The sequence below is a fragment of the Balaenoptera ricei genome, chromosome 4, assembly GCF_028023285.1.
Source record: "Balaenoptera ricei isolate mBalRic1 chromosome 4, mBalRic1.hap2, whole genome shotgun sequence".
Classification (NCBI taxonomy): Eukaryota; Metazoa; Chordata; class Mammalia; order Artiodactyla; family Balaenopteridae; genus Balaenoptera; species Balaenoptera ricei.
The window spans coordinates 115,618,651-115,863,881 of record NC_082642.1 but is presented as its reverse complement, the minus strand read 5'-3'; the positions used below and the strand labels follow the sequence as shown (position 1 = coordinate 115,863,881).

Here is a 245,231-nt window from a genome sequence, read left to right as displayed (position 1 = left end):
CTTTTCCCTTTTTTCTCAGACTCACAGAGAGGGAGGAAAGATTTGCAAAAGAGAAAGTGCTGACTAGCACTTTTGATCCCAGACGATCCCAATCTTGAGGGATCGTCTGGGATGAACCCAGCAGAAGGAAACTAGACTGATTTGACTTTGGTAGGTTAAATTGAGCCAGAACAAATTAGGGTGAGCGGCTTTGGGCTCTGCTGCAGTTAGTAGGGGCTGGAGTGCTTCTGCGAGGCAGCTGTGGTGTGGCAGGGAGGCTCAACAGCCATCAGCTGGTGCTGAAATGACCGGGGGTGTGTAGCCACCCAATCGACTCATCAGCAACCTTCTCCTCCCCCAGGACTCCAAAGCCAGAGCGGGGATGACCTCAGGGTACCTTCCTGCCCCTCCCCCAAGTCAAAACTGCCTTGGACATTTCATTTTTACCTCATTTACTTGTATAACATTTTTAGTGAACGGGCATAGGATATTCACTTTTCTGATTTCTACACCCTCACAGGGGCAGCTTGGCTTTAAAACAAAACACCTGGGGTGAATGGGCCCCTTGATATTTTCTCTACTAGCCACTAGGGTATAAAAAACTAAAAAAAAAAAAAAAAATCGTGCTACTATATTAGTGAAATAAGTCAGACATAGAAGGCCAAATACTATACTATATGGATTCACTTATATTGATGCATCTAAAAAAGTCAAATCCATAGAAGCAGAGAGTGGAAAGGAGGTTGCCAGGGCCTGGAGAAGGGGAAACAGGGCGGTATTATTCCAAGGGTACAAAGTTGATGTTACGCAAGATGAGTAAGTCCTAGAGCTCTACTTACAGCACAGTGCCTATAGTTCACAATACTGCATTGTATACTTAAAACTTTGCTAAGAGGGCAGATCTTATGTCATAAGTGTTTATAATAATAATAACTAAGAGGGTGGGAGGGAACTTCTGGAGGTGATGGATGGTTTTATGGCATAGATTGCCATGATGGTTGCATGGTGTATACTTATCTTCAAACTCATCAAGTTGCATACATTAATTATTACAGCTTTTTGTATGTAACTTTTTTTAAAAAACTAAGAAAATCCAAACTACTGTATTTAGACATATTTAAAAGCAAATCTTAAGGACCTTTTGGTCTCCAGATTTCAGTGACGTCTGTGTAATGACTACATTTGTTCCAGCATTTACAGGTTTGAATTACACTTGTTTTTGATCAGTGACGTTTTGCAAGAGGGTTCGCCGGGGAGTAGTGTGTAACACGGAGTGTGAGAAATATCAAAACACATCTGGGTTAGAGTAAGTTACTCTACACAGTAGTAAGCCAGCCGAACAAGAAACGAGTTGTTGACAGATCTAGACAGGCACCTACGGAGCCCTCCACTTCTAAGACTCGGCCACGGGGTAACCTCATCTTTTGCAGCCCTGGGAAGCTGTTTTAGGAATAGCTGTTGGTTATCTGAAAGGCAGCCAAGGCCATTCTCGTACCGCAGTTTACCAGGTGTGTTCACAAACTTTAGTTCATGAACTTCTTTCAAAAGTCTGAAAACTGTTCCGTCCATTGGCTGGAGGATAGAAAAACAAATCAGTAATAGGAAGGAAAATTTGAGCGAAAAGACAAACGGGCTGGAGCTCGTTTGGGCGGGAAGCCCAGAGCTCGGCGTAGCGGGGTTGCGCGTCCCGCCGGGTCTCAGGCCAGCGCCGGCAGCGAGGACCCGGCCGGCGGTGGCGGACGGCGGCGGGTCCCGGGCTCGGGGCGGTGCCGCGGCCTCTGGCTCCTCCCGGGGGCGGGCGGGCTGGGGGCAGGAGGAGGAGCCGCTGCACAGCGCGAGAAGTAGCCGCGCTGGGAGCGCATAGCGCCCGCGCTTCTCCTGCCCGAGATGGTCTGAATCGCGCCGCCCGCCCGCCCGCGCCGAGTCAGTCCTGCTCTCGCCGGGTCCCGCGGCGCCGGTCTCAGGGCGCAGGACACCGTCTCGCGCGTTCCCCGGAAACGGCCGCGGACCGGCTGCCGCGCCGGGGAGATGTCCGGCGGCCGGAGGAGGGGCGGCGCCCCCTGGCACAGCTTCTCCCGGTTCTTCGCTCCCCGAAGCCCTTCCCGGGACAAGGAAGAGGAAGAGGAGGAGAGGCCGGGGACAAGCCAGCCGCCCGCGCCGGGCCGGGGCGCAGCCAGGTGGGAGCTCCGGGGGGGACGTCGGGGGGCCCTGCGCCGACTCGCGGGACGGGGGGCTCCCGGCCCCGGTGCCCGCAGCCAGCCGCTCTCGGCCAGGCTGCGCTCGTCACTTTCTGTTCTTCCTCCATTGCTCAAGTTTCGTCCTTCTCGTCCAGTTCTCGTGCCGCATCGCTTGGTTTGTTAAATCCGGGTGAAGTTCGTGACCCGAGGCCGGGCCAGCCCGCGGGGCGCCCTGCCTCCCCACCTCCCCTCCCCGGATGTGATTCGGTTCCCGTCCCACAGTCGCGTCTGTTCTCCAAGTTCTGCGGCAAAAGCGAGTCCCCCGGCGTCCTGCCGACAGTAATGGGAAACAGTTGTGAGCCGAGCCATCCGCCAGGGCAAAGAGGGCGCGATCCTAAAACCACTTCTGTGGGAAAGGTAACGCTTTGGAGCGCCACCCCCTTGGCTGGGATTTTGCCATTTTATTCATAGTTTATCAAAATGATATTTTTTTTTAAAAAAAAAGAATGGTGATGCTGAGTTCCCAAGACTCCATCAAAATGTAAAACCCTCGCTAGGCTTATTTACCATTGCCTGACATTTAAATGATGCCGCCCTTCTCTCCCATGTCTCTTCGGAAACATCTGCCTCAAGTTCCCAGACAGATTCCAGAAACCAGGACTCGAGCTGTCTTGGTTTCAGTAATGAAAACTTGCCCCTTCTCTGCAGTCTTTTTTTCCTTCTTCACCTGCTGCTGTAAAATCGAAATTAAAAAAAAAAAAATTCATGTATAATAAAACTACCTATTCCTGAGTCCTTTCATCTGTCCCGAGGAAGAGGGGTTAAGTGATATACAACTCGCTGTTTTAAACTTTTGATGGCAAGAGAGGCTTACGGCTCCGTCTTCCCCCAATTTGCACTAGAAGGTCACTCATGTGATTGAAAGGACGCTCTCCAGAAAGCTGTGTTTACTTCAGATGTTAAAGGATTCGTGGAGGGCTTCAAAGAAAAATGGATAGGAAACAACTGTAACTGTAACTGAGCTGATTCCATCAATATTCATTCAGGTCTTGTGGTTTGATTCTAGTCGTTTATATGTTCCTCAGTTTCCCTATTTGTGAAACATTTCCATTATGACCATCTGTTAATAAAATGCCACATCTTTCCAAGAAAGCTCCTATAATATTTGGAAAACTTCTCCTGGGAAGCTTCAGCTATTATTGCCCTATTAAGAGAAAATTTAAAATTCAGAGTTAACACAGTAGTTAAAAATAGTTTTGAAGTCTGACAGGACTCAACCAGAATGTCAGAATGCTGGTGTGGGCAGACAGCCTGTGGTGCCTGCCATCACTGTAACAGCACTAACAGTCTTGGATAATATGGAGGCAGTGTTTAAAAGAAATCCCAAGTAGACTCAGCAAAAGTTGGAAACTTGTGTCAGTGTTAGCAGGGAACAGGCAGGCCAGTTTCAGGTTTATATCAGAATTGTCCTGAAACCCTGCCTGCTGCCCTGCCCTATTTTGGCTTTTTAGGCACTTCTCAAATCTCTTTTCTCTCTGGAACTAACCACTACAGCAACTTGTCTCTTGTCTCCTTACCACTTCTCCATTCTCATCTCCAGAGAGGCACCCACTGTGGCTTTTTGACAATGAGAAATTTAATTGTGCTTATATGAACACTAATTGTGTCCTCATCTTTTTTAGAACTTGCCAGATGTTAAGGGGATAGCAGATAATCCTTTGTGTGGGTGTTTTACCTTTTAAATGAGTTTAAATCTTTCTTTTCAAGGATATAAACAGACACAAAGCCTTTATTGAAAGTTTAATGAAACAAATGGAAACAATGTCCTAGTAACACAACACCCTGGTGTTAACAAGATTGGAAACAGAATTGCGATTTGTCACTGTGATCTTATTTCAAAATGAAGGGGGTTTTGGCTGTTTATTTTAGAGGCAGTAAGAACTTTTGGTTTTAGTGGGAGGCTGGTTTACCTTTTGTACTGGTGATTTTAGATGCAGGAGAGTCTGTTCAGACACGAGGGGCTTGGTGTGGCAGGGATGTAAAGATGACAGAAAAAGGTCCTTTCTCTCAAGGAACTGGGAGAAGGGAAGAAGACCACTTGAAAACAGTCATCCTACCATCTATGGTGTGTCTGGCACATTACAATTGACAGAGTACTTTTAATAATATTACACTTTGAGGTTGGACAGACCTGTACAATCAGTATTTTCATTTTACTATGAGAAACAGTTAAAGAAACTTCCCCAAAGTCACACAGCTGCTTTTCAGTTAATGAACAAGTATTAAGTCCTATGCAGTGCCTGCAACTCTGAGCCCCCTTAACATACATTAAGGATTAATCTCTGCATTCTGACTTTTCCATGTACTCAAAACAAAATGCATTCTCTCAAACTTGGGTTGTATAGTCTCTGTTTCTGCACTTCCAGTGTTGGCTTACGTGAATTTTGTGATGTAACTTGTGTGTGTACAAATACAAATGGGACATAAATTCCTTAAGAACAGAATTCCTTAACAATTTCTTAAGAACAGAATTAAAAATTAAACACAAACGTAACCACAAGACCAATAAAAGTAAAATTTACAGCATTATCCTAACAGCTGTTTTTTGGCTACTCACAAAATGCATATGGTACCGACTGGGACAAACACAAGTTTTTTGGGGGTTGCTAGGACTGTAGCACTGTGTACCATGCCATGATTCAGGTTGTCCAATATTTCCCTATTTGAACCATAGGAAAACTTTTGCTTTTATCGTGTGCTGTAATTTATTTGGGCATCATTTGCTGTGAACACATCATTTTTATATTGTGTTCACTGCTGTTCTCATTAACCTTCAGCAGTTAAAGAAGGCCTGTTTGCATCAACACTGTTGTATATGGGAATTCAGGTGTTGGCAATGGACTTACATTTCAGTACTTATGTCTTGGGTGGTTGACCAGATCCAGGAAGTGTTTATATTAATTTGTTTTAGGTTTTATAGAGATGAAAACTGCAAATGAATTCAATTCACTGCTCTAATGTTTAGCCCAGTTTATGAGCATGCAATGAATGGACTCATTAGAAGTGATAGGGGAGAGCAGGGAGGGCTTCATGGTGGAGGTGGTTTTACCTGGGCCTTCAAGGCACTGGTGTTTTCCACAGGTAGAGAATTTAGCCACGAAGAGAGAAACAGGGAGTGGGTCTTCTAGGCTGAGCAAAGGCCTTCAGAGGTTATGATCTCTTGGGGGCTGTATACATTAGTGGGGCAGAGTGAAAGAGGCGTTAATGTATATATTAGTGGGGCAGAGTGAAAGAGGGGCAGAGTGAAAGAGGCAGAGTGAAGAGACGTTATCCAAAGAGGCAGAGTGAAAGAAAGCTAGATTAGCGCTGGGCCACAAAGAGTGTTTGGCTCTCGATTTAAAGCTTAGAGAATTTTTGTGAAGGTCTTTTAAACAGATGCTGCTAAACTGAAATTTGGAGGATACCTGCCTTCTAATTTTCCCTACTTTGAGATGATTGCTCAGTTTTGTTTCTTTGCTATATCGCACATGATGGACGTGTTTAAAATGAGCTCTGTACAATGTTCGTAAACTCGGGAGGGGGATAGTAAGGCGAGAACAGCATTTATCAAGGTCCCACTGTGCACTTCCTCCTGGGCTGGGTACTTTTACTTGCATTGTCTCATTTAAACGTCACTCTCAGCCTGGAAGGTTGGTATGCTTATCACTATTCTGACAGTTGAGCAAACTGAGGATGATAAGGTTCTTAGGTGTGGACACTGTTGGCATCTTGGGTGGAACAATTCTTTGTTGAACTGGGCTCTCCTGTCCTTTGCAGGACATTTGGCATCTGTAGCCCCGCCCACTAATTGCCAGTTGCATCCTCCAGTCATTGGGAGAACTCAAAACACCTCCACCCAGGTGGGTGGCAGGGAGAGTGATAGCACTCCCAGTGGAGAACGATTTACTCCAAATCATGACAGGAGTAAGTTTCAGGGGTGAGATTTGAAATTGGGTCTCTCAGACTCAGAAGCTCTGATTCTTTTTCCACACCATTCTGCCCACCACCCTGCTGAACTATGCTCCTTCAAAATACATCTGAATATGTAAGTCAGTTGGACCTTTCCTTCCTTTATTCCAGAATGGGTAACGCTGTGGCCCATTTCACATATACTCCTTTTGGCTGTTCCTTTGAGCATTCCAATATAGTGCTATTGATAGAAGGTAAGACAGGATCACTAGACCCAAGGCAGGGCTGTGTCTCATCTTGGTGTCCCCTTTACCTAGCTCAGGTGAGGGAGTGAATCTCTGTTGAGGAGCATTAAAGCACTTATTACTGGTTTTAAGCGAGGGTTAGTACACTCGTACCCTTACGGTGGGCATTTTGAAACATGGGGGCACCATAAAGCTCTCTAGACAGAGTGTTTGGCTATTGATTTAAAGTTCAGAGAATATTTGCTTTTCACCATGGCTGAGTGTGATTGATAAATGGGTAGAGCCAGGATGCTAATGGGATGTAGTGCAGGAGATAGTCTCATAAAAAATGTCAATAATGCCCCTGATACCAGCATGAAAACTGTTGGCCTTCAAGTTAAATGTTGACCACAGCATCAGTTATGTAAGGAAAAGGAGCTTTGTTCTCCGAATTTTTATCATGATTGCATTTTCATTTATTTGAAAGCACTATAGAGAATAATTGGTAACTAGTTTAGTGGAATAAGAGATACCTATGTGGTGTTGAAGGACCACATCTGTAGTTCATGCCTTCAGCAATAAAGATGACTGGAAAATTCCAGAAGTCCTCAGCCCTGTGTATTTTGTGAGAATCTTGAGCTTCCAGGTTAATGGAAAGCACAGAACCTACCTATGGCAGTGGAGTAGAAATATAGACTGTTTTATGGTGTTGAAACCATACTTTTTTTCAAGTGAGATTTCTGACTTTTGGGCTTAACAGGGTGTCTGCCAGATGTCTACCTTGGGGATTCTGTTTCTTGCTGAGGAAACTCCTTGAAAGCTAACTCAATTGTACACTGTAAACGGGTTCAAGTTGCAAGTGTACCTCAAATTGGCCTGCAGTAAATTTAATCAGCACTTCTAACTTTGAAAGTTCTGATTAAGCAAACATTTTTGGGGTTTTGTTTTTCATCTCAGTGGAAAATATGTAAAAAGGATAATAGCACATTCTGTAAAGTAAGAGGAAAATAATACTCCCTCAGTAAAATATTTTGTTTCCTAACCAGAGTTTTGATGAAATACACTGACATGCAGATATACCAGAAATGCCAGTACAACTGTGGTAGCAAGAAAACATAGGTTGACATAAATTGAAACTCAGGAAAGTAATCCAGGCTCTCTACTGAAAAGAGAGTATCAGCATGAAGTAAAAGTTAGAGTCTTATATTTTTTTAGTCTGTTCATTCCATAAATTTGAGTGACTGCTACTTGTCAAGTATGTTGCTAAGGAGTGGGATACAAAGATGAATGAAAGACCAAAACTGCCCTCAGAGAGTTCCTAAATTAATGGAGGAGATAAATATGTATGTCTCTATTTTCCAGATGAGCTCATTATGTGCCAAACATGTATTTGGGGCGTGTGACATGTGGTTCAGAACGCACGTACTGTATCATGAGGGTCAGACGTGGTATGAAGACTTTCTCATACGAAGTGTCCTCTCGCTGCTCTGACCTTCTCTCTGAGCGTGGTTTGATGAGCAGCCTTGGCCAAGGCAGACTAGTGGGGAGGTGTGGCAGTAACTATACCAGCAGGGATGGAAGTGCTTTCCCTCAGTCCCACCTGCTCCTCCTTGACTCAGCAAGTCTTACATGGAGGCAGAAAAGCGCATCCTTTCAAAAATCAGCATTCCAAGTAAGCGGAGATCCTTATACAAAATGGCTTGGTGTTGATAGAGAAATAAGTTGAAGTTTTGTGACCAGAAATAACTAATTCTTACTGTTTATTTGGCAGTTGTGAAGGCCAAGTACTGGTACAACTCCAGCAGGATTACCTCTCAGTGTTTAACCCCTGGGGGTGTGTAATTGGAAATATCCCAAAGCAGCGAGAAACAACTGTTTGCTTATTCAAGTGTTTCTTTTTGCCTGACAGATTAATGATGACAAAACTAAACCACCCTTAACCGGGAGATTGGGATTGAAATATATATACATGAATGAAATATGTAATGAAATAGATAACTAATATGTATGAAATAGATAATAACCTGCTGTATAAAAAATAAATAAAATTCAAAAATTCAAAAATTCAAAAAAAACAAAAACCTAAACCACCCTTAATTGAGGCCCTAATAAGATCCAAGCCCTATGCTTGGGGCTTTAAACATATACATTCACTTAATCCTCAAAGCAACCTTGTGAGTGAGGAATCTTTACTCCATTTTACAGATAACGTAATTTAAGGCTTGAAGAGGTCCAATAACTAATCAAAAGTGTCAACATCTTGTGGTAGAGTAAGGAGTCGAATTCTCCTTCCTGAATTCAAAGCCTACAGCATTATGTGACTACATCCCCTGCTTAACTTGGGAAGACCCAAACAGAAGGCAGGCCTTAGAAAATGGTATTGAATGGAAATAAAAAACAATGGCATGCAGCTGGATGTCTGCCCAGATGGCCTGGGTCAGTGCTCTGTACAATAAAGAATTTATGGTCCTGGCAGTTGAGAGAGGAAAATATATACACTTATACAACTTATAAATTTATATTTGAACACATAAAAAGAGTCAATCATCTCCTTCGAAAAAGATACAAATTACGACTAGCAAGATACCATATTCCACCTGTTTGATAATCAAAACTTGAGTTTGTTGGCAGGAACTCTCATACACTACTAGAGGGAGTGTAAATTGATACACCACTTTGGAGGGCAATTTGACAAGTTCTATCAGTATTATACATTCACATACTCTGATTTAACAGTTCCCTTCTAGGAATTCCATTGGCTGTATACAGTTTGCAAACAGGCCAAAAGTTGCCTCTACAAGTTTAGTCATTGCAGTGTTGTTTTAATTAGCAAAAGATGAAAAATAAAGTGTAATCCCATCAATAGTGGACTAATTGGTAAATCGTGTTATATCCATGTAGTGGAATATTACACAGCTGTCAAAAAGAATGATAAAGCTTTTTATGTACTGATAAGAAAATGTCTCTTAGATACATTAAGTAAAAAAATAAAAAAAGCAAGATACAAACCACTGTGTATAGTATGCTCCTGTTTGCATATGAAAATGGGGGAGTATGAAAAAAGTCTGTTACTAGTGTTGTGTTAACTACTTAGGGAGGATGAGAGACTGGGTGAATTAATGAGGAACAGGAGGGAGAATTTTCATTTTAGACCTTCTTATACTTAAAAAAAATTATGTGAATTATCTATTTCAGAAAAAAAAAAAAAGACTGGTTATGACCTAGTGAATATCTCTGTATAAAAGAGGAAAAAAGAGAGAATTTATAATCCTGAGTTGGCAAAAATTCTCCAAAGAAAGAATGAACTCCATTAACTTGTTCAAGTGAGAAAAGTTATGATTAAGACTATAAGTAAATGGAATATTTATAATGCATAATAATTAGATATTTTGATACTTTCTACAGGTATGAGGAAGGCTTATGCATTATTAATCTGCAATGTGAAACTGGGTGGAGTTAACAGAGCATCAAAAATACCAGCTCATTTTTGTGAGATCACCTAAATCTCTGCTTTAAGTAGCAGTGTGACTCTGGGCAATTCATTAGCTCTCTGTCTTTGATTATAAAGCGAGGGAGGTGGACCTCATTGCTAAGGTCTCTTCCAGCTTTATCATGCCAGCCAAAACTCCATAGGGTAATATATGTGTACAAAATAAAGAAGTATGCCTTATAGATTAGGAAGACTTTTGTTTTACTGGAAAGGTTACATATGAATATGCATTGGGTATTTCCTCTCTGTAGTTCTAACATTTTCATCAGTTGATTTGAAAACCTCACCAATGTTTTAACAAGAATTCATTTGGTACCACTTGTGCCAGGCCCTGTACTAGCCTATGGGAATCCAGTGCAGCATGGTCTTTGGTTCAAAACACTCCTGCAGTTTTGTGGGAAAGGCAGACATAGCACAAATCTTTCTTTTCCTCTTAAAATAAGTACCAAGGTGTCTCACGGGGCTGTGGAGCATTTAACAGGTGTAGGCCCATTCTTGAGACTCTTTTTAGAGGAAACAGTTTTAATCTCGTTTAAGCTGTTTCTTCTGGCCTTTCTGTACATGTGTCTCTTTACTATTCTTTCTTGATTTGTAAACTTTAGACAGTTTATATTGATTTCTGGTGATGGTAGATGAGGACTTAGCTATTTTACACCTCTTCCCACTTCCCTTTATTCATTCAGCCAAAATAAGTGTTATAATTTTGGGATTAAATCAAAAGTCAACCTTTCCGTGTATATAAAATACAGTTTTGTTTAGAGTAGTACAACATGCTTTTGAAGGAGCACATCTTTTATGTGTTCTTTATGACAAGTAGCACAAATGGTAGTGCCAGAAATGACATGAAAATGGTATTTGAATGCTCTCACAAATACTAATTTTGTGTGATTTCTACATGATATGTTAGAAATTTCTGCTTTGCTCTTTGTACTAAAATTTATACAAAACATGGATGCTACCCTTAGTGGCAGATCATAATTTTTTATAACTTCCATGCTTCTTATGACAAGGAATGAAATACTTTGAATTTTAAATTTTGATAACTGGGAATAGGTTGGGTGAGATGTAAACTCTCAGCTTTTTATTGTCTTCGTTGTCGAAGCACAAAGGATCATACCCTGGCTGGAGGGGTGGCATTGTGCTGTATTTCAGTCAAAGCTGAAAATATGTATGGTAATAATTTTGATTGTTCCATTGTTCTAGGTAGGCAGATAGGGATCTTATTTGGCAATGTTGTGTTTATTATGATACAAAGAAATTGCCATTATGAAATATTTGTACTGTTAGTATTTAGTTATTTGTCTACTTAAAATTTGCTAGCATTTTTTCACTAACTTGTTTTTGTGTTTTAAAATCAACTACAGTACTTGTTCTTTCTTCCTTTAGATAGTAATATATGCTTTTCTAAAACAGCTATGAAATTATAAGAAATCAAAAAGAAAAAAAGCACAACTCATACATAACCCTATCCACCCAGAGACGAGCACTCTTCTTCTAGATCATTTCCTATGTGCATGTCTACATGTATACATATTTTTAGAAAAAGTAAAAATTCTCTTCAGGATTTTGAAACCTGAATTTTTTTTTCACTTAACAATGGTGCTTTGTCATTTTCTACAATAGTACATATACTTTTACAAATTATAAAGATAATTTTAACCCTTTAAAAAATCTTAGATGGGTCATTACTTTTCAGAATCTAGTTTGAATATCTAAATGTGTCTCTGCTTACAGAGGGTTTGTATTCCAATGGGAAAGTTATATAGATTTATATATAATGTGCTTTGAAGTAAAATAAAGCCGGGTGAGGGAAGAGGACATGATGGAAGTAGTGAGTCTGTAATAAGGTACAGAGAGGATGGTCATGAAAGGCCTCTCTATTGGGTAACATTTGACCCAAGACCTGCATGATATTTGGAAGTAAGGACATGAGCAAATCAGAGGAAAGGTCTTTCCAGGAAGAACGAAGAGCCAGTTTCAAGGTTCTGGGGCAGGACCATGTTGGCACAGATGCCAGAATAGGCAGAGACAACAGAATGGAAGGGAGCCAGGGGCCAGATGAGGTAGGTCTTGGTAAGGAGTTGAGATGATGAGATTACTTTTTTAAAAAAAAGTAATCACTGGGGCATGGGTTTATATGTATTTGTATGTTTGTATATTCTCACACAGTTTATCAGCTTATTGGTATCCAGAAGAATTGACAAAGGAGGAAGAATTTGAGCTGGAGGCAAGGTCAGCCTTGGTCGGCTCTGGGAAGACCCAGTCTCACCTGTCCTTGGATCTCCAGTGCTCCTCCCTCAGTACAGTTTGTTGAATGGTACACACACGAATGGGTGTCCCATTTTAGACAGCAGCTAGAATACTGCTTTGAGTTCATGTCACAGCAAAGGTTCAGGGTATTGATTCTTTGTTTTTTTTTTTTAAGATATCTTATTACTCTCTTTTTTTTTTTTAATTTTTACTTATTTATTTATTTATGGTTGTGTTGGGTCTTCATTTCTGTGTGAGGCCTCTCTCTAGTTGCGGCAAGCGGTGGCCACTCTTCATCGCGGTACGCGGGCCTCTCATTATCGCAGCCTCTCTTGTTGCAGAGCACAAGCTCCAGACGCGCAGGCTCAGTAGTTGTGGCTCACGGGCCCAGCTGCTCCGCGGCATGTGGGATCTTCCCAGACCAGGGCTCGAACCCGTGTCCCCTGCATTGGCAGGCAGATTCTCAACCACTGCGCCACCAGAGAAGCCCTCTTTTTTTTTTTTTTAATAATTATTTATTTATTTGTTGCACCTGGTCTTAGTTGCGGAGGGGTATTGATTCTTGTGAGGTGGGTCACGAATGTTCAGAATCTGAAGGGTATGAGGAAGAAGACTTTGGGAGAATAGAGCAGTTGCTGATGTCATGTGTAGATGGACAGCTCAGGTCACATCAAACAGACTGAGATTCTCTATAGCCTGTGATTAAACTGTAATTATGGGTCTTGTTTTGGGAGCATGTGATGGGAACAGGAAGTAAATAAGCTTCAAGGTGGATACATAAATTATAGGAGAGGGTTGACATTATGGGGAAGGGACTGTCAGAAGCTCTAAGACTGCAAAGCCGTGAAGCTTCATAATCATGTCTGTTACCTCTCCTCTTTGCTCCCAGTTTCTCTCCAAAGAGTTCTGAAATTCAGACGCCACATGTTTGGGCTAAAATACATGCTGTTTGTCTTAAAAGTGCAGCATTTTGTTACCTTTTAATTTGAAACCCAGAAATAGCCATAACCACCTGTTTTCTGTTAATAGTCATTAAAAAAAAAAATACAAGTACTACTCTACTGCTAGCAGTCACTGTTTATGAATGGACAGTTTTCCAGATGGTTGTTTGGAAATTGTCGGTGTGGAACTGTCTTTATTCCCATAGAAGCAGGGTTGGAGATGCTAGGTGGGATCCCAGGCCAGTGCACAAAAGTCAGTCTAATCCATACTGTACCTGCAGTATAGCAGTGAGCAAAGAGAACTCTAGAGCTTGTCATGTGAAGATGTGTTTCTAAGAGCCCCAAGGTAGTGTAGATGCCCCAGGGAACGAGCAGACCCCTTGGAAGGTGTGAGGGTACTATGTTTAAGGACCCAAGTGAGGGATGAGACGGAGCAGCCCAAGGGAATAGAGGACAGACCCCGGGTTGGCTTCAGTCACTTTGAAATAAGGGACAGTAGAAGTTTCTGCCTCCTTGTTGTAATGCCCTGATATCAGTTTTTTATTTATTTATTTATTTATTTATTTATTTATGGCTGTGTTGGGTCTTCGTTTCTGTGCGAGGGCTTTCTCCAGTTGCGGCAAGCGGGGGCCGCTCTTCATCGCGGTGCGCGGGCCTCTCACTATCGCGGCCTCTCTTGTTGTGGGGCACAGGCTCCAGATGCGCAGGCTCAGCAATTGTGGCTCACGGGCCTAGTTGCTCCGTGGCATGTGGAATCTTCCCAGACCAGGGCTCGAACCCGTGTCCCCTGCATTGGCAGGCAAACTCTCAACCACTGCGCCACCAGGGAAGCCCCCTGATATCAGTTTTGACTGAGTTGGTTTCTTGGTCACAGTCTTTTTCTTCCTTTACCACAGAAGCCTCCAGGTTAGTCTCCCTGTTCCTTTTTCCCCTCACTCTGCTTATTGAAGGATCATATGGGATTTTAGATCTGGCAGAGTGCTGATCTGACACTTCCAATGTACATATTTGAAAAAATCAGATCCAAAAAGGCACTTTTGACTGAAGTGCCTTTTGTCCCTAAGGTGCCATCCCTGAAACAGACCTACGTCCGTTTTGTTTTGTTTTACGTCTGGCATAGAGTAAGTGGTTGCTTAATGACTGTAAGTTGGATTCCTGGTTTTCAGACATGGTCTAAATATGTTTGCTTCAAAAATGAGGAGCTTCTGTGTCACTTTGACCTTGATATTTATCCGGACCATTTTGAAAGAGTAATTTCCAGAGTTCTGTTAGCTAAGTAAGATGAGACTATTAAAATTCAAGGTAGTCTTATTTGTGCCTATGTGTGATTATGATTACTGCCCCTCACCCCCTGCCATGAGCAGAATGTGTGCTTTCTAAAAATACTGCTATTGAAATAATTCCCGGGTCCCAAAGGGGGTTAAATTGTGAAAGAACAATAGGAAAGGCTTGTCGTCTTTCTTAACGTTTGAGATCATCTGAATTCGAAATGTTTCTCTTTCTCTTGTATTTTTGAGAGTCTGAGAGTACCACTCCAAGTCTTTCGAGACTTTTCTGTTAATGTTTCTTCTTCTTCTCCTTCTTCCTCCTCCTCCTAAGTTGACATCTAGGTATGCAGCCTTTTGAGTGTCTTTATAGATTCTAATTTTTTTGTGTTTTGTTTGTAAATCAATTGAAAATACCCTTGTTCCTATTGAGTAATTTTCTTCTCACAGCCCTACTCCCCTCTTTATACCTTTAGAGAAAGATGATGCAGGATGAGAGTGGATGGTACATGCTCTCAAGAGACTTATATTAGTATTTCATTAAGGAAAAAAGACTAATGTGTATTATTCCATTGTTCCCAATGGAATAGTGTTTTCTGATTAAGCACACATAACTGGAGACTGTTTAATATCAGTTATTTTAAAAATTCATTTAACAAACAATATTTGAGTGCCTTCACACTGTCAGGCACGATGCTAGGCTCTGGGATACAGCCATGAATGATACCGTTCCTGAGTTAAATGAGTTCAAGTTCTAGTTAGACAAATGGACAACCACCCAGTCATTACCAGCAGAAACGTATGAGGGGTATCACTGAGCGCATGGGAGCACAAAAAATACAGGTTAATGGACTTCCCTCGTGGTGCAGTGGTTAAGAATCTGCTTGCCAATGCAGGGGACACGGGTTCGAGCCCTGGTCCGGGAAGATCCCACATGCCGCAGAGCAACTAAGCCCGTGCGCCACAATTACTGAACCTGCGCTCTAGAGCCTGCGAGCCACAACTACTGAGCCCGCGTGCTACAATTACTGAAGCCCACGTGCCTAGAGCCTGTGCTCTGCAAGAGGAGAAGCCACCGCAGTGAGAAGCCCGCGCACCACAACGAAGAGTAGCCCCCGCTGTCCGCAACTGGAGAAAGCCCGCTCCCAGCAACGAAGACCCAACACAGCCAAAAATAAATAAATGAATAAATTTATTTTTAAAAAATACAGGTTAAGCTAGAACTGAATTGTAAAGGATTAAGAGTTGGACAGGGTGGGGAAGGATGTTGCAGGCAGGAGAAGAAAGTGGTTTGCTGGCATGTGAATTTGGTGCATTCTGAGAATGGGAATTAGTTCTATGTGACAGGTGTGTCTACGACCAGGAAGTGAATAACTTTCTATATCTATATCAAGGACTCTTCACTTTATTCATCAGCTGATGGAGATTTATTGAAGGAGTTTTCGAACAGAAGAGTGTCACGGTCAGATTAACGATCACTTTGACCAGGAAGAATGGATTGAAGCAGAGTGATCCTGAAGATGTCAGAGACAAATGAAGAAGGGACTCTAGTAATCTGGGAAGGAAGTGGGGAAAGCTTATCTGAAGCAGTGATTTTTATACTTAACCCCAAATTTTAAAATATTGTTTGTTTTAAAACTCAACACATTTTAAAATTTTGATTTAGCAGTAAGATTAGTGAAACATAAACATAGGATATAAGTTTCAGAAAGTTTTACGAAGTGTCAAGTATTACTTCTTTTGGTGATTTCAGCTTTAAATTCTTCAGTTGTTTGCGCAAGGCAAAATACTTATGTGCTGACTTACAACTGTGTTTTTCTGGTATTTTGTGCGTGTTTATAGTGTGGAAATGATTATAGCTACTTGAAAATACTGAGTTCTGCCTTAAATCCCATGGACACCAAGCTGCATTTTCTGCAGAGTTTTTGTATTGGAAAAGACACTTTTACCATTTTCATTTACAATTTCACTGAGGCAGTAAGTTTATAGAATACCCTGTAAACACTCTAAATAAGTATAATTTCAGAAATCTTGAAGCAAGAACTAGGATACTAAAATGCCTATTGTATGTTTAGATAGTTTTTAGGTCATTCAAAATAGATTGTAGTTAGAGAATACACTTATAAAATCACCATAATCAGTAGTATTCATGATTATACTCCAAATTTTTACATCATGCTTTTTTTATGTGTATTTTGCCAGTCTCTTTTCCTTGATTTGAGCTTAAATAGACAAGTATTAATTGACATTTAACTTAAAAAACCTGAATTGTAAATAACCTTGTGGCAAAAGATAAGCCTAGTAAAATAGGAAAAAAGAGATAAGAACCCACTCACGTTTAAAATATTAACCATCTGAAACATTCTTATTTTATAGACATGTACATGTATATAGGTTACAATTCTGTGTTGTACATTATTTTTTTCTACTTTTGTTCCTGTTTTTTCCGATGGAATTTCCATGTGTTAAACACATAGCTCACATATTTATCTTATTTACATGCTTGCTTTTTCCTATTGGCATTTAAAAGGCTTAAGAGCGTGGCTGTATCTTGTTGGTCCTTGTATTCCTGCATAGAGTCTGAGACTAAATGAAATTTTAATCCATTATGTTTTCCAGGTGTTCATGATCTTTTTATTTCTCCCTTCTGTTTTTTGGTTTTTTTATCATTATCATTTGTTGCCTGGATCGTCTGCTCAAGTGCACTGGATTGTATGGATAGAAAATCTAAGTAGCACAAATGTGGCCTCTCTTTGCATCTGATGTGAGCTATTGACCCCTCCTCCTTTCCATTCCCTCCCGCCAGTCACCACGATTTCGTATGATTTTCCCCACCCGGTCATACTCCTGCCTGAAGGCTTCCCAGTGCTTCTCACATTCTGCAACGGGTCCTCTGGTCTCATTCTCATCTTTAGCAGGATTACCTCTGCCTGTCGCAAGATCCTGTGGTCCAGTCTTTTTTTTTTTTTTTTTTTTTAATTTATTTATTTTTGGCTGCGTTGGGTCTTCGTTGCTGCGCGGGCTTTCTCTAGTTGCGCTGAGCGGGGGCTACTCTTCGTTGCTGTGCACAGGCTTCTCATTGCGGTGGCTTCTCTTGTTACGAAGCACGGGCTCTAGGCGCGCGGGCTTCAGTAGTTGTGACACACGGGCTCAGTAGTTGTGGCGCACGGGCTTAGTTGCTCCGCGGCATGTGGGATCTTCCCGGACCAGGGCTCGAACCCGTGTCCCCTGCATTGGCAGGCGGATTCTTAACCACTGCGCCACCAGGGAAGTCCCCCGTGCTCCAGTCTTATATTAAAAACAAACAAACAGAACACGGTTTCCCCAAAATGCCGTATTCTCTATCACCTCCTGCCTTTGTACGTCCTCTGTGGGCACTTGACTGAGCAGGCAGAGTCACTGCCTCCTGTTTCCTCTGTGCTCCACGGCACTTCTTTCATTCAGCAGTTATAACTTGTATCAAGTTGTATTATTTGTTTGTTTGCGTATCAGTCTCCCCTACTAGACTTTTTACAAAGACCCTGACCTACTCCTTAAATCCTCAAGGCCTCGCACAATCCCCAGCACATGGTAGAGTGTCATGATAACCTTTAGAGTAGAGCTACTCAATTTGTCTAGGATTATCAAAGTATGAAAAGAAAGTAATATGTAAACATAGAGACATAAATATTTAGATCTAAAATGTATGTGTGCCTAATAGGCAAAATAGGTTATTGTGACATCTCATAAGGCATCTGTGAAGGTATTCCAGACAGGACAATTAGAAGTGACTATCTGGAAAATCAGAATTTTAAGGGGCCATCTGGGACACATTCGGGGTTAGATAAACCTGCATCTATTTTGAATATCCCCAGAATTCGCTAGATGACCCTATACATTTATAAAAATTTGCTGAGTAGAAATATATTCCAAATAACACTCAGCATAGGCATTAAAAAAAGATTACACCGTGGAGAGCCTTAATATAGATAAAATCAACGAAAGGTAACACTTTCCAAGATTATGATAGCTGTACACTGGTGCTCCTTTGTTCAGGTGCATCATTAGTGTGATGCTGGTCGTCAGCATAAGAAAATACAGCGCAGAATGGACTCACAAAAATGTCTGGAGCCTGGATGAGCATTTTCAAATGTGTGTTTCAAGTGTAGAGACTCCTATCAACATCTTCTTAGTATAACACTTTGTATGTGAATCTTTTGAGCATGGCAGATATAAAGGACCTTTCAGTTTTTTCATTAAACACAGAAACTGTATGATTTTAGTAATTCTCTTTTAATTTCAAAAGAAACTGTGGTTTTTATTTTTCAGTGTTGAAAATGAGCCCATGAGCACAAGTCAGAAAAAGGAAAATGTACTTTCATCAGAAGCAGTAAAGGTATAGTTTTAAATTAATATTATTTTATATCCAGCAAATATGTTTCTTAGTTTCTGCTGTTTCTTATTCATTTAGATTCTGTCATCTCATTTTCCGTTTCAGAAAGAGCATAAAGTCTTATTATTTTATGTGGAACTCCAGCCCAGCTCTACTGGACATTTGCATCTTGGGGTGTGGGTAGGGGGAGAGGACTGAGGAGAGACTTGAGGCAGTGGTGCTTTTACCCCAGCGTAGCCACTAACCAACTGTGAGGCCTTCAGCTGAGGCATTTAACTTCTTTGTGCCTTGGTTTTCTAATCTGTAAATTGGATCATCTGACTGCCACAGTCTCTTTTCTCTAGGAACTTCTTTGATTTATGCTGTGTTTTCTCAAATGCTTCTGACAACTAAGAGTGCTTTTGAGGGCGTAGAAGTTAATGACATGTTCGTACATGTCATTAGTATGTGATGATATGTTTGTCAGCTCATATATGAACTGGCTTTCCCTGCATCTACAGGACAAGCATGAAAAGAGTATAAGGTACACTTCTACACAAATAGTTACGGAAAAGTGTGATTAAAAATCCTGGAAAACCACTCAACCTTATAACATTTCTTTTTAGTCATAAGTGATTTTGTAGAAATTGGATGTTTGTGTTGTTTGGGGATGTGAGGCCAGGTATGTGATCAAGTTTTGGTAGCTGTCTCCCATTCATGGAGTTTGGTCCCAGTTACTTTCTTTTTAAACGATTTATGACAGTCAAGGAGAAAGCTTGTGCTTTCCAGGGATTTCTGGGTACATTAGCTTGGTCAGTGGAAGGACCAGAAAGTCATCTGAATTCTTTATTACTGATATGGGGACTCTTAAACATTATATGAGATCTAAAGACCTTAAATATGGTAAAGACAAAGCTGTTTTCATTCTTTATTGCCTCCTTCTCCATCATAGTTAGCAATATAAATATTTTTTTGAAAGGAAAAAAAATCAGAATCTGATTTTTTTTAAAAACTTTATTGAAAGAAAAAAATCAGGATCACCTTGCTTCCCTTCCCTTTCTTCTTCCTTTGTGAATTTGGCTACTAAATCCTGCTCCCAGGTTTTATAACACCTGCTACCTATTCTGTTTCAGCCAGTCGTTAGCCAGCTTGCTGGTTTACCACTGCATGGGCTCTGTAGCTTTCTCCCTCTTGCTCAGTTTTTACATGTCCTGAGTTGCCTTACTTCAAGATTTTTCCTTCTAACTCTATACGTTGAACCTTGCTCTTGAGTTGCTTCGCAGGAAGTACGTATGTTACTTCTGAGATCTCAAACTTCAAAGTTGCTTTGGCTGCCAGCTCCTGTCATTCTCTCTCTTAATCCCTCATTGCCTCTGCACCCACCCTTGAGCTTCAGAGAACCTTCATGTTTTCCCTGCTCTCTTCTCCTCTCTTGGTCTCTACTTGTTTGTCTGCTTAGCCTGGAACTGATACGTAACACTTCAGCTATTAATCTCACTGAAAGAAACCTTTAGTCTTCACACTTGGCCCTCAGACTTTAATTTCCAATAGTCCTGCTTTCCACCTGCAGAGTTTTGCTCCAGAAAGTTACATCTTTGTGGCTTCAGTGTCTATGTGGTGGCAGATATAGTGGCTGGGCCTCCATGATTATGATCTTTTCTATCCATTCTTAGTATCTTGGTTTGAGTGCCCAGGATAATTTCAGTTTGGGATTTGGGCCCCCAAGTAAACAGGGCTCATGTTGTGAAACTGTTTCTCTTATGGTTTGAGGCCTATAGGATTACTTATACATGGGCAGTTTTGTTAGCCCACGGTAGAAAGGGCACCACGGCACTCTCATTGGACCATGTAACTGTATTTTTTTTTTTTTTTTTTTTTTTACTTTCTGGAAATTATTGGTAGGATTTCCTCAGCCTCGCTACACAGACCCAGTTGTTCTGGGACCTGCTGCTGCCAGGCATCAAAAATACTTACATTTTGCAGATTATATTCCACTATAGGTTATGACCGGATATTGGGTATAATTCTCTGTGCTATACAGTAAATCCCTGTTGCTTCAATTAAAAAAAGAAAAGAAAAAAGTACGTATTTTGATAATATCAATTGTCAGCTGCATACCTAGGGGGAAAGAAAGGTTAGCAACAGTATCTATGACGTTATTATTTTAAATAGTCTCACTTAAAGTTTTTTATTTGGCAATTAGCATAAAACACGCATTTGCTTTCTTTGTAACGAATGGTTTTCTGAAACATAGCACTCCACTGTAATGTGACATTTCTTGCCACGCTTCCATCTTCTTAACCTGAATTTTATGATAATGCCTTCCATGATAAGGAAAAATGTGTACCATTTTTCCTCTCCAGTGTAAAATGTAACAGATTTATGTATAAGGAATGTTTTTAGTGCATTTCTTTTTGTATTTGACCTTGAGATACCACATCAAGATATTGATTGTTTTGTTATAAATTTAAGCTACAAAAAATTAATCATATTTTTCAAACAACTGGAGACTGTAGAAGCTTTATATTATCTTTGGACATAATTAGATTCTTAGTTCTTAAAATATCATTTATACGCTATACAAATTTTGCTGTTTTGCTAACATTGGAATCTGTTTCTCACATGTGCATCTACTGTTCCACTGAAATATATATTTCTTCTATGTTAATCACTTTTTGTATCTAGCTGGCAAAATTCCAGATATTTAGTCCATATTCTATGTTTATTTCTCTATAGGGAATGTAGATTCTTGTCTTGCAACCTTAGACTCTTGCTGTGTTCATGTCTACTGTTATTTAAAAGAGAGGGAAGGCATGTTATAATGCCCTGCTCCCTTCTGCCGACTTCAGAGGACTATTCATCCCTTCCTGCCTTCCAAGGCTAAGCTCCCTAAATCCCCCTGCTAGTGGTACTGGTCTCTAATTTCCCACCTTCTTTTGGACTTCGCCATCTCTCCATCTTCACTGGATTCCTCTATTTCTCTCTAAATATATAAAATTTTAAAAAATATATTTTTTTTCCTTTCATGGGTCTGGTTTCCTTTCAGGCTATCATTTCATTTTACTGCTACCTTTAACTCAAAGATTTCTTATGAAAGTTTGTCATAATCACTGTTTAATTCTTAATGCTTTCTAATCTGACTCCGGTCTCTCTCCTGGTTCCCTTAGACATTGGAAAACCAGTACTGTGCCTGCCATACATTGTCATAGTTGTTAAATGAGTGAGATTGTCATAGTTGTTAAATGAGTGAGAGTCATTCCATGAAACCCTGACCTCTTGCTAACATCAGTGGCCTTTTCTTAGTTCTTATTGTATTTAACCAGTTGAGACACTTGATTTTCCAAGTCTTGTCTCCTTTCCAGAAAGTTTCTTTTTTATATTTGCACTTATGATATTGTACATTCTTGTTCCAATTCCTGCCTCTGGCCATTCCCTTCTGTTTCCTTCACTGATTCTCTAATGGCTAAATTACTTTTCATGTAGATGTTTCTCAAAGTCCTTAACCCTCCTCAACATCAGTCTTTCAAAGTAGTATCTTCCAATCTTATTACTTCATCTTTTGGCTCTCAGATCTCTACCCGACATCCCTCTTGAGCTCTAGACTTGATTGTCAGAGTTCCAGACATTTCTACATGGATGGCCTTTGATACCGCAAATTCAGTCTGCCCAAAAGTCTCAATATTTTCAGAGATGTTCTCTCTATATAAGTTTGTTTGGGAGCTAGAGGTGTTGGGAGGTAGGGAGGATCGTTTAACTGCTTGGGATGGAGGAAGAGCCCTGGGGGTCAAGTATTCCATTTGGAGATTTTCAACCAAACTCTGCTCTTAATCCCATGTCTCATATTGCCCTAAGTAGTACCTAGTGTCTTCAAATCCTGAGCTTTTCCAGGTGGTCTGCTGACAATCTGTCTGTAGATTGTTTCCCCCTTATGATCAAAGTTCCCTGTTGCAGACACTTGGGTGGAAGCTTCTTCTGGTCAATTACCATGCCTTCATCTGCTTTTGCCTTCTAAACTTTTTCTGAAATCTCTTATCTGCTAGTATCTACTCTCTTCCTCTCCTTGTATTTATAACTTAAAAAAAAAACCTTTACTGTCATTTTAGAGTGTTTTGTACAAGAGAAGAAATCAGTGTGTGTGGTTTATCTCCAGTGTTAATCAGAATTTTTATCTCTTTTTCTCTTTATAAATTTATTTATTTTTTCATTTATTTAATTTTTGGCTGCATTGGGTCTTTGCTGCTGCGCGCGGGCTTTCTCTAGCTGCTGAGAGCGGGGGGCTACTCTTTGTTGTGGTGCGCAGGCTTCTCATTGCCGTGGCTTCTCTCGTTGCAGAGCACAGGCTCTAGGCGCACGGGCTTCGATAGTTGTGGCTCACAGGCTCAGTAGTTGTGGCTCGCGGGCTCTAGCGTGCAGGCTCAGTAGTTGTGGCGCATGGGTTTAGTTGCTCCGCGGCACGTGGGATCTTCCCGGACCAGAGCTCGAAGCTGGGTCCCCTGCATTGCCAGGCGGATTCTTAACCACTGCGCCACCAGGGAAGTCCAGAATATTTATCTCTTAATAGTTGAGGAAAGTGAATCTCAGAGAGATTGTCACTTGACAAACTCATATTATTATTGAGAGGAGGCAGGAGAATTCAGATGCAGTTCTATACCATAGTGCTTCCCATTTGTGAACTTAATTTGTAAGGTATACTTATAAACTTAATTTACCAAAAAGAAATCCTATTAAAAATTAAAAGAGCTGTGGCAGTAAGTCTGTTTTCAGAATGAGTCATGAGCTAAATAAAATGAATTAAATCTGAGCCATAGGTTATAGATTTTCCAAACCAGGCCTAAATAACTTGATGATTATTAGGCTTGTTCTCAGTAGCTTGGCGTCTGCTTTATATAAAGTTTAACTCTTGCCCCATTTTAGAATTGTTGCTCATAGCTGATCATACAACTTTGTGAAGGTTCTGGTATTTTTAAAGAGATGTCTGGTTGCTATATGCCTATGATGTTTCTAGGGACAACCGAGGAGTGTCAATCTAGTGCATATTACTGTTAGTTGTTAATAATTCATAACCCTTATTTTTAATATTATCATAAATAATTTACTAAAAAGAACCACGCTTTTGTTTTATTGTTGCCACTGTTCACTGATATGTAAAAATGGAAGAATTGTAGCTCAAGAGTATCTCACTGAATAAAAATAGTCACAAATTGTTCTTTGTATCAATGCCTATATTGAGGGTACAGTACTGTTTAGTAAGGTGAATATATTAAATTATGCACTTGTTTATATTTTGATTTGTGTAACTCTTCTTTCCTTATTGGTCTTTTTCAACTCTTTTTTGGCCAGAGGTGAAATGGTAGTCAAATTTAAGTATATTAAATGTTTGCATGGTTAGGAGAAATTTAATTACTGAACTAATTTTTTAAAATAAATTATAGCCTTAATGCATGCTTGCTGTCCTTTTTTTGTCAGCGATACAAATAGCAATATGACATCAATTTAATATCAAGATTTAAAAATTTTTCTTTTTCAAACACGGGAACTCTCTTTTTAAAAATTTCAACTATAGTTGGACTTGGAAGCCCCTATATAAACAGATTCAAGCAACGCTCCCCTGTTGATGATGGGGATGAGTAGCCTGGAGCCTCAGAGTCGGCCACTATTCCCTGCCTCCGCCAGCCACGGCACCTCCTTGGAACAGTTTTAAAATTACACGTGCAGTGATGGAAAGAACACAGTCTTTGGAATCAGACATATCTGGGCTTAAATCCCAGGTCTCCATGTGGTAGCTTTCTAACCTTGGAAAATTTACTCAACCTCTCTGAACTTTGGTTTGCTGCTCTGTAGTGGGAGGTGTCAATCCTTATTTTATAGAAGTGTTTTAGAATTAACTGAGATAACATGTGCTGCACTGCACGATACCCAACACAATTTAGGTACTGAGGAAAAGAGCTGTCTTCTTGCCATATACAGTCTGACTACAACTTAGAATCTAACTCTTTGCTTAAGAATGGTGCTGACTTTTTCTGGGTGAATAGTATGGAAATCAGCTATTAGAAACATCGATTCTCTGTAACATTTGAAAAGAAGACATACATGAACGTATGTATGCACATTGAACTTTAGCTAGAAGTCAAAAACTCTCACCCTTGATTGCTTCTATAAAGACTGGGTGCTGTCAGGGTGCCTGAAGTGGAGATTGCACTGCATGTTACTGCGCCATTCACGTGACCAAAGGGGCTGCCAGGGCTTAAGCCTGTTGATATGGCTGGTGCTGCTCTGGGGCCTTGATATCTCAGAGTTCTTGGATGTTGAATGTATTGCATGGTATCTGGTTTGATTTGCAGCGGCTCCAACCTCTCATAGACCTGGAATAGTCCTACTTTGTGGTGTGGTGGCATACCTTATGAAAATGGAAACTGGGGATGAAGGCTCATGTACATACTCTAGATTTTTGTGAGTAAATTTGCCTCCCCAGGTGCCAGATACTGATTTGAGAGCTCCAAAAGGCTCTCATAGAATTAAAAACATTTATTATTCTGGCCCAGTGTTTTCATTGGAGAAGTGTTTATACCATAACAAGAAGGAATGGTTTTCCCCTACGTTATGTCATCTTGTTTTTTTCTTTTCTCACCTTACACACCTGCCCTGGTTGATTTTACCTACATCTTAGCCAATGACAAAAATCACATCTGTCCCTCCAGCCCAATGTGTTCTCCTGAGCTTCAGGGTGATGGAGCCAATTCTTTGATGGACCTTTCCTGTGAAGGTCACTGAGTATGAGATTTGACTTACTCAAAGTTGAATTCAGTGTATTTTATCCTAATTTCCTTCTGTTCCTGTATTCCCTGTCCTGCTGAAAGGTGCCACCAGTTACCCAATCTTGATATCAGGGAATGATTCTGCCAAGTAATGTGTTGTGGCCAGATATCTTCGGAGAAAACTAACTAGAATTGTCTAGTAAGCAGCTGGGTTTAGTTTATGAATGCCAGATTTTGGTAACTGTAAGTAATCTAGGTAATAGTCCAACTCATGCTGAAAGCATAAAGTTGTTTGCCCTAACATTGTGGTGACAAGGAAAAATAGGGTGTTAGAGTTGTTTATTGGAAGAACACACACACACACACACACACGCACGCACGCACGCATATATGTAGGCAGTTTCCATTCTGAATAGCTTTTGAGTTGTAGTAGGAATTTCCCAGGCAAAGAGGGCAAGGGATAAATGGTCTCAGCAGTGGTAATAGCTTTGTGCAAAGACATACCTGTAGTAAGAGAAAGAGGAAGCAAGAGGGGAAGGGGGAGAAAATAGGCTCCCATGAATGCCTAAGACCGCATATGGTGACATTAGGCACTGTGAGCGTTGCGAGTGACAAGAGATGGAATCAGAGAGGGGCTCGATCCACCAAGACCTTAAATGCCATGCTAGGGAGTTTGGATTTTATCCTGACAAGGGTGCACAGCCAATGGAGGCCTTTAAGGATGATTAGATTTGAAATCTAAAAGATTGCTGTGGCTTTTGTCTGGTGAGCAGACTGGGGAACTTTAGGAATGGAAGCAAGGAAACAAGTCATTCATTGCTGGCAGTATTCTAGGAGAGAGGTCATGGTGTCCTGATGTTTCATCTGACTTTTTAACAAGTGGGAGTGTTACAGTTTACAGAAAATGGAAGAATGGAGACATAGCATGATAAAGTTCAGTTTTGGATGTATTGAGTTTGAGGTGCCAGTGAAGCATCCAGGTGGGTATGGATGTTGGGTTGATCGTTGGATATACAGTCTGAGTTGAGAATACAAATCTGGCAATCATCTGATTAATCTGTGAGAAATGAGACCTCATAAGAAGATCATGAAGGTAAAGTAGCCCCGGGCTGGAAGTTGGAGAAACATGATATGTAGGGAATGGCTAGACGGATGTGAACTTGAAGGAGATGGAGAGAGCATTAAGAGAGGAAGAAGGGAAACCTCAGGGTGATGTCATGGAAGCCAAGGAAGATTGGTTTTCAGGATCAGATTCAGTCTCATCTCCTGTAGACACATCATATGAGACCAGGGCAGAAAAAAAGTACATTGAATTAGCAAGTAGGACAGTGTCTCTGAGAGATCGTGGTCAGAGCACAACTGGGGCAGAAGCCAAATTGCAGGGGCTCAAGGAGTCACTGGGAGGAAAGGGAAAGAAGATGGATGTGAGGGTTGGTGACTCCTTTTAAGGAGGTTGGTCGTGAAGGCAGAGAAGAAGGCTGTCCCTGGACTTAGACTTTTGGATGGTGGGCTCGCAGAAGGGGCAGATGAGGAAGTGCGGTTCCTTAGGAGACATCAAGCGTTATGAAGTGGTGCCCTGGTGGATCCTTAGAGGAGGAGTCCTTCATCCCTTTATGGTGAGGGTGAGTGAAGGAAGTGGGACAGATGTGCTGTGAGGCAGGTAGAGGAGGGGTGGAGGCAGGACCATAGGAGAGCATCTCCATGAAGTAGAAGGTAGGTGCCTCTGCTGGGCAACGGATGGGATGGTGGAGGGGGCGTGGCTTGAGGGGCGTGGCAAAGGTTTGAAATAGTTGCTGTGGAAAATGGGGACTGTTGCAGACTGATTTCCAGCAGAGGCTGTAAATCGTGAATTATTGGCAGCCTACATCTGCATAGTTGTGCATATCCCTGTGGATTTTTAAAGCAAGATGCATTCACTTATGTGGAAAAGATAAAACTGGAATCTTTCCAGGTGGGGATGACCAGAGAACAAACAAAAGGGGCTCTGAGGGTGTTAGCCATATTTGATGGCTGGATAGAAAAGATACGAAAATTTGTGGGAGCTGAAAGGGACAGAGTGAGAGAGGCCAGAAGCTGTGATGAGGCAGGAGGACTGGTGTGGTGGGTGCACCTGGGACAGTGGGTTAAGAGAGCTGGAAAGATGACAGGGTGTGAACACTTGGGGATGCCTGAGATTGAGATTCACAGGCTGGGTGATTATGGGTAAAGACAAGGGTCAGGGGTTGCCAAACAGTGAGGTCCGGCGGAAGTGGAGGTCATCGGAGTTGAGGCTCCTAAGGAGCTGCAGGTCAGGGCGTTGTAAGGATTCTCCCGGCTGCGTGCAGTGAAGGCAGAGCCTGCGCGGGGGAGGATGACCGAGCCGGGTGCTTGAGACACTAAAGGAAGGGCCATCCGGCTCTTCACTGTTTCTCACTCAACAGACTCTTTGGTGACACTCTCTACCCCTTGGCCTTCTTGACCTTGTTCCCCGTGCCAGTCACCAGGTTGGGACAGCACCGGCCACCTGTTAGAGGCTGATGAAGGAGGTGACAAACTAATGCCAATTAGACCTGAAAATAAGTTCTCACATCCCTAGAGTGTAGGCTCTGTGAAAGCAGGGCTCTTGGTATATTTTTTTTCACTGTTGGATCAAAGCGCATAGAGTAGTATCTCGCCGTTCATCATTTATATAAGAATGAATACCTTAAAATTTGCATTGACCCCGACTGTTCCTTGGTACACCTGGTCTCAGCCTGTTGCTGCATTCCCCCAAACGCTCTTCCAAGTCTTCTCTATTTTGGGAGCTCAGATCCCAGCTCCACCTCTGTGTCCCTTCAGCTAAGCATCTCTCCTCTCACTTTACTGAGGTCAGAGCCACTTGTGGGACCTTGCTCATAGTCTTCTCCCCCTTACAGAACTGCTCAGGCTTTAGCCACTTCCTTATCACTGTAGCTGGAAGAGGAAGTGCCCCTACTCCGCTCCAAGGCTCGTGCTTCCCCTTTATTAGGAGTATTAGAGACTGTACTGGTCTCTTCATCTCATCACCTTCTGCTTTCCTTTCTCAAATCCGTCATCCTTCTGTTGTACACCCGTTACTCCCTTCCCACCAGGTGTAGAGCTGAGCCACAAAACAAGAACAAAAAGTCATTTCTTCTGTCTTGGACCTTAAACTGTCACCTTTTTACCTTTTCTCTAGTTAAAAAAAAATCTCTCAAAAGTGTTGCCTTCTATTGAATTATTTACCAAGTGTTCCTATTTCTTTGCTCTGTGTTCACTGTTTAACACCTTGCGTTTGGGGCTGTACTCACAAATTCCTGAGCTGTTATGACTATTTCTCCTGCATTCCTAGGGCTTTTCTATGATCTTCATTCCTTCGTTTATTAGTCCAACAAGTATTTAAGCACCCCTTATTGTCAGGCACATTTCAAGGTGCTAGAGATAACAGCAATGAATAAAACAGACAAAAAACCCTGCACTTGTGGCTTTTACTTTCTAGAGGAAGAAACATATTAAATAATATGTGTGTGTGTGAGATGTGTGTATTTGATACTAGCAAGTACAAAGGAGAAAAATAAGGCAGAGAAGGGATATAGGCCGTTTCAGAGTGGAGGAGCTTACGATTTTAGATAGAGTGACTGGGGAAACTTCAAATGAAGAGATGACAGTTAATAAAGGTGTGAAGGTGGTGAGCGGGTGTGAGTCATATAGCTCTGTGGGGGAAGAACATTCTAGGCAGAGAGAAGAGTGAATGCACAATTCCCGAGGGATGAGTGGGCCTCATGTTTTTGAAGAACAGTGAGGAGGACAGTCCTCACCTTTCTTGACCTTACAGTGGCGTTTGGCATTTTCTCCCCTTTGCTTTTGGAAATATCCTTCGGCGTTTGCCTTTGGAGACCAGCATTCTGGTGGGATGACTGCTCTGGTTTTGGCCTTACCCATCTCTTTCACTGATTGTTTTCTTCTTTGTGCCTGCCTTTTAATCTTTTCTCCCCAAGGCTCTTTCGTTGGTCCCCCTTTCCCCTGAACACACTGTGTATCGCCAAATTGTGTTCTTAACTGTGCTCTGACTGCTTCACCAGGGGACCACAGATTCTACACGTTTGACATCTAGTTTGTTGCCTCACCTCCCCCAAACCCCACAAAGGCTCTAATCTCACCTTTCCTTCTATTTCCCGTATCCATTTTTGTCTTAACTACTTAGATAGTTTCCCAATTTAGAAAGCTTAATCATCTGTGACTTTGTTATCTCTCACCCTCCACTTCTAATTGGTCATGTTATCGACTTCATTCTCTATCCTCTGTGCCCCAGTCTTCTTCACCCACAGCCCTGCCGTAATAAACGTCCTTCACGCTTCTGTGTGCTCGACCCAGGCGCTACATTATGTCTTGAACGCTCTTCTCACCCTTCAGGAGCAAGCTCAGACATCACCTCCTCCGTGTAGTGGATTCTGCCCATCCCCAGCCAAATTAATTTTGTCTTCCATTGTGTCCATATCTCTCCTGTGCCCCACACAGTGATATAATGATGAGTATCTTGCTAGACTGTAAGTTCCTTGAAGCCACAGCTGAGTCTTCTTAATCATTGTACTTAATGCTCTCCTGTGTTTCCCTGTATTGGGCACATAGCAAAGAGCATAGATAGACGGATGAATTTGGACCTAAGGACACTGCGTTACAACATATTGAGTATGAAGGGGAAGAAAAATTAAATTCCCAAGATACATATGCCTTCATTAGTCGTCTTTATATGTTATATTCGTAATCCCAACATCTTTGAGGGCAACTGGAATCGATGTTTTGTTAATGTTTGCTTGAATCCCGGGTGCTTTCATTCTAGTACTCATTGGAACAGTGGCAGACAGTCCTATTGGCGGGTGACATTGGCCCTAGCTTGTGGCAGGCTGAACTTCATTGTTGTCTAGGCTGAGGGCAAAGAGCAGCTATTTTATATCACATTTTAAGATGTAGTTATATAAATCCTGGGTTTGTTGTGTTAACTTTGAATAGCAGTGCTCTTTCGTGCTAACTTTTGTCTCTAAATTTAAATAGTTTTTTGGTGGTGTTGTTGAAGGTATTTTAATTACTGATACAAATTTCTCATAAGATTAGTAGGCAGAAATTAAGCAACTAAGGCATTAAAATGCTCTGAAGTACATTTAAGATACAGGGATTCTGGAATAGCAAAGAAGTGATAATTGAGGGGAAGGAGAAACAAGTGATTTTTTTTTTTTTTTTAAAGAGCTCCTGACTTATTTATTTATTTATTTACTTAATTTTTTTGGCTGTGTTGGGTCTTCGTTTCTATGCGAGGGCTTTCTCTAGTTGCGGCAAGCGGGGGCCACTCTTCATCGCGGTGCGCGGCCCTTTCACTGTCGCGGCCTCTCTTGTTGCGGAGCACAGGCTCCAGATGCGCAGGCTCAGTAGTTGTGGCTCACGGGCCTTGTTGCTCCGCGGCACGTGGGATCTTCCCAGACCAGGGCTCGAACCAGTGTCCCCTGCATTGGCAGGCAGATTCTCAACCACTGCGCCACCAGGGAAGCCCAAAACAAGTGATTTTTAAGAATTTTATATGTATCACTCTAAAAACGTTAAATGGGAAGGCTTTCACTGGTTTAGCAAAATGTATTTTCCTTGTTGAGACAGCAGTCCATTATATTTTGAAAGGAATTGTCAAGTAAAAATAATTGAGGCAGTGAAGTATTTTTGACAAATTATTTGTCTTGAAATTTTATGGATGTCAAAAAATATAATTTCCGTGTTCTCTAAGTTTTCCTTTTTTAAAAACCATTGCCCCAGTTTTGTAGAACTGCTTTGTGAATCTCTAAAGCATTTTAGGAATATTTGTGTTATTTTAGTGAGCAGCCTGTAGTTCACATTCCTCGGGTAGCCTCCCAGGATGAGTGATCATACTCGTTGCAGAAAACAAATCACTGTTCTCTTCGTGTTGCAGTCTTAGTTCATTTTAAAGCAGGAAGAAATATTGTGGATGGCCATTACAACAAATTAAATGGAGTAGTTAAAGGCAAAAAATATATGTCTTTCATACACATGATCACTTTCAAAATGTCAACTAGCATATTTTCTACTGCTGTACCGAGAGACCATTTATGCTGTCAACACGAGGAGAGGGCGCAGTTAATTTATAGCGCAGACTCCCATAAACAGCAAGGAGGCTGGGTGGATGAGGTGGAGGCACGTGGGATCGAGTTGCCCTTGAAACCAGTAAAAGGTGAGACTTTGAGTGACTCTGGAAGGCTGGTGCTACTCTAAACGTAGAGACTCACAAGTTATATTAAGGACGTCACACATAGAAAAATGCTATGCTGTGTGTTTCCTCAAAAATATCCCTGACTTCTAAGGTGGGAACAAACAAAAGATCTTGTTCGCTTGAAATTAATTTCCTGGGCTAATGGGTTCTAAACATTTTCTCAACCATTCATATGCCAAATATTATCAGTGGTTAGTGGAACACTCCTTTAAACTGTTTTGAATTTGGATTAAAACAGGGAAGGGAGGTGAACAAATGACATTATACTTATGATGTTCTTGCCTTCTTGAAGATCAGCTTCTTACAAAACTTTTTCCTGTGAACCTACAGTGGCCTAAGTTGGTCTCACCTTGATATTTTTCTGACTCACACTTGAGCTTTCCTTTTATAAGGACTAGTGAGTGTGACATCTGGCAGATACTGTCAGACCGCATTCCTTTTACAAGTAGGTGAGTAAGCGTGCTGGGGAGGCCTGAAGCTAACGCAGCTTTCGGGAGCAGCGTGCCCGGGAATGCCAGCGCGCACTCTGATGGGGCAGCTCGGTCTCCTCACACAGAGTGCGCGTGAATGGGAGCTCGCTTCACTAGTAGGTTAATCACGAGCAGGTAGAATGCACCCCTGAAAGTGTTTAACTAGCGTCTGCAGGAATTCCCGGTGCTGCCCACCGTTTGCATTAATGCACATATCAGGGCTTTGTGTTTTACCTTGAAGAGTTTGTAGCGGGCTTTTCCTCTAAATTGATGCACCATGTTGCTGTCTTTCCTCATCTTCTTGAGGAACAGTTCTCCACCGTGTGGCAGCTTCAGGGGTTAACACAGTACTGAAATGACGCAGTCTATTTAGGTGTTGTCTGAGGTACCGAGTGTGTGAAAATACTGTCCATTAGCTCTGTAATCATAAAGGCTAAATTTAAACACCTCTGAGGTCTGCCATGATCTGTCCTTTTACTTATCTCTCCATACTTACTTTTTGCTCTTCTCATTTTACACTCTTACCTCCAGTCATTTTAAACTCCTTAGAAGCTGACACCTCTCTAAACGCAGAGAGACGGGGAGAAGAAGGCGCAGGGAGCGGAGAACAGAGAGTGAGGGAGGTGCACAGGCATCACATAGGCACTTTTTAGGTCTCCTTCAGAGGGCACTTCCTTTAGGAAGTACCCCCTGAGTTACCTCCTCTGCTCTCGCCGCAACCGAATCTGGACTAGTTACTCCTGGGTCCCCACGTGGGCTGTACTTCCCCCTTTGTGACATTTACTATATAGCTTTGTTAAAGTTCCGCTGACGGTGCCCTTCAGTAGCTTGTAAACTACTAGGGAACAGAAGCCATCTGTCTTATTCACAGATGTATCCCTGGCGTCTGGCACAGAGTGTGTCATGTAATAGGTTATCAGTTAGCCTATGTCATTTTTTAAATGATGTTGCTTAATATTCTCTATTTTGTTTTCAAAGATTCCCCAAAGTGAGGACAAAAGGAACCATGCTGAGAAGCTAATCACTCTTCCAACACAGGAAGATTCCAAAAAGCCAAATGACCTTTCCGGTTCCACTTCAGATGCCAAAATGGGAGAAAGCGATAAACAGCCGAAAGAAAGCTTTTTTCAGTTTCTTGGTAACTTATTCAATATCTCAGGAAAATCATCTCTTGGTGAAGCCAAGCAATCTTCTTTCAAAGGTGAACATGACAAAACTGAGAAAGACTTACGAAATCCCAGTGACCATCCTGAGGAAGGGGTCCAAAGGGAGAGGGCTGTTGTCAGTGGCTCCCTGGGAACCCTGGCACTTCCAGCAGAAGCACAAGAGTCCAGCTCAGCTGAATTCTCAGATGCCTTTTCTTTGGATACAACACAAGACAGTGAACAGGAAACCAATGATTTGCTAAGAAAGTAAGTTTAAAATCTACTTATCTAAAAAAACTGAGCTTTTGGACCTAGCTTTTGAGCCTTAGTTCTACCACTGTTCATTAAGGGGATTAGAAAAAGTATTCTGTAACGTCCCTGCTACTAGGTGAAAAATTATATGATTCTGTGTACCATACACATATCTAGGGCCCTTTGAGCTATTTTAGGGGGTGGTACTAATACCTTTTAGGTGCTAACTTTGTCATAGTAAACAATTTATTTCTGATTTAAGACTTCCTTAAATGGGAGTGTTTTCTGTTGTCTGAATTCTTCTGTAGTAGGACAGGCAATGTGTTCAATATCTGCATTTTGGGAACAAAAATAATCCTACGGTTTGTGTTCACATTCCATCAATATCTTTTCTTTGTGGAATCCAATTAAAGGGGTTAAGAAAAGAAATTAAATTGACTTTATTCATGAAATTAGCCTTTTGAACCTTTCCCACAGCTCCAAGAAACAAATCTTGAACAAATTTAAGGAGCATTTCACCACCCCTTTTTTCTTTCTTTGATTTACAAATGAGCACTAACTTGTTTTTCTTTTACTCACATGAGCTAGAAGGAACATTTTCTATCCAGCAAATGTTTATAACAATGTTGAGTCCATTAGACATTTTGTGTAACATAAAAGTATTCATTTGTAACTGATAAGGATCTGTTTTATTTTATTTTTTAAAATTTATTAATTTATTTATTTTTGGCTGCATTGGGTCTTCGTTGCTGTGTGGGCTTTCTCTAGTTGTGGCGCTCAGGAGCTACTCTTTGTTGCAGTGCTCAGGCTCTAGGCGTGTGGGCTTCAGTAGTTGTGGCACAAGGGCTCAGTAGTTGTGGCGCAAAGGCTTAGTTTCTCCGCAGCCTGTGGGATCTTCCTGGACCAGGGCTTGAACCTGTGTCCCCTGCGTTGGCAGGCGGATTCTTAACCACTGTGCCACCAGGGAAGCCCGAAGATATTCTTAACTATGTAATTTGAAAGGAAATAAATCTTAATGCTAAAAAAGTAGCTTAATCATACTTACTAAAGTGAATTAGATATATTGAATACTTTTGCTCTAACGCTATTATTTTCAGGTTGCCTTTATAGAATTTTCTTTGAAGAATGACACATGTCTTTGGTTGACCTTTGTAGTATCAGATGTATTAAGTTTACAGCCATACGTAGTACTTGGAGGCTTAATAAACGTTCACATGATAGGTAGTTATGTTTGGGCTGAAATGCATAAAAACCTTTCCAGATTTTCAATATGTATGTCTATTCCCTTAAATATTTGAAATGTCTAGATATTTTACTTTTTTCTTAGTATTGTTTGGATCACATATCTTTAATTATATTGGATAAGCTACAGATTCCATGCACAATTGCATAATACATGAAATGAATATGTTCTTTATTCAGTTTGTGAAAATAAACCTTTTTAATTTTCCATCTTTAGTTTGTAAAGTTATGTATTTTTGACATTTCCATTTTCTTTCTATTTTTCTTTATTAGGGAAAACCTTAATTAAAGGACAGTTTTATGTTCTTAATACTATTCAATTATGAAGACTCAACTACAACCTGTGAAAGAATGTTGTAGAAAACAGACTATCTTGGCATGACTAACCCTTTACAACATGTGAGTGTAGCTCATTAGTACCTGAAAGGACTAATTATAATACATGAAGCTAAGCTTGAAACTTTGATGTTCAGTGCTTTAAACATGATAATATAGTTGTTTAGTATAAAGGGTACATATTTTAGTCACAAGCATATAACATTTCCACCTAGGGTGCTGAGGGAGATTATTTCATTAGAAATTTATACTGGTTCATATAAATCAGTTTCATCACTCTAGTTGACAGTAACCAGAAAGTTCCCAAGACGGGAATGGAAAACAATTATCCGCCCCTCCTCCCCCAAAAAGGACTCCAAAACTACCAAAAGGCATTCTTACAGTGAAATGAAATTTTTTCTGGAGTGGATTTTTCTCTGTGCTTTATTTTAATAGAAGTTCTTTTAGAGCAAAAGTCGCATTATTGGATTGATGTAGAATAAAACGCCTTGACGTCTCGTTAGGATGGAGTTGGTAGTAAGAGAACCTGAGTTTACCATACTTGAAGAATAAACTTCCGATCCTTATCTCTCGAGTCTTATTTCTTTGGACATCATGTACATTTTGGTGATCTTTTAGGGAAAAAAAATTTGCAGCCTTGAAAGTAGGTTTTAAGTACAAAATTTAAAAGCTTTGAAAGAAAAATCAAACAATAAAACTTCTTGTCATCTGTTCATACTTCTGGATCTTTCTGTATTGTTCTGAAAGGCTCTTGTATTTTCTAAATAATTTATGCATTTTGATATAGGATTTTACCAATAACATTAATTTACCTATATATATATTTTTTTTCTTGTATGTTTTATTAGATAGGTTCCCTTATCCAACTTTTAACTTTGTTTATAACTGTCTTTGATCTAGCCTGAAATCTGTGTAGCAGCTAAAATCACTTCTCCAAGGCCAAGCTTTTCTCTATACATCTCCTGTAGCTGTTTTAAAATAGACAGTAAAATGAATGTAACTAATACAAATTTTTACAATAGTGGTGTGGTAGGATTTTAGAGGCCAGCAATTATATAGATTGAAATAAATTATTTCAGCTAAAATTCAAGAACTACGTTAAGGGGCACAGTTAATTGAGATTTTACATGTCAGAGGTTTACTTTGTGTTCTATCATGTGGAAAAACCTAGCATTCTTCATGGTGTTGCTTTAAAGTTGGGGAGAGGGCTTCCCTGGTGGCGCAGTGGTTAAGAATCCGCCTGCCAATGCAGGGGACATGGGTTCGAGCCCTGGTCCGGGAAGATCCCACATGCTGTGGAGCAACTAAGCCCGAGTGCTACAACTACTGAGCCTGCGCTCTACAGCCCGCGAGCCACAACTACTGAAGCCCACGTGCCTAGAACCCATGCTCCACAGCAAGAGAAGCCACCGCAATGAGAAGCCCACACACCACAATGAAGAGTAGCCCCTGCTCTCCGCAACTAGAGAAAGCCCGTGCGCAGCAATGAAGACCCAACGCAGCCAAAAATAAAAAATAAATAAATAAATTTATTAAAAAATTTAAAAAATAAAGGGGAGAAAATATGTCATTTTTATATACTGGAATACTGATAACTGGATTTCTTAGTTATTCATATGGGTTCTATAATGTTTTTTTTAAAAAAATTTTATTTATTTATTTATTTATTTATGGCTGTGTTGGGTCTTCGTTTCTGTGTGAGGGCCTTCTCTAGTTGCGGCAAGTGGGGGCCACTCTTCATCGCGGTGCATGGGCCTCTCACTATCGCGGCCTCTCTTGTTGCGGAGCACAGGCTCCAGATGCGCAGGCTCAGTAGTCGTGGCTCACGGGCCCAGTTGCTCCGCGGCATGTGGAATCTTCCCAGACCAGGGCTCAAACCCGTGTCCCCTGCACTGGCAGGCAGATTCTCAACCACTGCGCCACCAGGGAAGCCCCCTCTATAATGTTTGGTTAATTATATGTTTAACCTGAAAAAATTAGAGCATACATCAAGTTTTTCTACCATACATTTTTGTAGCTGGGACCCTAAAATGTAACTGGAGAGCAGAATTGAAAACACTTCTGTATCCTCTATAAGGATTAAGACAGTCAGAAACAAATTACTTAGCATTTAGTATCATTGCTTTACTTAGCCATTCATTAATTCACAGAAAGTTATTAAACATACATCAGTTGCCAAATCTTATGTAGGGCACTTAAAAATATGAAAATGAGGAAGATGTAGTGCCTGCCTTCAAATAGGCACTAGGTTAGTGGGGAAATAAATCAGTGCATAGATCTTTATAATCTAATATGGCAAGTGATGTACTCAGGGCCCTTTGTCCCCACAGATCAGAGGCTAACTGCCCGTTCTAGCAGTAACGGGGTCCTGGGGTAGGTTTGCATTGGGGATAACTTGGGAACTGAGTCTTAGAGGACAGAAGTTTCTGTCTGGGGCTGGAGTTGAAGGGGAGAGAAAGGTGTGTGTTAAGGGCTGTAAGGCAGCATAGCATAGCATCAGAGCTCCCAGGGGTAGATTCTCCAAAAGAAGTTAGATGCTGAGGACATCAGGAACTTTATGCTAGGGTTGAGAAAAAGCAGGGAACTTGTGCTAGAAATCTTTTTTGATTTCTGCATTCACCCAGCCAGTTTAATACTTACTCCGCTAATTGAAGAACTTAACAGGAGAAAGGATTTTTAAGGCAATTCTGTCATTTATTGACTTAAATATATATTGAGTGCTTACTGCAGGCTAGACATCTTGCCAGGTGTTTTCTTTACAACTTCTCTAACTCTGTGCTAAAAGTTGCTGTTCCAAATTCACATCTAAATTAAGGAAGAGAAACTCGCTATGATGCTCTGATATGGTGGAGAAATCAGTGATTAGCCATGAGGTACCAGTATGAGGCACAAAGGCAATGTGGTTCCTTCTAGTCAAAAACTCCTTGGAGATCAGAGCTAGAACTCAAGCCTCAGGCTTGTCAGCCCATGTTCTCTCCATTAACCACCATGAGAGAGACAGATGTAATCAGGTGAGAGGGACAGTTCTGAGGAGCTCAGACATTCATGCTGGCTTAACATTCAAGTGCTGCTGGTCACGTCTGTATTATGCTTAATAAAGATAGGTTGAACTAAAATATTCTAGGATTTCCTTCCCAAGTTTGGACATATGAAGAATAGGAGTGTTTGAAAGATATACTTCACCATGATTTCTGGAATTACTGTTAAGTGTTACTAATTATATTTCCTGATACTCTCATGCTATTTCTTTTTGCAGACAAATGGATGGTAAACCAGAGAGGCCTTTAGTAACATATGCAACGTACCGAGGCCCCAGACAAATTAGGAAGTATTTGAAGCAGCAGACGGCGCTGGAAACCTTGAATCCCTTTGACAGAGAAAATGAAAGTTCCGACTCTAGTACGAGCACACATATTGGCGCTGGAAGTGAGATAGAGGCCGGGATGGTGTCATTGTCATCAGCTAGCACAGACGTTTCTGTGAAAGGACAAGTGCTTAAAGGCCTGATAGAAGACTCTGATTATAATAAAACAAATATCAACCCAGAAAGCCATTCAACAAACAACCGAGAACTGTCTAACACTGCTTCTTCTAGGGATGTTTTAAATAAAAACGATCCTGGGGGACCTGAGAGAAGTCGGTCATCCCGTTCTGAGACTAACTCTAGCTCCACTGATGGAGAATTTGACTCACAGCACCACTTAAGTTGTATACCAGTTTCTCAGACTGACAGAAATTTGGTACGTTCAGCATTGTTTACAGAAAGTAACAGTAGCAAAATTCCTTGCAGTCCAGACTTGCAGAGGACAGCGACACCAGAAACTACGGTGATAGAAAACAGCTCGATGATGAGTGATGGGACAGTGGTGCAAAGAAAGGAGTGTGCTGAGCCTGAGAACCCTGCTATTCCCGACCTCTCCGGTAGTAAATCTGATGGGAGTGACACTACCAAACGTGGAAATACAGATTTGCCAAGTCCAAATAAATCAGTTCAGCGTGAAGCTCTGCAGTGGCCAGAGAGGAAGTGTTCTGACAAGCACACCGAAGGTAACTCGTCAAAGCACGCTGCCAATCACACCAGCAACATTGCTCTCCAGAGACACGCTGTAACAGACGCAGAACTTGTAAGTGAAGAAAACAGATTGTCTGCCCTGGACACACAGGAAAATTTGGCTCCTAGAGAAATCAAGCAAGAAACAGAAAGCACCTCAGTCGGTGCACCCATAACTTCAAGTCATGTAAAAGCTCCGGAAGATAGAATCGAGTCATTACCCAAAGGTACTGACAAGTTGTTGGTAACAGAAGCCAAAAAGCTTGTTAGGCCACATAGCAAAATGCCTCCCATTATTAGAATGAATCAAAAGGATGCTGCCTCTGTAAAACACACCAGTGAATTAGCAGTTGTAGCATGCTTAGAAAATAAAATATCACCTGAACTGGATAGAAATCACATTTCAGAATCTATTCTTGACTCTGAGAGTCCTCAGCAAGCCAAAGCATCACCTGATGCCAGGACATCTCTTAACCTTGACCATAAAAAATCAGATTTCAATACTTCATCTCCTACCTTTGTTTCCCGAGTTGGCATGCTGAGCAGGTTGGATATTCCTGTTTTAAAGAATGAAGGTCCTTCTGTGCTCATTGAAACTGGGGATGTCAACATCATTGGTATTTCCCATCAGCCTAGTAAGTGTCAAGAAGAAAATGTGGCAAATCATGCTGAGGCCACAGGCAGGAAGAGTCTCCCTGCTTGCCTTCATCCTGAGCATGCATCTGCAATTCTTGAGTCCAAGGAAATTCTTCCTGATAGTGAAAAATGCCAGTTTCCACTAGGTCTTGAAGCCAGTGACACCCACTTAACTGCAGTGGACTTGAGCTGTGAGTCCGAAAGCCTCTCTAAGGACCACAGTTCCACTTCATCTCAAGACCGTGATAAAGCGGAGTTAATGCTGTCAAACACCAAAGCAAGTAAGGGCACTATAGGCAAGTCTGATTCTTTTTTCTCCTTGGAAACCAAAACTGATAACCTTGCAGAAATGTTATCAACATCTGAAGTTGATGGTCAGAACAGTGTTCCTGTTGGGTCACATTCTGGAAGAGGAAAAACTCTAGGTCTCTCCAAGATACCTGTTCCCCAAACAGAGCCCAGAGACATTTCTCAGGATAAAATCTCTTCTCCACTTGAAATTACAGATGTGCCAGCGAGTCCTATTTTATCAGAATTGACTTCCCTAGAAGTTGAACAGGACAGAAGTTTTCAGTTAGTGGGTCATAAAGAGATTAAAGAGAAATATTCAGATGCCAGCCTTAAAGAGAATTGCCAAACTGAGGTTTCTCCTTCTGCCTCCAAATATCAAGGTACACAGGAAACAGAGGTGGAAGCCTCAGGTGATCCTCCTGCTCGTCTCCAAAGTCATATACTTGGGACTTTACCTCCTGTTCATGATGGAAAAGTCACTAGGCAAATGGCACAGAACTGCAAAGCCAACCCTTCTGTGATTCATCAACCTTCAGTTATTTGTGAGACCAAAAAGATTTCTGGTTTTTCACAAATGGCAGAACTCAGTTTAACTAATACTTCCCCAAAATTCCAAGAAACTGACAGCACAAAAGTAAATGCACCTTTTCTGGGTTCTGGTATGAGTTTGGAAAAAAATGCGTTTGCATCTGAGGATTCAAATTTTCGTACTAATCCTTCTGTGCTGAGATCAGAAAAGAGAGCCTCATCTCACAGAAAGAAAGAGCGTGCTCATTTCCTAAGTGGTGGTATTGATGGCATGCCTTCTTCCTCCAGTAACTCTGAAGAAGTTAGCACGGTTACAAGTTCACAGAATCCCCCAAATAATTTTAGTTCTGTAAAAGTTACCATAGATGTCCCACATGAAGGTACCTCCTTAACTAACCTGCTGTACCCTAATAGCTCTTATTTGGAATTTGAAACATCTATCCCAACAGGGGCAGAAGTCACCCCACTTCAGGACCATTTTGGGGATCATACTGGGATGGTATCACTTGATTTCCCAACTGCTGCCCAATTTGAGAATCCTATGGAAGCAGAGACTGGAGCAGTTGCTGGGGCCCCAGCGTCAGTTAACAGCTCAAGCCAGCAGTGTTCTGAAGCATCTGCTGAGCACATAGAAGCAAGCAGGAGAGCACATGAGCAGCTTTTGGACCTCGAAAGTGGTTTATGTAAAAAGGCTGACACATTGATTGGTGAGATCTTTAATTCTGTCAGGGAAGAGCTAAAATCCAGACACACAGTTGGTACCTGCCAGGAGTATATAGCTGTAGACAGCATAATGAATCCAAGTACCCTAAGAGAAGACATCCCTGAGAAAAACCCATCAGAAGTGACACGGACAGGGATCCAGCTGACGGAGCATTTGGAAGAGCGGGCCATGGAAAATATGTCTGAAGTCCAAGGGGAAGAAAAGGCTTGTGCTTCACCTATGGTTGGTGAGAAGAGTCTTCTTTTTGATTCGGATAGAATGAATGTATCTTGGTTGTTAGAAGATCAAGCTAGGGGATTAGTCAATGAGATTATTTATTCAGCCCAAGAAACCTTAGCAAATGATGCTCAGGGTACCCGGGATTCTGAACTTCAGGCTAATACTTCAAAAATTCTGAAGAGTGATAGTGTTAAGCCGCTTGATATGGTAAGGGAGTTCTTGGTGTCAGAACAGGCAGTAAATCAAAGCACATGTGAAATTAGTGAAAAAGTATTAGGTAGATTCTTTGCTGTAAGTAACTTAGTTAGTGACACAGAGTCAATTAAAGGAGGAGAAATTGTTCTCTACCAAAAATCCCCTTTTTCAGGAAATAGAGGTGGACAGTCTGATAGTATAAGTTTGCAGGAGTCAGATACTGTTTTACTAGCTGAAGACACACCCCATACAGGGTTAGATGATAAGGCAAAAACACATTCGTTTCTCAACGAGGACTGTAAAGAAAAAATGGAAATAAAGTGTGTTGATAATCACAAAACTGAGACAGAGGAAAGAAGAACTCTTGTATTAAATTACACATGGCCTCCATTTGTGAATGATGGCATCCATGTACCTGAGACATCTACAAGCAGTTTGTCTGATACTCTTTTATGTATATCTGAAAAAAGCTTGCCAGGACACGGTAATAAAAGCGCATCCCTTGCAGTGTCAGAAGTAGGGAAAGTACACAAGAAGGATACTGAAGTAAATATAGGAAGAATTGAGCTTATACCTTCCATGGTAGAAATGGGAAAACCAAATAAGAAGGATGCTGTATTGAATATTATGAAATATGAGGCAGTCCCCCCTATGTCAGAAGTGGGAAGAGCACATAAAGAGTATGCTGAATTGCGTACCTCAAAAACTGAGCCAGCAACTGAAATTCTTAAAATGAGAGAAGCGTACCAAATGGATGCTGAGAGGTGTATTGAAAAAACTGAGGAATTACCTGCCATCTTAGGAATGAGAAAAGCTTATGAAATGAGGGATACTGAAGGGGATATTGGCAAAACTGACATGACACCTGATATGTCAGAACTGAAAAATGTCTACCAAAAAGATGCAGAGGGAATCACTGGAAAGACTGAAGTGATACCTGCTACGTTAGAAATGGAAAATGTTTACCAAAAGGATGCTGAAGGGGATATTGCAAAGGCTGAGGTGACACCTGTTACATTAGAAATGGAAAATATTTACCAAAAGCACGCTGAAGGGGATGTTGGTAAGACCGGGGTGACTTTGGTTATGTCAGAAATGGACAATTTCTACCACAAAGCTGTTGAGGGGACTGCTGAAAAGGTTGAAATGATACCTGCTACACTAGAAATGGAAGATATTTACCAAAAAGATGCTGGAGGAAAGATGGACAAAACTGAGGTGATGCCCATTACATTAGAAGTAAATATCTACCAAAAAGATGGTGAGGGGATCACTGGAAGGACTGAAAGACCTATGATGGACATGGAAAACACTTACCAAAAGGATGCCGAAGGGGCTATTAGGAAAACTGAAATGGTACCTCTTGTGTTAGAAGTGAAAGAAGCACTCAAGAAGGCAGTACCTGCTTCCTTAGAAATGGAAAAAGCATGCAAGAGAGATGCAAAAGAGACAGTTGGGACGATTGTGTCCATGCCCTCTAAGATAGAAATGGAAAGAACATCCCCAGAAAATTCTGATGGGACTATCAGGAAACATAAAGTGTTGTCCACAGTGGTAAACATTGAGAAAATATATGGAACAGATCTAGAATTGCCCGTTACACAAGGAGAGGCCACGCCTCCCATATTTGAAGCTGAAAAAGCAGCCCAAGAGGTTGCTGAAGGGAGTGGTGGAGAAATGGAGAAGGAGCCTCCTGAAATGAAGGCATGCTTGATAGCGTTTGACACTAGACTCGCCTCTTTCAGGGGTTATGAATCACCTACGCTAAGTAAGGATTATGAAAGCTACCCGGCCTTAGCAATGCCAGATTTTCAACCTGAGGCTACCATAGGAAAGCTAGACAGAGGAACGTCTGTTACTGCAGTACATAAGAAAATAAAAGATCTAGATTATGGAGCTGAAAAGGAAGAGCCTAACCTAGTCTTCATTTCTCAGGATGAACAAGAAAATTCTTCCTTTACTATATTATATGAAGAGCCTCTTCAAGATGAGGACAAGTACGCTACTGCAGAAGTAAGAACACATTCCCTCCTGATTGCTGACACATCTACCAACAGCATGCCTGTTTTCGCGTGTGAAAGGTCTGAGAGTAGAACTGACCTCGTCCATCATTTTGAAAAGGAAACTAAATTAGGTGAGACATTCGATGATGATAGTTCAGAAATGTTCTTATCAGTAGAGGCCAAAAGGTACAAGATTTATCCCTTAGCTTTGTCTCCCATTTATGAGGATGACAGCTCTCAGGAGGACATTCTATCCAGCGAAATCTCACCTGGTCATCATGGCTCCACAAAATCAAGAGAGAGTGCAAACCAGCCCTCTTCTGTTTTATCGCTTCTCCAGTCAGTATCGGAGCGTTTAAAGATGAATTTTGATGAAGATGACAGACAGAGAGGAGGGGAAGAGGAGGAGGAGGAAGAGGAGGAAGAGGAGGAAGAGCCATTGCATAAAGGAAGTCTGAGAGCTAGAAGGCGGGAAACTGTTATCTTCAAGCTGCCAGATTCTTCTATCGCATTTTGCTCTGATGATGACCAGGAAAGTACTGGCGTTTCTAAGAGTCCTTATGTGATGTCAGATGAGCCTGCGACCTCTAATCTGCAGATTGGTCTGTGGCCAGAAAAGGCCTCATTTCTACAAAAATCTGACCTTACTTCCAAACTACATTCTTCTTTAAAGAGTGCTTATCATCAGTATTTGCAGACTTCCAAAATCCATTCCTCAGAAAAAGGAGCCAGATTTGGTGGAATTTTTCAGGAGCCAGTGTCAAAATATTTCCGTGCTCAAGACACCTCAGGCCGATTAAGCTCATTCACAGAGGTAAGTTATTTTGATTATTAACTAGTGAAGTAGTGCTTTGGGTCATGAAATGATCTAAAAGTTTATTAAGAAAATCAGTGTTTTGAGGTTGTGAAAGATTGTTTTAAAAAATACCAGAGGTTACTTTGTTCTTTGAAGTGTATCATAACTCATGTATTTTAGCTGGACTGTTATATTTGAGAAAACAAAATTGCTTCATCAGAATTTAAAAGGCATAAGAGAGAATACCAGAGGTTACTTTGTTCTTTGAAGTGTATCATAACTCATGTATTTTAGCTGGACTGTTATATTTGAGAAAACAAAATTGCTTCATCAGAATTTAAAAGGCATAAGAGAGAAGCAAGTTATATCCCAGTTCTTTGCTAATTTTTAGTTTTCAAACTAAATTAAGTGACAGCATTCTGAGTTTTTCAAGGTACTGTATGTAGAAAAATTGTCACTTGCTGTTGAGCTCGTGTCTCATGAAAATATTTCACAATACTTAAAAATATTTTAACTACTTAAAATATTTTAAGTCTTTGCTTGACAACAGTCTCTCACTGTAGTTGGTCTTGTTCTTGTTCATACATAGCAGGGCAATGAACAGACTAATTCAGAGAGAAGGAGATGAAAACATTATAGCTGGAAAATGTCTTGAAATTCAATTACACTTTTCTTCAACTTAGAAATATTTAAATGTTTACTATAGACTATTCATTGAATATGGGACATTCCTTTTATTTTTTTAATATATTTATTTATTTATTTTTGGCTGTGTTGGGTCTTCATTGCTGTGTGCAGGCTTTCTCTAGTTGTAGTGAGCGGGGGCTACTCTTCATTTCGGTGCACGGACTTCTCATTGCGGCGGCTTCTCTTTTTGCGGAGCACAGGCTCTAGGCATGTGGGCTTCAGTAGTTGTGGCTCGTGGACCCTAGAGCACAGGCTCAGTAGTTGTGGCTCATGGGCTTAGTTGCTCTGCGGCATGTGGGATCTTCCCAGACCAGGGATCAAACCCATGTCCCCTGCATTGGCAGGCGGATTCTTAACCACTGCGCCACCAGGGAAGTCTCAGGACAGTCCTTTCTGACATTCCAAGATCATGGAACTTTCTCTAGGATTCCCAAGGACTGTATCTGTACTTTGAATACCCTTAGTAGCAAGTACTAATACTTGAATACCAACCAATAGCTTGCAAGGCAAGGTCCTTTTAAAAGAAAGCTTGGTATTTGAAGAAATGTTTCTTTAATGGTTCCCGATTTCCTTCTAAGTCAAGTGCAACCTCTTCACTCTGTGACGAGGTCCCCAAGTCTTGTTTGCTCAGCGTTGTCTCTTTGTGTGCTGGTTCCACGCCCTGTATGATGTCTGCACTTTTTCTCAAGATGGTCTCTTCCTGGAATTTTTTTCTTTACTACCTCCACTCCAACCCGCCACATTTTTTCACTTACTGAAGTCCTGTTTTTCAAGGTCTGCTCCATACCACTTCCTCACACAAGCCTCTTGGGAACCTTCTTCTGCCATCACCTCACCTCCATGCTGGTGCCATTTCTCTTGACTTCCATAACTTGGCATTTTGATTGTATTTTACCTGAGGGTTTAACTTAATCCCCCACCTAGAAGAGACATGGGAATGTGATCATCTGTTTCCCCTTTCTAAGCTATAAGCTTCTTGAGGGCAGAGACAAAGCTTTATTTTCCTTTGTATTTACCTTTATATCCCTTATAGTACCTAGCGGTGCACCTTGTAATGGTGCTCACTAAATAAATATGCGATAAATTGGATCTGTGACCACTAAGAAAGTGAACTGTATATCTTTCTGTTTATGTTTCTTACGGCTTACTTCTTCCACTTTTATTATTTCAGAATGTTGACAAACAAACTCTGAAGTGTAACCCAAGACCTGGGAAGGTAAGCATAAGTTTCTTAGGTAGACTAAAATAAAATATAAGAAGTAAGGTTACTTTTACGTTTGGGAGTTTAAAGTAGGTACTTTTAACTGACTTAGAACATGATTGTTTTACTCAAGGATTTAGCATCTAAAGTAATGTTTACTTTTATATATCTAGGATGTTTTATTTTCTACATTCTAGGACATTTTGGAATTTTAAATGCATTCTTAAAATTAGTTATTGTGCCTACTTACTGTGTGTTGCAGATGGTTATCTATGATCTCCATGGAAGTAAATACAAACAAGAGATCTACTGTAATATTCCCGATGCTACATCTTGGTCCTTTCCGAATGGGGTACTGATAAAAGTTGTAAGGGGCTGGTAAGAGATCTCTTAAAATTTATAGCATTTTCCCCCTAAATTAAGTGTTTTCTTGCTGTTTATGCTTTATGTTTTTTGTATTGAGGTCACATTCCTTTTCCTCTAGAATAACTGTTTGAAACGTTATTTGTATTTTATAACTTAATTGTTCTCTTTATTTACTGTGACAGAAAATATAGGTTGTTTTTAGTACTTACAGCCTGCAGTAAGTAGTAAGTCCTAATATATACAGTATATATAATCAGTACCATTTTGTAACTGCATTATTAGCAGGATAGATTTGGCAAGTTTAGTTGAAGGCTTCAATTGAATGAAGCATAGCTTTGAAAATGAGTTCAAAATTTGTGGGACACTAAGGAATGTGAAGGCCACATGCTTAAAGTCATTTGTATCGGGCTTCCATGGTGGCACAGTGGTTAAGAATCCGCCTGCCAGTTCAGGGGACATGGGTTCGAGCCCTGGTCCGGGAAGATCCCACATGCCGCGGAGCAACTAAGCCCGTGCGCCACAACTACTGAGCCTGCACTCCAGAGCCCGCGAGCCATAACTACTGAGCATGCATGCCACAACAACTGAAGCCCGTGCGCTTAGAGCCCGTGCTCCACAACAAGAGAAGCCACCGGAATGAGAAGCCTGTGCATCGCAATGAAGAGTAGCCCTCACTCTCCACAGTTAGAGAAAGCCCACGCACAGCAACAAAGACCCAATGCAGCCAAAAATAAATAAATAAAATAAATTTTTTAAAAGTCATTTGTATCACTGATATGCTCAAGAAGTGAAAGATTCTTTGCATGGTGTAAAAATGATGGAAAACCTCATTTGTTATTATGGACCATGTCCCCTGGGCATGTAGGGGCCAGAGTTTCTTTGTCCAGTGTTTGCGTTACCCACTGGTCAGTAGTCACGTTAAAGCAGTGTGGTGTAGTGTATCTTCATGTTATAAAATGAGACACATGTGCTCTATTGTCCAATGACAGGAAAATTAGGGTAGAAGTGGAATTTGGAATTGTTAAGCTATTGTTTTTAATGTAAATGTGTATACAGCATCTGTAAAGTGTATGTATATATAAATATAGGCACAGGCATAGACTGTGGGGCTGTGTTCAGGAAGTATTACTTCCAAGTTCTGTGCACTTTTATTCTTCACTCTTTGCTTATCCTTACATTAGCGTATTTATCATTGTTTCAAAGTAGGATTATATGCTAGTAGTGGAAAATAGCCCAGATATTAAAATTTAAGTAGAGAATATGGTCTGTGAATTATAAGTATCATTTGTTTTATGCCTCATTTCTTAGAAAATTAATTATAACTGATCATGCTTTCATATTTGTTCAGCTGGATTTTATATGAGAAACCACATTTTCAAGGTCAGAAATGTGTACTAGAAGAAGGGGAAAAGGTGTTAAATCATGACTGGATCCTTCAGAACAGAAAATATCCACAAAGAAACTTTGTATTGGGGTCTATCAAACGTGTCTTAAAGGTAATGGAACAGTTGATTTTATCCCTATTTTTTATTTTGTTTTGTTTGTCATGTAGTAAAGCTGTACTTTGGTCCAGCAATGCTTAGAAATGGTGGCTAATATCTGTGCTAATTTTATTAATCTTCATTATCATATTGATAATTTTTTGACCAGATATGTATAAAGTGTTAAGTGAATGAAAATTTAAAATATTACATGTAATCTGGCACATAAAATGTTACATGTTGTAATATATATATGTATTTTTAATAGTAGTAGGAGTATACCATCCAGACATCTTTAGGATAAGATATTTCCAAATATATCTTTTTCTAGTGGTAGATTTCTACTCATTGTAGCTCTGTGTGTGTGTGTGTGTGTGTGTGTGTGAGTGAGTGTGTGGTGTTTATCAGAAAGGGGGAGAGAGACGAGTGTTAGAAGAAATTAGAGAAGGAAGGATGGGGAGAGGAAGCGAAAAAGTGTTGCTTTTTTATTTTCTGTTTAGAAAATATTATTTAATACTAAGATGAGGAAGGTCTTGCCATATAATGAAACATTTTGTGGGAAGTGCCTTGGTGGTTTAGAGGAGGGGTGAGTTAGTGATAATGACAGAATTCTCCCATGTGTTCTTAAGAGTTCCTTCAGCAGTAATGTAGTACATGATTTAGCGCAGTTAACTCCTGTGACAGTCGTGGACATATATATTTTTCAAATTACGGAGATACCATTTATATGCTAAAAATGTCTAAATTGGAGTGGACCCTATCATGATGACTTGAATCAACATTATTTAACCCTTGATAGTTGCAGATAGCATACAGAAAAATAAGAGAGCATACAGGAAAACTCATATTATCATAAAGGGGTGTCTGCATGAATTAATACCTTCTGCAAAACTGTTAAACAAACTTGTGCCTAACAAATGTTTGTGTCTTCTTTTGGACCCAATACTGTGATAGGCACTGGGAATAGAAATACAAGTGATGTACGGTATTTTACTTCAGATTGCTCAGAGTCTAGGTCAGAGACAGCTGAATCACATGACCATATGATGTGAGAAGTACTATGCAGGGCCCTACAGGTGCTCGAAGAAGAGGTACCTCACCCGGAGGAGGTGGTACCTGATTGGCATCTTGACAGAGTGAACAGAAGTTAGGCAGCACGGGGGATGTGAGGGAGTCCCTAGCAGAGCCACATGTGTCAGATACTGAGGTGAATGTTGGTGGCTTGCTGGTACTTCAGGGAGATTGATGGCTACAACATAGGGGGCAGTGTTCGTTTTCATTGAAAAATCTAATCGCAAGCAGTTCAGCTCAGCAAGCAGCATTTGAGTGCTCACGTAATTAGCTAACTCACTAGAAATTTCTTGAAACAGATAATTAGTTTGTAGGTGGAATCTTCTAAGGTTTAAATAATGTGTGGTTTTGTGCCTGCCTTGTGAATGTCAGGCACTGTGCCAGGCCTAGTGGGGGAAAAAAAAAAAGAAAGATGAATAAAGTATTGTAAGCAGCAACCTCCACCCAGAATCAAACAACAATAAAATCAAACAAAAATTCAATCTGTTGAGCCTGGGTATATAAATGGGTATTTGCACTTCCGCCATTTGCTTCGATATATTATAAGAAAGAATAAGTCATACTTGCATTTTTTTCTTCTTCCACTGTTTGTTTGTGGAGTCATTTTTTAAATTGCAGTGTTAGTGCCCACTTGTCTTGGACATGCTAGCAACTTTTAGTGAGGAAGGAAAATAAAACTATTGAGCATTGAATGGAAAAAGCATTAGCATTGTTCTAAATATTTTACAAAGCAAGAGTCAGGCATCAAACTGCTTCCTTTCTCCCACCTTGTCAAAATTCTGCCTATCGATAGCTTCATTTTCATGGCAGCTATTCCAAATTCACCTAGGCCTACGCCAGCTTTATCTTGTTTCATCATCTTCTAGTGGCTCTAATCTGAGTAGTCAAACTTTTAATGTTCTTTAAAGAAAATACTTTCATGATGTCTTTGTTTTGCCATGAATAGATAGAGCAAGTAACAGAAGATACCATCAGTCATCAGCAGTTGTAGATTCTGCTCAAGGGTCATCTTTGCCCCCAGTGGAAATAATTGGAGGTGGGGTAGCAGTGCAGTGAGTCTTGAGTCAAGTGCTTTCTTTTCTCAAATAGAAAAAAAGGAATATTGCGCATTACTCTGTTTATTATGCATTTAATATTTATTTTCAAAGAATGACGTTTCCTTCTTTCAGAAGTTACTTAGGTTGTGCCCTCATTAATGAGCTGAGAAGAGAGAGATCTGTTGTTAGATCATGGACTGAAGGTATTTCATGTAAGGTGGAGGCAAGTTTTTCTTACTGTTTTTGTAATTCATTCCCACCCTGTTTCTCTCTATAGCTTTGTCTCCATTCCTACTAGTTGCTTTAATAGTCTAAGCTTGTAGATTTCACCAAGATACTATAAAGTATATCATGACTAGAAAAGTCTGGGAGGAAGCCATATAAATTCTACTAAGAGTAAACTGCTTATTGTTGCTAGGTTACTATAAGGCGCCCTTCAGTTGCTAGTGTTTACTGCCTTTGTCTGTCAAGAATTATACAAATCTTGCAAAAGACTTTACTTCTGTGAATAGCCACCATGGAGAAAATAGAACTTATCAGTGAAATCTTTTTCAGTCAACTAGAGAAAAAAATTTGTCCTCTAGTAAAGATAGTTGAGAACATAAGCATTCTTATTTTTATTTTCAATTTTTTAGCCATCATTATGCTTTTTCCATTATCTATTTCCTTCTGTGTTGTGGTAGACTCATGCCTCTTAGCTTTTTCCCTTTTAAAATACACCACCCAAACATTGTTTGTATAACACAATGCAGAGGAAACTTATTTGTGTGAGACACTTAGTTATGTATTCTGTTACTGTACCTCAGATCCCTGGGGGAACATTAGTATGGCAGCATTTTAAATAATGTTACTAGAGCTCTATTTTTAATAGCAAACAAGAGTTTTGAAGATTGGCAGGTGACTTCTGGAGATTTCTGGCTAGTTTTTAAATGAAACTTTAGAAGGAAATATACCTTTTATACTTTAAAGGATATTTTAGGTTATACCTTTTTACCATATTGCATTTTAGAACTAACTTTCTGAAAACAAGATGTATCAATTTGCTTGCTTTTACATATTAATAAGAATGATTAATAAGAGAACTCAGGTTGAAGAAAGATTAAAAAATCAGAAAATTGCAGTTTTAAAATTGCAAAGCAGATTATAATAAAAATATAATTGTTTAGTCTAATAAATGTCACCTCTAATTGTTTTTGCATTTGCCTATTTCATTAAAGCACACTCATTTGAATTTCACAATGTCTGGGATAAGAATTATGCTACTGAAACTTGAGTTTTCTAATTAAACACTCATGATTACTGAGATAGATTGTGTGTTCAGACAGAAGCACATCTGTAGTTTTAGAGAAGAGAAAAATAAATGTGGTTTTGATTCTTTAAGAAATGATAAGGTATTTTTTTAAAATTAATTTATTTTTGGGAGGGTCTCTCCCATTTTTTAAAATTTTTTTAATTATTTTTTTAACATCTTTATTGGAGTATAATTGCTTTCCAATGGTGTGTTAGTTTCTGCTGTATAGCGAAGTGAATCAGCTATACATATACATATATCCCCATATCTCCTCCCTCTTTTGTCTCCCTCCCTCCCACCCTCCCTATCCCACTCCTCTAGGTGGTCACAAAGCACCGAGCTGATCTCCCTGTGCTATGCGGCTGCTTCCCACTAGCTATCTATTTCACATTTGGTAGTATATACAAGTCCATGACACTCTCTCACTTCGTCCCAGCTCTTTTTTGAGTTAGGACTTGACCACCGAAAACAAACTTATGGTTTGCAAAGGGGAAACGTGGCTGGGAGGGATAAATTAGGAGCTTGGGATTATCATACATACTACTGTATATAAAATAGATAACCAACAGGGACCTACTGTGTAGCACAAGGAGCTCCACTCAGTATTCTGTAATAACCTATGTGGGAAAAGAATCTGAAAAAGAATGAATATGTGTATATATATATATATATATATTTATATATATATATATAACAATCACTATGCTATACACCTTAAACTAACACAAGATTGTAAATCAACTATATTCCGGTAAAATTTAAGAAAAGATTTTCGTAAGTAATAATACAGAAAATTTTGTCTTTAGTTACAATAAGGGAAACAGTTACAAAGCTTAGAGAGGCCAGAAGCAGAGGTAGTATGGATACCAGTATGACTGAAGAGTTGTGGGGAGTTAGTATAGCTCACTGGGTTGTTGCCATATTATAGAAAGGAAAACAGAAATATAAATTTGAAATGCTTGGGTCTTGAGCCAAGGAGTACGATGAGGGAAGTGGTGTTCTCACAAGCCCAGCTGTATACAGAGTAAGCTTACTCGACTGGTGGTCTAGGCCCATAATCAAAGTCTTGGCCTTGATGAAGAAACTTGACAGTAGAAATTTTAAAGGAAAGTTTGACAGGACATGGTGACCGTGGATGTGTGATGGAGTATAGGTTCAAATTTCATAATGCCTTTCTTCTTCAAACCAACTTGTACTAAAGAAAATAAATACCACAAGTAGGAAAACATTTCCTTTACCCTCACCTCTAATTCCTATTTCTTTTGTCAATGTAAATTGGATAACATGCTGAGGGAGCAGTGCCTCTCTGTTATTTATTTTTTATGTTCCCCATGAGATCAGCTTTTATTTAACTCCCTTCCTCCCTATGGCTTTGTTATGCTTCTAAGAAGGAAGGCTTACAGACTCTTGGCACTCAGATAGTTTGGTAAATTGGAACCTTGGTTAATGGAGCAAGACGTTTAAAAACAAAGCAGAGAGAATTGGAGTAATACTTTTTCAATCAATAATATTTATAATTTTCATGTTATCAACGTAACTCCTTAGAAAAATTTATTTTAACAGACTGGTAAGGAGAAACAGTACTTCCTTTAGGCTGTTTTTGGATAGAAATTCAACTGAACAATGAGAATAATTGTAACTGCATGTCCAGGGTGTTGAGAATACTGGAGTGTGTGTCTCTAGATATTTCAAAGCCAATTTATTTTTCAGGATTGCAGCATTCCAGAGATAGAACTTTGCCCACAGTCTGACCCAGCATGTTGTCCTATCTACCTACAGCGAGCAGTCCCCAATTTGGAAGAGCTGAATATCCCCAAATCTGTGTCTTTTACTGTGAAGTCAGGAGTGTACGTATCCGTTTCTCTTTATTACAGTGATTGCTGGTTACCAAAGTTAACTTTGTGTTTAATGTTTCAACTGGTGACATACACACTTCTGAAGTTTTAGTTAATTTTACTGTTTATACTTCTGGATACCCAAGAAAGACTTTTGCAGGGATTACAACAGATTCTGTTTTTTTCGGATCCAATTAAGTCTTTGATATATGACTCAACAGGAGCAGAACAGATTCTCAGACGGAGTTCTTGATAGATGCCTCCATTGTCTTTTCATCCACCAGACTGTGGGACTGAGAAATAAATACATGTCCCTGGCCTAAAATTCTGGAGCCTGAGCTATTTGTAGAGTGTCTCAGTGCTGATAGTTATTGAGGGCCTTCGTAGGACCAGGGACATGGCACTTTTTTATTACTCCTCTATTCCTGGAAGACAGGTAGAGCTACCCTCATGTCATAAATGAGGAAATTAAGTGGCTTGTCCCAGGCTACCAGCTGGTAAGCGTTAGATTTGATACTAGGCCTTTCTGATTCCAAAGGTATCTTCAGGACTTTGGATCTAAATTCAATCTTAATTCAGTCCCAGATTGGCTTAAATCATAAATTTTGTGATGCCTGGTTCAACATGGATCCTTCTTCTCTCTTTCAGCATTTTCATCTGCTCTGGAGATGGTTAGTGTTGAATTTGGGGGTCACTGTTGGACATCTTTCTTCATCTCCCCCAAGTGTAGATTAGAACTGTTGGGCAGACCCAGTAATCGACACGATCCTGAGAAATGTCTGTAATTATCAAGTTTAGCTGGTTGCTAAATGGGTCTTTTAGGAATCTTATTTCAAATACTGTTCCTGAGGCAGCCCAAGAACTGATATTGATTCTAAAACTGGGGGTCAAAGGTATAAAATGCTTAGTGGAATCCCTACCTCTTATTGTTCTAGTTTAAAAAAGAATGGAATATAGTGGAATGGTTTTTATTTTTCAGTTACATCCTAATTGAATTAAAGGTTTCACACCTTTTAAATATTGGAAAATTCTAAGGAAAGCAATGCCAGTGCTTGGAAAACATATAATAAACTTAGGATAGTATCTGAATGTAAGTAGTTAACAACTTGTTAACTCATTGTCATATGCTGTCTGGCAATGTCACTTTGAATGTGTTTTACTAGTGTAATTCTGTGACAGAGGTTTCTTTTACTTTTTGTAGCTTTTTTTTTTTTTTTTAAACTTTCAACTCTTACAGAACCAGATTAAGGTATTCCTATTATACTTTAACCAACCATTCATTTCTTACTTAGTTGGCTTGCCTACCCGGATATTAATTTCAAGGGGCAAGCTACAGTTTTGGAGGAAGACCATGGCCTCTTTGAGATTTCTGCAGCAGAAATGAAATCGTTGCATCCACTTCAAATGGTAAGCAGATTTAAAAAGAAGCATTTTCCCAAGTGTCCATGAATTCAGAATTAAGATAGCTCTGATGATTGGTCATGCATCTCAGTCTTGAGAAATGTATATGTATACTACTGAATGGGCAAACTATTCATACATTGTTTTTCTGTTTCTTTCAGTGTGTGTGAAAATATTTTAATGTTTTCTAGAAGACAGATGTCTGAATTTACTTTGTGCTAAATTTATCACAATACAAGCAGTTTCCTTATAGTAGTATTCTGTGAAATTTTGCATACTTTAAAAAGTTCTGAATTTGTTTTTTTGATGCTTATTAGAAAATTGCTTGTTGTAAATTATACTCTTCCATTGCAGTAATGAATGATAAGTTCCGCATTAATAATAAATGGGCAGTTCTGTCAATGGTTGCTTTCTTAAAAGTAATAAATGCCTGCATTAATGATTTATTTTGTTGCAGACATTTTTACTTGAGGGGCAAACTTCAATTAAATGGTACTATGTGATAAACCATTATGGTTGTGCTGTGCCTTTAAAAAAAACAACAGGAAAAACTGAGAAATTTTAAGGAATATCACAGTGTGGAGTAGCACTGGAAACAAGGAAATTATAAACTAGAGCTTTTGTGGGGAGTGGGTTACCTTTTATGCTCTACATCCATGTGGTCACAAAGATAGTAAGTGTGATACGAAGTGTTGATAGAACTTGGAAGAGGAAGTGCTCTCTCTAATGTAGAAAGCCCAAGCAATTGTAGAGAAGAAATTTAGTATTAAGTGGTTTAGAAATCTACTCTGCCAAATGAAAGTTTTAAATCTACTAACAACTCCACTGTTCTGAGACACTCTGCTGTGGGATTAAATCTTTAATGGGTCACATGTACTTAAGCACTAAAGTTTGGTTTCCTTCCTTGTAGTGGTTATACTGTGGGAAGTATCTTTTAAGATTTCTTACCCCATCTACACTGATGTAGAGTAGTCTGACTTGACTTTGACCACTGTAGAGTTCTCTAGTTAAATTTTTAAATTTTAAAATACACAACTTAAATTTGGTATGTAATCTTCACTAATCAGATTTTTATATGACCTACATACACCACTTAGTTACTTTTGAGTATTTTAAATATGTGTATGTCTAATATTAAAATTTCTTGTCATCTTAAGGGTGGACTGAAAGTGGAAATGCCTATGAACTTAAAGGTGAGTCTTAAACACACTTTGGTAGCAGGCTAAAAAGTTTGAGTATTAATCTTTAAGTATTTTGGACTATTAAAATAAAAAAAATGATTACCTGAATGTATGCTAATAATAGCTAGCTAATGCATATTGGGGTGGTGGGAAGTGACTGCACACAGTGGTTGCTGAGAGCCCAGGCTTGAATGAGGAGAGGGCTCAGTATGCAAGGTGGAGGTCTGTTCTGACAACCTAGTCAGACCCAATAAGTACCTCCTAACAGGGTGGAAAGATGACAGGTTTGATATTTGTTTTGTGGAGTGGTTGAGGTGATAGCTAGACATTCAAGTGGAAATACCTGGCAGGCATTTGGAAGTGATGCTGAGGATGGAGATGAAGGATGATCGGAAGGAGATGTAGGCAGCTCCTATCAGGTGATGTCAGTTTGAAGTATGAGTATCTGAAGGGAACGGTAGAGGCAATGAAACCTGGGGTAGTAGTAATGCCAGGATTAAGTACGTTTTGAGAAAGGAAAAGAAATGGAATTATAAAATGATTGTAAAGAGAGATAGGAAGAAAACCTCTGTTTAATTAAGTTACAGCATTTCCAGAGACAGGCAGGGAGACAGGGATTCATCCTCCTCTCCTCCAAAACAAGGCACAACTCCTCCAGCTTCCCCATTTCTGGGCTTCCTAATTTGTGGAATTGACTACTGTTCTCTCAATCACATAGACGGAGTTTTTTAAAACTTAGTATCTGACTGTCTCTAATACACCTTGGCTGTATGTTGGAATCATACATATGTGAGTTTTTAAAAAATACTTATGCCTGGGTTCCACTGGAAGAGATACTTTTTTGGTCTGGGGTGTGGTTAAAATTTTTCAAAGCTTCTTAGGTGATTCTAACATGCAGCCAAGGTTTCGAACCAGTGACGTAATAGATGCAGAATTAGTTGTGACACAGTTAGTTGTGACACTCCCTGAGTGATGTCTCAATCTCCTTGTCTGCTGAATGAGAACTTCAGGTGCGACAGGCTGGGAGTCTGACAGGTTGTAGAGGTGTGTGAAAGGAATAGCTATCCCAGATAGTCACAATTTTCAAGTTGTTAGGTGTTGGCTTATGACTTACTCATCAAAGAATTATTGCTTCTTACTTAGTTTGAATGTGTTCAGCAGATGTAGCATGTATTAAACCCAAATAATACTTCATCACTTCCAATAAACACTGAAAATTTAATACGTAGAAAACAGCAGGAGCAGTACTACATATTTTTTTCAGTCTGTGTAATGTTCTCAGGTTTTTTTTTTTTTTAATAAAGAAGCTATAACTTGCTGGTTCAGTGTGTCTAAGCATGGGTCTTATTTGCCAATTGTACACAAATTATGCCATTAGCCATAAATAGGACCAGGTGGTAAGAGTGTGAATAGATGAGCGCTGTTACCACTCTTCTCACTTTCCTGTACTAAGGGCAGCTTGTGTTTGGGAAGTAAAGAGCATCAGAATGGTAGAAGAGAAGTACTTGTACCAATCCAAGTTTGAAGTAAATGAAATGCTAGAAATCTGTTTCCTACTACATTCCCTCCTTCCCCGTTTGAACCAAATATCCAAGAAAAATACCAAAATTCTTTCAATCATTTCAAACTTTTAGGAAGTTTTATATTTAAATTCAGGAATTTGCATATCTAATTCTTCTCAATGATTAGTAGTGACCATACAAGCAGTGCTACAAGAAACAGCATGTTTTCTCAAACCAGTAGATAATTTGTCATTATGCCCTGGAACCTCTAGAGAGTTTTTATTTCTTATAGAGGAAATTAAATAAATGTAAGGCAGGTCTGTATCAGATTTTGAACAGAGAGAAAAACGTAGAAAGATAATTCAAGAACAAGTTATAAGACAGTTTACTCCATGAGATGGTCCTAGGATTTGGGTAACTAGAACAATGTAATCATACTTGAGTATAGTGATACGAGAGAAACATATTATCAAGATGTTTTAGCTTTATGATGGTAAAGACTCACATATTCCTTGTGAATGTCAGACAGTGTGCTATATTTTGACTATGTATTAAGAAAATGGACAGTGGCCCTTAATTCAGGTTGTGGCCTTTAGTGTCACTTAAGTAAATCAGTATGTATCTATTCTAAAATATGAGCATGCTAAGTAATTTTCTTTCATATTTTTCAGGTTATTATTTATGAAAAACCTCACTTCCTTGGACAGGCCAAAGAGTTTAGTGAACATGTAGATTCTGTCCCTAATTTTTTAAAAAATGATGTAGACTTTCATGGAATTGGATCAATTCGTGTCATCGGTGGAGTGTGAGTGTTATATTTTCAATATGTGATTCAGTTGTCCATTTTTGAAGATCAGCACAAAAAATGTGCTAAGCAGAGCAAAAATAACCTACCTTAGTCTAAAAATATACATCCCTTCTGAAATGTAGGAAATAAAAAATACTAGTTACTGACAGCTTCCTGTGAACTCTTGTTAGTATTAGAGATTTTGAGATGGATTAAGTGAAGAAAACAGTGTCTAAAACTTAAACAGTATTTCTAAACACAATATAGAATATAAGAATTGCAAGATAAAATTATTTTTTGACAGATTGTGCACATGAATGAGAGCCCCAATTTTTACCCCCTATTCTACCTTAGTTGACTTTCTGTGCTGAGGATCTTGGCAGTGAGTCCTCCCTCATTAAAGAAGTAGCCTGGATTGTGTGTTTACAAAGTCAAGGATTCTTGACACTGGTTCTCCTCTGGCCCTGCATTGTTTTAAGAAAGCTCCCTAAGAACTTCTAAGTACAAACCCAAGTGTAACCATCATGCTACTATCCCAGTGTCAGTTGGCAGTTACTGGGGCAAGAACCCCAGAAAATCTATGACTGCACCTGGGATGTGCCTCTGTATTTGTATCCTGGCAGGTAAAACCATAGAGAAGAAGCCTTCCTCATAGCTTATTTGCCATTGTCAACTCAGTGCTAGGATTCCTTCAGACACATTGTGTTAGTCTCTCTGTTGATAGGTTGGATTGTTTGGAATGATGGTTTATTTTAATTTAAACATCGATATCTCTTATTATTTGCAGTAATAACATCATATAACTTGTTCATGCTATTCTAGCAAAAGATGCTACTCAAATATTTTATTCATAGAAGTTAAATAACTTGTTTAAGATCAGTCAAGGGTCTACATTTAGAGACTTAACCTTTGCAATTTCTGACAATAAATCAAACAGTGGCCACACTAGCCAAAATGGAAATATAAGAGGGTATGCAGTGTGTTAGATATGTAGGTCATGTCCATAATTGGTCTTGTTACCGACCAGCGTTCTTGGCCTCTTTAATCAATACGAGGCAGACAAGAAATTCAGGCAAGGCTTCACTGGGGCCCCGCTGTAGCAGCGGGGAGAGAGAACAAACAACAGATTCCCTTGCTTGCTCACTCCCTGAGTGGGTGGTGAGCTTGTTCCTTATATGGGGTGAGGGTAAGGGTGTGTCCAGGGGTCGAGCCGGAGGGGTGGCTTAGGTAGTTTGCCCACCCCTTAGGTGGTGTTGTGTGCAAGGGGCATGGGCAGTACCCTGCCTTTGCTCCCCAGCCCCCTGCCTTTGCTCCAGGCACTTCAAAAGTGGCAGTGGGTTTTTTGGTCTCTTTGTATCTTTTGTCCAGAATTTGCCCCAACTGCACATGTACTCAGTTATTTTTAGTGCCATAGGGTTTCTTTGCATTTTGTTGCTCCAGGAGAGATTTGTTCAGGTGCAAGCATCACAGCACTGCAGCAAAGGGTCCCAGGTTCCAGCCTGTCTCAGTCTGACATATTAGTAATCAGCTAATTCCTTATCTTTGAATTTTAAAAATTTATTAGAGGCTTGAAAAACACATCTCTTTTAGATAAACAAATTTTTATTGTGTTGTATTTAGTTATAGTGTTCTCTGGTCTGTGGACACACATGCTTCTTGTTAATCCTGCTATAAAATATTTTTTGCCTTTTCTTTCCTTTAGGATCTGAATGGTTTTATCATTAACTATATAGTGATTTGCATTGTTATTTTCTAAGTGTATTTGCAGTTATTTTATAAAAATCTCAAAATATTATGGCTGGTAAAACAGTATACACACTTTCATTTTTTATATGACACCTGCAGGAGAAAAATGTGATGTCCTAATTTAAAGATGAACAGCTGACTTCGTTATTTTTTCACTATTTCTACTATTTTTTTGTTTTGTTTCATTATTTTCACTTTTAACTTCTGAACTTTATCTGTAAGTAATAGGAACTCTTCCTCACCTCTGTCTTGTCTCGAGGAATCTAGGGAAAGTGAGGTTGATGTGTCTTAATTTTTCTCAGGTAACATCTATTTTTAAATATCCCAGATAGATATATAAATTGAATACTAATCAAAACTTAATCTATTGAGAAAAGCTGGGCAGAAGATTTTTGAACTGTCACTATGTAATAATTACTGATCTGTCCTTTGATATTAGATCTTCTATATCTTATATTATTTTTCCCATTCAGGTGTATTAAAAACATGTTTCAAATAGCCACATTTATATAAACTTAGAATTTGAAAGTTCTCTTGTGAAATTTATTTTCACATAATAGTTTAAGGATAAAATAATGTTAGTTTCTTTATATATTACAAATTAACGAAGATGTATAAAATGTTTTTTCCAACTCATGTGGACCCTTTCCCTGCCATATGCACTAAGGAAATTGGAGACAGGTTCATGATCACTGAGTGGCCACTGTTATTTTTGTACCCTATGAAAACGGTTCTTTGGAATATTTTTTGTATCTTCCCAAAATAATCGTAGTCAGCCCTACCTGGCTTCATTTTGTCAAGCTCCAGAATTCAGAGGTCCCCAACTCAGGAGCCCAAAATAGTCACCCTTGAAATCTGCCCCATTGGAGGGGGTCCCACTCTAGTTACACAGTGCCAGCTGAAGGCAGATTTAAGCAGGTCAACGTGTGTTTTGAACCATCTATGCCCACATTGCGTTAGCTACTGTGGATCGCTCCAAATAAAGGTAAGTTTCCTGGAGGACTAATGACTAACGGTGTTTATCAGTGTTCTGTACTGATAATTTTAGAAGTCAAGAAACCTGTGTCCCTGGAAAGACTGCCACAGTGCTTCCAGTTTCCATTATCACCACTGATAAACTAGTGGGAGCAACATTTCCTACCCATACATATTTATAGAAGTCTTTGTATATATTTAGGCCACAAGGGCTAATACCAGCCCAGTCGCATTTCCCAGTTCTTGCTTGCTAAACCCACCTGTAATGTGTTTCAGATCTGAAGCTGGTAACAGGTTCCTTTGATTTAAACCCTAAATAAATATTTAATATAGTAATCATTCTGTGGTTCCAACAGGGCTTAATCAGAAAAATAAGACTGATTATCTTTGAATCTCAGTGTGGGCTTGCAATATTTCTCATTGGCTATTTGTGCTTTCCATTATTTTTTACTCGGCAAACTATTCTCCAACCACGTTGAGATGTGGTATCGGGTCATGCCACAAACATTTAATGAGAGTTCCTCTATTGCAATTCTACAACAGTTAACCTTTTGTTGGGAAAAGCCTCCAAACTATAAAAACTATTGATCCATGAGGCATACACCATTTGTTTGTCTTTGTAAATGGTAGCAAAATAAATGTGTTGCTTTTTAAAATATGGTGATGTGCAAGTAGGTGATTTATTATGATTTTCTCTCTTGCTTTCTTGACTGCAGTTTTATTAATGACTCAATTGGATGTCCTCTGTATTTCTAGGTGGGTTGCCTATGAAAAAGAACATTTTAAAGGCCAGCAATTCTTGCTTGAAGAAGGAGATTTTGAAGACAGTAGTGCCTGTGGGGCGTTAAGTGGTTCCATCTTGTCTTTCCGGTACTTACAAGCTGTGAGTTAGCCTCTTTGTTCTTAATTTTCTATTTTTTTTTTAGCTTTCCATGAAAACTGGATATGACCTCTGGTAGAACATAAGATTATAAAATGTTTCTAATACCTGAGAGCATTAAACTGAATGGCTTATGTGGCTTGCATGCCTTTCTTAACTGCCATGATTAATATAGAATATTTATGTTTAGTTTTCATCCATTGATTTCATAATCGTTTTTGACCACCTGCTTTGTTAGATGTATTGTGTCAGGTGCTGGAGATATGGTGGCCAGAGACTCAGTCCCTGGCTTCGCAGAGCAGGCAGTCTGATAGGGTAGATAGCACCTATATAAATGTTTGCTATTGTTTGACTACGACTGGATTAAGCACAAAGTACTCAGGATACCCAGAGAAAGGTCAAGTACTTCCCCTTGGAAGTAGAGAGGAAAAGAGGGCAGCTGAGTTGAAATTTCAAGTTTGAGAGTTAGCCAAGTGAAGAAACTTTGGGACAGGGTGAAGAGGAAAGACTGGTGTTTTAGCAAGAGGTTAACATATAAAAAGGCAAGGATGTAAGCCAGTGATTCTTAGCTGGGGGTGATCTTACCTAGGGGGCATTTGGCAGTGTCTGGAGACATTTTGGACTGTTATGACTCTGGGGTGGGGGGTGGTATGGCATGCTCCTGACATCTAACGGGTAGAGGCCAGGGAAGCTGCTAAACTCCTGCAGTTCACTGAACAGCCCCCCACAACAAAGAATCATCAGCCTAAAATGCTAATAGTGCTGAGGTTGAGAAACCCTCGTGTCAGTGAACCTGGTGTGTTCTGGAAATGCAGCAAAATCAGGATATTAGGCAGAACTTTGGGAAGATGAATCCAGAGCCAGATAACGAAGGGCTTTATGTGCCATGTTGAGGAGTTCACACTTTTTTTCTTGACCTTCTTGGCATGAGGTGAAGAAGGTAAGTAAGCCTGGAGGCTGGAGGTCTAGAATGTTCCAGGACTCCAGGCGGAAGCTGATAAAGGCACAGGGAAGAGGAGATAGATGTTAGAGAGTTCTGCAGGATCTCAGGGCTTATCAAATGTTGCTCATTTTTCTGACCAGCTCTGGAGACTTTTTTAGTGTGTTCAGAGGGGCATGTTTTCTCATAGTTCAGGAGTTATACCACTGCAGTGTATTTCCAAAATAATCTTTACCCATATAAACTCTAAACTATCTGGCATAGCCTCCAAAGCCTCCTTTAGAAGGAATTGATAATGAAGTGAAGGGTGATTATTGGGTCCACGTGGGCTTTGCATGAGCACAGGGGTTATGTGCTCTGTTCCTTAAGTTTCTGTCTGCCGGGGGCCACCAACACCACTGTTGCAAACCCTCACCTGGTCGGGCATGAGGAGCCCGAATGGGAGAGAAGAAGCACAGGGAACAGGAGAGCTGTTTTTTTTTTCCCATGAATGATCCTTGTTAGTAAGAAAGTGAGTTGGAAACCGGTTCTACCGAAAAGAAATGTAGCACAGTCCACTGAAGATTGGGCACTGAGTTTGCATGAGCAATGGATAGATAGCTTTTGAGGTATTTCGTTCACAATTCTAATGTACAAGGGCCACGGGTTTTCTCTACATAGCTACTCCTTACTTGAGCACTAAAAGGCAAGCCAGACAAAACACGATACAGCCTTTTTTTTCTTTTAGGTCATTGTGACCACATGCGTTGAGGAAGCTAAGGGTTGTGATGCAAAGCATCTTCCACCAAGTATTGAGTAATTTTTAAAATTTTCCCTCCTGATTTAAAAAAAAGAGTTGGGTGGAAGTGTTGCTCCTAGAAGTGTTCAGCAGTGAATATGATGGTATCTTCCAAAGATGACCGTGACTAAAACAAAAACCAAAACCCCAAGATTTCACTAGTTGAACTCTCCCAATAGTAGAAAATGTAAAAATAAAACATACTGTATAACTATGTAGCTAAAAATTTAGGAGATATTTGATATAGACAGTCTGATAAAATACATTGGAAAAATTAGCAGAGATTGGCATGTCAATTACCTCTGCAAACAAAAGTTTTGGGTATTTACAAAAATGATGACACAGTTTTTGTACGAATAAGTAAGACTTTCCTTCAAAGAAAATCTTTTTAAATTAGATTTTTAAAAAATTAGGACTATGGGGCTTCCCTGGTGGCGCAGTGGTTAAGAATCTGCCTGCCAATGGAGGGGACACGGGTTCGAGCCCTGGTCTGGGAAGATCCCACATGCCGCGGAGCAACTAGGCCCATGAGCCACAACTGTTGAAGCCTGCGCCCCTAGAGCCCGTGCTCCACAACAAGAGAAGCCACCGCAATGAGAAGCCCACGCACCATGACGAAGAGTAGCCCCTGCTCGCCGCAGCTAGAGAAAGCCCACGCGCAGCAACGAAGACCCAACACAACCAAAAAAAAAAAAAAAATTAGGACTAGTTTACCTTGTAAAGATGTTAGCATAATCCTCATTATAATAATCCTAACATTTTCAGGTACTTATTAATGGCTTTACATGCATACTTGCACTTAATCTTCACAAAAATGAAGAGATAGAGACTCACGATTCCCATATTATAGATACAGAAACTGAGGATCTAAGATGTTCGGTACTGTGCCCGACTGTAGAGCTGTGATTTGAGGGGCAAGTCTGTCTTACTCTAGAGCCCATGTCATATTACCCATTTTCCTTTGTTTGAATGATTAGAGTAAAAAATTTAAACACTTCAAGAGTAGAAAGCTGGACTCTCATTCAGCCAAAGGATTATTAGCATTGCATTTGTAGCTATAAATATATAGTTACTCTGCAGACTAATACACATGTATAATAAATAATTATTTACATAATTTTCAGATTATTTATAATTTAAATTTATGTTCACGAAAATGTTTTCATATGAAATATTTTACACTCTCCAGGTATAGCATATAATTGGGGAGGAGTTCTTTTTTTAAAAACCACTTTATTGAGGTAAGATTGACATGTAAAAAGCTGTACATATTTTTTGTATACAACTGAGGAGTTTGGGGATAAGTATACACCCATGAAACCATCACTACCATCAAGGCCATAGACATATCCATCTCCTCTCAGTTTCCTTGTGCCCTCTTTATAATTATTATTAATTTTTTTGTGCTATAAGACACAACATAAGATCTATCCTCTGAAAATTTTAAGTATATGATACAGTATTGTTAGAAATAGGATTTAAAGCTCTTGGGGTTGTCACCTATGCCAACGTATGTGATTAGCAGGCAGAGTTGATGTGAGACATCTTTTCCCCATGTAGACTCTCAGAGGTCGCTAACCTGGGAAGAGTGAAGCACTGCATTTAAGATCTAAGCTGAAATAATAGAAAATAAACAGAGGACAGATAGAAAAGTTGCATAACACAATGCAGTCTTCTAACGTCCTGGCTCTGGAACACTCTGGATCTACGAAGGTCAGATCCTGGATATGTTCCTTCGGGATAATGTGATCTGCGTCATGGATTGCTTTGGAGAGGACAACCAGAAATGTGTTTCTAATTCCAAATGAGTCAAGCAGATATATTGACTTGGAGTTGATTATTTTCTAAAGCGAAAAGGACCAGAAGGAATATAGCAGTATTTAGACTCCAGGGATTAAAGAAGGAATTTTTATTCCTTGGCTTCCTCTATAAAACTTTCTTGGGATGCTTGTTTTTCCTCAGTTTCATACTAGCCTAACTTTTGGATTTGCTTTTGTTATGATTTTCAGACTTGGGGCCTCTTTTTAGATCTCTGAAACCAGGTGGTATGCAGCAGACACTGTTATGTCTCCTAAATTAATGGATACACCAGATCTCCGCTGGTGTCTCGTATTACTCTGCCCACCCCAGGGGGTTGTAGCGTAAGAGTTCCAGGGCCCAATGAGCTGAAGGATTTTATGGAATTTAAGAATAATCAAATTACTGATCCTTAAGACTTATTTTTGGTCCTGAAGCAATGGCTCGTTAGCTTGCTCTAACAGTGGGGAGTACTGTACCTGAGGCCATATTAGACTACCCAGATTTTTCATTGGATTTAAGTGCTTTAAAAATATAAAATGGAGTACAGATTTGAGGTTGTTCCATCATTATTCATCCTTCTGGAGCAACAGAGCTCCACTTAAATCTGTGTGACTTTCAAAGTTATTTAATAAATTTAAGTATTATGTAATTGTGCTTATAGTTGGAATGACAGTAACCTAGTAACCTCACAGGACTTGTGTCCTGTTGCAGTCACCTCATGAGCAAGGCAGTTAGAAGTTTTGTTTTTTTGTTTTTGTTTTCTTGCATATTTTATCCCATACTTTTTACATGTGACCCTTGAGATTTAGTCCCAGATGACTGGATTTGGCTTGGAGTTAAGAGCTCTGACCAGCAGGGACACCATATTGATGGCAACTAGTCAACTGGATCAGATATTATATATTTGGTAGGTTTGAGTGAAAAATGCAGAGAGGGTCAAAGCCAGAAGCCTGGCTCAGAAACATACTTAGAAAAAGATGGAAGGCAGAAGCTACAAGGCATGAATAAACAAAAGCAGGAGATTAAGAAAGAGAACAATGTCACTTAGGAGTCTCCTGTGGCCCTTGGCCACATCTCTGGTAGCCAGAGTAGGAAGGACACAAACTCAAGCCACATGAGTAAATTTATTTGTGAACCCATGTGCTGCCAGCACTTGTACTTGGCACTGGGTCCTGTGACAGTGGGTCCCTCCTCCTCTGCTCAGCTCCCGGCTGCATCATTACCAAATGGCCTGGGCCTTCAGCCTGCTTCCCAGCTCACCCTCCTCACTGCTGCCACTCTCCCACGACCCACACAGTAGGGTTTGTGCAAATCAGTGCTCAAGTAAAGTCCATGACACCATAACACAAGTGATTTCTCAATGAAAAGGCACAATCACAGCACATGTGCACATATCTGTGATTATCTTTGTCTTTGTCCCGTTTCACTCCAACGTGACGCAGTGACCCACGGTTTATGTCAACTTATCCCACTCAATTCCTACAACCCTAACAGGGAGTAGAGAACAGTTGTAGGGGCAGAGGAGATAAAAGCAGAGATGCAGCGTTCCAGAATCACCAGAGTAGGGGAGGAGGGGTCCATGTGTGAGAGCTGCTGAAGACCTGCCCATTGTCATTGGGCCTGACTTGGTCGGTGGCTGTTGATACCAATTCCTGACCAGGACCCAGATGGGCGCCTTCAGTTATCATTATCGCATTGTATTCTCACAGCCGCCTGGAGCTATTTACACACTTTCAGGTTGCAAGAAACGGAGGCATGTTCATGTTCCTTGGATGATGGAAGTTTATGTTGTCAATATAACCAGGTTTGTTGATGTGGCGCCCAGGCTGTAAAATGTCATTGGGGAGGCTTGTCCTGGAGACCTTAAGGCAAATCTCTTCTAGGATGTTGAAGCCTTGATTTAATATATGTATATTCTAGATTTGTATCTGGAAAATGGCAGATCTATATCTGTAACAAGATAGATATAGACATCTATGTGTATATGTGCACGTATATGTATATATATATGTGTATATGTACACATATGTATGTAAAATAAGGGTTTAAGGGAGCTCAAAAGAGATAACAAGTGCAAGTGTTTTGAAAAGTGTTCTATTAATAAAATGAGGGATGGTGGGAGTCATGAAGAGTAAATCCACCCTGCTCCCGTTTTTTTAAGAACCATGAGAAAGTAATGAAGGTGACAGGTGTTCTCAGCTTCCACATGTTTACTCTCAAGGAGGAACTGAGAACACGAATATGGGTTAGAAATTATTTTATAATTAAAATTTCTGGTAAAAAGCCTTTATCTTTTAAAGTTTCAAATGAAATTTGACCCAGCTTTGTCAGCAGTTTTTAAATCCTTCAAACTTGACAAGTTGTAACGGCAAGAGAATTTTTTTAAATGTGTTTTCTTTCTCTCCTCATAGGTGCTTTGTTTTTATTGGACACTGTTTTGCTTGTTCATGTAAAATGAATGGTTATACTAGAAATCTTAGATAATATTTATAATAATAATAATCATAATGAGAAATTTGATAGTGTTTGAGATGTATAGAAGCTGATAACTTTTTTCCATAGGTCTAAGACTTGAGTTACAAACAATGAAATAGTAGGCAGAAAGGAAGAGTCTTTGTTTTTTGGTTTTTTAAAAAAAAAATTTACTTATTTATTTACTTGGCCGTGCCAGGTCTTTAGTTACAGCACGCGGGATCTTTAGCTGCGGCACGTGGGAATCTTTTAGTTGGGGCATGCAGGATCTAGTTCCCTGACCAGGGATTGAACCGGGGCCCCCTGCATTGGGAGTGCAAAGTTTTAGCCACTGGACCACCAGGGAAGTCCCTTTTGTTTTGTTTTTTTTCATTTTTTAATGCATTCTGTATTTTCCATTTAAAAATATACATATTATAAACTTTTGAAAAATATATAGGGTAAAATTGTTCAACTTCTGGACCCAAAGATAACCACTCTTGGTGTTTTCTTTTTTTTCTTCTAGTCTCTTTTTGATGGAAGTTGGGGGTTTTTTGAGAACTTGTAATCTTACCAAGTTTGTAAGTTTTCGTTTTTGTCCTACTGTTTCATCCTTACATTTATATCTGATGGTGATTAAGAGTTTAGAGTAGACAAGTAGACAGATTTGGACTCAAATTCAATCTCTGCCACTCAGTAGCTGTGTTGTATCAGGCAAATTACTCAATTTTGTTAGCTGTAAAATGGGAGTGATAGTAATATAATCACATTGGAAATAAGGCATGTAAAGCTCCTGGCCAGTAGTAAGTGTATGATATAATTTTTAACTGTTAGCTTGTTAAAAACTCTGCTTAGTTGTATTTATTCCATCAAGCAGTGGATGCATAAAGGTTTATGTTTGTAAATCTTTTGGACATTTACACTTTTTACAGCTTTTCACTATGATAAATAATTCATCTTTGCATATAAATTGGCTATCATTTAGTTTTAGGAAACTTAAGAAAAAAGGAATTTCAGACTCAAAGAATGTAAACAATTTCAGTCTTTTAAATATATATCTAAATTATTTTCTAAAGTAGCTGTAAAATTTATATTTCCACCAGGAATGTTCCCTGGTAAAACTGGGTTTTTAGATCTTTCTTAACTTAAAAAGTGAAATTGTATCTGTTTTAATTTTAATTTCTTTATTTTTACTAGTGAAATTATACATTTGTTTGTTTTTAACATTAATCTTTTTTGTGAATTATGGGTGCCTTTTGCTGATTGTCAAGTTGGGTCTTAGAATTTTTCTGTTATTTTTGTTTTAAATATGCCGTCTGACTATACGGAGATATCCTCTGATTTTAATTTTTAAAAAACAATTTTTTTGTCAAGCAGATTTTATTTTTTCTGTTACATTTAAGCTCATAAAATCCTCTCCCACAATGCCCACAGTACATTGTGTGTTTACTTTCTGGTTCATATGGCTTTTGCTTTTTAGGCACAAGTGAGACTTTAGTTTCCTTTACAATTAGTGTTATATATGATAGTCTGTAAGTCCTGGCAATTTACTAACTGTTGGCTAATTTCCAATTTCATAAAAATGTGTTTTCCTGATTAAAGCAAATTCAGACTTATGTTTTTCTTTAAAGTATATAGGAGTAGTGACTATTAAAATTGTTTTCAGTGCCATTTAAAATTCTTCCTGGATTTATTTGTGTGAAAATTATCCCACAAGTATGTGAAAATTGCTAAAATACAGCAATCCCTAAAACAAAATATCATTGTTCTCTTAAACTTTCCTCTTCCTCCTTTTAGAATTTCATAGAATCTTCTATCACACTGTTTGAATCTGATCTAGAAAGTGGGAAGTTTATTGACATTACAAATCAGGAAATTTCTGACTTAGAAGAAATGGGTTTTGGCAGTGAAACAAGATCCATTCACGTTAAAAGTGGCGTGTAAGTTGTCTCCTATTCTGAGAACCTAGAGCTTCTTTGGTGTTTAAAATTATTGGTTACTCGATTCTGTGTCACCTCAGTTCTTTTTACTTTTTATCTTGCTAGATGGGTTGCCTACCAGCAGAAGTTCTTCTGTGGAGAACAATACATTTTAGAGAAAGGGAAATACAAATGCTTTTTTGACTGGGGAGGATCAAATAATATAATCATGTCAATACGACCTATCCAACTGGTGAGTTAAACGTGAACATAACCAATGCCAGTGGCATGTAATGGCATACAATTGAACACATGGAACAGGCTTTTATAAAGTGGAGCTGTTGGGTTATTTTGTATGTATCTATAGAGAAAATGCAACAGCATATGGATTTCTGCAGATTCCATAGAGAGCTCGTAGATGGCATTAGCACCTCGATGATTAGGGCCTCTGTAATTTGATCAGTTCATTCATTCAGTAGCATTTATTTAGTGCCTTTGCTGTGTCAGACAGGACTGATCACTGGAGATGAAAGATGAATAAGACTGCCCTGTCTCAGTCTCTTAGAGAAGACAGGCATATGCACAATTGCTTATGGTATGACTAGTGAGAAGATGAAGTGTGTAGGCAGTGCTGAGGGACCAGGGGAAGGGAGAATGGAGAGTCTGGCGAGCTGGGACCATGCCTCTCCTCAAGAAGAGGATGCATTGAGTGATGTCTTAGAGGATAAAAGCAATTTTGCCAGGAAGGGAAGTGGGGCAGAGAAAAGGCAGCTCACCAAGAGGGAATCATCTCCTCATGTGCAAAATTACGAAGTTATGAAAGAGTGTGGCCAGTGTGGTCAATAACAAACACTGCAGCACAATAGGGTGCCCAGGAGACAGTGATGGGAAAGAGAATGTTGGCAAGTTCAGACTCTATCTTTCTAATGGACTATTGGGGCACATTTTTCTTCTAGCTATAATATGACTCAAAATGAATTAGTAATAAACATTAAAATTATTATAAGCTAATTTCGTAGGTTATTTGAGGGTCCTAACCAGTTCAAGGAACCTAGTAAATTGGTCAGACCATATATTTTTTCATTTTTCAAAGGAGATTTTCAGCACTTTCAAAGACAACTGTGATTATATGATTATAATTTTTAAAATGTTTTAATGTATGTTTCAGGAACCACTTGGGATAAATGAGCCTCCACATTTGGTATGTTTAAAAATATTCTTAACTTATCATTGTTAAATTGTTTACTAAAAACGTATGCCCTTTCTCTCAAGTCTGTCCCTTTCCCTCAGATAATGGGTCTGTATGGCAGGGCAGTTTCTATCGTCCTAGGAACCTGTGAGCACAAGAATGCCCGTCTTTGTTACTTGTCATATTGGCCTGGATTTGTCACGGTTCCTTTCTTTTTCTCCTACTAGAGCTTCAGCACTGACCACTTTGGGTTCGTTTTGAACCTCTGCCACTCCTTCTTTCCTGTTGCCCATCCATTCCTCAGTGTCACATTCATATTCAGCACAGTACGTGATGCTGTCTGTGGAGGAGCAGACTTACCATGGAGAAATGGCATGCTTGTTATGTAAATGTATTTCTAATACCTAAATCCCATATTTCTTAAAAGCACTGACAAAACTGCAACCCTGCTCCTTTATTTCTAGTGTGTTAATGGTTTGAAGGATTGGGTAATACTCTGGAGCCTAAATGTTTGTTTATTATCCATTGAGGGCTAGAAATTGTGCTTATTTAGTGCTTCTAATAACTCTGTGAGGTCAGGATTTATTCCCATTTATTAATGAGAAAGCAAAGATTTAGAATTTAAGTAAGCGTCATTTCACCCAGCTAGAAGTAGCAAAAGAGGCATTTTTTTAGTATCTAATTCCAAGATTTTATGTCAAAGAAAGGTATATCACGATATGAGCAGTACAACCATAAAAGAAAGGGGATGAGTTACAGTGCTTCCTCTGTCTCATTTTAAATAACAAATTTAGAAAAATTTCTTCAGAAAACCAAATACAATGATTAATTTTAAATATTTGAAATTTGCTAGTTTTCCATAACACTGAATCTTTTTCTCTGTGTATGTTTTTCGTGTTCACGTCAGTGTTTATATATTTCAAATCAGCTTAGTTTAACTGTGATTCTGTTCACAATGCTTCCAGGTTTTATTATTTTCCGATTAGCTCAGGCCTATTGGGAACATTTCCTCTCTGACTATAACTCAGTTGCTGTTCTGGAGACACTTCCTGCCAGATCTTTATTTTGAATCTTAGAAAACTCCTACTGTGGACTTTCAAAGCACTTTTTCACATGAATCAACACAACATGAGTAGATAAAGAGGTAAAGTGGGGTAATTCCAAACTGCACATTCTCTGAGTTTTAAGTGCAGATAAAAAAATCACATTCTTTTAAGCTCTGTTTCTCCCCCTCCTACATCCCTGTTCTTTCTTATGAACTTCCTTGTTTGGGGCAGATTGCTCAGAGGATTTTCTTTATAGTATTTACAATCCAACTTGAAGAGAAAGTAAGCAGCAGCAAACACCCAGTGAAGTTGGCCCTGCTTATTTTTCTCAATACAGCTCAGCCACTGCCCTGTGAAATACAGGTCTCTGACTAGTGTATGACAGCTGGATATTTGGTAACATGCAGACAAAGCCTCCTTAGTTTACCCAGTACTGAAGCCCTTATTATTTCCATTGGACCAAATTTTCAGAAAGTTTTGCTTGTTTTCACTTGCCCAAATAAAAACAAACAGATCTTGGCTGATAGTCTGGTTCCATTCAGTAACTAGAAGGTATCTTCTCCTTCGCAAGTAGTTGTGACAGTCAGGTTGACAATGCAGAAGCTGTGTTCATATGGGGTAGTTAATTTCCCTATCTAAGGTATAAGGAGGAAGTTACATCTCAAGTTAAAGTCAGAGAGGGAATTCTTGTGTGCTGGTGATTTGAAAGGAAACCTCAAGCAACCTAAGAAGGGAAAAGCCAGAAGATATACGTGTGTAGAAATTAATATATAGCATGAGAGTTGTGCTAATAAAAATATTATTGCTGATGTGTAAGCATATTATGATGATATATGTCTTTTTTGGGGACACACAACACCACCTTTTATTGAGAAGATTATTTTTTCCTGTGGCTGAAGATTGATCACCAAGTCTGATTGCCAACTCCCAATATTTGATACAATGACAGGATCATTATAGAGTTCTTCATAGTTAGCAGCTGGCATTTTATTTTTGTTTTTATTTTTTCCCAAACAAAACAGAAAACAAACAGAATGTGGATTATGTTCATAATGTCCTCATCTCTCTCTTTTAGCAAGTCCTGAATATCAGAAATCTCACTAGATTAGATCTTACAAAAGTGAGTTTCGTTTCCAGAGAGGCTGCAGTCAGGCATCCATTCTCTAGAAATTCTAACCAGTTCCCCACTTTGACCCACCAAGGACCTTTCTTTCCTGGAATCTTTTAAAAGTCCATTTGCAAATATAATTAGAAGTTTGGATTTCTTTAAGTACCGAGCCTCTGTTCCATTTTATACATGATTCTAGCTGAGAAAAAGCAACTGAATATTTTCTTCTATTGGATAATTCAGCCAAATTGAATTTTAGAGCGATCACAGGATCTTTAACAGTGGTGGTTACTGTTATCATGTATGGAGGATAAGAAAACAATAGTTTTAGTCAAATATCAGTAAGATTTAAGAGTAGTAGAGGAAAACATTTTTTTGGTACTACGACCAGATCATTTTTATAGAATCCAGAGACCAGAAATACTCAGGAAGGTAGTACTTACCTATGTAAAGAAAGCCTTCTATGAGTAAACAGGGAAGTAAAATTATTATAGAATATGTAATTGATGTGAAAACTACATAGCACTGCATTATGAGACAATGTGATGTAATGGAAGAGTGGAAACAAAACTGCTCTTTGTTTAACAATCAGTACATTTATTTGAGGGAAGTCCAAAGGGCTGCAGAAAGTCTTGTTTAGACAGGATAGAATGTTTCTCAGAGAAATTATTTTAGCATTGGGATAAATAAAATTACGTTCAAAAATTTTTCTGATATTGTGAAATAAATTGAGAAAGCACAACTGTTGTTGAGTAATTAAGTTCTTGAGGTTTTAGTTTGTCATATTGAAGAACTACTACATCTATTTCTATATATCATAAATGAAAAGTACATAGTAAACAAAGGATTTTACAAAATTTTCATCATAAAGGGGTGATAATATCTGCTTCAAAGGGTAGTTCTAAAGAAGATAAAAGATAGATATGTGAAAAGGCACCTTGGAAACCAGTGATACACTGTTGTTTTTTTCTTCTTCCATACAGTTCCATTTGGTGCTGGTAGGGATTAAGCCATGCTCACATGGCACGGAGGAATGGGGATAGTTCGAAATACACTCATTTCTTGTTCATCTGACTATTCATCTGTGTTCTAAGCCACCTATCTGAGTTGTTTTGTACATTTATTCTCCATTAACCTGGAAAGGAAACCAAAATAGTGAGTCACCCAGCTAGCTTTTCACAAGACTTATTTTCACCAAGGCACTGCCACTTAATTTCACCAAGGGTAGAAACCACAGATTAATTATTACAATTAGAAAGTGCAGAGTTGGTTTCGGGTGGTCCATCCTGAGAACATTATTATGAGAATTATTCTATTCTGAGGCATTTGTAAGGTACTCGGAATGGGGTGTTAACTTTTCTGGGGTTGGACAAATCTTGAGTGAACTGTGTATCAATACCATACCTCATTTGGGGGGTAAAGATAAACTCAGGTCAATATAATAGTCCTTTTTTTTTTAATTTGGGTAAAGAGTATTTTAAATCATCAAATCAAAACAGTACTTTATGGCAGAGTGAGTGTGTGTATGTGTGTGAATTTTAGTGCTTCTGGGTGTGACGACTGAGACTGAAAAGTATAGGTGGCTGCTACGTACACCATCTGCAGTATGATTCGCTTGCATCGTCACTTGTCCAGGATTTGACATTTCACGACTTCATGGTGAAATACTGAGGTGTAAATCTTAGGCTCAGCAATATGAATGTAATTAATTCAACAAACTGGGAATACACGTAGTGAGTCAGACAGCCGTGATCTCTGTTCTCATGTGCCTTTTCTGATTCTTATCGTGAATAAAGATAATATTTGCCTGTAGGAGAAATTACTCCACATTTTTGGGAGTTAAATGCGATTTACTTTTTAGCCTCATGTTTTATAAACCTTTAAGTTAAAAAACATAGTCTGAAAAACCACTAACTAAAATATATGCTCTTATCAAGGAATCCAGGGCAGTTTGCCTGGACATGTAGAATTGTTCTTATACAGGGAATGAATCGTTCCAGAGGTTTGTATTGTTTTGGACTTGCTTTTTCTTTCTATCCCCTGTATCCACCGAAGGACCATGGTGTAGGAACTTGACGGATCACGCTTCCTTAAGGCAGGGAGTCCCTTGGTGTTTTAATGCTCCAAACACAGCCTCGTTTCACATTAGGAAATCTTATTGTGCAAGCCCCGGTTGGTCAGGGGGAATGGGTTCTCTCGGCTTTCTGGTTTTGGCTTCGCTTTGATATCAGACCTAGCAAGGTCAGAGCAGGATGAGATAGCTAAGAAACAATTCCTCAGAACTCAGAGACCACCCGTCTCTAAGAGGACCCGTGGGAAAATGAAGGTGAACATCAGCTGCTCAAAGAAGCCGTGTTCTCCGTGACAGCCGTGGCAGGAGAGAGGGCGGTGCTGTAGATGATTATCATGATGCACTCTTAGCTACGACGCAGGCCTCTTGGTGCCGGGTGGATCTGGGGGCCGTGTTATTTCAAGTCTCCACTGTATTATGAAATATTTCTAGGCCTCATTCATTTTTGCATACTTATTAGAGATCCAAGGCCACTAGTGTTGCAGATTATTATATCTCTGGTCTAAAGGGAATTATAGTTGAGACTTCATGAATTTTCCTTGACAAAAAAGGACTAAAGCAGAAATGTAGTTATATAAAGCTGTAAGCTGTGCATTTAAGGTACTCTTAAGGTAAGCGGAAATATACGGCACAGACATCTTTCTTTCTTCACCATAAATCTTCCACTAATCCCATCATTAATGTCTTCTCTGCCATCTGCTGCTATGGTCTCACAGGCACCCTCATGCTCATTTACGGGCATGCGCTTGTGCTTTCTCCTTCTCCCTCTTATTAACTGTGGATCAAGAAGGCTTGGGGAGAGAAAGGGCATAGCCACCACACCTCATACCAATCCAAACCGCCTTCGTGTTTAGCACTAAATTGCTTCTTATTTTACACATGTAGTCTCACCACAGGGGATAATAATTGCTTGATACAATGGACAAGGACCACATTTTAGTAGAGGAGGGATTCTGATTTACTCTTATAGGTAGAATTATTTTCTAGGCCTCTGTGCCCAGCATCTGATGCAAGAGATGGATGGAAATGATAAATAAATCTTGACATTTCTGGCAAATACGTAAGGGGAAAAAAAGTGAGTTTAAGGAGAATGTCATCCTTAACATGGATTCCTTGTTAATAAATAAAACACGAGTCTAGTATTTTGCTGAATTTTTATAAGTACATGAAACAAAAGGTTTTCATTTGCTTTGTGATGGTGTCAAGCAACTGTTTTCTGTTTAATTGTTGTGTTGTTGCTGTTATAGCTCAAAGCATTCAGTAAACCAGGGTTCCAAGGTGAATGTATAGATTTTGCCAAAGAAATTTCGGATTTGACTTCATCATTCACGCCATGTTCTTTTAAAGTTCTTCGGGGTTGGTAAGTATGCTTATGGAATGATTTCTGCTATTGTTTACATCACTAAATTTCTTTTAAATTTACAGAGATTTAACTTTATTTTTTGCGTATACAGTGAAATAAACATATTTAATCATTAGTCAACTGCTAATTTGCCTATATGATCTTTGCCCAGCTTGTATTACAAGCTACTGTGAAATAGAATGCTGATTAGCCAACTTTGGGAGCATTTTGGTGGGGGTTTTTTTCTCATTGTTATCTTAGATTATTTCCTAAATATTTTGAATGTTTATATTGTGTGTTTACTGTGTAGTATAATAGAATGCTATAAAAATTAACATTTTTGTCCAGATAAGACATATTACTCCTAAATTAAAAAAAAAAATTTAAAACTTTTTGTTTGTTTAAAGTATTCGTTGTCCCCATTTCACAGATGAGGATCCCTGATTCAGAGTTAGTTTCCCAAGGTCACACACCAAATGTCAGACCCAGGATTGTTGGGCCGTTTTTTTTTTTTTTTTTTTAATTCTGTATTCTTCCAACTGTGGCAACGTACTGGACCTTTCTCACATGTATATGAGACTGTATGTGATTCTCAATTTATATTCTAACATATATTCTATGTATCATTTTTTATTGTGGTATATAATATGTATAACATGAAATTTATCATTTTAGCCACTTTTAAGTGTATGTATCTTTACAGTGGCATCTCTGTATGTCAAGTATCTACCTAATAACTCATCAAAGTCTCTTTTCTCCCTTCAAAATATCTTGGATTCATCCGTTCTCCTCCGTTTCTCTTGAACCGGTAGAGACAGGGGTCCCATCTTCCACTTGAGGAATTTCAGCCCCCTAATGAGCCACACTCCAGTGTCATCTTTTTGGTTTTTAATTAATTAATTAATTAATTAATTAATTTTTTGGCTGCGTTGGGTCTTGGTTGCTGCACGTGGGCTTTACTCTAGTTGCGGCGAGCGGGGGCTACTCTTTGTTGCAGTGCGTGTGCTTCTCATTGCGGTGGCTTCTCTTGTTGCAGAGCACAGGCTCTAGGCACGCAGGCTTCAGTAGTTGTGGCTCACAGGCTCTAGAGCACAGGCTCAGTAGTTGTGGTACTCGGGCTTCTCATTGCAGTGGCTTCTCTTGTTGCGGAGCACAGGCTCTAGGCATGCAGGCTTCAGTAGTTGTGGCACACGGACTTCAGTAGTTGTGCTCGTGGGCTCTAGAGCGCATGCTCAGTAGTTGTGGCACACGGGCTTAGTTGCTCCGCAGCATGTGGAATCTTCCCGGACCAGGGCTCGAACCCATGTCCCCTGAATTGGCAGGCAGATTCTTAACCACTACGCCACCAGGGAAGTCCCCCAGTGTCATCTTATTTCCAGTGTTTACCACAAACCAATCATAGCCCAGTTATTTGTCCCAAAATCCAGCTTAATATTTTACTACTCTTCTTTAAATCCCAGTCACTCTCTAATACGAGTCAGATCAAGTTCAGACTCTTCCTTTTCCAGGATTTACCGTCAATGAGTCTCATTTTCCATATCCATGCTCCATTCTATCCTTGTACTATCCTCCTTTCCTCCTGTCTTCGGGCATTTCCTCGGCTATGTGTTTTCCTCCTTACCCTCTGTACCAGGGGTCAGCAAACTTTTTCTGCAGAGGGCCGGGTAGTAGATATTTTCAGTTTTGTGGGCCATACAGGCTCTGTCCCAGCCACTCAGCACTGCCACTGTAGCACCAAAGCAGCCACAGGCAATACATAAACGAATGAGCATTGCTGTGTTCCAGTGAAACTCTGTTCATGGATGTTGAGATTTGAATTGTATATAATATTCGCATATCACAAAATCTTCTTTTAATTTTTTAAAACCGTTTAAAAATGCAAAAACCAGGCTTAGCTTGTGAGCTGTTGGAAAACTGGCTATGGGGTGGATTTGGCCTACATGCTGTGGTTTGCTAACCCCTGCTCTGTATCAAAGGTGGTAGGTTTCAGGTAAATCTAGCAGCTGTCATTTGGTTGGCCTAAACACTATGTTTAAAAAGTTTTTTGTATCAATACTTAAGTTTAGGGTATTTTTTCAGAAGAACCTGTTTTTCACCTTCTCTTTAAAAATCAGAAGATTTGGAAACTCTGGGGAAACATTCACCTTTGGTGATAATTAGCTGGTGTTGAGTAGAGGCATATGTGCTCCCCAGTGTACCATAGGATATATTGCCAATTTTTTTTCATCTGGTACACTACTCATTTATATTACCTGCCTGACCTCCTGCAGGTACGTAAGTTCGTGAACCCTGCTTAATACTAACCTGCATGTATGTTTTTAAGGTTCAGTCCATCCTCATTCCCTCTGTTAACCTTCTTGATTAACCCTAAATCAAACAGTCTTTTCCCTTTCTGATTTCCTATAACTCTTACTACTTTGAACCTCTCTGCATCTGTTACTGTTTTTATACTTACTTCCAAGAAGGATATGAAAGTTTTACAATGTGAAAACACATAAAGTAGGACACGGTTAGTTAAATAGATTATCTGCAACTCTTTAGTGAGAAATATGTATATCAAGGGCCTGAAATAGTCTTGTTCCTAGTATTTGACTCTTGAGTTTTCTTCTCTAAGAAAAAAGAAAGTATTTTGCAAGATATAGTTTAAATTTTCTGGTAAAAGGAAGCACTGGAGTTTTTTTTGTTTTTTGGAGGGAAATGTTTTTGTCCTAGACACTGAAGTCTAGGACAAATTAGTCGTATGTGTTGCTTCATGTAGGAAATGTATATGTTATTTACTTATAAATAAATATATATGTAATTTATACATAGTGTACACATATTTTTCAGTGTAATGTGTGTGTGTGTATATATATATATATATATATATATATATATAAAATTTATATATACAGTTGTCCCTTGATATCTGTGAGGGATTGTTTCCAGGAGTCCCCACATATACCAAAATCCGTGGATGCTCAAGTCCCTTATATAAAGTGGCTTACTACAGTCGTGCCTCTGTATCTGCAGGTAGGAAACCTGTCGATACAGGGGGCCAACTACATACAAAATGTACATCTTATTTATATATTTTATTTAGATTTATGTGTAGTTTATTAAACTATAGTTTTAATAAAAGAATACAGGAAGCATGGTGATAGTTTAAGTACCAGGGATGCTTCAGAGATGAGGATTGGAGCCCAGTTCACCACTAGGTAATCTTAAGCAAATTGGACCATCTCTCTGCACCCCAGTGTCCTCCTCTGTGAATGTGGGCCAATAACAGTACTTAGCTCAAAGGATTCTTATAAGGACTAAATAAATAATGCACGTAAGGGCTTAGCTGCATGCCCAACACATTGAAAAACCTTTCGGAAATATTGGCTATAAAATACTTATTACGTAGGAGACATGGCAGTAAATTTTGTCACAGAGCATTTCTGTGGTTATCTAAAGTTAACCTCGTATAGCTAGAGCACAGTTCTGGTGATCTTAAAATATAGAGCTAGAACTTAAACACACCAAAGCTGAAGTAATAACAGTCAATTCATTTCTCCCCTGTGCCCCTTCTTTCCAAAATGGCATGTCTTAACCAAGCTTTTGATGAGTGCTATATTGAAGATAATTTGCTATGGAAGATTCTAAAGGGTTCATTTCTTTTTAAGAATCTCTCCGCTAGCTATCAGCTATGCAGGTGACAGGTTTTAAATACTGTTGTGTGATTTTAGGAGTCTAGCTTCTAACTCAACCTAGACTGAAAGCAAACTCATCATTAAATAAGGATACAAATTTTTGTTTTTCTCAAAAAGAATTTCTAATCTGTTAAAGTACTTTATAATTACTATAATTTGATCCCAGGTTTTTATACTTGAAAGCACTGAATGAAGTTAATGTCTTTAGCTTACAGCAGATGTTTTATTTCAAATTTATTTAATAGTTGGGGGAATCTTGGGCAAATCACCTTACTTTTCTACCTCACTTGTTTCTACCTCATAAAGTAATGAGTACACAGTGAAATAATGCATGCAGAGTACCTAGTCTGGCACATGGTTAGCAGTCAGTAGGTGATAGTAGTAGCTTTTTTTTTTTTTCCAAACTGACTCTGGGTATTTGCTGCTGACCAGCACCAGGAGTTTTATGTCCTCCTCCTACCCTGGCTCCCACTGCATGATGATGAGTCAAACTGCCAACTGATGCACTTTGACTGAATGTTTCACTGCTTGTTTTTTCAGCTGGCTCCTGTATTACCAAGAGGACATTTCTAATCATCAGTGTGTGTTAGAAGAAGGGCTGTATGCTGACCTTACTTCCTGTGGCTGCCCAACATCTAGAGTCAAATCCCTCAAGCCCATTGACTATGTAAGTACTTCGCTGATGCATATTTATAAGACTTTTTCTCGTCCAGTTTAATTACCATGAATGATAACATGAAGTTGGAAGAAATAATACAGGGGAAAATATAAAAATTTAAGTAACTTGCTTGAAGATTGTAAAATTGAGATTCACTCATGAAATCCAACTAATGAAAGATTGATTTTTTTTTTTTTTTTGCTGCACCGTGCAGCTTGTGGGATCTTAGTTCCCTGACCAGGGATTGAGCCCTGGCCCTCGGCAGTGAAAGCACTGAGTCCTAACCACTGGACCACCAGGGAATTCCCAAGATTGATAGTTTTCTTCTCTCTTTGTTTGTTTGTTTTTTTTTTTTTTTTTGATCAGAATGCAAAATTTAGGAAGTAGAGTAATATAGCCCTGAGCTTAAATGAATACTTTAATGACTTTGGGTGACATTGACAAAGTTACTTAGTTTCCTCTTCTATAAAAGATAGTAGTACTTTGTAAGGCCACTGGGATACTAAATGTGATGGTGCTTGTAAAATGCCTAGCACATGGTGAGCACTCAATAAGTATTAGCTATTAGTATCATGGCTGTAATTGGTAGAGCTGCTTAATAAAAATAATAGCCTGATCATTTTATTATTCTGCTAGATAAGTCACATGACAGCTTGTCTGCTACTTAGGTTTGCAATGTTACTTGAAGTCATGGAACACCGTTGGTATTGATTTCAAACCTTGTTTTGGGGGAACTAGGGCTTTCCTGCCTAGAGTGTGCAGACTTATCTGGGTCACCTTGGAGGCTTACATTTATAGAGTAAGTAATTTCTCCTTCCTATCATAGTTACTCGGAATTTTAAGTGTGAGAAAAACAAGATAACTATTCTGGGACATTCATTCCAGGTTCCTAGTTAGTGGTGTCTTTGCAGAGGAAGTAGTAAGGATCTGGAATATTTTCAAGATGTCTAGTTATGATGATTCCCTAGGAGCATTTGGTCAAAACTGAGATTTACACAATGATGACTAGAAGCCCTACATGGTGACAGGAGTGACTCAGTCAGATCTTTCAACCAGAGCTGACTCCAGGAGTGATGATCATACTCAGGATCTTCGATCCCAACCTCAGCAATGTAGTCTTTTTTTTTTTTATTTTAAGACTTATTATTTATTTATTTATTTTTAATTTTTTAAATTTTTGGCTGCATCAGGTCTTAGTTGCGGCAGGCAGGCTCTTTGTTGTGGCACACAGGCTTCTCTCTAGTTGTGGCATGGAGGCTCTAGAGCTCATGGGCTCTGTAGTTTGCGGCACGTGGGCTCTCTAGTTGAGGCGCATGAGCTCAGTAGTTGTGGCTCATGGGCTTAGTTGCCCCGCGGCATGTGGGATCTTAGTTCCCTGACTAGGGATCGAACCCATGTCCCCTGCATTGTAAGGCGGATTCTTTACCACTGGACCACCAGTGAAGTCCCAGCAATGTAGTCTTATTTCAAGGCATTCCTGGAGAGAGTATTCTTGGTATCAGGGTAAGAATAGAGTCTTGGCTGAGGAACAAGAATAAAAATAGAGCCTCGGTCTCTCTTAGTGGCCTTTAGACACCAACTTAGAAAGACTAAGTGGCTACTGATGCTTCCTGTCTATTGGAGGAAAACTGGATTAAAAAAAAAAAAAAAGAGAATGTGTTTTGGTCCGTCTCTCCAAGTATTGATAAGGCTGAAAAAGGCATGGGAAAGTAGTCTGCATTTACTGGGAAGGGAACTTTTTAGCAATTTTTAGTGGTCAAACTAGCAGACAGATACTTAGATGCTCCAAATGAATGGTATTACTATTTTTGTTTGAGGAGTTACTTTTCTTCCACATTCATGAAGTCAAAAATAAATAATTAAAATTAGGAGTAAGAATACAGACAGAGAAAAGAAACATCTCTACATACGTTGAACTGTGCAGTTGCATGTCCCTGGTTTCATCCTGTGGAATCCAGGCAGTGTAGATAAAGGTGCCTCTTGGAAAGGATTTGAGAGCTATAGCCTTTTCACTTCAAGAACTGATTAAAGAGTGTATTCAGTTTATGTAAGGAGAGCATATAAGTTTTCTTAATGCCTTTACCAGGTATGTTTTGAATCTTTGAAAGGTCTTTGTTGAAGCCACGTTTAGGCAGTAGGTTTGGTGGTGAAATGGAAGGAATATGAGGTGAGGTTGGGCATCCCAGTAAAGATCTGCAAACTGGCCAGGAAGCAGCCTCAACAGGTAACATTTCCTTGGTGAAGTCAACCATGCTTCACCCTGGTGGCCCTGAGACCCTGAGTTGATCAGACCTAGGAGATTGATAGGTAAACCAGAAGGCCAACCTGGTAATTTGTAGTAGGTGGATTCTAGTGACTAGAATACTTGAGAATTCTGTCCTGGGCATTTTTCTGCCTCTCTGGAAGAACCCAGGAAATGAAATTAGTCATCAGACATTTTAAGATTTGGATAAAATTAGGTAGATGTCTTGAGTAGTTTACCTAGGCTAATATTCCCCACAAAAGAGACTCCCCCACCCCACCTCCCCAGTTGTTTGAATTCTCCAGATTCTGTATCTCCTTTCCTTGGAAAATTCTAGACACACTATCCTGTATCTATCCTGCTTCTCTGATTACTTTCACGGCCCCTGTCCCCCTACTGTGTTCCTACTTAGGAATTGATATGCCTTTTTCTATAGATTGGTTAATACTACTGCCTATGCCACAATCCAGTGTGATTCTGGATTCATTGTGGGAAATGTTACGTCCAGTTGAGTTAACTTTACGTATATATGAGCTAAATTTTTGATTTTTGCTTTTATTAGTTAAAACTGCAGAATTATGAAGGTGTTGCTTGTAGTTGGCATTCCCAGACATGCTGTGACTTTTAGTGCTAAAGTGTCATAATGGTATAATATTGAGGAATCCTAACACTTCATCTTCATACAAGATCAGTATGTCTTGCAAATGACAGTTTGCTCCAGGCTGAATTCTATCTGTGCAGACATATGTTACATTCTAGAGGTCCATGGATGCATAATTTGCAGTCATTTTACAGTGAAAGGAGCTGCGAGCATAGTTTACAGTTCTGCTTTTCACTAGGGTGACCTTGTACAAATCACCTAGTTTACTTTGACCTCAGTTAACTCATCTGTAAAGAAACTGTTAGAACAGGTATTTTTACATCTTTGACAGCCTCCACTTCAACAGAATAAGTATCCTGGGCATATTCCTAATTGGACATGAAAAGCAATGTGTCCAGTCTTAGGCCTCACATGGTCTGAGGGAATAAGATGGTATGTTAGCTTTCAATAAGGTTATGCCATATAACAGTCCCCAAAACAGTTGGTGAGGGGCTAGAGGTGGGTGGGGAACATTAAGTAAAATGTTTTAAGCATTGGTCTAGTAGTGTGTGGGGTAACCTGCTTTTGTTGCATTTCCATGGGAGCAGCAGTCTTCTCATTACTTCTTTAGTGTCTCCATGGTGGCTTGGCATGGAAGTTGGCCTCCTTTGAAGTATAATCCAATCCTGGTAGCTATAAGCAGGCAAAGCAAAAGAAACATTGTAACAAGAGGTTGTAGAAAAAGTTCAAATGAAATTTATGACTGTGATGACATAAATGATCTTAAAAGGTAGAATAAGAATTGGCGAGACAATAATTCATTCTGTGCAAGAGTAATGAATAAGGGAGGGGTACAGCTATAAATAGAAGATGACTGTAAATCCAGCCACAGATGAAAGGAAGCAATGACTTTATAAAGTGTAGAGGAGTTTGGTTACTATTAAATTTTCAGATGAACTCATATATAGTTAATAGCAGTAACTACTGTGTACATTTTGAACATGAAGGCCAACAAAAACCTACAGTAAACATCATACTTCCAAGTGAGATATCTGAAGCATTTCCTTTTAAATTCAGGCAGAAGACAATGGTCTCTACTATCACCACTTCTATTCAACATTATTTTGGAGTCCTAGGCACTTTAATAAGATTAAAACCAAAAAAGTTATAAAGGAAGAAACAAAATTGTCAAGAATATCCACAGACAGAAATCTTTAAAAGTTGCCAATTACAAGATAAATAGCGATTAAAATATAGGATACTTAGAAATAAATCTAACATAATGCAAGTTAGTTCTTTATGAGGAAAATTGTAAAAACTTTCTTGAAGGACATAAAAGATGGAGAGAGATTTTATAGATGAAAGACTCAATATTGTAAATATTTTAGTCTTCCCCAAATTAATAAAATTTCAGGCAGAATGCTTACAGAATCTTTTGTCTTTTGCAGGGGTGGTGGTAAAACATGATGAGCTCCTTCTAAAATTAATTTGGCAAAGATAGGGGTTCAAAATAGCCAAGATTATTTTTAAGAACAATAGGCAGGATCACTTGTCTTACCAAATATAGATATTGCATTATTCATCAGTAATAATTAAGATAGTGAGTGCAAGGAGAGACCAACAGAAGAGTGGGATAGGAGAGCATAGAAACTGACCTACGTGAATAATGGAATTTGGAAGGTGACAGAAATAGCATTTCAGTGGGGCTATTACGAAAGACGGTTGGCCCTTTACATGGAAAAAGATACCATTTGAATCTTGCTTTATTCCAAACACCAAAAATAAACTCCAGATGGATTAATGGCAACCTAAATGTGAAAAACAAACCTGAATGAAATGTACAGTGCCGGGCATATAGTTAGTAATTACGTAATACCTTTGTAAGGTGACAGATGACAACTCGACTTCACAGTGATTGTTTTGAAATGTATAGAAATATTGAACCACTATATTGTGCACCAGGAACTAACATGGTGTTGTAGGTCAATTATACTTCAAAAACAAACAGACAAACAGACTCATAGAAAGAGAGGTCAAAAAGAAAAAGAGGTCAGATTTGTGGTTATCGGGGAGTGGGGGGTGGCGGAGGGGGAATTGGATGGCAGTTAGTCAAAAGATACAGACTTCTAGTTATAAGATAAATCAATACTAAAGATGTAATTTGTAATATGATAAATAGAAATAACACTGCTGTATGTTATATATGAAAGTTGTTAGGAAAGTAAATCCTAAGAGTTCTCATCACAAGGAAAAAACAATTTTTTCCAATTTCATTTTGTATCTATATAAGATGACGAGTGCTCACTAAACTTACTGTGGTCCTCCTTTCACAGTGTATGTAGGTCAAATCATTGTGCTGTACACCTTAAACCTGTACAGTGCTGTATGTCAATTATGTCTCAATAAAACTGGAAGAAAAAAACAGAAGAAAATATGGAAAACTATGCTAATGATATTGGAGTAGGATGGATTTAAACGCAAAACATACAAGTCAGTAGTAAAAGGCAAGTGTATGCGTTTCCTGTTGCTGCTGTAGCAAGTTACCACAAATTTAGTGCTGAAAACAACAGAAATGATCCTACAGTTCTGGAGGTGAGAAGTCTAGAATAGGTCTTACTGGGGTAAAATTATGGGGTCGGCAAGACTGCATACCTTCTGGGAGACACTAGGGGCGAATCTGTTTCTTTACCTTTTCCAGCTTCTAGAGGAAGCTTTTCAGCATTCCTTGGCTCATGGCCCTCTTCCATCTTCAAAGTTTATCACTTCAACTTCTGTTCTCTATCCTCTGTCTCTGACCCTCTTACAAGGACCTATGTGATTATATTAGTTCTATCTGGATAATCCAGACAGATATCCCCATCTCTAGATTCTTAACTCTTAATCACATTCGCAAAGTCCCTTCCACTATATCAGGTAACATATTCATAGGTTCCAGGATTAGGATGTAGACCTCTTTTTGGATGGTGGTAGGGGAGCAATAATTATTGAGCCTACCACAGCAAGCCACAGACTGGAGAATATATTTTCAGCCCTTATAAGCTACAAAGGTTTAATGTATACAATATAAAAAGAACTCTTTCAAATCAATTGAAATTTTAAAAATCAGCAGAGACTCTGAATAGCCAGTTCATAAATGTGAGAAAATGGCTAAGGACATACAAAGGATGTTAAACCTCCCTAGTGATCCAGTAAATGCAAATTATGAATAAAATAGTAATTAAGTAGCATTACCTTACTTTAGATACAAACATTGGAAGATCTGACAATACCAAAGTTTAGTTTAGTGGCAGAGAAGTGGGATCATTCATACAAAGCTAGTGGAAGGAGTATCAGTTGCTATGAGGGAAAAATAAGGATGTTTGTTGCAGCATTGATGGATGAAACAAACTACAGTACAGCACAATCATAAAAGGAAATATAATATATTAAGTGAGGTTCATGTGTTGCTAAGGATGTTACAGTAAGATATATTTCTGTGAAATTTAAAAACAAAGGATGTATAGAGATTCACAACTTCAGCATATTGGTTACTTCTAGGGAGGGGGGAAAATTAAAATTCATCTCTACATGTTATGTTTTTACTTGTCAATACAATTTGATATAAATATAGTAAAATTCAAATGTATTACTTCTGGGTGCTAGATACATGATCATCTAGATATTATTTATTCTTTTTGAAATGTATTATAACTTTTTTTTTTAAAGGAAGAAGACCAGTTAGAAAGGTAGGCCTGTGATGAAACTGATTTTCTAAGCCAAGTGAAAGAGGCTTTTATGAGGGGCATTATAGTTCACTGGAGAAGAGTTTAGTTTGAGAGTCTGACAGACCATTGCTTGTTAGCTGAGTGACCCTGGGCATGTTTCTGACCACTCTGTGCCTCAACTTTCTCATCGAATAAAATGAGGATTAAATGAGCCAGTGCATGTGAAGCCTTTAGCACATGAAAACACTCAATAATATTATAATAGCTCATAGACAAGAATTAATATTTGTTGTGCAACATTAAGATTTGATAAGACTGAAAGTATTTATGTGATTTCTTTTAAATGGGCCAAACTTAGAAGATTCTGGATTAGAGTCTCAGTCGAGATTTATGAGCCTTCTATTAAATTTTCATCACTGCAGATACCTTTTTGCCAGCACACTGTTTGGTATTTCTCTGGATTGGAATGGTATTTGAGGTGCACATTATGGTTACTTTCCTTGAATTCAGTCTAGTTGTTCTTAGTTTTTTAGCCATGGTTCACTTGGCAAAGATTAGGGTGAAGTGATATTGTTGGGCTGTACAGATATGGCTGTTCTTAGTGGCTGTTTGCTAGATATTTTTAAAATAAAATAACATGTTATATTTAGAGTCTAACCAACTAACATCATCCTGAGGTAATATCAACACCTTTTCCATACAAGCAGTGATTTGAAACTCAAAGAACTATACAATGCTAATGTACAAGTCTTTATGGTTTTTTGTGGGGGTTTTTTTTGTATGTAAATAAATGAACATGTTTATTGCCCAAAGGGAAAGAGCCAGGAAAAAGTGGAAGGTGGAAATGTCAGAGACAGATGATATGGGGCAAAAGAATTCCCCTGGACTTGGCAACTGGAAATACCTGGAAGAGTAAAGATCTGGTTAAGGCAGATAAGGATGTAAAGTGCTGAAAAGCAGTAGAGATGATAGCTAACTTTGTTACTCTGACAGATGAGGCTGCAAAGCCCTTTGGAGATCAGAACGTGAAGGGCTTTGTATACCATGAAAGGAAGTTTTGGACACTTCCTGTTAGAGATCAGAGCTCAAGAGCTTCCTTCCATCTCAGCGTTTGAACTTGTTTAAGTATCCCAGGCACTTGGCAAATTATCTGGCATGCAAGAAAAATTCAGAAATGTTTGCAAAATTGAATAATTTCTTCTTTCTTCTAAGCAAAGAGAAGTAAGGCAAAATTTTATCAGATGCTTTGTTTTTAGTATTAATAGTCAATAAATAAACTGTCCAAGTAATTTTCACCTCTGTTCTCACTTCCAGAATGGCCTCTTTTTCTCCAGTAAATGTGGTCTTTGAACGGATGTTCCCTTTCATTATGTTTTTGTCAGAGGTCTCTCTCCCACCCCTGCCAACTCCCCCCTTTTAGTCTAACACAGACTCTAACTAGAGATATTCTGTGTGATTACACAAACCATGCTTCTAGGACCCCAACATATTTCCATTTCAAACATCTTTTGACTATGTGCTTTCAAGTTATAGTTTATGTACTCCCTGGAGTGAAAGATTGAAGTCTTGGTCTCATGTTGACACTGAGCTCACCAATATAATTCAATATTTGCTTCGTCTTTAAAATTAGGAAAAGACCATTTGACAGACTTCATTCCACCTCAAAGACTTGCTATATGGATAAAAAAAATAATGAAAAAATGTATAAAGTACATATATTCTCTTTACCATCTTGCAAACTCATGCAATTGATGATTAGGGAAACTGATTCACCCCCATTGTTAAATACTATTCAAGCTCATATTCAAGTCTGTATAGTTTTAATAAATGTCAAAAATTAGTAGTTAGATTTAAACATTTTATCCAATATATATTGAAGATGTGTTGATATAAATGTAATTCTTCTAGCAGAGTACCTGTGCCCAGGTCTCAGAGCTTCAAATTTAGATGGTGGACACACTTGTTAAGTTGATGGGATAGGTAAGAATGGGGTCATAGATATTACCCAGATGAGCAAGATGAAGTCAACTGCTTCAGATAATGTGTCACACATGCCAATCAAAAATATTCTACATGATAAAATTACTTAGAACATTTTAGAACTATAGTGGAAGGGTTAAGAACACAGCCTCTGAGGCCATTCTGTCTAGTTTCAAATGCCAGCTCTTTTATTTACTGTATGTGACCTGTGCCTTCATTCTTCATCTGTAAAGTGGGGATAATAATGGTACCCATGTCAAAGGAAAGTTGCATGGATTAAAGGAGTGAATACAGTTCTACACTTCCTAACATGAATATATTTTGGGATTTGGAATATTTCCCATTTTAAACAGTAATATGGTTCATAGATAGCATATAAGACAATAACTCCAGAGAGGTTCTGGGCAACACCCCATAGTTGAACACATTTCTGTTGCTGTAGCAAAATATAATCATGGCTACACAAGTTCGATAAATATTGTAAATAGTTTTCTACTTATTCAGATCAGATTTTGTTGCCAAATGAATTAGGTTAAAAAAAATTGGGATATATATATACACACCTATATGTACATATATATACACACCTATATATACATATATATGTACATACACACATGTATATATACATATATATGTATATATACGTACATGTATATATACATATATATATATCCATCCATCCATCCATCCATCCATCCATCCATTCACAATCCCTTCTATATAGTTTGTGTGTGTGTGTATGTATATATGATGCCCAGCACATATTAAGTGTCATGTATGTTAGTTATTACTATTATTGTCATTTAAAATATTACTTTAGTTGATGGAGTGATAAGTTTTCTTTTCATTTATACAGTTTAAGTATTCTTTTCCTTTCTTAACCACATCCTCCTTTTAGAAGCTGTATCCTCTTTGCATGGCTTAGACTTCACCCAGCAGGAATGTCCTGTTCCTGCTGACACCTAAGAAGAGCCTGTGGCCCCAAATGGTTGGCTGTCTTCTAAGTTAGCATGGACTGAGGCCAAGAGATTTGTAGAGCTCAAACTGTAATTAAGTTCTGGTGGTTTCTATTGTCCTTGCAAAGTTCAGATTACTCTGTCATCTTCACTTTTAAGGACTGTTAGTAGTTTATATATACTCTTCCTACTTTCATATTTGGAAAATGTATCAGAAAAATAAGATTGTAACATAGTTCTTCAGTGCTCTTTATTTCTGAATGATTGCCTTCCTAATCTTCCTAACCTTTAGGTACATTTATAAATCGAGTACAGTTATAAATTTAAGTACAGTTGACCATTGAACAACACAGGGGTTTAGGGGTGCTAACCTCCCCCTCTCCACACCCTTATAGGCAGTGGAAAATCTACATACTGCTATTTCTGCCTCTAAACAAAGGAACTGATAAATGTCTCACCCAAGGGCAGGAAGGTGAAACAATTTGGATAGAATCAGGACTCAAACCCAGTTCTTTTGATTCCATATATTGTGATCTCTAATGAACACAAACTTTCCCCATCGCTTATTTAATTTAAAGAACTGTAAAATGAAAATACAGATACTCAATTTATTGGGAAAAAAATCCATGTTCAAGTGGATCTGCACAGTTCAAACCCATGTTGTTCAAGGATCAACTGTGTATTTATAAATTAAGACCATTTAAGTAAAAATAATTTAAATAGAGAAAAGTCAAGTTAAATATATATATCAAACCTCTAAAGAGGGAATGACTTTAAGCTTAGAGACAATAGATGTTCGCAAATGAAAAGTTTGATAGATGGGACCACATGATGATATCTTGTTGTTGTTAATGGAAAGGAGGGAGGTTTGTCCATACCTGTTAGTCATATTTCCTTCTTGGTTAATGCTGTTGGTTTGTGTTCTTTGCCCATTTATGTATTGGGTCTCTTAGAGGATCCTTACTGATTTATGTAAACTCGTAAAAATATCCTCAGTCATTTTCTGCAATTTTTTTCTCAGTCTTCCTGCATCATCATTTTTAAAACAATTTTTGAGATCCCCTCCATCAGATTTTGCATTGTTATCGTAAGATAAATTTCTAGGTATAGAATTGCTAGATTGTCTTTGAAATGGGGAGTGAATTTGATGCAATTTGAGTGATAATGGTAGTCTTTTAAAAAATGCCTTTGAAAGAAAGAAAATAAAATAAAAAACGCCTTTGTGGACATTCCACCAAAGGAAGATGAAAAATGTACACAGGACCTGTTTTCTTAGAATATCACTTAGCACTTAAATTATATCCTCACATAAGATTTTAAGTTTTCCCTGTGGAATATGAAACAGTCACCTCATGTCAGCGTTAAATGCCTGTGATGTAAGTGCCACTCTTAGCACAGCAAACTCCTTACTGAGGAGAGAGTTGCTGACGACTGATCATGAGCCCAGCCCAGGCTCCTTGCCTGTCTGCCCTTCCTTGCTAATTAGTAACTCAACAAGTAGAGGTGAGCTGAAATGCTTTTTCATTAGCTGAAGGGTGAGAATGTTGGGAAAAGTCCAGCAATAAAGTCAGGGGCTTATCTGTGGATTTTGACTGTCCATTAATTTTCGGTCACTGGTTTTAGTGGGTAATTTAGAGCCTGCTATTGGCTGCATTTCTAAACTACTGCTGTTCTGGACCCTCTCCTATAAGGACATTTCTTCTATAAATTGTTGGGATGCTTCCAGTTTTTATTTTGCAGATAGCAGAAGAGAAGCCTGATCTTGTCTGCAGTCACTCAGGAACTCAGTGACTTGAGATGAATTTCCATTCCTGACCCAGTTTATGTTGTTTACTGAAGGAAAAGCAGTGCTCCCGGGCAGCTTTTTTATGCTTAGCTTACTGTCTCACTGCACACAGTGACGCTTACCTTCTTTTTTTTTTTTTTTTAAACTTTGGGTTTATTTATTTATTTATTTATTTTTGGCTGTGTTGGGTCTTCGTTTCTGTGCGAGGACTTTCTCTAGTTGCGGCAAGCGGGGGCCACTCTTCATCGCGGTGCGCGGGCCTCTCACTATCGCGGCCTCTCTTGTTGTGGAGCACAGGCTCCAGACGCGCAGGCTCAGTAGTTGTGGCTCACAGGCCTAGTTGCTCCGCGACATGTGGGATCTTCCCAGACCAGGGCTCGAACCCGTGTCCCCTGCATTGGCAGGCAGATTCTCAACCACTGCGCCACCAGGGAAGCCCACGCTTACCTTCTTTTCCAGCATCCTCTAACCCCTCAATCTGCACTATCTGATACCATAGCACTAGCCACATGTAGTTTTTTTAATTAAAATTAAATACAACAAATTCACTTTGGTCACACGAGCCACATTTCAAATGCTCAATGGCCACGTATGGCTAGTAGCTACCATACTGAAGATACAGGTATACAATATTGCTATCACTGCAGGAAGTTCTGTTGGACAGTGCTTCACACCTTCCGTGATCCACAGGCAACCTTTGCCACATAACATAAAGAGAAAATTACAACACGTTTTACCTATTTTAGAAACCTGGAAATTTCTCGGTATCCTTTCTCTGTCTTTCCTTGTATTTCAGAGGAAGCATAGTTCATCCTTTTCAAAGCGATCCTTTTCCTCATGGACTGATTCCAGTCAGGGGTTCTGAACTGATGGGATAGTGGATTGGACCTCCGCCTTCTTCCCTAGAACCACCCCTCTTGTCTTGCGTCATTCAGATTCTTCCCATTATGCCTCCACTTTCCACCGTGCCTGCCACGTGAACCAGCCGCCGATTTCCCTCCTCTTTACCAAACTTCTCTAAAAAATAGCCTGTATGCCCTGTCTACAATCTCTTCCCGCTTATTCCTTAGCCCTTGCAGCCTAGATTCTGCCCCTCATCTCCTGCATGTGGCTCAGTGAGCTCTCTCATTGGTTACCAGCTGCCCCCTGATCGCCAAACCCAAGTAGCCTCGTCGCAGTCACCCTCTTCCTCGACATTACAAAAGTATTTGATACTGTGGCCAGCTCTTCCTTATAATTTTCTTTCTCCTTTACTTCTGTGATATGTCCTCTTTTGGCTCCTCTCTCCTAGTTCATTCTTCAGTCACCTCCACAGGCCTGCCTTTCATCACCACCCCCTTCGTTTGTCAGCACAGTTCTGTCCTCCTGTCATTTCCATTTTCTTACCCATAACTGGCTCCAGTTATTACCCAGATTCTGAGAGTTCCCAAATTATCATCCCTACATTCAATCTTCTCCCTTCTCCCAGATCAGAAGGTCCAGTGTTCTTTGGACATTTCTGTTAGGATTATCCTGCCTCCAGCTCAACCTTCAAACCTCCAGTTCTCAATATAAGTTCTTAGCTGCGGGGCATATATCCTCTCCAGATTTTCTTATATATGACAAATTAGTGTTGACTCTTGAACAACATGGGGGTTAGGGGTGCCGACCCTCCGCACAGTTGAAAATAGGCGTGTGCCTTTACTGGTGGCCCTCCATTTCCATGGTTCCACATCCAAGGATTCAACCAACCTCAGACTGTGTAGTACGTATTTATTGAAAAAAATCCCTGTACAAGTGGATCCGTGCACTTCAAACCCTTGTTGTTCACGGGTCGACTGTGTACCATCGTGCCCCCAGCCACACTCTCGCACATGTTTTTTCTCACTTTCTCATTCCATCTGTTTGTCTCACTTGGTCTCTCTCATCACTGCGATAGTTTTTCTGGCCATCCCTTATTCGCCAATCCTAACCTTCCAACCCCCCCCACCCGGCTCCTGTTTTAGGTCTGACTCTCCTTCTTTGGCCTGGAGGATTCTTCCCCTGTACTGATACTTGCATTCTTTCTTTTCTTCACTCATGTTGTTGCCAGATAAGTTTTCTGAAGTCCATTTAAAGAAAAATATATGCAAACACATTTACATGCAAACATAGGCATAATAATTACCAGTTTAAATTTTTGAATACATATTTCCATGGTTCAAAAATCAAAAAGTACCAAAAGGCATGCAGTGAAAACCTTTGCTCCCACTTGTTCTTTTTATCTTCTCAGATCCTAGTTTCCTGACAGACACATTCGCCATGGAGTAGTTTTCTATTGATTTTTTTAGAAAAATTTTAATGTGTATAAAGCACATGTTATATATGTGTGTGTGTGTACATAAATTTTCCCTTCTCTACACAAATGGCAGCATAAGAAATATGCTCTTCTGCACTACTCTTAACTTTGTCTTTGCCACTAAAGAACATATCTTAGAGATCTTTCATAACAATCTCATTCTTTTGTACAGCTGTATAGAATTCCTCCATAATTTACTTAACCCGTGCCCACTTGATGGACGTTTAAGTCATTCTCCATCCTTTGCTATTCCAAACACTGCTGCCAGGAATAATTCTTTGATAAGTCATTTTGCTCTTATGGAAGTATATCTGCAGGTCACTTGTGAGAGCTGGTTGTTGGACTGTTTATTTACTGTTCTCTGAACGTCCACAGTCTCTGCCCCCAGTGCTCTGCTTCTCATGTACCAACTTACACATAGTTCAGCCCCTTCCTACTCCTCTGCCCAAAAGCCTTCAAGGACTCCCTGTTGGCAATAAATCTGTCTCTGCCCTGTCAGTGTAAAAGAGAAGCAGGCAACTCAATACACAGTAGCAAACAGCGGGAGCACTCGGCACTGTTTCTTGTTGGACTCTGTGTTCTAGCTACATAGGTCTACCTGCTGTTTCCCTAACATGGCCCGTGCGTGTCTGTCTCCCATCTTTGCACAGAGTGCCTTCCCTTTATTCTCCATAGGCCTCTCCAGATCCATGGCATCTTTTGAGACTGAGCTCCTACACTACCATGTCTGTGAAGCTTCCTTGATTCCTGCACCCTTCTGCTAAAAAGAGTCTGGGCTTCACCTGGGTACTTTCATAGGGCATATCCTTCTCTGCATAGGGCATATCCTTCTCTGCCCTGGATTACATTCCAATATCTGTGCAATTCTCCTAGTTTAGCTTCTAGTTAGTAATGCCCCAAACATAAGGATGGTGACTTGTTTTGATTTCTCATCCCCCAAAAGTTGCCTAACATGGTGTCTTGTATATACCAATGAATGAGAAAGAGCAAAGTTGATTCTATTCTTGTCTGACATGAGGGTTGGGGGAATACTTAAGAGCCTAGAGCCAAGAAGTCTTGTATTCTCAGTGACTGCTCCTGTGACCTCCTGGGAAATGAGAGTGCTGTTCCATTCTGTGTTTATTCTATGGCCAGCTAAAAGCATTGGCAGGACCAAAAATGCGGTCTGTATTACAGCACAACCAGACCTTAATATGTAATTGGAACCAGGTCTCCATTTTTATTATGACAGCAAGACTCCTTTTTTAAAATTTCAATTTTAATTTACAAAAAAATTGAATAAAAATTATTTATGGAATCTAGTCTCACCACTGCCACTTTGACTGTAAGGCCATTAGAGGGTAGAGCAGTAAACTGCATATAAAACAGTGGATCCAGGGTACCCTACGTTCTAACTGGGATGTCACTGAGGTGTGGCCACTGTGTATGGTGATGTTTTCTCTTTTCTGTGCTGTTAGGTTTTTGAAGAACCCTCCATTAGCCTTTTTGCTCTGGAACATTGTGAGGGGAGAGAGTTACATCTAGAAGAGGCTGTGAACTCTGTTCTGAACAAGGACCTGCACTTCTACACCCAGTCTGTGTGGGTAAAAAGTGGCCTGTAAGTATGGGACAAGGGCTTGGCCTGCTTCAGTCACTCTTGTAGGACAGAGTTGCGCAGTTGCTTTTTATTCCCCCACTGCTGCTGTTGCTTGGTCTGATGGTACTCTTACTCCTTCTTTTCTCTCTCCATGTAATAATAGTAGTTTCTCTCAAATAAGAGAAGACAGTGGACTGTGTCCAGTATGTAGTAGCAGGCAGTGGTCTGGGAGAAGAGCCCGCTGGGAGAGAAGGGCTGCCATGTGTTCAGAACATGTGGCCTAGAGAAGGTGGACCAGATGACCGTAACAATTTGAGCCCACTTTCCTTTCAGAAGAAACCTAATTAAACCAGCAAGTTTGACTGGTTGAGACCACTGCCTGCTTATGACAAGTGACTAAAACTAATAGGGTTTTTTTGTATTTTGATTTGACATCTTGTTTATTCTAGAGCTGTTTGCTCCAAGGCAGTTATTTTCAGGCTGGATGTCCTGGCTGACCCAGCCCACCTACCAAAGTTGCTGTTCATTCAGGTTGTCAGTCAGGGTGGATCCAGGTCTTGTGGGACCTGCACTTTTACAATCTGGGGAGATGACTCTAAGAAAAGAAATGAAAAATGATGGGTACATAAATTAGATATGAACTTGCAGATTTATTCAGAACAGAAATGGTAAGTGGCCTGCAAGGGAGGGGCCCTGAAGTTGAAGCTCTAATGCTTCCTAGAAAATCTACATCTCAGGCCATTTCTGAGAGTGGCTGTCAGCCTGCCCCTCCTCCTGTACCTTTGGTGTTTAGGTACCAAAAGTCATCTGAAAGAACACACATTGCTCTCAATGATTAATATAAAGATGCCTATTTTTATGTCTTTATGACTTTGAAATTGTGTGATAATCAACTCTCCTTGTTAAACTATCTGGGGATAATGAAAGACAAAGCTGAGACGATAAGTTGATTTGAAAACTGAGTTAACTATTATAATAAGTGGTTTCTGTATCATTCACGTGTACAGCAGTTTAAACTTTCTTCTGCAAAGCATTTCACATGGTTTGATGTTTATTAAACATAAATTGATTTACTCTCTCTAAGCATAATAATCCCTATATTATATTCCAGTATATCATTTACCACTTAACTAACTCTGAACTGAATTCTACATCCCTGTGATATAGGACTTCCACAGCATTTTTTTAAATAATAAATTTATTTATTTTATTTATTTATTTTTGGCTGCGTTTGGGTCTTCATTGTTGCGTGCGGGCTTTTTCTAGTTGTGGCGAGCGGGGGCCACTCTTCCTTGCGGTGCACGTGCTTCTCATTGTGGTAGCTTCTCTTGTTGCGGAGCGTGGGTCTCGGCGTGCAGGCTCAGTGGTTGTGGGATCTTCCTGGACCAGGGATCGAACCCGTGTTCCCTGCATTGGCAGGCAGATTCTTAACCACTGCACCACCAGGGAAGTCCCTCACAGCATTTTTATACACTTCTTTTCTTTACATTTCTAAGTGGAACTGATAGTTATTGACTTACTTCTGGAAATTTCTCACGAGCTTATTTCACTCTTTTGTAGAAAACTGGTGCCATTTTACCTTAACATTCTTATTGCTTCTCTTTAGTTTATTATGTACCTCCTCTCACTGTTCTGGATTCTCTAAAAGAGAATTGGTACATGGACTAAGGACTAGTGAAGGCTGTCTGAAGGTTTTCCTAGGCTACAGATGGCTCCCAGAATACCACTTAATGCACAGCCAGCTGCCCTCAGTGACAAGTTTTGTTTTGTTCTGTTTAATCCCTGTATTATGCCACATCTCTGATCTGTGGTGGTAATGGGGGCCAAGTTAATGCTTTTCAATTGTGAAATTCATTAGATTAATATATAATGAGGTATAGTTTATTGAACCCTTGCCTAGGTTTTATAACTGAGACATCCCTGCCTGTCTAAAAAGAATCTGCAAAGCTGGAGAGGTGGCTCAGCCTCTCCATGGTCATGCTGTCCTGACTCTGCACCAATCTGATGGTTTAGATTGTGTTGGCAAGAAGGGGTAGAGGGAAGGTCATATGTCTCGTTCATCCATTCATAATTTGGCCAAGACTGATCTTGGCTGTGGAGAGCAGGGGGCTTTGTCTGAACCAAGCAAGGCAGCCACCTCGTCTTCATGCATACTTTCTGAAAGCACCATATGCCATGACCTGGAGTCCTGCTGAGAATTTCAGATCCTCTTGGCGGTCCCGGCTTATTCTCCTTAGCTTGATAACCACCTCAAGCAGGGCTCAGCAAACCTTTTCAGTAGGGGCCAGGTGGTCTTTTCAGTTTGTTGGCTATCCTGCCTCTGTCACAAGCATTTAACCTGCCATTGTGGTGCTGAAGCAGCCGAGGCCAATCCGGAAAGGAATAGGCGTGGCTGTGTGCCACTGAATGAGTCTCCAGGCTCCAGACACTCACCTTGAGGCCCTTCACACTTTGACACACTTTAACTTGGCCCGATTTGAAGGCCCCTGGGGTCCTGAGAAGTATTTGCAAAGGAGCTAGACCTTGAAGTAAGAGTTCAGACCAGATTTCTGTGGATGGTTTTAAGTAGCCCTTGCTGGGAGTTGTGGAAGGAGGTGTGTCTGCAGAGGTCACTGGAGCTGTCCAGAGAGGCTGTGAAGGACGTGGGACAGTGAGCCTAAGAGTGGAGAGGAAACAGGTGGTTTTTAACTGGGTAATTAGGGAGGAATTATGGTTTATCTCTCAATGTTAAAATGTTAGGGAAAAAACTTGGTATTATCAAAGAAACAAAGAATTCTAAAGCTGGAGGGAACCTTGTTTTGGAGGTAAGAAAACCAGATTCCTGATGAATCTAAATCTTCTAAGCCACAGTCCAGTGGGCTTTCTCCTAGTCCTCCCTGCTTTTTCCGTTAAAATATACAATTACACAATGTTTTTTCTTAAAAACAGTCTACAAACCTGGAGGTTTTAAAGAAGGAACCCTATATGGTATAGTAAGAGGTATTTTTGTTAAGAGATTGCTTTCTGTTTTAAGCATCCCATTTTTTTTCTTTCCTGTTCTCATATAGGTGGATAGCTTATGAAGGACCCAATTTCTTAGGAAGACAAATCCTACTCAAGCCTAATGAGATCCCGAATTGGACAGCATTCAGTGGATGGAAAACAATTGGTTCCCTCCGTCCTATGAAGCAGGTAAGGAGAAGAGAACCATACGATCCAAAATAGCTGCTCCATTTGTTAGTAGGAATGTCAAAAACGACAGCATCTGAACTATGGACCATTTAATTTAGTTTGCCATTTATGTTATGGGAGGATCTGATTAGGATGGGGATTTTATAGATTTTAACTAATTCATAAAATTGTACCTAAGGTCAGCACTGGGTTTTAGCTTTGAGTCCAGAGTCTTATTGACCTTGTTGTCTTTTCATGGGAAAATAAGTATCATAAGCTCTGTGGCAAGCAGTGGAAAGAAGAATGAACTCTGAGAGTGCACTAGTTTTACTTCCTAAGTACTTGGCTTTTTCCCCCACTTACGTAATACTCAGGATGGATCCTGGCAATTTAATTAACATAGTATTTATTGCACACCTACTGCTTGTCAGTCTTCTATTCAAAAGCTTCCCACTGCACTTTGGATATAGTCTAATCTCTTCAACGTGTCCTGTGTGATCTGGCTCCCCCTGGCTTCTCCAGCCTCATCTCTCATCATCTCCCACTCACACGCATGGCTGTCACATACACCAGTGCACAGAGTGTTTTCCCATGCTTAACACAGGCTCTGCCCTCTGTCTAGAAGTTTCTTCCCTCATTCTTTGCCTAGCTAGTTCTTACTTCTCCTTCTAAGTTCATCTGTAGTGTCAGGTCCTCCAGGAAGCCTCTTTCACTCTCTCCCTAAATCCAAATTACATCCTTAAAGACCTGGTTCTTTTTCTACAAGACATTGCCTGCAGTTTGTAATGACATAGTTGTTGTTGGATTGGGCACTTTCTCACTCTACTACAAGCCCCATGAAGCCAGGGGCTGTGCATATTTTGCTTATTACTCTACCCTGTCACAATGTCTGGCACATTGTAGGAACTCAGGGACTATTTGTTTAATGAAGGAATGAATGTATAAATGGATAAGTGAATGTTTGACATTATGCAGAAAAATTATGGAAGATATATAAGGGTAGACATGATTTTGGCCTTCTTGGAGCTTACATTTTTGTTGGGTAAAAAACATGTCCAACTCAAAGCAGTAATATAAACTGCAAAATGGGGAGGGGCCAAGATGGCAGACTAGAAAGACCCTGAGCTCACCTCCTCTCACAAGCACACCAAAATCACAACGATCTGCAGAACAACCATCGATGAAAAAGACTGGAACCTAACAGAAAAGATATTCTATAACTAAAGACATATAGAAGGAACCACAACGAGTAGGAGGGACAGACTTGCAATATAATCAAATCACATACCCCTGAGTGGGTGACCCAAAACCTGGAGAATAATTATATCGCAGAGGTTCTCCCAAAGGAATGAGGGTTCTGAGCCCTACATTGGGCTCACCAGCCTGGGGGTCCTGCACCAGGAAGATGATCCCCCAGAGCATTTGGCTTTGAAGGCCAGTGGGGCTTAATTTCGGGAGCCCCACAGGACAGGGGGAAATAGAGGTGTCACTCTTAAACGGTGCAAACAAAATCTCATACACGATGCCCAGGGCAAAAGCAGTAATTTGATAAGAACCTGGGCCAGACCTACCTGCTGGTCTTGGAGAGCCTCTCAAAGAGGTAGGTGGCAAACGGATCAGTGAGCTGGAAGACAGAGTAGTGGAAATCACTGACGCTAAACAAAAGAAGAAAAGAGAAAAGAAATGAGGACAGTATAAGAGCCCTCTGGTACAACATCAAGCACGCTAATATTTACATTGTAGGGGTCCCAGAAGGATAAGAGCAGGAGAAAGGGCCTGAGAAAATATTTGAGACATCATAGCTGAAAACTTCCCTAACCTGGAGAAAGAAACAGTCACTCTAGTCCAGGAAGCACAGAGAGTCCAATACAGGATTAACCCAAAGAGGAACATACCAAGACACATTGTAATTAAAATGACAAAAATTAAGGATAAAGAGAGAATATTAAAAGCAATGAGGGAAAAGCAACAAATAACATACAAGGGAACTCCCATAAAGCTATCAGCTGATTTTTCAGCAGAAACTCTGCAGGCCAGAAGGAAGTGGCATGATATATTTAAAGTGATGAAAGGGAAAAACCTACAAGCAAGTATACTCCACCCATCAAGGTTCTTGTTCATATTTGATGGCGAAATCAAAATCTCTACAGACAAGCAAAAGCTAAAAGAGTTCAGCACAACCAAACCAGCTTTACAACAAATGTTAGAGGAACTTCTCTAGGCAATAAAGAAAAGGCCACAACAAGAAACAAGAAAATTATGAAATGAAAAAGCTCACCAGTAAAGGCAAACAAGCAGTAAAGGTAGGAAATCATCCATACACAAAGCTAGTAGGGAGGTTAAAAAGCAAAAGTAAAATCATCTATATCCACAATAAGCAGTTAAGGGATACACAAAACAATTAGGTGTAAAACATGACATCAAAAACAGTAATCATAAGGGGAGGAGAGTACAAATAGAGGCTCGTTAAAATGCATTTGAGATTAAGAGATCAGCAACTTAAAACAATCATTTATATATATAGACTGCTATATAAATACCTAATGGTAACCATAAACCAAAAATCTACAACAGGTATACACACAAAAAGGAAAAAGGAATCGAAACATAACACTAAAGATAGTCATCAAATCACATTAGAAGAGAACAAAAGAAGAAAAACGGGGAGAAAAGGGCCTACAAAAACAAATCCAAAACAGTTAACAAAATGGCAGTAAGAACATACATATCGATAATTACCTTAAATGTAAATGGACTAAATGCTCCAACCTAAAGACACAGAGTGGCTGAATGGATACAAAAACAAGACCTGTATATATGCTGTCTCCAAGAGACTCACTTTAGATCTAGAGACGCATACAGACCAAAAGTGAGGGTTTGGAAAAAGGTATTCCATGCAAGTGGAGATCAAAAGAAAGCCAGAGTAGCAATACTTACATTAGACAAAATAAGACTTTAAAATACTGTTACAAGAGACAAAGGACACTATATAATGATCAATGACAAAGAAGGACACTATATAATGATCAAGGGATCAATCCAAGAAGATGACATAACAATTGTAAATATATATGCACCCAACATAGGAGCATCTCAATATATGAGGTAAATATTAACAAACATAAAACGAGAAATTGACAGTAACACAATAATAGTAGGGGACCTTAATACCCCATTCACATCAATGGACAGATCATCCAGACAGAAAATCAATAAGGAAACACTGACCTTAAGTGACACATTAGACCAAATAGATTTAATTGATATATAGAGAGTATTCCATCCAAAAGCAGCAAAATACACATTCTTTTCAAAGTATACCTGGAACATTCTCCAGGATATATCACACACTAGGCCACAAAACAAGCCTCGGTAAATTTAAGAAAATTTAAATCATATCAAGTATCTTTTCCGACCACCATGCTATGAGAGTAGAAATCAGCTGCAAGAAAAAAACTGCAAAAAAACACAAGCCTGTGAAGGCTAAACAAGGCTAAACAACTAAGCAACCAGTGGATCACTGAAGAAATCAAAGATGAAATTAAAAAAATACCTAGGGACAAATGAAAATGAAAACACAACAATCCAAAACCTATGGGACACAGCAAAAGCAGTTCTAAGAGGGAAGTTTACAGTGATACAGGCTTACCTCAGGAAACAAGAAAAATCTCAAACAACCTAAACCTTATGCCTAAAGCAACTAAAGAAAGAAGAAACAAAACCCAAAGTTAGTAGAAGGAAAGAAATCATAAAGATCAGAGCAGAAATAAATGAAATAGAGACTAAAAGCACAATAGAAAAGATCAATGAAACTAAAAGCTGGTTCTTTGATAAACCTTTAGCCAGACTCATCAGGAAAAAAAAAAGGGGAGAGGGCCCAAATCAATAAAATCAGAAGTGAAAAAGAAGTTACAGCCGACACCACAGAAATACAGAGGCTCATAGGAGACTACTACAAGCAACTATCTGCCAATAAAATGGATAACCTGGAAGAAATGGACAAATTTTTAGAAAGGTATAATCTCCCAAGACTGAAGCAGGAAGAAATAGAAAATATGAACAGACCAATTACCAGCAATGAAATTGAATCAGTAATTTGAAAACTCCCAACAAACAAAAGTCCAGGACTAGACGGCTTCACAGGTGAATTCTACCAAATATTTAGAGAAGAGCTAACACCTATCCTTCTGAAACTATTCCAAAAAATTGCAGAGGAAGGAACAGTTCCAAACTCATTCTCTGAGGCCAGCATCACCCCGATACCCAAACCAGACAAAGACATCACACAGAAAAAGAAAATTACAGGCCAGTATCACTAATGAACATACATGCAAAAAGCCTCAACAGAATACTATGAAACCATCAAGTGGGATTTATCCCAGGGATGGAAGGATTTTTCAGTATCTGCAAATCAATCAATGTGATATACCACACCAACAAATTAAAGAATAAAAAAACATATGTTCACCTCAACAGATATAGAAAAAGCTTTTGACAAAATTCAACATCCATTTACAATAGAAACTCTCCAGAAAGTGGGCGCAGAGGGAACATAACATAATAAAGGCCATATATGACAAACCCACAGCTAACATTATACTCAAGGATGAAAAGCTGAAAAAATTTCCTCTAAGATCAGGAACAAGATAAGGATGTCCACTCTTGCCACTTTTATTCAACACAGTATTGTGAGTCCTAGCCACAGCAATCAGACAAAAAAAGAAATAAAATGAATCCAAATTGGAAAGAAGTAAAATTGTCACTGTTTGCAGATGACATGATGCTATACAAAGAAGATCCTAAAGACACCACCAGAATACTAGAGCTTATCAATGAATTCAGTAAAGTTGCAGGATCCAAGATTAGTATGCTGGAATTTGTTGCATTTCTATACACTAACAATGAACTATCAGAAAAAGAAAGTAAAGAAACAATCCCATTTACCATTGCATCAAAAAGAAGAAAACACCTAGGAATAAACTTACCTAAGGAGGCAAAAGACCTGTATTTGGAAAACCTTAAGACACTGATGAAAGAAATTGAAGACAACACAAACAGATGGAGAGATTTACCGTGTTGTTGGATTGGATGAATCAGTATTCCTAAAGCAATCAACATATTCAATGCAATCCCTATCAAAATACCAATGGCATTTTTCAAGGAACTAGAACAAATAATTTTAAAATGTATAATGGAAACAAAAGACCCCCGAATAGCCAAAGCAATTTTGAGAAAGAACTGAGCTGGAGGCATCACACTCCCTGACTTCGGACTATACTATTGTACAAAGCTACAGTAATCAAAGCATTATGGTACTGGCACACAAACAGACACATACATCAGTGGAATAGGATAGAGACCCCAGAAATAAACCCATGCACCTACAGTCATTCTGTGACAAAGGAGGCAAGAATATGTAATGGAGAAAAGACAGCCTCTTCAATAAGTGGTGCTGGGAAAACTGGAGAGCTACCCATAAAAAAATCAAATTAGAACATTCTCTAACACCATATACAAAAATAAATGCAAAATGGATTAAAGACCTAAATATAATACTGGATAGTATAAAACCCCTAGAGGAAAACATAGGCAGAACACTCTGACATAAATCACAGCAATATTTTTTTGGATCCATCTCCTAAAATAAAGGAAATAAAAGCAAAAATAAATGGGACCTAATTAAACGTAAAAGCTTTTGCAAAACAAAAGAAATCATTAACAAAACGAAAAGGCAATCTACTGAATGGAAGAAAATGTTTGCAAATAATATGACTGATAAGGGATTAATATACAACACATAAAAACAGCTTGTATAGCTCAACACAAATAACACAGCCTGATTTAAAAATGGGCAGAAGAACTGAACAGAGATTTTTACAAAGAGGAAGTGCGGATGGCCAACAGGCACTGAAAATATGTTCAACATCACTAGCCATCAGAGAAATGCAAATTAAAACCACAATGGGATATCACGTCACACCTGTCAGAATGGCTATTATCAAAAAGAAGACAAAAAAGAAATGTTGACAAGGATGTGGAGAAAAGGGAACCCTTGTACCCTGTTGGTGGGAATGTAAATTGGTGCAGCCACTGTGGAAAACAGTATGGAGGTTTTTCAAAAAAACTAAAAATAGAACTACCATATGACCCAACAATTCCACTCCTGGGTATATGTCCAAAAAAACCAAAAACACTAATTCAAAAAGGTACGTGCACCCCAATGTTCATAGCAGCATTATTTACAGTTGCCAAGATATGGAAGCAACCTAAGTGTCCATCAACAGATGAATGGATAAAGAAGACGTGATGTGTGTGTGTGTGTATACACACACACACACACACACACACACACGATGAAATACTACTCAGCCATACAAAAGAATGAAATTTTGCCATTTGCAGCAACACGGTTGGACTTGGAGGGCATTATGCTTGGTGAAATAAGTCAGAGAAAGACAAATACTGTATGATATCACTTACATGTGGAATCTAAAAAATACAACAAACTAGTGAATATAACAAAAAAGAAGCAGACGCACAGATATAGAGAACAAACTAGTGGTTACCAGTGGGGAGACTGGGGAGGGGTAACATATAGGGGATGGGGAGTAGGAAGTAGAGACTACTGGCTGTAAGATAGGCCCAAGGATGTATGGTACAACACGGGAAATACAGCCAATATTTTGTAATAACTGTAAATGGAAAGTAACCTTTAAAAGTTGTACTAACACTTTTTTAAAAAATTAAAAGCTAAGAAAAGTGCAAAACAGTGTGTAATCATCTAAAAGCCACAGGCAATGCCTGATTCAGAGGAAGGAAGCATGAACATGTGTGGGAGTGGTGGGAGGTTTCACGGAGGCTAGGAACCCACGCTAGGCTTTAGGGGTACTGTGGCCAACGGATATGCCATTTGTACTTCTCTGAACCCTTTAGAAACACTTTCACACTTGATTCCAGCAATAGTCCTTTAGGGTAGGAGTTATTACAGTTGACTCTTGAACATGGGTTTGAAATACGTGGGTCCATTTATACTCCAATTTTTCCAATAACTACTACGGCACTACAGTACTACAGTGATCCGAGGTTGGTTGAGTCCACAGATGTGGAACCGAGGATTCAGAGCGCCGACTATAAGTTATGCTCAGATTTTCAACTGCGCAGAGGGTTGGTGCCCTTCACCCCTGCATTGTCTAAAGGTCAACTGTATTCCTGTTGTCTAGAAGGAAAAACAAGGCTCAGAGAGAGAAAGCAAATTGGCAAAAGTCATCCAAGTGTCAGAACCAGGATTTGAACCCATACCTATTATGCTCTAACATCTGTGTTCTTAAAACAACCACACCCTACTTTCCTCCAAAATAAGAGAAGCATTTACAGTGTGGTACCATATACTTCAGGCACTGAGCTGAGTGTAGGTAGCATAGTGGGTATAAATGCCGAGGCTCTGATTTTCAGGTCTGACGTATAAGCGGTAAATAAATGGTAGCCAATAAAGTTACCCTAATTATTGGTCTTGCTGCCCCCTTCTCTCTCTCACTCTGTCTCACACACACACACACACACACACACAGGCATGCACACACGTGCACACACCATGCTCATCCCTACCACTCTGGTTCTGTTGGTTCAAATCCTAGCTCTGCCAGTCAGAAGCAGTATGACTTTGGGTGAGTCACTTCATTTCTTGGCACCTCAGATTCCTCACTGGTGAAACAGTGATCACATTGCTTACCTCTCAGTATCACTGTGAGGGTTAAATAAGAGACTAACACAACATGTGGCTCATATTGCTGTGGTAACACATTTATTTTGAAAGGTTCTTTATTCACCATGTCCTTTGAGAGAACCAGAGATGCCCGACTGAGGGATACTAAACATCAGTGCGCTTTCTTGGCAGAGCGTGTGGTACAGGATTTCCTAACCCTCACATCTTGCTTATTCCTCAGTCCTGTCACATGGGATGATGGGTAACCGCCCTGAAAAGCCGTGGGGAAAAAGCTCTTCTGAAGTGGGATTTCAGTTTAGCTTTTACCGACTATATAATCACGCTTAATCCCATGTTGTTAGAAACTTCAGAAGCCAAGTAGGATGCTGAGAACATTTCCCTCACTTTTGAAAGGGGGTTCCTTGCTGGGGAAGGATGTCCCTTCCTTTTGTTCAGGGCCCTGAGATAAAGGATAGCTAGAGCAGTGGCCTCTGATTTTACATAGGTTTTTGACAATTAACATTATGTATTATTCTCCTTGCATTGTGCTTTGGGAAATTATTCCTGGTTAAACGTTTAATTTCAAAATAATATTTTAATAGATTATTTTCCCTTTGTTTATTTAGGCCACAGCTTTGAAACGCAGCAAAGGAATTCTAGGTTTCTAAAACAGTATTATGGGTCCTATTTCCTTTTTGGTAAAGCTCTTGGCACTGCTTTAGTTCATATTCTTGTTTAGAAATTCAGGAATCATTGAAATGTGATCCTCTTTGAGGTGGGGAATTAGGAAGTCACTAAGGCACTTATACTGCATATCAGTGTTTTAATGTATAATTACAGAGGAGTCAGACTACAAGTGTGTAATAAGGGTAATTAGTACCTTGCTTGAGTTAATGGATTAAAACTGTGATGTTTGGTCCTAACATAATTGGAACTCTCCTCTGTGAAGGGCACACCTGTTTTCTTATATATATACGGTAAGGAAACTGTAGCAAAGAATGTACTGAAGCGTCCAGAATTAATTGCAGTGGGAGATTTATAGAATTATATGATTTATAGACTTTTGAATTATAGGAATTTAAGTACCTACTGTTGCACTATGAATGTGGAAGTAGTGGTTTGAAACACTTAAAACATTTTTGCCTAGTAGAGGTCTTTTTCACCTGCTTTAAATTACCAGATTAAAAAAAAAAATGTCTTTCTATTTGCTCATTTAGGTGCTCCGAATGTTTATTTCCTTAGGAAGGCAAACTTTAACTGGTCTCATGTTGACCCATCTTAAGTTTCAAAACAGAATATTCATTGGTGGGTTTACCATGATACCTTGTTGAATTTACCTAGCACTTACATTTCTCAGAGTGAAAGTGCTCTTTTGTTAAATAACAGATCATGTGTTACTATTATTTGACAAGGTTGTAATTGGGATGCCAACACCTGACCCAAGGTGGGGATGTTGGGTGTCCTGTGTTATATTACATTAAGACTGGCAGCCTAAGTCCTGGGGCTGAAAGAATAGTTTCTGTGGAGCTTCAGTCATGTGCTGTGTCCTCTTGTCATCTTATTTCACTGCCACTTTTGGAATTGGTCTCATTCCCTGTGTCTAAGAGTAACTAGTGCATTTCTGCACAGGCCTTAGAGCATCAGGGTGAAGAGGGAGTGTTTTGGTGCGGACAAACCTGGCTCTTCCTTATCTGCGTCACCCTTATTTATAAAAATGCGGGTCATAATTGTACTTTCTTGAGGGGTTGTTCTGGTCATTAATTCTGACAGATGATATTACTGTGGCCTAGAAAGCATTTAGGACTAAGTCTCAATAAATAATAACTGTTATCCATAGAGGCAAGTCTCAGATTTAATATTTTATTTGAAAACTTCTTGTATATAATTCCAGGCCCAGGAGATGAAGTCCTTTGTTACCCAATTTTTGAATACCTACATAGTGATCACCTACTTGCATGGTCTCTTTCCTTGAAATATTAAGGTCAACAAAGTATAAATATAAACAAAGAAATTACCAGTGCTACTAGGGCCCTCAGCTACCTGGGTTTTTCAAGACCTCCCATAGCATTCATTTGGCACTTAATCATCGCTCAAGCCAGTATGTCTGATTATTGTACTGTCTCTGCTAAGTTGTTGTTACATCCATGTAGGCAGTACCCTGCCCTTACTCCTACTCCTCTGCCTTCCTCAGGCCAGCTAGGACATAGTAGTTAGGGAATGAACCTCATTAAGTCCCTAATTCTGCACCGCCCCTTGCCATAATGGAGTGTGAGTGAATGAAACTATTACCTTTCACCCTTCCAAAAGAGTGTATTTCAGAAAAAATATAATAGAGACTGTACAATTTAAGCTGTGTGTTCTGTGGTATAAGGATTTGTTAATAGAAGGTATTAATTTACACACATGTGCTAAAGTGAAACAGATATAAATAAGCTAAATTCTGTTACCTCTCACATCCCCCTCAAGCTCTCCTTTGGAAAGATGGATTTCCAGATTCAAAAGGTTTTTTCAAAATGTCTCTGTTCCTCCCGTCACAGCCTGCAGTGTACATTAGAATAAAGAACCGAGCCCAGGATGAGTATCTGACAGTCACCGGAAATGTAGCTGACACAAGGGCAACATCTGTGTGCATTTCTCCCTACAGTGGGAAGAATACTCAGATCTGGCACTACTGTCGAGGACTCTTTAAATCCAAGGTAACCAACCTCACTGATAGTATACCCCGCTTTTCGGTCTTTGGTCTTTTTTGTTTGGAAACCAGAATCTTGCCAAATCAAATGGCATGATAAAATAATGCAATTTCCTATCAACAGTGTTTTGCATAATTATAAGAACATTGACATATATATTACTGAAGTATCTAGGTGAAATGGGCTTAGAAACTAGATTTTCTACATCAAAAAATTCTCTATTTTAAAGTAAAAAGTAAGACTAACACATACTATGGATATTCCTAAATGGTTTTTTAAACCAGTGATAAAACTCACTGTACCCAAATGGACAATGTGCTTTTTTTTTTTTTAATTTTTAAAATTTATTTATTATTTATTTTTGGCTGTGTTGGGTCTTCGTTTCTGCGCGAGGGCTTTCTCTAGTTATGGCGAGCGGGGGCCACTCTTCATCGCGGTGTGCGGGCCTCTCACTATCGCGGCCTCTCTTGTTGCGGAGCACAGGCTCCAGACACGCAGGCTCAGTAGTTGTGGCTCACGGGCCTAGTTGCTCCGCGGCATGTGGGATCTTCCCAGACCAGGGCTCGAACCCGTGTCCCCTGCATTGGCAGGCAGATTCTCAACCACTGTGCCACCAGGGAAGCCCCGACAATGTGCTTTTGTGAGGCATTCCTTACACTCTGTGGCCCAGATTAATTTAGCTGTCTTTGTGATTCCAAACATGTTGAAGCCTCCTCATCTTCAAAACATACAATGAAGGTAGAAGAAAGCTGCTGTTTTTTGGAGGAAGCTTAGAAAATAAAATTTAGGTTTCTTTGTTTTTCTGCAACCCTTCCATTATGTTTGATGCTGTGGGGAATAAGACACCAATTTTATTATATCACCAGTGGATTATCGACCATTTTCTCATGCTTCAACAAAAATGAAAAGCACTTAAAAGTAATTATTGTCTGGGTATCTAGCACATCACCCAATGTTTTTGTAAGAAAAACAGGCTCGACCTTACACATTTAAGCTAACAGAGAGGGCTTCCCTGGTGGCGCAGTGGTTGAGAATCTGCCTGCCAATGCAGGGGACACGGGTTCGAGCCCTGGTCTGGGAAGATCCCACATGCTGCGGAGCAACTAGGCCCGTGAGCCACAACTGCTGAGCCGGCGCGTCTGGAGCCTGTGCTCCGCAACAAGAGAGGCCGCGATAATGAGAGGCCCGCGCACCGTGATGAACAGTGGCCCCCACTTGCCGCAACTAGAGAAAGCCCTCGCACAGAAACGAAGACCCAACACAGCCATAAATAAATAAATAAATAAATAAAATTTAAAAAAAAAAAAAAAAAAAAAAGCTAACAGAGATTCAGCATTTAATTGTAATTCAACAAACCTTTGACCATCTGTTGTCAGATCCAGACCATCCTTTTAAAAACAAGTACCTCTAGTTCAGTACGTTTATTTCCATACCATCTCCTTCCCTCAGCCATAAAGAAGACTTAAAAAGTTGACTGAATTTATAATTATGCTAGTTTTCTTTTTAGATTAGACAGTCATGTCTCTGATCTGCTCACATGAAAGAAAAGGGGCCCAATCCAATTGATTTTAGTAAACACAGTACTGCCAATTTATTTCTTGACCCTTTTAGGCCAGTGACACATGTCTCGATGTGATTGGTGGTCGAGACATACCTGGAGCTAAAGTTGCCCTATGGACTGAACATGGGCAGTTCAGGCAGAAGTGGAGACTGAACAAAAATGGGACCATCAGCTCCTACCTCAGTGACCAACTTGTCCTTGATGTTAAAGGTAGGCCTGTGATGAAACCCAGTGTTCTGTGTCCTTGGATATTCATTTTAAATTCCAAGCCTCCTCCTCCTTATGGGTAAAAGAAGGCCTTACGCACAAGGGAAATATTAAATCATTTTTAATTATGCTTGAAAAAGTCGAGATATGCTATTTTAACAAACAAAACAATTAGGTATATATGGATCAAGGAAAAGCCTAAGGACCAAGCCTACAAAGGTTTTTGTTTATCAGTACAGTTGTAAAATTTTCATTTTCTACATGATCTTTGAGAACATTTCTAAATTTGAAGCATCATCAACCATAAAATGTCATCCATTTCCTAAAGAAATATTTCTCACTTTCTGTGGTGAATTACTGTGCTCCTTAACATTTATGGTCCTTTAAATTTATCATTTAAACTTGTTTTTGAGTTCAGCAAGGTCAGGGCCAATATTGTTCAGTGCTGTTGCTTTAATTGAGGTAGTCATAGCCACTCTTGGTGAAGAAACTAAAAGCCAGTGCCTGACACTGAGCTAGGGCACTCTCAGAGCGCTGTATCCTTAAGAGTCCCATTGTTAGGGCGCGCCGCTTATGCAGACATCTGTTAGACACACCGCTTAGCTTTGCAGTCAGTCATAATGTCTGATTTGAGGTGAAGAATAGCTACGCCTGTGTAACCTCAGTTTCCCATTTCAGACCGCTTTACAAACGACATATTAATCTACCCCAACAGTGAGTGGGCTGAGCAAAAGCTTGTGAAAACTGTGACACTGCTAAGCACCTGTGTGAACAAATGATCTTTCCTTTTGGAATTTCTATTTTAGGAGGAAATTATTATGACAAAACTCACGTAATTGTAAATGAGCCCCTGGAGGGAGAAGAAACACAGAAATGGGACATTGAAATATTGTGAGAGAATCTGTAGCATCCCTGCGAGAGAGCAAAGGGAGAAGGACCCTCATGCCCCGTGAAAAGGAAGCTACCTGTCCTCATGCTTCTGGGATCACTGAGCAGAATGAACTTCTGCCCCAACCTTGAAGACTACTGCTCTTAACCATGGAAAAGCTCAAGATATTCTTGCCAGTCATTCAGTGTTCCTATGAAGAATGCATTAACAATTTCTGGGAAAGGTTCTACTCCTGCTTGATCTCCAGCTTCGGTGAGCAAGTTTCTTGAAGTCTGTTTTCTCTCCTTTCCACCAAACACGAATCCTATTCCTGATAGCCATTATAGGACACTGGTGACGCTGTCATCCTGTGTTAGTTATTAATCTCCTAGTAGATGTGTGTGTGTGTGTGTGTGTGTGTGTGTGTGTGTGTGTATGTTAAGTGCAAGGCACAGAGAAGCAGAGTCCTATAGGTCAAGTCATACTTTTAAAAAGATGAATAATTTTTTTAGCAATATCTGAAAACATATTTAATAAACCTTACTATTAAGCTGCTGTATTAGATAAACATTGAAGGTTCCCTACTGAAGCTTTTCTAACTGAAGCACCGTAAGTATTCACACTTGTAACTGACCCCAGGGAGGGACCTCAGCTTTGTAAGGAAAAGGCTCAAGTATAGGAGTGTTTTCTGTGGCTGTTCTTTGCTCGGTCCTTCAAACTAAAAAAGCACAAATAGCCTGCGGCTGTCCTTGCACTGCACCCTTCTGGGTGACAAGACTGTAACCAGGGCTTAACCTATCCTGGTTCTGAGACCTCACCTGATCTACCCTCAAGAAGTGTTTATAAAGACTCTGTCACCTACGTGTAAGAATAGTCAAATTTTTCTTTGCCTGAAGTAAAGGGAAATTTCAAATGTTCAAATTAAGACCAAGTAGTATTTGATCCTTGACTATACCATTTTACTTTACAAAATGTGACAGAAAACTCAGTTTTTCACTCTCATTTTAAATAGCTTTCATTCAAGGAAAATCAGGTAGGATAATGTCTTTGACTTAGTTTCAAGTAATCATCACCACCATCACTATACAATTCTCAAGCATTTTTCCCTCCTGAGAGTTGGTTTTAAACTTACATTGAGACAACTGTTCCCTTCATCTCCAACTTTTGCCAGAAAGCAGAAAAAGGTCTGCTCTATTTTTATATATAGAAAGATTAAATTCTCCAATGATATTTTTAAAAATATCAACCTATATGCACTTTAGAATGTAAAGTAACAGTGAACTGTTTAAACTCAAAGACCCACTATTTTGAGTATTTTTTATAGAGACTTGGTCTTTCCATGTAAATATTATTGGTTTTTTTTTTTTTCTTCCCTTCAATCTCAGGCTCTTTTGTCATCTTTCAAGCAACATCTGTAAAACTATTTTATGCCCACAGATGTGAGTGCCTGTTAGTGTGGCAGTATTATTTAAAGAAGAAATTGATGTTATAGGGTAACTAACTTTATTTTAATGGGAGGCCTTGTGTATACACAAAGGTATGTATATTTTCACTGTAAAAAACCAAGTTAAAAAATTCTTCATGTTAATTGTTTAAAATTTTTCTAGAGCCAGTGAGGCTCTTTAAAGAAGTTGTTTCTTCCAAAGAACAAAGACAAAGCCAGGTAACGACATTTAAATTTAAATGATACATTTATTGAGCTGTGCCTTTTCTACCACACTGGATTAAATAAACTTGTCAAGAAGTACGGTTTTTGTCACCTTCTGGGACATTTAGTAATTTGCTGTTCGTTCTTCTATGTACCTCTGTTTGTTAGTACATATGGCCAACTGGTCACCTGTAACAGGTAGGTCTCATGTTACATTCTTAGATACACAGGTAAGGAAAGTTACATTCATTATGTCCTTGGTTCAAAGCAACAGGGGCTCCCTAGCACGTAAATCTTTGCAGAATCAAGTGTCTACTATTTTATATATAAATATTAAAAGGCACTAGACTACTTGGATTAAACATTCTGTCCAGAGGGATAATACCAGGCTTTGCTTTTCCTCATCTGTAGTAAGTTTCAGGTCCTTGACAGAAATAGCTGAACTGTTCCAAATTTGCTTCAGTGCATCGATATGTGATAAAGGAAAGCGAAGTCCATGAGACTGAAAAAAGACAGATAAACCATTTAGTCACTTAGGTGGCATTTTCCATAATTCTCAATACATCATTACTGATATCCTTCACAAGTATGAAACTTGTTTCAGATAAGCTACTTACAAAAACTATTAGATAACTTACAAAAGTTGCTAATTCCCATATGAAAACTCAGACTTCATGAAAAGTATTCTATTTTATAGAGTAAGAAATATTAATCATTTGAAACGCTTTCACATTTGTTACACCTTTCCTACTAGGCCACAGGTCCTAGTACCTTTTAAAGCGGGTATATATAGCACAGAAATGTCTGACTTAATCATCCTTGTGCAAGGGCTGTCAATTTGTGAAATGTTAAGTCCACACTGCAGTCATAAAAAATGTCATTACCCATAAATCAAAGGTAACAGATTCTTCCCAGCCACCACCAAATCACAGGAAAGACATGCATTTTAGGTTGGAACAAACCTCTGTTTCCTCATTTCCCATCATGTGTGTCTCTCTCCTATTCTTTAAGGAATGATAGATGTAAACCATCTTTTCTCGAGTTTCGTCCTTAAAAAAAAACAAAGCAAGTCGTCAACACCAAGATATTGAGCACTTCAATACTAGGAGGGTTTTCCAATAACAAAGGTCAACACCAAGAAAAATCTTAATGCCTCAGTGCTTAAGTGAAATTTATAGAACACTAAAGAATCCTTCTGGCAAAAAAAGTTATGAGATACAGATAAATATATATACACATGCAATGTAGGATGAACATATTTCATTATAGTGCTCACAGATTACTACTTGTATGCAGCAAATAACCACTCAAGTCATCTTTTAAAAAGATAACAGCATCTTCAGAAACTTGATTTAATGAAAAAGCAACCATTTATATATCAACTTACCAATGAAACATTCAAGTTTTTCGTTTCATCATACCTGCACTATCTTTTTGCATCAGAAAAATTTGACATTCCTAGGTATACATAAATGGACAATTTATGAACACCACAGAGTAAGTATTAATTCCTAAGAAATACCAGCTATGTGATCTATAAAAACGTCTATTCCACGTATAGTAAGTAGGCTCCCGAATGGTCTCTACTTCCCTTCCCTCTCCACCCACCTTAACACAGTGCAGTTTATTATCTCTTCCAGAACCTTTAGAAATTCCTTGTCACCTCTCACTCACTCAGATGAGGACTTAAAGCCTTAGCCTGAAATAGAATGCCTCAAACTGACTGGTTATCAGAATAACTAGGCTTTTCTTTTTTTTAATGGGGATGTGGGAGTATATACTTTTGAGGTTTTATATATATGTTATAAACCAGTCTTCTCCAGGTCTGGCCCTGATGGCTGGAACAATCTGGTTATGGAGACATCTAGGTGCCCCCCAACTCTCATCCCCTCCAGACATTCACTGGACACCTCCCAAGAAAGCTGATTAGGAGGAACAGGGTGAAGCCACAGGGCATGGGAGAGTTCCCAAGGGCTTTAGAGTTGTGTAGGGTGCTTTCAAAAAATAAATGCAGAGGCTCCACACCAGACGAAGCCCAGGAACTTATAATTTCTAAAAATTTTCCAGTTGATTGTAATCAGCCAGTATGGGGAGCCACTGGGCTAGGGGGCAAGGTTATGGAATGTAGACTTCCCTCTCCATCATCTACAGAATAGAGATTTTTTTGAGAAGGACCATCAACAAAACCGTATGTAAAGGCAGGTCTGCGCCATATACAGGATGGGAGAGGGACCGAGACAGGGAGACGCATAAACAGGGTCTGCAGCCGTCTAAGCAAAGGCAACCTGGCCTGAATTAGGAGACAGAGACCAGACGTTAATTACTAATTAGGGGAAAGAAGGAGGGTTCTGTGGGGCCGAGGACAAGCCCTCAAATGCCCAACAGGCAGGAAACTTTGGAACCGTAACAGTGAGATCTGGGCATGATCTGATGTAAAGAGATGGCGTTCAGCTGTGCGGAGGTGGATGCCCGCAGGAGGAGGGCAGGGCCATTTGTCAGTCTGATAACCTGAGGCCTGCGATGGAAATGCCCTGAGAAGGGCGGAACCCTCTTCCCCTCTGGATACTCACGGATGGGTCCTGATCTGGTCCTACAGTGAGGACGACGTGGTCTCTAAACTGCAGCCTCACAGTGCTGTCCAACCCCGGTAACTGTCCACCTGGAAAACCCAGAGACAGGGAAAGCCAGCCTTCAGAGAGGAAAGCAGCAGGCTCAAACTTGCTTGCAGGGGCAACTCTTTAGGAAGTACACTCAGTAACAATTTGCAGGTAAATCCAAATGTGGGGGCGCCCTCTCCAACTCACTCAAGTATTTGCTCTCCCCGACGTTTACGGTGATCTGAAAAGTGTAGCTTACACCCTGATGGAGCTCATCCTTATACTGAAGACACACATACAGACTTCTGTCGTGATTTATCTAATTGTAAGTTCATTAAATAGTTGTCACCAGTACCCGGGGAGCACATACTATCACGGTACAGACAGGGCCACCGTGCCTTCTGCACAGGACGCTCTCACGTCTCCAGTTTCTATCCCCTGCTTGCTCCACATGTGGACTCTGAAAGGACTTCCTGAGCTCAAAGTGCACCACCCCTCCAATTACTAGTTGCATGACCATGGCAAATTATTCAGCCTGTGTAGGTCAAGTGCAGTGTCATAAAAAAGCCACCTAATAAAGTCCACAGAAAAAACTACTCTTTCCTAGATTGGATTTAACTTAGTGAAAAAGCAGCCACTACAATCAGACCAGCCTTACAGGGTCTTCTGGTTGGAGAAAGAGTTGAGGGGTCACAAGTTTACTGACCATAAGGACTAAGGCAAGGAAAACGTTAGATAAAATATCCTAGGCCCTAAGCTGATACTCAGAACACTGTTCTGCTAAAGATTAAAATATGTGCTGGGAAGACGTGCTATTTTGAGTAGATGCTACCAAAAACAAATTTTAAACTCCCCCCCACACCGAGACTATAATAAAAATGTACATAGAATCAATGTTAGGAGGGACCTTGTAGAGTGTGTATCTCGGTGGTTCTCCACTGGTGATAAGGCCTTTATGAAAATAAGCGAAAATGAAACTCTCCCTCTACCTGACTAAGAGAGAAGCAGCCTGCGAGCCAGCCCGGCACTCACGGCTGTGTCTCCGTGTCCTCCTGCTGAACACAGGCCATTACACAGAACCCCGATATTAAACAGGGCCCCGCTGTGACTGAGAGAGATCGAGACAAAACCAAGACCACTTCCTCATCAGGTCAGAACTCAGGCCAAAGCAAGGACACTGTCCAAACCACAGAAGTGACCAAACGTGCCCTATGCTGGCTAATCTGAGTGACTGCTGCTGCTGCTTTACCAATCGTCACTTTGGCTTCATTTCACTCCTCCTGCTACTAGCTAAGATTTACAGGAGACCCAATCCGAGAATCCCTCCTTCTTCCCGACAGCATTCAATCCCGAGCAAAGCCCTGCTTCCTTGAACCCTCCTGAAAATCACCTAACTCAAACCCAAACCCTATAAATCCTTTCCAACATCCTTTTACTGAGGTGCCTACAGCCCCCAATGGCGTGCTGTCTTCCCTGTTACAAGTCAATAAACCCAGCTCTGTCCGACTACAGGGGTGTGGTGTGGTCTCTGCTCCAGAACACCGATATCACCATCCACCCACAAGTCTGTCAATGTCATCTGTACCTTAAACCTGTCACAAAATAGTCACCTGGGACTTGGGAGAAGGTCTGATAATCTTGGGCATTCCGGTAGTTCCCTTGCTGATGGCAACATTTTACCCATCCCTGAGTTAATTCCAACAAGATTATTTCAATGTTCAAGTTCTTAAAACTTCCTGAAGCTGATGAGTTCCAGAGGGGCCGTAAACACACATACTTCTCACCCCAAATCACAGGGCTCTCCTTCCCCATCAGGCTGCATGTCCTGACCAACCTCACACTAAGGATGGGCCCACATTAATCCTCAAATGCTTCATACATTCCATCAGCTCAAAGAGGTGCCCACCCAGAAAAGCTCAAAATATCCCACGTCAGCCCCTGACCACCTAGAAGGAAAGAGCAAGCTCTACCTGGTGTTGAAAGCTCTACTCCATCCCCCAAATAGTAAGGTGGGAGCCTGTTCATAGCAAAGTCCTTCTTCATGTCTGCTGAAAGCAGTTCTTTGGTGCCCTCCAGCCGGTCTGCAAGCATCCTCAGAAAGCCACTTAATTTTCTTGTTGCAACGGCTGTGGTTTCCACCTGCTAGAAACACAGAAGTGAGTCCGGGCCCAGACTCCAGCGACCTTACTTACAGCACAGGTCGCAGTCTCTGGAGTAGCGGCACTGAGCACCACCGCCCAGGGCAGACGCAGATCCACGTCACTCCCTTAAGAACAGTATCCCTTTATTTCCTCATAACCACCGTTCATCTTAAGCTGCCTACCGTTTGCAAGAAAAGATCAATTTTCAGGGTTTTGCCTGAAAAGAGGGATCCCTGGGGATATAGTACAGTCTCGGCTTTGCCTTTTGAAAAGCAAATCACTGTCTAAGGTGACTGCTTGAGACCGCGAAAGCACCCTTTGCTCAGCTCGGCACTAATGCACTCATCTTCTCCAAAATAGCCAACAGGGCCGCTGTTTCAAAGGTAAAATCAGGACGGACAGGAAAGCCAGGGAGCACACCAAGGCCAGGCTCTCTCCTAACTAGTGATCTCACGTGTGCCGAGGCTACAGTTCCCAAGCCAGGTTAGTTATTCATTCAACCACTGACTCAGCCAGCGTTCCCGGTGCCTGCCACTGCCGCCATGAAGTGCGGCAAGCGGGCCGCCTGCACAGCACTGTCGGTCCTTTGGGTGGCACGCAATGTGCAGCACTCCATTCCTTCTGCAAACCACCCCGCCCGGGAGAAGACAAGCTTGGCTCACACGGGGAGGATTCTGGGGTCCCGAGGAGGGAGCCACAGCTTCAGCTGGCCTGGGCCGTGGTTACCCCTCCTTTCCCACCTGCCTTTACTCCTTACCAGGAGCAGCTGCCGGGGTATGCCGGCCCGTAGCGCTACGTCTGCCTTTGCGGTATCAAACACGAGCCCTGAAATGGTGTCCAAAAGGAAATCTCCCCATGAACTGGAACACGTACCAAGAAAAAAAAAAAAAAAGAGTGAACACATAAGAAATGTGCATAGAACACTGATTACTAAAAGCCTAAAGCTACAAACTGTCACACCAATTCCCCTGCCCTGACATCTTGAGTTCCACTAATTTCACATTACTCAGCATAAAGACTTAAGGCTTTCATCAATCATAGTCTTCCCTTCCTCCCCATCCCAGACACTCAGGTGCAAAATTAAAGGTGGGAAGCTAGGCTTCCTTCATGATTTGTCTTAAACGTAAAGATACCAAAGAATTAATTACAGACTGTCATAAAGTAGGAAGTTCAAGGGACCAATTTTTTTTTTTTTTTAATGTCTTCAACTATATAACACAGAGCCTTGAGGAGAGCTTTGCAGGAAACTTTAACCCTCAATCATTATAGGACCTAAAAAGATTTTTATGTGCAAAACTCCAAAGGCAACACATTTAGGGTAACAGCAAGATCCCCGGACTGTGTAATTATCTGAACAGTTAAACACTTCTTTTTCCTTTGTTCCTTATAAAAAAGACGGGTACTCTTCCTCAGCAAAATATCCAACCTCAACAATTTCAAAACAATTGATTTTGCAACTTGTTAAACTCTGGCAGTGGTTTTACTGGGGTAGGAGATAGAAGCCAGAGGCCAAAAATACCATCTCGGGACGAGCATCAGTGTTCAGTTGCCTCTGCTCTCTCTGGGGCATTTAGAATCGCTCGCGCCTCAATGTGTGCCAGTGTGAGAAGCACACACTGTGGGGCTGCTCTCTTTAAATACTTCTGAGCTGTTTAAAATTTTCCTCTGTGTCACCAGCAGATTTCAAATTGCTGGCTACATGCAAAATGGAAATTCACAGTATGACTTTTGCTTCTCACTCAGTAAGCAAAATTAACACTTTTATGCTTCCCTCCTGGGAAAGTGGCAAAAGAGGACAAAAGCCACATGAGAGACACTCCCCCCAAGACGTCCACTCCTCCGTGGTAGCCTGACCACTTTGTGACATAATGCTACACCCAACCTCACACCTTTGATTGAACTTCGACCTGGAGGACACATACAGGCCTTTCAGCAGCATGAAATAATACCGTCCTTTGAAAGGTCCCAGGTACAAGTCATGCAGCAGTAGCTCACGGAGGAGTTTAAGTGCAGTTAAATTGGGCTCCGTGTTCTTCTAGGAAAATGGATCTTGGGCCTTTCCAAAGTTTGGAAATAACACCTCTGGAGGGGTTCACTTTGGTAAAGCAGCCAAATCAACAGGCCACTGTCTCATACAGCTGGCCCTAAATGTTCCAACGGTGCTGCCCTTGAGAGGGGTTAGGAAAAGGCCCAAGCCCGCACTCCGCCACAGGCCTTCAGGAGCACCAGGACCAAAGCATAGGGACATCTCCGGGGAGCGATGGTCCTCGAGGTACATCTGTCCCGTCCCAGCACCAGCCCCGCTGACAAAGGCACAGGTCGGCATCCAGCTTAGATACACGGGTCACGGCGCCTACCCACAGCCCCCGGCAGGCGTCCTCTGTAACTCAGACTGCTCTTCCCCAGCCCTGCTGCCTGCAGAGGGGGTGGGTGGGACCAGGGAAAGCTACCAGTTCATCCTGGGGACTGGGAAACAGCGAGTCAGGCACTCAGCGGAAGCAAAAGCTAATAGGTTCAACGAGATAGAGGGAGGTCAGAGAGGTAACTGAGGATGCCTTGTCATGAGCCAATGACGTGAGTAAATAGAAACCGAGGAAGGAAAACAAGGGAGCAAAAACCGATTACTAGGAGACCAAGAGAAATGAAAAAGAGGGAGAATTAGAGAAAGAGGGAGCAGCTGAGTAACATCCACGGCGGGGCACCAGAAGATGGACATTCATGGGGCCAAACTATCAATATGTGGCTGCCAAGGCCCAGAGCTGCTTTGGTCCAGAACGAACTTCTGGTTCAGCCTACCTGCAGCCTGCCCTTCCCCAGTTCCTACGACCCACCCCCTCAGTCACCCCTGCTCTTCTTGAGCTGCACTCAGAGACTGTTTCTCGCTACGCAAGGCACCTAACCAGCCATGGTGACAGGGCATTTTACATAAAGGAAACCCCAAACAAGCTTTAGCTTCTACTTGTGGGCAGAGAGCCTAACTTCAGGCCAGACTCCAGCTAGCTCCTCCTGTCTCTTAAACACAGGGGGTTCACTTCTCGCTGAAAAGCCAGATGAGGAGGCAGAAGAATGCTTACTCACTTGTTCTGCAAGATACAGCTTTGAAGTTAGGAGGCGACCGGCTGTCCCTCAGGCCGGGAATATCCTCTCCTACTCTGACCTCCTGACCCACCTCTACTTACTCATCCTGTAAATCTCCCTCAGCTTGGGAGTCAAGTCATTTCCGAAGCCTTCCCCGAGGCCCCGGCTTAGCTAAGTGCATTCCTCTGTGCTCCCAGAGTCTCCTCTGCAAACCTAGGATGGGATGTATCACACTGTTTGGTAACTACATGCCTATCTCCCCTCCTTCCACCACTTCCGGAGAGTAAGTTCTCTCAAAGCGCCTTCAGTCCCATGCCTACGATCCCAGCAACTAGCACAAGGTGTAGTGCTGCATGATGAATAAATTAATGACTGGCGTTTTTAATGGGTCGCTGCTACCAGGAAATGACTCACTGGGCACTGCTGCCCAGGCCCTGTCATGTGATGAGGGCACTTGCTGAACTGGAACATGGTTTTAATTGGAATTGTTCTCAGCACATGTGCTTTTAGGACTCACTGTTCCAGACTTCCTTTCTGACTTTAATTTCATGAACTGTAAAAAATGGAAGCCTTAAAATAGACCCAGAGGTTTCAATGGATAGAGTTTCTGTTTGGGAAGGTGAAAATGTCTTGGAAACAGGTAGTGGTGATGGTTGCACAACAGTGTGAACATAATTAATGTCAGTGAATTGGACACTTAATGGTTAAAATGGCACATTTTATGTTATAAATATTTTACCACAATCAAAAAAAAATTTTGAAGGAGGCAGGGGGAAAGAGAGAGAGGGGAGAGAGAGAGAGAGAGGAGAGAGAGAGAGGGGAGAGAGAGAGAGAGAACGAGAAGAAGGGAGGGAGGGAGGGAGGGAGGGAGAGAGGCAGGGGATAGGGGTGGGGAGAGAGACTACAAGCCCAGCCTGGCAACACGAACACACTGCCACACCCACAGCTATGCTTCTATCTTCCCAAACCATGGGAGCCTTTATCTGGGCAACTCCCAGCGTTCTGTAGAGTCAGGGTCATGACGGGCCAGGAGGAAGCCCAGACGAGTGGGTCAATGGCACAGGTAGGACGCTGAAGAAACAGGAAGTCAGCTGCAAACCCCGGGGCCGGATAAGTAGGAGAGAAGCAGCTAACTCCCTCACGTCCCCTGAACACGCCGCTGCGGCCACAGCTCGGAGCTGTCGGGGACGCGAGGCTGCAGGTGGGCGCTCACCTGCTCTGGTAGGTGCTGATGGTCACGTGCGTGGAGTGGGCCAGCCCTGAGGGAGTGTCCGCCTGATGAATGGTCCCTCTGGGAAAGTACAGCAAGTCTCCCGGCTAAAGGAAAAAAAAAGGGGGAAGGAGTTAGTAAGGAGGATATCTTCTCGTTCCGCTAGAAAGGCTGTGAGTTTCAGTTCTGCATTCTAGAAACCTCTGTGTGGTGATTCGAGCAGTGGTCTGCATGCTGGTCTCTGTGGTATCCACCAGTCTAGCTCTGCTGTGTCTGTGAACCTGTCACCATGAACCCCAATCCTGGAGAGGCTTCCAGAGCCTGAAGTCACTTTCTTTATTCATAAGCTGAGACCAGATACACCTGAAGCCACCCTGGGATCAAGGTGACAGCCCGTGCCTGGGAAGCCTGCTCCCTCCCTCCACACCCTTCCAAGGGGGCAGTGAGGAGTAGCAGCTTCAGAGCCATACAGAGGCTACACTCACTGGCTGGCGACCCCAGCAAATTACTTAACCTCCCGAGGCCTCAGTTCCTTTATGTGTAAAATGGAAGCAATCGCCCCAAATCTCACAGAATTATTTTGAGGATTAAAGGAAAAAAGTCCTTGGAGCTGCCTTCCCTGGCGGTCCAGTGGTTAAGACTCTGCACTTCCAATGCAGGGGCCATGGGTTTGATCCCTGGTCGGGGAATTAAGATCCCACATGACGCACGCGCGGCACGGCCAAAAACAAAAAGCTCTTGGAGCAATGCTGGGCAAGTGGCTGTGGCTGTATTATAATTCTTATTTTACCTGCCAGTCCCTGAGAGTCTGTGAGCTCTTCCAAGCAGGGTCCATATCCATCTTGTATCCCCAGGGCCTAAACCACCTAAGCATCCAGCACACACCAGAGGCTCAAAAGATGTTTGGAAGAATGGATGAAAAACCCTGTAACCCTTCATTTGAACCTAAACACTATATGTAACTGAAGATCAGTCACTTCTCGGGCAGTCACTTCTCCTCCACCCTGTTCTATTTCTTTCCCAAGCCACGGAACAGAAATATTTTCCCCAAATCACTACTTCCCTGGAGCTTCCTCCTCCCTAATCCCATCCAGAAAAAGAACATTCTGTATAGAGCAGTTGCCTGAGCAGAGGAGAGGAAATCTTGAAGAGTCGCTTATCTGCTCTCTGCAACCCTGCAAAGCCTTCTGTCTCACTGGTTAAGAGCATGGGTCCTGGAGAAAGAGCTCAAGAAATATCAGATTAAAAAAACTTCTTTTTTTGGGGCTTCCCTGGTGGCACAGTGGTTGAGAATCTGCCTGCTAATGCAGGGGACACGGGTTCAAGTGCTGGTCTGGGAAGATCCCACGTGCCGTGGAGCAGCTGGGCCCGTGAGCCACAATTACTGAGCCTGCACGACTGGAGCCTGTGCTCCGCAACAAGAGAGGCCGCGAAAGTGAGAGGCCCGTGCACCACAATGAAGAGCGGCCCCCACTCGCCGCAACTGGAGAAAGCCCTCGCACAGAAACGAAGACCCAACACAGCCATAAATAAATAAATACTTTTTTAAAAAAACACTTTCTTTTAATGTTAATTACATACATGAGTAATTATATATGTACTCATAAGAGCTATCTTGCCCTGAATAACACCAATCTGACAGGGAAACGAGTACTTCAAGTGAACAAATGCATTACTCATAATTACAGCTATCATTTGTGACAGTCTGTGTGCCAGCCCTGTGACTAAGGCCCTCACGTACATATTTCATCCATCCATTCATTTATTCATCCCACAAACACCTGATTAACCCTTCACCCATGCCAGGCACCTGTGCTAGGCACCGGGGGAGAGAGCACTGAACAAAACAAAGACCTGCCCTGATGGAGCACATTCCAGAAGAGAAAAACATTTGAGAAGGGAGAAGGTACACTAGACAGTGAAGACAGTCTAGTGGGGCAAGAAGGATAAAATAAAGCAGCAAATAAATAATGTCAAGTGATGGTGAATGCAAAGAAGACAAAGTAAGCAGAAGGAGGAGGGGAATGATGCTGATGGAAGTGGGGGGTGGCGGGGTGTGTCTGGGATTAGAGGTGCTATTTTACCCAGGATGGTCCATTAAACCTCACTCTGCTAAGGTGACATTTCAGTAGAGACTTTAGGAAATGAGCAAGCCAGCCATGCAACGACCTGGGGAGAAAGGATTCCAGGCGGAGGGAAGAGCAAGTGCAAAGGTCCTGAGGCTGGAACGTGCCTGGCAGGTTGAGGGGCATCGGTTAGGCCAGTGTGTCAGGAAGGTAGGTGAGTGAAGGTGGGAATGATGGGAGGTGAGGTGAGCAGGCAGCAGAGGGGCCAGATTACAGGCCCTTCTAGACCATTTTAAGGACTTTGGCTTTTTTATAATGATAAGACAATTAGCCATTTGACATACCATTGTCCTGTTTTGTTTATTCTGAAAGAACTAGAAAAGCTAATTTTTTTAACCAAGAAAAAAAATATTTCTGGCTTCAATCCAAAGGCTACATAAACTAGCAGCATAAAGCCTTGAGAAAAGGAGAACTGGGTATAAATGAGTTCCATTTTCATTGTCTTTAATTATTCCATTGATATTAATGCCTCTGAAAGTATACACAATGGTAATGAATATGGTGGTATACTAGGATGTTGAAAAAAATTTTTAAGAAATTTTATTACAATTTTCCATTAATTAGATCATTAAAACGTACTGTGCTATCAATTTTCCATTTAAGTAATAAAGCATTGATTATTTTTTTAAAAAAGGACTTTGGCTTTTATTCTGGGTTTAACAGAAAGACAGTAGAGGTCTGGGCAAAGGGTTCACGGGATCACAAAAGGATCATCATGGTTGTTATGTCAGAAAAGTCTGCAAAGGGGACACTAGACAGGAGGCTTTTGTATAAATCTATGTCCAAGGATTTTGCCCTGAACAAGTAGAAGAATGGTGACACATTTGCAGGGAGAAGGAGGTTGGGGACAGGGTAGGACATGGGATTTTGGTTTGGGGAATATTAAATTTGTGGTATCTTTTACATTTCCAGGGAAGACATTAAGTGGGCAGCTGGATTATGAGTCTAGAGTTTAGAGATGTGGGCTAGAGATCTAAAACAGCATTTAAAATACATCAGTGTAGAGGGTATTTGAAACCTTGGGAGGGGATGCTGATTGATCAAAGAAGTCCAGGAAATGAGCCCTGTACCCCAAATTAGAGAAGTAGGAAGACTAAGGACAAAACAGCGAAGGAGAATGAACAGGACAGTCAGGAAGGTGGAGAGAGAACCAAGAGAAGGTTGCATCCCGGAAGCCAGTGGAGAAGGTGGAAGTGACCCACTGTGTCAAATGCTGACGACAGGCAGACTAAGATGGGGACTAGGAGTTGACCGCTGTACCTGACAACGTGCAGGTACCCTTGAGAATATTTCTAGAGGAACAATGGGGAAGAAAGCCTGCTAGAAAGGGTGCCCAACGGTGGGAGAGTAGAGGAAATGAAGACAGGGCATTATGGCAGGGTCTCCAAAAATGTCTACATCCTAATACCTGGCATCTGTGAATACTTAGGTTACACGGACAAGGTGAATTAAGGTTGCTGACAGGGGGATTATTCTGGATTATCCAGGCAGGCCCAATGTAATCACAAGGATCCTTAAAAGTGGAAGAGGGTATTGGAAGAGAGAACCAGAGAGAGGGCAGCATGAGAAAGACCAAGCTCCATGTTGCTGGCTTTGATGTCGGAGGAAGGGGCCATGAGCCAAGGAATGTGAGCAGCCTCCAGAAGCTGGAAAAGGCGAGGACATAAATTTTCCCCTAGAGCCTCCGGAACGAACACAGTCCTGCTGACACCTTGATTTCAGCCAAGTGAAACCCCTTTTGGACCTCTGAACTGCAGAACTACAAGGTAATAAATTACCTTGAGTTTGTTTTAATTTGATAGGCAGCAATACATTGACATATAGCCATCACTTCCACGGAATTTCACTGTAAAGGCAGCATCAAAGTAATATTTTTAAATCTTTACAACCTACAAGATAAACATTATGATCTCCATTTTAATAAAGAAGAAACTGAGACAGAGATAATAACTTGCCCAAGGACATGCAGCTCATAAGTGACAGCAGCTGAATTCAAACCCAGGTTTGTCAGATCCCCAAGCCACAGAGATGTGTTTCCACTATAGGGGTGGTCTTCATCCCAAGATCTCAGGTTTCGCAGACGTACCAGTCAGGCTGCCACTTGGGTAGGAAGGAAGAGGGCTGAGGAGGGCTCCAGACCGCTCATCGTAGCCCCCAAGCCCACCCCCACCCAGAGCGACTCAGATCTTCGATTTCATACACAGGGCATTTATGCAAGATTTCATTTGAAGAATTCCACTGATTAAAAACTCAATAGACGTACAGCTTGAATATCCCCGCAGGACACAACGCCGTCTTTCTCCTTCCAGGAGACTCAGGGCTCCTCGTAGTGAACTGTGATCAGGATGGGTATGATTAGCGTGCAGTGCTCCATCTCCTCCAAGCCCCATGCCCTCTATGACCACCATGAAGCCCGACCTTCTCGGGCAGGGCAAGTAGCCAGATGTCAGTCTGAGTAACTCAGCCCTGGCCTCAGAGGCCATGGACAGCTTAGTCTTTGGCTTAAAATTAATCAGCCAAGAGCAGGGTTGGCAAACTCTCTCTGTAAAGGGCCAGACAGTAAATATCTGTGGTTTGTGAGCCACATGGTCCCTGTGGCAACTCGCTGACTCTGCCCTAGACAGTACATAAGGAATGAGTGTGGCTGTGTTTCCATAAACTTTATATACAAAAACGGGCAGCAGGCCCGATTTTTGGCCTATGGGCCATAGTTTGCTGATTGCTGACCAAGAGCATTAACAAAATGAAGAAAGGTATCTTTACTGTTGTAGTTATTCAAGTCCCCTATAACATAGGCACCCATCCTAAAAAGGGAGATTGTTTCTCCCAGTTATGGCAGGCAGGCAAAGACCTTAAAATCAAGAAAGATTTACGAGGCCCTGAGTAGGAATTAGATACTAAGTATAACTTCAAGACACAAGAAATACAAAAACAATAACCATATGCAAGTCTATCAGTTTGGTTAGAATCTTCGGTATGGTTTAAATTACCTATTTTCTTATTACCACTGAAGGAAATTAAATTTTAAGTTCTGTAGGAAAAGGTATAAAATTGAATTATGCAGCTATTCTTAGCCAAGATTTTTTCCTCAACAACCCCAGCTGCTGGGGATTGGCTATGATCCCATCCAGCTAACTGCTCAAAGACACACTTTCTCAGCAGCAGGATGCCAGCGAACCAGCACATGCTCGAGCCACCTGGCTTCCTGGGGAAGGCCTCCTCGAGGGCTTTCGTGATGACTCATCTTCCGGGGACTATGTGCAGGGGGAAGGGGGCGCAGAGAGTCCACCGCACAATCAGGAGGAAAAGGGGTCAGACTGGAATTTTACCAACAAAAAAAACTAAGGGGTCCCTGGCCGTGCTCTGCTCAAGCAGCCTACGACCCAGCGGTGACCACTGGCCATGCCTTCCACTTTTGCTCTAGAGAAGTCAGTGGTTACCGAATTCATAATTCATTCCTGTTGCACTTGGATTATATTTGGAGACAGGTGATTTGGAAAATGAACTTAACATTTCCTCAGCTCACTTCCGCAGCTACAAACTACCAAGTGTCCTTTAAGAAGCGCCCCCCCCCCCCCCCGCCATGCTGGCTAGCTGGAATGAGAGCCACTTGCCCCCAGCCTCTTGGGTACATTTGCCGGGGACCATTACACAAACCTCAAACCAAACGTGTCTCAGGACAGGCACCCACAAAAGCAGGCCCGTACCTTCAATGTGAACTCGTGTGCTGGCCTCCCGATCCTGTCCTCAGCCTCCAAGCTGTACTCCCGCGCCAGGGGCACCGTCGGGTGGTACAGGCGCCAGTGTTTCTCTCCCTCCAGCTGCAGGATGAAAACCTACAGAAAGCACAGGACCCCGGAGTGTCAGAGAGCCTCCAGACAACTCATGAGGCAAAGTGCTTCTACAGTGTCAGCCCTCTCAGGGCTTAGCTGAATCACAAATTTCAGATAAAAAATAAAAATAAAAGATCACAGATACATTTCACTATACACTTAAAGTTGCCACTACTGGTATTCACTTTTAAAAACAGGTAATCGTGAAGTCTGACACTGGAGGGCTAGTCATTCTTTTCACTTTCATGAAAGCCTCGCTGAGTTCTTTATATCCCAATATCTATCCCGCTATCTCATTATTTTAAATCTTCCATCAGACAGCTGAAAGCCCATAATCTCTGATGGAAAAGCCAAGCTTCAGATATTACTGAGTGTCTAAAATCCTGAATACAATCCTTGGCACATAGGAAAATGTCAGGTTTTTTTATTCTTCATTCAACCAAAGATATTTTAAAGTTCTGTTAGAAATATATATTTTTTAATTTATTTATTTTATTTATTTATTTTTGGCTGCGTTGGGTCTTCACTGCTGCGTGCGAGCTTTCTCTAGTTGCAGCAAGCTGGGGCCACTCTTTGTTGTGGTGCGTGGGCTTCTCATTGCAGTGGCTTCTCTTGTTGCGGAGCACAGGCTCTAGGTGCGTGGGGTTCAGTAGTTGCGGCACGTGGGCTCAGTAGTTGCGGCACGTGGGCTCAGTAGTTGTGGCTCGCGGGTTCTAGAGCGCAGGATCAGTAGTTGTGGCACACGGGCTTAGTTGCTCTGCGGCATGTGGGATCTTCCCAGACCAGGGCTCAAACCCTTGTCCCCTACATTGGCAGGCGGATTCTTAACCACCGTGCCACCAGGGAAGCCCTATTAGAAATATTTTTTAAAAAATTTTTTTGGAAACTGTATTGATATCAAATTGCTCTCAAAGGAGGGGGAAAAAAAGAGGTTTTTTACTAATAACTCTGTGTTCACACATTGTCTTGGTACAAAAATAAAACTATGAAATACCTAAGCCAAAGAATTAACTCTTTTTGGCAGCCACATGAGAATGAAATCAACACTTGTCAAGGCGCCAAGTGCTTAAGTGAAACCATGACCTTCATTCAAGCTGCCCCAAGATCTTCACAAGTGGAAAAAATATATACTTTTGGTAGCTACAGAAAAAGGACAAAAGAAAGCAGATGTGAGAATTACTTAAGCCCTCACCTTATTAAAGACCATATATTATGAAATTAAAGAAAAAGCCAATCACACTTTTCTGTAGAAAATTCAAAAAAACACCTATTTCGGAGGGATGTATGGCTCTTTGTATTAGTAAATAAACAATCTCCCCTTTCTGAAGGAGCAGGAAACCAGTTTGATGGGATTAATTTTGCCCAACATCCCGGTGAGGGAGGTCAAGCTCTGCAGAGCCCGCACAGGAAGAGTGGGCAGAGACCCGGCCCAAGAGCTGAAATGAACCCTGACAACCCACTAACCCGGGCTGGCAGCAACTCGTCCTCCCGGAGCCGAGCAGTTTCCTCCCCCCTCACCTCTACGTCATCATAATGGGGCGGCAGGCCCTGAGAACCCGCAGGGGTTATGTACACATTCGAGCCAACCAACGAGCCAAAGTAGCACTCCAGCTTCTCCTGGATCCTCCAAAGCTCATCCTTTAAAAAAAAAAAAAAAAAAAAAGATGGAGGGGAAAGAGGTGAAAAATACATTAGAAACAAGGAATATGTTCTTACGCGCTCAGCAAGTCTTTATCGCACAGCTATTATGTTCCAGACACCTGGAATTCAACGGTGCCCAAGCCAGCACCTCTGTCCTCAGGACCCTTGCGTCCTCGTGCAGAACAGCGCAAAGAGGCAGCGGCAGACGAGACTGGAGAGGCAGGCAACAGGGAGTCACAGGATCTTAAGCAGGACAAGGACAGGATCCAATGCACACTTATAAAAGCTCACTCAGGCTGCGGTGTGGGGAACTGATCGTAGAAAGGCAAGAGAGAGCTGTGGGGAAGCTACGAAGGCAGCAGCGTGGGCTGGGAGTGACCAGGGTGGTGGGCGAGGGAGAGAGAAGTAGAAAAGTCGAGATGCGCTCAGGAAGCAGCACTGACAGGACGTGCTGATGGCAGGGGTATGGGAGTGGGGAGAATAAATCAGAGAAACATTCTTGGGTTTTTGACTGAAGCAGTTAGTCAGCTCCCAGTTCCACTGGAATGGGAAAGATTTGCTAAAGAACAAGCTTTCAGGGGGGAGAAAAGAAAAGCCGTACATTAGCAGTGTGAAGTGTGAGCTGCTAAGACCCCCGTGTGCTGGCTGGCTAACTCTGAAGTTCTGGCGAGACGAAGAGCTATAGCGGTTACATCTGGGAACTGCCTGCACAAAAGGGTACTTAGAGCAATGGGAGCAGAAATGACAACCTAGGAAGGGGGTACAGACAGCGAAGGGGTAACAGGGTCGAGGAATGCTCCCTCTCTCCAGTCCCTGATCAGCTCTTCAGGGCCTAAGTCGGACTGAGGGGCCTGGAGAGGAGCCGCACATCCCTGCACGGAAGAAACCTGACTGTCCCAAGGCAGGTGAGAGAGGAGAGGCAGTGGTCAGGCCACGTAGGTATCGGCACTTCCTATGTGCCAGGCACTGTTTCCAAGTGCTTTACCTACTTCAGTTGTACAACCCTCCCAGCCACCCTGTCTCACAGGGTGGGTCCTATCAATATCTTCAGTTTGCCGATGAGGAAACGGGCACGAGAACACACAGCCAATGAATGATGCAGCCAGGATTCAAATCCATGCAGCCTGGCTCCGGAGCCCACACCTTCAACCATGGCTCTATATCGCCCCTCTAAGGAACTACCTTAAAGAAGTCACCTACAAAGAACACTGCAGAGCCCCTTCAAGCGCATGCATGTACAGTGCCTGCCACACACAAGACATTGAAACATTTAAAGTATTTGCTGAGTAGACCAGTGACCACAGCCTGGGAGTCAATCCTACCACTGGACTGAAAAAAAACCAAAAAACAAAAAAAACTACAGTATTAAAAATGCCAAGTGGGAAAGAATTGGGTCAGCATGAAAAAAGCTTTCGGCGACATCTTCAGTATAGACCGCTGAGCTTCTCTACTTACACATCTCAGGCAACACAGGAAGAATGATTTTATGGCATCTGAATAGCTCCAGAGAGTTAACAGATCTCCCAAGCTGCCTCATTTATACCTGGGAGGGGCCAGCAGGACCTGGCCCTATAATTACATTTATACAGTAACTGGAACCAGTTTCTCTCTCGCTCTTTCTCTCTGTCTCTGATGGCCTGAGAGGTGTCTCAGGACCATATGGGTGACTTTATGGCCCCCAACTCAAGCTTCTGGGTCTGTAATTAAGGAGTACATGTCTCTTTTCTTCTTAAAAGTCCCTGGTGGCGCAGTGGTTAAGAATCCGCCTGCCAATGCAGGGGACACAGGTTCGAGCCCTGGTCCGGGAAGATCCCACATGCCACAGAGCAACTAAGCCCATGTGCCATAACTACTGAGCCTGCGCTCTAGAGCCCACAAGCCACAACTACTGAAGCCCATGCGCCTAGAGCCAGTGCTCCACAATAAGAGAAGCCACCGCGATGAGAAGCCTGCGCACCACAACGAAGAGTAGCCCCCGCTCGCCGCAACTAGAGAAAGCCCACGCGCAGCAACGAAGACCCAACGCAGCCAAAAAAAAAAAAAAAGTTACTGAAAACCCCATCATTTGTACAATTTTTCTATCTCTCCTGGAAATAGAACCTTTAGCGTCTCAGTCTGCCCAGTGTGGCCCAGTAGAAAGGGATCTGGAGTCAAATCACCACAGTCCAAGTTGTAGGTACAAGTCAGCTTCTTTATTTGCAAAGGAAGACTCCCACCCTAAGACTGTGGGAAACAACATATTTATATCAAAGCTTATTTACATTGCAAAGCAGCGTACAACTGTTATGGCTTCACCAGCGCTGACTTTGGCACAAACAAGGCTCCTGAAATCTGTCTCCTTTGACTCATGACTCCCAACTATGTGTGGAGATGCCAAGGAGGACCCCAGAACAATGGGAAAGGGAAAGGGGAGCCTCCTCCTCTCTCCACTGACCTACCTGCAGACTCAGCTGAACACAACAGCTAAGACCAGAAGCCCACACTCACACCTAAAGGTGAAAGCAAACATGCCAAAAGCCCTACTACATTTCAATTAATTTCTTTAGATATATGGTTAGGAAAATGCTTTAATTTTGGAATCAGAAGTCCTTACTTAGTAGCTATGGAAAAGCCACATCTGTGAACTCGTTTTTTCCACGTAAAATGGAGACCACAGTGATTGCCCCGATTATTTCAAATGTCTGTTGGAGGGTTCAAAAGTGAACACATGTAAATATCTGGTAAACTCATCTGGACTCTTGATACACGGATTACCCAAAGCGGATGGGGAACAACCCACCACTCTCTGGTTACCTCTTTACTCATTTCCAGACAAACTAGAATAATAAACTGTGCACACTGTGTGACCTGATAAAGAAAGGGCTGACTGTTCACTCTGATAGTCTCTCAATCTGGCCAATGAGGAACTGCCTCTACACTTTCTCTATCCTGATATCGACATATCCGTTAGTAAACACACACACACACAACACTAAATCTGGTCATAATACTTGGAACCCAGCTTCTAGTTTAAGAGGGTGAGCTCCTGAGGCTTACAGACTTCTCAAGTCCTGGTGGTGGAAAAAACAAAGCAAAACAGGATGCATCCTAGTCTAGCCTGGGGGCTGAGTTGAGATGGGAAAGCTCATCCTTCCTGCTTTAATAAACATGGCTAGAGAGCTGAGTCAACAGGGCAAAGGAAACACAGTCTTGGCCACTTGAAATTGGGGAAGAGGAACATGCAGCACTTAAGCAGACGAGCAGAGAAGAGCCCAAGATGATACTAAAGCACAAAAATGACAGCCACAGAGGACACCACACATATGCCAAACAGTAACTTTCTGCTGGTCTGAGAACAAATTACATGTAATCAACATCAGTGATCTTTTCTATTCACAGTTCTTAGGTGTCTAAAAACCACTCTTTTAAAAAAAGTGCTACTTCTAGCTAAGTAAAGAGTCAAGGATAAGCTCAGAGGGAAGTACCTCGGTGTCCATATTTTCTGAATACACGTCATGACTTGGTCTGCAAGTGATTTATAAATTCCTTTTGGGTGCTAGGGACAAAAGGCTGGCATTCCAAGGACATTTCAACTGCTCATGATTGCCTCACTCCTTTGGAATGAGTACTTGTACCGAAAAGTCTAAGAGTACTTGTACTTTATCCAGAGTACAAATAGGTTCAGGATCCTGTAGACAAGAAAGGGAAAGGCATTCAACAGATGAGGGAGGCCTAATGGATCTAACAGGGCACCTCGAGTTCAGTCATGAGAAGCATTACTGGTAATTGATGACAAAGTCCTAGGAGCCATCACACAGCCAGAAGCCACGCCCTCAGTGTGGAACTGCACGCGCTGCTCTCCTCCTCCTCCTCCCAAGCTGACATTTTGATTCAGCCATGGGTCACAGAAGGGCATTTCTGAATGGGGATAAACTTTATCTAAAACTCGGAATGGGCCCTCAATTGTTCTGGGCCACCTGTCACGTAAAGATCTCGTGCCTCTAAGAGCAGATTAGCTCATCCTAAGTCTACATTTTATAAACAAAGAAACTGAGCACAGAGGAGGCAAATTATTTCTCAAATGTCAACCACTGATGCAGAATAAATAAAAGGTTAGCCAGTCTTCCCGACTTGCAAATCCAACCTACCCTCCACCTGCGAATGCCCCCCAGCAGCAGTTCCAGGACCCTGCCCCTCAGTGCCAGACGGGCTGCTGTTAATAAGGGTGAAGTCTCTTTCTTAAACGTGCATCTGGTATGTGGTCTGGTCACTGCTCAGAAGCCTCTGCTTAGGTAGATGTAGGCAGTAGAGGAAACTTCAAGAAAAAAATGATCACCTTGACACTATCGTGCCTTAAGTTACAGTGAAGGGACAAGCCAAACAGAAATGTCTACCATGTGTCAAAACATAAACCAGCCCACAGAAACGCTCCTGGAGGTGTAACGTCACTTTAACAAACTTTATAAACCTGAAGTATAATTTAGTTTTTGCAGCTCAATGACACCTCACCATGTCCAGCCTGAGTTGTTGCGGATTCTAACAGTTTAGCCAAAAGGGAACATAAAGTCACTGAAGTTGTAATGCATTTGAAGACCAAACAGGTGCTACCTCTTCTCAAACTGGCAGCAGCCTAATCATCATCAAAACAGATTTACCCCTGAGCTGATCTGTGGCCAAATGTTAGCACTTTAATACACACCAGGATTCTGCACTGGGGAGAACCTGTTACCTTAAATCTCTGAGGTTGGTGAAACTGAATTGTTGCCCTTTTCTGATCAAAATCTTTTCTCAGCTGAAGAAAGTGCACTTTGCCATCTTTATTTAAAACCTTCTTCTTCCCATTGACACAACGGCAGACATTTACGTCTCTTCCATAGTACATACCCCGGCTGCACAGACTCTTCAGATCTGAGAGCCTGAACAGGGACCGGTAGTATGTGGCCAGCACAGGGTCGTCTCTCTGGATAAGAAGGGGCTTCTGCTCCCAGAATTCCTTGAAAAAAGTCTCTGTCTTGATGGGCGAGATTAAACTTTCAAAGAGGCCACTGGGACTGTCAAGGTTCAAAGGGGAAGGCCCACCAGCTGCCTCCACCTTCACCTGCTTACAGGGCACAGGCCCCTCTTCCTTCCCATCCCCTGCAGGCTTCACTTTCTTTGGCATCGTTGTCTTCAAGGCAAGGCAGTGAGGAAACACAAACCTGCCAAACAGAAGAAAACACTCGTGTTTAGGCGTCCCAGTGCCGGTGTCAGAGGATCTCATACACACAACTTGCATGACGATTAGGCCTTTGTGCGAACTCTTCCTAAGCCAAGGCCATTTCTACCAGAATAAGATACAGCCTGAAGCCAACACCATTTCTTCCAAGATATGATTCAGCCTCAAACACTATGCAGATCACATATTCACAGAAAGGAAGGCATGTTTTTCTTGTACACAAGCACTAAGTCATGGAATTCATTACTTATTGGAAGGTATAATTATCCCAAATTAAATGATTCAACTATCTCAGCAGTTCCTAGTCACAGTTTTAGCCTGTGGCCATTGACACAGCAAAGTGGAAATCTTAAAGTTGGCTTTACTCAGCACCAGATCCCAAATCGAATTAGAAGCACTCTGAGTTATAAATACTTGACTCAAGAACCACCAAGAGCTGCCCACGGCCAGGTGTTCCCCACCAAAGCACTACCCCCAGCTGCTGTCCTGGAGGCCACCTGGGCCAGAGGTGCCACCTGATGGCTGGGGCAAGAAGCTGCCTGCTCCCAGGTCCTTAAGCACCTGAATTGCCTCACTTCCAAACCTCAGCTTATTCCTAAAAATTGCCACTTTACCAGAAAAATAAAAATAAAGCAGAAAACTAATTGGGGGCTGAAAGTGAAGGGTAAAGATTGTTATATCTCAAGGCTTTTAAAAGCTCTACCTTTTTAACTAAAATAAGACATAATAAAATGGCAACGTCATTAACTTCTAACAAAGCTCTCCTCCCTCCAGCCTTCACGTGCACACACATCCCCTGGCCGCCTAGGGCTCAGGTGGGACTTGAGATTCTGCATGTCTAACAAGCCCACAGGTAGTGACGCTACTGCTGGGCCACAGACCACACTCGAGTAGCAAGAGAATCGACTCCCCTGAGTATTGCCAAAGGTCTCTCAGAACTGCCTCAAACCACAACTGTCCTCACGTTTACAATGCAGGTGTCCTCCTGCATCTGCAGTTCAAGAATGTATGAACTTAAATTATATGAATTTCCTGAAACTGCAAAATGCTATTTTAAAGTAAATTTTTTTTCTGGGAAAGGGGGTAGGTCCATTGCTTTTACCAGATTTTTAAAAGAGTCCCCATCCCCAAAAAAGGTTAAGAACCACTGTGCTTATAAAAACCAATTTTTCCCAGAGACCAATAACTTATTTACAAATGTTATGCTCTTCTATTTTGTTGGGCTATCAGAATTGCAAGCACACAGTTTTCTGCTCTTTTGTCATTATAACTAAGCTGTATTTCAGCTACACTATGGAGTGAGTAGAATTAATGGTCTGGCCTGGGAAGTAGGCACCTGAACAATGTGTTACACATTGCAACAACTAACTTACAAATTTATAACTGATAAATTCAGAATAAACCTAGAAAATAAATTTAGAATTAATCCCTCTGTCTAGTGTACCCAGCCCATTAGTCACTTAGTGGCCGTCTTGGTGATCAGATTGACTGTCCTAGTATCACAAAGCTTGTGTTCCAGTGACCCTTATTTTACTTGATAATGATGGCCCCAAAGTGCAAGAGTAATGATGGCTGGCAATTCGGATATTCTCTTACTGTGCCTAATTTATAAATTAAACTTTGTTATAGCTATTTGTGAATAGGGAAAAAGCACCGTGTATACAGACTTCAGTACCATCCACGGTTTCAGGCATCCACTGGGTGTCTTGGGACGTTGTCAGCCGTGGATAAGGGGGCGCTGTTTAAAACTCTCTAGTGGCTTCATTTTAGCTTCTAAATATTGTACCCACAAATAGCTCAGTTCCTTCAAAAGGTCCAGTGCTTTTGGCAGGAAACACAGGACCATGGTAGGAAACTAACACAAACTGATACTAAAAGCTTGCGTTGAAGGGGTAAGGGCTTAAGCTTTTTTCTTAAACTTTGGAAAAAAAAAACTTTAATGTCTTAGGATATATTATCAGTGAGACACATTTTCTGAAAATGTTTCTTATTCCTTTTAAGTTAAACAGACCAGCGTGCTTTCTCAACTGAAGAATCAAAGCTTCAGTGAGACAAAGTACTGCTAGTACTTGGAGCCCAGAAGTGATGTAGAAATACAAGAGATACGAAAAGATTCAGTAGACAGCACTGCTTGTGCAGAAAGGAGCTACCTGCTATCCTTTGAAAGGTCAGCATGTGGTGCATGTCAGGTCTGGGAACTAAGATTTCAGATGTGTTCCCACCACCATTAACTGAAAAGAGGGACTCACTGTGTCTAAGAGGTTTGGACAAACAATGCAGGTTATACTGAACACCTGCATTCCTTCTGGGTGTCTGGAATTTTGATACATGCCAGGCAGAAGGTCCTACATGATGAGCCCCCAATAAAAACCCTGGGCATTGAGTGTCTAATGAGCTTCCCTGGTTGGCAGCATTTCACACATGTTGTCACAACTAGCTGCTGCAGCAATGAAGCACTTGGTCTCCATCTGCTGTAATAAATCAGCTGTGAGTCCTAGCAAATCACTAACCCTGGGGATGGTGTTGGGGACCCGGGATACACTGCTCACATTTAATTGTTAAAAACTGTTAGGTTGCCTCAGAAGGTTTGTATCATTAAAGGTGTTCATCAATGAAAACGTAATTTCATATTCAGCTACACATTTCTTATCCCTCACAATTGGTCAGTTTAAAATTTATTTAAGGGATGTGAGCAGCAGGAAGATGCAAACAAAAGGCTTGTTTTCCTCAAGCACAGTATATGAATACAGTATAAGCATATTCACCAGGAAGTGTGGTGAAACAAAGTGTGCAAAATACTTAAGCCAAAAATAAAATCACTTGAAGCATATTTCCCATCTACAATCAGTAACAAAATAAATAACAGTGCATAACAAATGCTTTTGTTAGACTATGAATTTCACGACTTTTACTGCCAAAAGTTACATCATTTATTGTTTCTATGTGTTCATTTTGAAATGATTTGAGGCTCAGTTAATTGGAACCCAGCTTAGAGGTTATTAGGCAAACATACTATTTCTCTGATTCTCACACTACCCATACTGTAAGACAACCATTCTTTTTAACAGCTTTTGGGAGGTTGAGAGGAGAACAGATGACATACTACACCACATTAAACTTACAAAATAGTAAGCTGCATCACAATTTCAGAAACATAAAAAGTAAAAAAAAAAAAAAAAAAAAAAAAAAAGTGTGTTTTGTAATGTAAGAAATATAGGAACTAAACAAGAGAATGCTTTATCTGGAAAAGTACAGCCTGATTTTTATAGGAACTAAACAAGAGAATGCTTTATCTGGAAAAAACACAAGCCTGCCTCTGAATCTCACAGACCACCCAAACAGCAGTTAGAGTAAGTATTTTTATAAGTTACAGGGGGGAAAAAAAGCAAGCCTTTAAAAAGCAATTGTTTCCAACTTAAGTTGACCATAGCGTTAAAAGGTAAAAAGATTAAGTTAAAAGATTCAAGGTTCATATTTTACTAACTGCCCACAGATGAAAACCAGCAACTAATCTAAACAACTTTGAAGGATTAAACTCCACAAGAAAATCAACAGTGATACCCATTCTACAGGCAACAAATACAAACAAAGCCTTTATATTTTTAAGCGTCCTAACTTTCTTTTCTATGGTAATATTCACTGACCAGAAGTCTTAACACAGGACAACTATCTGCACATTTTCAGAGCCTAGCACAGAGCAGGGCACATAGGAGGTCCTCAATAAACATTTGCTTAATTTTTTTTCCCTTTTTCATCTTTTGTATACAATTTTAGAGAAAAAAAATCTCAAAAGCCTTACACAAAACAGAGTTAGGGGAAAACAGATGGTTTGTTCAGTGGGGATTATTCTTCTGATGGCAGCTGTAGCTTGAGTATTCAACAGTAAGGTCAGAGTTGAAAGGCACCTTAGCCATCAGAGGTCATTACCAACCAGGAGAGGGAGGTGTGTCTTTATAATCTCCAGAGCTGTGTTTTACAAAGTGTAGTCAAATCACCAGGAAAGCTTGTTAGTATGCAAATTTCTGGGCCCCATATCAAACCTACTGGACTAGCACTTCTGGTAGCTGAGCCCAGAAATCTGCAGTAACAGAGTTTTAAAAAAGTTAAAAAAGAAAAGTAACAGTTCTCCGCAGGAGAATTTTAGATCCACTAACTGTAGAGGAGGATCATAGGCAAACTCAGCTCAGTTAAACACACACAAACTGACAGAAACGATATATTGCCTGTAACAAGGTTGCCTAGGCTGACTTAGAACATTTCCTTTGGGCCTGCATTGATGTTTATCAGTTCAGAGAGGGAAAAGTGGTTCTCCTGTTGACCTAAAGCTGTGATCGGCACTTATCTTTTTAATTCTATTTTAGAAATAATGGATTGAACCTCATTAATGTATTTTAGTAACCCTGAGGTTACAAAGGATGAGGGCAGAGAGGCAAAACTATCCAAGCGATGGTGTTAGAAGCTGGATAAATCAGGCTTTTCCACTTAAAGATGAGCCCAGTGAAATCAAAGGCCCGGTGCCGAATTTACAGCTGATTATTGGAGTAATCAGAGCCTGCGATTCCCAGGCCAATACTTCCTGAAAACACAGTGAACAACCTGGTCTTATTAACCTGATGGACGACCCTACAGTCGAGCAGCCGTTCTACAAATATTCGGTGACAAATGAAAGAAAGGGAGGGTAGGCTGTCGTTTTAAAGTTACGGTGGGGCGAGAAAGACGCAGCTCTCCCGCCCGCACTTCAGGTTTCCCTGCTGTAAAGCCGGTCTCCTAGGCCCGCCCGGCCGCCCGGGAGGACAGCCCACGTGGCGCTCCCAGACAGCCCGCCGCGCGGGGCCAAGGCCTGCATCACCCTCCCTGCAAACCTCCAAACTTTACGTGTGCTCGTCCCGTCTCAAGACCACCGGCCGAGCACGTGGTTACTCTTGGTGCCCTGGCCATCCGCGACCCTGGGCGGCACCAGACCCAGCGTGCCCACTATTCCCGTGCCCGGAATCGTCGAGCGCGTCGGCGCGCGTCCCTCGTCCCGAAACCAACAGCGTCCGCCGGCCGGGGCCCGGCAGCACCGAAGCTCCCGCCCCGAGCCCTGCGGTCCCCCGCAACCCCGACCTTGCTCCACCCACACTCGCGCCTGGGCGCCCGGAAGTTGAGCACCACCCCACATAGCAGTGGCGGGGACGGAGGGCCTGGACCACTCCACTCACCGGGCTCTGCCTGTTGCGCGCGGCCGCGAGCCAAGCGGGCGGCGGCGTGGGTTCGGGGCGGGGCGGCGCAGCGCTGCGCGACGTGCGCACGCTCCGGCGGCCCCTCCTGCTGGGCGCCCGTCTCCACGCCCGCCAGCCGGCCCGCAGCGGGTGGGAGGTGGGTTGCTTCTAGCTCCCGGATGCAGGGTTATGTTGGGAGTTAAAGCCCGCACATTTTTTTCTCTGGTGCTAAATGAAATAAAATGAGGGTTTTTCTTGAATTGGGGCGGGATGAGACTCAGGATTTGGGTACGTACTCTAGTACCCCCCTGTTCCTTTAATGAATGGAGAAACTGAGGCCCGGATGGGGTAAGTGAGCTGCCCAGGTTTAGGGAGCTAGCGGTCCAGGTTCTCCATCGCTGCCCTTTGGGGCTCTCTGCTACACTGTGCTGCTTTGTACTAAGTCAACTATAATTAATATCGTGTTGCTCCCGGAGAGAGAATTAATCCTGATTTAAAAGGATGCTGGAAATTCTTGCGAGTGTGGCTGTAGAAGAAAAGAACAAAAGTAATTATTTGAGTAATTTCGGCCTAACACTCTCTCCTTTTGACTCATTATCAGGACTTTTGGGTGGGGAGGCTACAAGGAGTTGTCAGGGGATCAATTGCTCACCTCTGCTCTGGCCTGTGCGTTTCATAGCTCTGTAGACAGGCAAAGGGGTCACAAAGAAAGTCCTTATTTCATTCTGTTAAGATGATTGAAACCAGAAGCTCTTTCTGATGATCAAGGGACACATGAACAAATGGGAACAAAGTTTACCCTTACCCAACACTTGTCCAAACTAACAATAATCGCAGCCAGTAACGAATATTTCTAAAAATGAATGCATAAACTGTGATGAAATAATTTGTATAGGAGTATACCTAATGGGATTTTCACTTGAAATTTCAGTTAATGCCCAAAAACAAGAGACAATCATAATACTTTTGTTGAGCACCTACCGTTTTCCAGGCAGTTTTTAAAATTTGTACTCAAACTTACTAATCCATACAAAAATCTATGAGAAGGATGCTACAGTTATCCTCATTTTGCATGTGAGGAAAATGAGGCACCAAGAGACTAAGTTATTAGTCAAAGGTCACAGAGTACACCGGTCAGAATGGCCATCATCAAAAAATCTACAAACAATAAATGCTGGAGAGGGTGTGGAGAAAAGGGAACCCTCTTGCACTGTTGATGGGAATGTAAATTGATACAGCCACTATGGAGAACAGTATGGAGGTTCCTTAAAAAACTAAAAATAGAACTACTGTATGACCCAGCAATCCCACTACTGGACATAAACCCTGAGAAAACCATAATTCAAAAAGAGTCACATACCACAGTGTTCATTGCAGCTCTATTTACAATAGCCAGGACATGGAAGCAACCTAAGTGTCCATTGACAGGTGAATGGATAAAGAAGATGTGGCACATATATACAATGGAATATTACTCAGCCATAAAAAAGAAACGAAATTGAGTTATTTGTAGTGAGGTTGATGGACCTAGAGTCTGTCAGAGTGAAGTAAGTCAGAAAGAGAAAAACAAATACTGTACGCTAACACATATATATGGAATCTAAAAAAAAAAAAAAAAAAGGTTCTGATGAACCTAGGGACAAGACAGGAATAAAGACACAGACGTAGAGAATGGACTTGAGGACATGGGGAGGGGGAAGGGTAAGCTGGGACGAAGTGAGAGAGTAGCATTGACTTATATAGCATTGACTTATATACACTACCAAATGTAAAATAGATAGCTAGTGGGAAGCAGCTGCATAGCACAGGGAGATCAGCTGGGTGCTTTGCAACCACCTAGAGGGGTGGGATAGGGAGGGTGGGAGGGATATGCAAGAGGGATATGTATATATATATACATATATATATGCATATAGCTGATTCACTTTGTTATACAGCAGAAATTAACAACACTGTAAAGTAATTATACTCCAATAAAGATGTTTAAAAAAAAAAAAAAAAAGGTCACAGAGTAATAAGAGGTAGAACCAAGATTTTAATCTAGTCAGTCTGGCTTTAGAGCAGGCTTTCTTAACCTGGGCATTACTGACATTTGGGGCCAGTAATTCTTTCTTGTATGGGGCTGACCTATGCATTGTAGCAGCACCCCCAGCGTCTACCCATTAGATGCCAGTAGCGCCCACACCCAATTTGTGACAGCCTAAAATGTCTCTAGCCCCTCCGTAATTTCTCTGTGGGGAACTACTGTGTTAGTAGTAACCCCTACCCAGCTTTTAACCTCACACTATGCTGCAGTTACATTCTGTACTTCTCCAGAGGAGGTGCTCAACATTGCCCTATAGGACTCACTAAAATAGGTTCCATGACCATCACCCACATTCAGAGTATGTAAAGAGAAGACTGGAAATTGAAGGGCAATCTGTGGCAGTAGGGAATATATGGGAATAGAAGATCATCAGACTAGTGGAGATTGCTGTAGCATTTCTCTTCCTCCCCCAAGCCAAGTGACAGGGACTCCAGAGCCCAGCAGAGAGACTGGGGGCATCTGCAGAGGAGTACCTGACCTGCTGCTTGCTGAGCTGTGAACCTGCTGGTCTGTCCTGGGGCTGCTATCAAAGAAGAGCCCGGTGTAGTTACAAAGTTCTTGGATCCCTGAGACATGGCTGTGGGAGCTGGGGGAGGGTTTGTGGACAGACACAAGTGGCTGCTTCTTGCCGGGAGGATCCTGAAGGGGGCGGCACTCTGAGGCCTAAAGGCAGCATGAGGAAACTGCTCTATCACCCTTTGTCTTGCCAAGGACCCTTGAGTATCCTCTGGGTGGAGGGGGTGCTGAGGAAAGTATCAATACTTGGGCTTGGTCCATCGGGAGGTACCGTGCCAAAGAGAGTGACGTAGCAGGTGATGAAGGCCAAGCATTAGGAAGCAGTGGGGTCCACTGGCATGGACAGGAAAGGAGGTATGGGGCCGCAGGAGGTCAGTCAGAGATCTCAAGTTTAATTTTAATGCAGCCTAGTGTGTAGACCTCCAAAAGAACCTTCACCTGCATCCCTTGAAAGCTTCAACATTTGAACACCCGTTATCAAGGCCAGCTACATAATTGGTGGGCCTCAGTGTGAAATGTAAACGTGGAGCTCCTTGTTCCAAAGGTAGGGGAAAAGTGTCATTAAAGGTTCTAAGGTATAAAATGGTTCCTTTCTTTTGCAGCCTCTCTCTTCACTATGATGGCAGTGTTTTCAATTTGCTATTTAGTGTCACGCTCTAGGGAGCATAGGAATACTTGAAAGGTGAGTGCAGACATTCAGGAGCACTGGAGGGCCCTTCAGTGCCACTTGGACCGATGTATGCCCAGGAGCACCTGCCCCACAGGCTGTCGAGGTCCCCCACCTGCTAACCTCTGGTCCAGCACTGCTGTGCCCTGGCCAGGGGCAGAGAAACCAATCCCTGAGGCACTGGTCATGGCCCCAATCCACAGCAAACCAGCAAAGCTCAGGAGATTGCAACCTTCCACCCAGGGAACACTCCTCACCTGGGCTGGGGTAGTGAGAGCCTTGCTCTAGTCCAGTCACCTTCCAAACACACCAAGGTGCTACCTGCCCAGGGTGGTTACAGGGTGTGGGATGTGCCCCCCGACCCAACACACCCTGCATCTGTGAGGCTTCGGACAGGGGCAGAGGGCAGCCGTGGGCTTCGGGCGGGGCAGGGAGAGGGGGCCAGGAAAGCGAGGTCCAGAACCCATCTCACAGGGAGGGAGGCAGAACTGCACAAAAGACTTCACTTGAAAAACAAATTCAGATGACATTATTAACAACTATAAGACAGCAACTGCAGAGCATTAAACTCCAAGGGTGAGGCCCTGTGTGAGGGCACTGACTGCACGCCCGGGAAGCAGACCCGACCTGCCAACCAGAGGACATCAGCAAACTAAGCTAAAATACAAGTCATTTCAGTAGAAGATTTGCCAACTCTTTCCCTAATCCTCCCCATCCATTCCTTGCCCCTAAACCTGGTGGAATGGAGGAGGGTGGGAGAGAGGTGTGTATTAAAGAGTAGACTCTACGTTCTTCCTTGGGCCGTTTCCTCAGTTCAGGGTGCAGGCCTGAGCTGGGAGAAGGGAAAACAGACTTGAATCAGTCTAGGCATTATAACTGAAAATTATTATCATTGTTATCAAAGTGAGTATTTTGTATGTATGTATGTGCTTGTTGATTGATTGATAATTCAAAGTATCCAAAAAGCAATGGGATTCACCTGAGAAGTCAGCAAGGGGCAGAGAAGGAATAGCTAATAAAGCATGTTTGACAATAATTGATGAAAAATACAGCCATTTTCTACCTGTACCTCCAACAAGTTCCAACTGTTTCACGTAAAACTATGGTTCAGGAAGAAATATGATAAATGGGTAACCAAGTAGAACTCACTGGAAATTCTCCACCAGTAAATTCACTGCATAAAAGGGATAAGTGATAAGGTCATGAGAGAGTAATTTGAAATGGGTTATTTGTGTCAAGATGGCATATTGATTACTTAGTGACCAACATGCAATTTAATTGCTCTGATTGCCCAAAGACACACCATCTTTTGTACAAATGAGCAATAGTCGTCTGATTGCATTAATCTAGACCAGGATATTATCCAAAATAATCAAAGTAATTAATTCTACATTCAAATCCAAATCTTTCTTCAAGATATATGGGACTTTAAGGAGTTTGTTTTGTGGCTCCATCACATTTTTAGCTACCACCTTGGTCTTTTCCTTTGCCTTATTTTTCTCTCCTACTTTAAATTCCTATTATCTTTATAAGTCGTATTAAATTATTTGAGCTCATTTTCACAAAGCTTTCTCTTTCTTTTCTGTCTACCTGAATTGCGTATTTATTTAAAAGCTGTTTATCAGGTCCCAAGTGAGCCTCCTTTCACCTTGATTCGCCATTTAATTTAAATATGACCTCATCCAAGGTACAACCTAATTAACAAAAGATATTTTAAGCTATTTTGGGGTGGTGTGATAGCTCTAAAAATGTATTTGATGAGTGGGTTTATGTTTATAACACTTCTTTACAGTGCAAAATGCTTGAAACACCTGCATTAATGTTCTCTGAAGAAGTAAGAGAAGAAACGAATATGGGTGCAACATATCCATCCTTCGGATGCCTTGTTCAAATAGTCTGCTTGGAAATATTAGAACTTATATGTCACTTTTAAAGGACACAGTCTTGTACATCAAACCTCAAAAAGTCTTATTACTTCACACTAGCTTTAAAAGTAGTTGGTAATGACACTGTAACTTCATCCATTGATACTTTTGATTGCCTAAGGCAAGAAGTGATCAACTAGCAGCACAATTTTGTAGAAAGCCTTTGAAGCGTTCTTGTATAAATAAGTTTCTATAATGAATTATATTGATCCTAGGTTTAAAAGTAATAGTTCATCCTTCATATGACCTAACTGATAATAAAACATAGTTCAGTTTTTCCTACAACAAATTAAGTATCTATATATTGAAAAGAAAACTATGGTAATTTTTCCCAATGACCGTGAAATCTGTCGTCACTTGGCCCCATCATTGACCAAAAAGCATTATGATTCAGCAGTGGATTAAAATGGAAGAACAACTGACAATGTTGAACTTTTTCTGAAGCCCCAGTGTTCATGGAAAGCACAGCAAAGGTTGAAAAATCCCCCCACCATTTTGTTTTCTGAGAAATGGCCATTTTGCTCTCATATATTCTGAGATAAGACCCACCACTACCCTTCCTCAGTGGATCTGACTCCCATGTTTAATCTACCTCTTCGGGTTTCTCAGTCCCCTTCCTTTACTTTGAGATGTTCCTAATTATGAACATCCTTCCTGTTGCAATAGGCTGAAAAAATCATCTCCTTAATTATCCCATGCATTTTGTCTTTCATAACTTCTTTTTTTAATTTAATTTAATTTATTTTTGGCTGTGTTGGGTCTTCGTTGCTGCGCGTGGGCTTTCTCTAGTTGCGGCGAGCGGGGGCTACTCTTCCTTGCGGTGCGCAGACTTCTCATTGCGGTGGCTTCTCTTGTTGCGGAGCACCGGGCTCTAGGCTCGTGGGCTCTAGAGCGCAGGCTCAGTAGTTGTGGCACACAGGCTTAGTTGCTCCACGGTATGTGGGATCTTCCCGGACCAGGGCTCGAACCCATGTCCCCTGCAATGGTAGGCAGATTCTTAACCACTGTGCCACGAGGGAAGCCCCATAACTTCTTTACAAGAGGAAAAAAAAAAGTGTTCAAGTTCTTCATTAAATCTTGGGAAGTCAAATTGCAGTTGGAAAGTGATATGACTTTGAAATTAGGCAGGACTTTAAATTTGATCGAGTGTTTTAAAACGATGTTTACAAGGGAAGAGTGGATGCCTCCATTCACAAATGAGGTAGTTGGAGTGTAACACTGACTGCTTTGCCTAAGGCCCTGCCAGGAAATAACAGTAGCACCAGGTATAGAATTGTAGTTGAAATAGCAATTTCCTTACCACCGCTTTCTCTTGCTTCTTTAAGGATGTTACTTAATTTCATTGGAATTTTGACCTTCAGTATGGTAACAGAATTAGATATAATTATTTTCCTCATTAATCTTCATGTTAAAAAATTATATGTATATATATGTGTGTGCATGTGTGTGATTTGAACAGGCTTATGAGTGGTACAAAATAAAATGAGACCTTACACATTAAAACTAACCCACCTGCAAGGATTAAGACAATGTAACCATAAATTATGATTTTGTAGCAACTCATATGCAACTATTTACAATCTCAGTTATTCTTCTACTTACAAAGATGGTTTGTGGTGGGGATAGCCGTCATGCAAGGAAGCAGGATTTCAACAAATAGGACTGCTTTAATATAAGCATTTTATACAATGCTGAAACATCTTTTATATAAAAGGAATGCCAGTGGATATATATTCATATATATACATATATGAAGGCTCTGCTTTGGGGGGAAAATGAACTAAAAATAAAAAAGTTCCTTTAGTTACAGTAATCAATACTCCAGAGCTTCTGGACAAATAGGTGAGTCTGACATGGCAGATTCTAGTAGCAAATAGGGATTCTTATAAAGACAATAAATGCTGAAATTTGGATAGGGCTAGAAATTTCATTTGTTCTAAAATAATTTCACTTCTAAATATTCTTTATGTTACTAACTGCAACCCATTATAACGGCACACAATGGGAAATAAAACAAATGTCCCACAGGAGGAGATGGGTTAAGTAAACCACGGTGCACTCATTCAGTGGGCTGCTCTGCACGTATAAAAATTAGTTTGCAGGAAAAAATGGCATAGTTGTCTATGGAAAAAAAATAAACAAATTGAAAAAAATATTGTTTATGATCCAAGGAGGAAAATCTGGCTACAAATGGCACAGTTTAGACACATTTTCAAGTAGAATATATGTTCAATAAGTCAGGGGGTGTTCATCTTCAGTTACTGTATCCCCAGCAGTGTTTGGTATGACATAAGGGTTTACATTAATAAATGAAGATATATACAAAATGATTTCATTAGAAAAATATATGTTATGCATAGAAAAACTCTAAGAATATTCATTAAAATGTGAACTATTTGAGTGTTTTGTTTTGTTTTTTTGCCAACTGGTATTTTTAATTTTTATAATGAAATTGTATTTCTTTTGTAATCAGAACAAAAACAATAAACTTAAGTTAAAATATATCTTTTCATAGGTTTTTCAGAGCAGTCCTGATAAAATAGCCCATTTCTATATTTAGGCAGTTTATAGAGCTGGCTGGCTCTTTCTTAATCTTGGAAAGCAACCTATTTTCTGAAATCTTCACATTTTATCCAAGCTTATCCCTCAGTGAACAATCACACACAGTCTGTTCCAGATTGTAATCAGTAAATGAAGTGAAAATCACAATGAGATAACTATTATATGCTGTCTGTCACTCACAGATTTCCCAGGTAGCTGTGATTTCATTCTTCATGAAATAAGAAGCAAACCAGGAATGTTGTTGCTCCCCAGCAGAAACAAAGCTCACAGGAACAGTTCTGTCCTCACCATCTTCAACAAGCCACCGATTTGCGAAGAAAGTGAGCTAAAATCCTAGGAGCTTATTGTGAACGCTCTAATTAATGCTCTTGAGCAGTAAATATATTTTAGACATTTATTACTGAAGAATGCAATGACTGTGTTTCTAGACATTAACAAAAGTTACGTTTGCTTGGCCAACAATTGTGCATTAATGCCCCTCAAGAGGAATGCCAAGTGTATGTGTCCTGTGATAGAGACCCATTTTTCTGGGCTATATTGCCAAATGTATACAATGATGCATTTAAAATTGTGCAATGAATATGCCCAACGGAAGTGTTAGCTGTCCTGAACGTTATAGATCAAATGGAAGAAAGAAAGCAATGTCTGAAAAACCGGAGACTCAGAAGAAGGGAATTGTGCAGATTTATTCTGTTCATTTGCAGATTTGTCTTTTTTTTTTTTTTGCATCGATTATATACAGAGTATATCAGAAGTAGAAATGTTAATCCAACTGTAGTATTTTGCTTAAATAATAGCTACAAATTCCCAAAGAACCACATAGGATATTAATCTGTTCTAGATTTTGAAAATATAATCCTAGAAAATTTTACCCCCTTTAAGTCAAGCTTAAAAACTATTAAATGAATACTTATAAATTATATTTATGGTTTTTCCAATTAAACAGAGAAAGTTTTAAAATAAATTATATTAGCTCAATTTTGGACAGTTTCCTAGAAAAATATAATCCTTGGAAAGTTTTGAAAGAACTGAAAAAGTTGTATTAAGAAAATAGAATGAAGTATCCCAGAATTAGCCTGCCCATGAGGGAAGTCATAATAGAGAAAGAATTTGCCTTTAAATCTTTTGCACCCAAGAGGAAAATAAGTTTCTAGAACAGTATGTTATTCACAATAGAGAACCGAAACCAATGTTATTGGTAAACAAGCAGGACATTATTTGTCTCTTCACCTGGCATGAAATAATTCAAATCATTTTAGTTCACTTTATGGTAAAATAAATGGCAAGACACTGAAAGTAATACACCGTTTAATTTATTTCCCTTAATTCAATCCCAGAAATCAAAATAGGATGGGAAATATTTCATACTTCCTATCAAGAACTTATCTGTAAATGGAATCTTTTTCACAAATACTCAACACAAAAGCATGCAAACTGTCAATCTACAAAATGAATGCTGATCATTGGAGGTTTTTCTACTTACCAAACATTTATTTAATACCCACTTGACCTGATTTACTTGGTTCAACCAAAGTTACTAAAGATTGCTACGGGATACATAAATTTCATTCAATTTTTTTCACTCAATACCAAGTCTGGAAGCATCTTCAGTTGCTTTTAAATTGAGAGTCCACATCCCTTCATGGATGTTTTTTCCCTTCTTTTGATATCCCCTTTTCAGAACCCAGGTAGTGTAGTGTATATACCTCTATTTTAACATCCATTACATTTATTATTTATTGTAGCTGCCATTTCACTGTTCCTACTATGCTGTGCACTCACTGATGGCAGGAATGTCATTTTGTATTCATTTTTTAGTACATAACACCTAATAAAAAACCTAGTACGTGTAGGAGGTCAATAAACATTTGGTGAACAAAGATAACTAATTAAATACCTCCAAAAAGCTATGAAAGCTATAACTACAAGATGCTATTATTGAAGATTAATGTATTAATTTAACATTAGGATGGGAAGACTGAGTGATGTTTAGATTTTTTGTCCCCCCTTGGTGTCTATAACATATGAAACTTAATAGTAAAATAAGATGAAAGAATTGATTGGAGATAGAAGAAGGAGGCTCTTCATGGGAATCTCAGCTGTGTGAGTGACCATGGTGCCACCTTGATGCTGATATTCTACCTCAGAGGGATTCAGCACTGTTAGGTAATCTAGCACTAAGGAACAGACTCTCCTGGAATTACTGTGATAGTCCAGCTTTATTCCTCAGTTAAATGCAGACAATTTACATTTAGAAAGCAAGGAGAATCTAGATGAAGCAGTTACAAAGCCCTTCCCTATGGAAACTGTTTTTCCATAGTATGCATGCCTGTGACTCTTTTTTTTTTTTTTAAATATCTTTGAGTATAATTGCTTTACAATGCTGTGTTAGTTTCTGCTGTATAACAAAGTGAATCAGCTATATGTATACATATATCCCCATATCCCCTCCCTCGTGAGCCTCCCTCCCACTCTCCCTATCCCACCCATCTAGGTGATCACAAAGCACTGAGCTGATCTCCCTGTGCTGTGTAGCAGCTTCCCACTAGCTATTTATTTTACATTTGGTAGTGTACATATGTCAATGCTACTCTCTCACTTTGTCCCAGCTTACACTTCCCCCTCCCCATGTCCTCAAGTCCATTCCCTAGTAGGTTTGCGTCTATATTCCCGTCCTGCCCCTAGGTTCTTCATGACCACTTTTTTTTTTTTTTAGATTCCATATATATGTGTTAGCATATGGTATTTGTTTTTCTCTTTCTGACTTACTTCACTCTGTATGACAGACTCTAGGTCCATCCACCTCACTACAAATAACTCAATTTCGTTTCTTTTTATGGCTGAGTAATATTCCATTGTATATGTGTGCCACATCTTCTTTATCCATTCATCTGTTGATGGACACTTAGGTTGCTTCCATGTCCTGGCTATTGTAAATAGAGCTGCAGTGAACATTGTGGTACGTGACTCTTTTTGAATTATGGTTTTCTCAGGGTATATGCCCAGTAGTGGGATTGCTGGGTTGTATGGTAGTTCTATTTTTAGTTTTTTAAGGAACCTCCATACTGTTCTCCATAGTGGCTGTATCAATTTATATTCCCACCAACAGTGCAAGAGGGTTCCCTTTTCCCAACACCCTCTCCAGCATTTATTGTTTGTAGATTTTTTGACGATGGCCACTCTGACCGGTGTGAGGTGATACCATATTGTAGTTTTGATTTGCATTTCTCTAATGATTAGTGATGTTGAGCACCATTTCATGTGTTTGTTGGCAATCTGTATATCTTCTTTGGAGAAATGTCTGCTTAGATCTTCTGCCCATTTTTGGATTGGGTTGTTTGTTTTTTTGATATTGAGCTGCATGCACTGCTTGTATATTTTGGACATTAATCCTTTGTCAGTTGCTTCGTTTGCAAATACTTTCTCCCATTCTGAGGGTTATCTTTTCATCTTGTTTATGGTTTCCTTTCCTGTGCAAAAGATTTTAAGTTTCATTAGGTCCCATTTGTTTGTTTTTGTTTCCATTTCTCTAGGAGATGGGTCAAAAAGGATATTGCTGTGATTTATATCATAAAGTGTTCTTCCTCTGTTTTCCTCTAAGAGTTTTATAGTGTCTGGCCTTACATTTAGGTCTTTAATCCATTTTGAGTTTATTTTTGTGTATGGTGTTAGGGAGTGTTCTAATTTCATTCTTTTACATGTAGCTGTCCAGTTTTCCCAGCACCACTTATTGAAGAGGCTGTATTTTCTCCATTGTACATTCTTGCCTCCTTTATCAAAGATAAGGTGACCATATATGCGTGGGTTTATCTCTGGGCCTTCTATCCTGTTCCATTGATCTATATTTCTGCTTTTGTGCCAGGACCATACTGTCTTGATTACTGTAGCTTTGTAGTATAGTCTGAAGTCCGGGAGCTGATTCCTCCAACTCCTTTTTTCTTTCTCAAGATTGCTTTGGCTATTCGGGGTCTTTTGAGTTTCCATACAAATTGTGAAATTTTTTGTTCTAGTTCTGTGAAAAATGCCATTGGTAGTTTGATAGGGATTGCATTGAATCTGTAGATTGCTTTGGGTAGTATGGTCATTTTCACAATGTTGACTCTTCCAATCCAAGAACATGGTGTATCTCTCCATCTGTTTGTATCATCTTTAATTTCTTTCATCAGTGTCTTATAGTTTTCTGCATACAGGTCTTTTTTCTCCTTAGGTAGAATTATTCCTAGGTATTTTCTTCTTTTTTTGCAATGGGAAATGGGAGTGTTTCCTTTATTTCTCTTACAGATTTTTCATCATTAGTGTATAGGAAGGCAAGAGATTTCTGTGCATTAATTTTGTATCATGCTTCTTTGCCAAATTCATTGATTAGCTCTAGTAGTTTTCTGGAAACATCTTTAGGATTATCTATGTATAGTATCATGTCATCTGCAAACAGTGACAGTTTTACTTCTTCTTTTCCGATTTGGATTCCTTTTATTTCTTTTTCTTCTCTGATTGCAGTGGCTACAACTTCCAAAACTATGTTGAATAATAGTGGTGAGAGTGGGCACCCTTGTCTTGTTCCTGATTTTAGAAGAAATGGTTTCAGTTTTTTACCATGGAGAATGCTGTTGGCTGTGGGTTTGTCATATACGGCCTTTATTATGTTAAGTTCCCTCTATGACTACTTTCTGGAGGGTTTTTATAATAAATGGGTGTTGAATTTTGTCAAAAGCTTTTTCTGCATCTACTGAGATGATCAAATGGTTTTTATCCTTCAGTTTGTTAATGTGGTGTATCACATTGATTGATTTGAGTATATTGAAGAATCCTTGCATTCCTGGGATAAACCCCACTTGATCATGGTGTATGATCCTTCTAATGTGCTTTTGGATTCTGTTTGCTAGTATTTTGTAGAGGATTTTTGCATCTATGTTCATCAGTGATATTGGTTTGTAGTTTTCTTTTTTTGTGACACCTTTGTCTGGTTTTGGTATCAGGGTGATGCTGGCCTCGTCAAATGAGTTTGGAAGTGTTCCTCGCTCTGCTATATTTTGGAAGAATTTGAGAAGGATAGGTGTTAGCTCTTCTCTAAATGTTTGATAGAATTCACCTGTGAAGCCATCTGGTCCTGGGTTTTTGATGGTTGGAAGATTTTTAATCACAGTTTTAATTTCAGTGCTTGTGATTGGTCTGTTTATATATTCTATTTCTTCCTGGTTCAGCCTTGGAAGGTTGTGCTTTTCTAAGAATTTGTCCAATTCTTCCAGGTTGTCCATTTTATTGGCATAGAGTTGCTTGCAGTAATCCCTCATGATTCTTTGTATTTCTGCAGGGTCACTTGTTATTTCTGCTTTTTCATTTCTAATTCTTTGATTTGAGTCTTCTCCTTTTTTTCTTTATTAGTCTGGCTAGTGGTTTATCAATTTTGTTTATCTTCTCAAAGAACCAGCTTTTAGTTTTATTGATCTTTGCTATCATTTCCTTTGTTTCTTTTTCACTTATTTCTGATCTGATCTTTATGATTTCTTTCCTTCTTCTAACTTTGGAGTTTTTTTTGTTCTTCTTTCTCTAATTGTTTTAGATGTAAGGTTAGATTGTTTATTTGAGATGTTTCTTGTTTCTTGAGGTAGGATTGTATTGCTATAAACTTCCCTCTCAGAAATGCTTTTGCTGCATCCCATAGGTCATTGTGTCTTCATTGTCATTTGTTTCTAGGTAGCTTTTGATTTCCTCTTTGATTTCTTCAGTGATCTCTTGGTTATTTAGTAGCGTATCCTTTAGCCTCCATATGTTTGTATTTTTCACAGATTTTTTCCTGTAATTGATATCTAGTCTCATAGCAGTGTGGTTGGGAAAGATACTTGATACGATTTCAATTTTCTTAAATTTACCAGGGCTTGATTTATGACCCAAGATATGATCTATCCTGGAGAATGTTCAATGAGCACTTGAGAAGAAAGTGTATTCTGTTGTTTTTGGATGGAATGTCCTATAAATATCAATTAATTCCATCTTGCTTAATGTATCATTTTAACCTTGTGTTTCCTTATTTATTTTCATTTTGGATGATCTGTCCATTGGTGAAAGCGGGGTGTTAAAGTCCCTTAATATTATTGTGTTACTGTCGATTTCTCCTTTTATGGCCGTTAGCATTTGCCTTACGTATTGAGGTGCTCCTATGCTGGGTGCATAAATATTTACAATTGTTATATCTACTTCTTGGATTGATCCCTTGATCGTTATGTAGTATCCTTCTTTGTCTCTTATAACAGTCTTTATTTTAAAGTCTATTTTGTCTGATATGAGAATTGCTATTCCAGCTTTCTTTTGATTTCCATTTGCATGGAATATCTTTTTCCAGCCCCTCACTTTCAGTCTCTATGTGTCCCTAGGTCTGAAGTGGGTCTCTTGTAGACAGCATATATATGGGTCTTGTTTTTGTATTCATTCAGCCAGTCTGTGTCTTTTGGTTGGAGCATTTAATCCATTTACATTTAAGGTAATTATCGATATATATGTTCCTATTACCATTTTCTTAATTGTTTTGGGTTTGTTTTTGTAGGTCTTTTCTTTCTCTTGTGTTTCCTGCCTAGAGAAGTTCCTTTAGCGTTTGCTGTAAAGCTGGTTTGGTGGTGCTGAGTTCTCTTAACCTTTGCTTGTCTGTAAAGGTTTTAATTTCTCTTTGAATCGGAATGAGATCCTTGCTGGGTAGAGTAATCTTGGTTGTAGGTTTTTCCCTTTCATCACTTTAAATATTTCCTGCCACTCCCTTCTGGCTTGTAGAGTTTCTGCTGAAAGATCAGTTGTTAACCTTATGAGGATTCTCTTGTATATTATTTGTTGCTTTTCCCTTGCTGCTTTTAATATTTTTTCTTTGTATTTAATTTTTGATAGTTTGATTATTATGTGTCTTGGCGTGTTTCTCCTTGGATTTATCCTATATGGAACTTTCTGCATTTCCTGGACTTGATCGACTATTTCCTTTCCCATGTTAGGGAAGTTTTCAACTAAAATCTCTTCAAATATTTTCTCAGACCCTTTCTTTTTCTTTTCTTCTTCTAGGACCCCTATAATTCGAATGTTGGTGCAATTAATGTTGTCCCAGAGGTCCCTGAGACTGTCCTCAATTCTTTTCATTTTTTTTCTTTATTCTGCTCTGCAGTAGTTATTTCCAGTATTTTATCTTCCAGGTCACTTATCCGTTCTTCTGGCTCGGTTATTCTGTTTTTGATTCCTTCTAGAGAATTTTTAATTGCATTTATTGTGTTGTTCATCATTGTTTGTTTGCTCTTTAGTCCTTCTAGGTCTTCTTTAAAACTTTCTTGTATTTTCTCCATTCTATTTCCAAGATTTTGGATCATCTTTACTATCATTACTCTGACTTCTTTTTCAGGTAGACTGCCTATTTCCTCTTCATTTGTTTGGTCTGGTGGGTTTTTACCTTGCTCCTTTATCTGCTGCATATTTCTCTGTCTTCCCATTTTGCTTAATTTCTGTGTTTGGGGTCTCCTTTTCACAGGCTGCAGGTTCGTAGTTCCCGTTGTTTTTGGTGTCTGCCCCCAGTGGGTAAGGTTGGTTCAGTGTGTTGTGTAGGCTTCCTGGTGGAGGGGACTGGTGCCTGTGTTCTGGTAGGTGGGGCTGCATCCGGTTCTGTGTTTTGGGATGTCTGTGAACTTAGTATGATTTTAGGCAGCCTCGCTGCTAATGGGTGGGGTTGTGTTCCTGTCTTGCTAGTTGTTTGGCATGGGGCATCCAACACTGGAGCTTGCTGGCCGTTGAGTGGAGCTGGGTCTTAGCGTTGAGATGGAGATCTCTGGGAGAGCTCCCACTGGTTGATTTTACATGGGGCCGGGAGGTCTCTGGTGGTCGAGTGTCCTGAACTCGGCTCTCCCACCTCAGAGGCTCAGGCCTGATACCAGGCTGGAGCACCAAGACCCTGTCAGCCACACGGCTTCTGAAATATAGTCATGTTCTCCATTTAATTTGCAGCTCCTTGTAGAAAAATGATCAGCCAACAATAAAGACTGCATCTGGGCAGCGCTCTCTGTCTCCGTCTGTCTCTCTGACTCACTTTCTCTCTCTCTCTGTATACAGTCCAGATGTCTCAGTAACCCCTTACTATCGCAAGGCTGTGTCCTTAAGGCAGCTTCTGGCATGGGGGAGGCAAGCAGAATGCCGACTCTCATTGATGGAGCCAAATTCTCCTAAGACCTTAAACTCTTTCCTAGATGTGAATCAGTTAACTTTCAAATCTTATTTGGGCCAGGAGAAGTGACTGGCTGACTCCAGTGTAGTCTAGTACCATCCAATTTATTGTTAAGAGTTGGTGGTTTTTATTGTTGTTTTTAACATAATCTGACTCCAAAACAAATTTTATCAACTGGGATTTCCTCTTCACACGTAAATACTCCAGTAAAACAAATTAAATGTAATGTACACAATGGGAAATAAAATCCTTGAATAGGTGTCAATGACATGGTTGCTCTCCAGAATGATTCTACCAACCTGCCCTCCTAGCGATTTTCTTCTCTTTATCCGAGGTGAATCTGTGCTGAGGTTGCCTGTGCATCTTTCTTGCATGGAGTCCTCTTCTGAGTGTAGAGAAAAGGAAGTCTGGTCCGTGTCAGTTGTACTGTCATGGTAACAACCATCGAAGGCCATGGCTTGAGCTGCATCAATACTGTACATTCCAGAAATCTGACAAAAAGACTTTTGTTAGTTAGTCATGAATATGGTTTTAGGAGTTGGAATTACAGTAAAAATCTAAACAATCAGATTTTAAAAATAGTTTTAATAAATACTAGAATGTTTGCTTATTTTAAAGAATAGAATTCTGGTTTTGCTTCTGGTGTCTGATTAAAAGTCATTTTCATAATAAATGGAAAACATCATCTTAGACATCCATTTTTAATAGGGATTTAGAAAGAGAGATATTTGAGCATTATACAAATAAATGTATCACAACTATAATTGTCAATGTTTTCTAATTTAGTCCAGGCCTGACAGACTGTTACACTCAATGTTTTTTTCCACAAAAGGGAACATTGTTTCAAGTTTTTCTCTTTGTTTCTGAGTAGTATGAATTGTTTGCCCTAAGTCTGTGAGTTGAAATTGAATATGATTTATCAGAAGAGCAATATAAGCCAATTGGACTTGTTTTTCAATGTGTTTTTCCTCTTTAGAGAAAACATGCCTAATCAGTGTGGGGTTTTTGCCCCAAAACAGAACAATATCATCTGGTGATCCATTTTTGCTTGAATTTGGGGTGGAGATAGGGAATGATTTTAGCTGCCCTTTTAAAATGCAAATTGACCAAGCCTTCCCACTTTTGCTGAAAAGTACCTTTAAATGATACTAACATAGCTCAATTAAACAACTTGAAATTGGTGTATTTTTTTGAAGGAGTGAGTTATCAATGCTTTCTGGCTCCATTGCTTGACTGAATCTAAACCATTGTTTTTCTTTAAGGTTTTACTCTGCGGGAGATAGTGGTTCTCCCTGATACAGAGCTGTGTCTAGGAAGCAGCTGTTACTAATTGCTTTCTGAGAAAACAAAATTTCTTTTTGATCTCTAGGGAAGTTAAAAAAGGAACAAATATGGACAGGCTACTACTGGATGAAAGTATTCATAGTTCAAGTTGGAGGCTGCAGAGTAAATTCTGCCAAAACATGTATTTGGTTCAATACTGACTCAAAAACCTAATATTTTACTGAATTCAAGAGACATAAGGACTATTTTGTGCAGTCAGTAAACTAACCAGGGACCATACTCGAATTATGTTGTCCCTTTTAGTTTTAGTTGTAGAAACTTTTCATAGTAAAATGAAAATGGGTAAAATAAACATGAAACAACATTGAGACTGAATTACTAACCAATAGCCAATAATAACACTAATAATATATCCAACTCTGGATCTGAGGATAGAATAACTATGTACTGTCTCCTTGGTTTTGCTAGCCCCTCAGAACACTGCTGAGTCATCCCACTGGACATCCACACTTTTAACAAAAATGTCATTAGTATGTTAAAAAAGAAATAATCTTCTTTGAAAAGCAATGGTACCATTTTCTTTCTCCATTATGATAATCTAGATCTATAAAATTGGTTAAACTTTGCAGTGCACAATTTACTGTAGGCGGCTAATGTCCACAAGTTTGTAAGTTGGTTGTTCCAATAGAAACAGTTTTAGAACTGGTCTTTAATTTTTCACTCCAGCTTACAAATAAGTACAAAGCTAAGGCATATTATATCTAAAGTATAGATCTGATGGTTTTAGACTGAGTTCTAAGTCCTAGAATTAGGAGAACATTTGGATGAAGAATAAGAAAGAAAATAGCTTCCTTTCTCCTTTCTGGGCAATGGTCAATGCTAGGGACAAATTTTCCATGGACCTTGCTATTCTCCCATCTCTTGGTATCTGGGGGTGGTTGGGACAGGTGTGTGATGGTGGTGATGGTGGTGTTGGGAGGAAATGAGCTTTGCTTAACTTCATGATTTCACAGGGAGGAACTCCATAGCCTAACATTCCTGGTCTTTCTCATCATCCCTCAATCACTCTACCCTAGGGGTTTGGAAGAAGGAACTGGCACGTGTGGTTTTAGCCCTTTTGGCGTCACTTTAGGATCTGCATTGGTGTCCAGGTTCGTTTTCTGCAATGAGGTATAGGAGACTGTCCTCACAGAGGAATCCTGAATTGTCTAGTTTCGCCAGTGACCAAGAGAGTAAGTACACTGAATACAGCGATGAAATATTAGTGGGACCCCCTGCTCACAGATCTAAGGCAATTTCTCCAAACTGCTTTACCAATAACAAAGGTAACATTATCACATCCATCAGTCTGGCTCCTACATCTCTCTCTCTCTCTCAAACTGGTTTCCCAACTCACATACAGAGGGGAGAGGTATCATTGATTAGCCCCCAAACCTACAGACATATCTTTCTTCCCTGCGTCTCACCAGAGCATCCCACCCCTTTAAAGATCTCTCATCTCAAACAGCCTGTCCCCACTATCCCTATCAAAACTGCTACTCCTTCAGAGCATATGCTCTGGGCACTAATCACAATAAGAACATAACATTTGTGTAGCACTTTATAGTATGCAAAAATGTTAAATGCGTTTATTATATCATTTGATCTTCACAACAGCTCTGTGAGGTAATAGGGAAGAAATTCCACTATTTTGCAAATGCAGAATGAGGTTTAGGAGACAGCCTGGCACACAGAGCTAGGATATTAGGTTTGGCATCACTTCTGACTCCAAATCTGTGCTCTTTCATTTGTACCACAAACATATGAAGGGCAAGTAGGACATTTCTTTGAGATAATTGCACCTTTGAAGGAGAATGCATAGAATGGTGGTTTCCAGAGGTTGGGAGGAGGGGGAAATGGGGAGTCGTTTAATGGGTACAGAGTTTCAATCTTGCAAGGTGAACACTTTCTGGAGATTGGTTGTATGGCAATGTGTATACTCTTAATACTATGAAACTGTACACTTAAAAACAATTAAGACGGCAAGTTCTACGTTATGTATATTTTACTACAATTGAAAATAAAACATAATTTTTAAAGTGAACAATGCTTATTAATTCAAAAGAATATCTTCTGGGGTACACAGAAGATTGTGAACAACCCGATCAAGTGAAAAAAACATGCAGGTAGTGTGAGCACATGTGTTTTGTGGTGGGGTGGGTGGAGGTGAGGAGTCAAAGGACTCCGTAGAGGCGGCCGAAATTACTACAGTGCCTCTGTCTTGGGTTCACCACTCCCCACATGAAAACAAAACAAAACAAAATAAAGCAAGAACAAAATTCTTCTCGTCATCACACATTTCTCTCTTTCACTTCACAGCTTATATCTAATCATTGCTATTCACGGTGTGGCTATGGATTGGCAACAGCCGGGGCTTAGAAATGCAGACCCTCAGCTCCCACCCCAGACCTACTGAACGAAAATCTTAACAAATCCCAGGTGATGCGTACATGCCGATTACTGCATACTCGTCTAAAAGCTCCTGATTTTCTCACGCCTGCCTAGCGGTCACTGTGGGTATGTACGTGACAGAGACTCATACTTCCTTGCTGTCTTAACAAAAGAAACTAAAGCATCTGCAATGAAGCAAAATCAGTTTCTATGACAGCTTTGACTCAAAGGATATGAAATAAAAGACTGAAGTAGCATTACAGGAGATCTGAACTGCGATTGCAGCTCTGTTGGCTGTGGATCTCTTGGCAGATCACTTTACGTCACTAAAACTCTGCTGCTTCAGTTTAAAAACAGAGGTAATCATCTCCGCAAGGCCTACATCATGGAGTTGATATGAGGGTTCAGTTTGAGAAGAGGATATAAAAATGCTCTGAAAAGTATGAAATACTCTCACTAGAAGTATAAAAAATATTAAATAATGTTTTGGATGTGTATAAGTACTCATTATAAGAATTTCTTAAATGAGTGTGAATATATCACATTAAAATTGCACATATATATATATACACATATACACACACACATATATATAGCAAACAAATTAATTTGATCAGTTAGGTTTCTGAAGTAAAATATCATGTGTCAGTTCTCATAATAACAGGAAGTTGGTGCCCCACCCCTTTGTGAAATGAAGCAGGTAGAGAGCAATCTATCCAGATTGATAAAGTAATGTCACAAGAAACATGTGATAACATTTAGGGCCCAGAACGCACCTTATTCCCAGTACACTGTGAAGAGAAGAACCTTCCCTCATGCTCTCCCACTCTCCCGAGTGACTAGGAAAGAAAAATAAATCCTAGCTCTTGGGGGAGAGCTATCATTGATTGGTTGAGAGCACAGCCTTTGGAGTCAGGGTGCTCCAGATGCAAATCCTGATTCCTCTTAAGCTGTGGGGCCTTGGTCAAGTTACTCTCCCATCTGCTCCTATTTCACCTCCGTAAAACGAAGGTGATAAAGTACCAACCTCTTGGGGTTACTTTGAGAATTAAAAGACATAATATGTTGGATGGTTAGCACAAAGCCAATATATAAGAAACACTCATTAAATGTTAGCTATTATTATTATCATCATCATCATCTACTTGAAAGGATGTGATTTGTACATCAACCCCTTCTTTTCAAGGGTTAGAGTCAGTGGAGGGGAGCACACTGAGAGAAGTTCCTCACACAGAAAATCTCTTGGCAAAGGTGAATGAGGATGCTGAGGAAACCAACCAGCACAGAGCAGAAAGAATAAAATTCAATATCAAATTGTCATCACCCCATAAACTTGCATCTTGCCAAGGCACATGGACTTCATACAAGGGTTGCAATGCTGTCAGGAGAGGGCATAGATGAGGATAGTCTTTTTCACATTCCAGAAAGGATACAACAGTCAAAACAAGGCAATACCTTCCCTGTCTTCTTGAATTGTTTCCTCTCTTTCACTGTGGTGAGGTAGTTCACGGCTGCGTACTCAAGGACTGACAGGAAGACAAAGAGGGAGCTAACCCACAGGTACACGTCCACGGCCTTGACGTAGGACACCTGGGGCATGGAGGCACTCACCCCAGAGAGGATCGTGGACATGGTCAGCACCGTGGTGATTCCTGCCATTTGAGAACAGTGATGAGTTCAGTGACATAACCATTCAGCTCCAGGTGCTGGTGCTAGATGACACCAGGGGATACATTTCCAGATTGATACAGATTGATACCTGGTGATCAAAGGTGTGTGTGTGGGGGGCGGAATCCCAGCATGTTAACCTAGTACACAGCTTGAGCCTAAGCAAGAAACTCTCCTTTGATTTCTCTTTCCATCTCTTTTTCTCACCCTCACCCCCATTGTCTGTGACGTTTCCTTCCCTCCAGCTAAGGTCTCCACGGAGTCAGACTTGTCTTTAAGGATCGATTGCTTCCCACCCTCAACTGGGCCTCTTTTAACCATCCCAGGAAGGTAATAATGTATTCAAGTTTTAAAAATTCTTCTGAGAAAGAAATTCTAAAACCATTTCCACTACCCTTCCCCATCATTTCACAACTTTTACTGTTCAGAAAGCGTCTTCATGTCAATCTTTAATCTTTCATTTGTCAGGGAGTGATCTTTAGTAGCATTAAAGATTGCTTTCTCTGTATTTTTCTTTCATATAGAATACTTACAAGCCATCGTTATTGGTATCACTTTGCCCCTTGTTACTGAAACTACAATTCAGTTGAGATTCGGAACGGAAGTGTGTTAGTGGAGGCTGGGTTCAGTGTAAATATTTACTAAGCAACTGCTAAATGCCACTTACTTTTTGCCCCTCCCTTCCCTTTCCCTTGTTGTCCAGTACTCCCACCGCTTTCCTTCTCTTCCCTTCCTCTCCCTGACCACTGCCTTCCCCTCCCTTTCCTTTTCTTCTCTTCCTTTCCCTTCTTTAATCCCTGCCATGGGCATCAGAGGTAACGATATCAATGTTCTGGGGGACAATGGAGAAAGAAGTGACTGAGATTTCCTTAATAAAATGCCAGCCTTGGCGAAGGCTATTCTGTGTCTACACTAATTTCTCAGAGGCATACTGCAAGAGTACTGCCTGGAGAGAAATAAAGTATTGTAAATATTTGAAATGTACACTGGCTGGCATGGTTTTATTTATTAACTTCCCACCAGGGAAGTGCAAATGGAATCCTTAATGATTTTTATAAGTTGTGAGGACATTTTAATGTCAACAGACAGAGTCCTGAACAGCAGGAAGAGCACTGCGATTTACTCCTAAATGTACAGACACAGCACGTGGACAGCTTTCACCCACACATTTCTACCTTTTCAACAAATTCTATAATTCTGCAAGGTTCTCATTTGAGGGAGGCCCATATCAAAGACAATGACAGTGCTACAGAGCTATTCGATTTCAAATTAAGTTTTTCCTTTGGACGATCAAAACCAATGCAATTTGGCAATTTGATAGTCACCATAGGAGGGCCTGGAATCTCGCCTTCACACTGATTTGAACTCCAGAATAAGAAACCTAAAAGCTTCTCTAGCACTTACCATTAAATGCAGGCCACTGACCCATTGAGTCTCAGGTTTCCCCAACAATGGTAATATCAATAATCTGCGTATCAGTGGATGCTGCTTGCATTCCTTGCTACATAAACATGGAGATGTGAAATTTTTATTAATGGATCAGGTGTATGTATAGCTGAAGCTGAGATTAATAAATAAAACTTGCTTGCCTTTATTGAATGTTTACCCACCACAAACCTAGGTAAATATTAGCCACATGTTGCAGAAAAGAAGTATGAGTGGAGAGTGGCTAATTAGCCTGAGTTTGGTCAGGAGCAGGACTGAAACCTTTCTCTCTGAGTGTAGAACCCATGCTTTTTTCATGCAAACCTGTGGCCTCTCATTCTGAACCTGTAGAGGAAATTTCCTTTTGTTTTTAAGATTGTAAACCAATTTCTATATATGGAGTATCTCTGAGACAAGATGCTGTAAAAGTGAGCGTAGAATTATGTCAGGAAGCATGAAGGTACTTTGTGCTTTACAAGAGGCCAGAAGTCTTATTCCTGTCAGGATTTCCCTGGTAAAACTGTGAAAACTGTGAAAATCCTAAATGAACATTCCTATTTAGGAATGTTTACCTCATTTGTTCAAAAATTTTTAAATGTTTTCTCTTACTGGTTTTCTAAGATATGGAAGATAGAACTTGAATTTTTTTCAATGAACAGTAACATGAAGCTTAATTGACAAAATAAGGGTTTGGAAAAACACGCAAATACATGCTCTTGTCATGTATTTTAAATTGATGACTGTTGGGTCAATAAAAGGGAATTGCATTATCTATATTTGCCAGACAGCAATAAACTAGCAGTCATTTTCTTTAGAAGCGTGCTTAGTCCAACTAATTTATGGTAGCTTTATTTATTTTTAAATCAGCATTCTAGACTTTCTTCTTTAAAAGGAGCAAACAAAGAGAGAGAGAGAGAGGGAGAGACAGGGAGACTGGGGAGAAGGGAATGTTGAGTACAGGGAGTAAGGGGTGAGAAAACTGATATCTAAATTCCTAAAGCAATAGGACTTGGAGTGAGGAGTATTACAGCTACATTAACCACACTTACTTTGTCTTGAGCCACCCCTTAGAAATACATTAACCTTGACAAACTGTATTCCTTCCAAGCCCATTAAAGTTAACATCGCAATAAAGGAGTTTTGAATTATATGAAGTGACCATTTAGTCAAAGAAAGGTCCTGTGTTGGGATTAGAGAATTATTTTCCCACCTACTGAAATTGCTATGCATAGTTAGGAAAGTGTTAAGAGGCAATACTTAATCTGGCCTCTGGGACTCAACTTCCCTGAGCCTTGCAGTTTCACTCACCATATTAATTCTTAAGGACACATATGAGATCCAAAGAGCCCTGCACTTAGGGGAGAATTATTCATCTATCTTTGTGTTTCATTGGCTATTTTTTGCCATATATGATGGAGAGGTTCATTGACCTGTGTGAAAGCAGTAGGGCCTGCAGACATCACTTAGAATTGTTGAGTCAGTTCACCCCTTCAGTGGCTGTGTGGTGGGGAGCTCTTTTGAAGGAATAGGTGTCTACATTCATCTTTAAATGAGTAAAAACATTTTCCCTGTAGGCTTAGGCAGAAGAAAAATATTAAGTGATGTGAGGGAGAGAAACATAGGCTGGATATCCAAATACCACTCTGTGGCCAGAAAGTAACAACCATTATTCCACAAAGGTGGTGCCAGAGTCCATGGCACAGAAGTTCTGGTTACTTCTATAATGGTAAAATGAATAGCTCTGAAGTATTTACTTTTCCAGGTATATGGGATATCCTCTGTTAGACATTTTTCTTTATGAATGACTACATGCCTGAAAGTTTTAGTTGCCTTTCTCTGCCATGTTTATTTCCTGATAAATGACCCCATTACTTCATACATTGTACATGAATGGCATACCCCAGCAGAGGGGTCAAAACAGGAATGATGGAGGCAAGGAAAGAAGGAGGGAGATAGAAAGGAGAGGAGAACCCTCCATGAGGGTTAAAACATCCTTGAACAGCTCGTAATAGTCTCACACCAAATCGAATAGAAACATAGAATGGTATTTTAACCCATTACACATTCCAAGTTATGACAGCTATTATCTCTTATGAGAAGTGCCTAATCACAATTGATACTTTTGTGCTGTTCAGCTTCCATTGTTCTTTATCTGAAACATGACAAATGTGGAAGGGTCTTAACCAGCAAATGATTCATCCTCAATCAGCAAATGAACCCAAATGTGGAAGAGTCTTAATGAGCAATGAATCATCATGGTTTTCAGTTAGTAGCTAAAATATAGTTATTAAAAACATGGTGGGCTAAATACTGGTAGTTTAACAACTATGTATTGAGCACAAAATATGTGCAGGACACTGTGCCAGTCATGTAGGGACAAAAAAGAGGATAATAATGATCCTGGTCCTTAAGAAACTCATATTCTAATACAGGAGACAAGATAAGCTACCAACCCATCCCATAGCTGAACATGAAATAGAGGAAGTAGGGTTCTCAGGAGAGATACAGAGTGCTATGTGGTCCAAAGATGGGAGAGACCATATCTGCCTGGAACCATCAGTAAAGGCTTCTGGCTGTATAGAAATGGCTGCATTTGACAGAGAAAGACAGGTAGGGAGGGCATCCTAGGCAGAGTGAGAGCCAGAACAAATGTATAGAGGTGAGATAAGCAGATAGGCATGAGGGCCTGTTTGAGAACATTGAACATTCAAATTGGTTGAAGCTTATTAGGGCTAGTATGTTGGGGCAAGAGTATGATTGAAAATTTAGCAAATAAAAATACAGAACACTCAGTTATATTTCAATTTCAGATGAACAATGAACAGTGTTTTAGTATCAGTATGTCCCATACAATATTTGGGATATACTTATACGAAAACATTATTTGGTGCTTATCTAAAATACAGATTTAAGCAAGTGTCCTGCATTTTATCTGGCACCCCTCAAGAGCACCTTGGATTCCAAGTTGAGTGTATTTACTCCAATGGCATTTGAGATGAGAGTATTGTGATCACATTTGCGTTTTAGAGATATCACTCTGGTCATAGGGTTGAACTGGGGCAAGAAGAGCAGGAGGTGAAGTAAGCTATTACAAGGCGTCTGCCAGCCCAAACTACATCTTTGTGCAAATTAGTAAGAGGTGCCCCTTCCTCTGGAGGACGTCACCCCAAACCATGTCCCATGGAGCTTGGGCTGGATTTCTGCTCTCTACTCCTCACTGGGTGCACTGAAAAATTAGGAGTTTGGGATTAACAGATACACACTACTGTATATAAAATAGATAAACAGCAAGGACCTACTATATAGCACAGGTTACTATACATAATATCTTGCAATAACCTGTGATGCGAAGGAATCTGAATCACTTTGCTGTACACCTGAAACTAACACAACATTGTAAATCAACTATACATCAATAAAAAAAAATTTTTTTAAAACAGAGGGCAAAGTATCTTTGAAAGAACTTGAAGGTGGTAGGGAGGAAAAGCCTGAGAGGATAGCAGTGTTCTAGGAATACTACAGCTCTCTTAAAAAGAAGGAGAGGGACACTTCTGATTTGTATATTATTTTACATAAATCTGCATAGCAATTTCCTAACCCTGAGGAATCAGATGTAGAAGCATAGAATTTCAGGGGCGACTTAAATGGATTTCAGTGTTCTCCATTCACCCCACCCTGCCCTGGAACCAGCTTTTACTGTTGTCATTTTCAAAGTATAAGAGTTGAGCAGTCAGCTTCAGGGATCCCATTGAAAATCATATCCATAAACCTTTAGAGACTGAATGCCCTTCTCATTCTGTCTCGAGGGCTGGAAATAGGCCTTTAGTCTCCTCTTTTGGGTCTACACTGCCCTACTGCCCTACTGAGGTCAGGGCCAGGCTGCTCTGATGTGAAGGAACAGCCACAATAATTTAATTACTCATTCAGATAGTATGTTTCCTCTTGAAGACATTCAAGCCTCAAATGCTTGTAGATTGAAGCTTTTAATAGGCGAAAGAGGTGAACAAATTATTCACATTAATGACGATTTATGTCTTTCAAATGATCTTTTGAAGTATGCATATAATTTGTGAACATTAACTTAGAAATCACCCTTTCTGGAATGAATTGTGTGATAATTACAATGATTATGAACTACTTATGACTAATGAACCACTAATGCTCTAGATAGAGCATTACAGGCGAAAGAACAAAATCAGCCAAAATGATAGATTTCTGCCCCAAACCAGCTAAGAGGGCAGGTGGGATTGACTCTTGGGTTCCCTTTAAGTAACACGTTATCTAACTGCTTAGCTTGGCAACTCCACTTCGTAAGGACTCAATAACTGCTAAGTGGGTCTGAAATCATTCCCGTAAATCTGTATGTGTGACGGTGGCATATAACATATGTAGATAGAGGAGATAATATACCTGTTAATGAGGCTGGAAATGTTTCTCCACCTGAAATCTCTTGCCCACTACTGTGTCACCATACCTAAAATTCCACTGCAGCTGATTCTGATTTTAGCGTTTAGATTACGCCCTAATTTCTAACTAGTGCTCATGTTTCCAAATTCAAACATCCCCCTCTCCAAGAAGTAATTTATTAAGGTACCAGTAGTATAGTGTGAATTGGTTTGAATTGAAATCTTCTGTGATGTACGGGTTTGTCAGGGAAAGTGAAATGAACTTGGGCAAGGGATAGGGAGGTTTTCAGTAACTATCCCTACTAAATCATCAGTCTCTTTCCCTCTCTACTTATCACCCTTTTTATTTACCTTCCTCGACATTTCTCCCATATTAACATTTCACAAAGGTGTGGAAAGACTTACCCGAGGAAACCCTTGCAGGAACAGCTCTCTGGTCAATCCAAAATGAAACCCAGGAAAGCATTACCATCAACACAGCTGGGAAATAGGTTTGCAGCACGAAGAAGAAAATATGCCTCCTTAGCACAAAGTTGATGAAAAGCCTATGGTACCAACCTATGAGAAAAAGCCAAAGTTTTCATCAGAACAGGCTTCTTCGTGGAAACCCCACACTTAGTGAAACAACCTGCTTCTTTAGACTCCAAGCTCATAGGGAACATGGAACTTAACACACTCACCCTTGTTTACCCAGCATTGGCATAGGACCTGGGCCTGGCACTCCATCCAATGTTTGTTGAACTAACTGAACTGCAGTCTGTTTAATTATCTGACTCAAAGATCCTCCTTTAAATTTCATACCTGCTGTTCAGGGATGAATGGTAATTACATTTTATGGGTTGGCCTTTAAAGACCTTTCTCTAAAATATACTGTGTTTGCAGTGTTTCTGCAGGTGAGAAAGTCTTCAGTACATGGCTAATGACTGATGCAATAGCCAATAAACTATTTATTAGCTATAACAAATGAAATGAAATATTTTATGTGAAGGAAAAGATTCACAGTAGCTACTAGGTCACTGGATTCCAAGTTAGGATCCAGACAGCTAGGGATTCAAAGAAGAGCTAAAAGGCAGGGAGTATCCATAAACTATTTTTTATTATTTCAAAGTTTCATGGGTACCATTAATTTACCTATGATAAATCTGCCAAAAAGTAGCCAAATGATGTTCTTTTGCTTGTTGTTGGAATTATATAAACTCACGTTGGTAATATTGATTAATTTGTGCTGATCAAAAGTACAAATTGCAGTCACATCCACACACACATTTTGTTCAGGTTTCCCTTTTCACATTGGCTGCAAGGAAGTTTAAAGCCATATATTTGGACCATCTATAGGACTCTCTGAGTGCCATTCTCTAATAACCACATATTATAGTCTATAACATAACTTACCCTTGTTTTACATTTTTCTTTCTCACACATTTCTAATTTATATCATGCTTTATTTCACAATAGCTGTGATGTCAATCTTATTAAACCTTTTCTAAAATAAGGCAATGAATAATGAAATGATAAAAATGAAAGTATATCTTTTATAAATAAGTGGTAAGATTAATTTTTCTATGATAAATGCAGTTTACTTTGAGACAAAATTATTCAAATCACAGAGAGTATAGGTTAAAAAAAATAAAACTAAATCATAGATGTTGCAAAGTTGGAGAACTCTTCTACTTCCTCAGTAGTAATTTCTTAGGTAACCCAAGATGGCAAACCTATTTAGACAGATTAAGTAAATATTTAGGCACTTAGTCTAATATATACACCTAGTCAATCCACACTGAATTGGCAGACTGCATGCCTAATATTCTACTCTTAATTAACTGCTGGTTACCCTTCTCTTTCCTACTTGTTCTGAGTTTCTCTCACCATCAGTTGATATGTTTCAGGAACATCAAACAATTTCATTACCAAAGGTAATAAGAGATACACTGCATAGTGCATTCTAAAGTCAAAATATACATTTTTTAAGCTACTCAATGTCTTGTATTACCCATGTCACAGCCCACTTCATTATGGTTTGCAATTGAGAATTTTGATTATAGTTGTAGAATGGAATAATAGCATCTCTGACGTTATAGCTTCATATAATTATTGTGAGATTAAGAGAGATAAGGAAAAGCTGTGAAAGTACTTCATAAAGAAAGACATTAATGCATATGGTTTTAAGTCTTGAAATATATTTAGGTAACGAGGTCCTTTCTTTTTTTTTTTTTAAAGATTGATTGATTGATTGATTGCTATGTTGGGTCTTCGTTTCTGTGCTAGGGCTTTCTCTAGTTGCGGCAAGCGGGGACCACTCTTCATCGCGGTGCGCGGGCCTCTCACTATCGCAGCCTCTCTTGTTGCGGAGCACAGGCTCCAGACGCGCAGGCTCAGTAGTTGTGGCTCACGGGCCTAGTTGCTCCGCGGCATGTGAGATCTTCCCAGACCAGGGCTCGAACCCATGTCCCCTGCATTAGCAGGCAGATTCTCAACCACTGCGCCACCAGGGAAGCCCGAGGTCCTTTCTTTACTCATAATTTTCTGAATTTTTTTTTTTTTTTTTTTGCAACCGAGCAGGAGAAATGTTGCTCTGTCTTGCTGTTCTTCTGGGAAGGGGAGACTAGGGATGGTTTTGTTGTTGAAGCTGTAGCCAGGAAGAGCTCCCTTTACCAACCAGGAAAGGTAGTGCTGCTTTGGAAAGATGTGGAGCCCTCATTTTGGGTAGTGTAATAAATAGAGTGTGACTCCATTTTTCATATTTGACTTCTGATAACTTTCTAGCCCCACTTCCCCTTCTGTTCCACCCCTGGGCAAGCTAGGAGGAAAGCCAGATGTTCCCTCTTTGGCACTGGTGGGATGATCAAACCATGCAAACACTGCCCCATTTAATGGAATCCTCACCCTAGCCCCACTTTCTAACCACCATAGAACCCCAAGTCAGGCACCCTTTGCTGTTCTCTCAGACATTTTCAGACCTGCTCAGGAGCCTGCCCTGCTCTCTCTAAAAAACCTCATTATGTGAGTAATAAATCTCTTTATACCCTTTTGGCATGTGTGTGGCATCACAATGATGTACTTGATTGATTGATTGATGATTGATTGATTCAGCTGCTATTTATTGAGCACCTATCATGCGCCAGGCACATTCGAGGTGAACAAGAGAATGGGGAAGAGATGGTGAACAAGGCAGACAGATCCCTGCACTCTTTCTAGTGAGGCACTCAGACAATAAGGCAGTCAAATAGAGATGTATTTCAGGACGTGGTTAGTGATGTGAAGACAAATGCACATGGGGAATGGTGAGGAGGGAAGTCTATTCTAGATAGGATGGCTAGGAAAGCATTCTTTGAGGAGATGATATTTGAACAAAGCTGTGAGCAAAATGAGGAAGTTGGTCATGAAAAGATCAGGGGAAAACATTCCAGGCAGAGAGAGAAAAGGCCAAAGCAGAAACCCTGCAGATGGAATAAGATGGGTGTGTTTGAAGACAAGCAAGATGTAGGGAGAGGGGGCACGGGTAGTTGGTGAGGTCAGAGCCTTAGGCAGAGAGAGATCATGTAGGGCCTTGCAGGCCACGGTGAGAAGCTTAAATTCTGTTGGAAGTTTGGTGGAAAAACACCAGAGGGTTTTGAACAGAGAAGAATTGTGCTGTTTATGTTTTCAAAAGAACACTCTGTCTGCTGTATTAAGAGTAGACTGCAGGGGCCGAGAGGAAGCAAGGCATCTAGTTAGAGGTGGTTATATGACGAAGACAGAAATCTGTACAGATGGTCCCTGACTTAAGACGATTTGACTTACAATTTTTTGACTTTATGATGGTATGAAAGCAATACACATTCAGTAGAAACTGTACTTCCAATTTTGAATTTTGATCTTCTTCCCGGGCTGGCCATATGCTCTCGTGTGATGTTGGGCAGCCGTAGCGAACCAGCCCCCGGTCAGCCCCAGATCACGAGGGCAAACAACCGATACACTTACAACCATTCTGCACCCAGGCAACCATTCTGTTTTTCACTTTCAGTACAGTATTCAATTAAATTACAGAAGATATTCAACACTTTATGATAAAATAGGATTTGAGTTAGATGAATAAGTGTTCTGAGCACATTAAAGGTAAGCTAGGCTACTTATGATATTTGGGAGGTTAGGTATATTAAATGCACTTCAACTTATGATGGATTTATTGGGAGGTAACCCCATCATAAGCTGAGGAACACCTGTATTGGAAAGGTAGAGGTGGCTGCCTATAAAAGAAGGATGATGTTACTGGCCAAATGGGATGCTTGTTTGGACTCGGGTCTTTCCACACGTACTTTGCAGACAGTAGATGCTCAATAAATGCTGATGAATTGTCCACATAAAATACTGTACCTGTGCTGCTATAGAAAGCAAATCCACTGGATGCACTGAATTCCTCGATGAAGAACTGAGAAAGCGAAATATGCTCGTCGGTATTTAGGGACTTGTTTCCATGTTTCCAGTACAGCATTAGATCCTCCTCATTGTAGGCATCTAAGACAAGAAAATAACATTCTTTTTATTGGAGTAAGCTCTTGTAAGTTCCATGAGGTCTATGACCATGTTTTATACAGTTCTGTATCCCTGGGGTCTGGTCCAATGTCATGGCTCTGAAATATATGTTTGCCAATAGACTTCACATCTTCAAAAAGAAAAAAAAAAACCTCCAAAAATTAGACCCCAATTACTGGCATAGTGTGGCAGCTTTTCTTGTGCCCATGTGACACATTAAAACTCTCCTAATAGCTGTTTCCATGTCTGTGTGCACCGTGATGTAACAGCAACGCCTTTCACTCACAGGTCTGATGCCAAGTCTTTAGGCCCCTTTAGTTTTGTAGCTCTATTGGATGAAATTCCAGAGTGAGCTGGGCTTGTACAGTATTTTCTTCTATAATCAAATACTATTATAGAGAGTTTCTAATGGATTTGGGGAGGAGCATCTATGTAGGAGACATCCATTGAGATTCCCAGCATTTTACCCACATTATGGAAAACTGCAGTCAGCATTTAAGATATCATGTCAAAAATAGCTGGTGGGTCAAAGTAATTGACAGGGAGCTGGCTCAGATGCCCTCTGACAGGGCTTTGATTACTAGGTCTATGTCTAGAGCTGGGTTTTTCCAGGGAAACAAAGTATACTTAATGGAAGATTGGGATTCATACGGGAACATAAATGGCAGAGCTTTCTAAATCTGCCAGTCTCTGTTAATAGCGTTAGCAAGAATACAACTTTTTAGGGAGCTATTCCTTTAAAATCATTGTGGAAACTGCAAAATATGTAGTTATCAAAGCATTTTTTTCCTTGAATCTTCTGTCTTCTCATTTGAGAGACAATTTGCCATCATCATTCTCACTAAAAAACCAACCAACCAACCAACCAACAAGCTGATTTTGACAAATATATTTAACTTATATCAACATGTTTACATGCTTGTTAAGAGTATGCTTATTTATATGCAAGTATGTGACAGTGTGTTCAGACTACACATACTCCATAGGGAAGTAAGACTTACAGCTTTCCAGTTCAAGGGAACAGTTTTGAGTGTCAAGTGGGAACCTGCTGAAATCCATAAAGCACATTGCTGAAACAGTTATCCTATAGCAAGAATGAGAAAAAGAAAACTGCAGATCATTTAACCACATGGTCAAATAAGCAATGCAGCATTGAAGCTCTCTGACACTTCTGAGTGCCTTTCAAGACTAATGCAAAACTGGTGTTACCATCTTCTTTCCAAATAACCCATAAGGAAGCAAACCCAGGAAGGTAGTTGATTTGCTTAAGACAGAGTTAATGAGTGAATTCCTGCCCTAATAATTGTTTCTGATCTCACCATTTCCTGCTTAGCTTCCTCTATATTTTCTGGCTCGGGTGTTTTCAGAAAAACACACTTCAAAGTGAGAAGACTTTTAAATAGATTTAAATATTTTCTGCTTTCTGGAAGATCCAAACTTAAATAGTTTCCAGTAATAAAGAGCTGGAATGGTGGTATTAAAACCCTATGAGTAGAGGTTTCTTTCACAAAGCAAGTTTACCTGAGGAAATTATCTTTCCAGGAGTGAGGGGAAAGCCTGGAGCATTTTCAGTTATAGATCTACGTGCTATTAAGCATGTAATTCAGGTGCTATTAAGTTGAAAGGCTTGCATACTGATGAGGACTGTTTTTTCAAATTTTATGTCCTTTTAGCTTTTCCTGGCTTCAGGCAGAGGCTGTTGAACTTTGGTACCTGCAATAGCAGATCAGAGGTTCCTTAAAAGGCCCCTGAGCAAGTCTGCAAAAAACAAAGGCAACAGCTGCTCCTACCCATGGTGTCCCCAAGTTAATCAGAGGAGTAGAACCGTTTCATCTGCCAGGGGTTGAATTCTACTGTCAGTAGTCATGCAGCAAAATGCCAAGCCAGGAAGATGTCTGGATAACTTTGTTTCACAAAACATATTCATTTTGGCATCTTCCTTGTACTTTAAAGCTGGAAAGGACTTCTGAAATCTTTGAGTCTACTTCCTTCAGAGTACATACGAATAAATTAACCACCAAGGAGATTAGGCAGGCACTATTAAAGAAAAAATTATTCATGATACTTGTTAAAGAATGGTAAGGCAGACTCTATTTAGGAGGGCTACTATAATTTTTTTTTAAATGGGTAAGAGAGATTGGGCTCAACTCCAAATATAATGAGTGGGAATTTATAGTGAAGGAAGAGGGAGTGGGGTGGAGGTGCGGAGGTCAGTGGATGAACAATTACCAAGAGGAAACATCAGGGCTTGGGGGATTCTGGCTAAATGGACCTAACAGGATTCTTGCTGAAGGGGGGCCAGGGTGATCAGATGTCAGCTGGGGGTTAGGGGGTGGATGAGGAACCTTATCAGATATGGAGGGTGATCAGATATTGAGAATGGGGAAGCAGGGCCTAGATGAGAAGAGAGTTCAGAGGAGACTGAGTAGAATTTGGTCAAAGAGAGAATCTTTGTCAGTAGACGGTGTCAGAACCAAGCCTGAAACCAGGTGACTGGCTGGGCTTCGACTGGCTCTGCTGTCAGCTGAAACAGCTGTGCAGACAACAGTTTTGAGTCCTTCTGTGTTGGGGGATCTCCAAGACCAACCTCAGGTTCAATGTTTCACTAGAAGGATTCACAGAACTCATCAAAGCTGTCATACTAACAGTTAATGGTTCATTGCAATGAAAGGATACCAGTTAAAATCAGCAATGAAATAAGATGCATAGGGCAGGTTCCAGGAGAGACCAGGAGCAAGTTTCCAGCTGTCCTGTTCTAGTGGAGGTAAATGGACAGTGCTTATTTCTCCTAGCAATGATGTGTGACAACATGCACGGACAATTGCCAACCAGAGAAGCTTCATAAGCTTTGGAGTCCAAAGTATATATTAACTGAGGGTTGGTCACATAGTTCTGGCTGACCTTAGTCTTTAGCTCCTCCAGAGATCGAGTTGATACCGTGTGGCTCAAGGCCTCCGGGTAAACAAAGACATACTTATCAGGCAGGATATTCCAAGGGCTTGTAGGTTATTTCCCAGGAGCCAGGCAAGAGCTAAATCTTTCTTTGGAATGTGCAGGGTAAGGATAATCCACTGAGTTAATTCTCCAGTGGATATCGCCTCATCAAAATAATTAATTTAAATCAGTTGATTCCTTGGCCAGATGCTGCCATTCGGCTTCTGATTCTTAGTAACGCTTGATTCCAGTACTTATTAGAGTCCTATGTTACTTCTGATTTAAAAGTCCTATGGAAAGTAGTATTTTCCTTTAATTTCTTTTTTTTTAAAAAAAGCATATGAAACGTCTGGTAAGAGCACCTTTGTACTAAAGTGAGCAAGGTGTTTTTAATGAACAGAAAGAATCTGTATTGGTTTCCAATTTCCATTGTAACAAATTACCATAAACTTGGTGGCTTAAAACCACAGAAATTTATTCTCTCACAGTTCTGGAGGCCAGAAGTCTGAAATTAGTATCACTGGACTGAAATCAAGGTGTTAGGAAGGCCCTGCTCCCTCCAGAGGCCCTAGGGGGGAAATTCATTCCTTGCTTCTCACAGCTCCTGGTAGTTGCCAGCATTCTGGGGCTGGTGGTTGCATCACTCCAATCTCTGTCTTCATGGTCACACTGCTTTCTACTCTTCCATGTGTGTCAAATCCTTCCTCTGCCTTTCTCTTACAAGGATACGGATGATTGCATTTAGGACCCATCCAGATAATCCAGAATAATTCCCCTATCTCAAGACCCTTTATTTAATCACATCTGCATAGATCCTTTTTTTTTTTTTTTGCCATATAAAATAACCTTCACAGGTTCCAGGGATTAGGACATGGATAACTTTTGGGAAGCTCATTTTTTTTTTTTTTCAGTTTACTACTGAATCTTTCTGGGATTTCTAAGACATAAAAAAAATGAATTGCTTGGATTTACCAAACATTTTTAGGATTACCTATGGTAAGCCACTCAGTAAACACAGGACTCAGGCTTAAAAACATATGGTATATTAAAGATGGAGGGATATTATAGCATAGTGTCAGAACAAATGTTTTAAATTAAAAATTTTTTTTCATTTTCAAAATTTTTTAAATGAAGAAACTAGGGGTAACTTGGACGATGACTATATATTCCTGTGAAAAATGAAGGAGATAGTTAACAAAATTATTTAGTTAATCCAAGATTCCAAGACTGCTTGCTGGGGTGCAGGGTTGGGTGGAGTTGGTGAGGAGGAAAAGTAGTTTTGTATACTTATAAAATTGTGGACCAGATTCTTAAGGATTTCCATAATTCAGCTCCACTCTGTCCAACCTTATTTCCTATCATTCTCCAATACATGCCCAGAGTGGGTACAGTTAGACTAGGAAACCATTCTTTAAAGTCTGGAAGTTAGAACCAGGAAAAATCACATCTTTTGCTTGTGTCCCAAGCTCCAGCATTACTAAATACAGCAATATTGGGAGTTTAGCCTGAAGTGAGACCCATCAGCTTTGGTGTAGATGGTGCGGTATAAGGAAGCCAAAGGCAGTAGACAGCCCTCCTTACCTGACACTGAAGAGGACATTTCCATCGGGGTGTACACGCAGCATGATGTTCTCCACAGTTGTATCATGGATGAAGGATCTTTTAGAATGGACAAAAAAGATATCAGGCACCCAAATCTTTTCGATTAATCTGTGATCAAAGGTCATGCTTTTGTTGGTTTTGCTGGGAAAGGCAAGTCTTTCATCTTTCCAGTAATGCCTGAGATAAAAAGTCATTGTAAAGTCCTAGGCAGAGAGAAAAAGAGACAAATCAAGGCCAGTAGGAATATGGTTCAGGATGACCACTCAATACTATTAGTCTCGACTGGTTTCCATGGGTGTTAGTGACCTGTCCGTGAATAGCTTATGTTTTCAGGTAGATTTAGAATGAAGCTACTGAGCTTCAGTCACAAAGCCCCTCCCTCACCTGGACTCTGGTGAATGTTGAGAATTTCTGAAAACCATCAAGTATTCAAGTTGGTGAAGGGAAACAGGTTATAACTGGGAAGGATTTCTACCGAAGCACTCTGGTAAATCACCTAAAGAGATCTCAGAAGAAAGGAACCTGAAACGCCATGGTCTGGTATTTTATTTTGCTTTTTTTCTCATTATAAATAAATATTCACTTTTCTGATTGATTTTGTATCCATAAATTTATATTGTTTTTGTTAAAGAAGCCCTCCCCAAGTTGAAAAACCTACAGTCCCACAAAAACCTGGACACAGCCTTTATTGGAGCTGTTAGTGGAAAGCATTGTTTTCAGAGGTTCTGAAAAAGCGACAATGATCTCCCTCTTCTTGAGAGACAGAAAGAATGCCAGGAAATGGTGGTGCTGGAATTTTAGTGTGCAAAAGAATCACCTGTGAATTTGTTAAAATGGCACATTCCCCAGAAGCTAGTTCCCAGAGATTCTGATCCAGTATGGCTCAGGTATTTGAATTGTTAATGTGCATTCCAGTTGTAAGGAGGTAAGGATGAGGGGAAAAATCTATATTAACATTATGTTAACAGAAAAAAAAAATGGTTAGTCAATAATCTGAGTTTTATTTGGCTCTCAGATACTACATTAAATATTTTGTTTGAACAGAAATTCTCCTATCTTCATCCAAGTCATTTGGTGTGGGCAATGACAACATGTTTTACCTTTCCCAAATGCTTACTTCATACTATCATTTATCTCCCAACAACACTCCTATTTTTCTTGAAATAACACGTATAATAGAACTTTGACATTTATTACACAAGCAAAGAACAAATCTCAGTAAACCACAAATAAGTCATCAAGTAATGATGAGCTCATTTGTTTTTCTTAGGATCAGAATAGAGGTACATTGTATTATTGCTCTGCGTTAATCTGGGAGCATTAGCCCTGTGAAATTTTGGATTACTGTGAGGGTGAATAAATAGAATGGTTCATTCATTACTGTAACACTACTCCACAGGGAATCCTGTGGGTTACTGCATGGATTGCTTTAATGAGCATATATTTGGTTTTAGATGCTCAGTCTGATCAGAAGGGCACTGGGCAAATACTGAGCCTATGAAGTCAAATGGCAGACATTGGTATATACATGTCAGTGGTACATCAGCATCACCACTAGTTGGCACTATCATGAGAAGTGGGCTGAACAGCCTGTTTTGAGGAGAGCAGGACCAAACTAAAAGGGATCGAAAGTGAATTCAGGGTGGGACAAGGGAGCATGGGAAAATGATAAATGAGAAGCAAAAGAAGCCAACACTGGAGGTCATTGATAATTTTTTCAAATTAGGCATGGAGAATGCAGACCAGTTTTTGCTGATACTGAATACTAAGGCTGAACTTATTCAGGAGAAAAGGATGAGGTCCAGTTTTGGGGGCTGTGGGGTAGACACAACGAGATTTTTAGATGCAGACTGGGTCATTCAGGTGTCACTTAGAGATTATGCCAGGAGAGGCGAAATGAGAGCCTGCTTCTGGAGCACAACAGGCTCAAGGGAATGTCACTAAAAGCCACTTTTGGTAAGGGAAAAGCCAACACTTTCTAATCAAGGCATTTTTGAATAGTGGGCACTATTGGTGCTATTCCCTCTGGGAGTAGGGTGCTTAAAATGAAGGAAGTTTCATTTAAGGTTTGATATTGAACTGAAATAAATATTAAATTAGATAATGACAAGGACTAGAATGACATTAACTGAAGACTGAAACCAGATGTTGGGCCATAGAAGATCTTGTTTAGACTTTTCTGGAATTTTTATGTGTCCTATAATTTTCATTTAGTTAGCATTTGGATGGCAATGACTAGTTGAAGGAATCACTATAAATAAATATATTAAGTTTACATATGAAAAGATTATTTGCTCTTTCAATTTTAAGTAATTTATATTTTCTAGGTCCTGCTTCCTTAAGAGATCCCTACTTTATTCTCTCTCTTTCATTCTCTTCTTCTTTTAAAAAAATTATCTTTGTGGTAATTGCATATTAAAAATAATATGCAGAATCTAAATTTCAATACTTAATTCTATGAAAAACACTATATATAAGCCACAGTTCATATATCAAAAATACTTTTATTCCAAAAAATATCCCAAAGCAACTTTTGAAAATTTCACAAGAACACACATGTAAAAGATTCCAGAAAAGGGGATAAAATGCAAGGATTAACGTACATAACAATGTACATGAAATGACCAGATTAGATAAACAACAAACTAAATCTTTCCAGATGGAAAATGGAGTTTGAAAGTAATTCATATCTTCTCTATTCATGGAGGGAGTATTCCCTGGTTTTATTTTTATCACCTTCCAGCCCCCTGCAAAAACCAAGCTTCCGTATTCAAAGTAGAAAATGAAAGACAATAAGCATTTGGCTAAGAGTTGCAACTTCAGATGTCTCCCTGGACCAGGACCCGGCAGGAAACACCAATGAACGAAGCAGGATGGATCTAAGAGGAAAGTCAGGCATGGGTTCCAGGGCAAACTGGAGGGCACAGGCCCTATCTAATGGCATTCACAAGCTGGCTAAAACTTGTGGGGAGGTAGAAACAAATCCAAAATTGAAACCACAACCAAAACCAAAACATGTTCAAAGCTGCATCCTACCAGTGAGTACCTGTTAGGGCCCTTGTCATTAATAGTTGCACATCAAAAAAAAAAAAGTTGCACATAGTGTAATGTTGATAGGAAACAAAAGAAAGACAACTACAGGAGATGATGGAAAAGACAACACAACTGAAGAGAACAAAATTAGATGGAAAGAGTGATTCAAATATAAGAATATACATCCCTTAGGTAAGAACAAGGAAATGGAAATTGAACATTTGAAACTATAACGCACTTTTTATTTGGCATAGAAAAATATACTAAAATGGGCTACACAAAGCTCTGAGACATTAACAAATTAACAGAATAGTAGTAGGTAAAAAGGAATTACATCAATAATGTGTATGTTTGTGCAAGTAAATATTATTCATAAAGTACCTGAAAAAAAAACTTAAAATTACTTAAATGAAACACAACTCTGGTAATTATGTAGACTTGGTAGTTCTAAAGTGGGAGTAGAGAAAATGAAATGGAAAAATTATGGTAGGGGATATTAAAACACAAAAATAACTAAAATGGTAAAACCAGGTTGGGGGAATGGGGAAGAGGAAACAAAAAAGCAAAGCATATAAAATGGCAAAGGAAACAGAAAAAGGCTAAAAGGAAGGCTGAAGATGATAATAATCAATCAGTTTAAAGTTTTAAGGGATGGTGGTTTGCAAGTACTACTCCATAAAAATGGCAAATATTTCAGTGCAAAAATAAAATAAGGGCAGTCTCTTCTGGATTTCTAGAAACTATAAGGGAATGGACAAACTTTTCTTAATTTAAATTTTTAGTCCTATGAGTTTAAAAAATCCTTTGTTCTCTGCTATTGTTTGTCTACAGATAAGCAAAGTTAGTATTAACTGAAAAATCTGGAAGCATTCTATCAACCCAGATTCAGGTGTTTATCATTTTGTGGGTAAGGACTCATGGTTGTGACTTCATATTTCACATATATTATGATCACCCTTTCTTCTTGTGCAATAGTTTCTGGTTCATGTCACATAGCTAAATATATCATGTGCTTCAGTGCTCCACCACTGTAAAGCCATTAGAAGGAAAAGAGAAGAGGAGGAAAGGAATGAGAATTTTAATCAGAGGTAGAAAGAAGTGGATAGAAGAGAGTAAAGCAACTTCAGCATTATTAAGCAAAGGAGGAAAAATAAGTAACATATATAATTAAGATGATTTATTAAAACACCAGTGACACTATTGACACTATTGAGACTCTATCCTTTCAGAAAAAGTATCTCATGGAGAAACTTACCATGTTAACCTCTGAAATGCTGTCAATGCTTTCAACCTGGACATCTATACCCACTGGCACTGGAGATCCTTCAGAAAGAAGAATGGGTAATATAACGAGGAATCAGGATTATTTTGGAAACATTTAAAGTGGAGAGAGATCAATGTTGCAAATGAATTATTTTTCGAGTTTTGACAGTAAATCTCCCCATTGTCTATTGATATATTATTACACATTCAGGGAGTGGATGTAGTCATGGAGTTCATGACTTTGGTAAATATGGGAGCCTTTCCTCCCTTGCCAAAAATTCAGCCTTTTTCACCTGGGCAGTGCATGGCAGGCTAGAGGAACACACTGCTAGTACAGGCTACACAGGGATGCTGCACATTCAGAAGTGTCGCTTCCCAGATCATCAGTAACCACAGCCTGCATCTGGGATAAAGCAAACATCCTTCGAAATGTGTGGCTGAGAGTATTCTGAAAGTCAGAACTGGAGCAACTTCAGACAGACAAGTGCTGAGATTGGTGTGCAGTTGGGTCTCACAGAATCAGGCTCGTGCACCCAGAGAACAGACTGAGACCAAGACGTTTCCTTGTTACACCTTACGAAGGGTTTCATCTGTTCCTGTGTGAGGGGATGCTGATGTTGATAACTTCATTATTTAGTATTGTGTATGAAATTTGATGTATATATATATGTTCAAATAGTTTGTATAATTATACATATAATCTTCACACGTTTTCTTTCCATGGTGACCAATTCTCAAACTTTACAGTCCCGAGTTAAAAAATGCTTTCAACTATTGTTGAAAAAACAGAAATCTTGCCTAGATGGATCCCAGGTGGCTGTTTCAGTCAAGATTCTGGGATTTAGAAGGGACAGGCCAGAAAAACTTCCTTCCTTATTGTCTGGATGTGCTACACGTGACATATATGTGCGTATAATTTAATAAGGCACCTAATTATTGTGTTTTAAATGCACATTATATAACAAGATATGCCTCGTCAGTCCCTGTGCACCATCTATGACCCCCCTGCCCCATTAATTGGCTGACGTTACCTTCACTTTATCGACCCAGATTCCCTCTTCTATTCCATAAGTCTAAACCCTCAATATCATTCTTTACTTTACTGATACAAGGGTATCAGCTGGCCAGGCACTGGGCCTGTCACTAGAATATATTTCTGTTTCAGCCTTTAGGAATACCTTACTTGCATCTTAACCACCAACTACGTCCTGCCATATTGGACCAATTACTTCCTGCAATGTTAATAATGACAATTCTATTAAAATTTTGTTTAATGATAATTATGATTAAGCATTAACTTGGGAACAGCTCAGTGTTATTCCTTTATCAGCTTCAACTCTGGTGCTTTTATTTTGTTTGGTTGTCTTTTTTCTTTAATTGGTAGAGCTATCAAAATAAAAAAATCATGGAAAGATCTCATCCCTGCCCCCATCTGGCCTTTCAGGATGAGTAAGTATTCCCATTAACTCCAATACTCCAAGGGACTGAGGGGATTGGAGAGGTCTTGGACAGGGAGCAGAATGTCCTGGAGAAAATTCTGGCATTAGAGTCCGGACCAGAGTTTGAATCCAGCTCCATGACTCACGTGTGCTCTAGGGTCAGTAACATCTCTAAGCTTAGTGTCCTCAGCTATAAGATCCAGTAGTAGTACTCACCTTGGAGACTTTCTGAAAGACTAGAAATAAGGTACAGTAAACTTAATTGATACTCAGTAAATAGCACAGAATAAATGTTACTCTTACTGCAATTCAGCAAAAATGTGAAACTGTTCCTAGGACTGCAAACCACGATTCCCAATATTACACTCAAACATTTAGACAATCAGTCCACTCTTCAATAAAAAATGATCCAGTGCTTCTCACAGAGAGCTTATTTTATGACAAAACCTGAACACAGCTTGGATTCAAGATCTCATGACTTGTAAGTAGGACCTATTTACTGATGACTATCTCTGCAATCCAGGAACAGTCTTATAAAGCCACCATACAAGGACATTCATGCCACCACTGGACAAGCGCTGGGCCCTCGGGGTTGTTTGAAGTTTGGACTGACAGTGGGGTAATAATATGGCTTGTCTCTTAGGAATGAATTCCTGGAAACATCTTAGATTTCTTCTTTCTTCCCTCCCATTTTTTCTATTCTTGTGGGGATGAGCTCTTCCATCTCAAAGGAAAGTGTTTGTCTTCAGATGCTGTCTGACCTCATTTTTGTCTCCTTTGCATTTGATGCCCAAGTGTACTTTCTCCTGGGTCTAGGACTCTATACTCTGCTCTGACATTCTGAGGACAGAGTGGAGGGTGAAGACGTGTAAAGGCAAGATGCAGAATCATAGAATTTTGGAGCTGGATAAAAGCTCCAAAGATCATTCTTTTTGTAAAATAGGAGCTGAGTCCCAGAGAAAAGGTGGCAAGAAAGCAAAAACAAACCAAACCAAAACAAAAAACCATGAAATTTGTAGCCACATAAACCCGAGTTAAAATTAAACTTCTGTAAATCCTTAATTCCTCTAAGCCTCAGTTTGCTCATCTGTAAAATAGGGGAAATAAGTATATGGTATGTGCCTAATGGGGTTGCTGTGAAACAAAATGAAAAAATGCATGTTAAGTCCTTAGCCTAACCTAACATTCAAATGTCTTAACCAACTTATTCAGTATCTATTTGATGTGTAATACATAGAACACAAAATATAACACTTTCATACATACTCTTATTAATTCTCTATGTAAAGCATTTGGAATATAGTAAAAATTAAATGACTATTAACTATGACGATTAGGTGTTGATTTCCCAGGATCACTAACTAGGTAGTGGCATAGACATTTATACTGCTCTCTCTCTCTCTATATATATATAAAGCTAGATCATCAATCTGGTTTTATGCATGCTGGAGTAAGGAGAGCTAAATGAAAGTTATTCATCTTATTTGTGAGGTGCATTTAAAATACTTTATATATTATCTAATGTTATTATTATAGCCACTTAGTTAGCTGGGTAGAATCAATTTTAACTCCATTTGATATGAGGGAACTCATGCTCAGCAAGGTTGAAGAACTTGCCTGCAACCTAGAGCTGTTTAATGCAGGAATATAGCCAGGTCCCTCTGGCTCCCAATCTGGTCCTCCTGTTTGACAAGCAAAGACTACACAAGCGGCTTTTACAGCTTTAGCTTTTGTTTTGACTCAGTAGCCAGTATCTGGATGCTGAATTGTTTTCACTTTAAAGAAACAAAGAAATCATCATCTATAAAACTAAAACAAAAGAAACCCTTAGTTATGGGTGATGTAAAGGGTAGGGAAAGTGTAAATAAAGAAAATGAGCTGCAATTTATAACCCAAGTTAAACAAAAAGCTCCCTTAAATATGTATCCTCCTTTTTCCACATAATGAGTCAATTAATCTTCTAATGCTTTATAAAAGACACTGCAGTAGCAGCTGGTTTTACTGTTAAGGCTAATTAGGAAAACATTAAGGCAAGAGAAGTGCTGAAGTTACATTTAGCTCAAGAGGAAAGAAGTATGTGTGTGTGTTTGTGTTATGGACAAGTATAAAGAAAGAGAAGATAAATTTAAGCCTGTCTTTTATATCCTGCAGGCTGATTTTCCCAGGAAGGCAGGCTTGAGAGAACAGAGAAGGGGTCACCTGTATAAAAAGCGGTTCTGACCAAGACAAGAGAAGGTTAAGGACTATATTTCACAGGGCTACCAGACTGACACTTCTGACTGAATTTATGGATCTTTCTGCCTGAACTGACTGAACACACAAGCCATTTGGATACCATTTAGCCCCAGTCCACGATTGTCAGAAAAATTTCTTAATCATGGGATGATTTGCCACCTGCCACTAAGTAGTACATTTCAATTGCATTTTTAATGACCCCACAAAGTAGCCTCAGGAAAAAAATTGTTTTAAAAATTCTTAACATGTATCCCTAACAGATCAAGAGAAGTGGAATTTTAAGATCAGTTTTATGTTTTTCTGAGGGATGGGGATGATATATAGGAGGGAGAATGGAGGCATAAATGCTTTAAGATAAAAGTAGAGGGTCAGCTCTTGGTAATCTATGACAGTGCTTGTCAAATTGTAAAGTGTATTCAAATCACCTGGAGATCTTGTTAAAATGCAGATTTTGATTCAGAAAGCCTGGGGTTGGGCCTGATCGTCTGCATTTCTAACTAACTCCCAGGTGATTCTGCAGCTGGTCTTTGGACCACTTTGAGCTACAAAGTGTAGCGTGCTTGTTTCAAGGTCCAAATTCAAGGACGGTAATTTTTCTCTTAATCTTTCTGGCTTTCAATGGTCTAAAATAGGCCCATAAAACCCTTTCCTCTAGGATAGGAGTTCATTTAATTGAGGAACCTAACCTGACAGGAATTAGGGCAGCTTTTTGAATTGGTATTGAAGAGAGTACATCATTTTGAGCTGCTAACCGCTACTCAGGAGAGGCCCATTCCAAGCCATTCCTGTGCGTCTGGAGCCCCCTAATGGCTCAAAGGACCCATAGCCCGGCAAGTTTAACTTCGTAAGATTTTCCCCAACTAAACCGTGGGAGGGGAAAGATTTTATAAACTCTTCACAGAATCATAGAGACCAAGGTTCAGAATACCTGAGTAAGAGTTGTAGAGTATATTATCCAAACTTTGGGCAAAAACTGGGGGGAAATAAACGGTCTGTTGGGAATGGTAGTTAGATTTCGGGCATCTTTTGGAAAATTGTCATCCTTAATGACACGTCTGAGAAGTAGTGATGTAAGACAACAACAACAAACCAAAAAAAAGAAAAAAACAAAAGAAGATTAAAAAAATAGACCTATAAGTAAAAAAAAAAAAAAACAACAACAGAAACGCACACATCTTTAAACCTGATTGATTTTGAGGTTTCTAAAAATCTTAAATTAGGTTCAATAAGTGTGAGAAATGCTCTGGAAAACAAACAAATTCTACTCACCGTGATTTAATCTGATGCTGATCATCTATCAGTAGTTATCAAATGTGATCTCAGACCAGTAGCATTAGCATCACCAAGGAATTTATAAGACGTGACAATTGGTGACCCCACTCAAATCTACTGAATCAAAACCTCTGTGGGTGAGGCCCAGTAACCTGGGTGTTAAGGAGCCCCCAGGTGACTCTGATGCTTGCTAAAGTTTACATCATTAACCTAATGAAATCAAAACCATACCCTTAGAACTGCAACCCAATGGATTCCAGGAAATGAAAGAACAAAAACCAAACAACCCTCAACTAACAGCTACCTGATGTACTTTTAAATTTTACCTGTTAACAAATGAGTTTTCTATGGTACCTACACACCTGTTGTGCTTCCCTTTGTCATAACCACAATATGGTGAGTATCAAGTTCTCCTCACCCCACGCTGAATACTTGAAGCATTGGTTATTTATCGAAAGGCGGTACCTGCTGGGGGATCCTGCCTCCTCACCACCACGCTCACTTCTCTCACCTCCATATCTCTAGCATGAAAAGTTGTCAGTTCAGGAATTGTGGGTGTGGGAGACCTTAGGTCAATGACAAGAGAGTCAGGATGGATTTAGCAGTAAGACGGGGAGTTCAGTTTACCTTGTGGATTTTACCACCTCCTGCGCATCTCTGGGAAACTTGGTACACTCAGGGATGCAACTACATGCACAGTAAACAATCTGACGGGAGGAAAGGCTTTCTTACAAGTGTATCCTTCTAATGTGGTTTGCTTCTGTTCTCCTTATCAGCCATTGCATCTTGGTTCCACCACTTACTGCTTTTTTCATGGCCTTGAGAAAATTTCTTGACTTCTCTAAGCCCCAGTTTCCACATTGGAATATTAGGGATCATGATAACGCCTACTTCATAGGGTCACTGTGAGCGTGGAATGAGACAGTGCATTAAAGGGCATGCCAACATTTCGATCACTTTTTGTTGCTAGGAGTAAATAGAAGAAAAATCCTCAGCAGAGGTGGTTCGTAGGAAGCCATGGCATTTGTCAAACTAGTTCTTCAACAAAAGCCAGGCTTTCCAGCTTATAAGAATGTTCAACAAGATTTTATGAATATTATCATATAATCCAACTTAACAAATTTTAATTAAAACAGTATGTTGCTGTATGGGCAAGATATATACATTCACTATTTTTGAACATATACTATTTGTTGAACACACTATTTATGATAATGTATATACTAAAAAATGAGTCTTTTTGGTTAATTTAAAATGCATAAATTATCAACTGTTCTTATTCAAGAGAAGATCATTGTAAAAGGTTTCTTGTTTTTTTTTAAAATTGGTGGTCTTGTGTTTTGGTCTTAATTCCTTCAAATTTTCAACTCAATTTTGACAGTGCAATGGATTATGATACAAGAGTTTTGTAAAGATAGTACTCACCTCCAAATCCAGGTCTCACTGCAAAACTGTGGTCCTCTATATGGAGAAGTTGCTTATACTTCAGGGGCCACACTTTGGTACTGTCATCCTTCCTCATTCTAGTTTCTTGTTTGCTGTACCTCCAAGGGAGAAAAATGCTTCTGAGATACATATGCTTCTGGATATTTTGATTTAGGTTAGCTTTCTGTATGATCTAAAGTATACACATAAAAGCTCATTTTCTCAGTTCATATTACATATAGCCAAAGATCTGCCAGCATTTACTGTTTATTATACAAGGGTGGGGCAGGTAAGCAAATCTTGGAGCACCTTAGATGATAAACTGAGTTTGGATGTGATCCTGACAGGCAATGTTTCTCAGAATGTGGGTTATAGTAGGAAAACCTGGTCACTAGCACCTGGGTGGAGGTGATCAAGATTCAGATCCACGGACCCCAACCCAGATCAACTAAACCAGAACCAGAGGAAACAGGGCCTAGGCATCTGCATTCAATGTGCTACCTAAGTGATTCTTAGAGTCACTAAAGTTAAACTACCTCTTGCACTAAGACAGTAAAAAAAAAAAAAAAAAAACATGAAAAATTGTAAACTGATGAAAATAGTGTTTTACAAAGACAGAATGTGCAAAGACTATGGGTGCTGGTTGAGATTAGAGGAAGTACCCCTATGGCAGATTCTGGAACCTGAGAGAAGGCGATGGGCATGGATGGAGAGGAATCCCAGGGAAAGATGGATGATCTGACAGCTGATTGGACCTAAGGTCAGGTCTAGCTGTGAAGCAGGTGCAGCCTATTTTCACCTGCAGTTTTCTAGGGCAAAGGCAAAGTGTGTGGCCTCTCCCGTGTGTGTGGAGTCCTGATCTGGGAGTGAAGCCCGTTCCTCCCTGGGTCTTTGAACTCTGGCAAGTTGCTGGGCCTCCCTGACTCATTTCCTGTGCTGTGACACGTACCTCCCAGACGTACTCTAAGTGTGGCGGCAGAATATCTGTAGAAGTGCACACAGCTCCTCTGTATGTGACATGCTGCTGTCTCCTCATCCCCGGTGCCCGAGACCTAGTTCACTGCCTCTTCCAGAAGAACGTTCCTGTCTCCATCACCGTCATCACAGCAATAACACAGCAGCAATAACACAAGACACTGAGGGGTCTTCTAGGTGAATTCTAGTTACTTTGAATTCCTGACTGGCTTTTGCATTGATACATGTCTTCTTCAGGAAACACACGTACATTTTTAACATAAGACTTGTGAACGCAGTTTCCTAACTCAATAAAGTGACTTTGATGGTGGGAATTTCACATCCTGAAGCAGCTGGTTTAAGAAATATGTCCAGGCTTATCACCTAGTATGGTCTTTAAATAGAGAAGTTTCTGGCTGAAACCCTCAGAGATTTATGTATGTATTTTTGCCATTGATAGAAATGGCGAAGTTGGAGGAACAAATCTGTTTTGAGTAGAAGACAAATGAGTTTGATTTTAAACATAAGTCATTTTATCCTATGAATAATTGAACATATAGAACTATTTCTTCCAAGGATCTCTTAACTAGAAAACTTCTTTCAAGGAGCTAGAATGAACCATTTATTGAAAAAGTAATAGCAGCTAGTTTTTATTAAATGCCTACTGTGTTCAAGGCCCCCTACCAGAAGTTTTGTAAATACTATCTTTGGAGTGCATCTAAATCACCAGGTTTGCTGGGCCCCATGCCCAGAGTTTCTGATTCCAGTTTCACGGTATGAGAATTTGCATTTATAACAATTTCTCTGGAGAACTACTGGTCTGGAAAATAGCAGACATTTTATAAAAGCTAGCTAGTTGTTATTATTTTATGAAAAGTGGAATGTAAGCTTGGGTGGAAATTCATGGAAATTTGTGAACTTCTTCAGTAATATACACAACAAAACGGCAATCTCTAATACTCTTTTCAAAAGCATACCCCTCCGTGAGATCGGGAATCCCCAGAACAATGAACATGCAGCCTGCTATGAAAGGCACTCTTGACAGTACCTGAAATCACACACACATTTTTTTACCTGAGGGCTCTTCTGATGTACAGTGAGATGTCCCACCTTTATTTATTTTTGACTTTATTTATGCATCTACTTCTCAAAGAGGTTTATGTGGCTTAGATACCCTCTGAAAGAATTTTGAAAACCTCACACATATTTAAGTAGACACCTACAATTTTTTCATCATAAAAGTTAAAATTACTTAAATATTGATAATAATTTAAAATAAAACATATTCCTGCTTTTAATGTATCCAATGAACCTAAAATACCCACTTTATGCATTTTAAAATACATGAATAAACTCCTCTTTAAAAACCAGAAGTTTTATCTCACTCCTTGTTTTCTTGGAACTTGTATTTTGTTTTATTTCTATTTTATTTGAAAGTTCATTCGGGTTTTTCCGTAAGATGGTACGGAAAAGCCCGAATGAACTTTTTGGCCAACCCAATATTTTCTTCATTGAATTTTATCACCCCATCATACTTCTTTGCAAGAATATATGTATACATATTGAAATAAACTTTTTTAGCCTCTGTGACTATTACAAATGGAGTAAAACATAATGCATATAAATGTTGATACTTATTAAAATTATGAATTAAATTTTATAGGAAAAGTATTTCTTAATAAAGTGATGGTACATTTTCCCTATTTTGTGTATCTGTATATGGATATTACTTATTGCACTTGTTATTTCTTGTCTTTTTGATAAAGCCCTTCTAATAGGTATGAGGTGATATCTCATTGTAGTTTTGATTTACATTTCCCTGATCCTACTTTTCACTTCTATAGATGAAAATATTGAAAAACTTTGTTCATATATATGTAAGTACATGGAATTGGAAGAAATTTTGTTTCAGGAATGTAACTTAATTATTTAAATTCCTTCTTATTTTCCAAAATTCACATTGTGGTCTATCATCAATTATTTCTATTGATTTGTAACCTGAAAAATTAATTAGGTTCTTACTTCAATACTGATGAATGCAAAAAAAAAAAAAGAAAAAAGAAAATCACGCAGTTCGGAAAAGGATGTGTTATTTAAACTAAAATCATCCATTACCTCAACAACAATATCTGTAAAGGTTTCTTTGTACCTGGGAGGATTTTATACACTGGTGTAATACCCATAGTTAAGATTCAAGAAGAGGGAGAGGTATGCCTTTATTTTGCCAAATGGGACAGAGCAATCATTAAAGGGAGGCTACAGAGGAGACTGCAGGCAAGTTTTCAGGAGGATCAATTTTAGGAAAGAGGTCAGAGGAAGTCAGAGATCCAGAAATAATTATTTTAAAACTATCCATGCCCACATGCCCCTCTGATAGCTTGCATGTACCCTAAGGGGAACATTATACTCTTGGAGTATAAGTGCCCTATTTGAAGACCCCTGGCTTATTAAAAAAAAGACATATATAGAAAGGTTAATAAAATGAAGACTGAAATAGAACAGACAAAGGCAAGAGAAGTAAATATGCTTAATAAGGGGATTCATTTATGACAGAGAATCAGATTTAGCTCAGAGCTTTCTGGCCTGATTCCATATATGTATCATTTTAAGGCCCTTTGTCTTCTGCCCTCTTCCCTTTCCTAGAAAAAATGATTTTGTTTTTAGTAGTTACTGAAAGAAATCTTTTGGATGACTTCTGTCTGAAGAGAGGGTCTTCTAGAAGGCTAGGTGCCAATGGGATAGAGCAAAGAAATCTCAACTCATGGAAGAGTCTTGCGTCATTACAGCATTCTTAATCTTTACAGAATTCTTAAGCATTACAGCATTCTTATTCTTTCCCCACAAAGAAAGATTATGAACATTGTTTGAGAAACAATAGGTAAGGCTCGGTAATAGTTATCATTTTTCTTTTTGAGTTAGAACCTTTTTCTTTCTGGATGAAACAAAGGAACCATATTTTTATGTTCCCCCCTCTTGTCAGTATCAGAAACTTTACTATAATTTTGTCACTAAGAAAGTGTGGGTTCAGGGGGAAGGAAGGGCTGGATTTTGAGTGGTTTCAGGGGAATAAAGGGGTCTTTGAGGAGGATATACTAGGCAGAGAATTAAAAAGTACCAGAACTGCTTGAGGAAAAGCAAATACATCTAACTCATTCTGATACATTGGTGTTTAGTAAGTGGAAAGACAAAAACTCATTTTAACCGAGTCATACTCAGCTGGTTGCTTTACCAAACTGCTTTCCCAAGGGCCTATATAGTTGATTAGTTTACTAGGATCAGGACTTGAAAACGACTAGGTCTGACTAAATAGACTATTTACCCAAGAGAGGCTATAATTAAGAAACATATTAAAAAATATTTAATCTAGAGGGTTAACAGTGAGATACCAATTAAAAGTATGAATGCCATTTTATACCTATTAAATGAGCAGAAAACAAAAAAATTTTAGTACCCAATGCTGCTAAGAATAGGATGAAATAGAAATGTTTATACTTTGTGGGTAGCAATATGCTCGTAAAACCCGTTTAAAAGTTGATTTTGAGAGCTAGGAAGATAATTCATATCCTTTGATGCCAATCCAAGGAATGCAGTAACGTAGTCGGAAGAAAAATCAGTTGATCCAATTTTTGATCACAAAGAAAACCTTGATAATTCTGGATCCAATGTTTATTTTTAGGTCCCTGATGCTTTTGAAACTTGTTAGAGAGGACATGGTGCATTATACGGAGTGAATCTTGTGGCTTCAACTGAACTGCCCTTGAACTCATGACTCTGGGAATACACACTTGACTTTAGTCAACAGCCCGTTTCTTATAAAGGAAAAATCTACACGGACGAGCATTTCTGTGGAAGAGCCAGCCAGAGAGAGTGCCCCACTTGAGACACGACAGTTTCCATGACTTAACTTGTGTCTCTATCAGATCATGAGCTCAGTGAGGTCTCAGTTTCCTCATCTGTGAAATGAAGGAATCGGACCACATTAGGAGCTGGTTTGCAGACATTTTTTTGGATAGCCCATATGGTGTATTAAAGTGGAAAACTTCACATGACAATCCGAATTTTTCTCTTGAAAAATCAGAAAATCTGGCAATACCAGGCTCAAGTTGTCTTATAAGAAGTCTTGACCTGACCAGCCTCTGCCCCCAGAGGAGCATATAGCCTGTAGTTGCCACAATCTCTGCCACTCCCTTTGTTATTTGCAGTAGCAGTTGAACTGGCAATCTCTAGGACCCTCTTGGCTTCTACATTAGGTTCCTGGATCTGCTGGTAAATGTTTAAGTGGCTCTCCTGGGAAAAAAACCCTATTTGTAGTGTTTGTTGATTTCCATGATGTAAATACTGCCACCATAGCTGATTTCCAGCTACGGATATGACAGAGATGTGTGTAGCCCATAGTGTAGTATAGTATAATATAGTATAGTTTTGTGTATTATAGTATACTACAATTTATAGGATAGTATAGTACAGTATAGTGTAGCATTTCTACCAGACATAAATAGATATAAATAATGGAGAACAATAGACAATAGCAACATGTAGTAAAGTAGTTAGGAAGTGGTGAGTTTTAAGTATTTATTATCTTCGTTCTAAAAATAATTTATTTAATTGTATATTTATATAATTTAATTTTTAATAATGCTTATATTTAACAGCCTTAAAATTTAACAGTTGGCTCTTGCAAGCCATTTTGTGCAGACACTGGCGCTCTGCTGATTATTCCTAAAGTCAGAGACAGTGTGTTGTTCTTAACTCTCAACCCAATACTTATCATACAAAAGGCACTCAGTACAATTGTTGAAAGAATGAATAAATATTCAGTGAGTCTAGATGCCTAATCCTCTTTGCATCCCTAGAGAGCCAAATCTCTCCCCTAGGCAAAACAGGAACGTTTCCCCCTGCCATACTTAATTTATTCACCAACTCCTCCTCTCCCCCATTTTGTCTTTAAGAAATAAAGGGAATGTTTGGATGAAAGATTTTTAAAATACTTGGATAAAAAAGGGAATCTTTGGGCAAAAAGTAAGATTATATTCTGAATGAAAAAGGTTAATAGCAAAGGATTTAAGGGCCTGATTGTAGGAAAACTGGCTCAAAATAATGTACATAAATGTGAGCTAATATATAAAGATATACTTCCTAATTTTCAGAGAAAGATCAGGCCTTTCTTCCATGTTCATTCTGTTCTCTTGCATTATGACAGAGTGGATTGTTCATTCATTCATTCATTACTTATTTAATTACCGATAATCAGATTGTGTGTAGGGCAAAGAACCTCACAGCATTTATTTATATACTAAGGTCTAAAGTATCCTGGGCTCTTTACTCTAGAAACTATCCTATACAGTAATTTCAGTATTTTTGTCAAAGTTCCTTAAAATCTTCATGCGAGAGTGCTGAGTGACAGCTCAGAAACAGGCTGGCTGAATTATTCTGTTCACTGGGGAAAATGCCTGACTTTCATCCTAAGTGGCTGCTTCTGAACTAGGGTCTATGTTTTATGCAATCCCTAGTGTCCTAGAGGATTTTTCTTTGAAAAACAAAAGAAGCAGATATAAATTTTAATGAGTCATATTGTAGCTTATCGCTGAAAGGGGTACCTCACTTAGGATATAGAGAAGTGAAAACAAACATGCTTGGCCCCATGGAGTAGGAAGCCCGGGGTTCCCTCTTCATTTAAATAGATTCTAAAAATGAGACACCTAACATAAGAGAGAAATTCCTACCCCACCACGAAGAACAGATGTTCTCCTCTTGTCCCGTAAATGACACCTAAAAAATACACATGGTAGGTTTTTCTGCAGCAGCTCTTCCACTGAGAGTGTGCTGGTGAGATTGATGAGTTCCTATGACCATCCCCCTTCTTATCTGCACATCCACCAAACAAACTGAACAAACTTCCCATTGTTTGAGTCGTATGATGATATTTTAAGCAGTCTCTATTTGTTTCAAAATTAGATAAAATATACTACTAAAATATACTAGATGTTATAAGCAATCTGAAAAAACATACAGTTTGGTTGTATAGCCCCACATTTCCCAAATATTGCTTGCCCAATTGCCTTGAAGAAGACTCAAAGTGTTTAAACTGGGCAAGATCTCATAGCATCTCAGATCTGCGTGTGGGAGCAGAAGCCTGGAAGGGAAGTGTGGGAGGTGGTCCTTGATTTTTAAGAGCAGAGCAGGAATTAGGAATCTAGTGACCTCTCCTCCCCTCCCCCCATACCTCTTTTGTTTTTGGTCATTAAACCTGAGGCTTCAGAAGGATTTATTAAATTTTTATGTTCTTTCCTGATGTTATAGTGAGTGCTTCATAAATATCCAAGATGTGAGGGCAATCTGGCTGAAACAAAAGTTACCTCACTGATTGCTAAGGTTGGCTGGGTGATATTACTCACCTTTATTCCTCAATTTCTCCTACTGGGTCTTTTTGGGAATCTTGTGCTTGGTGAAAAGGAAAGACTTTCCCTACAACAGGAGGTCATTTCTTGGTTATTAAAGGGTAGTAGGGTGACTAATCGTTCTAGTTGTCTGCGACTGAGGGGGTTCCTGGGACTTCTAGTGCTAGAAACCATGGAACCCCAGGCAAATCAGGATGAACTGGTCATTCTAGTAGAGAGCTATGCCCCTTCACTAGCAGGTCCAAACATACTCTGATTATTGATGGTAAGATAATAATGATGATGTATTGACATTCAGGATGATATTTCAAAGATGATTTTCAAAGTGGAAAATGAATTTTTAAAAACAACAAATGGCTTTAATGTCTTTCAGTACTGTCACATTCATATACAGAACTATACACTGTGCAAGTACTTGACATTAGAAATTGGTGCTTAGACTAATTTCTACTCAAAAAATTTTGAAGGAACATTAAACTCATGTCGTTATTTATAATAAATGCATTAGTCATTGGAGAAATACAATTCTTGAAAGAAGATTCATACATGAGCCCTTTAACTGTTTTCTCCAAAAATAAGCAAGCAAATGCCAGCAGAAACCCCAGATTCTGCTCTTTCTATGCTAATTAGAGGTGATTTATTTTGATGGGTGAATGCCATCTCTAGAGACAATCACTGCCACAAATACGTGCTACCATTAAAGATATAGTTCTGAGGCAGGTGGTGAGGGAAACTGGGACTACACTATGGATATCTTACCGGGTCGGCTTCACTGAAGAGAAGCAGCACTGGTGGGGCTTCTTGATTTCACCAGCAGCACAAGCATTTGACATCAGTGTGATCCAGATGCAGGTGAAGAAGACCAACTGGGAAGCCGGGATCATCTCTGCCAAAAGAAAGGAATGAGATGGATGCAACCAATGCTGTTACCAATATTGCTTCTTCATGTGTCTTTTAAAAAGTAATTAGAGGTAAAAAGGTATCAAGGAAAAAAGAGAGACATTGCCTTCAATGCTGCGTCTTTTGTTTTAGTAGGTTAAATGGATTGACATCATTCACAGGCAAACATCTGTCTGGATCACCAGCAATTTAAGAAAAACAAAGCAGATTTTTTCATTTTGTTTCCATCCTTTAGTCCCTCTTTCCAGGGAAGGTTCTTCGTGGGATGCTTGATCCCCTACTCAGGAAACTCTCAGCTGCAGTCCTCGGCAGACAAAGAAGTGAGATTAGGCATTAAATCCCCTTAATCCAACACAGTATCATTTGAATATATTTAATGACTCAGCAGAATAATATGCTTAATGAGAATAAAGATGATTAGTTTAATATTTGTTATAGTTTTAAAGATCCTTTCCTTTATCTCATGGTTGTTTTTTTTAATCCAGAAAGGAATCTTTCCCTCTTCAAATGCATACAGATGGCCAGAATACAAACAAACTTAAATTATTATTTTGTCAAATAAATAATCATATTTTAAGATGATGGTTTATTCCGTTGATATAAAAAGTAGTTCAATTTAAGGTTTAATGTGGTGAGCAGCCAGATAAATAAAAAAAGAAATTAGTCTTGGGCAGTGGGTAAGGAATTACGTTAAATTATGGCCACATCGGCTCCTAAAGATACTTTGCACACATCGAGTAGAAATATTCCCTCCACGTATGCAAAGTACCAGTGAATAGGCAGGTTAGTGAAATTCAGTTTCTCCAACTGGAAAAGCACAGGGTGAGCAGTCCAGCGACAGCTGACCTGTTTACTAAGACTTAAGAAGAATGCTGTTTTCTTCCCAGGGATATACTGTGAAGGAATTCTTAAATTTCCTCTAATTGATTTGTCTCCTTGACACCTCATATCCTGTGTTATTGCTTGATGGTGTTAATTTATTTTGATTTGGGTTACCTCTTCTCTTGGCCCATGCATCTCCTCCTATGTTTCTTTGGCATGTCTTTCCTCTTTAAAATATGTGTTTAATATAAAATATTACAAATATTAAAATATTACAAATATACAGAATGATGTAATAAATACTTACCTCTCCCTTGATCCCCTATTTAGTGTTTATCATTGTATACAGTTATACTATTATGTATATTATGTACAAATTTTTTGTATATCTCAGAAAGCTTTATAAAAATGGTGTTAAATTATACTTTTACCTCTGCAACATACTTTTCCTCTCCACATTATGCTTAGATTTATTGTGTTGATAGCTGCAGTCTTAGTTCATTAATTTTTGAGTGCCATATAGTATCTCACTGTGTAGATAACTAATATTTTATTTATTCTTTTGCTGATGGGCATTATTTCTTATTTTCAATGATAAACAATCTATTATAAGCAACCCTGCAGTGAATTTTTGTCAATATTTTCTTGTTCTCATACATAAGAGTTTCTCTAGGGTAAGTACCTAGGAGTAAAACTTCTAGGCTGAACAATTTTCACATCTTCAAATTTATAGGAGACTACCGTAATGCGCCTAAACATGACTGTACCAATTTACAGCCCCACTAGAAGTGAATGAGAGCCCTCATTTCTTAAAATCTTTTTTTAACATTAATATTATCAGGCTTTTAAATGTTACCCAATCCAATCAATGTTGTAGTTTTAATTTTAATGTCCCTAATGGCTAGAGAAGTTTGAGCATTTTTTTTGTGTGTATTTCTGGGCCAGTAAGCTTTCCTCTTCTGCAAAGAGCCAGTCAATAGAAGAAATATGAAGAAAGTTGCTGGTCTTAAGCCACTTCTGGAGGATGCCACCATGGTCAAAGTTTGTTTTCTACCCTAGTGATCTCATGAGATCCAGGGCCCTGACACTTGACCCGAGCACTCTCTGCTACCTGGGCCTGTTCTCTTCATTAAGTACCAGGATCTACACCAACATTTCCCAAAGTAGTTCTTGGCTACACTGGAGACGTTTTGTGAAAAAACGTTCTGTGCCAAGTGAGTTTGGGAAACACTATACAAAAAAACATTTTTTTTTGTGGCTGTTTACCAATAAAATTTGTTTGTTGACATTTGAATTTCATAGAGTTTTCATGTATCATGAAATCTTCTTCTCTTTTCTCCCCCAATTAAACACTGTAAAAACCATTTGGTGGGATGGATACAGCCCACAGGGCATAATTTGCCAACTGTGAGTCCCCAGTCTAGGTTGGGGACTCAGTTCACATGACACGGTTCAGTGAAAGTGCTCTCCTCCCTCAGCAACGAGGAGGATGTGAGTTCAATGGTCTAGCCTCAGTGCTTACCTTACTAGATCTGTTGGAAACAGCGACACACCTGAGCTCTCCCTACTTGAAATATTTTCTTCACCTGCCTTCTGGGATACTGGACTTGCCTATTTTCCTCTTACATCTTGCTCATTCCTGCTCGGTTCTATTATCTTATCTCCCTTCCTCTAACAGATTTCACAGTACTCGAATGGCCCTATGCTCAGCACTTTAGTACTTTAGTACTCGTCTTTCCTACCAACTCACTCATTTTGTGATCTCAGCCAGTCTCAAGGCTTTAAGAACTGTACATATACTCCCAAATTATTGAATCACTCCAGGCTTTTCTCCCAAAATTCCATCTCATATTCCTATGGTCTCAATATTTGTGTCCCTCAAATACAAATGCTGAAATGCTAACCCCCAAAGGTGATGGTTTTAGTAGGTGGAGTCTTTGGGAGGTGATTAGGATGAAGCCCTCAAAAATGGGATGAATGGTCTCATAAAAGAGGCTCCAGAAAGATCTCTCACCCCTTCCACCATGTGAGGATACAACAAGAAGTCTGTAACCTGGAAAACAGCCCTCATCTGACCAAGCTGGCACCCTGATCTTGGACATGAACTGTGAGAAATAAATTTCTGTTGTTTATAAACTGCCCAGTGTGTGGTATAGTGTGATAGAGGCCCAAACAGACTAAGACACATATCCAACTGCCAGCTTACTTGGATGTCTGATAAGTATCTCAAGCTCAACATGTCCAAAAGTAAGTATGTTAATATCCCTCCCCCCAGCCCACCAATAGCCTTCTCTATCTCAGCTGATAACAACACAGTCCGTTCTTGACAAGGAATGTCTCTGACATTCCTTGTCCAGCGCACCTTAAAAATACATCCAGGATCCAAGTGCTTCTCACCAGCAGCTCAGCTACTGCCCTGGCCTTTCAGTCATCATCATCTGTTGCTTGAATTACTGCAGTGGTGGCCTGTCTCCTCGCTTCTTCCCTTGCCTTGCTTCAGTTAATTCTCAACACAGCAACCAGCGATCCTTTAAAAATATAAGTCAGATCAAGTTACTCCTCTCTTCAAAACTCTGCAATGGCTTCTCCTTTTCTTCAATTTGAAAAGTCTTTACAAAGGCTAGGAAAGCCTTACCTAATCTACAGTTCCCTCCTCTTCCTTGCCTTCTGGCTTCTCCACTGTTCCCTCCCCCACCACTGGCTGTAGAAATACTGGCCTCTTTGTTGTTCCTGGAACACACCAAACACACTCCCACAGCAGGGTCTTTGCACAGGCTGTCACCCTTGCCTGACCCACCCATCATATAGATCCTGACACACCCAAGGATCTATATGACTAACTCCTTTAAGAAATTTAAATCTTTGCTCAAATGTCGTTTATTCAATGAAGCATACCCTAACCCCCCTTTAAAAAATGCAGTATGCTCCCTTTCCTCCAAACACCTGTTACCAATCTACCATAGACTCCACTTAGCATGTTTTATACAATGTACTTATTATAGTTATTATTCATTCTCTGTCTAATCATGCTAGAATGTAAGCTTTACAAGGAAACATTCTTTGTCTGTTTTGTTCCCTGGGGTATCCTAAACACTTCTAACCATTTTGGGCATGTAATCAGTGTTTAATAAATATTTGTTACATTAAAAACATCAGAAAAAATCCTGTTTAGTTCTGCTGAATTCTGTGTTTCCCAAACTAGGTTGACCTCAGATCTCCATTTAAAAAAAAAAATCCACCAGACTTACTAATATTCCTCAAAAAAAGTGCTCCTCCAGAGTACCCAGTTTGGGAAATTCTGATTTATCAGTAAATCTGTGCTTTACAAATACTCCTTATCAAAATTCTATGTCCTAGCATCTCATGACTACTTTTTATTTTTTTTAACATCTTTATTGGAGTATAATTGCTTTACAATGGTGTGTTAGTTTCTGCTTTATAACAAAGTGAACCAGCTATATATATACATATATCCCCATATCTCTTCCCTCTTGCGTCTCCCTCCCACCCTCCTTATCCCACCCCTCTAGGTGGTCACAAAGCACTGAGCTGGTCTCCCTGTGCTATGTAGCTGCTTCCCACTAGCTATTTATTTTACATTTGGTAGAGTATATATGTCCATGCCACTCTTTCACTTTGTCCCAGCTTACCATTCCCCCTCCCCATGTCCTCAAGTCCATTCTCTAGTAGGTGTGCGTCTTTATTCCTGTCCTGCCCCTAGGCTCTTCATGACCATTTTTTTTTTTTGATTCCATATATGTGTGTAAGCATAAGGTATTTGTTTTGCTCTTTCTGACTTACTTCACTCTGTATGACAGACTCTAGGTCCATCCACCTCACTACAAATAACTCAATTTCGCTCATTTTTATGGCTGAGTAATATTCCATTGTATATATGTGCCACATCTTCTTTATCCATTCATCTGTCAATGGCCACTTAGGTTGCTTCCATGTCCTGGCTATTGTAAATAGAGCTGCAATGAACATTGCGGTATATGACTCTCTTTGAATTATGGTTTTCTCAGGGTATATGCCCAGTGGTGGGATTGCTGGGTCATATGGTAGTTCTATTTTTAGTTTTTTAAGGAACCTCCACACTGTTCTCCATAGTGGCTGTATCAATTTATATTCCCACCAACAGTGCAAGAGGGTTCCCTTTTCTCCACACCATCTCCAGCATTTATTGTTTGTAGATTTTTTTGATGATGGCCATTCTGACTGGTGTGAGGTGATACCTCATGGTAGTTTTGATTTGCATTTCTCTAATGATTAGTGATGTTGAGCATCCTTTCATGCGTTTGTTGGCAATCTGTGTATCTTCTTTGGAGAAATGTCTATTTAGGTCTTCCGCCCCTTTTTGGATTGGGTTGTTTGTTTTTTTGATATTGAGCTGCATGAACTGCTTGTAAATTTTGGAGATTAATCCTTTGTCAGTTGCTTCATTTGCAAATATTTTCTCCCATTCTGAGGGTTGTCTTTTCATCTTGTTTATGTTTTCCTTTACTGTGCAAAAGCTTTTAAATTTCATTAGGTCCCATTTGTTTATTTTTGTTTTTATTTCCATTTCTCTAGGAGGTGGGTCAAAAAGGATATAGCTGTGATTTATGTCATAGAGTGTTCTGCCTATGTTTTCTTCTAAGAGTTTTATAGTGTCTGGCCTTACATTTGGGTCTTTAATCCATTTTGAGTTTATTTTTGTGTATGGTGTTAGGGAGTGTTCTAATTTCATTCTTTTACACGTAGCTGTCCAGTTTTCCCAGCACCACTTATTGAAGCTGTCTTTTCTCCACTGTATATTCTTGCCTCCTTAATCAACAATAACGTGACCATATGTGTGTGGGTTTATCTCTGGGCTTTCTATCCTGTTCCATTGATCTATATTTCTGTTTTTGTGCCAGTACCATACTGTCTTGATTACTGTAGCTTTGTAACATACTCTGAAGTCAGGGAGCTTGATTCCTCCAGCTCCGTTTTTCTTTCCCAAGATTGCTTTGGCTATTCGGGGTCTTTTGAGTTTCCATACAAATTGTGAGATTTTTTGTTCTAGTTCTGTGAAAAATGCCAGTGGTAGTTTGATAGGGATTGCATTGAATCTGTAGATTGCTTTGGGTAGTATGGTCATTTTCACAATGTTGACTCTTCCAATCCAAGAACATGGTGTATCTCTCCATCTGTTTGTATCATCTTTAATTTCTTTCATCAGTGTCTTATAATTTTCTGCATACCGGTCTTTTGTCTCCTTACGTAGGTTTATTCCTAGGTACTTTATTCTTTTTGTTGCAGTGGTAAATGGGAGTGTTTCCTTAATTTCTCTTTCAGATTTTTCATCATTAGTGTATAGGAATGCAAGATATTTCTCTGCATTAATTTTGTATCCTGCAACTTTACCAAATTCATTGATTAGCTCTAGTAGTTTTCTGGTAGCATCTTTAGGATTCTCTAAGTATAATATCATGTCATCTACAAACAGTGACAGCTTTACTTCTTATTTTCTGATTTGGATTCCTTTTATTTCCTTTTCTTCTCTGATTGCTGTGGCTAAAACTTCCAAAACTATGTTGAATAATAGTGGTGAGAGTGGGCAACCTTGTCTTGTTCCTGATCTTAGTGGAAATGGTTTCACTTTTTCACCATTGAGGACGATGTTGGCTGTGGGTTTGTTATATATGGCCTTTATTTTGTTGAGGTAAGGTCCCTCTATGTCTACTTTCTGGAGGGTTTTTATCATAAATGAGTGTTGAATTTGGTCAAAAGCTTTTTCTGCATCTATTCAGATTATCATATGGTTTTTATCTTTCAGTTTGTTAATATGGTGTATCACATTGATTGATTTGCATATATTGAAGAATCCTTGCATTCCTGAGATAAACCCCACTTGATCATGGTGTATGATCCTTTTAATGTGCTTTTGGATTCTGTTTGCTAGTATTTTGTTGAGGATTTTTGCATCTATGTTCATCAGTGATATTGACCTGTAGTTTTCTTTCTTTGTGACATCTTTGTCTGGTTTTGGTATCAGGGTGATGGTGGCCTCGTAGAATGCGTTTGGGAGTGTTCCTCCTTCTGCTATATTTTGGAAGAGTTTGAGAAGGATAGGTCTTAGCTCTTCAGTAAATGTTTGATAGAATTCACCTGTGAAGCCATCTGGTCCTGGGCTTTTGTTTGTTGGAAGATTTTTAATCACAGTTTCAATTTCAGTGCTTGTGATTGGTTTGTTTATATTTTCTATTATTCCTGGTTCAGTCTTGGAAGGGTGTTCTTTTCTAAGAATTTGTCCATTTCTTCCAGGTTGTCCATTTTATTGGCATATAGTTGCATGTAGTAATCTCTCATGATCCTTTGTATTTCTGCAGTGTTAGTTGTTACTTCTCCTTTTTCATTTCTAATTCTATTGAATTGAGTCTTCTTTTTTTTCTTGATGAGTCTGGCTAATGGTTTATCAATTTTGTTTATCTTCTCAAATAACCAGCTTTTACTTTTATTGATCTTTGCTATTGTTTCCTTCATTTCTTTTTCATTTATTTCTAATCTGATCTTTATGATTTCTTTCTTTCTGCTAACTTTTGGGTATTTTGTTCTTCTTTCTCTAATTGCTTTAGGTGTAAGGTTAGGTTGTTTATTTGAGATGTTTCTTGTTTCTTAAGGTAGCATTGTATTGCTATAATCTTTCCTCTTAGAACTACTTTTGCTGCATCCCATAGGTTTTGGGTCATCATGTTTTCATTGTCATTTGTTTCTAGGTATTTTTTGATTTCCTCTTTGATTTCTTCAGTGATCTCTTGGTTATTAAGTAGTGTATTGTGTAGCCTCCATGTGTTTGTATTTTTTACAGATTTTTTCCTGTAATTGATATCTAGTCTCATAGCATTGTGGTCAGAAAAGACACTTGATATGACTTCAATTTTCCTAAATTTACCAAGGCTTGATTTGTGACCCAAGGTATGATCTATCCTGGAGAATGTTCCATGAGCACTTGAGAAGAAAGTGTATTCTGTTGTTTTTGGATGGAATATCCTATAAATATCAATTAAGTCCATCTTGTTTAATGTATCATTTAAAGCTTGTGTTTCCTTACTTAGTTTCATTTTGGATGATCTGTCCATTGGTGAAAGTGGGGTGTTAAAGTCCCCTACTATGATTGTGTTACTGTTGATTTCCCCTTTTATGGCTGTTACCATTTGCCTTAGGTATTGAGGTGCTCCTATGTTGGGTGCATAAATATTTACAATTGTTATATCTTTTCTTGGACTGATTCCTTGATCATTATGTAGTGTCCTTCTTTGTCTCTTGTAATAGTCTTTGTTTTAAAGTCTATTTTGTCTGATATGAGAATTGCTTCTTCAGCTTTCTTTTGATTTCCATTTGCATGGAATATCTTTTTCCATCCCCTCACTTTCAGTCTGCATGTGTCCTTAGGTCTGAAGTGGGTCTCTTGTAGACAGCATATATATGGGTCTTGTTTTTGTATCCATTCAGCCAGTCTATGTCTTTTGGTTGGAGCATTTAATCCATTTACATTTAAGGTAATTATCGATATGTATGTTCCTATTACCATTTTCTTAATTGTTTTGGGTTTGTTTTTGTAGGTCTTTTCTTTCTCTTGTGTTTCCTGCCTGCAGAAGTTCCTTTAGCGTTTGTTGTAAAGCTGGTTTGGTGGTGCTGAATTCTCTTAGCTTTTGCTTGTCTGTAAAGGTTTTAATTTCTCTGTCAAATCTGAATGAGATCCCTGCTGGGTAAAGTAATCTTGGTTGTAGGATTTTCCCTTTCATCACTTTAAATATGTCCTGCCACTCCCTTCTGGCTTGCAGAGTTTCTGCTGAAAAATCAGCTGTTAACATTATGGGGATTCCCTTGAATGTTATTTGTTGCTTTTCCCTTGTTGCTTTTAATATTTTTTCTTTGTTTCTAATTTTTGATAGTTTGATTATTATGTGTCTTGGTGTGTTTCTCCTTGGATTTATCTTGTATGGGACTCTTTACATTTCCTGGACTTGATTAACTATTTCCTTTTCCATATTAGGGAAGTTTTCCACTATAATCTCTTCAAATATTTTCTCAGTCCCTTTCTTTTTCTCTTCTTCTTCTGGGACCCCTATAATTCAAATGTTGGTGTGTTTAATGTTGTTCCAGAGGTCTCTGAGGCTGTCCTCAATTCTTTTCATTCTTTTTTCTTTATTCTGCTCTGCAGTAGTTGTTTCCACTATTTTATCTTACAGGTGACTTCTCCATTCTTCTGCCTCAGTTATTCTGTGATTGATTCCTTCTAGAGTATTTTTAATTTCATTTATTGTGTTGTTCATCATTGTTTGTTGCTCTTTAGTTCTTCTAGGTCCTTGTTAAACGTTTCTTGTATTTTCTCCATTCTATTTCCAAGATTTTGGATCATCTTACTATCATTACTCTGAGTCCTTTTTCAGGTACACTGCCTATTTTCTTTTCATTTGTTTGGTCTGGTGAGGTTTTATCTTACTCCTTCATCTGCTGTGTGTTTCTCTGTCTTCTCATTTTGCTTAATTTACTGTGTTTGGGATCTCCTTTTCACAGGTTGCAGGCTCGTAGTTCCCGTTGTTTTTCGTGTCTGCACCCAGTGGCTAAGGTTGGTTCAGTGTGTTGTGTAGGCTTCCTGGTGGAGGGGACTAGTGCCTGTGTGCTGATGGATGAGGCTGGATCTTGTCTTTCTGGTGGGCATGTCCACGTCTGGTGGTGTGTTTTGGGGTGTCTGTGGCCTTATTGTGATTTTAGGCAGCCTCTCTGCTAATGGGTGGGGTTGTTTTCCTGTCGTGCTAGTTGTTTGGCATAGGGTGTCCAGTACTGTAGCTTGCTGGTCATTGAGTACAGCTGGGTCTTGGCGTTGAGATGGAGATCTCTGGGAGAGCTTTCGCTGTTTGATATTATGTGGAGCTGGGAGGTGTCTGGTGGACCAATGTCCTGAACTCAGCTCTCCCACCTCAGAGGCACAGGCCTGATACCCGGCCGGAGCACCAAGACCCTGTCATCCACATGGCACAGAATAAAAGGGAGAAAGAAAGAAAGAAAGAAAAAAATAAAATAAAGTTATTAATATAAAAAATAGTTATTGAAAATAAAAAAAAATTAAAGTAATTTAAAAAAAGAGAAAGAAAGAAAGAAGGGAGCAACCACACCAAAAAACAAATCCACTAATGATAACAAGTCCTAAAATCTATTCTAAAAAAAACCAAACAAACAAAAAACGGACAGACAGAACCCTAGGGCAAATGGTAAAAGCAAAGCTATACAGAAAAACCACACAAAGATGCATACACATACACACTCACAAAAAGAGAAAAAGGAAAAAAAAAAATATATCATTGCTCCCAAAGTCCACTGCCTCATTTTGGGATGATTCGTTGTCTATTCAGGGATTTCACAGATGCAGGGTACATCAAGTTGATTGTGGATATTTAATCTGCTGCTCCTGAGGCTGCTGGGAGAGATTTCCCTTTTTCTTTTTTCACACATCTCCTGGGGTTCAGCTTTGGGTTTGGACCCGCCTCTGCGTGTAGGTTGCCTGAGGGTGTCTGTTTTTCGCTCAGACAGGACGGGGTTAAAGGAGCAGCTGATTCGGGGGCTCTGCCTCACTCAGGCCGGGGGGAGGGAGGGTTATGGATGCGGGGCGATCCTGCGGCGGCAGAGGCCAGCGTGACGTTGCACCAGCCTGAGGCGCGCCGTGTGTTCTCCCCGGGAAGTTGTCCCTGGATCACGGGACCCTGGCAGTGGCGGGCTGCACAGGCTCCCAGGAGGGGAGGTGTGGATAATGACCTGTGCTTGCACACAGGCTTCTTGGTGGCTGCAGCAGCAGCCTTAGTGTTTCATGCCTGTCCCTGGGATCCACGCTGATAGCCGTGGCTCGCGCCCGTCTCTGAAGCTCATTTAGGCGGTGCTCTGAATCCCCTCTCCTCGTGCACCCTGAAACAATGGTCTCTTGCCTCTTCGGCAGGTCCAGACTTTTTCCCGGATTCCATCGCGGCTAGCTGTGGCGCACTAGCCCCCTTCAGGCTGTGTTCACGCAGCCAACCCCAGTCCTCTCCCTGCGATCCGACCGAAGCCCGAGCCTCAGCTCCCAGCCCCCGCCCACCCCGGCGGGTGAGCAGACAAGCCTCTTGGGCTGGTGAGTGCTGGTCGGCACCGATCCTCTGAGCGGGAATCTCTCCGCTTTGCCCTCCGTACCCCTGTTGCTGCGCTCTCCTCTGTGGCTCTGAAGCTTCCCCCATTCCCACCCCCTGTCTCTGCCCGCGAAGGGGCTTCCTAGTGTGTGGAAACCTTTCCTCCTTCACGGCTCCCTCCCACTGGTGCAGGTCCCGTCCCTCTTCTTTTGTCTCTGTTTTTTCTGTTTTCTTTTGCCCTACCCAGGTATGTGGGGAGTTTCTTGCCTTTTGGGAGGTCTGAGGTCTTCTGCCAGCGTTCAGTAGGTGTTCTATAGGAGCAGTTCCACGTGTAGATGTATTTCTGATGTATCTGTGGGGAGGAAGGTGATCTCCACGTCTTACTCTTCCGCCATCTTGAAGCTCTTCTCATGACTACTTTTGATGACTACTAAACTTTTAAGTTCATAATGAAATATTGATAGCTGATGAAGGGTAGGCAAGACAGTAAGAGGGGATTTCTTGTAACAATACTTTGAGCTGAAGGAATGAAGCACTAAAGTAGAATTTCATCCACCTGTCAGGCAGGCAATGGAGCTATTTTGGGGGACACATGGTTTTCACAAATGTCTGGCAGGTCATATGCCTCCTCACCATCACTTAATCATATCAGGGTGCCCGGGGTGCCCCCCTCCACATTGTAGTAATGACACAAATCCATGTGACCTCTTCATTGAATAATCTTTGCTAGAACAACTATCCATATCAACATTAAGGGAGGAATAAAAGCAGTTTAAAATTTGTTAGTTACAAATTTTAAGTCTGCATAAAAATAAAAATAAGGCAATGGCCTAAGATACAAAGAGTTGGCTCACAGAAGGTCTTACGGTTTCAATTCAATTACAGTAAGACATCTGTCTCTGTTGCTGCGGAATCTGCTCCTTATCCCTTTAGTGCTTTCTTTGCAAATCCAGTAAGCTTCTTAAGAAAAGAGCAGAAAACCACATATGTCAAAATTAGAAAGTGGTAACTACCAGGAAACAAAATAATCACAAGGAGACTTTTGTAAATGTTTAAGCTCTCCCTCACGTAAATTGCCTCCTGTTCACTCTCCGTTCATTCTGATGATGTCAGCCAGTTTCTATTCCTTTGGCAGGGAGCCAAAGGGAACACTTGGATAGCAGGGTTGTGTCCTCAATATTCATCTTGGGATATGCAGCTATTTTGCTTACAAAGAGAAAACACAAGGTAAGTGGAGGCCTTATTTATATTGGATCAAGAACATCTGACAACAACAATAACAAACTCCAAGCCTCCACAGATTTCCCACTGTGTCCGCCTGATGCCAAGTAGGCAAAATATCTTGAGTGGGAAATTGTAGAGTCATAGAATGTTGATATACAAAGATCTTTGGAGATCATTTAGACTACCTACATCCTTCTCTTTTTTGTATATGAGGAAACTAAGACTGGAGAGATTAAGCACACAATTCATTTCCTTTTTTTTTTTAACATCTTTATTGAAGTATAATTTCTTTACATTGTTGTGTTAGTTGCTGCTGTATAACAAAGTGAATCAACTATACGTATACATATATCCCCATATCCCCTCCCTCTTGCGTCTCCCTGCCACCCTCCCTATCCCACCCCTCTAGGTGGTCACAAAGCAGCGAGCTGATCTCCCTGTGCTATGTGGCTGCTTCCCACTAGCTATCCTTTGGTGTATTGGAAATGCAGTATAACATGGCCATGTCAAGAGCAGCTACTAGGAGGCATTTGCTATCCCTCCAAAAAACCTTGCTCTCACTCATAAATGGTGTTTTCTCTTCCGTTTCCCAGAATTACCAGAGCCCCGATAGAGCATCTTTCCAACCCACTCCCCTCTTTCATTCCCCTCCCACTTCATTCCTAAGATACAGAATCAACAGTGATGGGAGCGGGGACTCCACGTTAGTGGAAAGTGGGTGACAGGAATGCAATCTTCATCATAGTGTAATAATACAATATAACCACGAGATGGCAGCATAGACTACACAATATTGTTTAAGCATTCTCTTCCTTATGAAATGAAAACCACAAACTAAATGATTAGCACTTATGATACTGCAAAATTAAATGAAAAGATTAATAATATAATGCCAAATGATTCAGGCAAAAAGAAAATCCCTGTTATTCAGGAAAACGCAATTATTTACCTTGCGTGAAGATTGAACATAGCATATTTTAAAGCATCTTTTATAGATATAAGAATAGCATTTCGTTTTATCTCTGGGAACGCTAGGCTATAGAGGTGAACACTGGAAAAAGAAACTTTCCAGAGAAAGACAAATATCATATGATATCACTTATATGTGGAACCTAAAAAGATGATACAAATGAACTTATTTACAAAACAGAAACAGACTCACAGACATAGAAAACAAACATAGACCAAAGGGAAAGGGAGGGGGGGCATAAATTAGGAGTTTGGGATTAGCAGGTACAAACTACTATATATAAAATAGATAAACAACAAGGTCCTACCATATAGTAAAGGGAACTATCTTCAATATTTTGTAATAAACTATAATGAAAAAGAATATGAAAAAAAAAGCCTATATATAGACTGAATCACTTTGCTGTACACCAGAAACTAACACAACATTGTAAATCAACTATACTTCAATAAAAATGAGACTTTCCATCAAAATAAAGTGCATGTCATGAGTAATGTATTGAAAGGACATGGGATAAGGAACTAGGAGACTTGGCTCTGGGATGGGATGTGGCACTTAACTGTATGATTTTTAGAAAGCTTCTTAACCTCTCTGGGCTTCCATTTCCTCTTCTGTATTCATTAGGCAAATGGATTTAGATGATTTTTGAAATCCCTGAGGAGACAATCAAATATAGTGGTTAAGAATGTGATCTTTGGCAACAGACTTCCTAGGTGCAAATCCTAATTCTTGCACTTACTAGATGTGTGAACATTGGCAATGGCTGGATATTTTTCTCTGAGTCAGTTACTTCATATGTCAATTCGGGATGACATCACTAGGACCTATCTCTTAGGATTATAGTCAGAATTGATGGGATAATACCATGTGTTTAGCACAATGTCTAGTACATTGAAAATACAAAATTAACATAATTAATGTTAACTGCCAATCTTATTCATCTTTATTAATGTAGTCTTTGCATTTCCAACATCATGACTTTGATCAAAACTACCAGCATTCTCCTAGTCTTCCAGTCTTGAAATTTTTAAGTCATCTTTGACCCCTACCTTTTCAAGGCTTGAATGTTTTTGGTTTGTTTGGTTTTTTGCTTCAGAACTTCTTCTTTTTTTTTTCTTTTTAGTTCCCTTGTCTTCCCAAGGCCACTAGACTGTTTTGCCTCTAACATAAATAAATACCTCAATCAGCCTCCTTGCTCCAAGCTTTCTATTTTACTCTCTTCCGTATGCTTTTGCCAAATTTCTATTAGTGATACTTCTTTTTTCTAAATTTTCTCTGGTTAAAATGTTTTCATATTGTCTATAGGAGAAAGCCTATTCTGTTACATTGGCCTATGTTACTACACCTTTGCAAATACTGTCATCACTGTAGCTTTATTGTAAATAAATCTTAAAATCCTCCAATTTCATTCTTCTTATTCAAAGCTGTTTTAGTTATTCTAGTTCCTTTGTTCTCCTGTATAAGTCTTAGAGTCAGTTTTCTACATCTACAAAATTCTGCTAGGATTTTGATTGGCATTGCATTAAATATGTAGGTCAGTTTGGTGAGAATAGACATCATATGTTGAATCTTCCAATCACAGAGCATGGTATGTCTCTACTTAGGTCTTTTATGACTTCTTTCAATAGTGTTTTATAGTTTTCAGCATCTAGATCTTGTACATATTTTATTAGGTTTAATGCCTAAGTATTTATATTTTTGGAGTTATTATAAATGGCACTGGTTTTTAAAATTTTGGCTTCCAATTATACATTGCTAGTATATAGAAATATAATTAATTTTTTCCTCAATTAAGAAATTGTGGGAAAATACATAACATAAAATTGATCATCTTAATCATTTTTCAGTGAACAGTTAGGTATGTATTAAGTACATTCAAATTATTGTGCAACCATCAATGCCATTCATCTCCAGAACTCTCTCCTCTTTTGTTTTTGTTTTTTTTTTAATTTTTTAAAAATTTATTTATTATTTATTTATGGCTGTGTTGGGTCTTTGTTTCTATGCGAGGGCTTTCTCTAGTTGCGGCAAGTGGGGGCCACTCTTCATTGCGGTGCGCGGGCCTCTCACTGTCGTGGGCACTCTTGTTGCGGAGCACAGGCTCCAGACGCGCAGGCTCAGTAGTTGTGGCTCACGGGCTTAGTTGCTCTGCAGCATGTGGGACCCTCCCAGACCAGGGCTCGAACCCGTGTCCCCTGCATTGGCAGGCAGATTCTCAACCACTGTGCCACCAGGGAATCCCTCCTCTTTTGTTTTTAAGACAATTTTTAAAGAGCAGTTAACGGTTCACAGCATTTAAGTTTCCTCCATATCTTTTCATGGCTTGATAGCTCATTTCCTTTTAGCACTGAATAATATTCCATTGTCTGGATGTACCACAGTTTATTTATCCATTTACCTACTATAAAGGACATCTTGGTTGCTTCCCAGTTTTGGCAGTTATGAATAAAGCTGCTGTAAACATCTGTGTGCAGGTTTTTTTGTGGGTGCATAAGTTTTCAACTACACTGGGTAAATACCAAGGAGTGTAATTGCTGGATCATATGGTAAGAATCTGTTTAGTTTTGTAAGAGACCACCAAACTGTCTTCAAACGTGGCTGTACCAGTCCATATTCCCACCAGCCGTGAATGAGCCTTTCTGTTGCTGCACATCCTTGTCAGCATTTGGTATTGTCATGGTTCCAGATTTTGGCCATTCTAGTAGATGTGTAGTGGTGTCTCATTTTAATTTGCATTTCCCTGAAGACATATGATGTGGAGCATCTTTTTATATGCTTATTTACCATCTGTATAACTTCTTTGGTGAGGTGTCTGTTAAGGTCTTTGTCCCATTTTAAAATTGGGTTGTTTGTTTTCTTTTTGTTTGTTTGTTTTCTTATTGTTGAGTTTTAAGAGTTCTTTGTATATTTTGGACAATAGTCTTTTATCAGATGTGTCTAGCAAATATTTTTTCCCATATTGTAGTTTGTATTATCATTCTCTTGACATTGTCTTTTTTCTTTTCTCAATATTCAAATTTTTATTATGTGCTTGATGAAAAATTAAAGAACACATTACTTAGTGTTACCCATAATTCTTTTTTTCACACACACTGTATTTTATTTTTACAAGAGATAAGTAAACTGACACCAAGCATTGTAAATGGATGACCACAACAAAAGCAACAATGATTGCAATTACCAAACATGAAACACACTCATACTATTGACATTGTCTTTTGCAGAGCAGAACTTTTTTTTTTTTTTTTTAAAGAGAACATGCTGTGATCAGAGCAGTAATTATTTTTTTGGGGGGGGTTGTTTATTTATTTATTTATGGCTGTGTTGGGTCTGTGCGAGGGCTTTCTCTAGTTGCAGCAAGTGGGGGCCACTCTTCATCACGGTGCACGGGCCTCTCATTATCGCGGCCTCTCTTGTTGTGGAACACAGGTTCCAGACGCGCAGGCTCAGTAATTGTGGCTCATGGGCCTAGTTGCTCCACGGCATATGGGATCCTCCCAGACCAGGGCTCGAACCCGTGTCCCCTGCACTGGCAGGCAGATTCTCAACCACTGCACCACCAGGGAAGCCCCAGAACTTTTTAATTTTAATGAAGTCTAGCTTGTTTTGTTTTCTGGGTTTTTTTCATGGATTATGCCTTTGGTATGGTATCTAAAATGGCATCGCCATAGCCAAGACATCTAGGTTTTCTCCTTTGTTATTTCCTATGAGATTTATAGTTTTGCATTTTATATTTAGGTGTGTGATCCTTTTTGAGTTAATTTTTGTGAAGGGTGGAAGGTCTGTATTCTGCTCGTTTTGGATGGCATGTCCTATAAATATCTGTTAAGTCCATCTGGTCTAATGTGTCATTTAAGCCTGCTGTTTCTTTATTCATTTTCTGTCTGCATGATCAATCCATTGATGTAAGTGGGGTACTAAAGTCCTCTACCATTATTGTGTTACTGTCAATTTCTCTGTTAATATTTGCTTTTTATATTTAAGTGCTCTTATATTAAGTGCATATACGTTTATTTATGTTATATCTTCTGCTTGGATCGATCCCTTTATCATTATATAAAGCAGTTCTTTCTCTTTTATTACAGACTTTGTTTTAAAGTCTATTTTGACTGATGTGGGTATAGCTACCCCAGGTTTTTTTGTTTGTTTTTTTCCATTTGCATGGGTTGTCTTTTTCCATTCCTTCACTTTCAGTCTATCTGTGTCTTTAGCTCTGAAGTGACTCTTTTGTAGGCAACATATAGATGGGCCTTGATTTTTTAATTTTTAATCCAATCGGCTACCCTGTATTTTTTGATTAGAGAATTTACTCCATTGACATTTAAAGTAATTATTGATAAGTATGTACTTATATCCATTTTTTTATTTGTTTTCTGGCTGTTTTTATGGTTCTTCTCTGTTCTTTTCTTCTTCTTCTAGTCCACTTCTTTGTGGCTTGATGATTTTCTTTAATGTTACATTTGGGTTCCTTTCTTTTTATTTTTTGTGTATCTATTGTAAGTTTTTAATTTATGGTTACCATGATGTTCATATATATATTGACCTATAACTATATCTACTTGTTTTAAAATGATAGTCTTTTAAGTTCAAACACATACAGGGATTCAGGGTCTTCCTACTCCACCATCTTGACTCTGTCTCTCAAGCTTGCTTTTTATTGTTATTTGTTAGCAGTTCTAAATGATACCAGTAATAGTATGCTCCTCCATGAAAAAAATATTTTGTTAATCTGTTTGAAACAACTGCTGCCATTACTGTTAAGTATTACTCATATGTATATAAATTTAAATTAGCATGTGTTATTAAAGAAGCATTAATAAAGAGTACATTCTGTTTAGAAGTTTATTCAGAGAACTTCCATTTGACAGTTGCTCTAGACCCATAGGAATTCAGCTATTTGTACTCATTTTAAGAATAAGCTTATAAAAGTTTGAAATTACTCAGATTGAAGTTTTGTCTCCAATCCCATTGGTATTACATATTCTTATATTTAAATGTTAGATTAAAATTTAATAATGAGAACACATTGACTAAAAAGACAGGGAGAATTTAAGTTACTTTAATTATATCATTGTATGGGAATCACTTGAAAATTCTATCTGTGTTTAAAATTTATAAAAATGAAACAGCATGCTAATTGCAAGGTAGGATATTTTTGTTTGCAAAGTGTATGTTTTAGTTCTTCCATCAGCTACAGCAAAGATGTTGATGACTCTGGTTATAGGTCTATTGAATGTAAGTGTAAAAAGAAGATAAAAATTTGGAAGATCATTGGCAAATTTGTAGAAGTTGAGGCATAAGAACAGAAACTAATATTAATTATTTATTATGGTGACAGAAATGTAAATGTATATTCTTTTAAACATATAAAAATGTAGTTAAAAACATTAATCTGTTGCTTTTTCATTTTTATTCTATAATATTTTATTTTTTACTGACATAATGTGAAATTAAAGAAAATTTTTATTGCTTGTATTCTTTTCTGACCATTGTTATTATTATTTTATTTTGTGATTATTACTGAGAATACTTCTATCATATAGAGGAGGCATTGTTGAGAAATTTTCAACTCCATCTGTCAAATAAGCTTGTTATGCCACTGATCCTGACTACCTTACAAAACAGCAATTCTAATCTATTTCTAGGTAAAAACCTAGGAATAGAAAATGAGTGCAAATGTCCACTGAAAGACAAATTCATAGCTAGCTTATTTACAACCAAACCCTGGAAACAACTCAAAAGTCCATCAACAGGAGAATGGATAAACTGTGGTGTTTAAGAAAACAATGGACTTCTATACAACAGAAAGTTGATTAAACTAATGGTACACAATGACATGGATGAATATAAAATATTACGTTGAGTAAAATAAGCCAGATACAAGAGTACTTCCCATATTATTTCATTTATAAAAACAGGCAACAATGCTGTGATAAAAAATCTACATTAATAAAACATTAATGTAGTATAAAAATAATAGCTTAATTTTGCTCTTGATAAACACTATTTTCTCCTGACTGTGTTTAGTTCATACTCTTGTTTTCTTTCAGGTGTAGCTAAAGAAAGACTGAATCTGTTTTCCATTAGCCTCTGCTTAGACAAATGGCTATCGGATTCCTCTTACAGAGAATCCTGTATCCATCTGCCTGCCTCCTGAGACATGTTCCTTAAAATTTCCTTATGATCATACTTTGTATACATTATTGTTTTAAATGATGAGCCAGTGAATGAGTTTATGACAGTTTAGCAAGGCTGCTACTATTCCTAATAACCACCAGTGACTGTCAGTTGAATATGTATGAAGTCACAGAGCATAGGGCTTGGCATATGGTAAGTGCTTAAATAAATAAATTCTTGATAAAGGAAAAATATAGTCCTAGTTGTTTTAAATACACTGATGTAAGATTTATACACAGTATTACCATTTTCCTCATATGGATATTCTTTTATTGTTTTTGGAGGTCTGACACAACTGTCTCTATGGTAGCAAATATGAACTTGGTGTTTGCTCTCTAAAAACAAATGCATTAATGAAGAAATTATACATGACACCAATTTTTTCAAATTTCCAAAAGATAATTAGTTTGAGGAGACTGGCTATGCACATCTATTCAGTTTATAAAAAGCTAACTGCAATTCTTTCCTCACAAATATTTATCTTGCCTTCCTAGAGTCCCATATTTCAGCAGGTGTTTCATTTATATTGGCAAGTTCTCCATTTTTGTCTATATTAGAGTACAGTATAATCAATCCATTAAATATCATTAAGCTATTACAAAGTGTCTGCTAGGTACTTAATTTATATAATTGGAGTAAATGGCCTCTTTGTAACATTTATGACAGGTCACTCAAGCAGAAGAGGAGCCAATGTTACAGAGATTTTTTTCACTTGAGATTGTCATTCTCAAACTTCAGTGAGCAAGAGCTCACAGGTATTGGCAGACAATAGCCAATATTTAATAATAAATTAAATGGAGTATAATCTATAAAAATATTGAATCACCAGTTTACCCCTGAAACGAATGTAATAATGTAATCAACTATACTTCAATAAAATAAATAAATATAATCCCTATAGGTTTTTCCTTTCCAGGTGATGTGTCTCATTTACTCCACAAAAATCACTATTTTCTGGTCTCTGTGCCAACTTGCAGATGGCATGAGCTAGATATAAAAGTTGTTTTATGTACAAAGTTAAACTGTCATTGTCACAAGTTAGCAATATCTCAATTTGGCTCACCCCAAATACCATTCCCTAACAAAAGAGCTTAGCTGCTTTACTTATAAATAACTAGAATAACTAACACAAATAAAGTTAATATTTAATGAGCCCTTTCTACCTGTGAAGTACAGCACTAAGGCTTGTTGTTTATCCTCTCATTTGATTCTTGCAACAGTCTTATAAGTGCACATTATTTACTTTCTTTCAAAATGAGGAAATCAAGGCTTAGATAATTTAAGTTATTGATCATAGTTTTAGAGGCAAAGCCAGTTTTGATCCCAAGTCTGTCTTTCCAAAGTCTATGCTCTTAATCAACTTCGCTATTCTTTCTTTCCATGTCTAGAAGTAGACTATCACATTTTAGTGAATTCGTACCCATTGTGAACCTTGACGACATCAAACATAGTTTCAATTGTTACAGCTAACTTTATGATATATTGCAATATTAGGCATGGAACATCTCCCATCTTTATTCTTTTTGTAAAATTCTTTTGACATAAAAAAATCAATTTGATTCCTGATGAATTAGAATTTACTAATCAAACTACCTCCCAATTATTTTGTTTGAGATTGCATATAATTTATATATTAATTTGGTAAAATTAACAACTTTACTAGATTTCAAGTCTTCCTAAGACTTGAAATGATTAATTTTCATACATTAAACAAATTTTTATGCCTTTCAGTAGTTTTACATTTCTGACAAATACATTAGGTCGGATATATTTCTTACCAAGTTTAATCATAAATATAGATATAGATAAATACAATTATGTGAATATGTGTGTGTGTGTGTATATATATATATATATATATATATATATATACACACATATATATTTATACACAGTTGAACCCTGAACAATGTTGGGGTTAGGAGTGATGACCCTCCGCTCAGTTGAAAACCCAGCATAACATATAGTTGGCCCTCTGAATACATGGTTCCTCCGTAACAATCGTTCTGCATCCATGGATCTGACCAACAGCAGGTTATGTAGTACTGTAGAAGTTAATGCTGAAAAAAATCTGAGTATAAGTGGACCTGTGCAGTCAAACCTGTGTTGTTCAAGGGTCAACTGTATTATAAATTTCTTTTTGGTAGTATAAAGTTTGGGAAATTAGTAATTTCAAAATTCGTATTGTAAAACAGTACAATTTTCCAAGAGGCCCATGATTTGTTGAAAGAAAATCCTTAATATCATGCATATATTTGGACAAATTATCTTTATCTCTATAACTTTATAATTATAGATTTTTATAAAATTGATGTAGCCAGAGAGACAACCCCCATGTTTTTCAAACTAAGAACATAGGAGAGGAGAGGAGCTTCAAGATGGCAGAAGAGTAAGGCACGGAGATCACCTTCCCCCCCACAAATACATCAGAAATACATCTACATGTGGACCAACTCCTACAGAACACTTACTGAACGCTGGCAGAAGACCTCAGACCTCCCAAAGGCAAGAAACTCCCCGCATACCTGGGTAAGGCAAAAGAAAAAAGAAATAACAGAGACAAAAGAATAGGGACGGGACCTGCACCAGTGGGAGGGAGCTGTGAAGGAGCAAAGGTTTCCACACACTAGGAAGCCCCTTCGCGGGCGGAGACTGCGGGTGGCGGAGGGGGGAAGCTTCGGAGCCACGGAGGAGAGTGCAGCCACAGGGGTGCGGAGGGCAAAGCGGAGAGATTCCCGCACAGAGGGTCGGTGCCGACCAGCACTCACCAGCCCGAGAGGCTTGTCTGCTCAGCCGCCGGGGCGGGCGGGGCTGGGAGCTGAGGCTTGGGCTTCGGAGGTCGGATCCCAGTAAGAGGACTGGGGTTGGCAGCGTGAACACAGCCTGAAGGGGGCTAGTGCGCCACAGCTAGCCGGGAGGGAGTACGGAAAAAAGTCTGGAGCTGCCGATGAGGCAAGAGACTTTTTCTTGCCTCTTTGTTTCCTGGTGCGTGAGGAGAAGGGATTAAGAGCACCACTTAAAGGAACTCCAGAGACGGGCATGGGACACTAAGGCTGCTGCTGCCGCCTCCAAAAAGCCTGTGTGCGAGCACAGGTCACTCTCCACACCGCCCCTCCCGGGAGCCTGTGCAGCCCGCCACTGCCAGGGTCCTGTGATCCAGGGACAACTTCCCCGGGAGAATGCACGGCGCGCCTCAGGCTGGTGCAACGTCACACTGGCCTCTACTGCCGCAGGCTCGCCCCGCCTCCGTACCCCTCCCTCCCCCCGGCCTGAGTGAGCCAGAGCCCCCGAATCAGCTGCTCCTTCAACCCCGTCCTAAGCAAAGAACAGACGCCCTCAGGCGACCAACACGCAGAGGTGGGGACAAATCCAAAGCTGAACCCCGGGAGCTGTGCCAACAAACAAGAGAAAGGGAAATTTCCCCCAGCAGCCTCAGGAGCAGCGGATTAAATCTCCACAATCAACTTGATGTACCCTGCATCTGTGGAATACCTGAATAAACAACAAATCATCCCAAATTGAGGAGGTGGACTTTGGGAGCAATGATATATATATATTTTTTCCCTTTTTCTATTTTTGTGAGTGTGTATGTGTATGATTCTGTGTGTGATTTTGTCTGTAAAGCTTTACTTTTACCATTTGTCCTAGGGTTCTCTCTGTCCGTTTTTTTTTTTTTTTTTTTTTCTAGTATAGTTTTTAGCGCTTGTTATCATTGGTGGATTTGAGTTTTGGTTTGATTGCTCTCTTCTTTCTTTTTTTTTATTACTTAAAAAATTATTTTTTAATAATTATTTTTTATTTTAATAACTTTATTTTATTTTCTTCATTCTTTCTTTTTTGTTCTCCCTTTTATTCTGAGCCACGTGGAAGACAGGCTCTTGGTGCTTCAGCCAGGCATCAGGGCTGTGCCTCTGAGGTGGGACAGCCAATTTCAGAACATTGGTCCACAACACACCTCCCAGCTCCACATAACATCAAATGGTGAAAATCTCCCAGAGATCTCCATCTCAACGCCAAGACCCAGCTGCACTCATCGACCAGCAAGCTACAGTGCTGGACACCCTATGCCAAACAACTAGCAAGACAGGAACACAATCCCACCCATGAGCAGAGAGGCTGCCTAAAATCACAATAAGGCCACAGACACCCCAAAACACACCACCAGACGTGGTCCTGCCCACCAGAAAGACAAGATCCAGCTTCATCCACCAGAACACAGGCACTAGTCCCCTCCACCAGGAAGCCTATATAACACACTGAACCACCCTTAGCCACTGGGGGCAGACACCACCAACAACAGGAACTACAAACTTGCAGCCTGTGAAAAGGAGTTCCCAAACACAGTAAGCTAAGCAAAGTGAGAAGACAGAGAAACACATAGCAGTTGAAGGAGCAAGGTAAAAACCTGCCAGACCTAACAAATGAAGAGGAAATAGGCAGTCTACCTGAAAAAGAATTCAGAATAATGATACTAAAGATGATCCAAAATCTTGGAAATAGAATGGAGAAAATACAAGAAACGTTTAACAAGGACCTAGAAGAACTAAAGAGCAAACAAACAGAGATGAACAACACAATAAATGAAATTAAAAATTCTCTAGAAGGGATCAATAGCAGAATAACTGAGGCAGAAGAACAGATAAGTGACCTGGAAGATAAAAAAATGGAAATAATTACTGCAGAGCAGAATAAAGAAAAAAAATGAAAAGAATTGAGGACAGACTCAGAGACCTCTGGGACAATATTAAATGCACCAATATTCGAATTATAGGGGTCCCAGAAGAAGAAGAGAAAGAGAAAGTGACTCAGAAAATATTTGAAGAGATTATAGTTGAAAACTTTCCTAATATAGGAAAGGAGATAGTTAATCAAGTCCAGGAAGCACAGAGAGTTCCATACAGGATCAATCCAAGGAGAAATATGCCAAGACACATATTGCTCAAACTATCAAAAATTAAATACAAAGAAAAAATAGTAAAAGCAGCAAGGGAAAAACAACAAATAATGTACAAGGGAATCCCCATAAGGTTAACAGCTGATCTTTCAGCAGAAACTCTGCAAGCCAGAAGGGAGTGGCAGGACATATTTAAAGTGATGAAGGAGAAAAACCTACAACCAAGATTACTCTACCCAGCAAGGATCTCATTCAGATTTGACGGAGAAATTAAAACTTTTACAGACAAGCAAAAGCTAAGAGAATTCAGCACCACCAAACCAGCTTTACAACAAATGCTAAAGGAACTTCTCTAGGCAGGAAACACAAGAGAAGGAAAAGACCTACAATAACAAACCCAAAACAATTAAGAAAATGGTAATAGGAACATACATATCAATAATTACCTTAAATGTAAATGGATTACATGCTCCAACCAAAAGACATAGACTGGCTGAATGGATACAAAAACAAGACCCATATATATGCTGTCTACAAGAGACCCACTTCAGACCTAGGGACACATACAGACTGAAAGTGAGGGGATGGAAAAAGATATTCCATGTAAATGCTAATCAAAGAAAGTTGGAGTAGTAATTCTCATACCAGACAAAATAGACTTTAAAACAAAGACTATTATAAGAGACAAAGAAGGACACTACATAATGATCAAGGGATCAATCCAAGAAGAAGATATAACAATTGTAAATATTTATGCACCCAACATAGGAGCACCTCAATACCTAAGGCAAATGGTAACAGCCATAAAAGGGGAAATCGACAGTAACACAATCATAGTAGGGGAATTAAACACCCCACTTTCACCAATGGACAGATCATCCAAAATGAAACTAAGTAAGGAAACACAAGCTTTAAATGATACATTAAACAAGATGGACTTAATTGATATTTATAGGATATTCCATCCAAAAACAACAGAATACACTTTCTTCTCAAGTGCTCATGGAACATTCTCCAGGATAGATCATACCTTGGGTCACAAATCAAGCCTTGGTAAATTTAGGAAAATTGAAGTCATATCAAGTATCTTTTCTGACCACAATGCTATGAGACTAGATATCAATTACAGGAAAAAACTCTGTAAGAAATACAAATATATGGAGGTTAAACAATACACTACTTAATAACCAAGAGATCACAGAAGAAATCAAAGAGGAAATCAAAAAATACCTAGAAACAAATGACAATGAAAACACAACGACCCGAAACCTATGGGATGCAGCAAAAGCAGTTCTAAGAGGGAAGTTTATAGCAATACAATGCTACCTTAAGAAACAAGAAACATCTCAAATAAACAACCTAACCTTACACCTAAAGCAATTAGAGAAAGAAGAACAAAAAAACCCCAAAGTTAGCAGAAGGAAAGAAATCATAAAAATCATATAAGAAATAAATGAAAAAGAAATGAAGGAAACTATAGCAAAGATCAATAAAACGAAAAGCTGGTTCTTTGTGAAGATAAAATTGATAAACCATTAGCCAGACTCATCAAGAAAAAAAGGGAGAAGATTCAAATCAATAGAATTAGAAATGAAAAAGGAGAAGTAACCACTGACACTGCAGAAATACAAAGGATCATGAGAGATTACTACAAGCAACTATATGCCAATAAAATGGACAACCTGGAAGAAATGGACAAATTCTTAGAAAAGCACAACCTTCCGAGACTGAACCAGTAAGAATAGAAAATATAAACAAACCAATCACAAGCACTGAAATAGAAGCTGTGATTAAAAATCTTCGAACAAACAAAAGCCGAGGACCAGATGGCTTCACAGGTGAATTCTATCAAACATTTAGAGAAGAGCTAACACCTATCCTTCTCAAACTCTTCCAAAATATAGCAGAGGGAGCAACACTCCGAACCTCATTCTACAAGGCCACCATCACCCTGATACCAAAACCAGACAAAGATGTCACAAAGAAAGAAAACTACAGGCTAATATCACTGATGAACATAGATGCAAAAATCCTCAACAAAATACTCACAAACAGAATCCAACAGCACATTAAAAGGATAATACACCATGATCAAGTGGGGTTTATCTCAGGAATGCAAGGATTCTTCAATATATGCAAATCAATCAATGTGATACACCATATTAACAAATTGAAGGAGAAAAACCAAATGATCATCTCAATAGATTCAGAGAAAGCTTTCGACAAAATTCAACACCCATTTATGATAAAAACCCTCCAGAAAGTAGGCATAGAGGGAACTTACCTCAACATAATAAAGGCCATATATGACAAACCCACAGCCAACATTGTCCTCAATGGTGAAAAACTGAAACCATTTCCACTAAGATCAGGAACAAGACAAGGTTGCCCACTCTCACCACTATTATTCAACATAGTTTTGGAAGTGTTAGCCACAGCAATCAGAGAAGAAAAAGAAATAAAATGAATCCAAATCGGAAAAGAAGAAGTAAAGCTGTCACTGTTTGCAGATGACATGATATTATACATAGAGAATCCTAAAGATGCTACCAGAAAACTCCTAGAGCTAATCAATGAATTTGGTAAAGTAGCAGGATACAAAATTAATGCACAGAAATCTCTTGCATTCCTATATACTAATGATGAAAAATCTGAAAGTGAAATTAAGAAAACACTCCTGTTTACCATTGCAACAAAAAGAATAAAATATCTAGGAATAAACCTACCTAAGGAGACAAAAGACCTGTATGCAGAAAATTATAGGACACTGATGAAAGAAATTAAAGATGATACAAATAGATGGAGAGATATACCATGTTCTTGGATTGGAAGAATCAACATTGTGAAAATGACTCTACTACCCAAAGCAATCTACAGATTCAATGCAATCCCTATCAAACTACCACTGGCATTTTTCACAGAACTAGAACAAAAAATTTCACAATTTGTATGGAGATACAAAAGACCTCGAATAGCCAAAGCAATCTTGAGAACGAAAAATGGAGCTGGAGGAATCAGGCTCCCTGACTTCAGACTGTATTACAAAGCTACAGTAATCAAGACAGTTTGGTACTGGCACAAAAACAGAAATATAGATCAATGGAACAGGATAGAAAGCCCAGAGATAAACCCATGCACATATGGTCACCTTATCTTCGATAAAGGAGGCAAGCATATACAGTGGAGAAAAGACAGCCTCTTCAATAAGTGGTGCTGGGAAAACTGGACAGATACATGTAAAAGTATGAAACCATACTGACACCATACACAAAAATAAACTCAAAATGGATTAAAGACCTAAATGTAAGGCCAGACACCATCTAACTCTTAGAGGAAAACATAGGCAGAACACTCTATGACATAAATCACAGCAAGATCCTTTTTGACCCAGCCCCTAGAGAAATGGAAATAAAAACACAAATAAACAAATGGGACCTAATGAAACTTAAAAGCTTTTGCACAGCAAAGGAAACCATAAACAAGACGAAAAGACAACCCTCAGAATGGGAGAAAATATTTGCAAATGAAGCAACTGACAAAGGATTAATCTCCAAGATTTACAAGCAGCTCATGCAGCTCAATAAGAAAAAAACAAACAACCCAATCCAAAAATGGGCAGAAGACCTAAATAGACATTTCTCCAAAGAAGATATACAGATGGCCAACAGACACATGAAAGAATGCTCAACATCATTAATCATTAGAGAAATGCAAATCAAAACTACCATGAGGTATCATCTCACACCGGTCAGAATGGCCATCATCAAAAAATCTAGAAACAATAAATGCTGGAGAGGGTGTGGAGAAAAGGGAACCCCCTTGCACTGTTGGTGGGAATGTAAATTGATACAGCCACTATGGAGAACAGTATGGAGGTTCCTTAAAAAACTAAAAATAGAACTACCATATGACCCAGCAATCCCACTACTGGTCATATACCCTGAGAAAACCATAATTCAAAAATAGTCATGTACCACAATGTTCATTGCAGTTCTATTTACAATAGCCAGGACATGGAAGCAACCTAAGTGGCCATCAACAGATGAATGGATAAAGAAGATGTGGTGGGCTTCCCTGGTGGCGCAGTGGTTCAGAATATGCCTGCCAATTCAGGGGACACAGGTTCGAGCCCTGGTCTGAGAAGATCCCACATGCCACGGAGCAACTAGGCCCGTGAGCCACAATTGCTGAGCCTGCACATCTGGAGCCTGTGCTCCACAGCAGGAGAGGCCACGACGGTGAGAGGCCCGCGCACCGTGATGAAGAGTGGCCCCCACTTGCCGCAACTAGAGAAAGCCCTCGCACAGAAACGAAGACCCAACACAGCCATAAATAAATAAATAAATAAATAAATAAATAAATAAATAAACCCAAAAGTTAAAAAAAAAAGATGTGGTACATATATACAATGGAATATTACTCAGCCATAAAAAGAAATGAAATTGAGTTATTTGTAGTGAGGTGGATGGACCTAGATTCTGTCTTGCAGAGTGAAGTAAGTCAGAAAGAGAAAAACAAATACCATATGCTAACACATATATATGGAATCTTAGAAAAAAAAAATGGTCATGAAGAATCTAGGGGCAAGACAGGAATAAAGACACAGACCTACTAGAGAATGGACTTGAAGATATGGGGAGGGGGAAGGGTAAGCTGGGATAAAGTGAGAGAGTGGTATGGACATATATACACTACCAAACGTAAAATAGATAGCTAGTGGGAAGCAGCCGCATAACACAGGGAGATTCGATTGGTGGTTTGTGACCACCTAGAGGGAAGCTGTAGGGAGGGTGGGAGGGAGGGAGACGCAAGAGGGAAGAGATATGGGTATATATGTATATGTTTAACTGATTCACTTTGTTATAAAGCAGAAACTAACACACCATTGTAAAGCAATTATACTCCAATAAACATGTTAAAAAAGAAAAGAAGAACATAGGAGAATATAAATGATATATTATTCAATTACAAGTAGTTTGTGAAAAATATGTGTAGCTGTAGCATAATCATATATATAAAATTTTCAATAAATTATATATATAAATGTGTGTAAAACAAATATATATGTAAATATACCAAGAGAGGTACATGCATTGGTTAAAGGTGAAAGAAAAAATACCCAAAATTTAAATGTATTTTCCAGTGATTAGTGAGATTACAGCAATTTGTTTCCTTTGTGCTTTTCTACATTTTCAATTTTTTTCTACAATTAGGTTGTAATTTTTCTACTATTAAACTGAAATTGCTTTTAGAAGAAAGAAACAAGCTATGAAAATAATAGTTGCAAATGAGTATGTTCAAAATGATATGTTGATTAACCTATAATACCCAATAGATTGACTTTATTCTATAGGGAATCTTTTGGTAGCATTGAGGGAGTTTCAATATTATCTTCACAAACAGATTTGAAGATGGGAGGATATAAATACCTTTCCTTCTAAACTGCATTTCTCAAAGAAGATTAATGAGATGAATAATTGTTTTTGACATTTTTGTTCTTGTACTTTAAGAGTTCTTCATGAAAATTTATATTTTATGGCATCTCTGCATCTTCTTATTGGGATTGGGTGAGAATTCAATGCTTTATTTTATTGTCATTATCCTTTCCATGAAATGTGATAGAACATATCATTTTAGTACCAAGAGTTTCTCAGGAGCTGTCAAAATATCTGAAAAAAATTTGAAATGATTTAACTACCAAATGGAACAGGCAGCAATCCTGAACTGAACAGTTAAATAAACATTATGTTCAAGCCTCTGAACCCTTAGGGATACAAGCTATATATTTGTAGAATGAAGATTTGAATTGGTGATATTACATATAGAGTTTGTGTGTTTAACCGTTATACTCTACTAGTTAACTAAATAGCAAAGAGGAGTCATAGACTCATAGACTGTGGGCAGATGTGCCTTAGAAAATCCAGTGCACTACAGATGAGAATCTTAGAACAAGGTCATAAAGTGGTTTAGGCATTGTCATTTAGTAATTTAGAGGTGGAATTGAGACTCAAAGCTTCAGAAGTTTTGTTACATTTTTGTGAACATTTTCTTTGCCAGGATAATGAGTTATGGAACCAATCTATTTAATAGTTTGTGTCTGTAAAAGTGGAATTCATTCTAGCCTTTACTGTACTGTCACAGAATCCAGAAGATTTTCCAACAGTGAAGAATCATAGGGTTATGGAGTTTTAAGGGCAGTCTATGCCTTTGTCTTCAATCCGGTTCTTGTTTAGATTGTTACATCTCTGGAGATAGGCAGAAAGAAGGAGTTCACCACATCTGCCCCAAGCCATACCTCATTACTGTATTCTAGGCAGAATGTAAAATGTAGATAATCTGCTACTTTCAATGATATGACAGCAGTGTGCTTGCTCAATGACTACTGCCAATGTTACCAGCCTCTCATTTTGTACTTTTTAAGTCTAATCTTAATCTCAAACAAATTTTCTCTTTTCCTATTCCTTATGAAGTTTGCAGAAGTGCTTTCCTCAACATAGCCTCCCTTTTTAAAGGAAAAAAATAAACAAAAGAAAAAAACAACCCCCCCCACAAAACCTCTATGTGCATTTCTGTAGAAAATACCCCAATTCTTCTATATATTTACTGTTCAAATATTATTCTTGTCAGAACTGAATTCACAAACCCTATCTTCCTCAAATTTTCTACATTGTTTCCTTTTTTTGAATTACAGTGCAGGCACTTTGAGAAAATGTTTCAGGCTAGCATAGACTTGGCAGTGAAATCTTCATCTACGTTCTGCAGAGTTGGTGACTAGGATATAGAAATAAAAATTTGTGCTGGAATGACTCCCATGTGGTTGGACATGTCATAAAAGCCAGGGAACTGTGAATCCAAGTCTTATTCCCTTGCATGGTTATATACTTAGATCAGCTGTTTCTAAATGGCTAGATCCTTCTTTAGATAACCGAGGCAGGGATTTGGAGGCACAGAACACATTGTATATTCAGAAATGTATACAATTTGTCACTGATAAAATGCATTGTGATGATGTGGACTTAGGTTTATCCCTCTGGGTTTCCACAGGATCTAGCCTTCTCATTTGCTTCACAAGATTATAAGATTAACAGGTGCATTTGTAATTTGGGGCTCTTTTCTGCCTCAGCTATCTTCATGTTAGCCATTGCCTACCAACGTGTTTCATCTTTTCTCCTCATTTGATTTGGGTGTAAACAAAATCTTAATTTTTACTATTTAAATTGAATCCAGATATTCAAAACATTAAACACTGGCTATTCTTTCCACTTTGGTGTTTTTTGTAATGTTACATTCTACCCTGACTTTGATAGTCTCACTTGTAATCTCAAAAAGGGCAGGGAAGGATAATTGTTTTAGAATTATGTGCTTCTGACATATTAGAAACATTCTTGGTTAACTGCATGATAATTATCTACATTGGCATGTAGAGTCCTAGCTCTTAGATTCTTCCCAAATCTGCAGATAAGCTGGCTAATATCTGATCTTTTCTCTCTTCTTAAAGGAGGGGTTATTTTAACATCATTGGTAAAACACAGAGTTACAGTTTTACAGTGTGGGTGAGCTAGGAATGACAGTGTTCTAGCTTAGGAGACACTAAATAAATGTTTGATGATTATGTTCACATATGAGAATTTATTGAGTAAAATTAAAAACAGTCTATTTGAAATTTGGTGTTGTTTTGAGGAATGTATAACCAAAAGAGTCTGTTAGGAATTTGGGGTAATTTTTGATGAATACATAATCAAACATAATGATAATGGATAGGAAACAGCAAAAATGAAATTTTAACTTACTGTCTTACTATTCTACCCATTAATGTCTTAGTAGGAAATGATACATATCCATTGTACAAAGATACAGTCTAGTTTTTTGGTTCAATAGAAAAGTTACAATTGAGTTCTTGAGAAATGGTGAAAACACTTTTGAACCTGCACCAGTCTCACTTTTTAGAGACTGTAGAATAAAACGTATTACATATTTTTTATTCTTAATTTTGTAGAACATTTCACTGTTAATACATTCAGTTTTAAGGTATTTATGAGTGACAAGTTATGGACTAAGGCAAATGGTGTCCACAGCCTGCTCCATAAACCTTTTAGGTAAATATATATTTGAAAAACCTTTAAAAAACTCCTTCCTCCTCAGAATTCTTTATAATATACTTAACACTCTTCAGCGTGTTTTTAAAAAGAGAGACCCTTTACCTTCATATTTGTTCAGTAAGGGGCATCTGAAATACAGAAATTGACACTGCAATCCAATATAAGTTTTCAATTAACCTTGATTAATTTTTTTCATTTCATTTCTCCATTGCAGTGATCAGCCTGAGTGAATATGATAGAAGCAAACAAGACACGGTGACTGAGTTGGTTCTCACAGGGCTTATAGATCTTCTAGGACTGCAGGTCTCCTGTTCCTGGTGTTCTTGGTGATCTCCCTCACCACTGTGGTGGGCAACCTTGGACTGATTTTTCTCATCTGGAAGGACCCCCATCTTCACAACCCCATTTACTCATTCCTTGGCAGTTTAGCCTTTGCAGATGCTTGTTCTTCATCTTCTGTAATTCCCAAGATGTTTATACATTTTTTATCAAAAAATCATGTGATACCTTTCCTTGTATGGCCCAATTTTATTTTTTTAGGTCCAGTGCCACCTCAGAATGTTTCCTCCTGGTAGTGATGGCCTATGACTGCTATATAGCCATATGCAACCTCTTGCTTTATCCAGTGGTGATGCCCAACAGACTCTGTATTCAGTTTATAGCTGTTTCATATTTCATTGGTTTTCTACATTCAGCAATTCATGTGGGTTTGTTATTTAGATTAACTTTCTGCAGGTCCAATGTAATACATTATTTCTACTGTGAAATTTTACAACTGTTCAAAATTTCTTGCACTGATCTTACAGTTAATACACTTCTGGGTTTTATCTCTTCAGCTTTTATACAAGTCTTCAGTTTTATGACCATCATGGTTTCTTACACCCGTGTCCTCTTTGCCATCCTGAAAAAAAAGTCTGAAAAGGGCAGGAGCAAAGCCTTCTCCACATGCAGTGCTCACCTGCTCTCTGTTTGCTTGTTTTATGGCACTTTTTTCTTCATGTATGTGCATCCTGGGTCTGGGCCCTCTGGAGATCACGACAAAATGTATTCTTTATTTTATACAATAATGATTCCTCTACTAAATCTTTTTATTTACAGCCCGAGGAACAAAGAGTTTATACATGACTTGAGAAGAATAATAAAGAAATGAATAGTTGCTAGACAAGTTTCAAACTGTTTCTTCTTTACTGTCTGCTGAAAAAAGCCCCCAGTCCTAAAGATTGGCCATGACTATGCCGTTTCATCAGAGAGCTAGTGGTCATTGTGATCCATGGCTCTGTGTGAAGGAACCCAGCTTCCTATTATGTTTACTTGGATATGGGGCCAGTGAAAGTTTGGTAATCTTACCTGTAACTAGCTCATTTAGAAACACTGTGCTCCATTTTTGTTTAAGCATTTAGCTTTTGCAAATTAGCTATTTTCCTGGGACTTTAAACATTCTAGATAGTAATTGACAGTTTTACTGAGAAATAGCTGTGAGGCTGGCATACAGGGTTAGTCACTTAGTTCCTGAGTGAGCCTAGCTCACTGCTCTGGACCTACAAAGTAATAAGGCTTCACTGTTCTCTGCCATACACAGTAACTCCAGTAGACTGATAAAAATAAAAGTGCTTCTTGACAGAACATAATCCTGAGAAGAAATGTACTATTTAGTGATAAAGGAAAAAGTAAAAAGTTCTAAAATTTGGTGGATCTTAGGAAGACAAATGGAAGCTGGCATGAATTGAATTAAAGAATGGAGCATCAAAATTAACCACAGTTCATATGTATAACTCCACATACTGTTTTTTATAAGGGATATTGCATGTAGCATGATATTCCATAACTTATAAGTTTAGGAATATCTGAGTGTAATAAGAAGCAATTCCAGAGGTCAGCGTTGATTGCATTACTGTTCCAATCAGTTTTAGCAGAAGCTGACTGGGAAGAAGGCAGGGAACCTAGATCAGAGTCAAGAACCTGGTTTAGTATGTAAAGATATGGATGAAAACTTGTGTCAATGAATTCCCTACCACTAATGTACTTCAGTTTGGGACGTGATCACTTAAATATATATACATACCCCAATTTATTTTAGAAGTATTAAATAGACATAAATGATTCAACTCCTCTGTTAGCAAAACAATATGTTCCTTAGACAATCTGTTTTTTCTTAGCACATTCATTTAGGAAAAATAATTATACAAAATGAGAATGTAGTTTAAATTGTTTAAGAATAAAAATATGCTTGTTGTTCTAGTATTTTAAAAACACTTTAGATCTCAATAGTTCCAACAAACATACTAAAAGTATTATCTAAAAATGTAGGCATATGGTAAATTTATTTTATCACTTCAATCTAGCATACAAGCATTAATGGAAAAATTCAACTTGTTTGTATGGTCTCAAGATTAATTCAAATTGGTCCCCAATAACAAAATTTATTTTAAAAATATCCCACATGATTAAAAACTATCTGTACTTGTAGGCGATTTTCAACAATTTCAGTCTTTGCAACTCATCTTGTAAACTAAATTGGTTTCCTTAACATTTTAATTTTCTTTTTGAGTAAAATCTTTTTCTATAATTTACTATTGGCCTTTTAAAAGTAAATACTAAATACTTTTTATCATTTATGTACATGTAAATACATTTATTTCTTAATGTACATGGTACAACATGTTTTATTTGAAGTGTTTGCAAAAACAACTACAGTAGTCTCCCCTTTTCTGTGGGGAAATACGTTCCAAGACACCCGTGGATGCCTGAAACTGCTGATAGTACTGAACCCTGTTTTCTGTTCATGTTTTCTACCCACAACTTTAATGTCACTTCCAGCTTAACTAAGCATTCATCACACACTGTGCCTGTAACTTTTGCAGTTTGAGGTGCAACAGCAAAACTAGCAAGAATTTATTTCTCTTTCTTCACAATTTAACGAACAGAAGATTTGTTCTTACCATAGATGTTAGCAGCCTCAGCATATGATTTTTTTTCTTTCCTATTAAGTTGAGAACTTTCATATTTTCACTTAAAGGAAGCACTTTATGGCTTTTCTTTGGCAATTTCAAATTGCCAACATCACTACCCTTGTGCTTCAGGGCCATCATTAAGTAAAATGAGGGTTACTTGAAAACAAACACTGCAATACCGCAAAACTCAATCTGATAACCCAGACAGCTACTAAGTGACTAAGGGCAGGTAGTGTATATAGCGTGTATGCTAGGCAAAGAGATGGTTCACATCCCGGACAGGATGGAGTAGGACGGTGTGAAATTTCATCATGCTACTCAGAATTGGTGTACAATTTCAAACCTATGAATTGTTTATTTCTAGAACCATTTAATATTTTCAGAACATGATTGACCTTGGGTAATGGAAACTGTGGAAAGCAAAACTGTGGATAAGGGGGAACTACTGTATATGTTATGATATCTTAATATCTTTACAATTGCACAAGTAATACACGATTTTATCAGGATTATTTTCAACAAAATTCCAGCTATTATACACATTAAGTTGAACTATAGTAGTTTCCTCCAGTTTGATGGCCCCCTGAGGAATTGACATTTATACAATCTTGCAATGTCAACTCAGGAGATGCATCAACTTGGGATAAATTAGATCCTAGCTAGGGTTGGTATGAACTGATTGCTGATCTGAAATGTTCCTAAGTGTGTTGTATGTCAAGTATCTCAAAATTGTTTATTGTACAGTCTGTATTTTATGGAATGCAGCTGCACTAAAAAGTGGATGTGAGGCAAATGTCCTTCTAAGTGGTGGGTGACAAGCAAGTTATTTATGCTGAGAGACTGCAGACCCTCCCTGCACCTTCCTTGTGCTGAGTGATCTGTACTTAGATCAGTTTGCATTCAGTGAATGACTTTGGATCAAAAAGTCTACAAATAATAAATGTGGGACAGAGTGTGAAGAGAATCCTCCTACACTGTTGTTGGGAATGTAAATTGGTGCAGCCACTATGGAAAACAGTATGGAGGTTCCCTAAAAAACTAAAAATAGAGTTACCATATGATCCAGCAATCCCACTCTTGTTCACATACCTGGAAAAGACAAAAGCTCTAATTCAAAAAGATACATGCATCCCAATGTTCATAGCAGCATTATTTACAATAGCCAAGACATGGAAGCAACCTAAGAGTTCCTCAACAGATGACTGGATAAAGAAGATATGGTCTATCTATCTATCTATCTATCTAGATATACCATATATATATTTATAATATATATATTACTCAGCCATAAAAAAGACAAATAATGCCATTTGAAGCACCATGGATGGACCTAGAGAACATCATACTAAGTGAAGTAAGTCAGACAGAGAAAGACAAATATATGGTAGCACTTATATGTGGACTCTAAAAAATAGTATAAATAAACTTATTTACAAAACAGAAAGAGACTCACAGACATACTTATGGTTACCAAAGGGGAAGTAGCAGGGGAGGGATAAGCTGGGATTATGGAATGAATAGATGTGCACTACCATATATAAAATAGATAACTGGTTACAGCCGCAGCAAGATGGCAGAGTACAAGGAGGTGGAGCTCACCTCCTCACACAAGTATAATACAAATACATCTACAAATGGAAAAATTCTCACAGAACACCTACTGAACACTAGCAGAAGACCTCAAACACCTGAAAGGACAAGAAAGATCTCCATGTAAGTGAGTAGGATGAACGAAAGAAAAAAAAGGAAGTGGGATGGGACCTGTGCCCCTGGGAGGGAGCTGAAAAAGAAGAAAAGTTCCCACATCCTGGGAAGACCCTCACTGGTGGGGAGATTAGCCAGGACAGAAAGGGAGCTTCAGAGGCTCAGAGGAGAGCGCAACAACTGGGTTGTGTCAGGCAGAACAGAGAGAGCTACACAGACAGTCGTGCCACCACCCTGCACACCCCAGACTGAGATGTGCGTCCGATGGTACAGGGGGCGCTGGGTGCTGAAATGTGGGGCTCAGAGGACAGATCTTGGGAGAGGACTGCTATTGGCTGCGAGAGACAGCCTGAAGGGGCTGGAGTGTGGTATGGCTGCAACCAGGGGTGTTTGTGGAAGAAGCCTGGGCCCACCAAAGAAGCGAAGCTCCATTGTTAAGTGGCACATGAAGGGGAGGGGCTACCATAACAGCCTCTTTCTCCACATGCCGGCTCCTGCCTTAGTGACTCCCATGCCCCAGCCACGGCCTCAGGGGTGCCCACCTTTGTGGGCTCCTGCATCCCAGCCACCACCTCAGCAGGCTCTCATGCCCCAGCCACCACCTCGGGGGCTCTTGTGCCCCAACTGCTGCCTTGATGGGCTACTGCACCCCAGCCACTGCCTCAGCAGGCTCCAGGAGCAGATGCCAGTGGGTTACCCATGCCCATAGGTGGGGCTGAAACCACAGCTGAGCCCCAAAGGCCACGTGACTTAGGAAGCAAGGCTGAAATCTCTCCACATAGCTGTGTGAGCCACAGATTTACACCTCTGCTGCCAGCTTTGTAAATTCAGCACCTGCAGGACATCCAAGTGGATAATGGGTGTTCCCGTGGCTGGGTAGGTTCTGGCCTTAGCAGCTATGGGCTTTGTGGGCACATGCACATGGGAACTGGGCTGGGTCAGGGTTTGAGCTGCCTCCATAGCTCCCACAGTGGGTCCAGGTTCATGACTACTGTAGTCCTGGGACCTGACTTCAGTGGACCTGTGATGGTGGCTTTGTGAAAACAACACCTGAGGGACACCAGGACCAATTGCCAGCATTCCCAAGGTTGAGATGGGGCCAAGGGCAGTGCCAATAACAGAGTATTTTGTGAGCCCACACAATGGGTGATGGGTGACACCACAGAACAGACTCACCAGTGAACAGCTCTGACAGAGGAATACTCAGTGGTTCCTCTCCCAGTGGGAGCATTCCAATCCCACCTATCTCACACTGCAGCTCAGAAACACAGCCTAGAAACAGATCTAGGGACTTCTACTCCAACAACTAGGGAACATACTCAGCCCCTGACAGGACAGTAACAACCACAGAGCAAAGAGGAAGCCTTACACAATATCCAGTGCAGGCTCTGGTCACCACAACACCAGTAACACCTCCTATCAAGAGGATAATGACCAGCATACACTGAGGAAAGAGGTGGCAGGCATTCACACTGAAAACAGCCCTTGCACCAAAAAAATTAAACCCACACAGGCTACACAGGGATGCTCCCACACAAAAATAGCCCTCCAAGACCAAGTAGACAACTGTTTCTCCTAAACTCATAGAGCAAGAGAAATACAAGTAAAATGAAGAAGCAGAGGAACCACTCTCAATTAAAAGATCAAGAGATTCCCCTGAAAGAACAATCAATGAAACAGACCTCTTCAGTCTAATAGACACTGAGTTCAAAAAGAGATAATAAAAATAGTGAAGGAATTAAGAAGGACTATTGATAGAAATGCAGATTACTATAAAAAGGAATTAGAAACTAAACAGGAACCAAGAAAAATTAGAGAACTCATTCACTGAGGTGAAAGCTGAACTAAAGACAATGAATAGCAAAATGAATAATGCAGAGGAAAAAATAAGTGATGTGGAAGATAGAAATAATGGATATTGCTCAGTCAGAACAGCAGACAGAAAGCCAAATGGAAAAATAGATAAATAAAAGCAATATAGGAGACCTATGAGATAATATAGAGCATGCCAGTCTACAGATAGTAGGGATTCCAGAAGGAGATGAAAGAGAAAAGGTGATTGAAAATGTATTTGAAGAAATTATGGCTGAAAACTTCCCAAACCTAAAGAAGGAAACAAATATCCTGGTCCAGGAAGCACATAGGGTCCCAAACAATATAAACCCAAACAGAATTACACCAAGACATATCGTAATAAAAATGGCAAAACTTAATGCTAAAGAGAGGACTCTAAAGGCAGCAAGAGAAAAACAAAGAGTTAATTACAAGGGAGCCCCCACAAGGCTATCAGATGATTTCTCTACAGAAATGTTGCAGGCCAGAGGGAGTGGCAAGATCAAAGTCCTGAAAGGGAAAAATCTGCAACCTAGGATACTCTACCCAGCAAGATTATCATTAAGAACAGAGGGAGAGATAAAGAATTTCCCAGACAAGCAAAAACTAAAAGAATACAGCAGTAGTAAACCTATCCTAAAGGAAATATTGAAAGGTCTTCTCTAAATAGAAAAGAAGTAAGAATCTATAGGAAAGAGAAAATCATAATTGGAAAATAAATCATTTAAATAAGTCAGTAGACAGACGAAAAAAAATGGAAAACTTTCTGTGAAAGTGATGATAACCACAATGAAGAGTAAAAGGGTGAACATGAAGATATAAAAAAGGACATCAAAATCATAAAATGTCAGGAAGGAGAGTAAGAAAATGTAGATTCTTTCCCCCCTAGAATGTGTTTGAGCTTATATGACTACCAGTTTAAGCAGGCAGATATAGGAAAGGGTTAATATACTTGAAAAACAAAGTAACCTCAAATCAAAAACATACAATAGGTTTACAGAAACCAAAAAGAAGAGAACATAGGCATAATCCAAAAGGAAATAATCACAAAAGGAAAAGAAAAAAGAAAAAGAAAGGGACAAAGAAGAAATATAAAATCAATGGGAAAATAAGGTTTAAAATGGCAATAAATACATATATCTATTAATAATTACCTTAAGTGTCAATGGACTACATACTCCAATCAAAAGACACAGAGTGGCAGATTGGATAAAAAACAAGAGCCTACAATATGCTGTCTACAAGAGACTCACTTTAGGGCACAGGACACACATAGATTGAAAGTAAGGGGATGAAAAAAGATATTTTATACAAATAAAAATGACAAGAAAGCAGGGGCCACAATACTCAGATCAGACAAAATAGAATTTAAAACAAAGGAAGATAAAGAAAGACACTATGTAATGATAAAAGGATCAATACAAGGAGAGGATATTACACTTGTCAACATATATGCACCCAATATAGCAATGCCCAAATATATAAAACAAATATTAACAGACATAAAAAGAGAAATTAATGGGAATACAATAATAGTAGAAGACTTTAACACCTTACTCACATCAATGGACAGATCTTTGAGACGGAAAGTCAATAAGGCAAAAGAGATCCTAAATTATGCAATAGAACAGTTAAACTTAATTGATATTTTTAGGACATTACACCCCCAAAAGCAGAATACACATTCTTTTCAAGTGTACATGGAACATTCTCTAGGATTGACCACACACTAGGACACAAAACAAGCCTCAACAAATTTAAGAGTATAGAAATTATCTAAAGCATCTTTTCTGACTATCATAGCATGAAGCTAGAAATCAACCACAGAAAAAGAAATTAGGGGGACCTTCAAGATGGCAGAGGAGTAAGGCATGGAGATCACCTTCCTCCCCACAAATACATCAAAAATACATCTACATGTGGAACAACTCCTTCAGAACACCTACTGAATGCTGGCAGAAGACCTCAGACTTGCCAAAAGGCAAGAAACTCCCCATGTACCTGGGTAGGGAAGAAAGAAAAAACAGAGACAAAAGAATAGGGACAGGACCTGCACCTCTGGGAGGGAGCAGTGAAGGAGGAAAAGTTTCCACACACTAGGAAGCCCCTTCGTGGGCGGAGACTGCGGGTGGCGGAGGCGGGGAGCTTCGGAGCCACGGAGGAGAGTGCAGCCACAGGGGTGCGGAGGGCAAAGCGGAGAGATTCCCGCACAGAGGATCAGTGCTGACCAGCACTCACCAGCCTGAGAGGCTTGTCTGCTCAGCTGCCGGGTCAGGTGGGAGCTGGGGGCTGAGGTTCAGGCTTCGGAGGTCAGATCCCAGGGAGAGGACTGGGGTTGGCTGCATGAACACAGCCTGAAAGGGGCTAGTGCACCATAGCTAGCCGGGAGGGAGTCCGGGAAAAACTCTGGACCTGCCTAATAGGCAAGAGATCATTGTTTCAGGGTGCATGAGGAGAGGGGATTCCTTCTCTGTCTGCCCACAGAAGGCAGAGCACCGCCTAAATGAGCTCCAGAGATGGGCACAAGCCGCGGCTATCAGCGCGGACACCAGAGACAGGCATGAAACGCTAAGGCTGCTGCTGCAGCCACCAAGAAGCCTGTGTGCAAGCACAGGTCACTATCTATACCTCCCTGGGAGCCTGCACAGCCCACCACTGCCAGGGTCCTGTGATACAGAGACAAGTTCCCTGGGAGAACACATGGCACACTTCAGGCTGTTGCAAAGTCACGTTGGCCTCTGCCAATGCAGGCTTGCCCCGTATTCCGTACCCCTCCCTAATCCCTGGCAGGAGTGAGCCAGAGCCCCCTAATCCACCGCTTCTTTAACCCCCTCCAGTCTGGGCAAAGAACAGACACGAGAGGGTGACCTACATGCAGAGGCGGGGCCAAACCCAAAGCTGAACCCCAGGAGCTGTGGGAACAAAGAAGAGAAAGGGAAATCTCTCCCAGCAGCCTCAGGAGCAGCAGATTAAATCTCCACAATCAACCTGAAGTACCCTGCATCTGTGGAATATCTGAATAGACAATGAATCATCCCCAAGTTGAGGTGGTGGACTTGGGAGCAACTGTAGACTTGGGTTTGCTTTCTGCATCTAATTTGTTTCTGGCTTTACATTTATCTTAGTTTAGTATTTAGAGCTTATTATCATTGGTAGATTTGTTTATTGATTTGGTTGCTCTCTTCCTTTTTCTTAATATATACATATATATTTTTCCTTCTTCTCTTTTTGTGAGTGTGTATGTGTATGCATCTTTGTGTGATTTTGTCTGTATAGGTTTGCTTCTACCATTTGTCCAAGGGTTCTGTCTGTCCGTTTATTTATTTATTTAATATAGTTTTTAGTGCTTGTTATCATTGGTGGATTTGTTAAATGGTTGGTTCCTCTCTTCTTTTTTTCTATTACTTTTTAATTTTTTTCATAATATATATATATTTTTTAATTTACTAACTATTTTATTTTATTTTTTCTTTCTTTCTTTTTATATTTTTCTCCCTTTTCTTCTGAGCCATGTGGCTGAAAGGGGCTTGGTGCTCCGGCCAGGTGTCAGGGCTGAGCCTCTGAGGTGGGAGTGCTGAGTTCAGGACATTGGTCCACCAGAGACCTACCAGCCTCACGTAATATCAATCGGGAAGAGCTCTCCCAGAGATCTCCATCTCAACACTAAGACCCAGCTCCACTCAACGTCCAGCAATCTCCAGTGCTGGATGCCCCATTACAAACAACTAGCAAGACAGGAACACAAACCAACTCATTAGCAGAGAGGAAGCCTAAAATCATGAGTTCACAGACATGCCAAAACACACCACCAGACACTGTCCTGCCCACCAGAAAGAAAAGATCCAGCCTCATCCAGAAGAACACAGGCAACAGTCCCCTCCACCAGGAAGCCTACACAAGCCCCTGAAACAACCTTACCCACAAGGGGACAGACACCAAAAACAATGGAAACTATGAACCTCCAGCCTGTGAAAAGGAGACCCCAAACACAGTAAGTTAAGCAAAATGAGAAGACAGAGAAACACACAGCAGATGAAGGAGAAAGGTAAAAACCCACCAGACCAAACAAATGAAGAGGAAATAGGCAGTCTACCTGAAAAACAATTCAGAGTAATAATAGTAAAGATGATCCAAAATCTTGGAAATAGAATGGAGAAAATACGAGAAAGGTTTTAAAAGGACCTAGAAGAACTAAAGAGCAAACAAACAATGATGAACAACACAATAAATAAATTTAAAATTCTCTAGAAGGAATCAATAGCAGAATAACTGAGGCAGAAAAAAGGATAAGTGACCTGGAAGATAAAATAGTGGAAATAACTACTTCAGAGCAGAATAAAGAAAAAAGAATGAAAAGAATGGAGGACAGTCTCAGAGACTTCTGGGACAAATTTAAATGCACCAACATTCAAATTATAGGGGTCCCAGAAGAAGTAGAGGAAAAGAAAGGGACTGAGTAAATATTTGAAGAGATTATAGTTGAAAACTTCCCTAATACGGGAAAAAAAATAGTCAATCAAGTCCAGGAAGTGCAGAGTCCCATACAGGACAAATCCAAGGGGAAACATGCCAAGACACATATTAATCGAAATATCAAAAATTAAATACAATGAAAAAATATTAAAAGCAGCAAGGGAAAGCAACAAATAACATACAAGGGAATCCCTATAAGGTTAACAGCTGATCTTTCAGCAGAAACTCTGCAAGCCAGAAAGGTGTGGCAGGACATATTTAAAGTGATAAAAGGGAAGAAACTACAACCAAGATTACTCTACCCAGCAAGCATCTTATTCAGATTCAATGGAGAAATTAAAACCCTAACAGACAAGCAAAAGCTAAGAGAATTCAGCACTACCAAGCCAGCTTTACAACAAACGCTAAAGGAACTTCTCTAGGCAGGAAACACAAGAGAAAGAAAAGACCTACAAAAACAAACCCAGAACAATTAAGAAAATGGTAATAGGAACATATATATCGATAATTACCTTAAATGTAAATAGATTAAATGCTCCAACCAAAAGACATAGACTGGCTGAATGGATACAAAAACAAGACCCGTATATATGATGTGTAGAAGATAACAACTTCAGACCTAGGGATACATACAGACTGAAAGTGAGGGGATGGAAAAAGATATTCCATGCAAATGGAAATCAAAAGAAAGCTGAAGTAGCAATTCTTATATCAGACAAGATAGATTTTAAAACAAAGAGTATTCCAAGAGACAAAGAAGGACACTACATAATGATCAAGGGATCAATCCAAGAAGAAAAAATAATAATTGTAAATATTTATGACCCAACATAGGAGCACCTCAATACATAAGGCAAATGGTAACAGCCATAAAAGGGGAAATCGACAGTAACACAATCATAGTAGGGGACTTTAACACCCCACTTTCACCAATGGACAGATCAACCAAAATGAAAATAAATAAGGAAACACAAGCTTTAAATGATACATGAAACAAGATGGACTTAATTGATATTTATAGGACCTTCCATCCTCCAAAAAACAGAATATACTTTCTTCTCAACTGCTCATGGAACATTCTCCAGGAGAGATCATATCTTGGGTCACAAATCAAGCCTTGGTAAATATAAGAAAATTGAAATCATATCAAGTATCTTTGCCAACAACAATGCTATGAGACTAGATATCAATTACAGGAAAAAATCCATAAAAAATACAAACACATGGAGATTAAACAATACACTACTTAATAACCAAGAGATCACTGAAGAAATCAAAGAGGAAATCAAAAAATACCTAGAAACAAATGACAATGGAAACGCAATGACCCAAAACCTGTGGGATGCAGCAAAAGTAGTACTAAGAGAGAAGTTTATAGCAATACAATCCTACCTCAAGAAACAAGAAACATCTCAAACAAACAACCTAACCTTACACCTAAAGCAATTAGAGAAAGAAGAACAAAAAACCCCAAAAGTTAGCAGACGGAAAGATATCATAAATATCTGATCAGAAATAAATGAAAAAGAAATGCAGGAAACAATAGCAAATATCAATACAACTAAAACTTGTTTCTTTGAGAAGATAAACAAAATTGATAAACCATTAGCCAGACTCATCAAGAAATAAAGGGAGAACTCAAATCAATAGAATTAGAAATGAAAAAAGAGAAGTAACAACTGACACTGCAGAAATAAAAAGTATCATGAGAGTTTACTACAAGCAACTATAGGCCAATAAAATGGACAACCTGGAAGAAACGGACAAATTCTTAGAAAAGCACAACCTTCCGAGACTGAACCAGGAAGAAATAGAAGATATAAACAGACCAATCACAAGCACTGAGATTGAAACTGTGATTAAAAATCTTCCAACAAACAAAAGCCCAGGACCAGATGGCTTCACAGGTGAATTCTATCAAACATTTAGAGAAGAGCTAACATCTATCCTTCTCAAACTCTTCCAAAATATAGCAGAGGGAGCAACACTCCGAACCTCATTCTACAAGGCCACCACCACCCTGATACCAAAACCAGACAAAGATGTCACAAAGAAAGAAAACTACAGGCCAATATCACTAATGAACATAGATGTAAAAATCCTCAACAAAATACTAGCAAACAGAATCCAACAGCACATTAAAAGGATAATACACCATGATCAAGTGGGGTTTATCCCAGGAATGCAAGGATTCTTCAATATATGCAAATCAATCAATGTGATACACCATATTAACAAACTGAGAGATAAAAACCATATGATAATCTGAATAGATGCAGAAAAAGCTTTCGACAAAATTCAACACCCATTTATGATAAAAACCCTCCAGAAAGTAGGCATTGAGGGAACTTACCTCAACATAATAAAGGCCATATATGACAAACCCACAGCCAACATCGTCCTCAATGGTGAAAAACTGAAACCATTTCCACTAAGATCAGGAACAAGACAAGGTTGCTCACTCTCACCAGTATTATTCAACATAGTTTTAGAAGTTTTAGCAACAGCAATCAGAGATGAAAAAGAAATAAAAGGAATCCAAATTGGAAAAGAAGAAGTAAAACTGTCACTGTCTGCAGATAACATGATACTATACATAGAGAATCCTAAAGATGTTACCACAAAACTACTAGAGCTAATCAATGAATCTGGTAAAGTAGCAGCATACAAAATTAATGCACAGAAATCTCTTGCAGTCCTATACACTAATGATGAAAAATCTGAAAGAGAAATTAAGGAAACACTCCCATTTACCATTGCGAGAGAAAGAAAAAAATTCCTAGGAATAAACCTACCTAAGGAGACAAAAGACCTGTATGCAGAAAATTATAAGACACTGATGAAAGAAATTAAAGATGATACAAACAGATGGAGAGATATACCATGTTCTTGGATTGGAAGAATCAACATTATGAAAATGACTATGCTACCCAAAGCAATCTACAGATTCAATGCAATTCGTATCAAACTACCAATAGCATTTTTCACAGAACTAGAGCAAAAATTTTCACAATTTGTGTGGAAACACAAAAGACCCCGAATAGCCAAAGCAATCTTGAGAACGAAAAATGGAGCTGGAGGAATCAGGCTCCCAGACTTCAGACTATAGTACAAAGCCACAGGAATCAAGACAGTATGGTCCTGGCACAAAAACAGAAATATGGATTAATGGAACAGGATAGGAAGCCCAGAGAAAAACCCACACACATATGGTCACCTTGTTTTTGTTAAAGGAGGCAGGAATATACAATGGAGAAAAGACAGCCTCTTCAGTAAGTAGTGCTGGGAAAAAGAGATAGATACATGTAAAAGAATGAAATTAGAACACTCCCTAAAACCATGCACAAAAATAAACTCAAAATGGATTAAAGACCTAAAGGTAAGGCCAGACACTATAAAACTCTTAGAGGGAAACATAGGCAGAACACTCTATGACATAAATCACAGCAAGATCCTTTTGACCCACCTCCTAGAGAAATGGAAATGAAAGCAAAAATAAACAAATGGGACCTAATGAAACTTAAAAGCTATTGCACACCAAAGGAAACCATAAACAAGATGAAAAGACAACTCTCAGAATGGGAGAAAATATTTGCAAATGAAGAAACTGACAGAGGATTAATCTCCAAAATATACAAGCAGCTCATTCAGCTCAATATCAAAAAAACAAACAACCCAATCCAAAAATGGGCAGAAGACCTAAATAGATATTTCTTCAAAGAAGATATACCGATTGCCAACAAACACATGAAATGATGCTCAACCTCACTAATCATTAGAGAAATGCAAATCAAAACTACAATGAGATATCATCTCACACCAGTCAGAATGGCCATCATAAAAAAATCTACAAACAATAAATGCTCGAGCGGGTGTGGAGAAAAGGGAACTCTCTTGCACTGTTGGTGGGAATGTAAATTGACACAGCCACTATGGAGAACAGTATGGAGGTTCCTTAAAAAACTAAAAATAGAACTACCATATGCCCTAGCAATCCCACTACAGGGAATATACCCTGAGAAAACCATAATTCAAAAAGAGTCATGTACCACAATGTTCATTGCAGCTCTATTTACAATAGCCAGGACATGGAAGCAACCTAAATGTCCATCAACAGATGAATGGATAAAGAAGATATGGCACATATATACAATGGAATATTACTCAGCCATATAAAGAAAGGAAATTGAGTTATTTGTAGTGAGGTGGATGGACCTAGAGTCTGTCATACCGGGTGAAGTTAAGTCAGAAAGAGAAAATAAATACCGTATTGTAACACATATATATGGAATCTAAAAAAAAAAAAAAAAAGGTTCTGAAAAACCTAAGGGCAGGACTGGAAAAGACACAGACATAGATAATGGACTTGAGGACATGGGGAAGGGGAAGTGTAAGCTGGGACGAAGTGATAGAGTGGCATGGACATATATACACTACCATATGTAAAATAGATAGCTAGTGGGAAGCAGCCGCATAGCACAGGGAGATCAGCACAGTGCTTTGTGTCCATCTAGAGGGGTGGGATAGGGAGGGTTGAGGGAGCAGCAAGAGGGAGGGGATATGGGTTTATATGTATACATATAGCTGATTCACTTTGTTATACAGCAGAAGCTAACACACCATTGTAAAGCAATTATACTCCAATAAAGATGCTAAAAAAAAAAAACCAAGAAAAATCTGAAATAAGCAACCTAACCCATCACCTAAAAGAATTAGAAAAAGAAGAATAAATTAAACCCAAGGTCATCATATGGAAGGAGATAATAAATATTAGAGAGAAAATAAATAAAATAGAGATGAAAGAAATAGAAAAAACTCAATCAAATCAAGAGCTTGTTCTTTAAAAGTGTTTACAAATTGACAAGTCTGTTCCGGCTCACCAAGCAGAAAAGGGGGAAGACCCAAATAAACAAAATAAGAAATGAAAGAGGAAAAATCACAACTGATGCCACAGAAATACAAATAACCATAAGAGAATACTATGAACAATTATATGCCAACAAATTTGACAACCTAGGAGAAATGGACGAATTTCTAGAAACTACAGCCCATCAAAACTGAATTAAGAAGAAATAGATAACCTGAACAGACTGATCACTAGAAATAAAGTAGAATCTCTAATAAAAAAGACTGCTTACAAACAAAAGTCCAGGGCCAGATGGCTTCACAGGCGAATTCTGCCAAATATATAAAGAACTTATACTGATCCTTCTCAATCTCTTCCAAAAGGTTAAAGAGGAGGGAACACTCCCATAGACATTCTTTGAAGCCCCCATCTCTCAGATACCAAAACCAGGTAAAGACACTACCAAAAATAAAATTACAGAACAATATCTTTGATGAATATAGATGCAAAAATTCTCAACAAAATATTAGCAAACTGACTCCAACAACACATAAGAAAGATCATATACCAAAACCAAGTTGGATTCATCCCAGGGTCACAAGAATGACTCAACATTCGCAAATCAATCAATGTGATACACTACATCAACAAAAGAAAAGACAAAAACCACATGATCATCTCAATAAAGGCAGAAAAAGCATTTGCTAAAATTCAACATCCATTCATGATAAAGATTCTTACCAAAGTGGGTATAGAGGGAACATATCTCAACATAATAAAAGCTATTTATGTGAAACCCAGAGCCAATATAAATCTCAATGGTGAAAAGCCGAAAGCCTTCCTGCTAAAATCTGGAACAAGACAAGGATGCCCACTCTCACCACTTCTCAACATGGCATTGGAAGTCCTAGGCACAGCAGTCAGACAAGAAAAAGAAATAAAGTGTGTTTAAATTGGTAGGGAAGAGGTAAAAATTGTCATTATATGCAGATGACATGATACTATATATAGAAAACCCTAAAGAATCCACATAAAAACTATTAGAACTGATAAACAAATTCAGCAAGGTA

At 39.6% G+C, this 245,231-nt stretch overlaps 3 protein-coding genes and 1 pseudogene across 23 annotated transcripts; 2 read left to right on the top strand and 2 right to left on the bottom strand.

The window, feature by feature from the left end:
* Window positions 1–1,823: 1,823 nt before the first annotated feature.
* Window positions 1,824–114,001, top strand: CRYBG3 (crystallin beta-gamma domain containing 3). 5 transcript variants are annotated; one of them, XR_009502952.1, is made up of 23 exons: window positions 1,824–2,156; window positions 18,583–18,649; window positions 33,076–33,509; window positions 38,329–44,533; window positions 46,374–46,418; window positions 46,666–46,781; window positions 48,118–48,265; window positions 53,360–53,496; window positions 54,777–54,891; window positions 56,043–56,078; window positions 58,240–58,373; window positions 61,833–61,959; window positions 69,723–69,865; window positions 69,971–70,097; window positions 71,013–71,045; window positions 76,506–76,618; window positions 80,815–80,941; window positions 95,958–96,097; window positions 99,124–99,247; window positions 109,466–109,624; window positions 111,230–111,389; window positions 112,193–112,527; window positions 113,862–114,001. XR_009502952.1 is itself a non-coding variant. In XM_059921321.1 (22 exons), exons 1-22 carry the CDS (start codon window positions 2,008–2,010, stop codon window positions 112,279–112,281), a joined length of 8,859 nt encoding a protein of 2,952 aa, XP_059777304.1. In that variant the 5' UTR covers window positions 1,824–2,007; the 3' UTR covers window positions 112,282–112,822. The 5 variants fall into 5 exon arrangements, 3 of the variants coding, with proteins under 3 accessions (XP_059777304.1, XP_059777302.1, XP_059777305.1); XR_009502951.1 differs by lacking the exon at window positions 113,862–114,001 and adding an exon at window positions 113,640–113,855; XM_059921321.1 differs by lacking the exon at window positions 113,862–114,001 and having other exon boundaries at window positions 53,429–53,496; window positions 112,193–112,822.
* Window positions 100,858–140,977, bottom strand: RIOX2 (ribosomal oxygenase 2). Of its 9 annotated transcripts, XM_059921327.1 has the most exons (11): window positions 140,585–140,808; window positions 135,237–135,705; window positions 130,352–130,525; window positions 128,762–128,890; window positions 122,932–123,035; window positions 119,398–119,500; window positions 118,470–118,641; window positions 116,473–116,561; window positions 114,865–114,951; window positions 114,288–114,404; window positions 100,858–100,881 (listed from the first exon to the last, which is right to left on the bottom strand). In XM_059921327.1, exons 2-11 carry the CDS (start codon window positions 135,666–135,668, stop codon window positions 100,873–100,875), a joined length of 1,416 nt encoding a protein of 471 aa, XP_059777310.1. In that variant the 5' UTR covers window positions 135,669–135,705; window positions 140,585–140,808; the 3' UTR covers window positions 100,858–100,872. The 9 variants fall into 9 exon arrangements, with proteins under 9 accessions (XP_059777310.1, XP_059777307.1, XP_059777309.1 ...); XM_059921324.1 differs by lacking the exons at window positions 100,858–100,881; window positions 140,585–140,808 and adding an exon at window positions 140,924–140,977 and having other exon boundaries at window positions 113,927–114,404; XM_059921326.1 differs by lacking the exon at window positions 100,858–100,881 and having other exon boundaries at window positions 113,927–114,404; window positions 118,470–118,638; window positions 140,585–140,809.
* A 15,642-nt stretch (window positions 140,978–156,619) lies between these two features.
* Window positions 156,620–218,473, bottom strand: GABRR3 (gamma-aminobutyric acid type A receptor subunit rho3). 9 transcript variants are annotated; one of them, XM_059921336.1, is made up of 15 exons: window positions 218,130–218,473; window positions 217,833–217,886; window positions 209,745–209,838; window positions 199,502–199,596; window positions 199,229–199,394; window positions 196,151–196,340; window positions 195,904–196,030; window positions 187,793–187,911; window positions 181,414–181,481; window positions 177,105–177,328; window positions 173,591–173,673; window positions 172,431–172,571; window positions 168,483–168,635; window positions 162,034–162,230; window positions 156,620–157,355 (listed from the first exon to the last, which is right to left on the bottom strand). In XM_059921336.1, exons 7-15 carry the CDS (start codon window positions 196,026–196,028, stop codon window positions 157,053–157,055), a joined length of 1,413 nt encoding a protein of 470 aa, XP_059777319.1. In that variant the 5' UTR covers window positions 196,029–196,030; window positions 196,151–196,340; window positions 199,229–199,394; window positions 199,502–199,596; window positions 209,745–209,838; window positions 217,833–217,886; window positions 218,130–218,473; the 3' UTR covers window positions 156,620–157,052. The 9 variants fall into 9 exon arrangements, with proteins under 9 accessions (XP_059777319.1, XP_059777316.1, XP_059777323.1 ...); XM_059921333.1 differs by lacking the exon at window positions 199,502–199,596; XM_059921340.1 differs by lacking the exon at window positions 199,502–199,596 and having other exon boundaries at window positions 187,793–187,905.
* Window positions 217,836–229,504, top strand: LOC132364415 (olfactory receptor 5AC1-like; annotated as a pseudogene).
* Window positions 229,505–245,231: the final 15,727 nt, after the last annotated feature.

What these genes read in the sequence shown, in the direction of transcription:
- CRYBG3 (XM_059921319.1), top strand. Translation starts at nt 2,008, where the DNA reads ATGTCCGGCGGCCGGAGGAGGGGCGGCGCCCCCTGGCACAGCTTCTCC. An exon ending in GATTAAGCTCATTCACAGAG is followed by an intron (nt 44,534 to 46,373) that starts GTAAGTTATTTT and finishes TTATTATTTCAG; the next exon opens with AATGTTGACAAACAAACTCT. An exon ending in GTAACCCAAGACCTGGGAAG is followed by an intron (nt 46,419 to 46,665) that starts GTAAGCATAAGT and finishes TGTGTGTTGCAG; the next exon opens with ATGGTTATCTATGATCTCCA.
- RIOX2 (XM_059921324.1), bottom strand. Translation starts at nt 135,668, where the DNA reads ATGCCAAAGAAAGTGAAGCCTGCAGGGGATGGGAAGGAAGAGGGGCCT. An exon ending in ACCAACCTCAGAGATTTAAG is followed by an intron (nt 130,526 to 135,236) that starts GTAACAGGTTCT and finishes TTTTTTTTAAAG; the next exon opens with GATGAGCTTTGGAGGATCCA. An exon ending in ACGAGTTGCTGCCAGCCCGG is followed by an intron (nt 128,891 to 130,351) that starts GTTAGTGGGTTG and finishes TGCTTTCTGTAG; the next exon opens with GTTTTCATCCTGCAGCTGGA.
- GABRR3 (XM_059921336.1), bottom strand. Translation starts at nt 196,028, where the DNA reads ATGATCCCGGCTTCCCAGTTGGTCTTCTTCACCTGCATCTGGATCACA. An exon ending in GCATTTCAGAGGTTAACATG is followed by an intron (nt 177,329 to 181,413) that starts GTAAGTTTCTCC and finishes CTCTCTGCCTAG; the next exon opens with GACTTTACAATGACTTTTTA. An exon ending in TTCCCTTGAACTGGAAAGCT is followed by an intron (nt 172,572 to 173,590) that starts GTAAGTCTTACT and finishes TTCTTGTCTTAG; the next exon opens with ATGCCTACAATGAGGAGGAT.